The sequence below is a fragment of the Hypanus sabinus genome, assembly GCF_030144855.1.
Source record: "Hypanus sabinus isolate sHypSab1 chromosome 24 unlocalized genomic scaffold, sHypSab1.hap1 SUPER_24_unloc_13, whole genome shotgun sequence".
NCBI lineage: Eukaryota > Metazoa > Chordata > Chondrichthyes > Myliobatiformes > Dasyatidae > Hypanus > Hypanus sabinus.
The window spans coordinates 48,043-336,400 of NW_026778926.1; the positions used below are offsets into that span (position 1 = coordinate 48,043).

General features: G+C 55.1%; 1 protein-coding gene across 1 annotated transcript; it reads left to right on the forward strand.

Moving 5' to 3' along the window:
- Positions 1-14,787: 14,787 nt before the first annotated feature.
- LOC132385456 (protein shisa-6-like) lies at positions 14,788-151,481 on the forward strand. Its single transcript, XM_059957542.1, has 6 exons — positions 14,788-14,797; positions 18,509-18,565; positions 145,979-146,047; positions 147,633-147,773; positions 150,876-151,132; positions 151,212-151,481. The coding sequence occupies exons 1-6, from the start codon at positions 14,788-14,790 to the stop codon at positions 151,479-151,481; spliced, it is 804 nt and encodes a 267-aa protein (XP_059813525.1).
- Positions 151,482-288,358: the final 136,877 nt, after the last annotated feature.

A 288,358-nucleotide genomic window follows, 5' to 3' on the forward strand; every position in this document is an offset into this window, starting at 1 on the left:
ATGAGACCAGGTGAGGGGGAACGTGAGAACTGGTGATGGGGAACGTGAGTCCTTGTGTGGGAGAACATGAGACAAGGTGAGGGGGAGCATCAGACCTGGTGTTGGGGAACGTGAGTCCTGGCGTGGGAGAACATGAGACCAGTTGAGGGGGAACGTGAGACCTGGTGATGGGGAACGGGAGACCAGGTGAGGGAGAACATGAGACCAGGTGAGGGGGAACGTGAGACCCGGTGAGGGGGAACGTGACTCCTGGTGAGGGGGAACTTGAGACCATGTGAGGGGGAACGTGAGTCCTGGTGATGGGGAACGTGAGACCAGGTGAGGGGGAGCATCAGACCTGGTGTTGGGGAACGTGAGTCCTGGTGAGGGAGAACATGAGACCTGGTGAGGGAGAACATGAGACCAGGTGAGGAGGAACGTGAGACCTGGTGATGCGGAACGTGAGTCCTGGTGTGGGAGAACATGAGACCAGGTGAGGGGGAACGTGAGACCTGGTGATGGGGAGCGTGAGTCCTGGTGTGGGAGAACATGAGACCTGGTGAGGGGGAACGTGAGTCCTGGTGTGTGAGAACATAAGACCAGGTGAGGGGGAGCGTGAGAACTGGTGATGTGGAACGTGTCTTCTGGTGAGGGAGAACATGAGACCAGGTGAGGGGAAACGTGAGACCCGGTGATGGGGAACGTGAGTCCTTGTGAGGGAGAACGTGAGACCAGGTGAGGGGGAACGTGAGAACACGTGATGGGGAACGTGAGACCAGGTGCGGGAGAACGTGAGATCTGGTGATGGGGAACGGGAGATCAGGTGAGGGAGAACATGAGACCAGGTGAGGGGGAACGTGAGACCCGGTGATGGGGAACGTGAGACCTGGTGAGGGAGAACATGAGACCAGGTGAGGGAGAACATGAGACCAGGTGAGGGGGAACGTGAGACTTGGTGATGGGGAACGTGAGACCAGGTGAGGGAGAACATGAGACCAGTTGTAGGAGAACATGAGACCAGTTGTAGGAGAACATGAGACCAGCTGAAGGAGAACGTCAGAGCAGTTGAGGGGGAACGTGAGACCTGGTGAGGTGGAACGTGAGACCAGGTGAGGGAGAACATGTGACCAGGTGAGGGGGAACGTGAGACCAGGTGAGGGAGAACATGTGACCAGGTGAGGGGGAACGTGAGACCTTGAGAGGGGGAATGTGAGACCTGTTGAGAGAGAACGTGAGACCAGGTGATGTGGAACGTGAGACCTGTTGAGGGAACGTGAGACAATGTGTGGGTTAACATGAGTCCTTGTGTGGGAGAACATGAGACCAGGTGATGGGGAACGTGAGTCCTGGTGTGGGAGAACATGAGACCAGGTGATGGGGAGCATCAGACCTGGTGTTGGGGATCGTGAGTCCTGGTGAGGGAGAACATGACACCAGTTGAGGGGGAACGTGAGACCAGGTGAGGGGGAACGTGAGACCTGGTGATGGGGAACGTGAGTCCTGGTGTGGGAGAACATGAGGCCAGGTGAGGGGGAGCGTGAGACCTGGTGATGGGGAACGTGAGACCCGGTGATGGAGAACGTGTGTCCTGGTGAGGGACAACCTGAGACCAGGCGAGGGGGAACGTGAGAACTCATGATGGGGAATGTGAGAGCAGGTGAGGGGGAACGTGAGACCAGGTGAGGGGGAATGTGAGACCTGGTGAGGGGGAATGTGAGACCTGGTGAGGGGGAATGTGAGACCTGGTGATGGGGAACGTGAGTCCTGGTGTGGGAGAACATGAGACCAGGTGAGGGAGAACATGACACCAGTTGAGGGGGAACGTGAGACCAGTTGAGGGCGAACATGAGACAAGGTGAGGGGGTACGTGAGACATGGTGAGGGGGAACGTGAGTCCAGGTCAGGGGTACGTGAGACCTGGTGAGGGCTAACGTGAGACGTGGTGAGTGGGAACATGAGACCGGGTGTGGGAGAACGTATGACCAGGTGAGGGGGAACATGAGACCAGGATAGGGGGTACGTGAGACCAGCTGAGGGGGAACGTGAGACCTGTTGAGGGAGAACGTGAGACCAGGTGATGTGGAACGTGAGACCTGGTAGGGGGAACGTGAGACAATGTGTGGGTTAACATGAGTCCTTGTGTGGGAGAACATGAGACCAGGTGAGGGTGAGCATCAGACCTGGTGTTGAGGATCGTGAGTCCTGGTGAGGGAGAACTTGACACCAGGTGAGGGGGAGCGTGAGACCTGGTGATGGGGAATGTGAGACCCGGTGATGGGGAACGTGCGTCCTGGTGAGGGACAACTTGAGACCAGGCGAGGGGGAACGTGAGAACTCATGATGGGGAATGTGAGACCTGGTGAGGGAGAACATGAGACCAGTTGAGGGGGAACGTGAGACCAGTTGAGGGGGAACGTGAGTCCAGGTGAGGGGGAACGTGAGACCTGGTGAGGGCTAACGTGAGACGTGGTGAGTGGGAACATGAGACCGGGTGTGGGAGAACGTACGACCAGGTGAGGGGGAACATGAGACCAGCAGAGGGGGAACGTGAGACCAGCTGAGGGGGAACGTGAGACCTCGTGAGGGGAAACGTGAGACCTGGTGATGGGGAACGTGAGTCCTTGTGTGGGAGAACATGAGACCTGGTGATGGGGAACGTGAGTCCTGGTGTGGGAGAACATGAGACCAGGTGAGGGGGAACGTGAGACCTGGTGTTGGGGAACGTGAGTCCCGGTGTGGGAGAACATGAGACCAGGTGAGGGTGAGCATCAGACCTGGTGTTGTGGAACGTGAGTCCTTGTGTGGGAGAACATGAGACCTGGTGATGGGGAACGTGAGTCCTGGTGTGGGAGAACATGAGACCAGGTGAGGGGGAACGTGAGACCTGGTGTTGGGGAACGTGAGTCCTGGTGAGGGAGAACATGAGACCAGGTGAGGGGGAACGTGAGACCTGGTGTTGGGGAACGTGAGTCCTGGTGTGGGAGAACATGAGACCAGGTGAGGGGGAACGTGAGACCTGGTGATGGGGAACGTGAGTCCTGGTGTGGGAGAACATGAGACCAGGTGAGGGGGAACGTGAGACCAGGTGAGGGGGAGCGTGAGACCATGTGAGGGGGAACATGAGACCAGGTGAGGGGGAACGTGAGACCTGGTGAGGGAGAACGTGAGACCTGGTGAGGGAGAACATGACACCAGGTGAGGGGGAGCGTGAGTCCTGGTGAGGGAGAACGTGAGACCTGGTGAGGGAGAACATGACACCAGGTGAGGGGGAACGTGAGACCTGGTGAGGGAGAACGTGAGTCCTGGTGTGGGGGAACATGAGACCAGGTGAGGGGGAGCGTGAGACCATGTGAGGGGGAACATGTGACCAGGTGATGGGGAACATGAGTCCTGTTGAGGGAGAAAGTGAGACCATTTGAGGAGGAACGAGAGACCAGGTGTGGGGAAACGTGTGACCAGGTGAGGGAGAACATGTGACCAGGTGATGGGGAAACGTGAGACCAGGTGAGGGAGAACATGAGACCATGTGAGGGGGAACGTGAGACCATTTGAGGAGGAACGAGAGACCAGGTGAGGGGGAACGTGAGACCAGGTGAGGGAGAACATGTGACCAGGTGAGGGGGAATGTGAGACCAGGTGAGGGAGAACATGTGACCAGCTGAGGGGGAACGTGAGACCTTGTGAGGGGGAACGTGAGACCAGGTGAGGAGGAACGAGAGACCAGGTGAGGGGGAACGTGAGACCAGGTGAGGGAGAACATGTGACCAGGTGAGGGGGAACGTGAGACCTGTTGAGGGAGAACGTGAGACCAGGTGATGTGGAACGTGAGACCATGTGTGGGGGAACGTGAGACCTGGTGAGGGGGAACGTGAGACAATGTGTGGGTTAACATGAGTCCTTGTGTGGGAGAACGTGAGACCAGGTGAGGGAGAACATGTGACCAGGTGAGGGGGAACGTGAGACCTGGTGAGGGAGAATGTGAGACCTGGTGAGGGAGAACGTGAGACCTGGTGATGGGGAACGTGAGACCATTTGAGTAGGAACGAGAGACCAGGTGAGGGGGAACATGTGACCAGGTGTGGGGGAACGTGAGACCTGGTGAGGGAGATCGTTAGACCATTTGAGGAGGAACGAGAGACCAGGTGAGGGGGAACATGAGACCAGGTGAGGGAGAACATGTGACCAGGCGAGGGGGAACGTGAGACCCGGTGAGGGAGAACGTTAGACCATTTGAGGAGGAACAAGAGACCAGGTGAGGGGGAACGTGAGACCAGGTGTGGGAGAACATGTGACCAGGTGTGGGGGAACGTGAGACCTGGTGATGGGGAACGTGATTCCTGGTGAGCGGGAACGAGAGACCTGTTGTGGGAGAACGTGAGACCTGGTGAGGGAGAACATGAGACCAGGTGAGGGGGAACGTGAGACCTGGTGATGGGGAACGTGATTCCTGGTGAGCGGGAACGAGAGACCTGTTGTGGGAGAACGTGAGACCTGGTGAGGGAGAACATGAGACCAGGTGAGGGGGAACGTGAGTCCTTGTGTGGGAGAACATGAGACAAGGTGAGGGGGAGCATCAGACCTGGTGTTGGGGAACGTGAGTCCTGGTGAGGGAGAACATGACACCAGTTGAGGGGGAACGTGAGACCTGGTGATGGGGAACGGGAGACCAGGTGAGGGAGAACATGAGACCAGGTGAGGGGGAACGTGAGACCCGGTGATGGGGAACGTGCGTCCTGGTGAGGGAGAACTTGAGACCAGGTGAAGGGGAACGTGAGAACTCTTGATGGGGAACGTGAGACCTGGTGAGTGGGAACGTGAGACCTGGTGATGGGGAACGTGAGACCAGGTGAAGGGGAACATGAGATCTGGTGATGGGGAACGTGAGACCAGGTGTGTGAGAACATCAGACCAGGTGAGGGAGAACGTGAGACCTGGTGTGAGAGAATGTTTGACCCGGTGAGGTGGAACATTGGACCTTGTGTGGGGGAACATGAGACCTGGTGAAGGGGAACGTGAGACCAGGTGAGGGAGACCGTGAGTCCTGACGTGGGAGAACATGAGACCAGGTGAGGGGGAGCATCAGACCTGGTGTTGGGGAACATGAGTCCTGGTGAGGGAGAACATGAGACCAGGTGAGGGGGAACATGATACCTAGTGATGGGGAACGTGAGTCCAGGTGAGGGAGAACATGAGACCAGGTGAGGGGGAACGTGAGACCCGGTGATGGGGAACGTGAGTCCTGGTGATGGGGAACGGGAGACCAGGTGAGGGAGAACATGAGACCAGGTGATGGGGAACGTGCGTCCTGGTGAGGGAGAACTTGAGACCAGGTGAAGGGGAACGTGAGAACTCGTGATGGGGAACGTGAGAGCAGGTGAGGGGGAACGTGAGACCAGTTGACGGGGAATGTGAGACCTGTTGAGGGAGAACGTGAGACCTGGTGAGGGGGAACGTGAGACCAGCTGAGGGAGAACGTGAGACCAGGTGAGGGGGAACGTGAGACCAGCTGAGGGAGAACATGAGACCAGGTGAGGGGGAACGTGAGACCAGGTGTGTGAGGACATCAGACCAGGTGTGGGAGAACGTGAGACCTGGTGCGAGAGAATGTTTGAGTCCTGAGACCAGGTGAGGCGGAACATGAGACCAGGTGAGGGGGAACGTGAGTCCCGGTGTGGGAGAACATGACACCAGTTGAGGGGGAACGTGAGACCTGGTGATGGGGAACGTGAGACCATGTGAGGGAGAACATGAGACCAGTTGAGGGGGAACGTGAGAACTGGTGATGGGGAACGTGAGTCGTGGTGTGGGAGAACATGAGACCAGGTGAGGGGGAGCATCAGACCTGGTGTTGGGGAACGTGAGTCCTGGTAAGGGAGAACATGACACCAATTGAGGGGGAACGTGAGACCTTGTGATGGGGAACGTGAGTCCTGGTGTGGGAGAACATGAGACCAAGTGAGGGGGAACGTGAGTCCTGGTGATGGGGAACGTGAGAACACGTGATGGGGAACGTGAGACCAGGTGCGGGAGAACGTGAGTCCTGGTGATGGGGAACGGGAGACCAGGTGAGGGGGAACGTGATTCCTGGTGAGCGGGAACGTGAGACCTGGTGTGGGAGAACGTTTGACAAGGTGAGGCGGAACATGAGAACTTATCTAAAGGTGAATGGTGTTTTTGGATTCCTTCATCAGTTACAGTCGTTTACACCTGAAGAGATCGTAGAGGTCATCAAATCTTATTAAATCATATCCGGGAGATCTGGAAGAAAGTATTGATGAAGAATTTGTGCAGTTTACTGACCTGTTGAAAACTGATCTTGCTTCTCATATTGGCACCAAACAAGAGCTTGGGGAGTTATAGTTGTACCGTTTGATAACTGACAATTCTTTGGAGTCATGTTTTCCAAAAGTAGAAAATGCCTTGAGCATCTATTTGTCACTCATGGTTACCAACTGCAGTGGAGAAGGCTCATTCTCAAAACTGAAAAGGATTAAAAATGAACAGGTGAGGGGGAACGTGAGACCAGGTGAGGGGGAAAGTGAGACCAGGTGAGGGAGACCGTCAGACCAGGTGAGGGGGAAAGTGAGACCAGGTGAGGGAGACCGTCAGACCAGGTGAGGGGGAACGTGAGACCTGGTGAGGGGGAACGTGAGACAATGTGTGGGTTAACGTGAGTCCTTGTGTGGGAGAACATGAGACCAGGTGAGGGGGAACGTGAGCCCTGGTGAGGGGGAACGTGAGACCAGGTGAGGGGGAACGTGAATCCTCGTGTGGGAGAACATGAGACCAGGTGAGGGGGAACGTGAGTCCTGGTGTGGGAGAACATGAGACCAGGTGAGGGGGAACGTGAGACCAGGTGATGGGGAACGTGAGTCCTGCTGAGGGAGAACATGAGACCAGGTGAGGGGGAACGTGAGACCAGGTGATGTGGAACGTGAGACCAGGTGAGAGGGAACGTGAGTCCTGGTGAGGGAGAACGTGAGACCTGGTGAGGGAGAACGTGAGACCCGGTGATGTGGAACGTGAGACCAGGTGAGGGGGAACGTGAGACCTGGTGATGGGGAATGTGAGTCCTGGTTTGGGAGAACATGAGACCAGGTGAGGGGGAACGTGAGACCTGGTGAGGGGGAACGTGAGACAATGTATGGGTTAACATGAGTCCTTGTGTGGGAGAACATGAGACCAGGTGAGGGGGAGCATCAGACCTGGTGTTGGGGATCGTGAGTCCTGGTGAGGGAGAACATGAGACCAGGTGAGGGGGAACGTGAGACCAGTTGAGGGAGAACTTGAGACCAGGTGAGGGGGAACGTGAGACCCGGTGATGGGGAACGTGAGACCTGGTGAGGGCTAACGTGAGACGTGGTGAGTGGGAACGTGAGACCAGCTGAGGGGGATTGTGAGACCTGGTGAGGGGGAACGTGAGACCATGTGAGGGGGAACGTGAGTCCTTTTGATGGGGAACGTGAGTCCTGTTGAGGGAGAAAGTGAGACCATTTGAGGAGGAACGAGAGACCAGGTGTGGGGAAACGTGAGACCAGGTGAGGGAGAACATGTGACCAGGTGAGGGGGTTCATGCGACCAGGTGATGGGGAACGTGAGTCCTGTTGATGGGGAACATGAGTCCTGTTGAGGGAGAAAGTGAGACCATTTGAGGAGGAACGAGAGACCAGGTGATGGGGAACGTGAGACCTGGTGATGGGGAACATGAGACCAGGTGAGGGGAAACGTGAGACCAGGTGAGGGAGAACATGTGACCAGGTGAGGGGGAACGTGAGACCTGGTGAGGGGGAACGTGAGACCATTTGAGGAGGAACGAGAGACCTGATGAGGGAGAACGTGAGACCAGGTGAGGGAGAACATGTGACCAGGTGAGGGGGAACGTGAGACCAGGTGAGGGGGAACGTCAGACCAGGTGAGGAGAACGTGAGAGCAGGTGAGGGGGAACATGAGACCAGGTGAGGGGGAACGTGCGACCTGGTGATGGGGAACGTGAGACCTGGTGATGGGGAACGTGAGTCCTGGTGAGGGGGAACGTGAGACAATGTGTGGGTTAACATGAGTCCTTGTGTGGGAGAACATGAGACCAGGTGAGGGGGAGCATCAGACCTGGTGTTTGGGATCGTGAGTCCTGGTGAGGGAGAACATGACACCAGTTGAGGGGGAACGTGAGACCAGGTGAGGCGGAACGTGAGACCTGGTGAGGGAGAACGTGAGACCTGGTGAGGGGGAAAGTGAGACCAGTTGAGGGAGAACTTGAGACCAGGTGAGGGGGAACGTGAGACCCGGTGATGGGGAACGTGAGACCTGGTGAGGGCTAACGTGAGACGTGGTGAGTGGGATTGTGAGTCCTGGTGAGGGGGAACGTGAGACCAGCTGAGGGGGAACGTGAGACCATGTGAGGGGGTACGTGAGACCATGTGAGGGGGAACGTGAGACCATGTGAGGGGGAACGTGAGACCAGCTGAGGGGGATTGTGAGTCCTGGTGAGGGGGAACGTGAGACCAGCTGAGGGGGAACGTGAGACCATGTGAGGGGGTACGTGAGACCATGTGAGGGGGAACGTGAGACCATGTGAGGGGGAACGTGAGTCCTTTTGATGGGGAACGTGAGTCCTGTTGAGGGAGAAAGTGAGACCATTTGAGGAGGAACGAGAAACCAGATGTGGGGAAACGTGAGACCAGGTGAGGGAGAACATGTGACCAGGTGAGTGGGTTCATGGGACCAGGTGATGGGGAACGTGAGTCCTGTTGATGGGGAACATGAGTCCTGTTGAGGGAGAAAGTGAGACCATTTGAGGAGGAACGAGAGACCAGGTGTGGGGAAACGTGAGACCAGGTGAGGGAGAACATGTGACCAGGTGAGGGGGAACGTGAGACCTGGTGAGGGGGAACGTGAGACCATTTGAAGAGGAACGAGAGACCTGGTGAGGGAGAACATGTGACCAGGTGAGGGGGAACGTGAGACCTGTTGAGGGAGAACGTGAGACCAGGTGATGTGGAACGTGAGACCATGTGTGGGGGAATGTGAGACCTGGTGAGGGGGAACGTGAGACAATGTGTGTGTTAACATGAGTCCTTGTGTGGGAGAACATGAGACCAGGTGAGGGAGAACATCAGACCTGGTGTTGGGGATCGTGAGTCCTGGTGAGGGAGAACATGACACCAGGTGAGGGGGAACGTGAGACCTGGTGATGGGGAACGTGAGACCTGGTGATGGGGAACGTGAGTCCTGGTGTGGGAGAACATGAGGCCAGGTGATGGGGAGCATCAGACCTGGTGTTGGGGATCGTGAGTCCTGGTGAGGGACAACTTGAGACCAGTTGAGGGGGAACGTGAGAACAGGTGAGGGGGAACATGAGACCAGGAGAGGGGGAACGTGAGTCCTTGTGTGGGAGAACATGAGACCTGGTGTTGGGGAACGTGAGTCCTGGTGAGGGAGAACATGAGTCAAGGTGAGGGGGTACGTGAGACATGGTGAGGGGGAACGTGAGACCTGGTGAGGGGGAACGTGAGACCAGTTGAGGGGGAACGTGAGACCTGGTGATGGGGAACGTGAGACCTGGTGATGGGGAACGTGAGTCCTGGTGTGGGAGAACATGAGGCCAGGTGATGGGGAGCATCAGACCTGGTGTTGGGGATCGTGAGTCCTGGTGTGGGAGAACATGACACCAGGTGAGGGGGAGCGTGAGACCTGGTGATGGGGAACAATAGACCTGGTGAGGGACAACTTGAGACCAGGCGAGGGGGAACGTGAGAACTCATGATGGGGAACGTGAGAACAGGTGAGGGGGAACGTGAGACCAGGTGATGGGGAGCGTGAGACCTGGTGATGGGGAACGTGAGACCCGGTGATGGGGAACGTGAGTCCTGGTGAGGGAGAACATGAGACCAGGTGAGGGGTAACTTGTGTCCAGGTGAGGGGGAACGTGAGACCTGGTGAGGGAGATCGTTAGACCATTTGAGGAGGAACGAGAGACCAGGTGAGGGGGAACGTGAGACCAGGTGAGGGAGAACATGTGACCAGGTGAGGGGGAACGTGAGTCCTGGTGTGGGGAAACGTGAGACCAGGTGAGGGGGAACGTGAGACCTGGTGAGGGGGAACGTGAGACCATTTGAGGAGGAACGAGAGACCAGGTGAGGGGGAACGTGAGACCAGGTGAGGGAGAACATGTGACCAGGTGAGGGGGAACGTGAGACCTGGTGATGGGGAACGTGAGTCCTTGTGTGGGAGAACATGAGACCAGGTGAGGGTCAGCATCAGACCTGGTGATGGGGAACGTGAGTCCTGGTGTGGGAGAACATGAGACCAGGTGAGGGTCAGCATCAGACCTGGTGATGGGGAACGTGAGTCCTTGTGTGGGAGAACATGAGACCAGGTGAGGGTCAGCATCAGACCTGGTGATGGGGAACGTGAGACCTGGTGAGGGAGAACATGACACCAGTTGAGGGGGAACGTGAGACAAGGTGAGGGGGTACGTGAGACATGGTGAGGGGGAACGTGAGTCCAGGTGAGGGGTACGTTTGACCTGGTGAGGGCTAACGTGAGACGTGGTGAGTGGGAACATGAGACCGGGTGTGGGAGAACGTATGACCAGGTGAGGGGGAACATGACACCAGGAGAGGGGGAACGTGAGACCAGCTGAGGGGGAACGTGAGACCTGTTGAGGGGGAACGTGAGACAATGTGTGGGTTAACATGAGTCCTTGTGTGGGAGAACATGAGACCAGGTGAGGGGGAACGTGAGACCAGGTGTGGGAGAACATGAGACCAGGTGAGGGTGAGCATCAGACCTGGTGTTGGGGATCGTGAGTCCTGGTGTGGGAGAACATGACACCAGTTGAGGGGGAACGTGAGACCATTTGAGGAGGAACGAGAGACCAGGTGTGGGGAAACGTGAGACCAGGTGAGGGAGAACATGTGACCAGGTGAGTGGGTTCATGGGATCAGGTGATGGGGAATGTGAGTCCTGTTGATGGGGAACGTGAGTCCTGTTGAGGGAGAAAGTGAGACCATTTGAGGAGGAACGAGAGACCAGGTGTGGGGAAACGTGTGACCAGGTGAGGGAGAACATGTGACCAGGTGAGGGGGAACGTGAGACCTGGTGATGGGGAACGTGAGTCCTGGTGTGGGGAAACGTGAGACCAGGTGAGGGGGAACGTGAGACCTGGTGAGGGGGAACGTGAGACCATTTGAGGAGGAACGAGATACCAGGTGAGGGGGAACGTGAGACCAGGTGAGGGGGAACGTGAGACCAGGTGAGGGGGAACGTGAGACCAGGTGAGGGAGAACATGTGACCAGGTGAGGGGGAACGTGAGACCAGGTGAGGGAGAACATGTGACCAGGTGAGGGGGAACGTGAGACCTGTTGAGGGAGAACGTGAGACCAGGTGATGTGGAACGTGAGACCATGTGTGGGGGAACGTGAGACCTGGTGAGGGGGAACGTGAGACAATGTGTGGGTTAACATGAGTCCTTGTGTGGGAGAACATGAGACCAGGTGAGGGGGAACGTGAGACCAGGTGTGGGAGAACATGAGACCTGTTGAGGGAGAACGTGAGACCAGGTGATGTGGAACGTGAGACCATGTGTGGGGGAACGTGAGACCTGGTGAGGGGGAACGTGAGACAATGTGTGGGTTAACATGAGTCCTTGTGTGGGAGAACGTGAGACCAGGTGAGGGGGAGCATCAGACCTGGTGATGGGGATCGTGAGTCCTGGTGAGGGACAACTTGATACCAGGCGAGGGGGAACGTGAGAACTCATGATGGGGAACGTGAGAACAGGTGAGGGGGAACGTGAGACCAGGTGAGGGGGAACGTGAAACCTGGTGATGGGGAACGTGAGTCCTGGTGTGGGAGAACATGAGGCCAGGTGATGGGGAGCATCAGACCTGGTGTTGGGGATCGTGAGTCCTGGTGAGGGACAACTTGATACCAGGCGAGGGGGAACGTGAGAACTCATGATGGGGAACGTGAGAACAGGTGAGGGGGAACGTGAGACCAGGTGAGGGGGAACGTGAAACCTGGTGATGGGGAACGTGAGTCCTGGTGTGGGAGAACATGACACCAGTTGAGGGGGAACGTGAGACCAGTTGAGGGCGAACATGAGTCAAGGTGAGGGGGTACGTGAGTCAAGGTGAGGGGGTACGTGAGACATGGTGAGGGGGAACGTGAGACCTGGTGAGGGGGAACGTGAGACCAGTTGAGGGGGAACGTGAGACCAGTTGAGGGGGAACGTGAGACCTGGTGATGGGGAACGTGAGACCTGGTGATGGGGAACGTGAGTCCTGGTGTGGGAGAACATGAGGCCAGGTGATGGGGAGCATCAGACCTGGTGTTGGGGATCGTGAGTCCTGGTGAGGGACAACTTGAGACCAGTTGAGGGGGAACGTGAGAACAGGTGAGGGGGAACGTGAGACCTGGTGAGGGGGAACGTGAGACCTGGTGAGGGCTAACGTGAGACGTGGTGAGTGGGAACATGATACCAGGAGAGGGGGAACGTGAGTCCTTGTGTGGGAGAACATGAGACCAGGTGATGGGGAGCGTCAGACCTGGTGTTGGGGAACGTGAGACCTGTTGAGGGAGAACGTGAGACCAGGTGATGTGGAACGTGAGACCATGTGTGGGGGAACGTGAGACCTGGTGAGGGGGAACGTGAGACAATGTGTGGGTTAACATGAGTCCTTGTGTGGGAGAACATGAGACCAGGTGAGGGGGAGCATGAGACCTGGTGATGGGGAACGTGAGTCCTGGTGAGGGAGAACATGAGTCAAGGTGAGGGGGTACGTGAGACATGGTGAGGGGGAACGTGAGACCTGGTGAGGGGGAACGTGAGACCAGTTGAGGGGGAACGTGAGACCTGGTGATGGGGAACGTGAGACCTGGTGATGGGGAACGTGAGTCCTGGTGTGGGAGAACATGAGGCCAGGTGATGGGGAGCATCAGACCTGGTGTTGGGGATCGTGAGTCCTGGTGTGGGAGAACATGACACCAGGTGAGGGGGAGCGTGAGACCTGGTGATGGGGAACAATAGACCTGGTGAGGGACAACTTGAGACCAGGCGAGGGGGAACGTGAGAACTCATGATGGGGAACGTGAGAACAGGTGAGGGGGAACGTGAGACCAGGTGATGGGGAGCGTGAGACCTGGTGATGGGGAACGTGAGACCCGGTGATGGGGAGCGTGAGACCTGGTGATGGGGAACGTGAGAACCGGTGATGGGGAACGTGAGACCAGGTGAGGGGTAACGTGAGACCAGGTGAGGGAGAACATGAGACCAGGTGAGGGGGAACGTGAGAACTGGTGAGGGAGATCGTTAGACCATTTGAGGAGGAACGAGAGACCAGGTGAGGGGGAACGTGAGACCAGGTGAGGGAGAACATGTGACCAGGTGAGGGGGAACGTGAGACCTGGTGAGGGGGAACGTGAGACCAGGTGAGGGGGAACGTGAGACCAGGTGAGGGAGAACATGTGACCAGGTGAGGGGGAACGTGAGACCTGGTGATGGGGAACGTGAGACCAGGTGAGGGAGAACATGTGACCAGGTGAGGGGGAACGTGAGACCAGGTGAAGGAGAACATGAGACCAGGTGAGGGGGAACGTGAGACCTGGTGATGGGGAACGTGAGACCATTTGAGGAGGAACGAGAGACCAGGTGATGGGGAACGTGAGACCTGGTGATGGGGAACGTGAGACCAGGTGAGGGAGAACATGTGACCAGGTGAGGGGGAACGTGAGAACTGGTGATGGGGAACGTGAGACCATTTGAGGAGGAACGAGAGACCAGGTGAGGGGGAACGTGAGACCAGGTGAGGGAGAACATGAGACCAGGTGAGGGGGAATGAGAGACCTGGTGATGGGGAACGTGAGTCCTGGTGTGGGAGAACATGTGACCAGGTGAGGGTGAGCATCAGACCTGGTGATGGGGATCGTGAGTCCTGGTGAGGGGGAACATGAGTCCTGTTGAGGGGGAACGTGAGACCATTTGAGGAGGAACGAGAGACCAGGTGTGGGGAAACGTGAGACCAGGTGAGGGAGAACATGTGACCAGGTGAGTGGGTTCATGGGATCAGGTGATGGGGAACGTGAGTCCTGTTGAGGGAGAAAGTGAGACCAGGTGAGGGGGAACGTGAGACCTGGTGAGGGGGAACGTGAGACCATTTGAGGAGGAACGAGATACCAGGTGAGGGGGAACGTGAGACCAGGTGAGGGGGAACGTGAGACCAGGTGAGGGGGAACGTGAGACCAGGTGAGGGAGAACATGTGACCAGGTGAGGGGGAACGTGAGACCAGGTGAGGGAGAACATGTGACCAGGTGAGGGGGAACGTGAGACCTGTTGAGGGAGAACGTGAGACCAGGTGATGTGGAACGTGAGACCATGTGTGGGGGAACGTGAGACCTGGTGAGGGGGAACGTGAGACAATGTGTGGGTTAACATGAGTCCTTGTGTGGGAGAACATGACACCAGTTGAGGGGGAACGTGAGACCTGGTGATGGGGAACGTGAGTCCTGGTGATGGGGAGCATCAGACCTGGTGTTGGGGAACGTGAGTCCTGGTGTGGGAGAACATGAGGCCAGGTGATGGGGAGCATCAGACCTGGTGTTGGGGATCGTGAGTCCTGGTGAGGGACAACTTGATACCAGGCGAGGGGGAACGTGAGAACTCATGATGGGGAACGTGAGAACAGGTGAGGGGGAACGTGAGACCAGGTGAGGGGGAACGTGAAACCTGGTGATGGGGAACGTGAGTCCTGGTGTGGGAGAACATGACACCAGTTGAGGGGGAACGTGAGACCAGTTGAGGGCGAACATGAGTCAAGGTGAGGGGGTACGTGAGTCAAGGTGAGGGGGTACGTGAGACATGGTGAGGGGGAACGTGAGACCTGGTGAGGGGGAACGTGAGACCAGTTGAGGGGGAACGTGAGACCAGTTGAGGGGGAACGTGAGACCTGGTGATGGGGAACGTGAGACCTGGTGATGGGGAACGTGAGTCCTGGTGTGGGAGAACATGAGGCCAGGTGATGGGGAGCATCAGACCTGGTGTTGGGGAACGTGAGTCCTGGTGAGGGAGAACATGACACCAGGTGAGGGGGAGCGTGAGACCAGGTGAGGGGGAACGTGAGACCCGGTGATGGGGAACGTGAGACCTGGTGAGGGACAACTTGAGACCAGGCGAGGGGGAACGTGAGAACTCATGATGGGGAACGTGAGAACAGGTGAGGGGGAACGTGAGACCAGGTGATGGGGAGCGTGAGACCTGGTGATGGGGAACGTGAGACCCGGTGATGGGGAGCGTGAGACCTGGTGATGGGGAACGTGAGAACCGGTGATGGGGAACGTGAGACCAGGTGAGGGGTAACGTGAGACCAGGTGAGGGAGAACATGAGACCAGGTGAGGGGGAACGTGAGAACTGGTGAGGGAGATCGTTAGACCATTTGAGGAGGAACGAGAGACCAGGTGAGGGGGAACGTGAGACCAGGTGAGGGAGAACATGTGACCAGGTGAGGGGGAACGTGAGACCTGGTGAGGGGGAACGTGAGACCAGGTGAGGGGGAACGTGAGACCAGGTGAGGGAGAACATGTGACCAGGTGAGGGGGAACGTGAGACCTGGTGATGGGGAACGTGAGACCAGTTGAGGGAGAACATGTGACCAGGTGAGGGGGAACGTGAGACCAGGTGAGGGAGAACATGAGACCAGGTGAGGGGGAACGTGAGACCTGGTGATGGGGAACGTGAGACCATTTGAGGAGGAACGAGAGACCAGGTGATGGGGAACGTGAGACCTGGTGATGGGGAACGTGAGACCAGGTGAGGGAGAACATGTGACCAGGTGAGGGGGAACGTGAGAACTGGTGATGGGGAACGTGAGACCATTTGAGGAGGAACGAGAGACCAGGTGAGGGGGAACGTGAGACCAGGTGAGGGAGAACATGAGACCAGGTGAGGGGGAATGAGAGACCTGGTGATGGGGAACGTGAGTCCTGGTGTGGGAGAACATGTGACCAGGTGAGGGGGAACGTGAGACCTGGTGATGGGGAACGTGAGACCCGGTGATGGGGAACGTGAGTCCTGGTGAGGGAGAACATGAGACCAGGTGAGGGGTAACGTGTGTCCAGGTGAGGGGGAACGTGAGACCTGGTGAGGGAGATCGTTAGACCATTTGAGGAGGAACGAGAGACCAGGTGAGGGGGAACGAGAGACCAGGTGAGGGGGAACGTGAGTCCTGGTGATGGGGAACGTGAGTCCTTGTGTGGGAGAACATGAGGCCAGGTGATGGGGAGCATCAGACCTGGTGTTGGGGATCGTGAGTCCTGGTGAGGGAGAACATGACACCAGGTGAGGGGGAGCGTGAGACCTGGTGATGGGGATCGTGAGTCCTGGTGAGGGAGAACATGACACCAGGTGAGGGGGAACATGAGACCCGGTGATGGGGAACGTGAGACCTGGTGAGGGACAACTTGAGACCAGGCGAGGGGGAACGTGAGAACTCATGATGGGGAACGTGAGAACAGGTGAGGGGGAACGTGAGACCTGGTGATGGGGAGCGTGAGACCTGGTGATGGGGAACGTGAGTCCTGGTGAGGGAGAACATGAGACCAGGTGAGGGGTAACGTGTGTCCAGGTGAGGGGGAACGTGAGACCTGGTGAGGGAGATCGTTAGACCATTTGAGGAGGAACGAGAGACCAGGTGAGGGGGAACGTGAGACCAGGTGAGGGAGAACATGTGACCAGGTGAGGGGGAACGTGAGACCTGGTGAGGGGGAACGTGAGACCAGGTGAGGGGGAACGTGTGACCTGGTGAGGGACAACTTGAGACCAGGCGAGGGGGAACGTGAGAACTCATGATGGGGAACGTGAGAACAGGTGAGGGGGAACGTGAGACCAGGTGAGGGGGAACGTGAGTCCTGGTGATGGGGAGCGTGAGACCTTGTGATGGGGAACGTGAGACCCGGTGATGGGGAACGTGAGTCCTGGTGAGGGAGAACATGAGACCAGGTGAGGGGTAACGTGTGTCCAGGTGAGGGGGAACGTGAGACCTGGTGAGGGAGATCGTTAGACCATTTGAGGAGGAACGAGAGACCAGGTGAGGGGGAACGTGAGACCAGGTGAGGGAGAACATGTGACCAGGTGAGGGGGAACGTGAGACCTGGTGAGGGGGAACGTGAGACCAGGTGAGGGGGAACGTGAGACCAGGTGAGGGAGAACATGTGACCAGGTGAGGGGGAACGTGAGACCTGGTGATGGGGAACGTGAGACCAGGTGAGGGAGAACATGTGACCAGGTGAGGGGGAACGTGAGACCAGGTGAGGGAGAACATGAGACCAGGTGAGCGGGAACGTGAGACCTGGTGATGGGGAACGTGAGACCATTTGAGGAGGAACGAGAGACCAGGTGATGGGGAACGTGAGACCTGGTGATGGGGAACGTGAGACCAGGTGAGGGAGAACATGTGACCAGGTGAGGGGGAACGTGAGACCTGGTGATGGGGAACGTGAGACCATTTTGAGGAGGAACGAGAGACCAGGTGAGGGGGAACGTGAGACCAGGTGAGGGAGAACATGAGACCAGGTGAGGGGGAATGAGAGACCTGGTGATGGGGAATGTGAGTCCTGGTGTGGGAGAACATAAGACCAGGTGAGGGGGAACGTGAGACCTGGTGATGGGGAACGTGAGTCCTGGTGTGGGAGAACATGTGACCAGGTGAGGGGGAACGTGAGACCTGGTGATGGGGAATGTGAGACCATTTGAGGAGGAACGAGAGACCAGGTGAGGGGGAACGTGAGACCAGGTGAGGGAGAACACGTGACCAGGTGATGGGGAACGTGAGACCAGGTGAGGGAGAACATGTGACCAGGTGAGGGGGAACGTGAGACCAGGTGAGGGAGAACATGTGACCAGGTGAGGGGGAACGTGAGACCAGGTGAGGGAGAACATGTGACCAGGTGTGGGGGAAACGTGAGACCATTTGAGGAGGAACGTGAGACCTGGTGAGGGGGAACGTGAGACCTGGTGAGGGAGAACATGTGACCAGGTGTGGGGGAAACGTGAGACCATTTGAGGAGGAACGTGAGACCTGGTGAGGAGGAACGTGAGACCATTTGAGGAGGAACATGAGACCTGGTGAGGGGGATGCTGAGATCAGTTGAGATGGATGGTGAGACAGATGAGAGGGGAACCAGAACTGGCAATGGAAAATGTGCGACTGGGGAGCGGTGGGATAAATGAATTGATGTTCATGCCATCTGCCGGGAGGCTCCCAGGATTGAATTCGGTTTGGAGGCTCCCCGGTCTTGCTCTGCCTACCTGAGGCAGTAGTCGGGATGTTAGATTGAAGTGGGTGACCACTGAGAAATCCTGCCTTCCGCAATGGACGGTGAGCAACGGTGCTTGACAAAGAGTTCTGCCGGTCTGCGGCAAGTTTCTCTGGATATCCCCGAGGCTCAGAGGGAGACGGGACAGTTTTGAAAGGGAGGCCGACACGCTGCTCATTGCTCCATGACACTCTCTAACTCACCCCTCTCTCCGCAGGCCAGGTCCCCCAGAGCCGGAGACAGTCCGGAGACGGCACCCTCCAGCGGATGCAAGGTAGGTCTGTCCCTGACCTACCCCACCCCTCAGTCTGCAAGGGCAGGGCAATGCTCAAAACCTGGGAGCAGCAGGTATGTCTGGAAGTTGAGAGGTGCCGGGGTGTGAAGAACTGCCCCTGAAAGGGTGAGGAATGGAGCCTCCATATCCATCAGCAGGGGCAGAGGTCCCCTGGCCCAGCTCGTCCAGTGGGATGCAGAAGTACGACGCCCAGTATGAGATTGAATCCCGTCGACTGGTGGAAAGGTTTGATGGAGTGGATGGGGAGAGGATGTTTCCTGTGGTCGGAGAGCCACAGGACTCAGAATAGAGGGGCATCCATTTAGAACAGGGATGAGAAGGAACTTCTATAGTGAGAGGGTGGAGAATCGGTGGAATTCTTCGCCACAGGCCGCTGTGGAGGTCAACTCTTTGTGCATGTTTAAGGCAGCGGTTGTTCGAATCTTGACTGGTCAGTGCATGAAGGGAGAAGGAGGAATGGCTGAGAGAAGAATGGGATCAGCCATGATGAAATGGCAGAACGGACTTGATAGGCCAAGTGGCCCTAAAGCTGCTCGTATCTTATCGGCTTATGCTTTTCTGTTCTTCGTGGTTTTCTACACCTCTGCAGCGTCACCCCTCAGTCTCCTACGCTCCAAGGAACCAAGTCCCAAAATCTCTCCATGACTCAGTCCCTCGAGTGCCAAAAACATCCTCAGAAATCTCCTCTGCACTCTTCCCAGCTCAATGGCATCTTTCCTACAGCGGGGCGACCAGACTGAACACAATACTCCGAGTGGGGCCTCACCAACGTCTCGTACAACTGCAACATAACGTCCCAACCCCTGTACTCAGTGCCCCAACTGATGAAAGGACAGGGTGAAAAACACCTTCTTCACCGTCCCGTCTACCTGTGACGCCACTATGAGGAACAGTGTCCCCGTCCCCCTGGGTCCCTCTGTTCCACAACACTCCCCAGGGACCCGTCAACCTGTGACTCCACTGTCAGGAACCGTGTCCCCGTCCCCCTGGGTCCCTCCGTTCCACAACACTCCCCAGGGTCCCGGTCTACCTGTGACTCCACTGTCAGGAACCGTGTCCCCGTCGCGCTGGGTCCCTCTATTCCACAACACTCCCCAGGGTCCCCGTCTACCTGTGACTCCACTTTCAGGAACCGTGTCCCTGTCCCCCTGGGTCCCTCTGTTACACAACAATCCCCAGGGTCCCCATCTACCTGTGACTCCACTGTCAGGAACCGTGTCCCTGTCCCCCTGGGTCCCTCTGTTCCACAACACTCCCCAGAGTCCCGGTTTACCTGTGACTCCACTTTCAGGAACCGTGTCCCTGTCCCCCTGGGTCCCTCTGTTCCACAACACTCCCCAGGGTCCCCGTCTCCCTGTGACTCCACTATCAGGGAACCGTGTCTCTGTACCCCAGGGTCCCTCTGTTCCAAAACACTCCCCAGGGTCCCTGACTACCTGTGACTCCACTTTCAGGAACCGTGTCCCTGTCCCCCTGGGTCCCTCCGTTCCACAACACTCCCCAGGGTCCCCGTCTACCTGTGACTCCACTGTCCGGAACCGTGGCCCCGTCCCCCTGGGTCCCTGTTCCACAACACTCCCCAGGGTCCCCGTCTACCTGAGACTCCACTGTCAGGAACCGTGTCCCCGTCCCGCTGGGTCCCTCTGTTCCACAACACTCCCCAGGGTCCCCGTCTACCTGAGACACCACTGTCAGGAACCGTGTCCCTGTACCCCTGGGTCCCTCCGTTCCATAACACTCCCCAGGGTCCCCGTCTACCTGTGACTCCACTGTCAGGGAACCATGTCTCCGTCCCCCTGGGTCCCTCTGTTCCACAACACTCCCCAGGGTCCCCGTCTACCTGTGACTCCACTGTCAGGAACTGTGTCCCCGTCCCCCTGGGGCCCTTTGTTCCACAGCACTCCCCAGGGTCCCGTCTACCTGTGACTCCACTGTCAGGAACCGTGTCCCCGTCGCGCTGGGTCCCTCTATTCCACAACACTCCCCAGGGTCCCCGTCTACCTGTGACTCCACTTTCAGGAACCGTGTCCCTGTCCCCCTGGGTCCCTCTGTTACACAACAATCCCCAGGGTCCCCATCTACCTGTGACTCCACTGTCAGGAACCGTGTCCCTGTCCCCCTGGGTCCCTCTGTTCCACAACACTCCCCAGGGTCCCGGTTTACCTGTGACTCCACTTTCAGGAACCGTGTCCCTGTCCCCCAGGGTCCCTCTGTTCCACAACACTCCCCAGGGTCCCTGACTACCTGTGACTCCACTTTCAGGAACCGTGTCCCTGTCCCCCTGGGTCCCTCTGTTCCACAACACTCCCCAGGGTCCCCGTCTACCTGTGACTCCACTTTTAGGAACCGTGGCCCCGTCCCCCTGGGTCCCTGTTCAACAACACTCCCCAGGGTCCCCGTCTACCTGAGACTCCACTGTCAGGAACCGTGTCCCCGTCCCGCTGGGTCCCTCTGTTCCACAACACTCCCCAGGGTCCCCGTCTACCTGAGACACCACTGTCAGGAACCGTGTCCCTGTACCCCTGGGTCCCTCCGTTCCATAACACTCCCCAGGGTCCCCGTCTACCTGTGACTCCACTGTCAGGGAACCATGTCTCCGTCCCCCTGGGTCCCTCTGTTCCACAACACTCCCCAGGGTCCCCGTCTACCTGTGACTCCACTGTCAGTAACCGTGTCCCTGTACCCCAGGGTCCCTCTGTTCCACAACACTCACTAGGGTCCCCGTCTACCTGTGACTCCACTGTCAGGGAACCGTGTCCCTGTACCCCAGGGTCCCTCTGTTCCACAACACTCCCCAGGGTCCCCGTATACCTGTGACTCCACTGTCAGGAACTGTGTCCCCGTCCCCCTGGGGCCCTTTGTTCCACAACACTCCCCAGGGTCCCCGTCTACCTGTGACTCCACTGTCAGGAACTGTGTCGCCGTCCCCCTGGGTCCCTCTGTTCCACAACACTCCCCAGGGTCCCCATCTACCTGTGACTCCACTGTCAGGAAGCGTGTCCCTGTACCCCTGGGTCCCTCTGTTCCACAACACTCCCCAGGGTCCCCGTCTACCTGTGACACCACTGTCAGGAACAGTGTCCCCGTCCCCCTGGGTCCCTCTGTTCCACAACACTCCCCAGGGTCCCGTCTACCTGTGACTCCACTGTCAGGAACAGTGTCCCTGTCCCCCTGGGTCCCTCTATTCCACAACACTCCCCAGGGTCCCCGTCTACCTGTGACTCCACTGTCAGGAACAGTGTCCCCGTCCCCCTGGGTCCCTCTGTTCCACAACACTCACTAGGGTCCCCGTCTACCTGTGACTCCACTGTCAGGGAACCGTGTCCCTGTACCCCAGGGTCCCTCTGTTCCACAACACTCCCCAGGGTCCCCGTCTACCTGTGACTCCACTGTCAGGAACGGTGTCCCCGTCGCACTGGGGCCCGTTGTTCCACAACACTCCCCAGGGTCCCCGTCTACCTGTGACTCCACTGTCAGGAACTGTGTCCCCGTCCCCCTGGGGCCCTTTGTTCCACAACACTCCCCAGGGTCCCCGTCTACCTGTGACTCCACTGTCAGGAACCGTGTCGCCGTCCCCCTGGGTCCCTCTGTTCCACAACACTCCCCAGGGTCCCGGTCTACCTGTGACTCCACTGTCAGGAACCGTGTCCCCGTCCCCCTGGGTCCCTCTGTTCCACAACACTCCCCAGATTCCCAGTCTACCTGTGACTCCACTGTCAGGAACCGTGTCCCTGTACCCCTGGGTCCCTCTACTCCACAACACTCCCCAGGGTCCCCGTCTACCTGTGACTCCACTGTCAGGAACAGTGTCCCCGTCCCCCTGGGTCCGACTGTTCCACAACAGTCCCCAGGGTCCCCGTCTACCAGTGACTCCACTGTCAGGAACCGTGTCCCCGTCCCCCTGGGTCCCTCCGTTCCACAACACTCCCCAGATTCCCAGTCTACCTGTGACTCCACTGTCAGGAACCGTGTCCCTGTACCCCTGGGTCCCTCTGTTCCACAACACTCCCCAGGGTCCCCGTCTACCTGTGACTCCACTGTCAGAAACAGTGTCCCCGTCCCCCTGGGTCCCTCTGTTCCACAACACTCCCCAGGGTCCCCGTCTACCTGTGACTCCACTGTCAGGAACAGTGTCCCCGTCCCCCTGGGTCCCTCTGTTCCACAACACTCCCCAGGGTCCCGTCTACCTGTGACTCCACTGTCAGGAACCGTGTCCCTGTACCCCTGGGTCCCTCCGTTCCACAACACTCCCCAGGGTCCCCGTCTACCTGTGACTCCACTGTCAGGAACCGTTTCCCCGTCCCACTGGGTCCCTCTGTTCCACAACACTCCCCAGGGTCCCGTCTACCTGTGACTCCACTGTCAGGAACAGTGTCCCTGTCCCCCTGGGTCCCTCTGTTCCACAACACTCCCCAGGATCCCGTCTACCTGTGACTCCACTGTCAGGAACAGTGTCCCTGTCCCCCTGGGTCCCTCTGTTCCACAACACTCCCCAGGGTCCCCGTCTACCTGTGACTCCACTATCAGGAACAGTGTCCCCGTCCCCCTGGGTCCCTCTGTTCCACAACACTCCCCAGGGTCCCGTCTACCTGTGACTCCACTGTCAGGGAACCGTGTCCCCGTCCCTCTGGGTCCCTCCATTCCACAACATTCCCCAGGGTACCCGTCTACCTGTGACTCCACTGTCAGGAACCGTCTTCCCGTCCCCCTGGGTCCCTCTGTTCCACAACACGCCCCAGGGTCCCGTCTACCTGTGACTCCACTGTAAGGGAACCATGTCTCCGTTCCCCTGGGTCCCTCCATTCCACAACATTCCCCAGGGTCCCCGTCTACCTGTGACTCCACAGTCAGGAACCATGTCTCCGTTCCCCTGGGTCCCTCTGTTACACAACACTCCCCAGGGTCTTTGTCTACCTGTGACTCCACAGTCAGGAACCATGTCTCCGTTCCCCTGGGTCCCTCTGTTACACAACACTCCCCAGGGTCCCCGTCTACCTGTGACTCCACAGTCAGGAACCATGTCTCCGTTCCCCTGGGTCCCTCCATTCCACAACATTCCCCAGGGTCCCCGTCGACCTGTGACTCCACAGTCAGGAACCATGTCTCCGTTCCCCTGGGTCCCTCTGTTACACAACACTCCCCAGGGGCCCCGTCTACCTGTGCTTCCACTGTCAGAAACAGTGTCCCCGTCCCCCTGGGTCCCTCTGTTCCACAACACTCCCCAGGGTCCCCGTCTACCTGTGACTCCACTGTCAGGAACAGTGTCCCCGTCCCCCTGGGTCCCTCTGTTCCACAACACTCCCCAGGGTCCCGTCTACCTGTGACTCCACTGTCAGGAACCGTGTCCCTGTACCCCTGGGTCCCTCCGTTCCACAACACTCCCCAGGGTCCCCGTCTACCTGTGACTCCACTGTCAGGAACCGTTTCCCCGTCCCACTGGGTCCCTCTGTTCCACAACACTCCCCAGGGTCCCGTCTACCTGTGACTCCACTGTCAGGAACAGTGTCCCTGTCCCCCTGGGTCCCTCTGTTCCACAACACTCCCCAGGATCCCGTCTACCTGTGACTCCACTGTCAGGAACAGTGTCCCTGTCCCCCTGGGTCCCTCTGTTCCACAACACTCCCCAGGGTCCCCGTCTACCTGTGACTCCACTGTCAGGAACAGTGTCCCCGTCCCCCTGGGTCCCTCTGTTCCACAACACTCCCCAGGGTCCCGTCTACCTGTGACTCCACTGTCAGGGAACCGTGTCCCCGTCCCTCTGGGTCCCTCCATTCCACAACATTCCCCAGGGTACCCGTCTACCTGTGACTCCACTGTCAGGAACCGTCTTCCCGTCCCCCTGGGTCCCTCTGTTCCACAACACGCCCCAGGGTCCCGTCTACCTGTGACTCCACTGTAAGGGAACCATGTCTCCGTTCCCCTGGGTCCCTCCATTCCACAACATTCCCCAGGGTCCCCGTCTACCTGTGACTCCACAGTCAGGAACCATGTCTCCGTTCCCCTGGGTCCCTCTGTTACACAACACTCCCCAGGGGCCCCGTCTACCTGTGCCTCCACTGTCAGGGAACCGTGTCCACGTTCCCCTGGGTCCCTCTGTTCCACAAAACCCCACAGGGTCCCCGTCTACCTGTGACCCCACTGTCAGGAACCGTGTCCCCGTCCCCCTGGGTCCCTCTGTTCCACAACACTCCCCAGGGTCCCGTCTACCTGTGACTCCACTTTCAGGAACCGTGTCTCTGTCCCCCTGGGTCCCACTGTTCCACAACACTCCCCAGAGTCCCCGTCTACCTGTGACTCCACTATCAGGGAACAGTGTGCCTGTACCCCAGGGTCCCTCTGTTCCACAAAACCCCACAGGGTCCCCGTCTACCTGTGACCCCACTGTCAGGAACCGTGTCCCCGTCCACCTGGGTCCCTCTGTTCCACAAAACCCCACAGGGTCCCCGTCTACCTGTGACCCCACTGTCAGGAACCGTGTCCCCGTCCACCTGGGTCCCTCTGTTCCACAACACTCCCCAGGGTCCCGTCTACCTGTGACTCCACTGTCAGGGAACCATGTCTCCGTCCCCCTGGGACCTTCTGTTCAAAAACACTCCCCAGGATCCCGTCTACCTGTGACTCCACTGTCAGGAACGGTGTCTCCGTCCCCCTGGAACCCTCTGTTCCACAAAAATCCCCAGGGTCCCCGTCTACCTGTGACTCCACTTTCAGGAACCGTGTCCCCGTCCCTCTGGGTCCCTCTGTTCCACAACACTCCCCAGGGTCCCCGTCTACCTGTGACTCCACTGTCAGGGAACCATGTCTCCGTCCCCCTGGGTCCCTCTGTTCCACAACACTCCCCAGGGTCGCAGTCTACCTGTGACTCCACAGTCAGGAACCGTGTCCCTGTCCCCCTGGGTCCCTCTGTTCCACAACACTCCCCAGGGTCCCCGTCTACCTGAGACTCCACTGTCAGGAACCGTGTCCCTGTACCCCTGGGTCCCTCCGTTCCGTAACACTCCCCAGGGTCCCCGTCTACCTGTGACTCCACTGTCAGAGAACCATGTCTCCGTCCCCTGGGACCCTCTGTTCCACAACACTCCCCAGGGTCCCCGTCTACCTGTGACTCCACTGTCAGGAACCGTGTCCACGTCCCCCTGGGTCCCTCTGTTCAACAACACTCCCCAGGGTCCCCGTCTACCTGTGACTCCACTGTCAGGGAACCGTGTCCCTGTACCCCTGGGTCCCTCTGTTCCACAACACTACCCAGGGTCCCTGACTACCTGTGACTCCACTTTCAGGAACCGTGTCCCTGTCCCCCTGGGTCCCTCTGTTCCACAACACTCCCCAGGGTCCCCGTCTACCTGTGACTCCACTTTTAGGAACCGTGGCACCATCCCCCTGGGTCCCTCTGTTCCACAACACTCCCCAGGGTCCCGGTCTACCTGTGACTCCACTTTCAGGAACCGTGTCCCTGTCCCCCTGGGTCCCTCTGTTCCACAACACTCCCCAGGGTCCCCGTCTACCTGTGACTCCACCGTCCGGAACCGTGGCCCCGTCCCCCTGGGACCCTCTGTTCCACAACACTCCCCAGGGTCCCCGTCTACCTGTGACTCCACTGTCCGGTACCGTGGCCCCGTCCCCCGGGGTCCCTCTGTTCCACAATAATCCCCAGAGTCCCCGTCTACCTGTGACTCCACTGTCCGGAACCGTGTCCCCGTCCCCCTGGGTCCCTCCGTTCCACAACACTCCCCAGGATCCCCGTCTACCTGTGACTCCACTGTCAGCAACCCTGTCTCCGTCCCCGTGGGACCCTCCGTTCGACAACACTCCCCAGGGTCCCAGTCTACCTGTGACTCCACTGTCAGGGAACCGTGTCCCCGTCCCCCTGGGTCCCTTTGTTCCACAACAATTCCCAGGATCCCCGTCTACCTGTGACTCCACTGTCAGGGAGCCGTGTCGCTGTACCCCTGGGTCCCTCTGTTCTACAACACTTGCCAGGGGCCCCGTCTACCTGTGACTCCACTATCAGGAACCGTGTCCCCGTCCCACTGGGTCCCTCCATTCCACAACATTCCCCAGGGTCCCCGTCTACCTGTGATTCCACTGTCAGGAACCGTGTCCCCGTCCCCCTGGGTCCCTCTGTTCCACAACACTCCCCAGGGTCCCCGTCTACCTGTGACTCCACTGCCAGGAACTGTGACCCCGTCCCACTGGGTCCCTCCGTTCCATAACACTCCCCAGGGTCCCCGTCTACCTGTGACTCCACTGTCAGGAACCGTGTCCCTGTACCCCTGGGTCCCTCTGTTCCACAACACTCCCCAGGGTCCCCGTCTACCTGTGACTCCACTGTCAGGAACTGTGACCCCGTCCCACTGGGTCCCTCTGTTCCACAACACTCCCCAGGGGCCCCGTCTACCTGTGACTCCGCTGTCAGGAACCATGTCCCCATCCCCCCGGCTCCGTCTTTTCCACAACACTCCCAGGGTCCCCGTCTACCTGTGACTCCACTGTCAGGAACCATGTCTCCGTTCCCCTGGGTCCCTCTGTTACACAACACTCCCCAGGGGCCCCGTCTACCTGTGCCTCCACTATCAGGGAACAGTGTGCCTGTACCCCAGGGTCCCTCTGTTCCACAAAACCAAAACAGGGTCCCCGTCTACCTGTGACCCCACTGTCAGGAACCGTGTCCCCGTCCACCTGGGTCCCTCTGTTCCACAAAACCCCACAGGGTCCCCGTCTACCTGTGACCCCACTGTCAGGAACCGTGTCCCCGTCCACCTGGGTCCCTCTGTTCCACAACACTCCCCAGGGTCCCGTCTACCTGTGACTCCACTGTCAGGGAACCATGTCTCCGTCCCCCTGGGACCTTCTGTTCAAAAACACTCCCCAGGATCCCGTCTACCTGTGACTCCACTGTCAGGAACGGTGTCTCCGTCCCCCTGGAACCCTCTGTTCCACAACAATCCCCAGGGTCCCCGTCTACCTGTGACTCCACTTTCAGGAACCGTGTCCCCGTCCCTCTGGGTCCCTCTGTTCCACAACACGCCGCAGGGTCCCCGTCTACCTGTGACTCCACTGTCAGGGAACCGTGTCCCCGTCCCTCTGGGTCCCTCTGTTCCACAACACTCCCCAGGGTCCCCGTCTACCTGTGACTCCACTGTCAGGGAACCATGTCTCCGTCCCCCTGGGTCCATCTGTTCCACAACACTCCCCAGGGTCGCAGTCTACCTGTGACTCCACAGTCAGGAACCGTGTCCCTGTCCCCCTGGGTCCCTCTGTTCCACAACACTCCCCAGGGTCCCCGTCTACCTGAGACTCCACTGTCAGGAACCGTGTCCCTGTACCCCTGGGTCCCTCCGTTCCGTAACACTCCCCAGGGTCCCCGTCTACCTGTGACTCCACTGTCAGAGAACCATGTCTCCGTCCCCTGGGACCCTCTGTTCCACAACACTCCCCAGGGTCCCCGTCTACCTGTGACTCCACTGTCAGGAACCGTGTCCACGTCCCCCTGGGTCCCTCTGTTCAACAACACTCCCCAGGGTCCCCGTCTACCTGTGACTCCACTGTCAGGGAACCGTGTCCCTGTACCCCTGGGTCCCTCTGTTCCACAACACTACCCAGGGTCCCTGACTACCTGTGACTCCACTTTCAGGAACCGTGTCCCTGTCCCCCTGGGTCCCTCTGTTCCACAACACTCCCCAGGGTCCCCGTATCCCTGTGACTCCACAGTCAGGAACCGTGTCCCTGTACCCCTGTGTCCCTCTGTTCAACAACACTCCCCAGGGTCCCCGTCTACCTGTGACTCCACTGTCCGGAACCGTGGCCCCGTCCCCCGGGGTCCCTCTGTTCCACAATACTCCCCAGAGTCCCCGTCTACCTGTGACTCCACTGTCCGGAACCGTGTCCCCGTCCCCCTGGGTCCCTCCGTTCCACAACACTCCCCAGGGTCCCGTATACCTGTGACTCCACTGTCAGGAACCGTGTCCCCGTCCCCCTGGGTCCCTTTGTTCCACAACAATTCCCAGGATCCCCGTCTACCTGTGACTCCACTGTCAGGGAGCCGTGTCGCTGTACCCCTGGGTCCCTCTGTTCTACAACACTTGCCAGGGGCCCCGTCTACCTGTGACTCCACTATCAGGAACCGTGTCCCCGTCCCACTGCGTCCCTCCATTCCACAACATTCCCCAGGGTCCCCGTCTACCTGTGATTCCACTGTCAGGAACCGTGTCCCCGTCCCCCTGGGTCCCTCTGTTCCACAACACTCCCCAGGGTCCCCGTCTACCTGTGACTCCACTGTCAGGAACTGTGACCCCGTCCCACTGGGTCCCTCCGTTCCATAACACTCCCCAGGGTCCCCGTCTACCTGTGACTCCACTGTCAGGAACCGTGTCCCTGTACCCCTGGGTCCCTCTGTTCCACAACACTCCCCAGGGTCCCCGTCTACCTGTGACTCCACTGTCAGGGAACCGTGTCCCTGTACCCCTGGGTCCCTCTGTTCCACAACACTCCCCAGGGGCCCCGTCTACCTGTGACTCCGCTGTCAGGAACCATGTCCCCATCCCCCCGGCTCCGTCTTTTCCACAACACTCCCAGGGTCCCCGTCTACCTGTGACTCCACTGTCAGGAACTGTGTCCCCGTCCCCCTGGGTCCCTTTGTTCCACAACACTCCCCAGGGTACCCGTCTACCTGTGACTCCACTGTCAGGATCCGTGTCCCCGTCCCCCTGGGTCCCTTTGTTCCACAACACTCCCCAGGGTCCCGGTCTACCTGTGACACCACTGTCCGGAACCGTGTCCCCCGTCCCACCGGATCCCTCTGTACCACAACACTCCCCAGGGGCCATCTACCTGTGACTCCACTGTCAGGAACTGTGTCCCCGTCCCACCGGATCCCTCTGTTCCACAACACTCCCCAGGGTCCCCGTCTACCTGTGACTCCATTGTCAGGAACCATGTCTCCGTACCCCTGGGTCCTTCTGTTTGACAACACTCCCCAGGGTCCCCGTCTACCTGTGACTCCACAGTCAGGAACCGTGTCCCCGTCCCCCTGGGTCCCTCTGTTCGACAACACTCCCCAGGGTCCCCGTCTACCTGTGACTCCACAGTCAGGAACAGTGTCGCTGTACCCCTGGGTCCCTCTGTTCCACAACACTCCCCAGGGTCCCCGTCAACCTGTGACTCCAATGTCAGGAACCGTGTCTCCGTCCCCCTGGGTCCCTCTATTCCACAACACTCCCCAGGGTCCCCGTCTACCTGTGACTCCACTGTCAGGAACCGTGTCCCCGTCGCCCTGGGTACCTCTATTCCACAACACTCCCCAGGGTCTCCGTATACCTGTGACTCCACTGTCAGGACCCGTGTCCCCGTCCCACTGGGTCTGTCTGTTCCACAACACTCCCCAGGGTCCCGGTCTACCTGTGACTCCACTGTCAGGAACCGTGTCCCCGTCCCCCTGGGTCCCTCTGTTCCACAACACTCCCCAGGGTCCCGGTCTACCTGTGACTCCACTGTCAGGAACCGTGTCCCCGTCCCCCTGGATCCCTCTGTTCCACAACACTCCCCAGGGTCCCCGTCAACCTGTGACTCCACTGTCAGGAACCGTGTCCCCGTCGCCCTGGGTCCCTCCGTTCCACAACACTCCCCAGGGTCCCCGTCTACCTGTGACTCCACTGTCAGGGACCGTGTCCCCGTCCCCCTGGGTCCCACTGTTCCACAACACTCCCCAGGGTCCCCGTCTACCTGTGACTCCACTGTCAGGCACCGTGTCCATGTCCCACTGGGTCTGTCTGTTCCACAACACTCCCCAGGGTCCCCGTCTACCTGAGACTCCACTGTCAGGAACAGTGTCCCCGTCGCCCTGGGTCCCTCTGTTCCACAACACTCCCCAGGGTCTCCGTCTACCTGTGACTCCACTGTCAGGAACCGTGTCTCCGTCCCCCTGTGTCCCTCCGTTCCACAACACTCCCCAGGGTCCCCGTCTACCTGTGACTCCACTGTCAGGGACCGTGTCCCCGTCCCCCTGGGTCCCTCTGTTCCACAACACTCCCAAGGGTCCCCGTCTACCTGTGACTCCACTGTCAGGGACCGTATCTCCGTTCCCCTGGGTCCCTCCATTCCACAACATTCCCCAGGGTCCCCGTCTACCTGTGATTCCACTGTCAGGAACTGTGTCTCCGTTCCCCTGGGTCCCTCTGTTCCACAACACTCCCCAGGGTCCCCGTCTACCTGTGACTCCACTGTCAGGAACAGTGACCCGGTCCCCCTTGGTCCCTCCGTTCCACAACACTCCCCAGGGGCCCCGTCTACCTGTGACTCCACTGTCAGGAACTGTGTACCCGTCCCCCTGGGTCCCTCTGTTCCACAACACTCCCCACGGTCCCCGTCTACCTGTGACTCCACTGTCAGGAACCGTGTCCCCGTCCCCCTGGGTCCCTCCGTTCCACAAGACTCCCCAGGATCCCCGTCTACCTGTGACTCCACTGTCAGCAACCCTGTCTCCGTCCCCGTGGGACCCTCTGTTCCACAACACTCCCCAGGGTCCCAGTCTACCTGTGACTCCACTGTCAGGGAACCGTGTCCCCGTCCCCCTGGGTCCCTTTGTTCCACAACAATTCCCAGGATCCCCGTCTACCTGTGACTCCACTATCAGGGAACCGTGTCCCTGTACCCCAGGGTCCCTCTGTTCCATAACACTCCCCATGGTCCCAGTCTAGCTGTGAATCCACTGTCAGGGAACCGTGTCTCCGTCCCCCTGGGTCCCTTTGTTCCACAACAATTCCCAGGATCCCCGTCTACCTGTGACTCCACTGTCAGGGAGCCGTGTCCCTGTACCCCTGGGTCCCTCTGTTCCACAACACACCCCAGGGTCCCCGTCTACCTGTGACTCCACTGTCAGGGAGCCGTGTCGCTGTACCCCAGGGTCCCGCTGTTCCACAACACTCCCCATGGTCGCAGTCTAGCTGTGACTCCACTGTCAGGGAACCGTGTCGCTGTACCCCAGGGTCCCTCTGTTCCACAACACTTGCCAGGGGCCCCGTCTACCTGTGACTCCACTATCAGGAACCGTGTCCCCGTCCCACTGGGTCCCTCCATTCCACAACATTCCCCAGGGTCCCCGTCTACCTGTGATTCCACTGTCAGGAACCGTGTCCCCGTCCCCCTGGGTCCCTCTGTTCCACAACACTCCCCAGGGTCCCCGTCTACCTGTGACTCCACTGTCAGGAACTGTGACCCCGTCCCACTGGGTCCCTCCGTTCCATAACACTCCCCAGGGTCCCCGTCTACCTGTGACTCCACTGTCAGGAACCGTGTCCCTGTACCCCTGGGTCCCACTGTTCCACAACACTCCCCAGGGTCCCCGTCTACCTGTGACTCCCCTGTCAGGGAACCGTGTCCCTGTACCCCTGGGTCCCTCTGTTCCACAACACTCCCCAGGGGCCCCGTCTACCTGTGACTCCGCTGTCAGGAACCATGTAACCATCCCCCCGGCTCCGTCTTTTCCACAACACTCCCAGGGTCCCCGTCTACCTGTGACTCCACTGTCAGGAACTGTGTCCCCGTCCCCCTGGGTCCCTTTGTTCCACAACACTCCCCAGGGTACCCGTCTACCTGTGACTCCACTGTCAGGATCCGTGTCCCCGTCCCCCTGGGTCCCTTTGTTCCACAACACTCCCCAGGGTCCCCGTCTACCTGTGACTCCACTGTCAGGAACTGTGTCCCTGTACCCCTGGGTCCCTCTGTTCCACAACAGTCCACTGGGTCCCAGTCTACCTGTGACTCCACTGTCAGGGAACGGTGTCCCCGTCCCCCTGGGTCCCTCTGTTCCACAACAATTCCCAGGATCCCCGTCTACCTGTGACTCCACTGTCAGGGATCCGTGTCCCTGTACCCCTGGGTCCCTCTGTTCCACAACACTCCCCAGGGTCCCCGTCTACCTGTGACTCCACTGTCAGGGAGCCGTGTCCCTGTACCCCTGGGTCCCTCTGTTCCACAACACTCCCCAGGGTCCCCGTCTACCTGTGACTCCTCTGTCAGGAACTGTGTCCCTGTACCCCTGGGTCCCTCTGTTCCACAACAGTCCACTGGGTCCCCGTCTACCTGTGACACCACTGTCAGGGAGCCGTATCCCCGTCCCCCTGGGTCCCTCTGTTCCACAACACTCCCCAGGGTCCCGGTCAACCTCTGACTCCACTGTCTGGGACCGTGTCCCCGTCCCCCTGGGTCCCTCTGTTCCACAACACACCCCAGGGTCCCCGTCTACCTGTGACTCCACTGTCAGGAACCGTGTCCCCGTCCCCCTGGGTCCCTCTGTTCCACAACACTCCCTAGGGTCCCTGTCTACCTGTGACTCCACTGTCAGGAACCGTGGCCCCGTCCCCCTGGGTCCCTCTGTTCCACAACACTCCCCAGGGTCCCCGTCGACTTGTGACTCCACTGTCAGGAACCGTGTCCCCGTCCCCCTGGGTCCCTTTGTTCCACAACACTCCCTGGGTCCCAGTCTACCTGTGACTCCACTGTCAGGAACTGTGTCCCCGTCCCCCTGGGTCCCTCTTTTCCACAACACTCCCCAGGGGCCCCGTCTACCTGTGACTCCACTGTCAGGAACCGTGTCCCCGTCGCCCTGGGTCCCTCTGTTCCACAACACTCCCCAGGGTCGCTGTCTACCTGTGACTCCAATGTCAGGAACCGTGTCCCTGTACCCCTGGGTCCCATTGTTACACAACACTCCCTGGGTCCCCGTCTACCTGTGACTCCACTGTCAGGAACCGTGTCGCCGTCCCCCTGGGTCCCTCTTTTCCACAACACTCCCTGGGTCCCAGTCTACCTGTGACTCCACTGTCAGGAACCGTGTCAGCGCCCCCCTGGGTCCCTTTGTTCCACAACACTCCCCAGGGTCCCGGTCTACCTGTGACTCCACTTACAGGAACCGTGTCCCCGTCCCCCTGGGTCCCTCTGTTCCACAACACTCCCCAGGGTCCCCGTCTACCTGTGACTCCACAGTCAGGGAACTGTGTCCCCGTCCAACTGGGTCCTTCTGTTCCACAACTCTCCCCAGGGTCCCCATCTACCTGTGACTCCACTGTCAGGAACTGTGTCCCCATCCCCCTGGGTCCCTCCGTTCCACAACACTCCCCATGGTACCCGTCTACCTGTGACTCCACTTACAGGGAACCGTGTCCCTGTACCCCTGGGTCCCTCTGTTCCACAACACTCCCCAGGGTCCCCGTCTACCTGTGACTCCACTGTCAGGGAACCGTGTCCCTGTACCCCTGGGTCCCTCTGTTCCACAACACTCCCCAGGGTCCCCGTCTACCTGTGACTCCACTGTCAGGGAACCGTGTCCCTGTACCCCTGGGTCCCTCTGTTTCACAACACTCCCCAGGGGCCCCGTCTACCTGTGACTCCGCTGTCAGGAACCATGTCCCCATCCCCCCGGCTCCGTCTTTTCCACAACACTCCCAGGGTCCCCGTCTACCTGTGACTCCACTGTCAGGAACTGTGTCCCCGTCCCCCTGGGTCCCTTTGTTCCACAACACTCCCCAGGGTACCCGTCTACCTGTGACTCCACTGTCAGGATCCGTGTCCCCTTCCCCCTGGGTCCCTTTGTTCCACAACACTCCCCAGGGTCCCCGTCTACCTGTGACTCCACTGTCAGGAACTGTGTCCCTGTACCCCTGGTTCCCTCTGTTCCACAACAGTCCACTGGGTCCCAGTCTACCTGTGACTCCACTGTCAGGGAACCGTCCCCCCGTCCCCCTGGGTCCCTCTGTTCCACAACAATTCCCAGGATCCCCGTCTACCTGTGACTCCACTGTCAGGGAGCCGTGTCCCTGTACCCCTGGGTCCCTCTGTTCCACAACACTCCCCAGGGTCCCCGTCTACCTGTGACTCCACTGTCAGGGAGCCGTGTCCCTGTACCCCTGGGTCCCTCTGTTCCACAACACTCCCCAGGGTCCCCGTCTACCTGTGACTCCACTGTCAGGAACTGTGTCCCTGTACCCCTGGGTCCCTCTGTTCCACAACAGTCCACTGGGTCCCCGTCTACCTGTGACTCCACTGTCAGGGAGCCGTATCCCCGTCCCCCTGGGTCCCTCTGTTCCACAACACTCCCCAGGGTCCCGGTCAGCCTGTGACTCCACTGTCTGGGACCGTGTCCCCGTCCCCCTGGGTCCCTCTGTTCCACAACACACCCCAGGGTCCCCGTCTACCTGTGACTCCACTGTCAGGAACTGTGTCCCTGTACCCCTGGGTCCCTCTGTTCCACAACAGTCCACTGGGTCCCAGTCTACCTGTGACTCCACTGTCAGGGAACCGTGTCCCCGTCCCCCTGGGTCCCTCTGTTCCACAACAATTCCCAGGATCCCCGTCTACCTGTGACTCCACTGTCAGGGATCCGTGTCCCTGTACCCCTGGGTCCCTCTGTTCCACAACACTCCCCAGGGTCCCCGTCTACCTGTGACTCCACTGTCAGGGAGCCGTGTCCCTGTACCCCTGGGTCCCTCTGTTCCACAACACTCCCCAGGGTCCCCGTCTACCTGTGACTCCACTGTCAGGAACTGTGTCCCTGTACCCCTGGGTCCCTCTGTTCCACAACAGTCCACTGGGTCCCCGTCTACCTGTGACACCACTGTCAGGGAGCCGTATCCCCGTCCCCCTGGGTCCCTCTGTTCCACAACACTCCCCAGGGTCCCGGTCAACCTGTGACTCCACTGTCTGGGACCGTGTCCCCGTCCCCCTGGGTCCCTCTGTTCCACAACACACCCCAGGGTCCCCGTCTACCTGTGACTCCACTGTCAGGAACCGTGTCCCCGTCCCCCTGGGTCCCTCTGTTCCACAACACTCCCTAGGGTCCCTGTCTACCTGTGACTCCACTGTCAGGAACCGTGGCCCCGTCCCCCTGGGTCCCTCTGTTCCACAACACTCCCCAGGGTCCCCGTCGACTTGTGACTCCACTGTCAGGAACCGTGTCCCCGTCCCCCTGGGTCCCTTTGTTCCACAACACTCCCTGGGTCCCAGTCTACCTGTGACTCCACTGTCAGGAACTGTGTCCCCGTCCCCCTGGGTCCCTCTTTTCCACAACACTCCCCAGGGGCCCCGTCTACCTGTGACTCCACTGTCAGGAACCGTGTCCCCGTCGCCCTGGGTCCCTCTGTTCCACAACACTCCCCAGGGTCGCTGTCTACCTGTGACTCCAATGTCAGGAACCATGTCCCTGTACCCCTGGGTCCCATTGTTACACAACACTCCCTGGGTCCCCGTCTACCTGTGACTCCACTGTCAGGAACCGTGTCGCCGTCCCCCTGGGTCCCTCTTTTCCACAACACTCCCTGGGTCCCAGTCTACCTGTGACTCCACTGTCAGGAACCGTGTCAGCGCCCCCCTGGGTCCCTCTGTTCCACAACACTCCCCAGGGTCGCTGTCTACCTGTGACTCCAATGTCAGGAACCGTGTCCCTGTACCCCTGGGTCCCATTGTTACACAACACTCCCTGGGTCCCCGTCTACCTGTGACTCCACTGTCAGGAACCGTGTCCCCGTCGCCCTGGGTCCCTCTGTTCCACAACACTCCCCAGGGTCGCTGTCTACCTGTGACTCCAATGTCAGGAACCGTGTCCCTGTACCCCTGGGTCCCATTGTTACACAACACTCCCTGGGTCCCCGTCTACCTGTGACTCCACTGTCAGGAACCGTGTCGCCGTCCCCCTGGGTCCCTCTTTTCCACAACACTCCCTGGGTCCCAGTCTACCTGTGACTCCACTGTCAGGAACCGTGTCAGCGCCCCCCTGGGTCCCTTTGTTCCACAACACTCCCCAGGGTCCCGGTCTACCTGTGACTCCACTTACAGGAACCGTGTCCCCGTCCCCCTGGGTCCCTCTGTTCCACAACACTCCCCAGGGTCCCCGTCTACCTGTGACTCCACAGTCAGGGAACTGTGTCCCCGTCCAACTGGGTCCTTCTGTTTCACAACTCTCCCCAGGGTCCCCATCTACCTGTGACTCCACTGTCAGGAACTGTGTCCCCATCCCCCTAGGTCCCTCCGTTCCACAACACTCCCCATGGAACCCGTCTACCTGTGACTCCACTTACAGGGAACCGTGTCCCTGTACCCCCGGGTCCCTCTGTTCCACAACACTCCCCAGGGTCCCCGTCTACCTGTGACTCCACTGTCAGGGAACCGTGTCCCTGTACCCCTGGGTCCCTCTGTTCCACAACACTCCCCAGGGGCCCCGTCTACCTGTGACTCCGCTGTCAGGAACCATGTCCCCATCCCCCCGGCTCCGTCTTTTCCACAACACTCCCAGGGTCCCCGTCTACCTGTGACTCCACTGTCAGGAACTGTGTCCCCGTCCCCCTGGGTCCCTTTGTTCCACAACACTCCCCAGGGTCCCCGTCTACCTGTGACTCCACTGTCAGGAACTGTGTCCCTGTACCCCTGGGTCCCTCTGTTCCACAACAGTCCACTGGGTCCCAGTCTACCTGTGACTCCACTGTCAGGGAACCGTGTCCCCGTCCCCCTGGGTCCCTCTGTTCCACAACAATTCCCAGGATCCCCGTCTACCTGTGACTCCACTGTCAGGGAGCCGTGTCCCCGTCCCCCTGGGTCCCTCTGTTCCACAACAATTCCCAGTATCCCCGTCTACCTGTGACTCCACTGTCAGGGAACCGTGTCCCCGTCCCACCGGATCACTCTGTTCCACAACACTCCCCAGGGTCCCCGTCTAACTGTGACTCCACTGTCAGGAACCGTCCCCCCGTCCCCCTGGGTCCCTCTGTTCCACAACACTCCCCAGGGTCCCCGTCTACCTGTGACTCCATTGTCAGGAACCATGTCTCCGTACCCCTGGGTCCCTCTGTTTGACAACACTCCCCAGGGTCCCCGTCTACCTGTGACTCCACAGTCAGGAACCGTGTCCCCGTCCCCCTGGGTCCCTCTGTTCGACAACACTCCCCAGTGTCCCCGTCTACCTGTGACTCCACAGTCAGGAACAGTGTCGCTGTACCCCTGGGTCCCTCTGTTCCACAACACTCCCCAGGGTCCCCGTCAACCTGTGACTCCAATGTCAGGAACCGTGTATCCGTCCCCCTGGGTCCCTCTATTCCACAACACTCCCCAGGGTCCCCGTCTACCTGTGACTCCACTGTCAGGAACCGTGTCCCCGTCGCCCTGGGTACCTCTATTCCACAACACTCCCCAGGGTCTCCGTATACCTGTGACTCCACTGTCAGGACCCGTGTCCCCGTCCCACTGGGTCTGTCTGTTCCACAACACTCCCCAGGGTGCCGGTCTACCTGTGACTCCACTGTCAGGAACCGTGTCCCCGTCCCCCTGGGTCCCTCTGTTCCACAACACTCCCCAGGGTCCCGGTCTACCTGTGACTCCACTGTCAGGAACCGTGTCCCCGTCCCCCTGGGTCCCTCCGTTCGACAACACTCCCCAGGCTCCCAGTCTACCTGTCACACCACTGTCAGGAACCGTGTCCCCGTCGCCCTGGGTTCCTCTATTCCACAACACTCCCCAGGGTCGCTGTCTACCTGTGACTCCAATGTCAGGAACCGTGTCCCTGTACCCCTGGGTCCCATTGTTACACAACACTCCCTGGGTCCCCGTCTACCTGTGACTCCACTGTCAGGAACCGTGTCGCCGTCCCCCTGGGTCCCTCTTTTCCACAACACTCCCTGGGTCCCAGTCTACCTGTGACTCCACTGTCAGGAACCGTGTCAGCGCCCCCCTGGGTCCCTTTGTTCCACAACACTCCCCAGGGTCCCGGTCTACCTGTGACTCCACTTACAGGAACCGTGTCCCCGTCCCCCTGGGTCCCTCTGTTCCACAACACTCCCCAGGGTCCCCGTCTACCTGTGACTCCACTGTCAGGAACTGTGTCCCCATCCCCCTGGGTCCCTCCGTTCCACAACACTCCCCATGGAACCCGTCTACCTGTGACTCCACTTACAGGGAACCGTGTCCCTGTACCCCCGGGTCCCTCTGTTCCACAACACTCCCCAGGGTCCCCGTCTACCTGTGACTCCACTGTCAGGGAACCGTGTCCCTGTACCCCTGGGTCCCTCTGTTCCACAACACTCCCCAGGGGCCCCGTCTACCTGTGACTCCGCTGTCAGGAACCGTGTCCCCATCCCCCCGGCTCCGTCTTTTCCACAACACTCCCAGGGTCCCCGTCTACCTGTGACTCCACTGTCAGGAACTGTGTCCCCGTCCCCCTGGGTCCCTTTGTTCCACAACACTCCCCAGGGTCCCCGTCTACCTGTGACTCCACTGTCAGGAACTGTGTCCCTGTACCCCTGGGTCCCTCTGTTCCACAACAGTCCACTGGGTCCCAGTCTACCTGTGACTCCACTGTCAGGGAACCGTGTCCCCGTCCCCCTGGGTCCCTCTGTTCCACAACAATTCCCAGGATCCCCGTCTACCTGTGACTCCACTGTCAGGAACCGTGTCCCCGTCCCCCTGGGTCCCTCTGTTCCACAACAATTCCCAGTATCCCCGTCTACCTGTGACTCCACTGTCAGGGAACCGTGTCCCCGTCCCACCGGATCACTCTGTTCCACAACACTCCCCAGGGTCCCCGTCTAACTGTGACTCCACTGTCAGGAACCGTCCCCCCGTCCCCCTGGGTCCCTCTGTTCCACAACACTCCCCAGGGTCCCCGTCTACCTGTGACTCCATTGTCAGGAACCATGTCTCCGTACCCCTGGGTCCCTCTGTTTGACAACACTCCCCAGGGTCCCCGTCTACCTGTGACTCCACAGTCAGGAACCGTGTCCCCGTCCCCCTGGGTCCCTCTGTTCGACAACACTCCCCAGGGTCCCCGTCTACCTGTGACTCCACAGTCAGGAACAGTGTCGCTGTACCCCTGGGTCCCTCTGTTCCACAACACTCCCCAGGGTCCCCGTCAACCTGTGACTCCAATGTCAGGAACCGTGTCTCCGTCCCCCTGGGTCCCTCTATTCCACAACACTCCCCAGGGTCCCCGTCTACCTGTGACTCCACTGTCAGGAACCGTGTCCCCGTCGCCCTGGGTACCTCTATTCCACAACACTCCCCAGGGTCTCCGTATACCTGTGACTCCACTGTCAGGACCCGTGTCCCCGTCCCACTGGGTCTGTCTGTTCCACAACACTCCCCAGGGTGCCGGTCTACCTGTGACTCCACTGTCAGGAACCGTGTCCCCGTCCCCCTGGGTCCCTCTGTTCCACAACACTCCCCAGGGTCCCGGTCTACCTGTGACTCCACTGTCAGGAACCGTGTCCCCATCCCCCTGGGTCCCTCCGTTCGACAACACTCCCCAGGCTCCCAGTCTACCTGTCACACAACTGTCAGGAACCGTGTCCCCGTCGCCCTGGGTTCCTCTATTCCACAACACTCCCCAGGGTCCCCGTCTACCTGTGACTCCACTGTCAGGAACCGTGTCCCCGTCCCCCTGGATCCCTCTGTTACACAACACTCCCCAGGGTCCCCGTCAACCTGTGACTCCACTGTCAGGAACCGTGTCCCCGTCGCCCTGGGTCCCTCCGTTCCACAACACTCCCCAGGGTCCCCGTCTACCTGTGACTCCACTGTCAGGGACCGTGTCCCCGTCCCACTGGGTCCCTCTGTTCCACAACACTCCCCAGGGTCTCCGTCTACCTGTGACTCCACTGTCAGGAACCGTGTCTCCGTCCCCCTGGGTCCCTCCGTTCCACAACACTCCCCAGGGTCCCCGTCTACCTGTGACTCCACTGTCAGGGACCGTGTCCCCGTCCCCCTGGGTCCCTCTGTTCCACAACACTCCCAAGGGTCCCCGTCTACCTGTGACTCCACTGTCAGGGACCGTATCTCCGTTCCCCTGGGTCCCTCCATTCCACAACATTCCCCAGGGTCCCCGTCTACCTGTGATTCCACTGTCAGCAACTGTGTCCCCGTCCCACTGGGTCCCTCCGTTCCACAACACTCCCCAGGGTCCCCGTCCACCTGTGATTCCACTGTCAGGAACAGTGTCCCCGTCCCACTGGGTCCCTCTGTTCCACAAAACTCCCAAGGGTCCCCGTCTACCTGTGACTCCACTGTCAGGGACCGTATCTCCGTTCCCCTGGGTCCCTCTGTTCCACAACACTCCCCAGGGTCCCCGTCTACCTGTGACTCCACTGTCAGGAACCGTGTCCCCGTCCCCCTGGGTCCCTCCGTTCCACAACACTCCCCAGGATCCCCGTCTACCTGTGACTCCACTGTCAGCAACCCTGTCTCCGTCCCCGTGGGACCCTCTGTTCCACAACACTCCCCAGGGTCCCAGTCTACCTGTGACTCCACTGTCAGGGAACCGTGTCCCCGTCCCCCTGGGTCCCTTTGTTCCACAACAATTCCCAGGATCCCCGTCTACCTGTGACTCCACTATCAGGGAACCGTGTCCCTGTACCCCAGGGTCCCTCTGTTCCATAACACTCCCCATGGTCCCAGACTAGCTGTGAATCCACTGTCAGGGAACCGTGTCTCCGTCCCCCTGGGTCCCTTTGTTCCACAACAATTCCCAGGATCCCCGTCTACCTGTGACTCCACTGTCAGGGAGCCGTGTCCCTGTACCCCTGGGTCCCTCTGTTCCACAACACTCCCCAGGGTCCCCGTCTACCTGTGACTCCACTGTCAGGGAGCCGTGTCGCTGTACCCCAGGGTCCCTCTGTTCCACAACACTCCCCATGGTCGCAGTCTAGCTGTGACTCCACTGTCAGGGAACCGTGTCGCTGTACCCCAGGGTCTCTCTGTTCCACAACACTTGCCAGGGGCCCCGTCTACCTGTGACTCCACTGTCAGGAACCGTGTCCCCGTCCCCCTGGGTCCCTCTGTTCCACAACACTCCCCAGGGTCCCCGTCTACCTGTGACTCCACTGTCAGGAACTGTGACCCCGTCCCACTGGGTCCCTCCGTTCCATAACACTCCCCAGGGTCCCCGTCTACCTGTGACTCCACTGTCAGGAACCGTGTCCCTGTACCCCTGGGTCCCTCTGTTCCACAACACTCCCCAGGGTCCCCGTCTACCTGTGACTCCACTGTCAGGGAACCGTGTCCCTGTACCCCTGGGTCCCTCTGTTCCACAACACTCCCCAGGGGCCCCGTCTACCTGTGACTCCGCTGTCAGGAACCATGTCCCCATCCCCCCGGCTCCGTCTTTTCCACAACACTCCCAGGGTCCGCGTCTACCTGTGACTCCACTGTCAGGAACTGTGTCCCCGTCCCCCTGGGTCCCTTTGTTCCACAACACTCCCCAGGGTACCCGTCTACCTGTGACTCCACTGTCAGGAACTGTGTCCCTGTACCCCTGGGTCCCTCTGTTCCACAACAGTCCACTGGGTCCCAGTCTACCTGTGACTCCACTGTCAGGGAACCGTGTCCCCGTCCCCCTGGGTCCCTCTGTTCCACAACACTCCCCAGGGTCCCAGTCTAGCTGTGACTCCACTGTCAGGATCCGTGTCCCCGTCCCCCTGGGTCCCTTTGTTCCACAACACTCCCCAGGGTCCCCGTCTACCTGTGACTCCACTGTCAGGAACTGTGTCCCTGTACCCCTGGGTCCCTCTGTTCCACAACAGTCCACTGGGTCCCAGTCTACCTGTGACTCCACTGTCAGGGAACCGTGTCCCCGTCCCCCTGGGTCCCTCTGTTCCACAACAATTCCCAGGATCCCCGTCTACCTGTGACTCCACTGTCAGGGAGCCGTGTCCCTGTACCCCTGGGTCCCTCTGTTCCACAACACTCCCCAGGGTCCCCGTCTACCTGTGACTCCACTGTCAGGGAGCCGTATCCCCGTCCCCCTGGGTCCCTCTGTTCCACAACACTCCCCAGGGTCCCGGTCAACCTGTGACTCCACTGTCTGGGACCGTGTCCCCGTCCCACTGGGTCCCTCTGTTCCACAACACACCCCAGGGTCCCCGTCTACCTGTGACTCCACTGTCAGGAACTGTGTCCCTGTACCCCTGGGTCCCTCTGTTCCACAACAGTCCACTGGGTCCCAGTCTACCTGTGACTCCACTGTCAGGGAACCGTGTCCCCGTCCCCCTGGGTCCCTCTGTTCCACAACAATTCCCAGGATCCCCGTCTACCTGTGACTCCACTGTCAGGGAGCCGTGTCCCTGTACCCCTGGGTCCCTCTGTTCCACAACACTCCCCAGGGTCCCCGTCTACCTGTGACTCCACTGTCAGGAACTGTGTCCCTGTACCCCTGGGTACCTCTGTTCCACAACACACCCCAGGGTCCCCGTCTACCTGTGACTCCACTGTCAGGAACTGTGTACACGTCCCCCTGGGTCCCTCTGTTCCACAACACTCCCTAGGGTCCCTGTCTACCTGTGACTCCACTGTCAGGAACCGTGGCCCCGTCCCCCTGGGTCCCTCTGTTCCACAACACTCCCCAGGGTCCCCGTCGACTTGTGACTCCACTGTCAGGAACCGTGTCCCCGTCCCCCTGGGTCCCTTTGTTCCACAACACTCCCTGGGTCCCAGTCTACCTGTGACTCCACTGTCAGGAACTGTGTCCCCGTCCCCCTGGGTCCCTCTTTTCCACAACACTCCCCAGGGTCCCCGTCTACCTGTGACTCCACTGTCAGGAACCGTGTCCCCGTCGCCCTGGGTCGCTCTGTTCCACAACACTCCCCAGGGGCCCCGTCTACCTGTGACTCCAATGTCAGGAACCGTGTCCCTGTACCCCTGGGTCCCATTGTTACACAACACTCCCTGGGTCCCCGTCTACCTGTGACTCCACTGTCAGGAACCGTGTCGCCGTCCCCCTGGGTCCCTCTTTTCCACAACACTCCCTGGGTCCCAGTCTACCTGTGACTCCACTGTCAGGAACCGTGTCAGCGCCCCCCTGGGTCCCTTTGTTCCACAACACTCCCCAGGGTCCCCGTCTACCGTTGACTCCACTGTCAGGAACCGTGTCCCCGTCCCCCTGGGTCCCTCTGTTCCACAACACTCCCCAGGGTCCCCGTCTACCTGTGACTCCACAGTCAGGGAACTGTGTCCCCGTCCAACTGGGTCCTTCTGTTCCACAACTCTCCCCAGGGTCCCCATCTACCTGTGACTCCACTGTAAGGAACTGTGTCCCCATCCCCCTGGGTCCCTCCGTTCCACAACACTCCCCATGGTACCCGTCTACCTGTGACTCCACTTACAGGGAACCGTGTCCCTGTACCCCTGGGTCCCTCTGTTCCACAACACTCCCCAGGGTCCCCGTCTACCTGTGACTCCACTGTCAGGGAACCGTGTCCCTGTACCCCTGGGTCCCTCTGTTCCATAACACTCCCCAGGGGCCCCGTCTACCTGTGACTCCGCTGTCAGGAACCATGCCCCATCCCCCCGGCTCCGTCTTTTCCACAACACTCCCAGGGTCCCCGTCTACCTGTGACTCCACTGTCAGGAACTGTGTCCCCGTCCCCCTGGGACCCTTTGTTCCACAACACTCCCCAGGGTCCCCGTCTACCTGTGACTCCACTGTCAGGAACTGTGTCCCTGTACCCCTGGGTCCCTCTGTTCCACAACAGTCCACTGGGTCCCAGTCTACCTGTGACTCCACTGTCAGGGAACCGTGTCCCCGTCCCCCTGGGTCCCTCTGTTCCACAACAATTCCCAGGATCCCCGTCTACCTGTGACTCCACTGTCAGGGAGCCGTGTCCCTGTACCCCTGGGTCCCTCTGTTCCACAACACTCCCCAGGATCCCCGTCTACCTGTGACTCCACTGTCAGCAACCCTGTCTCCGTCCCCGTGGGACCCTCTGTTCCACAACACTCCCCAGGGTCCCAGTCTACCTGTGACTCCACTGTCAGGGAACCGTGTCCCCGTCCCCCTGGGTCCCTTTGTTCCACAACAATTCCCAGGATCCCCGTCTACCTGTGACTCCACTATCAGGGAACCGTGTCCCTGTACCCCAGGGTCCCTCTGTTCCATATCACTCCCCATGGTCCCAGTCTAGCTGTGAATCCACTGTCAGGGAACCGTGTCTCCGTCCCCCTGGGTCCCTTTGTTCCACAACAATTCCCAGGGTCCCCGTCTACCTGTGACTCCACTGTCAGGGAGCCGTGTCGCTGTACCCCAGGGTCCCTCTGTTCCACAACACTCCCCATGGTCGCAGTCTAGCTGTGACTCCACTGTCAGGGAACCGTGTCGCTGTACCCCAGGGTCTCTCTGTTCCACAACACTTGCCAGGGGCCCCGTCTACCTGTGACTCCACTATCAGGAACCGTGTCCCCGTCCCACTGGGTCCCTCCATTCCACAACAGTCCCCAGGGTCCCCGTCTACCTGTGATTCCACTGTCAGGAACCGCGTCCCCGTCCCCCTGGGTCCCTCTGTTCCACAACACTCCCCAGGGTCCCCGTCTACCTGTGACTCCACTGTCAGGAACTGTGACCCCGTCCCACTGGGTCCCTCCGTTCCATAACACTCCCCAGGGTCCCCGTCTACCTGTGACTCCACTGTCAGGAACCGTGTCCCTGTACCCCTGGGTCCCTCTGTTCCACAACACTCCCCAGGGTCCCCGTCTACCTGTGACTCCACTGTCTGGGACCGTGTCCCCGTCCCCCTGGGTCCCTCTGTTTCACAACACACCCCAGGGTCCCCGTCTACCTCTGACTCCACTGTCAGGAACTGTGTCCATGTACCCCTGGGTCCCTCTGTTCCACAACAGTCCACTGGGTCCCCGTCTACCTGTGACTCCACTGTCAGGGAGCCGTATCCCCATCCCCCTGGGTCCCTCTGTTCCACAACACTCCCCAGGGTCCCGGTCAACCTGTGACTCCACTGTCTGGGACCGTGTCCCCGTCCCCCTGGGTCCCTCTGTTTCACAACACACCCCAGGGTCCCCGTCTACCTGTGACTCCACTGTCAGGAACTGTGTCCCTGTACCCCTGGGTCCCTCTGTTCCACAACAGTCCACTGGGTCCCAGTCTACCTGTGACTCCACTGTCAGGGAACCGTGTCCCCGTCCCCCTGGGTCCCTCTGTTCCACAACAATTCCCAGGATCCCCGTCTACCTGTGACTCCACTGTCAGGGAGCCGTGTCCCTGTACCCCTGGGTCCCTCTGTTCCACAACACTCCCCAGGGTCCCCGTCTACCTGTGACTCCACTGTCAGGGAGCCGTGTCCCTGTACCCCTGGGTCCCTCTGTTCCACAACACTCCCCAGGGTCCCCGTCTACCTGTGACTCCACTGTCAGGAACTGTGTCCCTGTACCCCTGGGTCCCTCTGTTCCACAACAGTCCACTGGGTCCCCGTCTACCTGTGACTCCACTGTCAGGGAGCCGTATCCCCGTCCCCCTGGGTCCCTCTGTTCCACAACACTCCCCAGGGTCCCGGTCAACCTGTGACTCCACTGTCTGGGACCGTGTCCCCGTCCCCCTGGGTCCCTCTGTTCCACAACACACCCCAGGGTCCCCGTCTACCTGTGACTCCACTTTCAGGAACTGTGTACACGTCCCCCTGGGTCCCTCTGTTCCACAACACTCCCTAGGGTCCCTGTCTACCTGTGACTCCACTGTCAGGAACCGTGGCCCCGTCCCCCTGGGTCCCTCTGTTCCACAACACTCCCCAGGGTCCCCGTCGACTTGTGACTCCACTGTCAGGAACCGTGTCCCCGTCCCCCTGGGTCCCTTTGTTCCACAACACTCCCTGGGTCCCAGTCTACCTGTGACTCCACTGTCAGGAACTGTGTCCCCGTCCCCCTGGGTCCCTCTTTTCCACAACACTCCCCAGGGGCCCCGTCTACCTGTGACTCCACTGTCAGGAACCGTGTCCCCGTCGCCCTGGGTCCCTCTGTTCCACAACACTCCCCAGGGTCGCTGTCTACCTGTGACTCCAATGTCAGGAACCGTGTCCCTGTACCCCTGGGTCCCATTGTTACACAACACTCCCTGGGTCCCCGTCTACCTGTGACTCCACTGTCAGGAACCGTGTCCCCGTCGCCCTGGGTCCCTCTGTTCCACAACACTCCCTGGGTCCCCGTCTACCTGTGACTCCACTGTCAGGAACCGTGTCGCCGTCCCCCTGGGTCCCTCCTTTCCACAACACTCCCTGGGTCCCAGTCTACCTGTGACTCCACTGTCAGGAACCGTGTCAGCGTCCCCCTGGGTCCCTCTGTTCCACAACACTCCCCAGGGTCCCTGTCTACCTGTGACTCCACAGTCAGGGAACTGTGTCCCCGTCCAACTGGGTCCTTCTGTTCCACAACTCTCCCCAGGGTCCCCATCTACCTGTGACTCCACTGTCAGGAACTGTGTCCCCATCCCCCTGGGTCCCTCCGTTCCACAACACTCCCCATGGTACCCGTCTACCTGTGACTCCACTTACAGGGAACCGTGTCCCTGTACCCCTGGGTCCCTCTGTTCCACAACACTCCCCAGGGTCCCCGTCTACCTGTGACTCCACTGTCAGGGAACCCTGTCCCCATCCCCCTGGGTTCCTCTGTTCCACAACACTCCCCAGGGGCCCCGTCTACCTGTGACTCCGCTGTCAGGAACCATGCCCCATCCCCCCGGCTCCGTCTTTTCCACAACACTCCCAGGGTCCCCGTCTACCTGTGACTCCACTGTCAGGAACTGTGTCCCCGTCCCCCTGGGTCCCTTTGTTCCACAACACTCCCCAGGGTCCCCGTCTACCTGTGACTCCACTGTCAGGAACTGTGTCCCTGTACCCCTGGGTCCCTCTGTTCCACAACAGTCCACTGGGTCCCAGTCTACCTGTGACTCCACTGTCAGGGAACCGTGTCCCCGTCCCCCTGGGTCCCTCTGTTCCACAACAATTCCCAGGATCCCCGTCTACCTGTGACTCCACTGTCAGGGAGCCGTGTCCCTGTACCCCTGGGTCCCTCTGTTCCACAACACTCCCCAGGGTCCCCGTCTACCTGTGACTCCACTGTCAGGGAGCCGTGTCGCTGTACCCCAGGGTCCCTCTGTTCCACAACACTCCCCATGGTCCCAGTCTAGCTGTGACTCCACTGTCAGGGAACCGTGTCGCTGTACCCCAGGGTCCCTCTGTTCCACAACACTTGCCAGGGGCCCCGTCTACCTGTGACTCCACTATCAGGAACCGTGTCCCCGTCCCACTGGGTCCCTCCATTCCACAACATTCCCCAGGGTCCCCGTCTACCTGTGATTCCACTGTCAGGAACCGTGTCCCCGTCCCCCTGGGTCCCTCTGTTCCACAACACTCCCCAGGGTCCCCGTCTACCTGTGACTCCACTGTCAGGAACTGTGACCCCGTCCCACTGGGTCCCTCCATTCCATAACACTCCCCAGGGTCCCCGTCTACCTGTGACTCCACTGTCAGGAACCGTGTCCCTGTACCCCTGGGTCCCTCTGTTCCACAACACTCCCCAGGGTCCCCGTCTACCTGTGACTCCACTGTCAGGGAACCGTGTCCCTGTACCCCTGGGTCCCTCTGTTCCACAACACTCCCCAGGGGCCCCGTCTACCTGTGACTCCGCTGTCAGGAACCATGTCCCCATCCCCCCGGCTCCGTCTTTTCCACAACACTCCCCAGGGTCCCCGTCTACCTGTGACTCCACTGTCAGGAACTGTGTCCCCGTCCCCCTGGGTCCCTTTGTTCCACAACACTCCCCAGGGTACCCGTCTACCTGTGACTCCACTGTCAGGAACCGTGTCCCCGTCCCCCTGGGTCCCTTTGTTCCTCAACACTCCCCAGGGTCCCCGTCTACCTGTGACTCCACTGTCAGGAACTGTGTCCCTGTACCCCTGGGTCCCTCTGTTCCACAACAGTCCACTGGGTCCCCGTCTACCTGTGACTCCACTGTCAGGGAGCCGTATCCCCGTCCCCCTGGGTCCCTCTGTTCCACAACACTCCCCAGGGTCCCGGTCAACCTGTGACTCCACTGTCTGGGACCGTGTCCCCGTCCCCCTGGGTCCCTCTGTTCCACAACACACCCCAGGGTCCCCGTCTACCTGTGACTCCACTGTCAGGAACTGTGTACACGTCCCCCTGGGTCCCTCTGTTCCACAACACTCCCTAGGGTCCCCGTCTACCTGTGACTCCACTGTCAGGAACCGTGGCCCCGTCCCCCTGGGTCCCTCTGTTCCACAACACTCCCCAGGGTCCCCGTCGACTTGTGACTCCACTGTCAGGAACCGTGTCCCCGTCCCCCTGGGTCCCTTTGTTCCACAACACTCCCTGGGTCCCAGTCTACCTGTGACTCCACTGTCAGGAACCGTGTCAGCGCCCCCCTGGGTCCCTTTGTTCCACAACACTCCCCAGGGTCCCGGTCTACCTGTGACTCCACTTACAGGAACCGTGTCCCCGTCCCCCTGGGTCCCTCTGTTCCACAACACTCCCCAGGGTCCCCGTCTACCTGTGACTCCACAGTCAGGGAACTGTGTCCCCGTCCAACTGGGTCCTTCTGTTCCACAACTCTCCCCAGGGTCCCCATCTACCTGTGACTCCACTGTCAGGAACTGTGTCCCCGTCCCCCTGGGTCCCTCCATTCCACAACACTCCCCATGGTACCCGTCTACCTGTGACTCCACTTACAGGGAACCGTGTCCCTGTACCCCTGGGTCCCTCTGTTCCACAACACTCCCCAGGGTCCCCGTCTACCTGTGACTCCACTGTCAGGGAACCGTGTCCCTGTACCCCTGGGTCCCTCTGTTCCACAACACTCCCCAGGGGCCCCGTCTACCTGTGACTCCGCTGTCAGGAACCATGTCCCCATCCCCCCGGCTCCGTCTTTTCCACAACACTCCCCAGGGTCCCCGTCTACCTGTGACTCCACTGTCAGGAACTGTGTCCCCGTCCCCCTGGGTCCCTTTGTTCCACAACACTCCCCAGGGTACCCGTCTACCTGTGACTCCACTGTCAGGAACCGTGTCCCCGTCCCCCTGGGTCCCTTTGTTCCTCAACACTCCCCAGGGTCCCCGTCTACCTGTGACTCCACTGTCAGGAACTGTGTCCCTGTACCCCTGGGTCCCTCTGTTCCACAACAGTCCACTGGGTCCCCGTCTACCTGTGACTCCACTGTCAGGGAGCCGTATCCCCGTCCCCCTGGGTCCCTCTGTTCCACAACACTCCCCAGGGTCCCGGTCAACCTGTGACTCCACTGTCTGGGACCGTGTCCCCGTCCCCCTGGGTCCCTCTGTTCCACAACACACCCCAGGGTCCCCGTCTACCTGTGACTCCACTGTCAGGAACTGTGTACACGTCCCCCTGGGTCCCTCTGTTCCACAACACTCCCTAGGGTCCCCGTCTACCTGTGACTCCACTGTCAGGAACCGTGGCCCCGTCCCCCTGGGTCCCTCTGTTCCACAACACTCCCCAGGGTCCCCGTCGACTTGTGACTCCACTGTCAGGAACCGTGTCCCCGTCCCCCTGGGTCCCTTTGTTCCACAACACTCCCTGGGTCCCAGTCTACCTGTGACTCCACTGTCAGGAACCGTGTCAGCGCCCCCCTGGGTCCCTTTGTTCCACAACACTCCCCAGGGTCCCGGTCTACCTGTGACTCCACTTACAGGAACCGTGTCCCCGTCCCCCTGGGTCCCTCTGTTCCACAACACTCCCCAGGGTCCCCGTCTACCTGTGACTCCACAGTCAGGGAACTGTGTCCCCGTCCAACTGGGTCCTTCTGTTCCACAACTCTCCCCAGGGTCCCCATCTACCTGTGACTCCACTGTCAGGAACTGTGTCCCCGTCCCCCTGGGTCCCTCCATTCCACAACACTCCCCATGGTACCCGTCTACCTGTGACTCCACTTACAGGGAACCGTGTCCCTGTACCCCTGGGTCCCTCTGTTCCACAACACTCCCCAGGGTCCCCGTCTACCTGTGACTCCACTGTCAGGGAACCGTGTCCCTGTACCCCTGGGTCCCTCTGTTCCACAACACTCCCCAGGGGCCCCGTCTACCTGTGACTCCGCTGTCAGGAACCATGTCCCCATCCCCCCGGCTCCGTCTTTTCCACAACACTCCCAGGGTCCCCGTCTACCTGTGACTCCACTGTCAGGAACTGTGTCCCCGTCCCCCTGGGTCCCTTTGTTCCACAGCACTCCCCAGGGTACCCGTCTACCTGTGACTCCACTGTCAGGAACTGTGTCCCTGTACCCCTGGGTCCCTCTGTTCCACAACAGTCCACTGGGTCCCAGTCTACCTGTGACTCCACTGTCAGGGAACCGTGTCCCCGTCCCCCTGGGTCCCTCTGTTCCACAACAATTCCCAGTATCCCCGTCTACCTGTGACTCCACTGTCAGGGAGCCGTGTCCCTGTACCCCTGGGTCCCTCTGTTCCACAACACTCCCCAGGGTCCCCGTCTACCTGTGACTCCACTGTCAGGGAGCCGTGTCGCTGTACCCCAGGGTCCCTCTGTTCCACAACACTCCCCATGGTCCCAGTCTAGCTGTGACTCCACTGTCAGGGAACCGTGTCGCTGTACCCCAGGGTCCCTCTGTTCCACAACACTTGCCAGGGGCCCCGTCTACCTGTGACTCCACTATCAGGAACCGTGTCCCCGTCCCACTGGGTCCCTCCATTCCACAACATTCCCCAGGGTCCCCGTCTACCTGTGATTCCACTGTCAGGAACCGTGTCCCCGTCCCCCTGGGTCCCTCTGTTCCACAACACTCCCCAGGGTCCCCGTCTACCTGTGACTCCACTGTCAGGAACTGTGACCCCGTCCCACTGGGTCCCTCCATTCCATAACACTCCCCAGGGTCCCCGTCTACCTGTGACTCCACTGTCAGGAACCGTGTCCCTGTACCCCTGGGTCCCTCTGTTCCACAACACTCCCCAGGGTCCCCGTCTACCTGTGACTCCACTGTCAGGGAACCGTGTCCCTGTACCCCTGGGTCCCTCTGTTCCACAACACTCCCCAGGGGCCCCGTCTACCTGTGACTCCGCTGTCAGGAACCATGTCCCCATCCCCCCGGCTCCGTCTTTTCCACAACACTCCCCAGGGTCCCCGTCTACCTGTGACTCCACTGTCAGGAACTGTGTCCCCGTCCCCCTGCGTCCCTTTGTTCCACAACACTCCCCAGGGTACCCGTCTACCTGTGACTCCACTGTCAGGAACCGTGTCCCCGTCCCCCTGGGTCCCTTTGTTCCACAACACTCCCCAGGGTCCCCGTCTACGTGTGACTCCACTGTCAGGAACTGTGTCCCTGTACCCCTGGGTCCCTCTGTTCCACAACAGTCCACTGGGTCCCCGTCTACCTGTGACTCCACTGTCAGGGAGCCGTATCCCCGTCCCCCTGGGTCCCTCTGTTCCACAACACTCCCCAGGGTCCCGGTCAACCTGTGACTCCACTGTCTGGGACCGTGTCCCCGTCCCCCTGGGTCCCTCTGTTCCACAACACACCCCAGGGTCCCCGTCTACCTGTGACTCCACTGTCAGGAACTGTGTACACGTCCCCCTGGGTCCCTCTGTTCCACAACACTCCCTAGGGTCCCCGTCTACCTGTGACTCCACTGTCAGGAACCGTGGCCCCATCTCCCTGGGTCCCTCTGTTCCACAACACTCCCCAGGATCCCCGTCTACCTGTGACTCCACTTTCAGGAACCGTGTCCCTGTACCCCTGGGTCCCTCTGTTCCACAACACTCCCCAGGGTCCCCGTCGACTTGTGACTCCACTGTCAGGAACCGTGTCCCTGTACCCCTGGGTCCCTCCATTCCACAACATTCCCCAGGGTCCCCGTCTACCTGTGATTCCACTGTCAGGAACCGTGTCCCCGTCCCCCTGGGTCCCTCTGTTCCACAACACTCCACAGGGTCCCCGTCTACCTGTGACTCCACTGTCAGGAACTGTGACCCCGTCCCACTGGGTCCCTCCATTCCATAACACTCCCCAGGGTCCCCGTCTACCTGTGACTCCACTGTCAGGAACCGTGTCCCTGTACCCCTGGGTCCCTCTGTTCCACAACACTCCCCAGGGTCCCCGTCTACCTGTGACTCCACTGTCAGGGAACAGTGTCCCTGTACCCCTGGGTCCCTCTGTTCCACAACACTCCCCAGGGGCCCCGTCTACCTGTGACTCCGCTGTCAGGAACCATGTCCCCATCCCCCCGGCTCCGTCTTTTCCACAACACTCCCCAGGGTCCCCGTCTACCTGTGACTCCACTGTCAGGAACTGTGTCCCCGTCCCCCTGGGTCCCTTTGTTCCACAACACTCCCCAGGGTACCCGTCTACCTGTGACTCCACTGTCAGGAACCGTGTCCCCGTCCCCCTGGTTCCCTTTGTTCCATAACACTCCCCAGGGTCCCCGTCTACCTGTGACTCCACTGTCAGGAACTGTGTCCCTGTACCCCTGGGTCCCTCTGTTCCACAACAGTCCACTGGGTCCCCGTCTACCTGTGACTCCACTGTCAGGGAGCCGTATCCCCGTCCCCCTGGGTCCCTCTGTTCCACAACACTCCCCAGGGTCCCGGTCAACCTGTGACTCCACTGTCTGGGACCGTGTCCCCGTCCCCCTGGGTCCCTCTGTTCCACAACACACCCCAGGGTCCCCGTCTACCTGTGACTCCACTGTCAGGAACTGTGTACACGTCCCCCTGGGTCCCTCTGTTCCACAACACTCCCTAGGGTCCCCGTCTACCTGTGACTCCACTGTTTGGAACCGTGGCCCCGTCCCCCTGGGTCCCTCTGTTCCACAACACTCCCCAGGGTCCCCGTCGACTTGTGACTCCACTGTCAGCAACCGTGTCCCCGTCCCCCTGGGTCCCTTTGTTCCACAACACTCCCCAGGGTCCCCGTCGACTTGTGACTCCACTGTCAGCAACCGTGTCCCCGTCCCCCTGGGTCCCTTTGTTCCACAACACTCCCTGGGTCCCAGTCTACCTGTGACTCCACTGTCAGGAACCGTGTCAGCGCCCCCCTGGGTCCCTTTGTTCCACAACACTCCCCAGGGTCCCGGTCTACCTGTGACTCCACTTACAGGAACCGTGTCCCCGTCCCCCTGGGTCCCTCTGTTCCACAACACTCCCCAGGGTCCCCGTCTACCTGTGACTCCACAGTCAGGGAACTGTGTCCCCGTCCAACTGGGTCCTTCTGTTCCACAACTCTCCCCAGGGTCCCCATCTACCTGTGACTCCACTGTCAGGAACTGTGTCCCCATCCCCCTGGGTCCCTCCATTCCACAACACTCCCCATGGTACCCGTCTACCTGTGACTCCACTTACAGGGAACCGTGTCCCTGTACCCCTGGGTCCCTCTGTTCCACAACACTCCCCAGGGTCCCCGTCTACCTGTGACTCCACTGTCAGGGAACCGTGTCCCTGTACCCCTGGGTCCCTCTGTTCCACAACACTCCCCAGGGGCCCCGTCTACCTGTGACTCCGCTGTCAGGAACCATGTCCCCATGCCCCCGGCTCCGTCTTTTCCACAACACTCCCAGGGTCCCCGTCTATCTGTGACTCCACTGTCAGGAACTGTGTCCCCGTCCCCCTGGGTCCCTTTGTTCCACAGCACTCCCCAGGGTACCCGTCTACCTGTGACTCCACTGTCAGGATCCGTGTCCCCGTCCCCCTGGGTCCCTTTGTTCCACAACACTCCCCAGGGTCCCCGTCTACCTGTGACTCCACTGTCAGGAACTGTGTCCCTGTACCCCTGGGTCCCTCTGTTCCACAACAGTCCACTGGGTCCCAGTCTACCTGTGACTCCACTGTCAGGGAACCGTCCCCCCGTCCCCCTGGGTCCCTCTGTTCCACAACAATTCCCAGTATCCCCGTCTACCTGTGACTCCACTGTCAGGGAGCCGTGTCCCTGTACCCCTGGGTCCCTCTGTTCCACAACACTCCCCAGGGTCCCCGTCTACCTGTGACCCCACTGTCAGGGAGCCGTGTCGCTGTACCCCAGGGTCCCTCTGTTCCACAACACTCCCCATGGTCCCAGTCTAGCTGTGACTCCACTGTCAGGGAACCGTGTCGCTGTACCCCAGGGTCCCTCTGTTCCACAACACTTGCCAGGGGCCCCGTCTACCTGTGACTCCACTATCAGGAACCGTGTCCCCGTCCCACTGGGTCCCTCCGTTCCACAACATTCCCCAGGGTCCCCGTCTACCTGTGATTCCACTGTCAGGAACCGTGTCCCCGTCCCCCTGGGTCCCTCTGTTCCACAACACTCCCCAGGGTCCCCGTCTACCTTGACTCCACTGTCAGGAACTGTGACCCCGTCCCACTGGGTCCCTCCATTCCATAACACTCCCCAGGGTCCCCGTCTACCTGTGACTCCACTATCAGGAACCGTGTCCCTGTACCCCTGGGTCCCTCTGTTCCACAACACTCCCCAGGGTCCCCGTCTACCTGTGACTCCACTGTCAGGGAACCGTGTCCCTGTACCCCTGGGTCCCTCTGTTCCACAACACTCCCCAGGGGCCCCGTCTACCTGTGACTCCGCTGTCAGGAACCATGTCCCCATCCCCCCGGCTCCGTCTTTTCCACAACACTCCCCAGGGTCCCCGTCTACCTGTGACTCCACTGTCAGGAACTGTGTCCCCGTCCCCCTGGGTCCCTTTGTTCCACAACACTCCCCAGGGTACCCGTCTACCTGTGACTCCACTGTCAGGAACCGTGTCCCCGTCCCCCTGGGTCCCTTTGTTCCACAACACTCCCCAGGGTCCCCGTCTACCTGTGACTCCACTGTCAGGAACTGTGTCCCTGTACCCCTGGGTCCCTCTGTTCCACAACAGTCCACTGGGTCCCCGTCTACCTGTGACTCCACTGTCAGGGAGCCGTATCCCCGTCCCCCTGGGTCCCTCTGTTCCACAACACTCCCCAGGGTCCCGGTCAACCTGTGACTCCACTGTCTGGGACCGTGTCCCCGTCCCCCTGGGTCCCTCTGTTCCACAACACACCCCAGGGTCCCCGTCTACCTGTGACTCCACTGTCAGGAACTGTGTACACGTCCCCCTGGGTCCCTCTGTTCCACAACACTCCCTAGGGTCCCCGTCTACCTGTGACTCCACTGTCAGGAACCGTGGCCCCATCTCCCTGGGTCCCTCTGTTCCACAACACTCCCCAGGATCCCCGTCTACCTGTGACTCCACTTTCAGGAACCATGTCCACGTGCCCCTGGGTCCCTTCGTTCCACAACACTCCCCAGGATCCCCGTCTACCTGTGACTCCACTATCCGGGAACCGTGTCCCTGTACCCCTGGGTCCCTCTGTTCCACAACACTCCCCAGGGTCCCCGTCGACTTGTGACTCCACTGTCAGGAACCGTGTCCCTGTACCCCTGGGTCCCTCCGTTCCACAACACTCCCCAGGGTCCCCGTCGACTTGTGACTCCACTGTCAGGAACCGTGGCCCCATCTCCCTAGGTCCCACTGTTCCACAACACTCCCCAGGGTCCCAGTCTTCCAGTGACTACACTGTCAGGGAACCGTGTCCCTGTACCCCTGGGTCCCTCTGTTCCACAACACTCCCCAGGGTCCCCGTCTACCTGTGACTCCAATCTCAGGGACCGTGTCCCCATTCCCCTGGGTCCCTCTGTTCCACAACACTCCCCAGGGTCCCCGTCTAACTGTGACTCCACTGTCAGGAACTGTGTCCCCGTCCCCCTGGGACCCTCTGTTCCACAACACTCCCCAGGATCTCCGTCCACCTGTGACTCCACTGTCAGGAACCGTGTCCCCGTCCCCCTGGGTCCCCCGGTTCCACAACACTCCCCAGGGTCCCCGTCTACCTGTGACTCCCCTGTCAGGAACTGTGTCCCCGTCCTCCCGGGTCCCTCTGTTCCACAACACTCCCCAGGGTCCCCGTCTACCTGTGACTCCACTGTCAGGGACCATGTCCCCGTCCCCCTGGGTCTGCCTGTTCCACAACACTCCCCAGGGGCCCCGTCTATCTATGATTCCACTTTCAGGAACCGTGTCCCCGTCCCCCTGGGTCCCTCTGTTCCACAACACTCCCCAGAGTCCCCGTCTACCTGTGAATCCACTGTCAGGGAACCGTGTCCCTGTACCCCTGGGTCCCTCTGTTCCACGACACTCCCCAGGGTCCTCGTCTACCTGTGACTCCAATGTCAGGAACCGTGTCCCCGTCCCCCTGGGTCCCTCTGTTCCACAACACTCCCCAGGGTCCCAATCTACCTGTGACTCCACTGTCAGGAAATGTGTCCCCGTCCCCCTGGGTCCCTCTGTTCCACAACACTCCCCAGGATCCCCGTCTACCTGTGACTCCACTGTCAGGAACCATGTCCACGTGCCCCTGGCTCCCTCCGTTCCACAACACTCCCCAGGATCCCCGTCTACCTGTGACTCCACTGTCAGGAACCGTGTCCCTGTACCCCTGGGTCCCTTTGTTCCACAACACTCCCCAGGGTCCCCGTCTACCTGTGACTCCAATCTCAGGGACCGTGTCCCCATCCCCCTGGGTCCCTCTGTTCCCCAACACTCCCCAGGGTCCCCGTCTACCTGTGACTCCACTGTCAGGAACCATGTCCCCGTCCCCCTGGGTCCATCTGTTCCACAACACTCCTCAGGGTCCCCGTCTACCTGTGACTCCAATGTCAGGAACAGTGTCCCCATCCCCCCAGCTCCGACTTTTCCACAACACTCCCCAGGGTCCCCGTCTACCTGTGACACCACTTTCAGGATCCGTGTCCCTGTACCCCTGGGTCCCTCTGTTCCACAACACTCCCGAGCGTCCCCGTCTACCAGTGACTCCACTGTCAGGAACCGTGTCTCCGTCCCCCTGGGTCCCACTATTCCACAACACTCCCCAGAGTCCCCGTCTACCTGTGACTCCACTGTCAGGAACCGTATCCCTGTACCCCTGGGTCCCTCTGTTCCACAACACTCCACAGTGGCCCCGTCTACCTGTGACTCCACTGTCAGGAACCGTGTCTCCGTCCGTCTGGGTCCCTTTGTTCCACAACACTCCCCAGAGTCCCCGTCTACCTGTGACTTCACTGTCAGGAACCGTGTCCCCGTCCCCCTGGGTCCCTCTGTTCCACAACACTCCCCAGAGTCCCCGTCTCCCTGTGACTCCACTATCAGGGAACCGTGTCCCCGTCCCCATGGGTCCCTCTGTTCCACAACACTCCCCAGAGTCCCCGTCTACCTGTGACTTTACTGTCAGGGAACAGTGTCTCCGTCCCCCTGGGTCCCTCTGTTCCACAACACTCCCCAGGGTCCCCGTCTACCTGTGACTCCACTGTCAGGAACTGTGTCCCCGTCCCCCTGGGGCCCTTTGTTCCACAACACTCCCCAGGATCCCAGTCTATCTGTGACTCCACTGTCAGGGAACAGGTTCCCCGTCCTCCCGGGTCCCTCTGTTCTACAACACTGCCCAGGGTCCCGTCTACCTGTGACTCCACAGTAAGGGAACCATGTCTCGGTCCCCCTGGGTACCTCTGTTCCACAACACTCCCCAGAGGCCCCGTCTACCTGTGACTCCACTCTCAGGAACCGTGTCTCCGTCCCCCTGGGACCCTCTGTTCCACAACACTCCCCAGGATCCCCGTCTACCTGTGACTCCACGGTCAGGAACCGTGTCCCCGTCGCCCTGGGTCCCTCTGTTCCACAACACTCCCCAGGGTCCCCGTCTAGCTGTGACTCCGCATTCAGGGAACTGTGTCCCCGTCCCCCTGGGTCCCGCTGTTCCAGAACACTCCCCAGGGTCCCCGTCTACCTGTGACTCCACTGTCAGGAACCGTGTCTCCGTCCCCCTGGTTCCGCCTTTTCCACAACACTCCCCAGGGTCCCCGTCTACCTGTGATTCCACTTTCAGGAACCGTATCCCCGTCCCCCTGGGTCCCTCTGTTCCACAACACTCCCCAGGGTCCCCGTCTACCTGTGATTCCACTTTCAGGAACCGTGTCCCCGTCCCCCTGGGTCCCTCTGTTCCACAACACTCCCCAGGATACCGGTCTATCTGTGACTCCACTGTCAGGGAACCCTGTCGCCGTCCCCCTGGGTCCCTCTGTTCCACAACACTCTCCAGGGTCCCAGTCTACCTGTGACTCCACTGTCAGTGAGCCGTGTCCCTGTACCCCTGGGTCACTCTGTTCCACAACACTCCCCAGGGTCCCAGTCTACCTGTGACTCCACTGTCAGGGAACCGTGTCGCTGTCCCCCGGGTCCCTCTGTTCCACAACACTCGCCAGGGGCCCCGTCTACCTGTGACTCCACTGTCAGGAACCATGTCCCTGTCCCCCTGGGTCCCTCTGTTCCCCAACACTCCCCAGGGGCCCCGTCTACCTGTGACTCCACTGTCAGGAACCGTGTTCCCGTCCCCCTTGGTCCCTCCGTTCGGCAACACACCCCAGAGTCCCCGTCTACCTGTGAATCCACTGTCAGGGAACCGTATCCCTGTACCCCTGGGTCCCTCTGTTCCACAACACTCCCCAGGGTCCCCGTCTACCTGTGACTCCACTGTCAGGAACCGTGTCTCCGTCCGCCTGGGTCCCTCTGTTCCCCAACACTCCCCAGAGGCCCCGTCTACCTGTGACTCCACTGTCAGGAACCGTGTTCCCGTCCCCCTTGGTCCCTCCGTTCGGCAACACACCCCAGAGTCCCCGTCTACCTGTGAATCCACTGTCAGGGAACCGTATCCCTGTACCCCTGGGTCCCTCTGTTCCACAACACTCCCCAGAGTCCCCGTCTACCTGTGAATCCACTGTCAGGGAACCGTATCCCTGTACCCCTGGGTCCCTCTGTTCCACAATACTCCCCAGGGGCCCCGTCTACCTGTGACTCCACTGTCAGGAACCGTGTCTCCGTCCGGCTGGGTCCCTCCGTTCCACAACACTCCCCAGGGTCCCCGTCTACCTGTGACTCCACTGTCAGGAACCGTGTCTCCGTCCGCCTGGGTCCCTCCGTTCCACAACACTTCCCAGGGTCCCCGTCTCCCTGTGACTCCACAGTCAGAAACAGTGTCCCTGTCTCCCTGGGTCCCTCCGTTCCACAACACTCCCCATGGTCCCGTCTACCTGTGACTCCACTGTCAGGAACTGTGTCCCCGTCCCCCTGGGTCCCTCTGTTCCACAACACTCCCCAGAGTCCCCGTCTACCTGTGACTCCACTGACAGGAACCTTGTCCCCGTCCCCCTGGGTCCCTCAGTTCCACAACACTCCCCAGGGCCCCGTCTACCTGTGACTCCACTGTCAGGAACTGTGTCCCCGTCCCCCTGGGGCCCTTTGTTCCACAACACTCCCCACGATCCCAGTCTACCTGTGACTCCACTGTCAGGGAACAGTTTCCCCGTCCTCCCGGGTCCCTCTGTTCTACAACACTGCCCAGGGTCCCGTCTACCTGTGACTCCACAGTAAGGGAACCATGTCTCGGTCCCCCTGGGTACCTCTGTTCCACAACACTCCCCAGAGGCCCCGTCTACCTGTGACTCCACTCTCAGGAACCGTGTCCCCGTCGCCCTGGGTCCCTCTGTTCCACAATACTCCCCAGGATCCCCGTCTACCTGTGACTCCACTGTCAGGAACCGTGTCTCCGTCCCCCTGGGTCCCACTATTCCACAACACTCCCCAGAGTCCCCGTCTACCTCCGACTCCACTGTCAGGAACCGTGTCTCCGTCCCCCTGGGTCCCACTATTCCACAACACTCCCCAGAGTCCCCGTCTACCTGTGACTCCACTGTCAGGGACAGTGTCCCCGTCCTCCTGGGTCCCTCTGTTCCACAACACTCCCCAGGGTCCCCGTCTACCTGTGACTCCAATGTCAGGAACAGTGTCCCCATCCCCCCAGCTCCGTCTTTTCCACAACACTCCCCAGAGCCCCCGTCTACCTGTGACTCTACTTTCAGGGAACAGTGTCTCTGTCCCCCTGGGTCCCTCTGTTCCACAAGACTCCCCAGGGTCCCGTCTACCTGTGACTCCACAGTAAGGGAACCATGTCTCGGTCCCCCTGGGTACCTCTGTTCCACAACACTCCCCAGGGTCCCCGTCTACCTGTGACTCCACTCTCAGGAACCGTGTCCCCGTCGCCCTGGGTCCCTCTGTTCCACAACACTCCCCAGGGTCCCCGTCTACCTGTGACTCCGCAGTCAGAGAACTGTGTCCCCGTCCCCCTGGGTCCCTCTGTTCCAGACACTCCCTAGGGTCCCCGTCTACCTGTGACTCCACTGTCAGGAACCGTGTCTCCGTCCCCCTGGGTGCCACTGTTCCACAACACTCCCCAGGGTCCCCGTCTACCTGTGACTCCACTGTCAGGAACCGTGTCTCCGTCCCCCTGGTTCCGCCTTTTCCACAACACTCCCCAGGGTCCCTGTCTACCTGTGATTCCACTTTCAGGAACCGTGTCCCCGTCCCCCTGGGTCCCTCTGTTCCACAACACTCCCCAGGGTCCCCGTCTACCTGTGATTCCACTTTCAGGAACCGTGTCCCCGTCCCCCTGGGTTCCTCTGTTCCACAACACTCCCCAGAGTCCCCGTCTACCTGTGACTCCACTGACAGGAACCTTGTCCCCGTCCCCCTGGGGCCCTCTGTTCCACAACACTCCCCAGGATCCCAGTCTACCTGTGACTCCACTGTCAGGAACTGTGTCCCCGTCCCCCTGGGTCCCTCTGTTCCACAACACTCCCCAGGATCCCAGTCTACCTGTGACTCCACTGTCAGGAACTGTGTCCCCGTCCCCCTGGGGCCCTCTCTTCTACAACACTGCCCAGGGTCCCGTCTACCTGTGACTCCACAGTAAGGGAACCATGTCTCGGTCCCCCTGGGTACCTCTGTTCCACAACACTCCCCAGAGGCCCCGTCTACCTGTGACTCCACTCTCAGGAACCGTGTCTCCGTCCCCCTGGGTCCCTCTGTTCCACAACACTCCCCAGGATCCCCGTCTACCTGTGACTCCACTCTCAGGAACCGTGTCTCCGTCCCCCTGGGTCCCTCTGTTCCACAACACTCCCCAGAGGCCCCGTCTACCTGTGACTCCACTCTCAGGAACCGTGTCTCCGTCCCCCTGGGTCCCTCTGTTCCACAACACTCCCCAGGATCCCCGTCTACCTGTGACTCCACTCTCAGGAACCGTGTCTCCGTCCCCCTGGGTCCCTCTGTTCCACAACACTCCCCAGGATCCCCGTCTACCTGTGACTCCACTGTCAGGAACCGTGTCTCCGTCCCCCTGGGTCCCACTATTCCACAACACTCCCCAGAGTCCCCGTCTACCTGTGACTCCACTGTCAGGGAACCATGTCCACGTCCCCCTGGATCCCTCTGTTCCACAACACTCCCCAGGGGCCCCGTCTACCTGTGACACCACTGTCAGGAACAGTGTCCCCGTCCCTCTGGGTCCCTCTGTTCCACAACACTCCCCAGGGTCCCCGTCTAACTGTGACTCCACTGTCAGGGACCGTGTCCCCGTCGCCCTGAGTCCCTCTGTTCCACAACAATCCCCAGGGTCCCAGTCTACCTGTGACTCCCCTCTCAGGAACCGTGTCCCCGTCCCCCTGGGTCCCTCTGTTCCACAACACTCCCCAGGGTCCCCGTCTACCTGTGACTCCACTGTCAGGGAACTGTGCCCCTAAACCCCTGGTTCTGCCTTTTCCGCAACACTCCCCAGGGTCCCCGTCTACCTGTGATTCCACTTTCAGGAACCGTGTCCCCGTCCCCATGGGTCCCTCTGTTCCACAACACTCCCCAGAGTCCCCGTCTACCTGTGATTCCACTTTCAGGAACCGTGTCCCCGTCCCCCTGGGTCCCTCTGTTCCACAACACTCCCCAGGGGCCCCGTCTACCTGTGCCTCCACTGTCAGGAACCGTGTCGCTGTACCCCAAGTTCCCGCTGTTCCACAACACTCCCCAGGGTCCCAGTCTACCTGTGACTCCACTGTCAGGGAGCCGTGTCCCTGTACCCCTGGGTCCCTCTGTTCCACAATACTCCCCAGGGTCTCAGTCTACCTGTGACTCCACTGTCAGGGAACCGTGTCGCTGTCCCCCGGGTCCCTCTGTTCCACAACACTCGCCATGGGCCCCGTCTACCTGTGACTCCACTGTCAGGAACCATGTCCCTGTCCCCCTGGGTCCCTCTGTTCCACAACACTCCCCAGGGGCCCCGTCTACCTGTGACTCCACTGTCAGGAACCGTGTTCCCGTCCCCCTTGGTCCCTCCGTTCCGCAACACACCCCAGAGTCCCCGTCTACCTGTGAATCCACTGTCAGGGAACCGTATCCCTGTACCCCTGGGTCCCTCTGTTCCACAATACTCCCCAGGGGCCCCGTCTACCTGTGACTCCACTGTCAGGAACCGTGTCTCCGTCCGTCTGGGTCCCTCCGTTCCACAACACTCCCCAGGGTCCCCGTCTACCTGTGACTCCACTGTCAGGAACCGTGTCTCCGTCCGCCTGGGGCCCTCCGTTCCACAACACTCCCCAGGGTCCCCGTCTACCTGTGACTCCACTGTCAGGAACCGTGTCTCCGTCCGTCTGGGTCCCTCCGTTCCACAACACTCCCCAGGGTCCCCGTCTACCTGTGACTCCACTGTCAGGAACCGTGTCTCCGTCCGCCTGGGTCCCTCCGTTCCACAACACTCCCCTGTGTCCCCGTCCACCTGTGACTCCACTTTCAGGGAACAGTGACCCCGTCCTCCCGGGTCCCTCTGTTCTACAACACTTCCCAGGGTCCCCGTCTCCCTGTGACTCCACTGTCAGGAACAGTGTCCCTGTCTCCCTGGGTCCCTCCGTTCCACAACACTCCCCAAGGTCCCGTCTACCTGTGACTCCACTGTCAGGAACTGTGTCCCCGTCCCCCTGGGTCCCTCTGTTCCACAATACTCCCCAGGGGCCCAGTCTACCTGTGACTCCACTGTCAGGGAACCGTGTCCCCGTCCCCCTAGGTCCCTCAGTTCCACAACACTCCCCAGGGTCCCCGACTACCTGTGACTCCACTGTCAGGGAACCATGAATCCGTCCCCCTGGGTCCCTCTGTTCCTCAACACTCCCCAGGGTACCCGTCTACCTGTGACTCCACTGTCAGGGAACCGTGTCCCTGTACCCCTGGGTCCCTCTGTTCCACAACACTCCCCAGAGTCCCCGTCTACCTGTGAATCCACTGTCAGGGAACCGTATCCCTGTACCCCTGGGTCCCTCTGTTCCACAACACTCCCCAGGGTCCCCGTCTACCTGTGACTCCACTGTCAGGAACCGTGTCCCCGTCCCCCTGGGTCCCTCTATTCCACAACACTCCCCAGAGTCCCCGTCTACCTGTGACTCCACTGTCAGGGAACCGTGTCCACGTCCCCCTGGGTCCCTCTATTCCACAACAATCACCAGGGTCCCCGTCTGCCTGTGACTCCACTGTCAGGAACCGTGTCTCCATCCCCCTCGGTCTCTCTGTTCCACAACACTCCCCAGGGTCCCCGTCTACCTGTGACTCCACTGTCAGGGATCTGTCCCCCTATACCCCTGGTTCCGCCTTTTCCACAACACTCCCCAGGGTCCCCGTCTACCTGTGTTTCCACTTTCAGGAACCGTGTCCCCGTCCCCCTGGGTCCCTCTGTTCCACAACTCTCCCCAGGGTCCCGTCTACCTGTGACTCCACTGTCAGGAACCGTGTCCCCGTCCCCCTGGGTCCCTCTGTTCCACAACACTCCCCAGGGTCCCTATCTACCTGTGACTCCACTGTCAGGAACCGTGTCCCCGTCCCCCTGGGTCCCTCTGTTCCACAACACTCCCCAGGGTCCCCGTCTACCTGTGACTCCACTGTCAGGAAACATGTCCCCGTCCCCCTGGGTCCCTCTGTTCCACAACACTTCCCAGGGTCCCCGTCTAACTGTGACTCCACTGTCAGGAACCGTGTCCCCGTCACCCTGGGTCCCTCTGTTCCACAACACTCCCCAGGGGCCCGGTCTACCTGTGCCTCCACTGTCAGGAACCGTGCCGCTGTACCCCAGGTTCCCGCTGTTCCACAACACTCCCCAGGGTCCCCGTCTACCTGTGACTCCACTGTCAGGAACCGTGTCCCTGTACCCCTGGGTCCCTCCATTCCACAACACTCCCCAGGGGCCCGGTCTACCTGTGCCTCCACTGTCAGGAACCGTGCCGCTGTACCCCAGGTTCCCGCTGTTCCACAACACTCCCCAGGGGCCCGGTCTACCAGTGACTCCACTGTCAGGGACCGTGTCCCTGTACCCCTGGGTCACTCTGTTCCACAACACTCCCCAGGGTCCCATTCTACCTGTGACTCCACTGTCAGGGAGCCGTGTCCCTGTACCCCCGGGTCCCTCTGTTCCACAACACTCGCCAGGGGCCCCGTCTACCTGTGACTCCACTGTCAGGAACCATGTCCCTGTCCCCCTGGGTCCCTCTGTTCCCCAACACTCCCCAGGGGCCCCGTCTACCTGTGACTCCACTGTCAGGAACCGTGTTCCCGTCCCCCTTGGTCCCTCCGTTCCGCAACAATCCCCAGAGTCCCCATCTACCTGTGAATCCACTGTCAGGGTACCGTATCCCTGTACCCCTGGGTGCTCTGTTCCACAATACTCCCCAGGGGCCCCGTCTACCTGTGACTCCACTGTCAGGAACCGTGTCTCCGTCCGTCTGGGTCCCTCCGTTCCACAACACTCCCCAGGGTCCCCGTCTACCTGTGACTCCACTGTCAGGAACCGTGTCTCCGTCCGCCAGGGTCCCTCCGTTCCACAACACTCCCCAGTGTCCCCGTCCACCTGTGACTCCACTTTCAGGGAACAGTGACCCCTTCCTCCCGGGTCCCTCAGTTCTACAACACTTCGCAGGGTCCCCGTCTCCCTGTGACTCCACAGTCAGGAACAGTGTCCCTGTCTCCCTGGGTCCCTCCGTTCCACAACACTCCCCAAGGTCCCGTCTACCTGTGACTCCACTGTCAGGAACTGTGTCCCCGTCCCCCTGGGTCCCTCTGTTCCACAACACTCCCCAGAGTCCCCGTCTACCTGTGACTCCACTGACAGGAACTGTGTCCCCGTCCCCCTGGGTCCCTTTGTTCCACAATACTCCCCAGAGTCCCCGTCTACCTGTGAATCCACTGTCAGGGTACCGTATCCCTGTACCCCTGGGTCCCTCTGTTCCACAATACTCCCCAGGGGCCCCGTCTACCTCTGACTCCACTGTCAGGAACCGTGTCTCCGTCCGTCTGGGTCCCTCCGTTCCACAACACTCCCCAGGGTCCCCGTCTACCTGTGACTCCACTGTCAGGAACCGTGTCTCCGTCCGCCAGGGTCCCTCCGTTCCACAACAATCCCCAAAGTCCCCGTCTAGCTGTGACTCCACTGTCAGGAACAGTGACCCGGTCCCCCTGGGTCCCTCCCTTCCACAACACTCCCCAGTGTCCCCGTCCACCTGTGACTCCACTTTCAGGGAACAGTGACCCCTTCCTCCCGGGTCCCTCTGTTCTACAACACTTCCCAGGGTCCCCGTCTCCCTGTGACTCCACTGTCAGGAACAGTGTCCCTGTCTCCCTGGGTCCCTCCGTTCCACAACACTCCCCAAGGTCCCGTCTACCTGTGACTCCACTGTCAGGAACAGTGTCCCTGTCTCCCTGGGTCCCTCCGTTCCACAACACTCCCCAAGGTCCGGTCTACCTGTGACTCCACTGTCAGGAACTGTGTCCCCGTCCCTCTGGGTCCCTCTGTTCCACAATACTCCCCAGAGTCCCAGTCTACCTGTGATTCCACTGTCAGGAACCGTGTCCCCGTCCCCCTGGGTCCCTCTGTTCCACAACACACCCCAGGGTCCCCGTCTACCTGTGACTCCACTGTCAGGGAACCATGAATCCGTCCCCCTGGGTCCCTCTGTTCCTCAACAGTCCCCAGGGTACCCGTCTACCTGTGACTCCACTGTCAGGGAACCGTGTCCCTGTACACCTAGGTCCCCCAGTTCCACAACACTCCCCAGGTGCCCCGTTTACCTGTGACTCCACTGACAGGAACCTTGTCCCCGTCCCCCTGGGGCCCTTTGTTCCACAACACTCCCCAGGGTCCCCGTCTACCTGTGACTCCACTGTCAGGAACCGTGTCTCCGTCCGCCAGGGTCCCTCCGTTCCACAACAATCCCCAGAGTCCCCTTCTAGCTGTGACTCCACTGTCAGGAACAGTGACCCGGTCCCCCTGGGTCCCTCCCTTCCACAACACTCCCCAGTGTGCCCGTCCACCTGTGACTCCACTTTCAGGTAACAGTGACCCCTTCCTCCCGGGTCCCTCTGTTCTACAACACTTCCCAGGGTCCCCGTCTCCCTGTGACTCCACAGTCAGGAACAGTGTCCCTGTCTCCCTGGGTCCCTCTGTTCCACAATACTCCCCAGAGTCCCCGTCTACCTGTGACTCCACTGTCAGGAACTGTGTCCCCGTCCCCCTGGGTCCCTCTGTTCCACAACACTCCCCAGAGTCCCCGTCTACCTGTGACTCCACTGACAGGAACCTTGTCCCCGTCCCCCTAGGTCCCTCTGTTCCACAACACTCCCCAGAGTCCCCGTCTACCTGTGACTCCACTGACAGGAACTGTGTCCCCGTCCCCCTGGGTCCCTTTGTTCCACAATACTCCCCAGAGTCCCAGTCTACCTGTGACTCCACTGTCAGGAACCGTGTCCCCGTCCCACTGGGTACCTCTGTTCCACAACACACCCCAGGGTCCCCGTCTACCTGTGACTCCACTGTCAGGGAACCATGAATCCGTCCCCCTGGGTCCCTCTGTTCCTCAACAGTCCCCAGGGTACCCGTCTACCTGAGACTCCACTGTCAGGGAACCGTGTCCCTGTACCCCTAGGTCCCCCAGTTCCACAACACTCCCCAGGGGCCCCGTCTACCTGTGACTCCACTGACAGGAACCTTGTCCCCGTCCCCCTGGGGCCCTTTGTTCCACAACACTCCCCAGGATCCCAGTCTATCTGTGACTCCACTGTCAGGGAACAGTTTCCCCGTCCTCCCGGGTCCCTCTGTTCTACAACACTGCCCAGGGTCCCGTCTACCTGTGACTCCACAGTAAGGGAACCATGTCTCGGAGCCCCTGGGTACCTCTGTTCCACAACACTCCCCAGAGGCCCCGTCTACATGTGACTCCACTCTCAGGAACCGTGTCTCCGTCCCCCTGGGGCCCTTTGTTCCACAACACTCCCCAGGATCCCCGTCTACCTGTGACTCCACTGTCAGGAACCGTGACTCCGTCCCCCTGGGACCCTCTGTTCCACAACACTCCCCAGGGTCCCCGTCTACCTGTGACTCCACTGTCAGGGAACCGTGTCCACGTCCCCCTGGGTCCCTCTGTTCCACAACACTCCCCAGGGTCCCCGTCTACCTGTGAATCCACTGTCAGGGACCGTGTCCCCGTCGCCCTGGGTCCCTCTATTCCACAACAATCACCAGGGTCCCCGTCTACCTGTGACTCCACTGTCAGGAACAATGTCCCTGTACCCCTGGGTCCCTCTGTTCCACAACACTCCTCAGGGTCCCCGTCTACCTGTGACTCCAATGTCAGGAACAGTGTCCCCATCCCCCCAGCTCCGTCTTTTCCACAACACTACCCAGGGTCCCCGTCTACCTGTGACTCCACTGTCAGCATCCGTGTCCCCGTCCCCCTGGGTCCCTCTGTTCCACAACACTCCCCAGAGTCCCCGTCTACCTGTGAATCCACTGTCAGGGAACTGTGTCCCTGTACCCCTGGGTTCCTCTGTTCCACAACACTCCCCAGGGTCCCCATCTACCTGTGACTCCAATATCAGGAACTGTGTCCCCGTCCCCCTGGCTAGGTCTGTTCCACAACACTCCCCAGGGTCCCAGTCTACCTGTGACTCCACTGTCAGGAACCGTGTCCCTGTACCCCTGGGTCCCTCTGTTCCACAACACTCCCCAGGGTCCCCGTCTACCTGTGACTCCGCTGTCAGGGACCGTGTCCCCGTCCCCTTGGGTCCCTCTGTTCCACAACAGTCCCCAGGATCCCCGTCTACCTGTGACTCCACTCTCAGGGACCGTGTCCCCGTCCCCCTGGGTCCGCCTGTTCCACAACACTCCCCAGGGGCCCCGTCTATCTGTGACTCCACTTTCAGGAACCGTGTCCTCGTCCCCCTGGGTCCCTCTGTTCCACAGCACTCCCCAGAGTCCTCGTCTACCTGTGAATCCACTGTCAGGGAACCGTGTCCCCGTCCCCCTGGGTCCCTCTGTTGTACAACACTCCTCAGGGTCCCCATCTACCTGTGACTCCAATCTCAGGGACCGTGTCTCCATCTCCCTGGGTCCATCTGTTCCACAACACTCCCCAGGGTCCCCGTCTAACTGTGACTCCAATGTCAGGAACACTGTCCCCATCCCCCCAGCTCCGTCTTTTCCACAACACTCCCCAGGGTCCCCGTCTACCTGTGACTCCACTGTCAGGAACCGTGACCCCGTCCCCCTGGGTCCCTTTGTTCCACAACACTCCCCAGGATCTCCGTCTACCTGTGACTCCACTGTCAGGAACTGTGTCCCCGTCCCCCTGGGTCCCTCTGTTCCACAACACTCCCCAGGGTCCCCGTCTACCTGTCACTCCACTGTCAGGAAATGTGACCCCGTCCCCCTGGGTTCCTCCCTTCCACAACCATCCCCAGGGTCCCCGTCTACCTGTGACTCCACTTTCAGGAACCGTGTCCCCGTCCTCCCGGGTCCCTCAGTTCCACAACCATCCCCAGGGTCCCCGTCTACCTGTGACTCCACTTTCAGGAACCGTGTCCCCGTCCCCCTGGGTCCCTCTGTTCCACAACACTCCCCAGGGTCCCCGTCTACCTGTGACTCCACTGTCAGGAACCGTGTCTCCGTCCCCCTGGGTCCCTCTGTTCCAAAACATTCCCCAGGGGCCCCGTCTACCTGTGACTCCACTGTCAGGAACCGTGTCTCCGTCCCCCTGGGTCCCTCTGTTCCACAACACTCCCCAGAATCCCCGTCTACCTGTGACTTCACTGTCAGGGACCGTGTCCCCGTCCCCCTGGGTCTGCCTGTTCCACAACTCTCCCCAGGGGCCCCGTCTATCTATGACTCCACTTTCAGGAACCGTGTCCCCGTCCCCCTGGGTCCCTCTGTTCCACAACACTCCCCAGAGTCCCCGTCTACCTGTGAATCCACTGTCAGGGAACCGTGTCCCTGTACCCCTGGGAACCTCTGTTCATCAACACTACCCAGGGTCCCTGTCTACCTGTGACTCCACTGTCAGGAACCATGTCCCCGTCCCCCTGGGTCCCTCCGTTCCACAACACTCCCCAGGGTCCCAGTCCACCTGTGACTCCACTGTCAGGAACTGTGTCCCCGTCCCCCCGGCTCCGTCTGTTCCACAACACTCCCCAGGGTCCCCGTCTACCTGTGACTCCACTGTCAGGGAACCGTGTCCCTGTACCCCTGGGTCCCTCTGTTCCACAACTCTCCCCATGGGCCCCGTCTGCCTGTGCCTCCACTGTCAGGAACCGTGTCCCCGTCCCCCTGTGTCCCTCTGTTGTACAACACTCCCCAGGGTCCCCGTCTACCTGTGAATCCACAGTCAGGGAACCTTGTCCCTGTACCCCTGGGTCCCTCTGTTCCACAACACTCCCCAGGGTCCCAGACTACCTGTTACTCCACTGTCAGGAACCGTGTCCCCGTCCCCCTGGGTCCCTCTGTTCCACATCAATTCCCAGGATCCCCGTCTACCTGTGACTCCACTGTCAGGGAACCATGTCCCTATACCCCAGGGTCCCTCTGTTCCACAACACTCCCCAGGGTCTCCGTCTAACTGTGACTCCACTGTCAGGAACTGTGTCCCCGTCCCCCTGGGACCCTCTGTTCCACAACACTCCCCAGGATCTCCGTCTACCTGTGACTCCACTGTCAGGAACTGTGTCCCCGTCCCCCTGGATCCCTCTGTTCCACAACTCTCCCCAGGGTACCCGTCTACCTGTGACTCCACTGTCAGGGAACCATGTCCCTGTATCCCTCTGTCCCTCTGTTCCACAACACTCCCCAGGGTCCTCGTCTACCTGTGACTCCACTTTCAGGAACCGTGTCTCCGTCCCCCTGGGGCCCTTTGTTCCACAACACTCCCCAGGATCCCCGTCTACCTGTGACTCCACTGTCAGGAACCGTGACTCCGTCCCCCTGGGACCCTCTGTTCCACTACACTCCCCAGGGTCCCCGTCTACCTGTGACTCCACTGTCAGGGAACCGTGTCCACGTCCCCCTGGGTCCCTCTGTTCCACAACACTCCCCAGGGTCCCCGTCTACCTGTGAATCCACTGTCAGGGACCGTGTCCCCGTCGCCCTGGGTCCCTCTGTTCCTCAACACTCCCCAGGGTCCCCGTCTACCTGTGAGTCCCCTGTCAGGAACAATGTCCCTGTACCCCTGGGTCCCTCTGTTCCACAACACTCCTCAGGGTCCCCGTCTACCTGTGACTCCAATGTCAGGAACAGTGTCCCCATCCCCCCAGCTCCGTCTTTTCCACAACACTACCCAGGGTCCCCGTCTACCTGTGACTCCACTGTCAGCATCCGTGTCCCTGTCCCCCTGGGTCCCTCTGTTCCACAACACTCCCCAGAGTCCCCGTCTACCTGTGAATCCACTGTCAGGGAACTGTGTCCCTGTACCCCTGGGTTCCTCTGTTCCACAACACTCCCCAGGGTCCCCATCTACCTGTGACTCCAATATCAGGAACTGTGTCCCCGTCCCCCTGGCTAGGTCTGTTCCACAACACTCCCCAGGGTCCCAGTCTACCTGTGACTCCACTGTCAGGAACCGTGTCCCTGTACCCCTGGGTCCCTCTGTTCCACAACACTCCCCAGGGTCCCCGTCTACCTGTGACTCCACTGTCAGGAACAATGTCCCTGTACCCCTGGGTCCCTCTGTTCCACAACACTCCTCAGGGTCCCCGTCTACCTGTGACTCCAATGTCAGGAACAGTGTCCCCATCCCCCCAGCTCCGTCTTTTCCACAACACTACCCAGGGTCCCCGTCTACCTGTGACTCCACTGTCAGCATCCGTGTCCCCGTCCCCCTGGGTCCCTCTGTTCCACAACACTCCCCAGAGTCCCCGTCTACCTGTGAATCCACTGTCAGGGAACTGTGTCCCTGTACCCCTGGGTTCCTCTGTTCCACAACACTCCCCAGGGTCCCCATCTACCTGTGACTCCAATATCAGGAACTGTGTCCCCGTCCCCCTGGCTAGGTCTGTTCCACAACACTCCCCAGGGTCCCAGTCTACCTGTGACTCCACTGTCAGGAACCGTGTCCCTGTACCCCTGGGTCCCTCTGTTCCACAACACTCCCCAGGGTCCCCGTCTACCTGTGACTCCGCTGTCAGGGACCGTGTCCCCGTCCCCTTGGGTCCCTCTGTTCCACAACAGTCCCCAGGATCCCCGTCTACCTGTGACTCCACTCTCAGGGACCGTGTCCCCGTCCCCCTGGGTCCGCCTGTTCCACAACACTCCCCAGGGGCCCCGTCTATCTGTGACTCCACTTTCAGGAACCGTGTCCTCGTCCCCCTGGGTCCCTCTGTTCCACAGCACTCCCCAGAGTCCTCGTCTACCTGTGAATCCACTGTCAGGGAACCGTGTCCCCGTCCCCCTGGGTCCCTCTGTTGTACAACACTCCTCAGGGTCCCCATCTACCTGTGACTCCAATCTCAGGGACCGTGTCTCCATCTCCCTGGGTCCATCTGTTCCACAACACTCCCCAGGGTCCCCGTCTAACTGTGACTCCAATGTCAGGAACACTGTCCCCATCCCCCCAGCTCCGTCTTTTCCACAACACTCCCCAGGGTCCCCGTCTACCTGTGACTCCACTGTCAGGAACCGTGACCCCGTCCCCCTGGGTCCCTTTGTTCCACAACACTCCCCAGGATCTCCGTCTACCTGTGACTCCACTGTCAGGAACTGTGTCCCCGTCCCCCTGGGTCCCTCTGTTCCACAACACTCCCCAGGGTCCCCGTCTACCTGTCACTCCACTGTCAGGAAATGTGACCCCGTCCCCCTGGGTTCCTCCCTTCCACAACCATCCCCAGGGTCCCCGTCTACCTGTGACTCCACTTTCAGGAACCGTGTCCCCGTCCTCCCGGGTCCCTCAGTTCCACAACCATCCCCAGGGTCCCCGTCTACCTGTGACTCCACTTTCAGGAACCGTGTCCCCGTCCCCCTGGGTCCCTCTGTTCCACAACACTCCCCAGGGTCCCCGTCTACCTGTGACTCCACTGTCAGGAACCGTGTCTCCGTCCCCCTGGGTCCCTCTGTTCCAAAACATTCCCCAGGGGCCCCGTCTACCTGTGACTCCACTGTCAGGAACCGTGTCTCCGTCCCCCTGGGTCCCTCTGTTCCACAACACTCCCCAGAATCCCCGTCTACCTGTGACTTCACTGTCAGGGACCGTGTCCCCGTCCCCCTGGGTCTGCCTGTTCCACAACTCTCCCCAGGGGCCCCGTCTATCTATGACTCCACTTTCAGGAACCGTGTCCCCGTCCCCCTGGGTCCCTCTGTTCCACAACACTCCCCAGAGTCCCCGTCTACCTGTGAATCCACTGTCAGGGAACCGTGTCCCTGTACCCCTGGGAACCTCTGTTCATCAACACTACCCAGGGTCCCTGTCTACCTGTGACTCCACTGTCAGGAACCATGTCCCCGTCCCCCTGGGTCCCTCCGTTCCACAACACTCCCCAGGGTCCCAGTCCACCTGTGACTCCACTGTCAGGAACTGTGTCCCCGTCCCCCCGGCTCCGTCTGTTCCACAACACTCCCCAGGGTCCCCGTCTACCTGTGACTCCACTGTCAGGGAACCGTGTCCCTGTACCCCTGGGTCCCTCTGTTCCACAACTCTCCCCATGGGCCCCGTCTGCCTGTGCCTCCACTGTCAGGAACCGTGTCCCCGTCCCCCTGTGTCCCTCTGTTGTACAACACTCCCCAGGGTCCCCGTCTACCTGTGAATCCACAGTCAGGGAACCTTGTCCCTGTACCCCTGGGTCCCTCTGTTCCACAACACTCCCCAGGGTCCCAGACTACCTGTTACTCCACTGTCAGGAACCGTGTCCCCGTCCCCCTGGGTCCCTCTGTTCCACATCAATTCCCAGGATCCCCGTCTACCTGTGACTCCACTGTCAGGGAACCATGTCCCTATACCCCAGGGTCCCTCTGTTCCACAACACTCCCCAGGGTCTCCGTCTAACTGTGACTCCACTGTCAGGAACTGTGTCCCCGTCCCCCTGGGACCCTCTGTTCCACAACACTCCCCAGGATCTCCGTCTACCTGTGACTCCACTGTCAGGAACTGTGTCCCCGTCCCCCTGGATCCCTCTGTTCCACAACTCTCCCCAGGGTACCCGTCTACCTGTGACTCCACTGTCAGGGAACCATGTCCCTGTATCCCTCTGTCCCTCTGTTCCACAACACTCCCCAGGGTCCTCGTCTACCTGTGACTCCACTTTCAGGAACCGTGTCTCCGTCCCCCTGGGGCCCTTTGTTCCACAACACTCCCCAGGATCCCCGTCTACCTGTGACTCCACTGTCAGGAACCGTGACTCCGTCCCCCTGGGACCCTCTGTTCCACTACACTCCCCAGGGTCCCCGTCTACCTGTGACTCCACTGTCAGGGAACCGTGTCCACGTCCCCCTGGGTCCCTCTGTTCCACAACACTCCCCAGGGTCCCCGTCTACCTGTGAATCCACTGTCAGGGACCGTGTCCCCGTCGCCCTGGGTCCCTCTGTTCCTCAACACTCCCCAGGGTCCCCGTCTACCTGTGAGTCCCCTGTCAGGAACAATGTCCCTGTACCCCTGGGTCCCTCTGTTCCACAACACTCCTCAGGGTCCCCGTCTACCTGTGACTCCAATGTCAGGAACAGTGTCCCCATCCCCCCAGCTCCGTCTTTTCCACAACACTACCCAGGGTCCCCGTCTACCTGTGACTCCACTGTCAGCATCCGTGTCCCTGTCCCCCTGGGTCCCTCTGTTCCACAACACTCCCCAGAGTCCCCGTCTACCTGTGAATCCACTGTCAGGGAACTGTGTCCCTGTACCCCTGGGTTCCTCTGTTCCACAACACTCCCCAGGGTCCCCATCTACCTGTGACTCCAATATCAGGAACTGTGTCCCCGTCCCCCTGGCTAGGTCTGTTCCACAACACTCCCCAGGGTCCCAGTCTACCTGTGACTCCACTGTCAGGAACCGTGTCCCTGTACCCCTGGGTCCCTCTGTTCCACAACACTCCCCAGGGTCCCCGTCTACCTGTGACTCCGCTGTCAGGGACCGTGTCCCCGTCCCCTTGGGTCCCTCTGTTCCACAACAGTCCCCAGGATCCCCGTCTACCTGTGACTCCACTCTCAGGGACCGTGTCCCCGTCCCCCTGGGTCCGCCTGTTCCACAACACTCCCCAGGGGCCCCGTCTATCTGTGACTCCACTTTCAGGAACCGTGTCCTCGTCCCCCTGGGTCCCTCTGTTCCACAGCACTCCCCAGAGTCCTCGTCTACCTGTGAATCCACTGTCAGGGAACCGTGTCCCCGTCCCCCTGGGTCCCTCTGTTGTACAACACTCCTCAGGGTCCCCATCTACCTGTGACTCCAATCTCAGGGACCGTGTCTCCATCCCCCTGGGTCCATCTGTTCCACAACACTCCCCAGGGTCCCCGTCTAACTGTGACTCCAATGTCAGGAACAGTGTCCCCATCCCCCCAGCTCCGTCTTTTCCACAACACTCCCCAGGGTCCCCGTCTACCTGTGACTCCACTGTCAGGAACCGTGACCCCGTCCCCCTGGGTCCCTTTGTTCCACAACACTCCCCAGGATCTCCGTCTACCTGTGACTCCACTGTCAGGAACTGTGTCCCCGTCCCCCTGGGTCCCTCTGTTCCACAACACTCCCCAGGGTCCCCGTCTACCTGTCACTCCACTGTCAGGAAATGTGACCCCGTCCCCCTGGGTTCCTCCCTTCCACAACCATCCCCAGGGTCCCCGTCTACCTGTGACTCCACTGTCAGGAACCGTGTCCCCGTCCTCCCGGGTCCCTCTGTTCCACAACCATCCCCAGGGTCCCCGTCTACCTGTGACTCCACTTTCAGGAACCGTGTCCCCGTCCCCCTGGGTCCCTCTGTTCCACAACACTCCCCAGGGTCCCCGTCTACCTGTGACTCCACTGTCAGGAACCGTGTCTCCGTCCCCCTGGGTCCCTCTGTTCCAAAACATTCCCCAGGGGCCCCGTCTACCTGTGACTCCACTGTCAGGAACCGTGTCTCCGTCCCCCTGGGTCCCTCTGTTCCACAACACTCCCCAGAATCCCCGTCTACCTGTGACTTCACTGTCAGGGACCGTGTCCCCGTCCCCCTGGGTCTGCCTGTTCCACAACTCTCCCCAGGGGCCCCGTCTATCTATGACTCCACTTTCAGGAACCGTGTCCCCGTCCCCCTGGGTCCCTCTGTTCCACAACACTCCCCAGAGTCCCCGTCTACCTGTGAATCCACTGTCAGGGAACCGTGTCCCTGTACCCCTGGGAACCTCTGTTCATCAACACTACCCAGGGTCCCTGTCTACCTGTGACTCCACTGTCAGGAACCATGTCCCCGTCCCCCTGGGTCCCTCCGTTCCACAACACTCCCCAGGGTCCCAGTCCACCTGTGACTCCACTGTCAGGAACTGTGTCCCCGTCCCCCCGGCTCCGTCTGTTCCACAACACTCCCCAGAGTCCCCGTCTACCTGTGACTCCACTGTCAGGGAACCGTGTCCCTGTACCCCTGGGTCCCTCTGTTCCACAACTCTCCCCATGGGCCCCGTCTGCCTGTGCCTCCACTGTCAGGAACCGTGTCCCCGTCCCCCTGTGTCCCTCTGTTGTACAACACTCCCCAGGGTCCCCGTCTACCTGTGAATCCACAGTCAGGGAACCTTGTCCCTGTACCCCTGGGTCCCTCTGTTCCACAACACTCCCCAGGGTCCCAGACTACCTGTTACTCCACTGTCAGGAACTGTGTCCCCGTCCCCCTGGGTCCCTCTGTTCCACATCAATTCCCAGGATCCCCGTCTACCTGTGACTCCACTGTCAGGGAACCATGTCCCTATAACCCAGGGTCCCTCTGTTCCACAACACTCCCCAGGGTCTCCGTCTAACTGTGACTCCACTGTCAGGAACTGTGTCCCCGTCCCCCTGGGACCCTCTGTTCCACAACACTCCCCAGGATCTCCGTCTACCTGTGACTCCACTGTCAGGAACTGTGTCCCCGTCCCCCTGGATCCCTCTGTTCCACAACTCTCCCCAGGGTACCCGTCTACCTGTGACTCCACTGTCAGGGAACCATGTCCCTGTATCCCTCTGTCCCTCTGTTCCACAACACTCCCCAGGGTCCTCGTCTACCTGTGACTCCACTTTCAGGAACCCTGTCCCCGTCCCCCTGAGTCCCTCCGTTCCACAACACTTCCCAGGGTCCCCGTCTCCCTGTGACTCCACAGTCAGGAACAGTGTCCCTGTCTCCCTGGGTCCCTCCGTTCCACAACACTCCCCAAGGTCCCGTCTACCTGTGACTCCACTGTCAGGAACTGTGTCCCCGTCCCCCTGGGTCCCTCTGTTCCACAACACTCCCCAGAGTCCCCGTCTACCTGTGACTCCACTGACAGGAACTGTGTCCCCGTCCCCCTGGGTCCCTTTGTTCCACAATACTCCCCAGAGTCCCAGTCTACCTGTGACTCCACTGTCAGGAACCGTGTCCCCGTCCCCCTGGGTCCCTCTGTTCCACAACACACCCCAGGGTCCCCGTCTACCTGTGACTCCACTGTCAGGGAACCATGAATCCGTCCCCCTGGGTCCCTCTGTTCCTCAACAGTCCCCAGGGTACCCGTCTACCTGTGACTCCACTGTCAGGGAACCGTGTCCCTGTACACCTAGGTCCCCCAGTTCCACAACACTCCCCAGGGGCCCCGTCTACCTGTGACTCCAATGACAGGAACCTTGTCCCCGTCCCCCAGGGGCCCTTTGTTCCACAACACTCCCCAGGGTCCCCGTCTACCTGTGACTCCACTGTCAGGAACCGTGTCTCCGTCCGCCAGGGTCCCTCCGTTCCACAACACTCCCCAGGGGCCCCGTCTACCTGTGACTCCACTGACAGGAACCTTGTCCCCGTCCCCCTGGGGCCCTTTGTTCCACAACAATCCCCAGAGTCCCCGTCTAGCTGTGACTCCACTGTCAGGAACAGTGACCCGGTCCCCCTGGGTCCCTCCCTTCCACAACACTCCCCAGTGTCCCCGTCCCCCTGGGTCCCACTGCTCCACTACACTCCCTTGAGTCCCCGTCTACCTGTGACTCCACTGACAGGAACTGTGTCCCCGTCCCCCTGGGTCCCTTTGTTCCACAATACTCCCCAGAGTCCCAGTCTACCTGTGATTCCACTGTCAGGAACCGTGTCCCCGTCCCCCTGGGTCCCTCTGTTCCACAACACACCCCAGGGTCCCCGTCTACCTGTGACTCCACTGTCAGGGAACCATGAATCCGTCCCCCTGGGTCCCTCTGTTCCTCAACAGTCCCCAGGGTACCCGTCTACCTGTGACTCCACTGTCAGGGAACCGTGTCTCTGTACCCCTAGGTCCCCCAGTTCCACAACACTCCCCAGGGGCCCCGTCTACCTGTGACTCCACTGACAGGAACCTTGTCCCCGTCCCCCTGGGGCCCTTTGTTCCACAACACTCCCCAGGATCCCAGTCTACCTGTGACTCCACTGTCAGGGAACAGTTTCCCCGTCCTCCCGGGTCCCTCTGTTCTACAACACTGCCCAGGGTCCCGTCTACCTGTGACTCCACAGTAAGGGAACCATGTCTCGGTCCCCCTGGGTACCTCTGTTCCACAACACTCCCCAGAGGCCCCGTCTACCTGTGACTCCACTCTCAGGAACCGTGTCTCCGTCCCCCTGGGGCCCTTTGTTCCACAACACTCCCCAGGATCCCCGTCTACCTGTGACTCCACTGTCAGGAACCGTGTCTCCGTCCCCCTGGGACCCTCTGTTCCACAACACTCCCCAGGGTCCCCGTCTACCTGTGACTCCACTGTCAGGGAACCGTGTCCACGTCCCCCTGGGTCCCTCTGTTCCACAACACTCCCCAGGGTCCCCGTCTACCTGTGACTCCACTGTCAGGATCCGTCCCCCCGTCCCCCTGGGTCCCTCTGTTCCACAACATTCCCCAGGGTCCCCGTCTACCTGTGACTCCACTGTCAGGAACCGTGTCTCCGTCCCCCTGGGTCCCACTGTTCCACAACACTCCCCAGGGTCCCCGTCTACCTGTGACTCCACTGTCAGGGAACTGTGCCCCTATACCCCTGGTTCCGCCTTTTCCACAACACTCCCCAGGGTCCCCGTCTACCTGTGACTCCAATGTCAGGAACAGTGTCCCCATCCCCCCAGCTCCGTCTTTTCCACAACACTACCCAGGGTCCCCGTCTACCTGTGACTCCACTGTCAGCATCCGTGTCCCCGTCCCCCTGGGTCCCTCTGTTCCACAACACTCCCCAGAGTCCCCGTCTACCTGTGAATCCACTGTCAGGGAACTGTGTCCCTGTACCCCTGGGTTCCTCTGTTCCACAACACTCCCCAGGGTCCCCATCTACCTGTGACTCCAATATCAGGAACTGTGTCCCCGTCCCCCTGGCTCGGTCTGTTCCACAACTCTCCCCAGGGTCCCCGTCTACCTGTGACTCCACCGTCAGGAACTGTGTCCCCGTGCCCCTGGGTCCCTCTGTTCCACAACAATCCTCAGGGTCCCAGTCTACCTGTGACTCCACTGTCAGGAACCGTGTCCCTGTACCCCTGGGTCCCTCTGTTCCACAACACTCCCCAGGGTCCCCGTCTACCTGTGACTCCGCTGTCAGGGACCGTGTCCCCGTCCCCTTGGGTCCCTCTGTTCCACAACAGTCCCCAGGATCCCCGTCTACCTGTGACTCCACTCTCAGGGACCGTGTCCCCGTCCCCCTGGGTCCGCCTGTTCCACAACACTCCCCAGGGGCCCCGTCTATCTGTGACTCCACTTTCAGGAACCGTGTCCTCGTCCCCCTGGGTCCCTCTGTTGTACAACACTCCTCAGGGTCCCCATCTACCTGTGACTCCAATCTCAGGGACCGTGTCCCCATCCCCCTGGGTCCATCTGTTCCACAACACTCCCCAGGGTCCCCGTCTAACTGTGACTCCACTGTCAGGGAACCGTGTCCCTGTACCCCTGGGTCCCTCTGTTCCACAACACTCCCCAGGGTCCCAGACTACCTGTTACTCCACTGTCAGGAACCGTGTCCCCGTCCCCCTGGGTCCCTCTGTTCCACATCAATTCCCAGGATCCCCGTCTACCTGTGACTCCACTGTCAGGGAACCATGTCCCTATACCCCAGGGTCCCTCTGTTCCACAACACTCCCCAGGGTCTCCGTCTAACTGTGACTCCACTGTCAGGAACTGTGTCCCCGTCCCCCTGGGACCCTCTGTTCCACAACACTCCCCAGGATCTCCGTCTACCTGTGACTCCACTGTCAGGAACTGTGTCCCCGTCCCCCTGGATCCCTCTGTTCCACAACTCTCCCCAGGGTACCCGTCTACCTGTGACTCCACTGTCAGGGAACCATGTCCCTGTATCCCTCTGTCCCTCTGTTCCACAACACTCCCCAGGGTCCTCGTCTACCTGTGACTCCACTTTCAGGAACCCTGTCCCCGTCCCCCTGAGTCCCTCCGTTCCACAACACTTCCCAGGGTCCCCGTCTCCCTGTGACTCCACAGTCAGGAACAGTGTCCCTGTCTCCCTGGGTCCCTCCGTTCCACAACACTCCCCAAGGTCCCGTCTACCTGTGACTCCACTGTCAGGAACTGTGTCCCCGTCCCCCTGGGTCCCTCTGTTCCACAACACTCCCCAGAGTCCCCGTCTACCTGTGACTCCACTGACAGGAACTGTGTCCCCGTCCCCCTGGGTCCCCCAGTTCCACAACAGTCCCCAGGGTACCCGTCTACCTGTGACTCCACTGTCAGGGAACCGTGTCCCTGTACACCTAGGTCCCCCAGTTCCACAACACTCCCCAGGGGCCCCGTCTACCTGTGACTCCAATGACAGGAACCTTGTCCCCGTCCCCCAGGGGCCCTTTGTTCCACAACAATCCCCAGGGTCCCCGTCTACCTGTGACTCCACTGTCAGGAACCGTGTCTCCGTCCGCCAGGGTCCCTCCGTTCCACAACACTCCCCAGGGGCCCCGTCTACCTGTGACTCCACTGACAGGAACCTTGTCCCCGTCCCCCTGGGGCCCTTTGTTCCACAACAATCCCCAGAGTCCCCGTCTAGCTGTGACTCCACTGTCAGGAACAGTGACCCGGTCCCCCTGGGTCCCTCCCTTCCACAACACTCCCCAGTGTCCCCGTCCCCCTGGGTCCCACTGCTCCACTACACTCCCTTGAGTCCCCGTCTACCTGTGACTCCACTGACAGGAACTGTGTCCCCGTCCCCCTGGGTCCCTTTGTTCCACAATACTCCCCAGAGTCCCAGTCTACTTGTGATTCCACTGTCAGGAACCGTGTCCCCGTCCCCCTGGGTCCCTCTGTTCCACAACACACCCCAGGGTCCCCGTCTACCTGTGACTCCACTGTCAGGGAACCATGAATCCGTCCCCCTGGGTGCCTCTGTTCCTCAACAGTCCCCAGGGTACCCGTCTACCTGTGACTCCACTGTCAGGGAACCGTGTCTCTGTACCCCTAGGTCCCCCAGTTCCACAACACTCCCCAGGGGCCCCGTCTACCTGTGACTCCACTGACAGGAACCTTGTCCCCGTCCCCCTGGGGCCCTTTGTTCCACAACACTCCCCAGGATCCCAGTCTACCTGTGACTCCACTGTCAGGGAACAGTTTCCCCGTCCTCCCGGGTCCCTCTGTTCTACAACACTGCCCAGGGTCCCGTCTACCTGTGACTCCACAGTAAGGGAACCATGTCTCGGTCCCCCTGGGTACCTCTGTTCCACAACACTCCCCAGAGGCCCCGTCTACCTGTGACTCCACTCTCAGGAACCGTGTCTCCGTCCCCCTGGGGCCCTTTGTTCCACAACACTCCCCAGGATCCCCGTCTACCTGTGACTCCACTGTCAGGAACCGTGTCTCCGTCCCCCTGGGACCCTCTGTTCCACAACACTCCCCAGGGTCCCCGTCTACCTGTGACTCCACTGTCAGGGAACCGTGTCCACGTCCCCCTGGGTCCCTCTGTTCCACAACACTCCCCAGGGTCCCCGTCTACCTGTGAATCCACTGTCAGGGACCGTGTCCCCGTCGCCCTGGGTCCCTCTATTCCACAACAATCACCAGGGTCCCCGTCTGCCTGTGACTCCACTGTCAGGAACTGTGTCTCCATCCCCCTCGGTCTCTCTGTTCCACAACACTCCCCAGGGTCCCCGTCTACCTGTGACTCCACTGTCAGGATCCGTGTCTCCGTCCCCCTGGGTCCCTCTGTTCCACAACATTCCCCAGGGTCCCCGTCTACCTGTGACTCCACTGTCAGGAACCGTGTCTCCGTCCCCCTGGGTCCCACTGTTCCACAACACTCCCCAGGGTCCCCGTCTACCTGTGACTCCACTGTCAGGGAACTGTGCCCCTATACCCCTGGTTCCACCTTTTCCACAACACTCCCCAGGGTCCCCGTCTACCTGTGACTCCAATGTCAGGAACAGTGTCCCCATCCCCCCAGCTCCGTCTTTTCCACAACACTACCCAGGGTCCCCGTCTACCTGTGACTCCACTGTCAGCATCCGTGTCCCCGTCCCCCTGGGTCCCTCTGTTCCACAACACTCCCCAGAGTCCCCGTCTACCTGTGAATCCACTGTCAGGGAACTGTGTCCCTGTACCCCTGGGTTCCTCTGTTCCACAACACTCCCCAGGGTCCCCATCTACCTGTGACTCCAATATCAGGAACTGTGTCCCCGTCCCCCTGGCTCGGTCTGTTCCACAACTCTCCCCAGGGTCCCCGTCTACCTGTGACTCCACCGTCAGGAACTGTGTCCCCGTGCCCCTGGGTCCCTCTGTTCCACAACAATCCTCAGGGTCCCAGTCTACCTGTGACTCCACTGTCAGGAACCGTGTCCCTGTACCCCTGGGTCCCTCTGTTCCACAACACTCCCCAGGGTCCCCGTCTACCTGTGACTCCGCTGTCAGGGACCGTGTCCCCGTCCCCTTGGGTCCCTCTGTTCCACAACAGTCCCCAGGATCCCCGTCTACCTGTGACTCCACTCTCAGGGACCGTGTCCCCGTCCCCCTGGGTCCGCCTGTTCCACAACACTCCCCAGGGGCCCCGTCTATCTGTGACTCCACTTTCAGGAACCGTGTCCTCGTCCCCCTGGGTCCCTCTGTTGTACAACACTCCTCAGGGTCCCCATCTACCTGTGACTCCAATCTCAGGGACCGTGTCCCCATCCCCCTGGGTCCATCTGTTCCACAACACTCCCCAGGGTCCCCGTCTAACTGTGACTCCAATGTCAGGAACAGTGTCCCCATCCCCGCAGCTCCGTCTTTTCCACAACACTCCCCAGGGTCCCCGTCTACCTGTGACTCCACTGTCAGGAACCGTGACCCCGTCCCCCTGGGTCCCTTTGTTCCACAACACTCCCCAGGATCTCCGTCTATCTGTGACTCCACTGTCAGGAACTGTGTCCCCGTCCCCCTGGGTCCCTCTGTTCCACAACACTCCCCAGGGTCCCCGTCTACCTGTCACTCCACTGTCAGGAACTGTGACCCCGTCCCCCTGGGTTCCTCCCTTCCACAACCATCCCCAGGGTCCCCGTCTACCTGTGACTCCACTTTCAGTAACCGTGTCCCCGTCCTCCCGGGTCCCTCTGTTCCACAACACTCCCCAGGGTCCCAGTCTACCTGTGACTCCACTGTCAGGAACCGTGTCCCCGTCCCCCTGGGTCCCTCTGTTCCACAACACTCCCCAGGGTCCCCGTCTACCTGTGACTCCACTGTCAGGAACCGTGTCTCCGTCCCCCTGGGTCCCTCTGTTCCAAAACATTCCCCAGGGGCCCCGTCTACCTGTGACTCCACTGTCAGGAACCGTGTCTCCGTCCCCCTGGGTCCCTCTGTTCCACAACACTCCCCAGAATCCCCGTCTACCTGTGACTTCACTGTCAGGGACCGTGTCCCCGTCCCCCTGGGTCTGCCTGTTCCACAACTCTCCCCAGGGGCCCCGTCTATCTATGACTCCACTTTCAGGAACCGTGTCCCCGTCCCCCTGGGTCCCTCTGTTCCACAACACTCCCCAGAGTCCCCGTCTACCTGTGAATCCACTGTCAGGAACCGTGTCCCTGTACCCCTGGGAACCTCTGTTCATCAACACTACCCAGGGTCCCTGTCTACCTGTGACTCCACTGTCAGGAATCATGTCCCCGTCCCCCTGGGTCCCTCCGTTCCACAACACTCCCCAGGGTCCCAGTCCACCTGTGACTCCACTGTCAGGAACTGTGTCCCCGTCCCCCCGGCTCCGTCTGTTCCACAACACTCCCCAGGGTCCCCGTCTACCTGTGACTCCACTGTCAGGGAACCGTGTCCCTGTACCCCTGGGTCCCTCTGTTCCACAACTCTCCCCATGGGCCCCGTCTGCCTGTGCCTCCACTGTCAGGAACCGTGTCCCCGTCCCCCTGTGTCCCTCTGTTGTACAACACTCCCCAGGGTCCCCGTCTACCTGTGAATCCACAGTCAGGGAACCTTGTCCCTGTACCCTTGGGTCCCTCTGTTCCACAACACTCCCCAGGGTCCCAGACTACCTGTTACTCCACTGTCAGGAACCGTGTCCCCGTCCCCCTGGGTCCCTCTGTTCCACATCAATTCCCAGGATCCCCGTCTACCTGTGACTCCACTGTCAGGGAACCATGTCCCTATACCCCAGGGTCCCTCTGTTCCACAACACTCCCCAGGGTCTCCGTCTACCTGTGACTCCACTGTCAGGAACTGTGTCCCCGTCCCCCTGGATCCCTCTGTTCCACAACTCTCCCCAGGGTACCCGTCTACCTGTGACTCCACTGTCAGGGAACCATGTCCCTGTATCCCTCTGTCCCTCTGTTCCACAACACTCCCCAGGGTCCTCGTCTACCTGTGACTCCACTTTCAGGAACCCTGTCCCCGTCCCCCTGAGTCCCTCCGTTCCACAACACTCCCCACGGTCCCAGTCCACCTGTGACTACACTGTACGGACACGTGTCCCCGTCCCCCTGGGTCCCTCTGTTCCACAACACTCCCCAGGGTCCCCGTCTACCTGTGACTCCACTGTCAGGAACCGTGTCCCTGTACCCCTGGGTCCCTCTGTTCCACAACTCTCCCCGGGGGCCCCGTCTGCCTGTGCCTCCACTGTCAGGAACCGTGTCCCCGTCCCCCTGTGTCCCTCTGTTGTACAACACTCCCCAGGGTCCCCGTCTACCTGTGAATCCACAGTCAGGGTACCTTGTCCCTGTACCCCTGGGTCCCTCTGTTCCACAAAACTCCCCAGGGTCACCGTCTACCTGTGACTCCACTGTCAGGAACCGTGTCCCCGTCCCCCTGGGTCCCTCTGTTCCACAACACTCCCCAGGATCCCAGTCTTCCTGTGACTCCACTGTCAGGGAACCGTGTCCCTATACCCCTGGGTCCCTCTGTTCCACAACACTCCCCAGGGTCTCCGTCTACCTGTGGCTCCACTGTCAGGAACCGTGTCTCCGTCCCCCTGGGTCCCTCTGTTCCACAACACTCCCCAGGATCCCTGTCTACCTGTGAATCCAGTGTCAGGGAAACGTGTCCCTGTACCCCTGGGTCCCTCTGTTCCACAACACTCCCCAGGGTCCCGGTCTACCTGTGACTCCACTGTCAGGAACCGTGTCCCCGTCCCCCTGGGTCCCTCTGTTCCACAACACTCCCCAGGGTCCCCGTCTACCTGTGACTCCACTGTCAGGAACCGTGTCACCGTCCCCCTGGGTCCCTCTGTTCGACATCACTCCCCAGGGTCCCAGTGTACCTGTGACTCCACTGTAAGGGAACCGTGTCCACATCCCCCTGGGTCCCTCCGTTCCACAACACTCCCCAGGGTCCCTGTCTACCTCTGAATCCACTGTCAGGGAACCGTGTCCCTGTACCCGTGGGTCGCTCTGTTCCACAACACTCCCCAGGGTCCCAGTCTACATGTGACTCCACTGTCAGGAACCGTGTCCCCATCCCCCTGGGTCCCTCTGTTCCACAACACCCGCCAGGGTACCCGTCTACCTGTGACTCCACTTTCAGGAACTGTGTCCCCGTTCTCCTGGGTCCCTGTGTTCCACAACACTCCCCAGGGTCCCAGTGTACCTGTGACTCCACTGTCAGGAACCGTGTCCCCATCCCCCTGGGTCCCTCTGTTCCACAACACCCGCCAGCGTCCCCGTCTACCTGTGACTCCACTTTCAGAAACTGTGTCCCCGTCCCCCTGGGTCCCACTATTCCAAAACACTCCACAGGGTCCCCGTCTACCTGTGAATCTACTGTCAGGGATCCGTGTCCCTGTACCCCTGGGTCCCTCTGTTCCACAACACTCCCCAGGGACCCAGTCTACCTGTGACTCCACTGTCATGAACTAAGTCCCCATCCCCCTGTGTCCCGCTGTTCCACAACACTCCCCAGGGTCCCCGTCTACCTGTGACTCCACTGTCAGGGAACCGTGTCCCTGTACCCCTGGGTCCCTCTGTACCACAACAATCCCCAGGGTCCCGGTCTACCTGTGACTCCAATTTCAGGGACTGTGTCCCCATCCCCCTGGGTCCCTCTGTTCCACAACACTCCCCAGGGTCTCCGTCTACCTGTGACTCCACTGTCAGGGACCGTGTCCCCATCCCCCTGGGTCCCTCTGTTCCACAACACTCCCCAGGGTCCCGGTCTACCTGTGACTCCACTGTCAGGAACCGTGTCCCCGTCCCCCTGGGTCCCTCTGTTCCACAACACTCCCCAGGGTCCCAGTCTACCTGTGACTCCACTGTCAGGAACCGTGTCCCCGTCCCCCTGGGTCCCTCTGTTCCACAACACTCCCCTGGGTCCCCGTCTACCTGTGACTCCGTAGTCAGGAACCGTGTCCCCGTCCCCCTGGGTCCATCTGTTCCACAACAGTCCCCAGGATCCCCGTCTACCTGTGACTCCACTGTCCAGGACCGTGTCCCCGTCCCCCTGGGTCCGCCTGTTCCACAACACTCCCCAGGGGCCCCGTCTATCTATGACTCCACTTTCAGGAACTGTGTCCCTGTCCCCCTGGGTCCCTCTGTTCCACAACACTCCCCAGAGTCCCGGTCTACCTGTGACTCCACTGTCAGGGAACCATGCCCCTGTACCCCTGGGACCCTCTGTTCCACAACACTCTCCAGGGTCCTCGTCTACCTGTGACTCCACTTTCAGGAACCCTGTCCCCGTCCCCCTGAGTCCGCCGTTCCACAACACTCCCCAGGGTCCCAGTCCACCAGTGACTCCACTGTACGGAACCGTGTCCCCGTCCCCCTGAGTCCCTCTGTTCCACAACACTCCCCAGGGTCCCCGTCTACCTCTGAATCCACTGTCAGGAACCGTGTCCCCGTCCCTCCGGCTCCGTCTATTCCACAACACTCCCCAGGGTCCCCGTCTACCTGTGCCTCCACTGTCAGGAACCGTGTCCCCGTCCCCCTGTGTCCCTCTGTTGTACAACACTCCCCAGGGTCCCCGTCTACCTGTGAATCCACAGTCAGGGAACCTTGTCCCTGTACCCCTGGTTCCCTCTGTTCCACAACACTCCCCAGGGTCCCAGTGTACCTGTGACTCCACTGTAAGGGAACCGTGTCCACATCCCCCTGGGTCCCTCCATTCCACAACACTCCCCAGGGTCCCTGTCTACCTCTGAATCCACTGTCAGGGAACCGTGTCCCTGTACCCGTGGGTCGCTCTGTTCCACAACACTCCCCAGGGTCCCAGTCTACATGTGACTCCACTGTCAGGAACCTTGTCCCCAGCCCCCTGGGTCACTCTGTTCCACAACACCCGCCAGGGTCCCCGTCTACCTGTGACTCCACTTTCAGGAACCGTGTCCCCAGCCCCCTGGGTCACTCTGTTCCACAACACCCGCCAGGGTCCCCGTCTACCAGTGACTCCACTGTCAGGAACCGTGTCCCTGTCCCCCTGGGTCCCTCTGTTCCACAACACTCCCCAGGGTCCCAGTCTACCTGTGACTCCACTGTCAGGAACCGTGTCCCTGTCCCCCTGGGTCCCTCTGTTCCACAACAGTCCCCAGGATACCCGTCTACCTGTGACTCCACTGTCAGGGACCGTGTCCCCGTCCCCCTGGATCGCTCCGTTCCGCAACACTCCCCAGGGTCCCCGTCTACCTGTGAATCCACTGTCAGGGAACCGTGTCCCGTCCCCCTGGGTCCCGCTGTTCCACCACACTCCCCAGGGGCCCCATCTACCTGTGACTCCACTGTCAGGAACCGTGTCCCCGTCCCCCTGGGTCCCACTATTCCAAAACACTCCCCAGGGTCCCCGTCTACCTGTGACTCCACTGTCAGGAACCGTGTCCCCGTCCCCCTGGGTCCCTCTGTTCCACAACACTCCCCAGAGTCCCCGTCTACCTGTGACTCCACTGTCAGGAACCCTGTCCCCGTCCCCCTGGGTCCCTCCGTTCCACAACTCTCCCCAGGGACCCCGTCCACCTGTGACTCCACTGTACGGAACTGTGTCCCTGTACCCCAGGGTCCCTCTGTTCCACAACACTCCCCAGGCTCCCAGTCTACATGTGACTCCACTGTCAGGAACCGTGTCCCGTCCCCCTGGGTCCCTCTGTTCCACAACAGTCCCCAGGCTCCCAGTCTACTTGTGACTCCACTGTCAGGAACCGTGTCCCGTCCCCCTGGGTCCCTCTGTTCCACAACACTCCCCAGGCTCCCAGTCTACTTGTGACTCCACTGTCAGGAACAGTGTCCCGTCCCCCTGGGTCCCTCTTTTCCACAACTCTCCCCAGGGTCCACTCTACCTGTGACTCCACTGTCAGGAGCCGTGTCCCGTCCCACTGCATCCCTCTGTTCCACAACACTCCCCAGGCTCCCAGTCTACTTGTGACTCCACTGTCAGGAACTGTGTCCCCGTGCCCCTGGGTCCCTCTGTTCCACAACAATCCTCAGGGTCCCTGTCTAACTGTGACTCCAATGTCAGGGAACCGTGTCCCTGTACCCCTGGGTCCCTCTGTTCCACAACTCTCCCCAGGGGCCCCGTCTGCCTGTGCCTCGACTGTCAGGAACCGTGTCCCCGTCCCCCTTGGTACCACTGTTCCACAACACTCCCCAGGGTCCCAGTCTACCTGTGACTCCACTGTCAGGAACCGTGTCCCAATCCCCCTGGGTCCCTCTGTTCCACAACACTCCCCAGGGACCCATCTACCTGTGACTCCACTGTCAGGAGCTGTGTCCCCGTCCCCCCGGGTCCCTCTGTTCCACAACACTCCCCAGGGTCCCAGTCTACCTGTGACTCCACTGTCAGGGAACCGTGTCCCTGTATCCCTGGGTCCCTCTGTTCCACAACACTCCCCAGGGTCCCGGTCTACATGTGACTCCAATTTCAGGAACTGTGTCCCCGTCCCCCTGGGTCCCTGTGTTCCACAACACTCCCCAGAATCCCTGTCTACCTGTGAATCCAGTGTCAGGAACCGTGTCTCCGTCCCCCTGGGTCCCTTTGTTCCACAACACTCCCCAGGGTCCCCGTCTACCTGTGACTCCACTGTCAGGAACCGTGTCTCCGTCCCCCTGGGTCCCTCTGTTCCACAACAATCCACAGGGTCCCCGTCTACCTGTGACTCCACTTTCAGGAACCGTGTCCCCGTCCCCCTGGGTCCCTCTGTTCCACAACACTCCCCAGGGTCTCCGTCTACCTGTGACTCCACTGTCAGGAACCGTGTCTCCGTCCCCCTGGGTCCCTCTGTTCCACAACACTCCCCAGGATCCCTGTCTACCTGTGAATCCAGTGTCAGGGAACCGTGTCCCTGTACCCCTGGGTCCCTCTGTTCCACAACACTCCCCAGGGTCCCGGTCTACCTGTGACTCCACTGTCAGGAACCGTGTCCCCGTCCCCCTGGGTCCCTCTGTTCGACAACACTCCCCAGGGTCCCAGTGTACCTGTGACTCCACTGTAAGGGAACCGTGTCCCCATCCCCCTGGGTCCCTCTGTTCGACAAAACTCCCCAGGGTCCCCGTCTACCTCTGAATCCACTGTCAGGGAACCGTGTCCCTGTACCCGTGGGTCGCTCTGTTCCACAACACTCCCCAGGGTCCCAGTCTACATGTGACTCCACTGTCAGGAACCGTGTCCCCATCCCCCTGGGTCCCTCTGTTGCACAACACCCCCCAGGGTCCCCGTCTACCTGTGACTCCACTGTCAGGAACCGTGTCCCCGTCCCCCTGGGTCCCTCTGTTCCACAACACTGCCCAGGGTCCCCGTCTACCTGTGACTCCACTGTCAGGAACCGTGTCCCCGTCACCCTGCGTCCCTCTGTTCCACAACACTACCCAGGGTCCCCGTCTACCTGTGACTTAACTGTCAGGGACCGTGTCCCATCCCCCTGGGTCCCTTTGTTCCACAACTCTCCCCAGGGTCCCCGTCTACCTGTGACTCCAATATCAGGAACCGTGTCCCCGTCCCCCCGGCTCCATCTGTTCAACAACACTCCCCAGGTTCCCCGTTTACCTGTGACTCGACTGTCAGGAACCGTGTCCCCATCCCCCTGGATCCCTCTGTTCCACCGCACTCCCCAGCGGCCCCATCTACCTGTAACTCCACTGTCAGGAACCGTGTCCCCGTCCCCCTGGGTGCCACTATTCCACAACACTCCCCAGGGTCCCCGTCTACCTGTGACTCCACTGTCAGGAACTGTGTCCCCGTGCCCCTCGGTCCCTCTGTTCCACAACTCTCCCCAGGGTCCCCGTTTAACTGTGACTCCAATATCAGGAACCGTGTCCCCGTCCCCCCGGCTCCATCTGTTCAACAACACTCCCCAGGGTCCCCGTTTACCTGTGACTCGACTGTCAGGAACCGTGTCCCCATCCCCCTGGATCCCTCTGTTCAACAACACTCCCCAGTGTCCCCGTCTACCTGTGACTCCACTGTCATGAACTGTGACCCCGTCCCCCTGGGTCCCTCTGTTCCACAACACTCCCCAGGGTCCCCATCTACCAGTGACTCCACTGTCAGGAACCGTGTCCCTGTCCCCCTGGGTCCCAGTGTTCCACAACACTCCCCAGGGTCCCAGTCTACCTGTGACTCCACTGTCAGGAACCGTGTCCCCGTGCCCCTGGGTCCCTCTGTTCCACAACCCTCCCCAGGGTCCCCGTCTAACTGTGACTCCAATATCAGGAACCGTGTCCCCGTCCCCCCGGCTCCATCTGTTCAACAACACTCCCCAGGGTCCCCGTCTACCTGTAACTCCACTGTCAGGAACCATGTCCCCGTCCCCCTGGGTCCCTCTGTTCCACAACACTCCCCAGGGTCCCTGTCTACCTGTGACTCCACTGTCAGGAACCGTGCCCCCGTCCCCCTGGGTCCCTCCGTTCCACAACACTCCCCAGGGTCCCTGTCTACCTGTGACTCCACTGTCAGGAACCATGTCCCCGTCCCCGTCCCCCTGGGTCCCTCTGTTCCACAACACTCCCCAGGGTCCCCGTCTAACTGTGACTCCAATATCAGGAACCGTGTCCCCGTCCCCCCGGCTCCATCTGTTCAACAACACTCCCCAGGGTCCCCGTCTACCTGTAACTCCACTGTCAGGAACCATGTCCCCGTCCCCCTGGGTCCCTCTGTTCCACAAAACTCCCCAGGGTCCCTGTCTACCTGTGACTCCACTGTCAGGAAACGTGCCTCCGTCCCCCTGGGTCCCTCCGTTCCACAACACTCCCCAGGGTCCCTGTCTACCTGTGACTCCACTGTCAGGAACCGTGTCCCCGTCCCCCTGGGTCCCTCTGTTCCACAACACTCCCCAGGGTCCCTATCTACCTGTGACTCCACTGTCAGGAACCGTGTCCCCATCCCCCTGGGTCACTCTGTTCCACAACACTCCCCAGGGTCCCCGTCTACCTGTGACTCCACTGTCAGGAACCGTGTCCCTGTACCCCTGGGTCCCTCTGTTCCACAACACTCCCCAGGGTCCCCGTCTACCAGTGACTCCACTGTCAGGGAACCCTGTCCCCGTACCCCTGGGTCCCTCTGTTCCAGAACACTCCCCAGGGTCCTCGTCTAACTGTGACTCCACTGTCAGGAACCATGTCCCCGTCCTCTGGGTCCCTCTGTTCCACAACACTCCCCAGGGTCCCCGTCTACCAGTGACTCCACTGTCAGGGACCGTGTCCCCGTCCCCCTTGGTCCCTCCGTTCCACAACACTCCCCAGGGTACCCGTCTACCTGTGACTCCACTGTCAGGAACCGTGTCCCCGTCCCCCTGGGTCCCTCTGTTCCACAACACTCCCCAGGGGCCCCGTCTACCTGTGACTCCACTGTCAGGAACCGTGTCCCCGTCCGCCTGGGTCCCTCTGTTCCACAACACTCCCCAGGGTCTCCGTCTACCTGTGACTCCACTGTCAGGAAACGTGTCCCCGTCCCCCTGTGTCCCTCTGTTCCACAACACTCCCCAGGGTCCCCGTCTACCTCTGAGTCCCCTGTCAGGAACCGTGTCCCCGTCCCCCTAGGTCCCTCCATTCCACAACACTCCCCAAGGTCCCTGTCTACCTGTGACTCCACTGTCAGGAACCGTGCCCCCGTCCCCCCAGGTCCCTCTGTTCCACAACACTCCCCAAGGTCCCTGTCTACCTGTGACTCCACTCTCAGGAACCGTGTCCCCGTCCCCCTAGGTCCCTCCATTCCACAACACTCCCCAAGGTCCCTGTCTACCTGTGACTCCACTGTCAGGAACCGTGCCCCCGTCCCCCTGGGTCCCTCTGCTCCACAACACTCCTCAGGTTCCCCGTCTACCTGTGACTCCACGGTCAGGAACCATGTCCCCGTCCCCCTTGGTCCCTCCGTTCCACAACACTCCCCAGGGTACCCGTCTACCTGTGACTCCACTGTCAGGAACCGTGTCCCCATCCCCCTTGGTCCCTCCGTTCCACAACACTCCCCAGGGTCCCTGTCTACCTGTGACTCCACTGTCAGGAACCGTGCCCCCGTCCCCCTGGGTCCCTCCGTTCCACAACACTCCCCAGGTTCCCTGTCTACCTGTGACTCCACTGTCAGGAACCGTGTCCCCGTCCCCCTGGGTCCCTCTGTTCCACAACACTCCCCAGGGTCCCTATCTACCTGTGACTCCACTGTCAGGAACCGTGTCCCCATCCCCCTGGGTCACTCTGTCCCACAACACTCCCCTGGGTCCCTGTCTACCTGTGACTCCACTGTCAGGAACCGTGTCCCCGTCCCCCTCGGTCCCTCTGTTCCACAACACTCCCCAGGGTCCCTATCTACCTGTGACTCCACTGTCAGGAACCGTGTCCCCATCCCCCTGGGTCACTCTGTCCCACAACACTCCCCAGGGTCCCCGTCTACCTGTGACTCCACTGTCAGGAACCGTGTCCCTGTACCCCTGGGTCCCTCTGTTCCACAACACTCCCCAGGGTCCCCGTATACCTGTGACTCCACTGTCAGGAACCGTTTCCCCGTCCCCCTGTGTCCCTCTGTTCAACAACACTCCTCAGGGTCTCTGTCTACCTGTGACTCCACTGTCAGGAACCGTGTCCCCGTCCCCCTGGGTCCCTCGGTTCCACAACACTCCCCAGGGTCCCTGTCTACCTGTGACTCCACTGTCAGGAACTGTGTCCCCCTCCCCCTGGGTCACTCTGTTCCACAACACTCCCCAGGGTCCCCGTCTACCTGTGACTCCACTGTCAGGAACCGTGTCCCTGTACCCCTGGGTCCCTCTGTTCCACAACACTCCCCAGGGTCCCCGTATACCTGTGACTCCACTGTCAGGAACCGTTTCCCCGTCCCCCTGTGTCCCTCTGTTCAACAACACTCCTCAGGGTCTCTGTCTACCTGTGACTCCACTGTCAGGAACCGTGTCCCCGTCCCCCTGGGTCCCTCGGTTCCACAACACTCCCCAGGGTCCCTGTCTACCTGTGACTCCACTGTCAGGAACTGTGTCCCCCTCCCCCTGGGTCACTCTGTTCCACAACACTCCCCAGGGTCCCCGTCTACCTGTGACTCCACTGTCAGGAACCGTGTCCCTGTACCCCTGGGTCCCTCTGTTCCACAACACTCCCCAGCGGCCCCGTCTACCTGTGACTCCACTGTCAGGAACTGTGTCCCCGTGCCCCTGGGTCCCTCTTTTCCACAACAATCCTCAGGGTCCCTGTCTAACTGTAACTCCACTGTCAGGGAACCGTGTCCCTGTACCCCTGGGTACCTCTGTTCCACAGCACTCCCCAGGGTCCCCGTCTACCTGTGACTCCACTGTCAGGGACCGTGTCCCCGTCCCCCTGGGTCTTTACGTTCCATAACACTCCCAGCGGTCCCCGTCTACCTCTGACTCCACAGTCAGGGACCGTGTCCCCGTCCCCCTGGGTCCCTTTGTTTGGTCCACAACACTCCCCAGGGTCCCCGTCTACCTGTGACTCCACTTTCAGGAACAATGTCCCCGTCCCCCTGGGACCCTCCGTTCCACAACACTCCCCAGGGTACCCGTCTACCTGTGACTCCACTGTCAGGGTCCGTGTCCGCGTCCCCCTGGGTCCCTCTGTTCCACAACACTCCCTACGGTCCCCGTCTACCTGTGACTCCACTGTCAGGGAACCGTGTCCCTATTCCCCTGGGTCCCTCTGTTCCACAACACTCCCCAGGGTCCCTGTCTACCTGTGACTCCACTGTCAGGGTCCGTGTCCCCGTCCCCCTGGGTCCCTCTGTTCCACCGCACTCCCCAGGGTCCCCGTCTACCAGTGAATCCACTGTCAGGGACCGTGTCCCCGTCCCCCTTGTTCCCTCCGTTCCACAACACTCCCCATGGTCCCCATCTACCAGTGACTCCACTGTCAGGGACCGTGTCCCCGTCCCCCTTGCTCCCTCTGTTCCACAGCGCTCCCCAGGGTCCCCTTCTACCTGTGACTCCCCTGTCAGGGACCATGTCCCCGTCCCCCTGGGTCCCTCTGTTGCACAACACTCCCCAGGGTCCACGTCTACCTGTGACTCCACTGTCAGGAACAGTGTCCCCGTCCCCCTGGGTCCCTCCGTTCCACAACACTCCCCAGGGTCCCTGTCTACCTGTGACTCCACTGTCAGGAACCGTGTCTCCCTCCCCCTGGGTCACTCTGTTCCACAACACTCCCCAGGGTCCCCGTCTACCTGTGTCTCCACTGTCAGGAACCGTGTCCGCGTCCCCCTGGATTCCTCTGTTCCACAACTCTCCCCAGGGTCCCGTCTACCTGTGACTCCACTGTCAGGATTTGTGTCCCCGTGCCCCTGGGTCCCTCTGTTCCACAACAATCCTCAGGGTCCCTGTCTAACTGTGACTCCACTGTCAGGGAACCATGTCTCCGTCCCCCTGGGTCCCTCTGTTGCACAACACTCCCCAGGGTCCACGTCTACCTGTGACTCCACTGTCAGGGACCGTGTCCCCGTCCCCCTGGAATCTACGTTCCATAACACTCCCAGCGGTCCCCGTCTACCTGTGACCCCACAGTCAGGGACCGTGTACCCGTCCCCCTGGGTCACTTTGTTCCACAACACTCCCCAGGGTCCCTGTCTACCTGTGACTCCACTTTCAGGAACCATGTCCCCGTCCCCCTGGGTCCCTCCGTTCCACAACACTCCCCAGGGTACCCGTCTACCTGTGACTCCACTGTCAGGAACCGTGTCCCCGTCCCCCTGGATCCCTCTGTTCCACAACTCTCCCCAGGGTCCCATCTACCTGTGACTCCACTGTCAGGAACTGTGTCCCAGTGCCCCTGGGTCCCTCTGTTCCACAACAATCCTCAGTGTCCCTGTCTAACTGTGACTCCACAGTCAGGGAACCATGTCTCCGTCCCCCTGGGTCCCTCTGTTGCACAACACTCCCCAGGGTCCCCGTCTACCTGTGACTCCACTGTCAGGGACCGTGTCCCCGTCCCCCTGGGTCTCTACGTTCCATAACACTCCTAGCGGTCTCCGTCTACCTGTGACCCCACAGTCAGGGACCGTGTCCCCGTCCCCCTGAGTCCCTTTGTTCCACAACACTCCCCAGGGTCCCCGTCTACCTGTGACTCCACTTTCAGGAACCATGTCCCCGTCCCCCTGGGTCCCTCCGTTCCACAACACTTCCCAGGGTACCCGTCTACCTGTGACTCCACTGTCAGGAACTGTGTCCCCGTCCCCCTCGGTCCCTCTGTTCCACAACACTCCCCAGGATACCCGTCTACCTGTGACTCCACTGTCAGGGACCGTGTCCCCGTCCCCCTGGGTCCCTCCGTTCCACAACACTCCTCAGGGTCCCCGTCTACCTGTGCCTCCACTGTCAGGAACCGTGTCCCCGTCCCCCTGGGTCCCTCCGTTCCACAACACTCCCCAGGGTCCCCGTCTACCTGTGACTCCACTGTCAGGAACCGTGTCCCCGTCCCCCTGGGTCCCTCTGTTAGACAACACTCCCCAGGGTCCCCGTCTACCTGTGACTCCACTGTCAGGAATCGTGTCCCCGTCCCCCTGGGTCCCTCTGTTAGACAACACTCCCCAGGGTCCCCGTCTACCTGTGACTCCACTGTCAGGAACCGTGTCCCCGTCCCCCTGGGTCCCTCTGTTCCACAACACTCCCCAGGGTCCCTATCTACCTGTGACTCCACTGTCAGGAACCGTGTCCCCATCCCCCTGGGTCACTCTGTCCCACAACACTCCCCAGGGTCCCTGTCTACCTGTGACTCCACTGTCAGGAACCGTGTCCCCGTCCCCCTGGGTCCCTCTGTTCCACAACACTCCCCAGGGTCCCTATCTACCTGTGACTCCACTGTCAGGAACCGTGTCCCCATCCCCCTGGGTCCCTCTGTCCCACAACACTCCCCAGGGTCCCCGTCTACCTGTGACTCCACTGTCAGGAACCGTGTCCCTGTACCCCTGGGTCCCTCTGTTCCACAACACTCCCCAGGGTCCCCGTATACCTGTGACTCCACTGTCAGGAACCGTTTCCCCGTCCCCCTGTGTCCCTCTGTTCAACAACACTCCTCAGGGTCTCTGTCTACCTGTGACTCCACTGTCAGGAACAGTGTACCCGTCCCCCTGGGTCCCTCGGTTCCACAACACTCCCCAGGGTCCCTGTCTACCTGTGACTCCACTGTCAGGAACTGTGTCCCCCTCCCCCTGGGTCACTCTGTTCCACAACACTCCCCAGGGTCCCCGTCTACCTGTGACTCCACTGTCAGGAACCGTGTCCCTGTACCCCTGGGTCCCTCTGTTCCACAACACTCCCCAGCGGCCCCGTCTACCTGTGACTCCACTGTCAGGAACTGTGTCCCCGTCCCCCTGGGTCCCTCTGTTCCACAACACTCCCCAGGGTCCCCGTCTACCTGTGACTCCACTGTCAGGGACCGTGTCCCCGTCCCCCTGGGTCTTTACGTTCCATAACACTCCCAGCGGTCCCCGTCTACCTGTGACTCCACAGTCAGGGACCGTGTCCCCGTCCCCCTGGGTCCCTTTGTTCCACAACACTCCCCAGGGTCCCCGTCTACCTGTGACTCCACTTTCAGGAACAATGTCCCCGTCCCCCTGGGACCCTCCGTTCCACAACACTCCCCAGGGTACCCGTCTACCTGTGACTCCACTGTCAGGGTCCGTGTCCGCGTCCCCCTGGGTCCCTCTGTTCCACAACACTCCCTAGGGTCCCCGTCTACCTGTGACTCCACTGTCAGGGAACCGTGTCCCTATTCCCCTGGGTCCCTCTGTTCCACAACACTCCCCAGGGTCCCTGTCTACCTGTGACTCCACTGTCAGGGTCCGTGTCCCCGTCCCCCTGGGTCCCTCTGTTCCACCGCACTCCCCAGGGTCCCCGTCTACCAGTGAATCCACTGTCAGGGACCGTGTCCCCGTCCCCCTTGTTCCCTCCGTTCCACAACACTCCCCATGGTCCCCGTCTACCAGTGACTCCACTGTCAGGGACCGTGTCCCCGTCCCCCTTGCTCCCTCTGTTCCACAGCGCTCCCCAGGGTCCCCTTCTACCTGTGACTCCCCTGTCAGGGACCATGTCCCCGTCCCCCTGGGTCCCTCTGTTGCACAACACTCCCCAGGGTCCACGTCTACCTGTGACTCCACTGTCAGGAACAGTGTCCCCGTCCCCCTGGGTCCCTCCGTTCCACAACACTCCCCAGGGTCCCTGTCTACCTGTGACTCCACTGTCAGGAACCGTGTCCCCCTCCCCCTGGGTCACTCTGTTCCACAACACTCCCCAGGGTCCCCGTCTACCTGTGTCTCCACTGTCAGGAACCGTGTCCGCGTCCCCCTGGATTCCTCTGTTCCACAACTCTCCCCAGGGTCCCGTCTACCTGTGACTCCACTGTCAGGATTTGTGTCCCCGTGCCCCTGGGTCCCTCTGTTCCACAACAATCCTCAGGGTCCCTGTCTAACTGTGGCTCCACTGTCAGGGAACCATGTCTCCGTCCCCCTGGGTCCCTCTGTTGCACAACACTCCCCAGGGTCCACGTCTACCTGTGACTCCACTGTCAGGGACCGTGTCCCCGTCCCCCTGGAATCTACGTTCCATAACACTCCCAGCGGTCCCCGTCTACCTGTGACCCCACAGTCAGGGACCGTGTACCCGTCCCCCTGGGTCACTTTGTTCCACAACACTCCCCAGGGTCCCTGTCTACCTGTGACTCCACTTTCAGGAACCATGTCCCCGTCCCCCTGGGTCCCTCCGTTCCACAACACTCCCCAGGGTACCCGTCTACCTGTGACTCCACTGTCAGGAACAGTGTCCCCGTCCCCCTGGATCCCTCTGTTCCACAACTCTCCCCAGGGTCCCATCTACCTGTGACTCCACTGTCAGGAACTGTGTCCCAGTGCCCCTGGGTCCCTCTGTTCCACAACAATCCTCAGGGTCCCTGTCTAACTGTGACTCCACAGTCAGGGAACCATGTCTCCGTCCCCCTGGGTCCCTCTGTTGCACAACACTCCCCAGGGTCCACGTCTACCTGTGACTCCACTGTCAGGGACCGTGTCCCCGTCCCCCTGGGTCTCTACGTTCCATAACACTCCTAGCGGTCTCCGTCTACCTGTGACCCCACAGTCAGGGACCGTGTCCCCATCCCCCTGAGTCCCTTTGTTCCACAACACTCCCCAGGGTCCCCGTCTACCTGTGACTCCACTTTCAGGAACCATGTCCCCGTCCCCCTGGGTCCCTCCGTTCCACAACACTTCCCAGGGTACCCGTCTACCTGTGACTCTACTGTCAGGAACTGTGTCCCCGTCCCCCTCGGTCCCTCTGTTCCACAACACTCCCCAGGATACCCGTCTACCTGTGACTCCACTGTCAGGGACCGTGTCCCCGTCCCCCTGGGTCCCTCCGTTCCACAACACTCCTCAGGGTCCCCGTCTACCTGTGCCTCCACTGTCAGGAACCGTGTCCCCGTCCCCCTGGGTCCCTCTGTTAGACAACACTCCCCAGGGTCCCCGTCTAACTGTGACTCCACTGTCAGGAACCGTGTCCCCGTCCCCCTGGGTCCCTCCGTTCCACAACACTCCCCAGGGTCCCCGTCTACCTGTGACTCCACTGTCAGGAACCGTGTCCCCGTCTCCCTGGGTCCCTCTGTTCCACAACACTCCCCAGGGTCCCCGTCTACCTGTGACTCCAATATCAGGAACCGTGTCCCCGTCCCCCTTAGTCCCTCCGTTCCACAACACTCCCCAGGGTCCCCGTCTACCTGTGACTCCACTGTCAGGAACCGTGTCCCCGTCCCCCTGGGTCCCTCTGTTCCACAACACTCCCCAGGGTCTCCGTCTACCTGAGACTCCACTGTCAGGAAACGTGTCCCCGTCCCCCTGGGTCCCTCTGTTCCACAACACTCCCCAGGGTCCCCGTCTACCTCTGAGTCCCCTGTCAGGAACCGTGTCCCCGTCCCCCTAGGTCCCTCCATTCCACAACACTCCCCAAGGTCCCTGTCTACCTGTGACTCCACTGTCAGGAACCGTGTCCCCATCCCCCTGGATCCCTCTGTTCCACCGCACTCCCCAGGGGCCCCGTCTACCTGTGACTCCACTGTCAGGGACTGTGTCCCCGTCCCTCTTGGTCCCTCCGTTCCACAACACTCCCCAGGGTACCCGTCTACCTGTGACTCCACTGTCAGGAACCGTGTCCCCGTCCCTTTGGTCCCTCCGTTCCACAACACTCCCCAGTGTCCCCGTCTACCTGTGATTCCACTGTCAGGGACCGTGTCCCCGTCCCTCTTGGTCTTTCCGTTCCACAACACTCCCCAGGGCACCCGTCTACCTGTGACTACACTATCAGGGACAGTGTCCCCGTCCCACTGGGTCCCTCTGTTCCACAACACTCCCCAGGGTCCCCGTCTACCTGTGACTCCACTGTCAGGTACTATGTCCCCGTCCCCCTGGGTCCCTCTGTTCCACAACACTCCCCAGGGTCCCCGTCTACCAGTGACTCCACTGTCAGGGACCGTGTCCCCGTCCCCCTTGGTCCCTCCATTCCACAACACTCCCCAGGGTCCCGTCTACCTGTGACTCCACTGTCAGGAACCGTGTCCCTGTACCCCTGGGTCCCTCTGTTCCACAACACTCCCCAGGGGCCCCGTCTACCTGTGACTCCACTGTCAGGAACCGTGTCCCTGTACCCCTGGGTCCCTCTGTTCCACAACACTCCCCAGGGTCCCCGTCTACCTCTGACTACACTATCAGGGACCGTGTCCCCATCCCACTGGTTCCCTCTGTTCCACAACACTCCCCAGGGTCCCCGTCTACCTGTGACTAAACTGTCAGGTACCATGTCCCCGTCCCCCTGGGTCCCTCTGTTCCACAACACTCCCCAGGGTCCCCGTCTACCAGTGACTCCACTGTCAGGGACCGTGTCCCTGTCCCCCTGGGTCCCTCTGTTCCACAACACTCCCCAGGGTCCTGTCTACCTGTGACTCGACTGTCAGGGACCGTGTCTCCGTCCCCCTTGGTCCCTCCGTTCCACAGCATTCCCCAGGGACCCCGTCTACTTGTGACTCCACTGACAGGAACCGTGTCCCCGTCCCCCTGGGTCCCTCTGTTCCACAACACTCCCCAGGGTCCCCGTCTACCTGTTACTCCACTTTCAGGAACCGTGTCCGCGTCCCCCTGTGTCCCTCTGTTCCACAACACACCCTAGGGTCACCGTCAACCTGTGACTCCACTGTCAGGAACTGTGGCCCCGTGCCCCTGGGTCCCTCAGTTCCACAACTCTCCCCAGGGGCCCCGTCTACCTGTGCCTCCACTGTCAGGAACCGTGTCCCCGTCCCCCTGGGGTCCTTTGTTCCACAACACTCCCCAGGGTCCCCGTCTACCTGTGACTCCACTTTCAGGGACCGTGTCCCCGTCTCCCTTGGTTCCTCTGTTCCACAACACTCCCCAGGGTCCCCGTCAACCTGTGACTCCACTGTCAGGAAACGTGTCTCCGTCCCCCTGGGTCCCTCAGTTCCACAACTCTCCCCAGTGTCCCCGTCTACCTGTGATTCCACTGTCAGGGACCGTGTCCCCGTCCCTCTTGGTCTTTCCGTTCCACAACACTCCCCAGGGTACCCGTCTACCTGTGACTCCACTGTCAGGAACCGTGTCCCCGTCCCCCTGGGTCCCTCTGTTCCACAACACTCCCCAGGATCCCCGTCTACTTGTGACTCCACTGTCAGGAACTGTGTCCCCGTCCCCCTGGGTCCCTCTGTTTCAGAACACTCCGCAGGGTCCACGTCTACCTGTGACTCCACTGTCAGGAACCGTGTCCCCGTCCCCCTGGGTCACTCTGTTCCACAACACTCCCCAGGGTCCCCGTCTACCTGTGACTCCACTTTCAGGAACCGTGTCCGCGTCCCCCTGGGTCTCTCTGTTCCACAACACTCCCTCGGGTCACAGTCTACCTGTGACTCCACTGTCAGGTACCATGTCCCCGTCCCCCTGGGTCCCTCTGTTCCACAACACTCCCCAGGGTCCCTGTCTACCTGTGACTCCACTGTCAGGAACCGTGTCCCCCTCCCCCTGGGTCACTCTGTTCCACAACACTCCCCTGGGTCCCCATCTACCTGTGACTCCACTGTCAGGAAACGTGTCCCTGTACCCCTGGGTCCCTCTGTTCCACAACACTCCCCAGGGGCCCCGTCTACATGTGACTCCACTGTCAGGAACCGTGTCCCTGTACGACTGGGTCCCTCTGTTCCACAACACTCCCCAGGGTCCCCGTCTACCTGTGACTCCACTGTCAGGGACCGTGTCCCCGTCCCCCTTGGTCCCTCCGTTCCACAGCACTCCCCAGGGTCCCCTTCTACCTGTGTCTCCACTGTCAGGAACCGTGTCCCCGTCCCCCTGGATCGCTCTGTTCCACAACACTGCCCAGGGACCCCGTCTACCTGTGACTCCACTGTCAGGGAACCGTGTCCGCGTCCCCCTGGGTCCCTCTGTTCCACAACACTCCCTAGGGTCACCGTCTACCTGTAACTCCACTGTCAGGGATCCGTGTCCCTGTACCCCTGGGTCCCTCTGTTCCACAACACTCCCCAGGGACCCAGTCTACCTGTGACTCCACTGTCAGGAACCGTGTCCCCGTCCCCCTGGGTCACTCTGTTCCACAACACTCCCCAGAGTCCCCGTCTACCTGTGACTCCACTTTCAGGAACCGTGTCCGCGTCCCCCTGGGTCTCTCTGTTCCACAACACTCCCTCGGGTCACAGTCTACCTGTGACTCCACTGTCAGGTACCATGTCCCCGTCCCCCTGGGTCCCTCTGTTCCACAACACTCCCCAGGGTCCCCGTCTACCAGTGACTCCACTGTCAGGGACCGTGTCCCCGTCCCCCTTGGTCCCTCCATTCCACAACACTCCCCAGGGTACCCGTCTACCTGTGACTCCACTGTCAGGAACCATGTCCCCATCCCCCGGGTCCCTCCATTCCACAACACTCCCCAGAGTCCCCGTCTACCAGTGACTCCACTGTCAGGGACCGTGTCCCCGTCCCCCTTGGTCCCTCCGTTCCACAGCACTCCCCAGGGACCCCGTCTACCTGTGACTCCACTGTCAGGAACCGTGTCCCCGTCCCCCTGGGTCCCTCTGTTCCAGAACACTCCCCAGTGTCCCCGTCTACCTGTGACTCCACTGTCAGGGACCGTGTCCCCGTCCCCCTGGGTCCCTCTGTTCCACAACACACCCCAGGGTCCCCGTCTACCTGTGACTCCACTGTCAGGGACCGTGTCCCCGTCTCCCTGGGTCCCTCTGTTCCACAACACTCCCCAGGGTCCCCGTCTACCTGTGACTCCACTGTCAGGGACCGTGTCCCCGTCCCCCTGGGTCCCTCTGTTACACAGCACTCCCCAGAGTCCCCGTCTACCTGTGACTCCACTGTCAGGGATCCGTGTCCCTGTACCCCTGGGTCCCTCTGTTCCACAACACTCCCCAGGGACCCAGTCTACCTGTGACTCCACTGTCAGGAACCGTGTCGCCGTCCCCCTGGGTCACTCTGTTCCACAACACTCCCCAGGGTCCCCGTCTACCTGTGACTCCACTTTCAGGAACCGTGTCCGCGTCCCCCTGGGTCTCTCTGTTCCACAACACTCCCTCGGGTCACCGTCTACATGTGACTCCACTGTCAGGTACCATGTCCCCGTCCCCCTGGGTACCTCTGTTCCACAACACTCCCCAGGGTCCCGTCTACCAGTGACTCCACTGTCAGGGACCGTGTCCCCGTCCCCCTTGGTCCCTCCATTCCACAACACTCCCCAGGGTACCCGTCTACCTGTGACTCCACTGTCAGGAACCATGTCCCCATCCCCCGGGTCCCTCCATTCCACAACACTCCCCAGAGTCCCCGTCTACCAGTGACTCCACTGTCAGGGACCGTGTCCCCATCCCCCTTGGTCCCTCCGTTCCACAGCACTCCCCAGGGACCCCGTCTACCTGTGACTCCACTGTCAGGAACCGTGTCCCCGTCCCCCTGGGTCCCTCTGTTCCACAACACTCCCCAGGGACCCCGTCAACTTGTGACTCCACTGTCAGGAACCGTCTCCCCGTCCCCCTGGGTCCCTCTGTTCCAGAACACTCCCCAGTGTCCCCGTCTACCTGTGACTCCACTGTCAGGGACCGTGTCCCCGTCCCCCTGGGTCCCTCTGTTCCACAACACACCCCAGGGTCCCCGTCTACCTGTGACTCCACTGTCAGGGACCGTGTCCCCGTCTCCCTGGGTCCCTCTGTTCCACAACACTCCCCAGGGTCCCCGTCTACCTGTGACTCCACTGTCAGGGACCGTGTCCCCGTCCCCCTGGGTCCCTCTGTTACACAGCACTCCCCAGAGTCCCCGTCTACCAGTGACTCCACTGTCAGGGACTGTGTCCCCGTCCCTCTTGGTCCCTCCGTTCCACAACACTCCCCAGGGTACCCGTCTACCTGTGACTCCACTGTCAGGAACCGTGTCCCCGTCCCTTTGGTCCCTCTGTTCCACAACACTCCCCAGGGTACCCGTCTACCTGTGACTCCACTGTCAGGAACCGTGCCCCCGTCCCCCTGGGTCCCTCCATTCCACAACACTCCTCAGGGTCCCCGTCTACCTGTGACTCCACTGTCAGGAACCGTGTCCCCGTCCCCCTGGGTCCCTCTGTTACACAACACTCCCCAGGGTACCCGTCTACCTGTGACTCCACTGTCAGGAACCGTGTCCCCGTCCCCCTGGGTCCCTCAGTTCCACAACACTCCCCAGGGTCCCCGTCTACCTGTGACTCCACTGTCAGGAACCGTGTCCCCGTCCCCCTGGGTCCCTCTGTTCCACAACACTCCCCAGGGTCCACGTCTAGCTGTGACTCCACTGTCAGGAACCATGTCCCCGTCCCCCTGGGTCCCTCTGTTCCACAACACTCCCAAGCGTACCCGTCTACCTGTGACTCCACTGTCAGGAACCGTGCCCCCGTCCCCCTGGGTCCCTCCGTTCCACAACACTCCCCAGGGTCCCGTCTACCTGTGACTCCACTGTCAGGAACCGTGTCCCCGTCCCCCTGGGTCCCTCCGTTCCACAACACTCCCCAGGGTCCCTGTCTACCTGTGACTCCACTGTCAGGAACAGTGTCCCCGTCCCCCTGGGTCCCTCCGTTCCACAACACTCCCCAGTGTCCCTGTCTACCTGTGACTCCACTGTCAGGAACCGTGTCCCCCTCCCCCTGGGTCACTCTGTTCCACAACACTCCCCAGGGTCCCCGTCTACCTGTGACTCCACTGTCAGGAACCGTGTCCCCGTCCCCCTGGGTCCCTCAGTTCCACAACACTCCCCAGGGTCCCCGTCTACCTGTGACTCCACTGTCAGGAACCGTGTCCCCGTCCCCCTGGGTCCCTCTGTTCCACAACACTCCCCAGGGTCCACGTCTACCTGTGACTCCACTGTCAGGAACCATGTCCCCGTCCCCCTGGGTCCCTCTGTTCCACAACACTCCCAAGCGTACCCGTCTACCTGTGACTCCACTGTCAGGAACCGTGCCCCCGTCCCCCTGGGTCCCTCCGTTCCACAACACTCCCCAGGGTCCCGGTCTACCTGTGACTCCACTGTCAGGAACCGTGTCCCCGTCCCCCTGGGTCCCTCCGTTCCACAACACTCCCCAGGGTCCCTGTCTACCTGTGACTCCACTGTCAGGAACAGTGTCCCCGTCCCCCTGGGTCCCTCCGTTCCACAACACTCCCCAGTGTCCCTGTCTACCTGTGACTCCACTGTCAGGAACCGTGTCCCCCTCCCCCTGGGTCACTCTGTTCCACAACACTCCCCAGGGTCCCCGTCTACCTGTGACTCCACTGTCAGGAACCGTGTCCCTGTACCCCTGGGTCCCTCTGTTCCACAACACTCCCCAGGGGCCCCGTCTACCTGTGCCTCCACTGTCAGGAACCGTGTCCCAGTACCCCTGGGTCCCTCTGTTCCACAACACTCCCCAGGGTCCCCGTCTACCTGTGACTACACTATTAGGGACCGTGTCCCCGTCCCACTGGGTCCCACTGTTCCACAACACTCCCCAGGTTCCCCGTCTACCTGTGACTCCACTGTCAGGAACCATGTCCCCATCCCCCGGGTCCCTCCATTCCACAACACTCCACAGGGTCCCCGTCTACCTGTGACTCCACTGTCAGGATCCGTGTCCCCGTCCCCCTGGTTCCCTCTGTTCCACAACACTCCCCAGGGTCCTGTCTACCTGTGACTCCACTGTCAGGGACCCTGTCCCCGTCCCCCTGGGTCCCTCTGTTCCACAACACTCCACAGGGTCCCCGTCTACCTGTGACTCCCCTGTCAGGAACCGTGTCCCCGTCCCCCTGGATCCCTCCATTCCACAACACTCCCCAGGGTCCCCGTCTACCTGTGACTCCACTGTCAGGGACCGTGTCCCCGTCCCCCTTGGTCCCTCCGTTCCACAGCACTCCCCAGGGACCGCGTCTACCTGTGACTCCACTGTCAGGAACCGTGTCCACGTCCCCCTGGGTCCCTCTTTTCCACAACACTCCCCAGTGACCCCGTCTACTTGTGACTCCACTGTCAGGAACCGTGTCCCCGTCCCCCTGGGTCCCTCTGTTCCACAACACTCCCCAGGGTCCCCGTCTACCTGTTACTCCACTTTCAGGAACCGTGTCCGCGTCCCCCTGTGTCCCTCTGTTCCACAACACACCCGAGGGTCACCGTCTACCTGTGACTCCACTGTCAGGAACTGTGGCCCCGTGCCCCTGTGTCCCTCTGTTCCACAACTCTCCCCAGGGGCCCCGTCTACCTGTGACTCCACTGTCAGGGAACCGTGTCCCTGTACCCCTGGGTCCCTCTGTTCCACAACACTCCCCAGGGACCCAGTCTACCTGTGACTCCACTGTCAGGGACCATGTCCCCGTCCCCCTGGGTCCCTCTGTTCCACAACACTCCCCAGGGTCCCCGTCTACCTGTGACTCCACTGTCAGGGACCGTGTCTCCGTCCCCCTGGGTCCCATCTGTTACACAGCACTCCCCAGTGTCCCCGTCTACCTGTGATTCCACTGTCAGGGACCGTGTCCCCGTCCCTCTTAGTCTTTCCGTTCCACAACACTCCCCAGGGTACCCGTCTACCTGTGACTACACTATCAGGGACAGTGTCCCCGTCCCACTGGGTCCCTCTGTTCCACAACACTCCCCAGGGTCCCCGTCTACCTGTGACTCCACTGTCAGGTACCATGTCCCCGTCCCCCTGGGTCCCTCTGTTCCACAACACTCCCCAGGGTCCCCGTCTACCAGTGACTCCACTGTCAGGGACCGTGTCCCCGTCCCCCTTGTTCCCTCCATTCCACAACACTCGCCAGGGTACCCGTCTACCTGTGACTCCACTGTCAGGAACCGTGTCCCTGTACCCCTGGGTCCCTCTGTTCCACAACACTCCCCAGGGGCCCCGTCTACCTGTGACTCCACTGTCAGGAACCGTGTCCCTGTACCCCTGGGTCCCTCTGTTCCACAACACTCCCCAGGGTCCCCGTCTACCTGTGACTACACTATCAGGGACCGTGTCCCAATCCCACTGGTTCCCTCTGTTCCACAACACTCCCCAGGGTCCCCGGCTACCTGTGACTAAACTGTCAGGTACCATGTCCCCGTCCCCCTGGGTCCCTCTGTTCCACAACACTCCCCAGGGTCCCCGTCTACCAGTTACTCCACTGTCAGGGACCGTGTCCCTGTCCCCCTGGGTCCCTCTGTTCCACAACAATCCCCAGGGTCCCCGTCTACCTGTGACTCCACTTTCAGGAACCGTGTCCCCGTCCCCCTGGGTTCCTCTGTTCCACAACAATCCTCAGGGTCCCTGTCTACCTGTGACTCCACTGTCAGAAACTGTGTCCCCGTCCCCCTGGGTCCCTCTGTTCCACAACACTCCCCAGGGTCCCCGTCTACCTGTGACTCCAATGTCAGGAACCGTGTCCCCATCCCCCTGGGTCCCTCTGTTCCACAACACTCCCCAGGCTCCCAGTCTACTTGTGACTCCACTGTCAGGAACCGTGTCCCCGTCCCCCTGGGTCCCTCTGTTCCACAACACTCCCCAGGCTCCCAGTCTACCTGTGACTCCACTGTCAGGAACAGTGTCCCCGTCCCCCTGGGTACCTCTGTTCCACAACACTCCCCAGGGTCCTGTCTATCTGTGACTCCACTGTCAGGGAACCGTGTCCCTGTACCCCTGGGTCCCTCTGTTCCACAACACTCCCCAGGGACCCAGTCTACCTGTGACTCCACTGTCAGGGACCATGTCCCCGTCCCCCTGGGTCCCTCTGTTCCTCAACACTCCCCAGGGTCCCCGTCTACCTGTGACTCCACTGTCAGGGACCGTGTCTCCGTCCCCCTGGGTCCCATCTGTTACACAGCACTCCCCAGTGTCCCCGTCTACCTGTGATTCCACTGTCAGGGACCGTGTCCCCGTCCCTCTTGGTCTTTCCATTCCACAACACTCCCCAGGGTACCCGTCTACCTGTGACTACACTATCAGGGACAGTGTCCCCGTCCCACTGGGTCCCTCTGTTCCACAACACTCCCCAGGGTCCCCGTCTACCTGTGACTCCACTGTCAGGTACCATGTCCCCGTCCCCCTGGGTCCCTCTGTTCCACAACACTCCCCAGGGTCCCCGTCTACCAGTGACTCCACTGTCAGGGACCGTGTCCCCGTCCCCCTTGGTCCCTCCATTCCACAACACTCCCCAGGGTACCCGTCTACCTGTGACTCCACTGTCAGGAACCGTGTCCCTGTACCCCTGGGTCCCTCTGTTCCACAACACTCCCCAGGGGCCCCGTCTTCCTGTGACTCCACTGTCAGGAACCGTGTCCCTGTACCCCTGGGTCCCTCTGTTCCACAACACTCCCCAGGGTCCCCGTCTACCTGTGACTACACTATCAGGGACCGTGTCCCCATCCCACTGGTTCCCTCTGTTCCACAACACTCCCCAGGGTCCCCGTCTACCTGTGACTAAACTGTCAGGTACCGTGTCCCCGTCCCCCTGGGTACCTCTGTTCCACAACACTCCCCAGGGTCCCCGTCTACCAGTTACTCCACTGTCAGGGACCGTGTCCCTGTCCCCCTGGGTCCCTCTGTTCCACAACACTCCCCAGGGTCCACGTCTACCTGTGACTCCACTGTCAGGAACCATGTCCCAGTCCCCCTGGGTCCCTCTGTTCCACAACACTCCCAAGGGTCCCAGTTATCCTGTGACTCCACAGTCAGGAACCGTGCCCCCGTCCCCCTGGGTCCCTCCGTTCCACAACACTCCCCAGGGTCCCGTCTACCTGTGACTCCACTGTCAGGAACCGTGTCCCCGTCCCCCTGAGTCCCTCCGTTCCACAACACTCCCCAGGGTCCCTGTCTACCTGTGACTCCACTGTCAGGAACAGTGTCCCCGTCCCCCTGGGTCCCTCCGTTCCACAACACTCCCCAGGGTCCCTGTCTACCTGTGACTCCACTGTCAGGAACCGTGTCCCCCTCCCCCTGGGTCACTCTGTTCCACAACACTCCCCAGGGTCCCCGTCTACCTGTTACTCCACTTTCAGGGACCGTGTCCCCGTCCCCCTGGGTCCCTCTGTTCCACAACACTCCCCAGGGTCCTGTCTACCTGTGACTCCACTGTCAGGGACCGTGTCCCCGTCCCCCTTGGTCCATCTGTTCCACAGCACTCCCCAGGGACCCCGTCTACTTGTGACTCCACTGACAGGAACCGTGTCCCCGTCCCCCTGGGTCCCTCTGTTCCACAACACTCCCTCGGGTCACCGTCTACCTGTGACTCCACTGTCAGGAACTGTGGCCCCGTCCCCCTGGGTCCCTCTGTTCCACAACTCTCCCCAGGGGCCCCGTCTACCTGTGCCTCCACTGTCAGGAACCGTGTCCGCGTCCCCCTGGGTCCCTCTGTTCCACTACACACCCTAGGGTCACCGTCAACCTGTGACTCCACTGTCAGGAACTGTGGCCCCGTCCCCATGGGTCCCTCTGTTCCACAACTCTCCCAAGGGTCCCAGTTATCCTGTGACTCCACAGTCAGGAACCGTGTCCCCATCCCCCTGGGTTCCTCTGTTCCACAACAATCCTCAGGGTCCCTGTCTACCTGTGACTCCACTGTCAGGAACCGTGTCCCCGTCCCCCTGGGTCCCTCTGTTCCACAACACTCCCCAGGGTCCCTGTCTACCTCTGACTCCACTGTCAGGAACAGTGTCCCCGTCCCCCTGGGTCCCTCCGTTCCACAACACTCCCCAGGGTCCCTGTCTACCTGTGACTCCACTGTCAGGAACCGTGTCCCCCTCCCCCTGGGTCACTCTGTTCCACAACACTCCCCAGGGTCCCCGTCTACCTGTGACTACACTATCAGGGAACCGTGTCCCCGTCCCCGTGGATCGCTCTGTTCCACAACACTGCCCAGGGACCCCGTCTACCTGTGACTCCACTGTCAGGGAACCGTGTCCGCGTCCCCCTGGGTCCCTCTGTTCCACAACACTCCCTAGGGTCACCGTCTACCTGTGACTCCACTGTCAGGGAACCGTGTCCCTGTACCCCTGGGTCCCTCTGTTCCACAACACTCCCCAGGGACCCAGTCTACCTGTGACTCCACTGTCAGGAACCGTGTCCCCGTCCCCCTGGGTCCCTCTGTTCCACAACACTCCCCAGGGTCCCCGTCTACCTGTGACTCCACTTTCAGGAACCGTGTCCGCGTCCCCCTGGGTCCCTCTGTTCCACAACACTCCCTCGGGTCACCGTCTACCTGTGACTCCACTGTCAGGAACTGTGGCCCCGTCCCCCTGGGTCCCTCTGTTCCACAACTCTCCCCAGGGGCCCCGTCTACCTGTGCCTCCACTGTCAGGAACCGTGTCCGCGTCCCCCTGGGTCCCTCTGTTCCACTACACTCCCTAGGGTCACCGTCTACCTGTGACTCCACTGTCAGGGAACCGTGTCCCTGTACCCCTGGGTCCCTCTGATCCACAACACACCCCAGGGTCCCCGTCTACCTGTGACTCCACTGTCAGGGACCGTGTCCCCGTCTCCCTGGGTCCCACTGTTCCACAACACTCCCCAGGGTCCCCGTCTACCTGTGACTCCACTGTCAGGAAACGTGTCTCCGTCCCCCTGGGTCCCTCTGTTCCACAACACTCCCCAGTGTCCCCGTCTACCTGTGATTCCACTGTCAGGGACCGTGTCCCCGTCCCTCTTGGTCTTTCCGTTCCACAACACTCCCCAGGGTACCCGTCTACCTGTGACTCCACTATCAGGAACCATGTCCCCGTCCCCCTGGGTCCCTCTGTTCCACAACACTCCCCAGGATCCCCGTCTACCTGTGACTCCACTGTCAGGAACCGTGTCCCCCTCCACCTGGGTCACTCTGTTCCACAACACTCCCCTGGGTCCCCATCTACCTGTGACTCCACTGTCAGGAAACGTGTCCCTGTACCCCTGGGTCCCTGTGTTCCACAACACTCCCCTGGGTCCCCATCTACCTGTGACTCCACTGTCAGGGAACCGTGTCCGCGTCCCCCTGGGTCCCTCTGTTCCACAACACACCCTAGGGTCACCGTCTACCTGTGACTCCACTGTCAGGGAACCGTGTCCCTGTACCCCTGGGTCCCTCTGTTCCACAACACTCCCCAGGGACCCAGTCTACCTGTGACTCCACTGTCAGGAACCGTGTCCCCGTCCCCCTGGGTCCCTCTGTTCCACAACACTCCCCAGGGTCCCCGTCTACCTGTGACTCCACTTTCAGGAACCGTGTCCGCGTCCCCCTGGGTCCCTCTGTTCCACAACACTCCCTCGGGTCACCGTCTACCTGTGACTCCACTGTCAGGGAACCATGTCCCTGTACCCCTGGGTCCCTCTGTTCCACAACACTCCCCAGGGACCCAGTCTACCTGTGACTCCACTGTCAGGAACCGTGTCCCCGTCCCCCTGGGTTCCTCTGTTCCACAACACTCCCCAGGGTCCCCGTCTACCTGTGACTCCACTGTCAGGAACCGTGTCCCCGTCCCCCTGGGTCCCTCCGTTCCACAACACACCCCAGGGTCCCCGTCTACCTGTGACTCCACTGTCAGGAACCGTGTCCCCGTCCCCCTGGGTCCCTCTGTTCCAGAACACTCCCCAGGGTCCCCGTCTATCTGTGACTCCACTGTCAGGAGCCGTGTCCCCATCCCCCTGGGTCCCTCTGTTCCACAACACTCCCCAGGGACCCGTCTACCTGTGACTCCACTGTCAGGAACCGTGTCCCCGTCCCCCTGGGTCCCTCCGTTCCACAACACTCCCCAGGGTCCCCGTCTACCTGTGACTCCACTGTCAGGAACCGTGTCCCCGTCCCCCTGGGTACCTCTGTTCCACAACACTCCCCAGGGTCCTGTCTATCTGTGACTCCACTGTCAGGGACCCAGTCCCCGTCCCCCTGGGTCCCTCTGTTCCACAACACTCCCCAGGGTCCCCGTCTACCTGTGACTCCACTGTCAGGAACCGTTTCCCCGTCCCCCTGGGTCCCTCTGTTCCAGAACACTCCCCAGGGTCCCCGTCTACCTGTGACTCCACTGTCAGGAACCGTGTCCCCGTCCCCCTGGGTACCTCTGTTCCACAACACTCCCCAGGGTCCTGTCTATCTGTGACTCCACTGTCAGTGACCCTGTCCCCGTCCCCCTGGGTCCCTCTGTTCCACAACACTCCCCAGGGTCCCCGTCTACCTGTGACTCCACTGTCAGGAACCGTGTCCCCGTCCCCCTGTGTCCCTCTGTTCCACAACACTCCCCAGGGGCCCATCTACCTGTGACTCCACTGTCAGGAACCGTGTCCCCGTCCCCCTTAGTCCCTCCGTTCCACAACAATCCTCAGGGTCCCTGTCTACCTGTGACTCCACTGTCAGGAACCGTGTCCCCGTCCCCCTGGGTCCCTCTGTTCCAGAACACTCCCCAGGGTCCCCGTCTACCTGTGACTCCACTGTCAGGAACCGTGTCCCCGTCCCCCTGGGTACCTCTGTTCCACAACACTCCCCAGGGTCCTGTCTATCTGTGACTCCACTGTCAGGGACCCTGTCCCCGTCCCCCTGGGTCCCTCTGTTCCACAACACTCCCCAGGGTCCCCGTCTACCTGTGACTCCACTGTCAGGAACCGTGTCCCCGTCCCCCTGTGTCCCTCTGTTCCACAACACTCCCCAGGGGCCCATCTACCTGTGACTCCACTGTCAGGAACCGTGTCCCCGTCCCCCTTAGTCCCTCCATTCCACAACACTCCCCAGGGTACCCGTCTACCTGTGACTCCACTGTCAGGAACCGTGTCCCCGTCCCCCTGGGTCCCTCTGTTCCGCAACACACCCCAGGGTCTCCGTCTACCTGTGACTCCACTGTCAGGAACCGTGTCCACGTCCCCCTGGGTCCCTCTGTTCCACAACAATCCCCAGGGTCCCCGTCTACCTGTGACTCCACTTTCAGGAACCGTGTCCCCGTCCCCCTGGGTTCCTCTGTTCCACAACAATCCTCAGGGTCCCTGTCTACCTGTGACTCCACTGTCAGAAACTGTGTCCCCGTCCCCCTGGGTCCCTCTGTTCCACAACACTCCCCAGGGTCCCCGTCTACCTGTGACTCCAATGTCAGGAACCGTGTCCCCGTCCCCCTGGGTCCCTCTGTTCCACAACACTCCCCAGGCTCCCAGTCTACTTGTGACTCCACTGTCAGGAACCGTGTCCCCGTCCCCCTGGGTCCCTCTGTTCCACAACACTCGTCAGGGTCCCCGTCTACCTGTGACTCCCCTGTCAGGGACCGTGTCCCCGTCCCCCTTGGTCCCTCCGTTCGACAGCACTCCCCAGGGTCCCCGTCTACCTGTGACTCCACTGTCAGGAACCGTGTCCCCGTCCCCCTGGGTCCCTCTGTTCCACAACACTCCCCAGGGACCCCGTCTACCTGTGACTCCACTGTCTGGAACCGTGTCCCCGTCCCCCTGGGTCCCTCTGTTCCACAACACTCCCCAGGGTCCCCGTCTACCTGTGACTCCACTGTCAGGAACCGTGTCCCCGTCCGGCTGGGTCCCTCTGTTCCACAACAATCCCCAGGGTCCCCGTCCACCTGTGTCTCCACTGTCAGGAACCGTATCCGTGTCCCCCTGTGTCCCTCTGTTCCACAACACTCCCTAGGGTCACCGTCTACCTGTGACTCCACTGTCAGGGAACCGTGTCCCCGTCCCCCTGGGTCCCCGTTTACCTGTGACTCCACTGTCAGGGACCGTGCCCCGTCCCCCTGGGTCCCTCTGTTACACAACACTCCCCAGAGTCCCCGTCTACCTGTGACTCCACTGTCAGGGAACCGTGTCCCCGCCCCCCTGGATCGCTCTGTTCCACAACACTCCCCAGGGTCCCCGTCTACCTGTGACTCCACTGTCAGGGAACCGTGTCCGCGTCCCCCTGGGTCCCTCTGTTCCACAACACTCCCTAGGGTCACCGTCTACCTGTGACTCCACTGTCAGGAACCGTGTCCCCGTCCCCCTGGGTCCCTCCGTTCCACAACACACCCCAGGGTCCCCGTCTACCTGTGACTCCACTGTCAGGAACCGTGTCCCCGTCCCCCTGGGTCCCTCTGTTCCAGAACACTCCCCAGGGTCCCCGTCTATCTGTGACTCCACTGTCAGGAGCCGTGTCCCCATCCCCCTGGGTCCCTCTGTTCCACAACACTCCCCAGGGTCCCCGTCTACCTGTGACTCCACTGTCAGGAACCGTGTCCCCGTCCCCCTGGGTCCCTCTGTTCCACAACACTCCCCAGGGTCCCCGTCTACCTGTGACTCCACTGTCAGGAACCGTGTCCCCGTCCCCCTGGGTACCTCTGTTCCACAACACTCCCCAGGGTCCTGTCTATCTGTGACTCCACTGTCAGGGACCCTGTCCCCGTCCCTCTGGGTCCCTCTGTTCCACAACACTCCCCAGGGTCCCCGTCTACCTGTGACTCCACTGTCAGGAACCGTGTCCCCGTCCCCCTGGGTCCCTCTGTTCCACAACACTCCCCAGGGTCCCCGTCTACCTGTTACTCCACTTTCAGGAACCGTGTCCGCGTCCCCCTGTGTCCCTCTGTTCCACAACACTCACCAGGGTCCCCGTCTACCTGTGACTCCACTGTCAGGAACCGTGTCGGCGTCCCCCTGGGTCCCTCTGTTCCACAACTCTCCCCAGGGGCCCCGTCTACCTGTGCCTCCACTGTCAGGAACCGTGTCCCCGTCCCACTGGGTCCCTCTGTTCCACAACTCTCCCCAGGGGCCCCGTCTACCTGTGCCTCCACTGTCAGGAACCGTGTCCGCGTCCCTCTGGGTCCCTCTGTTCCACTACACTCCCTAGGGTCACCGTCTACCTGTGACTCCACTGTCAGGGAACCGTGTCCCTGTACCCCTGGGTCCCTCTGTTCCACAACACTCCCCAGGGACCCAGTCTACATGTGACTCCACTGTCAGGGACCATGTCCCCGTCCCCCTGGGTCCCTCCGTTCCACAGCACTCCCCAGGGACCCCGTCTACATGTGACTCCACTGACAGGAACCGTGTCCCCGTCCCCCTGGGTCCCTCTGTTCCACAACACTCCCCAGGGTCCCCGTCTACCTGTTACTCCACTTTCAAGAACCGTGTCCGCGTCCCCCTGTGTCCCTCTGTTCCACAACACTCACCAGGGTCCCCGTCTACCTGTGACTCCACTGTCAGGAACCGTGTCCGCGTCCCCCTGGGTCCCTCTGTTCCACAACTCTCCCCAGGGGCCTCGTCTACCTGTGCCTCCACTGTCAGGAACCGTGTCCGCGTCCCCCTGGGTCCCTCTGTTCCACTACACTCCCTAGGGTCACCGTCTACCTGTGACTCCACTGTCAGGAACTGTGGCCCCGTGCCCCTGGGTCCCTCTGTTCCACAACTCTCCCCAGGGGCCCCGTCTACCTGTGCCTCCACTGTCAGTAACCGTGTCCGCGTCCCCCTGGGTCCCTCTGTTCCACAACACTCCCCAGGGACCCAGTCTACCTGTGACTCCACTGTCAGGGACCATGTCCCCGTCCCCCTGGGTCCCTCTGTTCCACAACACACCCCAGGGTCCCCGTCTACCTGTGACTCCACTGTCAGGGACCGTGTCCCCGTCCCCCTTGGTCCCTCCGTTCCACAGCACTCCCCAGCGACCCCGTCTACTTGTGACTCCACTGACAGGAACCGTGTCCCCGTCCCCCTGGGTCCCTCTGTTCCACAACTCTCCCCAGGGGCCCCGTCTACCTGTGCCTCCACTGTCAGGAACCGTGTCCGCGTCCCCCTGGGTCCCTCTGTTCCACTACACTCCCTAGGGTCACCGTCTACCTGTGACTCCACTGTCAGGGAACCGTGTCCCTGTACCCCTGGGTCCCTCTGTTCCACAACACTCCCCAGGGACCCAGTCTACCTGTGACTCCACTGTCAGGGACCATGTCCCCGTCCCCCTGGGTCCCTCTGTTCCACAACACACCCCAGGGTCCCCGTCTACCTGTGAATCCACTGTCAGGGACCGTGTCCCCGTCTCCCTGGGTCCCTCTGTTCCACAACACTCCCCAGGGTCCCCGTCTACCTGTGACTCCACTGTCAGGGACCGTGCCCCGTCCCCCTGGGTCCCTCTGATCCACAACACTCCCCAGAGTCCCCGTCTACCTGTGACTCCACTGTCAGGGAACCGTGTCCCCGTCCCCCTTAGTCCCTCCGTTCCACAACACTCCCCGGGGTACCCGTCTACCTGTGACTCCACTGTCAGGAACCGTGTCCCCATCTCCCTTGGTCCCTCCGTTCCGCAACACACCCCAGGGTCTCCGTCTACCTGTGACTCCACTGTCAGGAACCGTGTCCACGTCCCACTGGGTCCCTCTGTTCCACAACAATCCCCAGGGTCCCCGTCTACCTGTGACTCCACTTTCAGGAACCGTGTCCCCGTCCCCCTGGGTTCCTCTGTTCCACAACAATCCTCAGGGTCCCTGTCTACCTGTGACTCCACTGTCAGAAACTGTGTCCCCGTCCCCCTGGGTCCCTCTGTTCCACAACACTCCCCAGGGTCCCCGTCTACCTGTGACTCCAATGTCAGGAACCGTGTCCCCGTCCCCCTGGGTCCCTCTGTTCCACAACACTCCCCAGGGTCCCCGTCTACCAGTGACTCCACTGTCAGGGACCGTGTCCCCGTCCCCCTTGGTCCCTCCATTCCACAACACTCCCCAGGGTACCCGTCTACCTGTGACTCCACTGTCAGGAACCGTCCCCCCGTCCCCCTGGGTCCCTCTGTTCCACAACACTCCCCAGGGTCCCCGTCTACCTGTGACTCCACTGTCAGGGACCCTGTCCCCCTCCCCCTGGGTCCCTCTGTTCCACAACACACCCTAGGGTCACCGTCTACCTGTGACTCCACTGTCAGGAACTGTGGCCCCGTGCCCCTGGGTCCCTCTGTTCCACAACTCTCCCCAGGGGCCCCGTCTACCTGTGCCTCCACTGTCAGTAACCGTGTCCGCGTCCCCCTGGGTCCCTCTGTTCCACTACACTCCCCAGGGTCCCCGTCTACCTGTGACTCCACTGTCAGGGAACCGTGTCCCTGTACCCCTGGGTCCCTCTGTTCCACAACACTCCCCAGGGACCCACTCTACCTGTGACTCCACTGTCAGGGACCATGTCCCCGTCCCCCTGGGTCCCTCTGTTTCACAACACACCCCAGGGTCCCCGTCTACCTGTGACTCCACTGTCAGGGACCGTGTCCCCGTCTCCCTGGGTCCCTCTGTTCCACAACACTCCCCAGGGTCCCCGTCTACCTGTGACTCCACTGTCGGGAAACGTGTCTCCGTCCCCCTGGGTCCCTCTGTTCCACAACACTCCCCAGGGTCCCGTCTACCTGTGACTCCGCTGTCAGGAACCGTGTCCCCGTCCCCCTGGGTCCCTCTGTTACACAGCACTCCCCAGTGTCCCCGTCTACCTGTGATTCCACTGTCAGGGACCGTGTCCCCGTCCCTCTTGGTCTTTCCGTTCCACAACACTCCCCAGGGTACCCGTCTACCTGTGACTCCACTTTCAGGAACCGTGTCCGCGTCCCCCTGGGTCCCTCTGTTCCACAACACTCCCTCGGGTCAACGTCTACCTGTGACTCCACTTTCAGGGAACCATGTCCCTGTACCCCTGGGTCCCTCTGTTCCACAACACTCCCCAGGGACCCAGTCTACCTGTGACTCCACTGTCAGGAACTGTGTCCCCGTCCCCCTGGGTCCCTCTGTTCCACAACACTCCCCAGGGTCCCCGTCTACCTGTGACTCCACTGTCAGGAACCGTGTCCCCGTCCCCCTGTGTCCCTCTGTTCCACAACACTCCCCAGGGGCCCATCTACCTGTGACTCCACTGTCAGGAACCGTGTCCCCGTCCCCCTTAGTCCCTCCGTTCCACAACACTCCCCAGGGTACCCGTCTACCTGTGACTCCACTGTCAGGAACAGTGTCCCCGTCCCCCTGGGTCCCTCTGTTCCACAACACTCCCCAGGGTCCCCGTCTACTTGTGACTCCACTGTCAGGAACTGTGTCCCCGTCCCCCTGGGTCCCTCTGTTTCAGAACACTCCGCAGGGTCCACGTCTACCTGTGACTCCACTGTCAGCAACCATGTCCCCGTCCCCCTGGGTCCCTCTGTTCCACAACACTCCCCAGGGTCCCTGTCTACCTGTGACTCCACTGTCAGGAACAGTGTCCCCGTCCCCCTGGGTCCCTCCGTTCCACAACATTCCCCAGGGTCCCTGTCTACCTGTGACTCCACTGTCAGGAACCGTGTCCCCCTCCACCTGGGTCACTCTGTTCCACAACACTCCCCTGGGTCCCCATCTACCTATGACTCCACTGTCAGGAAACGTGTCCCTGTACCCCTGGGTCCCTCTGTTCCACAACACTCCCCAGGGGCCCCGTCTACCTGTGACTCCACTGTCAGGAACCGTGTCCCCGTCCCCCTGGGTCCCTCTGTTACACAGCACTCCCCAGTGTCCCCGTCTACCTGTGATTCCACTGTCAGGGACCGTGTCCCCGTCCCTCTTGGTCTTTCCGTTCCACAACACTCCCCAGGGTACCCGTCTACCTGTGACTCCACTTTCAGGAACCGTGTCCGCGTCCCCCTGGGTCCCTCTGTTCCACAACACTCCCTCGGGTCACCGTCTACCTGTGACTCCACTGTCAGGGAACCATGTCCCTGTACCCCTGGGTCCCTCTGTTCCACAACACTCCCCAGGGACCCAGTCTACCTGTGACTCCACTGTCAGGAACCGTGTCCCCGTCCCCCTGGGTCCCTCTGTTCCACAACACTCCCCAGGGTCCCCGTCTACCTGTGACTCCACTGTCAGGAACCGTGTCCCCGTCCCCCTGTGTCCCTCTGTTCCACAACACTCCCCAGGGGCCCATCTACCTGTGACTCCACTGTCAGGAACCGTGTCCCCGTCCCCCTTAGTCCCTCCGTTCCACAACACTCCCCAGGGTACCCGTCTACCTGTGACTCCACTGTCAGGAACCGTGTCCCCGTCCCCCTGTGTCCCTCTGTTCCACAACACTCCCCAGGGGCCCATCTACCTGTGACTCCACTGTCAGGAACCGTGTCCCCGTCCCCCTTAGTCCCTCCGTTCCACAACACTCCCCAGGGTCTCCGTCTACCTGTGACTCCACTTTCAGGAACCGTGTCCCCGTCCCCCTGGGTTCCTCTGTTCCACAACAATCCTCAGGGTCCCTGTCTACCTGTGACTCCACTGTCAGGAACCGTGTCCCCGTCCCCCTGGGTCCCTCTGTTCCACAACACTCCCCAGGGTCCCCGTCTACCTGTGACTCCACTGTCAGGAACTGTGTCCCCGTCCCCCTGTGTCCCTCTGTTCCACAACACTCCCCAGGGGCCCATCTACCTGTGACTCCACTGTCAGGAACCGTGTCCCCGTCCCCCTTAGTCCCTCCGTTCCACAACACTCCCCAGGGTACCCGTCTACCTGTGACTCCACTGTCAGGAACCGTGTCCCCGTCCCCCTGTGTCCCTCTGTTCCACAACACTCCCCAGGGGCCCATCTACCTCTGACTCCACTGTCAGGAACCGTGTCCCCGTCCCCCTTAGTCCCTCCGTTCCACAACACTCCCCAGGGTACCCGTCTACCTGTGACTCCACTGTCAGGAACAGTGTCCCCGTCCCCCTGGGTCCCTCTGCTCCACAACACTCCCCAGGGTCCCCGTCTACTTGTGACTCCACTGTCAGGAACTGTGTCCCCGTCCCCCTGGGTCCCTCTGTTTCAGAACACTCCGCAGGGTCCACGTCTACCTGTGACTCCACTGTCAGCAACCATGTCCCCGTCCCCCTGGGTCCCTCTGTTCCACAACACTCCCCAGGGTCCCTGTCTACCTGTGACTCCACTGTCAGGAACAGTGTCCCCGTCCCCCTGGGTCCCTCCGTTCCACAACATTCCCCAGGGTCCCTGTCTACCTGTGACTCCACTGTCAGGAACCGTGTCCCCCTCCACCTGGGTCACTCTGTTCCACAACACTCCCCTGGGTCCCCATCTACCTATGACTCCACTGTCAGGAAACGTGTCCCTGTACCCCTGGGTCCCTCTGTTCCACAACACTCCCCAGGGGCCCCGTCTACCTGTGACTCCACTGTCAGGAACCGTGTCCCCGTCCCCCTGGGTCCCTCTGTTACACAGCACTCCCCAGTGTCCCCGTCTACCTGTGATTCCACTGTCAGGGACCGTGTCCCCGTCCCTCTTGGTCTTTCCGTTCCACAACACTCCCCAGGGTACCCGTCTACCTGTGACTCCACTTTCAGGAACCGTGTCCGCGTCCCCCTGGGTCCCTCTGTTCCACAACACTCCCTCGGGTCACCGTCTACCTGTGACTCCACTGTCAGGGAACCATGTCCCTGTACCCCTGGGTCCCTCTGTTCCACAACACTCCCCAGGGACCCAGTCTACCTCTGACTCCACTGTCAGGAACCGTGTCCCCGTCCCCCTGGGTCCCTCTGTTCCACAACACTCCCCAGGGTCCCCGTCTACCTGTGACTCCACTGTCAGGAACCGTGTCCCCGTCCCCCTGTGTCCCTCTGTTCCACAACACTCCCCAGGGGCCCATCTACCTGTGACTCCACTGTCAGGAACCGTGTCCCCGTCCCCCTTAGTCCCTCCGTTCCACAACACTCCCCAGGGTACCCGTCTACCTGTGACTCCACTGTCAGGAACCGTGTCCCCGTCCCCCTGTGTCCCTCTGTTCCACAACACTCCCCAGGGGCCCATCTACCTGTGACTCCACTGTCAGGAACCGTGTCCCCGTCCCCCTTAGTCCCTCCGTTCCACAACACTCCCCAGGGTCTCCGTCTACCTGTGACTCCACTTTCAGGAACCGTGTCCCCGTCCCCCTGGGTTCCTCTGTTCCACAACAATCCTCAGGGTCCCTGTCTACCTGTGACTCCACTGTCAGGAACCGTGTCCCCGTCCCCCTGGGTCCCTCGGCTCCAGAACACTCCCCAGGGTCCCCGTCTACCTGTGACTCCACTGTCAGGAACCGTGTCCCCGTCCCCCTTAGTCCCTCCGTTCCACAACACTCCCCAGGGTACCCGTCTACCTGTGACTCCACTGTCAGGAACCGTGTCCCCGTCCCCCTGGGTCCCTCCGTTCCACAACATTGCCCAGGGTCCCTGTCTACCTGTGACTCCACTGTCAGGAACCGTGTCCCCCTCCACCAGGGTCACTCTGTTCCACAACACTCCCCTGGGTCCCCATCTACCTATGACTCCACTGTCAGGAAACGTGTCCCTGTACCCCTGGGTCCCTCTGTTCCACAACACTCCCCAGGGGCCCCGTCTACCTGTGACTCCACTGTCAGGAACCGTGTCCCCGTCCCCCTGGGTCCCTCTGTTACACAGCACTCCCCAGTGTCCCCGTCTACCTGTGATTCCACTGTCAGGGACCGTGTCCCCGTCCCTCTTGGTCTTTCCGTTCCACAACACTCCCCAGGGTACCCGTCTACCTGTGACTCCACTTTCAGGAACCGTGTCCGCGTCCCCCTGGGTCCCTCTGTTCCACAACACTCCCTCGGGTCACCGTCTACCTGTGACTCCACTGTCAGGGAACCATGTCCCTGTACCCCTGGGTCCCACTGTTCCACAACACTCCCCAGGGACCCAGTCTACCTGTGACTCCACTGTCAGGAACCGTGTCCCCGTCCCCCTGGGTCCCTCTGTTCCACAACACTCCCCAGGGTCCCCGTCTACCTGTGACTCCACTGTCAGGAACTGTGTCCCCGTCCCCCTGTGTCCCTCTGTTCCACAACACTCCCCAGGGGCCCATCTACCTGTGACTCCACTGTCAGGAACCGTGTCCCCGTCCCCCTTAGTCCCTCCGTTCCACAACACTCCCCAGGGTACCCGTCTACCTGTGACTCCACTGTCAGGAACCGTGTCCCCGTCCCCCTGTGTCCCTCTGTTCCACAACACTCCCCAGGGGCCCATCTACCTGTGACTCCAATGTCAGGAACCGTGTCCCCGTCCCCCTTAGTCCCTCCGTTCCACAACACTCCCCAGGGTCTCCGTCTACCTGTGACTCCACTTTCAGGAACCGTGTCCCCGTCCCCCTGGGTTCCTCTGTTCCACAACAATCCTCAGGGTCCCTGTCTACCTGTGACTCCACTGTCAGGAACCGTGTCCCCGTCCCCCTGGGTCCCTCTGCTCCAGAACACTCCCCAGGGTCCCCGTCTACCTGTGACTCCACTGTCAGGAACCGTGTCCCCGTCCCCCTGGGTACCTCTGTTCCACAACACTCCCCAGGGTCCTGTCTACCTGTGACTCCACTGTCAGGAACCGTGTCCCCGTCCCCCTTAGTCCCTCCGTTCCACAACACTCCCCAGGGTCCCGTCTACCTGTGACTCCACTGTCAGGAACCGTGTCCCCGTCCCCCTGGGTCCCTCCGTTCCACAACATTGCCCAGTGTCCCTGTCTACCTGTGACTCCACTGTCAGGAACCGTGTCCCCCTCCACCTGGGTCACTCTGTTCCACAACACTCCCCTGGGTCCCCATCTACCTATGACTCCACTGTCAGGAAACGTGTCCCTGTACCCCTGGGTCCCTCTGTTCCACAACACTCCCCAGGGGCCCCGTCTACCTGTGACTCCACTGTCAGGAACCGTGTCCCCGTCCCTCTTGGTCTTTCCGTTCCACAACACTCCCCAGGGTACCCGTCTACCTGTGACTCCACTTTCAGGAACCGTGTCCGCGTCCCCCTGGGTCCCTCTGTTCCACAACACTCCCTCGGGTCACCGTCTACCTGTGACTCCACTGTCAGGGAACCATGTCCCTGTACCCCTGGGTCCCTCTGTTCCACAACACTCCCCAGGGACCCAGTCTACCTGTGACTCCACTGTCAGGAACCGTGTCCCCGTCCCCCTGGGTCCCTCTGTTCCACAACACTCCCCAGGGTCCCCGTCTACCTGTGACTCCACTGTCAGGAACTGTGTCCCCGTCCCCCTGTGTCCCTCTGTTCCACAACACTCCCCAGGGGCCCATCTACCTGTGACTCCACTGTCAGGAACCGTGTCCCCGTCCCCCTTAGTCCCTCCGTTCCACAACACTCCCCAGGGTACCCGTCTACCTGTGACTCCACTGTCAGGAACCGTGTCCCCGTCCCCCTGTGTCCCTCTGTTCCACAACACTCCCCAGGGGCCCATCTACCTGTGACTCCACTGTCAGGAACCGTGTCCCCGTCCCCCTTAGTCCCTCCGTTCCACAACACTCCCCAGGGTCTCCGTCTACCTGTGACTCCACTTTCAGGAACCGTGTCCCCGTCCCCGTGGGTTCCTCTGTTCCACAACAATCCTCAGGGTCCCTGTCTACCTGTGACTCCACTGTCAGGAACCGTGTCCCCGTCCCCCTGGGTCCCTCTGCTCCAGAACACTCCCCAGGGTCCCCGTCTACCTGTGACTCCACTGTCAGGAACCGTGTCCCCGTCCCCCTGGGTACCTCTGTTCCACAACACTCCCCAGGGTCCTGTCTACCTGTGACTCCACTGTCAGGAACCGTGTCCCCGTCCCCCTTAGTCCCTCCGTTCCACAACACTCCCCAGGGTACCCGTCTACCTGTGACTCCACTGTCAGGAACCGTGTCCCCATCCCCCTTGGTCCCTCCGTTCCGCAACACACCCCAGGGTCCCCGTCTACCTGTGAATCCACTGTCAGGAACTGTGTCCACGTCCCCCTGGGTCCCTCTGTTCCACAACAATCCCCAGGGTCCCCGTCTACCTGTGACTCCACTTTCAGGAACCGTGTCCCCGTCCCCCTGGGTTCCTCTGTTCCACAACAATCCTCAGGGTCCCTGTCTACCTGTGACTCCACTGTCAGAAACTGTGTCCCCGTCCCCCTGGGTCCCTCTGTTCCACAACACTCCCCAGTGTCCCCGTCTACCTGTGACTCCAATGTCAGGAACCGTGTCCCCGTCCCCCTGGGTCCCTCTGTTCCACAACACTCCCCAGGCTCCCAGTCTACTTGTGACTCCACTGTCAGGAACCGTGTCCCCGTCCCCCTGGGTCCCTCTGTTCCACAACACTCGTCAGGGTCCCCGTCTACCTGTGACTCCCCTGTCAGGGACCGTGTCCCCGTCCCCCTTGGTCCCTCCGTTCGACAGCACTCCCCAGGGTCCCCGTCTACCTGTGACTCCACTGTCAGGAACCGTGTCCCCGTCCCCCTGGGTCCCTCTGTTCCACAACACTCCCCAGGGTCCCCGTCTACCTGTGCCTCCACTGTCAGGAACCGTGTCCGCGTCCCCCTGTGTCCCTCTGTTCCACAACACTCCCCAGGGTCCCCGTCTACCTGTGTCTCCACTGTCAGGGAACCGTGTCCCCGTCCCCCTGGGTCCCCGTTTACCTGTGACTCCACTGTCAGGGACCGTGCCCCGTCCCCCTGGGTCCCTCTGTTCCACAACACTCCCCAGAGTCCCCGTCTACCTGTGACTCCACTGTCAGGGAACCGTGTCCCCGTTCCCCTTAGTCCCTCCATTCCACAACACTCCCCAGGGTACCGGTCTACCTGTGACTCCACTGTCAGGAACCGTGTCCCCATCCCCCTTGGTCCCTCCGTTCCGCAACACACCCCAGGGTCTCCGTCTACCTGTGACTCCACTGTCAGGAACCGTGTCCATGTCCCCCTGGGTCCCTCTGTTCCACAACAATCCCCAGGGTCCCCGTCTACCTGTGACTCCACTTTCAGGAACCGTGTCCCCGTCCCCCTGGGATCCTCTGTTCCACAACAATCCTCAGGGTCCCTGTCTACCTGTGACTCCACTGTCAGAAACTGTGTCCCCGTCCCCCTGGGTCCCTCTGTTCCACAACACTCCCCAGGGTCCCCGTCTACCTGTGACTCCAATGTCAGGAACCGTGTCCCCGTCCCCCTGGGTCCCTCTGTTCCACAACACTCCCCAGGGTACCCGTCTACCAGTGACTCCACTGTCAGGGACCGTGTCCCCGTCCCCCTTGGTCCCTCCATTCCACAACACTCCCCAGGGTACCCGTCTACCTGTGACTCCACTGTCAGGAACCGTGTCCCCGTCCCCCTGGGTCCCTCTGTTCCACAACACTCCCCAGGGTCCTGTCTACCTGTGACTCCACTGTCAGGGACCCTGTCCCCGTCCCCCTGGGTCCCTCTGTTCCACAACACTCCACAGGGTCCCCGTCTACCTGTGACTCCACTGTCAGGGACCGTGTCCCCGTCCCCCTTGGTCCCTCCGTTCCACAGCACTCCCCAGGGACCCCGTCTACTTGTGACTCCACTGACAGGAACCGTGTCCCCGTCCCCCTGGGTCCCTCTGTTCCACAACACTCCCCAGGGTCCCCGTCTACCTGTTACTCCACTTTCAGGAACCGTGTCCGCGTCCCCCTGTGTCCCTCTGTTCCACAACACTCACCAGGGTCCCCGTCTACCTGTGACTCCACTGTCAGGAACCGTGTCCGCGTCCCCCTGGGTCCCTCTGTTCCACAACTCTCCCCAGGGGCCCCGTCTACCTGTGCCTCCACTGTCAGGAACCGTGTCCCCGTCCCCCTGGGTCCCTCTGTTCCACAACTCTCCCCAGGGGCCCCGTCTACCTGTGCCTCCACTGTCAGGAACCGTGTCCGTGTCCCTCTGGGTCCCTCTGTTCCACTACACTCCCTAGGGTCACCGTCTACCTGTGACTCCACTGTCAGGGAACCGTGTCCCTGTACCCCTGGGTCCCTCTGTTCCACAACACTCCCCAGGGACCCAGTCTACCTGTGACTCCACTGTCAGGGACCATGTCCCCGTCCCCCTGGGTCCCTCCGTTCCACAGCACTCCCCAGGGACCCCGTCTACTTGTGACTCCACTGACAGGAACCGTGTCCCCGTCCCCCTGGGTCCCTCTGTTCCACAACACTCCCCAGGGTCCCCGTCTACCTGTTACTCCACTTTCAGGAACCGTGTCCGCGTCCCCCTGTGTCCCTCTGTTCCACAACACTCCCCAGGGTCCCCGTCTACCTGTGTCTCCACTGTCAGGGAACCGTGTCCCCGTCCCCCTGGGTCCCCGTTTACCTGTGACTCCACTGTCAGGGACCGTGCCCCGTCCCCCTGGGTCCCTCTGTTCCACAACACTCCCCAGGGTCCTGTCTACCTGTGACTCCACTGTCAGGGACCCTGTCCCCGTCCCCCTTGGTCCCTCCATTCCACAACACTCCCCAGGGTACCCGTCTACCTGTGACTCCACTGTCAGGAACCGTGTCCCCGTCCCCCTGGGTCCCTCTGTTCCACAACACTCCCCAGGGTCCTGTCTACCTGTGACTCCACTGTCAGGGACCCTGTCCCCGTCCCCCTGGGTCCCTCTGTTCCACAACACTCCACAGGGTCCCCGTCTACCTGTGACTCCACTGTCAGGGACCGTGTCCCCGTCCCCCTTGGTCCCTCCGTTCCACAGCACTCCCCAGGGACCCCGTCTACTTGTGACTCCACTGACAGGAACCGTGTCCCCGTCCCCCTGGGTCCCTCTGTTCCACAACACTCCCCAGGGTCCCCGTCTACCTGTTCCTCCACTTTCAGGAACCGTGTCCCCGTCCCCCTGGGTCCCTCTGTTCCACAACTCTCCCCAGGGGCCCCGTCTACCTGTGCCTCCACTGTCAGGAACCGTGTCCCCGTCCCCCTGGGTCCCTCTGTTCCACAACTCTCCCCAGGGGCCCCGTCTACCTGTGCCTCCACTGTCAGGAACCGTGTCCGCGTCCCTCTGGGTCCCTCTGTTCCACTACACTCCCTAGGGTCACCGTCTACCTGTGACTCCACTGTCAGGGAACCGTGTCCCTGTACCCCTGGGTCCCTCTGTTCCACAACACTCCCCAGGGACCCAGTCTACCTGTGACTCCACTGTCAGGGACCATGTCCCCGTCCCCCTGGGTCCCTCCGTTCCACAGCACTCCCCAGGGACCCCGTCTACTTGTGACTCCACTGACAGGAACCGTGTCCCCGTCCCCCTGGGTCCCTCTGTTCCACAACACTCCCCAGGGTCCCCGTCTACCTGTTACTCCACTTTCAGGAACCGTGTCCGCGTCCCCCTGTGTCCCTCTGTTCCACAACACTCACCAGGGTCCCTGTCTACCTGTGACTCCACTGTCAGGAACCCTGTCCGCGTCCCCCTGGGTCCCTCTGTTCCACAACTCTCCCCAGGGGCCCCGTCTACCTGTGCCTCCACTGTCAGGAACCGTGTCCGCGTCCCCCTGGGGCCCTCTGTTCCACTACACTCCCTAGGGTCACCGTCTACCTGTGACTCCACTGTCAGGGAACCGTGTCCCTGTACCCCTGGGTCCCTCTGTTCCACAACACTCCCCAGGGACCCAGTCTACCTGTGACTCCACTGTCAGGGACCATCTCCCCGTCCCCCTGGGTCCCTCTGTTCCACAACACACCCCAGGGTCCCCGTCTACCTGTGACTCCACTGTCAGGGACCGTGTCCCCGTCCCCCTTGGTCCCTCCGTTCCACAGCACTCCCCAGGGACCCCGTCTACTTGTGACTCCACTGACAGGAACCGTGTCCCCGTCCCCCTGGGTCCCTCTGTTCCACAACACTCCCCAGGGTCCCCGTCTACCTGTTACTCCACTTTCAGGAACCGTGTCCGCGTCCCCCTGTGTCCCTCTGTTCCACAACACTCACCAGGGTCCCCGTCTACCTGTGACTCCACTGTCAGGAACCGTGTCCGCGTCCCCCTGGGTCCCTCTGTTCCACAACTCTCCCCAGGGGCCCCGTCTACCTGTGCCTCCACTGTCAGGAACCGTGTCCGCGTCCCCCTGGGTCCCTCTGTTCCACTACACTCCCTAGGGTCACCGTCTACCTGTGACTCCACTGTCAGGGAACCGTGTCCCTGTACCCCTGGGTCCCTCTGTTCCACAACACTCCCCAGGGACCCAGTCTACCTGTGACTCCACTGTCAGGGACCATGTCCCCGTCCCCCTGGGTCCCTCTGTTCCACAACACACCCCAGGGTCCCCGTCTACCTGTGAATCCACTGTCAGGGACCGTGTCCCCGTCTCCCTGGGTCCCTCTGTTCCACAACACTCCCCAGGGTCCCCGTCTACCTGTGACTCCACTGTCAGGAAACGTGTCTCCGTCCCCCTGGGTCCCTCTGTTACACAACACTCCGCAGGGTCCACGTCTACCTGTGACTCCACTGTCCAGCAACCATGTCCCCGTCCCTCTGGGTCCCTCTGTTCCACAACACTCCCCAGGGTCCCTGTCTACCTGTGACTCCACTGTCAGGAAACGTGTCCCTGTACCCCTGGGTCCCTCTGTTCCACAACACTCCCCAGGGTCCCCGTCTACCTGTGACTCCACTGTCAGGAACCGTGTCCCCGTCCCCCTGGGTCCCTCTGTTCCAGAACACTCCCCAGGGTCCCCGTCTATCTGTGACTCCACTGTCAGCAGCCGTATCCCCATCCCCCTGGGTCCCTCTGTTCCACAACACTCCCCAGGGTCCCCGTCTACCTGTGACTCCACTGTCAGGAACCGTGTCCCCGTCCCCCTGGGTCCCTCTGTTCCACAACACTCCCCAGGGTCCTGTCTACCTGTGACTCCACTGTCAGGGACCCTGTCCCCGTCCCCCTGGGTCCCTCTGTTCCACAACAATCCTCAGAGTCCCTGTCTACCTGTGACTCCACTGTCAGGAACCGTGTCCCCGTCCCCCTGGGTCCCTCTGTTCCAGAACACTCCCCAGGGTCCCCGTCTACCTGTGACTCCACTGTCAGGAACAGTGTCCCCGTCCCCCTGGGTACCTCTGTTCCACAACACTCCCCAGGGTCCTGTCTATCTGTGACTCCACTGTCAGGGACCCTGTCCCCGTCCCCCTGGGTCCCTCTGTTCCACAACACTCCCCAGGGTCCCCGTCTACCTGTGACTCCACTGTCAGGAACCGTGTCCCCGTCCCCCTGTGTCCCTCTGTTCCACAACACTCCCCAGGGGCCCATCTACCTGTGACTCCACTGTCAGGAACCGTGTCCCCGTCCCCCTTAGTCCCTCCGTTCCCCAACACTCCCCAGGGTACCCGTCTACCTGTGACTCCACTGTCAGGAGCCGTGTCCCCATCCCCCTGGGTCCCTCTGTTCCACAACACTCCCCAGGGTCCCCGTCTACCTGTGTCTCCACTGTCAGGAGCCGTGTCCCCATCCCCCTGGGTCCCTCTGTTCCACAACACTCCCCAGGGTCCCCGTCTACCTGTGACTCCACTGTCAGGGAACCGTGCCCCGTCCCCCTGGGTCCCTCTATTCCACAACACTCCCCAGAGTCCCCGTCTACCTGTGACTCCACTGTCAGGGAACCGTGTCCCCGTCCCCCTTAGTCCCTCCGTTCCACAACACTCCCCGGGGTACCCGTCTACCTGTGACTCCACTGTCAGGAACCGTGTCCCCATCCCCCTTGGTCCCTCCGTTCCGCAACACACCCCAGGGTCTCCGTCTACCTGTGACTCCACTGTCAGGAACTGTGTCCACGTCCCCCTGGGTCCCTCTGTTCCACAACAATCCCCAGGGTCCCCGTCTACCTGTGACTCCACTTTCAGGAACCGTGTCCCCGTCCCCCTGGGTTCCTCTGTTCCACAACAATCCTCAGGGTCCCTGTCTACCTGTGACTCCACTGTCAGAAACTGTGTCCCCGTCCCCCTGGGTCCCTCTGTTCCACAACACTCCCCAGGGTCCCCGTCTACCTGTGACTCCAATGTCAGGAACCGTGTCCCCGTCCCCCTGGGTCCCTCTGTTCCACAACACTCCCCAGGGTCCCCGTCTACCAGTGACTCCACTGTCAGGGACCGTGTCCCCGTCCCCCTTGGTCCCTCCATTCCACAACACTCCCCAGGGTACCCGTCTACCTGTGACTCCACTGTCAGGAACCGTCCCCCCGTCCCCCTGGGTCCCTCTGTTCCACAACACTCCCCAGGGTCCTGTCAACCTGTGACTCCACTGTCAGGGACCCTGTCCCCGTCCCCCTGGGTCCCTCTGTTCCACAACAGTCCCCAGGGTCCCCGTCTACCTGTGACTCCACTGTCAGGGACCGTGTCCCCGTCCCCCTTGGTCCCTCCGTTCCACAGCACTCCCCAGGGACCCCGTCTACTTGTGACTCCACTGACAGGAACCGTGTCCCCGTCCCCCTGGGTCCCTCTGTTCCACAACACTCCCCAGGGTCCCCGTCTACCTGTTACTCCACTTTCAGGAACCGTGTCCGCGTCCCCCTGTGTCCCTCTGTTCCACAACACACCCTAGGGTCACCGTCTACCTGTGACTCCACTGTCAGGAACTGTGGCCCCGTGCCCCTGGGTCCCTCTGTTCCACAACTCTCCCCAGGGGCCCCGTCTACCTGTGCCTCCACTGTCAGTAACCGTGTCCGCGTCCCCCTGGGTCCCTCTGTTCCACTACACTCCCTAGGGTCACCGTCTACCTGTGACTCCACTGTCAGGGAACCGTGTCCCTGTACCCCTGGGTCTCTCTGTTCCACAACACTCCCCAGGGACCCAGTCTACCTGTGACTCCACTGTCAGGGACCATGTCCCCGTCCCCCTGGGTCCCTCTGTTTCACAACACACCCCAGGGTCCCCGTCTACCTGTGACTCCACTGTCAGGGACCGTGTCCCCGTCTCCCTGGGTCCCACTGTTCTACAACACTCCCCAGGGTCCCCGTCTACCTGTGACTCCACTGTCGGGAAACGTGTCTCCGTCCCCCTGGGTCCCTCTGTTCCACAACACTCCCCAGGGTCCCGTCTACCTGTGACTCCGCTGTCAGGAACCGTGTCCCCGTCCCCCTGGGTCCCTCTGTTACACAACACACCCGAGGGTCACCGTCTACCTGTGACTCCACTGTCAGGGACCGTGTCCCCGTCCCTCTTGGTCTTTCCGTTCCACAACACTCCCAGGGTACCCGTCTACCTGTGACTCCACTTTCAGGAACCGTGTCCGCGTCCCCCTGGGTCCCTCTGTTCCACAACACTCCCTCGGGTCACCGTCTACCTGTGACTCCACTGTCAGGGAACCATGTCCCTGTACCCCTGGGTCCCTCTGTTCCACAACACTCCCCAGGGACCCAGTCTACCTGTGACTCCACTGTCAGGAACCGTGTCCCCGTCCCCCTGGGTCCCTCTGTTCCACAACACTCCCCAGGGTCCCCGTCTACCTGTGACTCCACTGTCAGGAACCGTGTCCCCGTCCCCCTGTGTCCCTCTGTTCCACAACACTCCCCAGGGGCCCATCTACCTGTGACTCCACTGTCAGGAACCGTGTCCCCGTCCCCCTTAGTCCCTCCGTTCCACAACACTCCCCAGGGTACCCGTCTACCTGTGACTCCACTGTCAGGAACCGTGTCCCCGTCCCCCTGGGTCCCTCTGTTCCACAACACTCCCCAGGGTCCCCGTCTACTTGTGACTCCACTGTCAGGAACTGTGTCCCCGTCCCCCTGGGTCCCTCTGTTTCAGAACACTCCGCAGGGTCCACGTCTACCTGTGACTCCACTGTCAGCAACCATGTCCCCGTCCCCCTGGGTCCCTCCGTTCCACAACACTCCCCAGGGTACCCGTCTACCTGTGACTCCACTTTCAGGAACCGTGTCCGCGTCCCCCTGGGTCCCTCTGTTCCACAACACTCCCTCGGGTCACCGTCTACCTGTGACTCCACTGTCAGGGAACCATGTCCCTGTACCCCTGGGTCCCTCTGTTCCACAACACTCCCCAGGGACCCAGTCTACCTGTGACTCCACTGTCAGGAACCGTGTCCCCGTCCCCCTGGGTCCCTCTGTTCCACAACACTCCCCAGGGTCCCCGTCTACCTGTGACTCCACTGTCAGGAACCGTGTCCCCGTCCCCCTGTGTCCCTCTGTTCCACAACACTCCCCAGGGGCCCATCTACCTGTGACTCCACTGTCAGGAACCGTGTCCCCGTCCCCCTTAGTCCCTCCGTTCCACAACACTCCCCAGGGTACCCGTCTACCTGTGACTCCACTGTCAGGAACCGTGTCCCCGTCCCCATGGGTCCCTCTGTTCCACAACACTCCCCAGGGTCCCCGTCTACTTGTGACTCCACTGTCAGGAACTGTGTCCCCGTCCCCCTGGGTCCCTCCGTTCCACAACATTCCCCAGGGTCCCTGTCTACCTGTGACTCCACTGTCAGGAACCGTGTCCCCCTCCACCTGGGTCACTCTGTTCCACAACACTCCCCTGGGTCCCCATCTACCTGTGACTCCACTGTCAGGAAACGTGTCCCTGTACCCCTGGGTCCCTCTGTTCCACAACACTCCCCAGGGGCCCCGTCTACCTGTGACTCCACTGTCAGGAACCGTGTCCCCGTCCCCCTGGGTCCCTCTGTTCCACAACACTCCCTCGGGTCACCGTCTACCTGTGACTCCACTGTCAGGGAACCATGTCCCTGTACCCCTGGGTCCCTCTGTTCCACAACACTCCCCAGGGACCCAGTCTACCTGTGACTCCACTGTCAGGAACCGTGTCCCCGTCCCCCTGGGTCCCTCTGTTCCACAACACTCCCCAGGGGCCCCGTCTACCTGTGACTCCACTGTCAGGAACCGTGTCCCTGTACGCCTGGGTCCCTCTGTTCCACAACACTCCCCAGGGGCCCGTCTACCTGTGTCTCCACTGTCAGGAACCGTGTCCCCGTCCCACTGGGTCCCTCTGTTCCACAACACTCCCCAGAGTCCCGTCTACCTGTGACTCCACTGTCAGGGACCGTGTCCCCGTCCCCCTGGATCGCTCTGTTCCACAACACTGCCCAGGGACCCCGTCTACCTGTGACTCCACTGTCAGGAACCGGGTCCCCGTCCCCCTGGGTCCCTCTGTTCCACAACACTCCCCAGGGTCCCCGTCTACCTGTGACTCCACTGTCAGGGAACCGTGTCCGCGTCCCCCTGGGTCCCTCTGTTCCACAACACTCCCTAGGGTCACCGTCTACCTGTGACTCCACTGTCAGGGAACCGTGTCCCTGTACCCCTGGGTCCCTCTGTTCCACAACACTCCCCAGGGACCGAGTCTACCTGTGACTCCACTGTCAGGAACCGTGTCCCCGTCCCCCTGGGTCCCTCTGTTCCACAACACTCCCCAGGGTCCCCGTCTACCTGTGACTCCACTTTCAGGAACCGTGTCCGCGTCCCCCTGGGTCCCTCTGTTCCACAACACTCCCTCGGGTCACCGTCTACCTGTGACTCCACTGTCAGGGAACCATGTCCCTGTACCCCTGGGTCCCTCTGTTCCACAACACTCCCCAGGGACCCAGTCTACCTGTGACTCCACTGTCAGGAACCGTGTCCCCGTCCCCCTGGGTCCCTCTGTTCCACAACACTCCCCAGGGTCCCCGTCTACCTGTGACTCCACTGTCAGGAACCGTGTCCCCGTCCCCCTGGGTCCCTCCGTTCCACAACACACCCCAGGGTCCCCGTCTACCTGTGACTCCACTGTCAGGAACCGTGTCCCCGTCCCCCTGGGTCCCTCTGTTCCAGAACACTCCCCAGGGTCCCCGTCTATCTGTGACTCCACTGTCAGGAGCCGTGTCCCCATCCCCCTGGGTCCCTCTGTTCCACAACACTCCCCAGGGTCCCCATCTACCTGTGACTCCACTGTCAGGAACCGTGTCCCCGTCCCCCTGGGTCCCTCTGTTCCACAACACTCCCCAGGGTCCCCGTCTACCTGTGACTCCACTGTCAGGAACCGTGTCCCCGTCCCCCTGGGTACCTCTGTTCCACAACACTCCCCAGGGTCCTGTCTATCTGTGACTCCACTGTCAGGGACCCTGTCCCCGTCCCCCTGGGTCCCTCTGTTCCACAACACTCCCCAGGGTCCCCGTCTACCTGTGACTCCACTGTCAGGAACCGTGTCCCCGTCCCCCTGGGTCCCTCTGTTCCAGAACACTCCCCAGGGTCCCCGTCTACCTGTGACTCCACTGTCAGGAACCGTGTCCCCGTCCCCCTGGGTACCTCTGTTCCACAACACTCCCCAGGGTCCTGTCTATCTGTGACTCCACTGTCAGGGACCCTGTCCCCGTCCCCCTGGGTCCCTCTGTTCCACAACACTCCCCAGGGTCCCCGTCTACCTGTGACTCCACTGTCAGGAACCGTGTCCCCGTCCCCCTGTGTCCCTCTGTTCCACAACACTCCCCAGGGGCCATCTACCTGTGACTCCACTGTCAGGAACCGTGTCCCCGTCCCCCTTAGTCCCTCCGTTTCACAACACTCCCCAGGGTCTCCGTCTACCTGTGACTCCACTTTCAGGAACCGTGTCCCCGTCCCCCTGGGTTCCTCTGTTCCACAACAATCCTCAGGGTCCCTGTCTACCTGTGACTCCACTGTCAGGAACCGTGTCCCCGTCCACCTGGGTCCCTCTGTTCCTGAACACTCCCCAGGGTCCCCGTCTACCTGTGACTCCACTGTCAGGAACCGTGTCCCCGTCCCCCTGGGTACCTCTGTTCCACAACACTCCCCAGGGCCCTGTCTATCTGTGACTCCACTGTCAGGGACCCTGTCCCCATCCCCCTGGGTCCCTCTGTTCCACAACACTCCCCAGGGTCCCCGTCTACCTGTGACTCCACTGTCAGGAACCGTGTCCCCGTCCCCCTGTGTCCCTCTGTTCCACAACACTCCCCAGTGGCCCATCTACCTGTGACTCCACTGTCAGGAACCGTGTCCCCGTCCCCCTTAGTCCCTCCGTTCCACAACACTCCCCAGGGTACCCGTCTACCTGTGACTCCACTGTCAGGAACCGTGTCCCCATCCCCCTTGGTCCCTCCGTTCCGCAACACACCCCAGGGTCTCCGTCTACCTGTGACTCCACTGTCAGGAACCGTGTCCACGTCCCCCTGGGTCCCTCTGTTCCACAACAATCCCCAGGGTCCCCGTCTACCTGTGACTCCACTTTCAGGAACCGTGTCCCCGTCCCCCTGGGGTCCTCTGTTCCACAACACTCCTCAGGGTTCCCGTCTACCTGTGAATCCACTGTCAGGGAACCGTGTCCCCATCCCCCTTGGTCCCTCTGTTCCACAACACTCCCCAGGGTCCCCGTCTACCTGTGAATCCACTGTCAGGGAACCGTGTCTCCGTCCCCCTGGGTCCCTCTGTTCCACAACACTCCCCAGGGTCCCCGTCTACCTGTGACTCCAATGTCAGGAACCGTGTCCCCGTCCCCCTGGGTCCCTCTGTTCCACAACACTCCCCAGGCTCCCAGTCTACTTGTGACTCCACTGTCAGGAACCGTGACCCGTCCCCCTGGGTCGCTCTGTTCCACAACACTCGTCAGGGTCCCCGTCTACCTGTGACTCCCCTGTCAGGGACCGTGTCCCCGTCCCCCTTGGTCCCTCCGTTCGACAGCACTCCCCAGGGTCCCCGTCTACCTGTGACTCCACTGTCAGGAACCGTGTCCGCGTCCCCCTGTGTCCCTCTGTTCCACAACACTCCCTAGGGTCACCGTCTACCTGTGACTCCACTGTCAGGGAACCGTGTCCCCGTCCCCCTGGGTCCCTCTGTTCCACAACACTCCCCAGGGACCCCGTCTACCTGTGACTCCACTGTCTGGAACCGTCCCCCCGTCCACCTGGGTCCCTCTGTTCCACAACACTCCTCAGGGTCCCCGTCTACCTGTGACTCCACTGTCAGGAACCGTGTCCCCGTCCGCCTGGGTCCCTCTGTTCCACAACAATCCCCAGGGTCCCCGTCTACCTGTGTCTCCACTGTCAGGAACCGTGTCCGCGTCCCCCTGTGTCCCTCTGTTCCACAACACTCCCTAGGGTCACCGTCTACCTGTGACTCCACTGTCAGGGAACCGTGTCCCCGTCCCCCTGGGTCCCCGTTTACCTGTGACTCCACTTTCAGGGACCGTGCCGCGTCCCCCTGGGTCCCTCTGTTCCACAACACTCCCCAGAGTCCCCGTCTACCTGTGACTCCACTGTCAGGGAACCGTGTCCCCGTCCCCCTGGATCGCTCTGTTCCACAACACTCCCCAGGGTCCCCGTCTACCTGTGACTCCACTGTCATGGAACCATGTCCGCGTCCCCCTGGGTCCCTCTGTTCCACAACACTCCCTAGGGTCACCGTCTACCTGTGACTCCACTGTCAGGAACCGTGTCCCCGTCCCCCTGTGTCCCTCCGTTCCACAACACACCCCAGGGTCCCCGTCTACCTGTGACTACACTGTCAGGAACCGTGTCCCCGTCCCCCTGGGTCCCTCTGTTCCAGAACACTCCCCGGGGTCCCCGTCTATCTGTGACTCCACTGTCAGGAGCCGTGTCCCCATCCCCCTGGGTCCCTCTGTTCCACAACACTCCCCAGGGTCCCCGTCTACCTGTGAATCCACTGTCAGGAACCGTGTCCCCGTCCCCCTGGGTACCTCTGTTCCACAACACTCCCCAGGGTCCTGTCTATCTGTGACTCCACTGTCAGGGACCCTGTCCCCGTCCCCCTGGGTCCCTCTGTTCCACAACACTCCCCAGGGTACCCGTCTACCTGTGACTCCACTGTCAGGAACCGTGTCCCCGTCCCCCTGTGTCCCTCTGTTCCACAACACTCCCCAGGGGCCCATCTACCTGTGACTCCACTGTCAGGAACCGTGTCCCCGTCCCCCTTAGTCCCTCCGTTCCACAAAACTCCCCAGGGTCTCCGTCTACCTGTGACTCCACTTTCAGGAACCGTGTCCCCGTCCCCCTGGGTTCCTCTGTTCCACAACAATCCTCAGGGTCCCTGTCTACCTGTGACTCCACTGTCAGGAACCGTGTCCCCGTCCCCCTGGGTCCCTCTGTTCCAGAACACTCCCCAGGGTCCCCGTCTACCTGTGACTCCACTGTCAGGAACCGTGTCCCCGTCCCCCTGGGTACCTCTGTTCCACAACACTCCCCAGGGTCCTGTCTATCTGTGACTCCACTGTCAGGGACCCTGTCCCCGTCCCCCTGGGTCCCTCTGTTCCACAACACTCCCCAGGGTCCCCGTCTACCTGTGACTCCACTGTCAGGAACCGTGTCCCCGTCCCCCTGTGTCCCTCTGTTCCACAACACTCCCCAGGGGCCCATCTACCTGTGACTCCACTGTCAGGAACCGTGTCCCCGTCCCCCTTAGTCCCTCCGTTCCACAAAACTCCCCAGGGTCTCCGTCTACCTGTGACTCCACTTTCAGGAACCGTGTCCCCGTCCCCCTGGGTTCCTCTGTTCCACAACAATCCTCAGGGTCCCTGTCTACCTGTGACTCCACTGTCAGGAACCGTGTCCCCGTCCCCCTGGGTACCTCTGTTCCACAACACTCCCCAGGGTCCTGTCTATCTGTGACTCCACTGTCAGGGACCCTGTCCCCGTCCCCCTGGGTCCCTCTGTTCCACAACACTCCCCAGGGTCCCCGTCTACCTGTGACTCCACTGTCAGGAACCGTGTCCCCGTCCCCCTTAGTCCCTCCGTTCCACAACACTCCCCAGGGTACCCGTCTACCTGTGACTCCACTGTCAGGAACCGTGTCCCCATCCCCCTTGGTCCCTCCGTTCCGCAACACACCCCAGGGTCTCCGACTACCTGTGACTCCACTGTCAGGAACCGTGTCCACGTCCCCCTGGGTCCCTCTGTTCCACAACAATCCCCAGGGTCCCCGTCTACCTGTGACTCCACTTTCAGGAACCGTGTCCCCGTCCCCCTGGGTTCCTCTATTCCACAACAATCCTCAGGGTCCCTGTCTACCTGTGACTCCACTGTCAGAAACTGTGTCCCCGTCCCCCTGGGTCCCTCTGTTCCACAACACTCCCCAGGGTCCCCGTCTACCTGTGACTCCAATGTCAGGAACCGTGTCCCCGTCCCCCTGGGTCCCTCTGTTCCACAACACTCGTCAGGGTCCCCGTCTACCTGTGACTCCCCTGTCAGGGACCGTGTCCCCGTCCCCCTTGGTCCCTCCGTTCGACAGCACTCCCCAGGGTCCCCGTCTACCTGTGACTCCACTGTCAGGAACCGTGTCCGCGTCCCCCTGTGTCCCTCTGTTCCACAACACTCCCTAGGGTCACCGTCTACCTGTGACTCCACTGTCAGGGAACCGTGTCCCCGTCCCCCTGGGTCCCCGTTTACCTGTGACTCCACTGTCAGGGACCGTGCCCCGTCCCCCTGGGTCCCTCTGTTCCACAACACTCCCCAGAGTCCCCGTCTACCTGTGACTCCACTGTCAGGAACTGTGTCCCCGTCCCCCTGGGTCCCTCTGTTCCACAACACTCCCCAGGGTCCCCGTCTACCTGTGACTCCACTGTCAGGGAACCGTGTCCGCGTCCCCCTGGGTCCCTCTGTTCCACAACACTCCCTAGGGTCACCGTCTACCTGTGACTCCACTGTCAGGAACCGTGTCCCCGTCCCCCTGGGTCCCTCCGTTCCACAACACACCCCAGGGTCCCCGTCTACCTGTGACTCCACTGTCAGGAACCATGTCCCCATCCCCCTGGGTACCTCTGTTCCACAACACTCCCCAGGGTCCTGTCTATCTGTGACTCCACTGTCAGGGACCCTGTCCCCGTCCCCCTGTTCCCTCTGTTCCACAACACTCCCCAGGGTCCCCGTCTACCTGTGACTCCACTGTCAGGAACCGTGTCCCCGTCCCCCTGGGTCCCTCTGTTCCAGAACACTCCCCAGGGTCCCCGTCTACCTGTGACTCCACTGTCAGGAACCGTGTCCCCGTCCCCCTGGGTACCTCTGTTCCACAACACTCCCCAGGGTCCTGTCTATCTGTGACTCCACTGTCAGGGACCCTGTCCCCGTCCCCCTGGGTCCCTCTGTTCCACAACACTCCCCAGGGTCCCCGTCTACCTGTGACTCCACTGTCAGGAACCGTGTCCCCGTCCCCCTGTGTCCCTCTGTTCCACAACACTCCCCAGGGGCCCATCTACCTGTAACTCCACTGTCAGGAACCGTGTCCCCGTCCCCCTTAGTCCCTCCGTTCCACAACACTCCCCAGGGTCTCCGTCTACCTGTGACTCCACTTTCAGGAACCGTGTCCCCGTCCCCCTGGGTTCCTCTGTTCCACAACAATCCTCAGGGTCCCTGTCTACCTGTGACTCCACTGTCAGGAACCGTGTCCCCGTCCCCCTGGGTCCCTCTGTTCCAGAACACTCCCCAGGGTCCCCGTCTACCTGTGACTCCACTGTCAGGAACCGTGTCCCCGTCCCCCTGGGTACCTCTGTTCCACAACACTCCCCAGGGTCCTGTCTATCTGTGACTCCACTGTCAGGGACCCTGTCCCCGTCCCCCTGGGTCCCTCTGTTCCACAACACTCCCCAGGGTCCCCGTCTACCTGTGACTCCACTGTCAGGAACCGTGTCCCCGTCCCCCTGTGTCCCTCTGTTCCACAACACTCCCCAGGGGCCCATCTACCTGTGACTCCACTGTCAGGAACCGTGTCCCCGTCCCCCTTAGTCCCTCCGTTCCACAACACTCCCCAGGGTACCCGTCTACCTGTGACTCCACTGTCAGGAACCGTGTCCCCATCCCCTTTGGTCCCTCCGTTCCGCAACACACCCCAGGGTCTCCGTCTACCTGTGACTCCACTGTCAGGAACCGTGTCCACGCCCCCCTGGGTCCCTCTGTTCCACACCAATCCCCAGGGTCCCCGTCTACCTGTGACTCCACTTTCAGGAACCGTGTCCCCGTCCCCCTGGGTTCCTCTGTTCCACAACAATCCTCAGGGTCCCTGTCTACCTGTGACTCCACTGTCAGAAACTGTGTCCCTGTACCCCTGGGTCCCTCTGTTCCACAACACTCCCCAGGGTCCCCGTCTACCTGTGACTCCAATGTCAGGAACCGTGTCCCCGTCCCCCTGGGTCCCTCTGTTCCACAACACTCCCCGGGCTCCCAGTCTACTTGTGACTCCACTGTCAGGAACCGTGTCCCCGTCCCCCTGGGTCCCTCTGTTCCACAACACTCGTCAGGGTCCCCGTCTACCTGTGACTCCCCTGTCAGGGACCGTGTCCACGTCCCCCTTGGTCCCTCCGTTCGACAGCACTCCCCAGGGTCCCCGTCTACCTGTGACTCCACTGTCAGGAACCGTGTCCCCGTCCCCCTGGGTCCCTCTGTTCCACAACACTCCCCAGGGACCCCGTCTACCTGTAACTCCACTGTCTGGAACCGTGTCCCCGTCCCCCAGGTCCCTCTGTTCCACAACACTCCCCAGGGTCCCCGTCTACCTGTGACTCCACTGTCAGGAACCGTGTCCCCGTCCGCCTGGGTCCCTCTGTTCCACAACAATCCCCAGGGTCCCCGTCTACCTGTGTCTCCACTGTCAGGAACCGTGTCCGCGTCCCCCTGTGTCCCTCTGTTCCACAACACTCCCTAGGGTCACCGTCTACCTGTGACTCCACTGTCAGGGAACCGTGTCCCCGTCCCCCTGGGTCCCCGTTTACCTGTGACTCCACTTTCAGGGACCGTGCCCCGTCCCCCTGGGTCCCTCTGTTCCACAACACTCCCCAGAGTCCCCGTCTACCTGTGACTCCACTGTCAGGGAACCGTGTCCCCGTCCCCCTGGATCGCTCTGTTCCACAACACTCCCCAGGGTCCCCGTCTACCTGTGACTCCACTGTCAGGGAACCGTGTCCGCGTCCCCCTGGGTCCCTCTGTTCCACAACACTCCCTAGGGTCACCGTCTACCTGTGACTCCACTGTCAGGAACCGTGTCCCCGTCCCCCTGGGTCCCTCCGTTCCACAACACACCCCAGGGTCCCCGTCTACCTGTGACTCCACTGTCAGGAACCGTGTCCCCGTCCCCCTGGGTCCCTCTGTTCCAGAACACTCCCCGGGGTCCCCGTCTATCTGTGACTCCACTGTCAGGAGCCGTGTCCCCATCCCCCTGGGTCCCTCTGTTCCACAACACTCCCCTGGGTCCCCGTCTACCTGTGACTCCACTGTCAGGAACCGTGTCCCCGTCCCCCTGGGTCCCTCTGTTCCACAACACTCCCCAGGGTCCCCGTCTACCTGTGACTCCACTGTCAGGAACCGTGTCCCCGTCCCCCTGGGTACCTCTGTTCCACAACACTCCCCAGGGTCCTGTCTATCTGTGACTCCACTGTCAGGGACCCTGTCCCCGTCCCCCTGGGTCCCTCTGTTCCACAACACTCCCCAGGGTCCCCGTCTACCTGTGACTCCACTGTCAGGAACCGTGTCCCCGTCCCCCTGGGTCCCTCTGTTCCAGAACACTCCCCAGGGTCCCCGTCTACCTGTGACTCCACTGTCAGGAACCGTGTCCCCGTCCCCCTGGGTACCTCTGTTCCACAACACTCCCCAGGGTCCTGTCTATCTGTGACTCCACTGTCAGGGACCCTGTCCCCGTCCCCCTGGGTCCCTCTGTTCCACAACACTCCCCAGGGTCCCCGTCTACCTGTGACTCCACTGTCAGGAACCGTGTCCCCGTCCCCCTGTGTCCCTCTGTTCCAAAACTCTCCCCAGGGGCCCATCTACCTGTGACTCCACTGTCAGGAACCGTGTCCCCGTCCCCCTTAGTCCCTCCGTTCCACAACACTCCCCAGGGTCTCCGTCTACCTGTGACTCCACTTTCAGGAACCGTGTCCCCGTCCCCCTGGGTTCCTCTGTTCCACAACAATCCTCAGGGTCCCTGTCTACCTGTGACTCCACTGTCAGAAACTGTGTCCCCGTCCCCCTGGGTCCCTCTGTTCCACAACACTCCCCAGGGTCCCCGTCTACCTGTGACTCCAATGTCAGGAACCGTGTCCCCGTCCCCCTGGGTCCCTCTGTTCCACAACACTCCCCAGGCTCCCAGTCTACTTGTGACTCCACTGTCAGGAACCGTGTCCCCGTCCCCCTGGGTCCCTCTGTTCCACAACACTCGTCAGGGTCCCCGTCTACCTGTGACTCCCCTGTCAGGGACCGTGTCCCCGTCCCCCTTGGTCCCTCTGTTCGACAGCACTCCCCAGGGTCCCCGTCTACCTGTGACTCCACTGTCAGGAACCGTGTCCCCGTCCCCCTGGGTCCCTCTGTTCCACAACACTCCCCAGGGACCCCGTCTACCTGTGACTCCACTGTCTGGAACCGTGTCCCCGTCCCCCTGGGTCCCTCTGTTCCACAACACTCCCCAGGGTCCCCGTCTACCTGTGACTCCACTGTCAGGAACCGTGTCCCCGTCCGCCTGGGTCCCTCTGTTCCACAACAATCCCCAGGGTCCCCGTCTACCTGTGTCTCCACTGTCAGGAACCGTGTCCGCGTCCCCCTGTGTCCCTCTGTTCCACAACACTCCCTAGGGTCACCGTCTACCTGTGACTCCACTGTCAGGGAACTGTGTCCCCGTCCCCCTGGGTCCCCGTTTACCTGTGACTCCACTGTCAGGGAACCCTGTCCCCGTCCCCCTGGGTCCCTCTGTTCCACAACACTCCCCAGAGTCCCCGTCTACCTGTGACTCCACTGTCAGGGAACCGTGTCCCCGTCCCCCTTAGTCCCTCCGTTCCACAACACTCCCCAGGGTACCCGTCTACCTGTGACTCCACTGTCAGGAACCGTCTCCCCATCCCCCTTGGTCCCTCCGTTCCGCAACACACCCCAGGGTCTCCGTCTACCTGTGACTCCACTGTCAGTAACCGTGTCCACGTCCCCCTGGGTCCCTCTGTTCCACAACACTCCCCAGGGTCCCCGTCTACCTGTGACTCCACTGTCAGGAACCGTGTCCCCATCCCCCTTGGTCCCTCCGTTCCACAACACACCCCAGGGTCCCCGTCTACCTGTGACTCCACTGTCAGGAACCGTGTCCACGTCCCCCTGGGTCCCTCTGTTCCACAACACTCCCCAGGGTCCCCGTCTACCTGTGACTCCACTGTCAGGAACCGTGTCCCCATCCCCCTGGGTCCCTCCGTTCCACAACACACCCCAGGGTCCCCGTCTACCTGTGACTCCACTGTCAGGAACCGTGTCCCCGTCCCCCTGGGTCCCTCTGTTCCAGAACACTCCCCAGGGTCCCCGTCTACCTGTGACTCCACTGTCAGGGACCGTGTCCCCGTCCCCCTGGGTCCCTCTGTTCCACAACACTCCCCAGGGTCCCCGTCTACCTGTGACTCCACTGTCAGGGACCGTGTCCCCGTCCCCCTTGGTCCCTCCGTTCGACAGCACTCCCCAGCGTACCAGTCTACCTGTGACTCCACTGTCAGGAACCGTGTCCCCGTCCCCCTGGATCCCTCCGTTCCACAACACTCCCCAGGGTCCCCGTCTACCTGTGACTCCACTGTCAGGGACCGTGTCCCTTTCCCCCTTGGTCCCTCCGTTCCACAGCACTCCCCAGGGACCCCGTCTACCTGTGACTCCACTGTCAGGAACCGTGTCCCCGTCCCCCTGGGTCCCTCTGTTCCACAACACTCCCCAGGGTCCCCGTCTACCTGTGACTCCACTGTCAGGGAACCGTGTCCCTGTACCCCTGGGTCCCTCTGTTCCACAACACTCCCCAGGGTCCCCGTCTACCTGTGACTCCACTTTCAGGAACCCTGTCCCCATCTCCCTGGGTCCCTCTGTTCCACAACACTCCCCAGGGTCCCCGTCTACCTGTGACTCCACTGTCAGGAACAGTGTCCCTGTCCCCATGGGGCCCTCTGTTCTACAACACTCCCCAGGGTCCCGTCTACCTGTGACTCCACTGTCAGGAACCGTGTCCCCGTCCCCCTGGGTCCCTCTGTTCCACAACACTCCCCAGGGTACCAGTCTACCTGTGACTCCACTTTCAGGAACCGTGTCCCCATCTCCCTGGGTCCCTCCGTTCCAAAACACTCCCCAGCCAGACTCAAAAAACAATTCCTTTCCCCAAGCAGAGAGGCTGATCAACACCTCCACACGCCCCGGCACCACTGCTTTATCCTTTCCTGCCAGTCATCTTACATACAGACACATTGTGTACATATGATTAATCTGTGTGTCTAAGTAGCTCAGGTTTTCACATTTATTGCATGTTCCCATGGTGCATTGCTTCCCTAGTAACAAGTATTTAATTTCTCTTTGCACTACACTCGTGTACAGCAATTCACTTTAAACAATTTGGATATTTGAATCTTTGATTCCTCCACCCCAGGGAAAACAACTGTGAGCTCAGACAATAAGATACAGGAACAGAATTAGGCCATTCAGCCCATCGAGTCTGCTCTGCCATTTCATCATGGCTGATCCACTTTCCCTCTCAGAGCCCAATCTTCTGCCAACTGCACATATCCCTTCACACCCTGACCACTCAAGAATCTATCAACCTATGCCTTAAAAAAGCATAACGATTTGCCCTCCATAGCTGCCTGGTTCAATGAATTCCACAGATTCATCACTTATTGGCTAAAGAAATTCCTCCTCACCTCCGTTCTAAAAGGACTCCCCTCAATTCTGAGGCTCTCCACATCTCCACATCGACAGCCACTCTATCAGTGTCTTCTGGTCCTAGATTCCATCACTATAGGAAACAAACTCTCCACATCCACTCTATCTGTGTCCTCTGGTCCAAGACTCCATCACTATAGGAAACAAACTCTCCACATCCACTCTATCTGTGTCCTCTGGTCCTAGACTCCCCCACTACAGGAAACATCCTCTCCACATCCACTCTATCTGTGTCCTCTGGTCCTAGACTCCCCCACTACAGGAAACATCCTCTCCACATCCACTCTATCTGTGTACTCTGATCCAAGATTCCATCACTATAGGAAACAAACTCTCCACATCCACTCTATCTGTGTCCTCTGGTCCTAGACTTCCCCACTACAGGAAACATCCTCTCCACATCCACTTATCTGTGACCTCTGGTCCAAGACTCCATCACTATAGGAAACAAACTCTCCACATCCACTCTATCTGTGTCCTCTGGTCCTAGACTCACCCACTACAGGAAACATCCACTCCACATCCACTCTATCTGTGTCCTCTGGTCCCAGACTCCCCCACAATAGAAACATCCTCTCCACATCCACTCTATCTGTGTCCTCTGGTCCTAGACTCCCCCACCATAGGAAACATCCTCTCCACATCCACTCTATCTGTGTCCTCTGGTCCTAGACTCCCCCACTACAGGAAACATCCTCTCCACATCCACTCTATCTGTGTCCTCTGGTCCTAGACTCCCCCACTACTGGAAACATCCTCTCCACATCCACTCTATCTGTGTCCTCTGGTCCTAGACTCCCCCACTACTGGAAACATCCTCTCCACATCCACTCTATCTGTGTCCTCTGGTCCTAGACTCCCCCACTACAGGAAACATCCTCTCCACATCCACTCTATCTGTGTCCTCTGGTCCTAGACTCCCCCACTACAGGAAACATCCTCTCCACATCCACTCTATCTGTGCCCTCTGGTCCTAGACTCCCCCACTATAGGAAACATCCTCTCCACATCCACTCTATCTGTGTCCTCTGGTCCTAGACTCCCCCACTATTGGAAACATCCTCTCCACATCCACTCTATCTGAGTCCTCTGGTCCTCGACTCCCCCACTACTGGAAACATCGTCTCCACATCCACTCTATCTGTGTCCTCTGGTCCTAGACTCCCCCACTACTGGAAACATCCTCTCCACATCCACTCTATCTGTGTCCTCTGGTCCTAGACTCCCCCACTACAGGAAACATCCTCTCCACATCCACTCTATCTGTGTCCTCTGGTCCTAGACTCCCCCACTACAGGAAACATCCTCTCCACATCCACTCTATCTGTGTCCTCTGGTCCTAGACTCCCCCACTATTGGAAACATCCTCTCCACATCCACTCTATCTGAGTCCTCTGGTCCTCGACTCCCCCACTACTGGAAACATCGTCTCCACATCCACTCTATCTGTGTCCACTGGTCCTAGACTCACCCACCATGGGAAACCGCCTCTTCACACCCACTCTATCGAGGCCTTTCAACGTTCAATGGGTTCCATTACAAATAGTTTCTGCCTTTGCGTTGGGTCTGCCTTAGCTCCCATTCTGCCGCACTTCAATGGCCTTACACTGCGGGTCTTTTTATCGCGAGTGGGTTTGAGGAATCGCAAAAATAACCATCTCCTCTCTCGACACCAGGAAACACATACCACAACCTGAAACACGTGGTGGGAAGCAGCCCAGGACATGCAGGGACCCTGCCCCTTGGTGAGTGTCACCACCTCCCCTCCCCTCCTCTCCGCCTGAAATGCTTGCCCACTTCCACACAGCAACAACGGTCGATTCTGCAGCACAGCGGGAAATATGTGGCCCAGCCAGCAGCCGAGGCACTGCGAAACAAGGCAGATGCAGCTGTGGCCGAGAGAGACGAGGATTAACCCTCGCATTGCCTTTTCCTTCCCTACCCAAGAGACAGACAGACACCACGCTCACAGACTCTTTCTCTCTCTCACACACACACACACACACACACTCACACACACACACTCACACACACACACACACACAGACACTGACACACACTCACACACACACACACACACACACTCACACACACAGACACTGACACACTCTCACACACACACACACACACAGACACTGACACACACTCACACACACACACACACACTCACACTCATACACACATACACACACACACACACTGACACACACACACTGACACACACACACACACACAGACACACACTGACACACACACACACACACACAGACACACACTGACACACACACACACTCACACAGACACACACACACACTCACACACACACACAGAAACACACACACACACACACACACACAGACACACACACACACTCACACACACACTCACACACACACACACACACACACACAGACACACACACACACACTCACACACACACTCACACACACACACAGACACACACACAGACACACACACACACACTCACACACACACACACACACACACAGACACACACACACTCACACACACACTCACACACACACACACACACAGACACACACACACACACTCACACACACACTCACACACACACTCACACACACACACACACAGACACACACACACACACTCACACACACACTCACACACACACTCACACACACACACACACTCACACACACACTCACACACACACTCACACACACACACACACACACACACACAGACACACGCACACACTCACACACACACTCACACACACACTCACACACACACACACACAGACACACACACACACACTCACACACACACTCACACACACAGACACACACACACACACACACACACAGACACACACACACACACTCACACACACACTCACACACACAGACACACACACACACACTCACACACACACACACACACACAGACACACACACACACACAGACACACACACACACACACACACACACAGAGACACTGACACAAACCAGTCTGTTTAACCCTCTCGTGGCCGCGCTCCGGTTATACAGAGACACTATGTTCGATCGTTAATCCTCTCCCTCACTGCTGCTCCCATTGCATGTGTCTGTGTGCACGTGACTCCCGCTCTTCCTCCCTCACTCTCTCTTACTCCCTGTCCCTCCATATCTCCTCATTCATTCCCACTATCTCCCTTCCCCTTTCTCTCTTCATCTTTAACCCTGTACCTCTCCATCTCTGATTCCCTCATTCAATCCCTCATACTCTCTCCCTTCCCCTCTCCCTCTCCCCCTTCCCTCTCCCTCACCCCCCCAACCCCTCGCTCTCACTCCATTCTTGTGCAGACCGTTCTCGAGGGCATCATCACTCCCGGCAGAGTGGACTTCTCACCTCGTGTTCCTACCACAACCTCTCCCACCTCCCGCCCACGTACGAGACCGTTGTTCGGCAGGATGTCAACAGATACTCCTCCCTCCGCAGGCTTGGTCAGTGCACCGGGGACGCTGGGGGGAGGGCAGGGACAGCTGATGGGGCACAGGGGTGTTGGGACAGGAGTGAGTGGGGGCAATGTGTGAGTGGGGATAGGGGTGAGTGGGGACTGGTGTGAGTGGGGTAGGGATGTATGGAAACGGGGAGAGTGGGGACTGGTGTGAGTGGGGTAGGGATGTATGGAAATGGGGTGAATGGGGACTGGTGTGAGTGGGGTAGGGATGTATGGAAACGGGGTGAGTGGGGACTGGTGTGAGTGGGGTAGGGATGTATGGAAACGGGGTGAGTGGGGACTGGTGTGAGTGGGGTAGGGATGTATGGAAACGGGGTGAGTGGGGACTGATGTGAGTGGGGTAGGGATGTATGGAAACGGGGTGAGTGGGGACTGGTGTGAGTGGGGTAGGGATGTATGGAAACGGGGTGAGTGGGGACTGATGTGAGTGGGGTGGGATGTATGGAAACGGGGAGAGTGGGGACTGGTGTGAGTGGGGTAGGGATGTATGGAAACGGGGTGAGTGGGGACTGGTGTGAGTGGGGTAGGGATGTATGGAAACGGGGTGAGTGGGGACTGGTGTGAGTGGGGTAGGGATGTATGGAAACGGGGAGAGTGGGGACTGGTGTGAGTGGGGTGGGATGTATGGAAACGGGGTGAGTGGGGACTGGTGTGAGTGGGGTGGGATGTATGGAAACGGGGTGAGTGGGGACTGGTGTGAGTGGGGTGGGATGTATGGAAACGGGGAGAGTGGGGACTGGTGTGAGTGGGGTGGGATGTATGGAAACGGGGTGAGTGGGGACTGGTGTGAGTGGGGTAGGGATGTATGGAAACAGGGAGAGTGGGGACTGATGTGAGTGGGGTGGGATGTATGGAAACGGGGTGAGTGGGGACTGATGTGAGTGGGGTAGGGATGTATGGAAACGGGGAGAGTGGGGACTGGTGTGAGTGGGGTAGGGATGTATGGAAACGGGGTGAGTGGGGACTGGTGTGAGTGGGGTAGGGATGTATGGAAACGGGGAGAGTGGGGACTGGTGTGAGTGGGGTAGGGATGTATGGAAACGGGGTGAGTGGGGACTGGTGTGAGTGGGGTAGGGATGTATGGAAACGGGGTGAGTGGGGACTGGTGTGAGTGGGGTAGGGATGTATGGAAACGGGGAGAGTGGGGACTGGTGTGAGTGGGGTAGGGATGTATGGAAACGGGGTGAGTGGGGTAGGGATGTATGGAAACGGGGTGAGTGGGGTAGGGATGTATGGAAACGGGGTGAGTGGGGACTGATGTGAGTGGGGTAGGGATGTATGGAAACGGGGTGAGTGGGGACTGATGTGAGTGGGGTAGGGATGTATGGAAACGGGGTGAGTGGGGACTGGTGTGAGTGGGGTAGGGATGTATGGAAACGGGGTGAGTGGGGACTGGTGTGAGTGGGGTAGGGATGTATGGAAACGGGGTGAGTGGGGACTGGTGTGAGTGGGGTAGGGATGTATGGAAACGGGGTGAGTGGGGACTGGTGTGAGTGGGGTAGGGATGTATGGAAACAGGTTGAGTGGGGTCTGATGTGAGTGGGGTGGGATGTATGGAAACGGGGTGAGTGGGGACTGGTGTGAGTGGGGTAGGGATGTATGGAAACGGGGTGAGTGGGGACTGATGTGAGTGGGGTAGGGATGTATGGAAACGGGGTGAGTGGAGACTGGTGTGAGTGGGGTGGGATGTATGGAAACGGGGTGAGTGGGGACTGGTGTGAGTGGGGTAGGGATGTATGGAAACGGGGTGAGTGGGGACTGGTGTGAGTGGGGTAGGGATGTATGGAAACGGGGTGAGTGGGGACTGGTGTGAGTGGGGTAGGGATGTATGGAAATGGGGTGAGTGGGGACTGATGTGAGTGGGGTAGGGATGTATGGAAATGGGGTGAGTGGGGACTGATGTGAGTGGGGTAGGGATGTATGGAAACGGGGTGAGTGGAGACTGGTGTGAGTGGGGTGGGATGTATGGAAACGGGGTGAGTGGGGACTGGTGTGAGTGGGGTAGGGATGTATGGAAACGGGGAGAGTGGGGACTGATGTGAGTGGGGTAGGGATGTATGGAAGCGGGGTGAGTGGGGTCTGATGTGAGTAGGGTAGGGATGTATGGAAACGGGGTGAGTGGGGTAGGGATGTATGGAAACGGGGTGAGTGGGGACTGGTGTGAGTGGGGTAGGGATGTATGGAAACGGGGTGAGTGGGGTCTGATGTGAGTGGGGTGGGATGTATGGAAACGGGGTGAGTGGGGACTGGTGTGAGTGGGGTAGGGATGTATGGAAACGGGGAGAGTGGGGACTGGTGTGAGTGGGGTAGGGATGTATGGAAACGGGGTGAGTGGGGACTGATGTGAGTGGGGTAGGGATGTATGGAAACGGGGTGAGTGGGGACTGGTGTGAGTGGGGTAGGGATGTATGGAAACAGGTTGAGTGAGGACTGGTGTGAGTGGGGTAGGGATGTATGGAAACGGGGTGAGTGGGGACTGGTGTGAGTGGGGTAGGGATGTATGGAAACGGGGTGAGTGGGGACTGGTGTGAGTGGGGTAGGGATGTATGGAAACGGGGTGAGTGGGGACTGGTGTGAGTGGGGTAGGGATGTATGGAAACGGGGTGAGTGGGGACTGGTGTGAGTGGGGTAGGGATGTATGGAAACGGGGTGAGTGGGGACTGGTGTGAGTGGGGTAGGGATGTATGGAAACGGGGTGAGTGGGGTCTGATGTGAGTAGGGTAGGGATGTATGGAAACGGGGTGAGTGGGGACTGATGTGAGTGGGGTAGGGATGTATGGAAACGGGGTGAGTGGGGACTTTGAGACATTGGAAATTGACATCTTCACACATGGGATTATTCTGCCTCTCTCTCACCTTCTCTCCCTCCCCTGACCTCCTCTCTTCACCTATACCTCGCTTCCTCATTCCCTACTTTAATCCCTCCCTTATTCTCTGGTTCCATTTATGTCTCTCTCTCTCCCCTCTCTTTCCCTCCCATCTCTCCCACTTTCTCTCTCTTCTTGTCCCCCCCACCCTTTCTTCACTCTTTATCCTTCCTCTCTGTTCCCTCCCCCCACTCACCCCATCCCTTCTCTCCTGCCAGCCCGAGACGTTGAGGATTGCTGCCAACACCGTCACCTCCCCGAGACCCCCGGACGGGGCACCCTCCCCCTGCGGCGCACACCCCGTAACCACCCCTGCTCCAGTGCCTTACCGCCGTCACCCTCCCCATGCCCGAGACGGGCCATCTCCCAGGACCGCCTGCTGTCCGAGCCGGGACACCCAGCCGCCTCCTCCTTCCCCCCTCTCCCCCCTCCGAGGCCACGCTCCTCCCGCTCCCGCGAGCGGCTTTGCCCCTCTGCCCCACCCCCTCCCCCGCCCCCCTCCTCCCCCTCCACCCCCTCCGCCTCTATCCCCCTTCTTCCTGCCACTCTCGCAGAAGGCCCTCTCCTACGGGAACGTCTCGTCGCCCTCCCGTCCCTGGATCGAGCGCCACCAGATCGTCAAGATGAACTCCCACCCCTCGGCCGGCTCTCCCCGAGGGGGGGCTGGAGGAGGGGCAGGGGCAGGGGTGGGCACTCTGCCCAGTGCCGAGCGTCGCCAAGCCTTTGCTGCCAAGAGGCACAGTACCGTGGACCAACTCCAGCCCTTGCCAGGGCACCCGGGGACCCAGATCCGCTCAGGCTCCAAGGCGGAGGTCACCGTCTGAGACGGGGCCCCCTGGCTTCTCGATCATCCCTCTCCATCCCTCCCTCGTCCCTTCCTCCGCCACCCAGCCTACCCGTCCTCCAACCTCCTCCCACCTCTCCCTCTCCCTCCTCCTATCTTCGCCTCATCATTCCCCTCCCTCTTTTTCTGTCCCCTTCTCTACCTGTCCCTCCCTTCTCTCTCATTCTCTTTCCCCTTCCCTGCCTCCCCTATCTTCTTCAGCACTCCTCCACTCCTCCTTCTCTCCTCTTCCTCCTCACTGCCTGAGGTGAGACCCCCCCCCATCACTCTCTCCCTCCTCCTCTTGCCCTTTCCTCCCTCTTGCCCTCTTCCTCGAGCCCTCTGGACGCTGACAGCTGGGATCCGCGGCCACGTCCAGTCGACCCATCTCGGTTTGCCTGCTCATCCTCAGCTACACCATGGGGGAACCTTCTCTACCACTCCCTCTCCCACTTCACCCCAGCTTCCATCTCCCAGCGGGAATGTTGGATGAAGACCAGCCTGCAGCCACATTTCAGAGACACCCGGGACTCCCCTCGATAGTTTTCACTGAAGGACGGTTGGCATGGGGTGTTGTGCTGAGGCCTGGGATTCTAGAAGCACTTCTCCCACCAAGGCGCCTTCTGTAGGTGCCTGGAGTGCTCGTCAACCACTGTAGAGAAAGATCTCTCCCATCCACCATTTTAGAGGGTGATTGGTTGTGTGGGCCATTTTGAAGAAGATAATTGACACCCCACCACTGTAGGTGAAGACCAGTTCTCATGGGTTAATTCAGTGTATCTTCAGACCCACCCCAACCCAACATCTGAGGGAGATAGTGTAGTGTAACCCACCCCCACCCCCCGGTGCTTTTGCACCAATACTGACCGACCACGTTAGAAGGATTTGGGACACTATTATCCATAACGGCTAAGTTAAAGGTACTTTAGGACATCACTGGCCATAGCACAGAAGATCAAACCAATACCAACCAACTTAGGGGCCCCAATGAACAGTGTAGAGGTAATTGGACAAATACTGGGTACGTCTGAGAGATTTAGGAAACTATTGGCCATTGCAGAGAGAGTTGCACCTATAGCGAACAGTGTTAGAGGAGTCTGGGACATCATTAGCCATTGCAGCGAGGATTGGACAGCCAAGTTGGAGGGTCACCATTGTCCATTGCAAAGAAATCCGGACGGACCAATATCAACCATGTCAGATAGACATTACTGGCCATTGTAGAAAAGATTGGACTACTGCCAACCATCTTGAACTATTGGACTATCCTCATCGGTGTCTGGGTGCATTGGAACCTGATAGGGCCACTGCTTCGAACCAGCAGGTGTGCATAAGACGGGGACCATTTACGCGGTGAAGAAGCCCAATGGAGCACTCCAGCACAGAAGACGAAATATGGGGCGGGTTCAATCCTTGCACTGGGACATTGGTGGGGAGGAGAGTGGGGAGTGGAGTTATGTGTTCGGGACTGGAATTATTTTGATTTCCTTATCTGGGCTATTCATGGTGGAGATGGAGTTGGGGTTCGATGTTTTCTCCTGGCTGGAGGTGGGGAGGGAGGGACGAGTTCCCAACCCCTTGCCCATTCTCCCCACCTTCAGCCCAGCCTGCAACTCACCCCCATCCTCAGGACAACTACATCAGCGACGTAAGCAGTGTTGGAGATGGAGCAGCCCGTCAGAGGCGTGACTTCACTCTCCCTCGAGGGTGTTTGGGTGAGGCGCTTGTGGGGGGCGGGAGAGGTGTGCAGAACATGGATGCCCCAAGCACCAGACATGGATCGAGACCCTTAACTCCAGGCAGGGAGCGGACACCGCTGGCCATTGTGGAGAAGATTGGACCAGTAACGGCCAAGCAGAGGGAACTGGGACACCATTCGCCATAGTAAACCCCTAGCTCCGGGCGTTAGAACGCATCTGGCAATCTCAACCAATCTCTGTGTGTTTTTTAAAAGCCAGGACGAACTTTTGTAAAAGAAGTTTTATTCTGTCTCGTATATCTTTGTAAAACCAATTTTAGCTACCAAGGCTTTTTACTGGCAAGACGGGGAAGTTATTCCCCTCCCTGCAGTGGGGTGTGCTGGGTGGGGTTACAGGGGGAGGGCATGCGATCATTTTATTCTGGGTTTTTGTTCTGTGTTCACAGATTTTGATGTTTTGAATTGAATAAAGGAATCTTGGTGTACGTCTTCGTGCAGTTCCCAACAACTCCGTCCCAGAGGTGACGGCTCCGTCGGTCTTGCGTTTGAGCTTATAGTCAGGCCAGGGCAAACCGCTACCCGTGCAGAGGCTCCCCCTCTCTGCGATGAGCCCAAAGGAATGGCAGAGACCAGTACAGTTCGATCACGGCGAGCTGCCAGTCAGTATTGACTGAGGGACTCCGCCTCCGGTTTACCCCCAGATTCTTCCCGGTGCCTCCACAAGGCAGAGGAGGTTTGAGATCGGACTATTCCGGCTCCTCGATGAGGTGCCAACCACGGCTGATGAGCCCCGTCTGCCCGCAACGACTGGTTTTAAAGCGGCAGTCACCCACCTTTGCCCCTTCTCTTGTCAATAGAAATGATTCTGCCAAGCTCAGAAGCTAAACTACACGTGAAGGCCAGGAGCTGGACTGGCTCCTCAGAGGTTATTTGAGACGCGCGCCATTGGGAACGGGACCTCATCCCCATTACCACCCCCGGCTATAACGAGGAACCAAGGGGTGGGGGGGATATGAAGATGGAAATTGTGCACAAGGCAGAGACAGGAACTGCACACGGTGATCCCGGTGTGGTTCTGACCCTGGGATATGGAGATAGGAACTGTGCATGGTGCTCCCGGTGTGGGCCTGACCCAGGGGGATATGGAGATGGGAACGGTGCACGGTGCTCCCGGTGTGGGTCTGACACAGGGATATGGAGATAGGAACTGTGCACGGTGCTCCCGGTGTGGGCCTGACCCAGGGATATGGAGATGGGAACTGTGCACGGTGCTCCCGGTGTGGGTCTGACCCAGGGGGATATGGAGATGGGAACTGTGCACAGTGATCCCGGTGTGGGTCTGACACACGGATATGGAGACAGGAACTGTGCACGGTGATCCCAGTGTGGGTCTGACCCAGGGGGATATAGAGACAGGAACTGTGCACGGTGCTCCCGGTGTGGGTCTGATCCAGGGGGATATAGAGACAGGAACTGTGCACGGTGATCCCAATGTGGGTCTGATCCAGGGGGATATAGAGACAGAAACTGTGCACCGTTATCCCGGTGTGGGTCTGACCCAGGGATAAGGAGACAGGAACTGTGCGTGGTGATCCCGGTGTGGGTCTGACCCAGGGGGATATGGAGATGGGAACTGTGCACGGTGATCCCGGTGTGGGTCTGACACACGGATATGGAGATGGGATCTGTGCACGGTGCTCCCGGTGTGGGTCTGATCCACGGGGATATGGAGACAGGAACTGTGCACGGTGATCCCGGTGTGGGTCTGACCCAGGGGGATATGGAGATGGGAACTGTGCACGGTGATCCCGGTGTGGGTCTGACCCAGGGGGATATGGAGATGGGAACTGTGCACGGTGATCCCGGTGTGGGTCTGACACACGGATATGGAGATGGGATCTGTGCACGGTGCTCCCGGTGTGGGTCTGATCCAGGGGGATATGGAGACAGGAACTGTGCACGGTGCTCCCGGTGTGGGTCTGACCCAGTGGGATATGGAGATGGGAACGGTGCACGGTGATCCCGGTGTGGGTCTGACCCAGGGGGATATGGAGACAGGAACTGTGCACGGTGCTCCCGGTGTGGGTCTGACACAGGGATATGGAGACAGGAACTGTGCACAGTGCTCCCGGTGTGGGTCTGACACAGGGATATGGAGACGGGAACTGTGCACGGTGCTCCCGGTGTGGGTTTGACCCAGGGGGATATGGAGATGGGAACTGTGCACGGTGATCCCGGTGTGAGTCTGACCCAGGGGGATATGGAGACAGGAACTGTGCACGGTGATCCCGGTGTGGGTCTGACACACGGATATGGAGACAGGAACAGTGCATGGTGCTCCCGGTGTGGGTCTGACCCAGGGGGATATGGAGATGGGAACTGTGCACGGTGCTCCCGGTGTGGGCCTGACCCAGGGGGATATGGAGACAGGAACTGTGCACGGTGCTCCCGGTCTGGGTCTGACCCAGGGATATGGAGACAGGAACTGTGCACGGTGATCCCGGTGTGGGTCTGACCCAGGGGGATAGGGAGACAGGAACTGTGCACGGTGCTCCCGGTCTGGGTCTGACCCAGGGATATGGAGACAGGAACTGTGCACGGTGATCCCGGTGTGGGTCTGACCTAGGGGAATATGGAGACAGGAACTGTGCACGGTGCTCCCGGTGTGGGTCTGACCCTGGGATATGGAGACAGGAACTGTGCACGGTGCTCCCGGTGTGGGCCTGACCCAGGGGGATATGGATACAGGAACTGTGCACGGTGCTCCCGGTGTGGGTCTGACAAAGGGACATGGAGACGGAGATGGGAACCGTCCACCCCTCCCCTTTCCCTGCACAGCTATGTGTCTGTGTAACTAGCCAATTAGCCCTGTCTATCGTATCTGTCTCCTCCACCACCTCTGGCAGCATATTCTAGGTACCCAAAGCTCTATGTGTGAATAAAATAGAGCTGCCCCTCACATCTCCTTTGAACTTACCCCCCTCACCTTAAACACAAGCCCTCTGGTATTAGATATCTCCACCCTGGGAAACAGATACTCCCCGTCTTCTCTATCTCTGCCTCTCGTCAGATCTCTCCTCACCCTCTGTCACTCCAGAGAAAACAACCCACATTTGTCCACCCGCTTGTGCCCTCGAATCCGGGTGGCACCCTGGCGAACCCCCGCGCCCGGCGGGTTTCTCCGCTGACACGGAGCGATCTCTGTGTCTGCCGCGTTGGTCGGGGTCGACGTGATAACGCAAAGCAGGGCGGTAGAATACCAGGCTCCTGCTCTCCGCACAGCAGAGGCACTCCCCTCGAGGCCTGCCCCCGAAACCCCTCGCAGGAGGTTGGAGATCCGAGTTCCCTTTCTCCCGGCTCCTGCCCAAAGTGACCAATCTTTGCCCCTTCCCCTGCCAATAGAAAGGGCTCCGCCCGGTTCAGTAGCTCAGACACACATGGGGGCCGGGAGCTGGACTTGGTTGTCAGAGACTATTGGAAACACACACCACCGGGAGCATTTAATTGGCAGTGGGAGCTTGCCTCTACCACCTCCCGCAGCTAGAACCAATCCCATGTGACCACTTAATGTCTCATTCTCCCTCCTCGAAAGCCAATATCAGTGCATACAAGCTCCTGGTGTGTCTTGCCCGCTCCTGTAATCCCTTCCTGAGCCTGTAGTCAGTATTGGGAATGAAGTATAACCAACAAGACTATAGAACATAGTAGCAGATTCAGACCATTCAGCCCATCAAGTCTGCACCACCAAGGCTGATTTACTATCCCTATCAACCTCATTCTGCCTTCTCCCCGTAACCTTTGACACACTGACTCATCAAGAACCTATCAACCGCCATGTTAAATATACCCAATCACTTGGCTCCTGCCCAATCACGTGGATCGGGAATCATGGGAGATTCTACAGAGCAGCGCATGCAGTGGTCACAGTTCTCCACTCTGACGCATTCAGAATGCTCCAGGGAATGTTGGATTCTCGCTCCGTCCAGGGAAATGCGGAGTGTTCCCTCACTCTCCTGACCTGTTAACAGTGGGAGGGTGATGTGTCGGATGCTGTGTACAAGGACTAACCCCACTTAGGGAAATGCGGAGTGTTCCCTCACTCTCCTGACCCATAAACAGTGGGAGCGTGATGTGTCGGATGCTGTGTACATGGACTAACCCCACTTAGGGAAATGCGGAGTGTTCCCTCACTCTCCTGACCCGTAAACAGTGGGAGGGTGATGTGTTAGATGCTGTATACATGGACTAACCCCACTTAGGGAAATGCGGAGTGTTCCCTCACTCTCCTGACCTGTTAACAGTGGGAGGGTGATGTGTCGGATGCTGTGTACATGGACTAACCCCACTTAGGGAAATGCGGAGTGTTCCCTCACTCTCCTGACCTGTTAACAGTGGGAGGGTGATGTGTCGGATGCTGTGTACATGGACTAACCCCACTTAGGGAAATGCGGAGTGTTCCCTCACTCTCCTGACCTGTAAACAGTGGGAGGGTGATGTGTCGGATGCTGTGTACATGGACTAACCCCACTTAGGGAAATGCGGAGTGTTCCCTCACTCTCCTGACCTGGAAACAGTGGGAGCGTGATGTGTCGGATGCTGTGTACATGGACTAACCCCACTTAGGGAAATGCGGAGTGTTCCCTCACTCTCCTGACCTGTAAACAGTGGGAGGGTGATGTGTTGGATGCTGTGTGCAAGATCCAACTCCACTGAGGTATATAAAGGGTGCTGTCTCACCCTCTCCCTCTGCAAACTTACTAGCCCAGATTTTCACCCAAGACACTGGTAGATATCACAAACAGCAGAAGTCCAAGCAGAGATCCTGTATATCCCTCCAGCCAGACTTTTCATTCACTGATTGAAATGCAGTGTGGGAAAGGCCCTTCACAGCAGACCCATGATTTAAACCCAGCCTTACAATAACCAGTCAACTTACGAACCATAGAGCATCGGCTGTGGCAGGAACCCAAAGGAAATACAGGTGATATGGGCAGAACATACAAACTGCGGACAAGCATCTGCTCTCTGCAATTCCAGACAGCCTGTTCACCATGGATACTCGACACTCCAGACAGCTTATTCACCACGGATACTCGACACTCCAGACAGCCTGTTCACCATGGATACTCGACACTCCAGACAGCCTGTTCACCATGGATACTCGACACTCCAGACAGCCTGTTCACCATGGATACTCGACACTCCAGACAGCCTGTTCACCATGGATACTCGACACTCCAGACAGCCTGATCACCATGGATACTCGACACTCCAGACAGCCTGTTCACCACGGATACTCGACACTCCAGTCAGCTTATTCACCACGGATACTCGACACACCAGACAGCCTGTTCACCATGGATACTCGACACTCCAGACAGCCTGTTCACCATGGATACTCGACACTCCTGACAGCCTGTTCACTATGGATACTAGACACTCCTGACAGCCTGTTCACCACGGATACTCGACACTCCAGTCAGCCTGTTCACCACGGATACTCGACACTCCAGACAGCCTGTTCACCACGGATACTCGACACTCCAGACAGCCTGTTCACCATGGATACACGACACTACAGTCAGCCTGTTCACCATGGATACTCGACACTCCAGACAGCCTGTTCACCATGGATACTCGACACTCCAGACAGCCTGTTCACCATGGATACTCGACACTCCAGACAGCCTGTTCACCATGGATACTCGACACTCCAGACAGCCTGTTCACCATGGATACTCGACACTCCAGACAGCCTGTTCACCACGGATACTCGACACTCCAGACAGCCTGTTCACCATGGATACTCGACACTCCAGACAGCCTGTTCACCACGGATACTCGACACTCCAGACAGCCTGTTCACCACGGATACTCGACACTCCAGACAGCCTGTTCACCACGGATACTCGACACTCCAGACAGCCTGTTCACCATGGATACTCGACACTCCAGACAGCCTGTTCACCATGGATACACGACACTACAGTCAGCCTGTTCACCATGGATACTCGACACTCCTGACAGCCTGTTCACCATGGATACTCGACACTCCTGACAGCCTGTTCACCATGGATACTCGACACTCCAGACAGCCTGTTCACCATGGATACTCGACACACCAGACAGCCTGTTCACCATGGATACTCGACACCCCTGACAGCCTGTTCACCATGGATACACGACACTACAGTCAGCCTGTTCACCATGGATACTCGACACTCCAGACAGCCTGTTCACCACGGATACTCGACACTCCAGACAGCCTGTTCACCACGGATACTCGACACTCCAGACAGCCTGTTCACCATGGATACTTGACACTCCAGACAGCCTGTTCACCACGGATACTCGACACTCCAGACAGCCTGTTCACCACGGATACTCGACACTCCAGACAGCCTGTTCACCACGGATACTCGACACTCCAGACAGCCTGTTCACCATGGATACACGACACTACAGTCAGCCTGTTCACCATGGATACTCGACACTCCAGACAGCCTGTTCACCATGGATACTAGACACTCCAGACAGCCTGTTCACCACGGATACTCGACACTCCAGACAGCCTGTTCACCATGGATACTAGACACTCCAGACAGCCTGTTCACCATGGATACTCGACACTCCAGACAGCCTGTTCACCATGGATACTCGAGACTCCAGACAGCCTGTTCACCATGGATACTCGACACTCCAGTCAGCCTGTTCACCATGGATACTCGACACTCCTGACAGCTTATTCACCACGGATACTCGACACTCCAGTCAGCCTGTTCACCATGGATACTCGAGACTCCAGACAGCCTGTTCACCATGGATACTCGACACTCCAGTCAGCCTGTTCACCATGGATACTCGACACTCCTGACAGCCTGTTCACCATGGATCACATACACTCCAGAGAACCTGTTCACCATGGATCCTAATCATTCCTGACAGCCTGTTCACCATGGATCCTTGACACTCCAATCAGCCAGTTCACCATGGATCCTATACACTACAGACAGCCTGTTCACAAAGCATCCTGTACACTCCTGACAGCCTGTTTACCAAGGATCCTGTACACTACAGACAGCCTGTTCAGCATAGATCACGTACATCCAGACAGCCTGTTCACCATGGATCCTGTACACTCCAGACAGTCTGTTCACAAAGGATCCTGCACACTCCAGACAACCTGTTCACCATGGATCCTGTACACTCCAGCCAGCCTGTTCACCATGGATCACATACACTCCAGAGAACCTGTTCACCATGGATCCTAATCATTCCTGACAGCCTGTTCACCACGGATCCTATACACTCCAGACAGCCTGTTCACCATGGATCCTGTACACTCCAGACAGCCGATTAACCATCGATCCTATACACTCCAGACAGAATGTTCACCATAGATACTGTACACTCCAGACAGCCTGTTCAACATGGGTCCAGTACACTCCAGACAGCCTGGTCACCATGGATCCTGTACACTACAGACAGCCTGATCACAAAGGATCCTGGACACTCAAGACAGTCTGTTCACCATGGATCCTATACACTCCAGACAGAATGTTCACCATAGATACTGTACACTCCAGACAGCCTGTTCAGCATGGATCCTGTACACTCCAGACAGTCTGTTCACAAAGGATCCTGCACACTCCAGACAACCTGTTCACCATGGATCCTGTACACGCCAGACACTGTTCACCATGGATCACATACACTCCAGAGAACCTGTTCACCATGGATCCTAATCATTCCTGACAGCCTGTTCACCACGGATCCTATACACTCCAGACAGCCTGTTCACCATGGATCCTATACACTCCAGACAGCCTGTTCACCATGGATCCTATACACTCCAGACAGCCTGTTCACAAAGCATCCTGTACACTCCAGACAGTCTGTTCACCATGGATCCTGTACACTCCAAACAGCCTGTTCACCATGGATCCTGTACACTCCAGACAGCCTATTAACCATCGATCCTATACACTCCAGACAGAATGTTCACCATAGATACTGTACACTCCAGACAGCCTGTTCACCATGGATCCTGTACACTCCAGAGAGTCTGTTCACAAAGGATCCTGCACACTCCAGACAACCTGTTCACCATGGATCCTGTACACGCCAGACACTGTTAACCATGGATCCTGTACACTCCAGCCAGCCTGTTCACCATGGATCACATACACTCCAGAGAACCTGTTCACCATGGATCCTAATCATTCCTGACAGCCTGTTCACAAAGGATCATGTACACTCCAGACAGCCTATTAACCATCGATCCTATACACTCCAGTCAGCCTGTTCACCATGGATACTCGAGACTCCAGACAGCCTGTTCACCATGGATACTCGACACTCCAGTCAGCCTGTTCACCATGGATACTCGACACTCCTGACAGCCTGTTCACCATGGATCACATACACTCCAGAGAACCTGTTCACCATGGATCCTAATCATTCCTGATAGCCTGTTCACCACGGATCCTATACACTCCAGACAGCCTGTTCACCATGGATCCTATACACTCCAGACAGCCTGTTCACAAAGGATCCTGTACACTCCTGACAGCCTATTAACCATCGATCCTATACACTCCAGACAGCCTGTTCACCATGGATCCTTGACACTCCAATCAGCCAGTTCACCATGGATCCTATACACTACAGACAGCCTGTTCACAAAGCATCCTGTACACTCCTGACAGCCTGTTTACCAAGGATCCTGTACACTACAGACAGCCTGTTCAGCATAGATCACGTACATCCAGACAGCCTGTTCACCATGGATCCTGTACACTCCAGACAGTCTGTTCACAAAGGATCCTGCACACTCCAGACAACCTGTTCACCATGGATCCTGTACACGCCAGACACTGTTAACCATGGATCCTGTACACTCCAGCCAGCCTGTTCACCATGGATCACATACACTCCAGAGAACCTGTTCACCATGGATCCTAATCATTCCTGACAGCCTGTTCACCACGGATCCTATACACTCCAGACAGCCTGTTCACCATGGATCCTGTACACTCCAGACAGCCGATTAACCATCGATCCTATACACTCCAGACAGAATGTTCACCATAGATACTGTACACTCCAGACAGCCTGTTCAACATGGGTCCAGTACACTCCAGACAGCCTGGTCACCATGGATCCTGTACACTACAGACAGCCTGATCACAAAGGATCCTGGACACTCAAGACAGTCTGTTCACCATGGATCCTATACACTCCAGACAGCCTGTTCACCATGGATCCTATACACTCCAGACAGAATGTTCACCATAGATACTGTACACTCCAGACAGCCTGTTCAGCATGGATCCTGTACACTCCAGACAGTCTGTTCACAAAGGATCCTGCACACTCCAGACAACCTGTTCACCATGGATCCTGTACACGCCAGACACTGTTCACCATGGATCCTGTACACTCCAGAGAACCTGTTCACCATGGATCCTAATCATTCCTGACAGCCTGTTCACCACGGATCCTATACACTCCAGACAGCCTGTTCACCATGGATCCTATACACTCCAGACAGCCTGTTCACCATGGATCCTATACACTCCAGACAGCCTGTTCACAAAGCATCCTGTACACTCCAGACAGCCTGTTCACCATGGATACTCGACACACCAGACAGCCTGTTCACCATGGATACTCGACACTCCAGACAGCCTGTTCACCATGGATACTCGACACTCCTGACAGCCTGTTCACTATGGATACTAGACACTCCTGACAGCCTGTTCACCACGGATACTCGACACTCCAGTCAGCCTGTTCACCACGGATACTCGACACTCCAGACAGCCTGTTCACCACGGATACTCGACACTCCAGACAGCCTGTTCACCATGGATACACGACACTACAGTCAGCCTGTTCACCATGGATACTCGACACTCCAGACAGCCTGTTCACCATGGATACTCGACACTCCAGACAGCCTGTTCACCATGGATACTCGACACTCCAGACAGCCTGTTCACCATGGATACTCGACACTCCAGACAGCCTGTTCACCATGGATACTCGACACTCCAGACAGCCTGTTCACCACGGATACTCGACACTCCAGACAGCCTGTTCACCATGGATACTCGACACTCCAGACAGCCTGTTCACCACGGATACTCGACACTCCAGACAGCCTGTTCACCACGGATACTCGACACTCCAGACAGCCTGTTCACCACGGATACTCGACACTCCAGACAGCCTGTTCACCATGGATACTCGACACTCCAGACAGCCTGTTCACCATGGATACACGACACTACAGTCAGCCTGTTCACCATGGATACTCGACACTCCAGACAGCCTGTTCACCATGGATACTCGACACTCCTGACAGCCTGTTCACCATGGATACTCGACACTCCAGACAGCCTGTTCACCATGGATACTCGACACACCAGACAGCCTGTTCACCATGGATACTCGACACCCCTGACAGCCTGTTCACCATGGATACACGACACTACAGTCAGCCTGTTCACCATGGATACTCGACACTCCAGACAGCCTGTTCACCACGGATACTCGACACTCCAGACAGCCTGTTCACCACGGATACTCGACACTCCAGACAGCCTGTTCACCATGGATACTTGACACTCCAGACAGCCTGTTCACCACGGATACTCGACACTCCAGACAGCCTGTTCACCACGGATACTCGACACTCCAGACAGCCTGTTCACCACGGATACTCGACACTCCAGACAGCCTGTTCACCATGGATACACGACACTACAGTCAGCCTGTTCACCATGGATACTCGACACTCCAGACAGCCTGTTCACCATGGATACTAGACACTCCAGACAGCCTGTTCACCACGGATACTCGACACTCCAGACAGCCTGTTCACCATGGATACTAGACACTCCAGACAGCCTGTTCACCATGGATACTCGACACTCCAGACAGCCTGTTCACCATGGATACTCGAGACTCCAGACAGCCTGTTCACCATGGATACTCGACACTCCAGTCAGCCTGTTCACCATGGATACTCGACACTCCTGACAGCTTATTCACCACGGATACTCGACACTCCAGTCAGCCTGTTCACCATGGATACTCGAGACTCCAGACAGCCTGTTCACCATGGATACTCGACACTCCAGTCAGCCTGTTCACCATGGATACTCGACACTCCTGACAGCCTGTTCACCATGGATCACATACACTCCAGAGAACCTGTTCACCATGGATCCTAATCATTCCTGACAGCCTGTTCACCACGGATCCTATACACTCCAGACAGACTGTTCACCATGGATCCTTGACACTCCAATCAGCCAGTTCACCATGGATCCTATACACTACAGACAGCCTGTTCACAAAGCATCCTGTACACTCCTGACAGCCTGTTTACCAAGGATCCTGTACACTACAGACAGCCTGTTCAGCATAGATCACGTACATCCAGACAGCCTGTTCACCATGGATCCTGTACACTCCAGACAGTCTGTTCACAAAGGATCCTGCACACTCCAGACAACCTGTTCACCATGGATCCTGTACACTCCAGCCAGCCTGTTCACCATGGATCACATACACTCCAGAGAACCTGTTCACCATGGATCCTAATCATTCCTGACAGCCTGTTCACCACGGATCCTATACACTCCAGACAGCCTGTTCACCATGGATCCTGTACACTCCAGACAGCCGATTAACCATCGATCCTATACACTCCAGACAGAATGTTCACCATAGATACTGTACACTCCAGACAGCCTGTTCAACATGGGTCCAGTACACTCCAGACAGCCTGGTCACCATGGATCCTGTACACTACAGACAGCCTGATCACAAAGGATCCTGGACACTCAAGACAGTCTGTTCACCATGGATCCTATACACTCCAGACAGAATGTTCACCATAGATACTGTACACTCCAGACAGCCTGTTCAGCATGGATCCTGTACACTCCAGACAGTCTGTTCACAAAGGATCCTGCACACTCCAGACAACCTGTTCACCATGGATCCTGTACACGCCAGACACTGTTCACCATGGATCACATACACTCCAGAGAACCTGTTCACCATGGATCCTAATCATTCCTGACAGCCTGTTCACCACGGATCCTATACACTCCAGACAGCCTGTTCACCATGGATCCTATACACTCCAGACAGCCTGTTCACCATGGATCCTATACACTCCAGACAGCCTGTTCACAAAGCATCCTGTACACTCCAGACAGTCTGTTCACCATGGATCCTGTACACTCCAAACAGCCTGTTCACCATGGATCCTGTACACTCCAGACAGCCTATTAACCATCGATCCTATACACTCCAGACAGAATGTTCACCATAGATACTGTACACTCCAGACAGCCTGTTCACCATGGATCACATACACTCCAGACAGAATGTTCAACATGGGTCCAGTACACTCCAGACAGCCTGTTCACCATGGATCCTGTACACTCCAGAGAGTCTGTTCACAAAGGATCCTGCACACTCCAGACAACCTGTTCACCATGGATCCTGTACACGCCAGACACTGTTAACCATGGATCCTGTACACTCCAGCCAGCCTGTTCACCATGGATCACATACACTCCAGAGAACCTGTTCACCATGGATCCTAATCATTCCTGACAGCCTGTTCACAAAGGATCATGTACACTCCAGACAGCCTATTAACCATCGATCCTATACACTCCAGTCAGCCTGTTCACCATGGATACTCGAGACTCCAGACAGCCTGTTCACCATGGATACTCGACACTCCAGTCAGCCTGTTCACCATGGATACTCGACACTCCTGACAGCCTGTTCACCATGGATCACATACACTCCAGAGAACCTGTTCACCATGGATCCTAATCATTCCTGACAGCCTGTTCACCATGGATCCTATACACTCCAGACAGCCTGTTCACCATGGATCCTTGACACTCCAATCAGCCAGTTCACCATGGATCCTATACACTACAGACAGCCTGTTCACAAAGCATCCTGTACACTCCTGACAGCCTGTTTACCAAGGATCCTGTACACTACAGACAGCCTGTTCAGCATAGATCACGTACATCCAGACAGCCTGTTCACCATGGATCCTGTACACTCCAGACAGTCTGTTCACAAAGGATCCTGCACACTCCAGACAACCTGTTCACCATGGATCCTGTACACGCCAGACACTGTTAACCATGGATCCTGTACACTCCAGCCAGCCTGTTCACCATGGATCACATACACTCCAGAGAACCTGTTCACCATGGATCCTAATCATTCCTGACAGCCTGTTCACCACGGATCCTATACACTCCAGACAGCCTGTTCACCATGGATCCTGTACACTCCAGACAGCCGATTAACCATCGATCCTATACACTCCAGACAGAATGTTCACCATAGATACTGTACACTCCAGACAGCCTGTTCAACATGGGTCCAGTACACTCCAGACAGCCTGGTCACCATGGATCCTGTACACTACAGACAGCCTGATCACAAAGGATCCTGGACACTCAAGACAGTCTGTTCACCATGGATCCTATACACTCCAGACAGCCTGTTCACCATGGATCCTATACACTCCAGACAGAATGTTCACCATAGATACTGTACACTCCAGACAGCCTGTTCAGCATGGATCCTGTACACTCCAGACAGTCTGTTCACAAAGGATCCTGCACACTCCAGACAACCTGTTCACCATGGATCCTGTACACGCCAGACACTGTTCACCATGGATCCTGTACACTCCAGAGAACCTGTTCACCATGGATCCTAATCATTCCTGACAGCCTGTTCACCACGGATCCTATACACTCCAGACAGCCTGTTCACCATGGATCCTATACACTCCAGACAGCCTGTTCACCATGGATCCTATACACTCCAGACAGCCTGTTCACAAAGCATCCTGTACACTCCAGACAGCCTGTTCACCATGGATCCTGTACACTCCAGACAGCCTATTAACCATCGATCCTATACACTCCAGACAGAATGTTCACCATAGATACTGTACACTCCAGACAGCCTGTTCACCATGGATCACATACACTCCAGACAGAATGTTCAACATGGGTCCAGTACACTCCAGACAGCCTGTTCACCATGGATCCTGTACAATACAGACAGCCTGATCACAAAGGATCCTGGACACTCAAGACAGTCTGTTCACCATGGATCCTGTACACTCCAGACAGTCTGTTCACAAAGGATCCTGCACACTCCAGACAACCTGTTCACCACGGATCCTATACACTCCAGACAGCCTGTTCACCATGGATCCTATACACTCCAAACAGCCTGTTCACAAAGGATCATGTACACTCCAGACAGCCTATTAACCATCGATCCTATACACTCCAGACAGTCTGTTCACCATGGATCCTATACACTCCAGACATCCTGTTCACCATGGATCCTATACACTCCAGACAGCCTGTTCACCATGGATCCTGTACACTGCAGACAGACTTTTCACAAAGGATCTTGTACACTCCAGACACTGTTCACAAATTATCCCATGCACTCCGGACAACCTGTTCACCGTGGTTCATATACACTACAAACAGCCAGTACACCATGAATCCTGTACACTACAGACAGCCTTTTCACCATGGATCCTGTACACTACAGGTAGACTGTTCACAATGAATCCTACACATTCCAAACAGCCTGTTCACCATGGATCCTGTACACTCCAGACAGACTGTTCACAATGGATCCAGTACACTCCAGACAGCCTGTTCACCATGGATCCTATACACTCCAGACAGCCAGTTCATCATGCATCCTGTACACTCCAGACAGCCTGTTCCCAAAGAATCCTGTACACTACAGACAGCCTGTTCACCATGGATCACGTACACTACAGACAGCCTGTTCACCATGGATCCAGTACACTCCAGACAGCCTGTTCACCATGGATCCTATACACTCCAAACAGCCTGTTCACAAAGGATCCTGTACACTCCAGACAGCCTATTAACCATCGATCCTATACACTCCAGACAGAATGTTCACCATCGATCCTGTACACTACAGACAGCCTGATCACAAAGGATCCTGGACACTCAAGACAGTCTGTTCACCATGGATCCTATACACTCCAGACAGTCTGTTCACCATAGATACTGTACACTCCAGACAGCCTGTTCACCATGGATCCTGTACACTACAGACAGCCTGTTCACCATGGATCCTATACACTCCAGACAGAATGTTCACCATAGATACTGTACACTACAGACAGCCTGTTCACCATGGATCCTATACACTCCAGACAGAATGTTCACCATAGATACTGTACACTCCAGACAGTCTGTTCACAAAGGATCCTGCACACTCCAGACAACCTGTTCACCATGGATCCTGTACACTCCAGACAGTCTGTTCACAAAGGATCCTGCACACTCCAGACAACCTGTTCACCATGGATCCTGTACACGCCAGACACTGTTAACCATGGATCCTGTACACTCCAGCCAGCCTGTTCACCATGGATCACATACACTCCAGAGAACCTGTTCACCATGGATCCTAATCATTCCTGACAGCCTGTTCACCACGGATCCTATACACTCCAGACAGCCTGTTCACCATGGATCCTATACACTCCAGACAGCCTGTTCACAAAGGATCCTGTACACTCCAGACAGCCTATTAACCATCGATCCTATACACTCCAGGCAGAATGTTCACCATAGATACTGTACACTCCAGACATTCTGTTCACAAAGGATACTGTACACTCCAGACAGCCTGTTCAGCATGGATCCAGTACACTCCAGACAGCCTGTTCACCATGGATCACATACACTCCAGAGAACCTGTTCACCATGGATCGTAATCATTCCTGACAGCCTGATCACCATGGATCCTATTCACTCCAAACAGCCTGTTCACAAAGGATCATGTACACTCCAGACAGAATGTTCACCATAGATACTGTACACTACAGACAGCCTGTTCACCATGTATCCTGTACACTGCAGACAGACTTTTCACAAAGGATCTTGTACACTCCAGACACTGTTCACAAATTATCCCATGCACTCCGGACAACCTGTTCACCGTAGTTCATATACACTACAAACAGCCAGTACACCATGAATCCTGTACACTACAGACAGCCTGTTCACCATGGATCCTGTACACTACAGGTAGACTGTTCACAATGAATCCTACACATTCCAAACAGCCTGTTCACCATGGATCCTGTACACTCCAGACAGACTGTTCACAATGGATCCTGAACATTCCAGACACTGTTCACCATGGAACCTATACATACCAGACAGCCTGTTCACCATGGATCCTAAACACTCCAGACAGCCGGTTCACAAAGGATCCTGTACACTACAGACAATCTGTTCACCATGGATCCTGTACACTATAGATTGCGTTTTCACAATGAATCCTACGCATTACAGACAGCGTGTTCACCATGGAACCTGTACACTCGAGACAGCCGGTTCACCATGGATCCAGTACACTCCAGACAGCCTGTTCATCATGCATCCTGTACACTCCAGACAGCCAGTTCTCCATGGATCCTATACACTCCAGACAGCCTGTTCACAAAGCATCCTGTACACTCCTGACAGCCTGTTTACCAAGGATCCTGTACACTACAGACAGCCTGTTCAGCATGGATCACGTACATCCAGACAGCCTGTTCACCATGGATCCTGTACACTGCAGACAGAATGTTCACCATAGATACTGTACACTCCAGACAACCTGTTCAGCATGGATCCTGTACACTCCAGACAGTCTGTTCACCATGGATCCTGTACACTGCAGACAGCCTATTAACCATCGATCCTATACACTCCAGACAGAATGTTCACCATAGATACTGTACACTCCAGACAGCCTGTTCAGCATGGATCCTGTACACTCCAGACAGTCTGTTCACCATGGATCCTGTACACTCCAGACAGTCTGTTCACAAAGGATCCTGCACACTCCAGAGAACCTGTTCACCATGGATCCTAATCATTCCTGACAGCCTGTTCACCACGGATCCTATACACTCCAGACAGCCTGTTCACCATGGATCCTATACACTCCAGACAGCCTGTTCACAAAGGATCCTGTACACTCCAGACAGCCTATTAACCATCGATCCTATACACTCCAGACAGAATGTTCACCATAGATACTGTACACTCCAGACATTCTGTTCACAAAGGATACTGTACACTCCAGACAGCCTGTTCAGCATGGATCCTGTACACTCCAGACAGTCTGTTCACCATGGATCACATACACTCCAGAGAACCTGTTCACCATGGATCGTAATCATTCCTGACAGCCTGATCACCATGGATCCTATACACTCCAAACAGCCTGTTCACAAAGGATCATGTACACTCCAGACAGAATGTTCACCATAGATACTGTACACTACAGACAGCCTGTTCACCATGGATCCTGTACACTGCAGACAGACTTTTCACAAAGGATCTTGTACACTCCAGACACTGTTCACAAATTATCCCATGCACTCCGGACAACCTGTTCACCGTAGTTCATATACACTACAAACAGCCAGTACACCATGAATCCTGAACACTACAGACAGCCTGTTCACCATGGATCCTGTACACTACAGGTAGACTGTTCACAATGAATCCTACACATTCCAAACAGCCTGTTCACCATGGATCCTGTACACTCCAGACAGACTGTTCACAATGGATCCTGAACATTCCAGACACTGTTCACCATGGAACCTATACATACCAGACAGCCTGTTCACCATGGATCCTCTACAATCCAGACAGCCTGTTCACCATGGATCCTAAACACTCCAGACAGCCGGTTCACAAAGGATCCTGTACACTACAGACAATCTGTTCACCATGGATCCTGTACACTATAGATTGCGTTTTCACAATGAATCCTACGCATTCCAGACAGCGTGTTCACCATGGAACCTGTACACTCGAGACAGCCTGTTCACCATGGATCCAGTACACTCCAGACAGCCTGTTCACCATGGATCCTATACACTCCAGACAGCCAGTTCATCATGCATCCTGTACACTCCAGAAAGCCTGTTCCCAAAGAATCCTGCACACTACAGACAGCCTGTTCACCATGGATCACGTACACTACAGACAGCCTGTTCACCATGGATCCAGTACACTCCAGACAGCCTGTTCAGCATGGATCCTATACACTATAGATAGCCTTTTCACAATGAATCCTACGCATTCCAGACAGACTGTACACCATGGATCCTTGACACTCCAATCAGCCAGTTCTCCATGGATCCTATACACTCCAGACAGCCTGTTCACAAAGCATCCTGTACACTCCTGACAGCCTGTTTACCAAGGATCCTGTACACTACAGACAGCCTGTTCAGCATGGATCACGTACATCCAGACAGCCTGTTCACCATGGATCCTGTACACTGCAGACAGAATGTTCACCATAGATACTGTACACTCCAGACAACCTGTTCAGCATGGATCCTGTACACTCCAGACAGTCTGTTCACCATGGATCCTGTACACTGCAGACAGCCTATTAACCATCGATCCTATACACTCCAGACAGAATGTTCACCATAGATACTGTACACTCCAGACAGCCTGTTCAGCATGGATCCTGTACACTCCAGACAGTCTGTTCACCATGGATCCTGTACACTCCAGACAGTCTGTTCACAAAGGATCCTGCACACTCCAGAGAACCTGTTCACCATTGGATCCTAATCATTCCTGACAGCCTGTTCACCATGGATCCTGTACACTCCAGCCAGCCTGTTCACCATGGATAACATACACTCCAGAGAACCTGTTCACCATGGATCCTAATCATTCCTGACAGCCTGTTCACCACGGATCCTATACACTCCAGACAGCCTGTTCACCATGGATCCTATACACTCCAAACAGCCTGTTCACAAAGGATCCTGTACACTCCAGACAGCCTATTAACCATCGATCCTATACACTCCAGACAGAATGTTCACCATGGATCCTGTACACTACAGACAGCCTGATCACAAAGGATCCTGGACACTCAAGACAGCCTGTTCACCATGGATCCTATACACTCCAGACAGAATGTTCACCATAGATACTGTACACTCCAGACAGCCTGTTCAACATGGATCCTGTACACTCCAGACAGTCTGTTCACCATGGATCCTGTACACTCCAGACAGTCTGTTCACAAAGGATCCTGCACACTCCAGACAACCTGTTCACCATGGATCCTGTACACGCCAGACACTGTTAACCATGGATCCTGTACACTCCAGCCAGCCTGTTCACCATGGATCACATACACTCCAGAGAACCTGTTCACCATGGATCCTAATCATTCCTGACAGCCTGTTCACCACGGATCCTATACACTCCAGACAGCCTGTTCACCATGAATCCTATACACTCCAAACAGCCTGTTCACAAAGGATCCTGTACACTCCAGACAGCCTATTAACCATCGATCCTGTACACTACAGACAGCCTGATTACAAAGGATCCTGGACACTCAAGACAGTCTGTTCACCATGGATCCTATACACTCCAGACAGCCAGTTCACAGAGCATCCTGTACACTACAAACAGCCTGTTCACAAAGGATCCTGTACACTCCAGACAGCCTATTAACCATCGATCCTATACACTCCAGACAGAATGTTCACCATAGATACTGTACACTCCAGACATTCTGTTCACAAAGGATACTGTACACTCCAGACAGCCTGTTCAGCATGGATCCTGTACACTCCAGCCAGCCTGTTCACCATGGATCACATACACTCCAGAGAACCTGTTCACCATGGATCGTAATCATTCCTGACAGCCTGATCACCATGGATCCTATACACTCCAAACAGCCTGTTCACAAAGGATCATGTACACTCCAGACAGAATGTTCACCATAGATACTGTACACTACAGACAGCCTGTTCACCATGGATCCTGTACACTGCAGACAGACTTTTCACAAAGGATCTTGTACACTCCAGACACTGTTCACAAATTATCCCATGCACTCCGGACAACCTGTTCACCGTAGTTCATATACACTACGAACAGCCAGTACACCATGAATCCTGTACACTACAGACAGCCTGTTCACCATTGATCCTGTACACTACAGGTAGACTGTTCACAATGAATCCTACACATTCCAAACAGCCTGTTCACCATGGATCCTGTACACTCCAGACAGACTGTTCACAATGGATCCTGAACATTCCAGACACTGTTCACCATGGAACCTATACATACCAGACAGCCTGTTCACCATGGATCCTAAACACTCCAGACAGCTGGTTCACAAAGGATCCTGTACACTACAGACAATCTGTTCACCATGGATCCTGTACACTATAGATAGCGTTTTCACAATGAATCCTACGCATTCCAGACAGCCTGTTCACCATGGATCCAGTACACTCCAGACAGCCTGTTCACCATGGATCCTATACACTCCAGACAGCCAGTTCATCATGCATCCTGTACACTCCAGAAAGCCTGTTCCCAAAGAATCCTGTACACTACAGACAGCCTGTTCACCATGGATCACGTACACTACAGACAGCCTGTTCACCATGGATCCAGTACACTCCAGACAGCCTGTTCACCATGGATCCTATACACTATAGATAGCCTTTTCACAATGAATCCTACGCATTCCAGACAGACTGTACACCATGGATCCTTGACACTCCAATCAGCCAGTTCTCCATGGATCCTAAACACTCCAAACAGCCTGTTCACAAAGGATCCTGTACACTCCAGACAGCCTATTAACCATCGATCCTGTACACTACAGACAGCCTGATTACAAAGGATCCTGGACACTCAAGACAGTCTGTTCACCATGGATCCTATACACTCCAGACAGCCAGTTCACAGAGCATCCTGTACACTACAAACAGCCTGTTCACAAAGGATCCTGTACACTCCAGACAGCCTATTAACCATCGATCCTATACACTCCAGACAGAATGTTCACCATAGATACTGTACACTCCAGACATTCTGTTCACAAAGGATACTGTACACTCCAGACAGCCTGTTCAGCATGGATCCTGTACACTCCAGCCAGCCTGTTCACCATGGATCACATACACTCCAGAGAACCTGTTCACCATGGATCGTAATCATTCCTGACAGCCTGATCACCATGGATCCTATACACTCCAAACAGCCTGTTCACAAAGGATCATGTACACTCCAGACAGAATGTTCACCATAGATACTGTACACTACAGACAGCCTGTTCACCATGGATCCTGTACTCTGCAGACAGACTTTTCACAAAGGATCTTGTACACTCCAGACACTGTTCACAAATTATCCCATGCACTCCGGACAACCTGTTCACCGTAGTTCATATACACTACGAACAGCCAGTACACCATGAATCCTGTACACTACAGACAGCCTGTTCACCATTGATCCTGTACACTACAGGTAGACTGTTCACAATGAATCCTACACATTCCAAACAGCCTGTTCACCATGGATCCTGTACACTCCAGACAGACTGTTCACAATGGATCCTGAACATTCCAGACACTGTTCACCATGGAACCTATACATACCAGACAGCCTGTTCACCATGGATCCTAAACACTCCAGACAGCTGGTTCACAAAGGATCCTGTACACTACAGACAATCTGTTCACCATGGATCCTGTACACTATAGATAGCGTTTTCACAATGAATCCTACGCATTCCAGACAGACTGTACACCATGGATCCTGTACACTCCAGACAGTCTGTTCACAAAGGATCCTGCACACTCCAGACAACCTGTTCACCATGGATCCTCTACACGCCAGACACTGTTAACCATGGATCACATACACTCCAGCCAGCCTGTTCACCATGGATCACATACACTCCAGAGAACCTGTTCACCATGGATCCTAATCATTCCTGACAGCCTGTTCACCACGGATCCTATACACTCCAAACAGCCTGTTCACCACGGATCCTATACACTCCAGACAGTCTGTTCACCATGGATACTGTACACTACAGACAGCCTGTTCACCATGGATCATGTACACTGCAGACAGTCTGTTCACCATGGATCCAGTAAACTCCAGACAGCCTGTTCACCATGGATCCTGTACACTACAGACAGCCTGTTCACCATGGATCACATAAACTCCAGACAGCCTGTTCACCATGGATCCAGTACACTCCAGACAGCCTGTTCACCATGGATCCTATACACTATAGATGGCCTTTTCACAATGAATCCTACGCATTCCAGACAGACTGTACACCATAGATCCTTGACACTCCAATCAGCCAGTTCTCCATGGATCCTATACACTCCAGACAGTCTGTTCACCATGGATCCTTGACACTCCAATCAGCCAGTTCACCGTGGATCCTATACACTCCAGAAAGCCTGTTCACAAAGCATCCTGTACACTCCTGACAGCCTGTTTACCAAGGATTCTGTACACTACAGACAGCCTGTTCAGCATGGATCACGTACATCCAGACAGCCTGTTCACCATGGATCCTATACACTCCAAGCAGCCTGTTCACAAAGGATCCTGTACACTCCAGACAGAATGTTCACAATGGATCCTGAACATTCCAGACACTGTTCACCATGGAACCTATACATACCAGTCAGCCTGTTCACCATGGATCCTATAGACTCCAGACAGCCTGTTCACCATGGATCCTGTACACTATAGATGGCCTTTTCACAATGAATCCTACGCATTCCAGACAGACGGTACACCATGGATCCTTGACACTCCAATCAGCCAGTTCTCCATGGATCCTATACACTCCAGACAGTCTGTTCACCATGGATCCTTGACACTCCCATCAGCCAGTTCTCCATGGATCCTGTACACTCCAAACAGCCTGTTCACAAAGGATCATGTACACTCCAGACACTGTTCACAAATTATCCCATGCACTCCGGACAACCTGTTCACCATGCTTCATATACACTACAAACAGCCAGTACACCATGAATCCTGTACACTACAGACAGCCTGTTCACCATGGATCCTGTACACTACAGGTAGACTGTTCACAATGAATCCTACACATTCCAAACAGCCTGTTCACCATGGATCCTGTACACTCCAGACAGACTGTTCACAATGGATCCTGAACATTCCAGACACTGTTCACCATGGAACCTATACATACCTGACAGCCTGTTCACCATGGATCCTATACAGTCCAGACAGCCTGTTCACCACGGATCCTATACACTCCAGACAGCCTGTTCACCACGGATCCTCTACAATCCAGACAGCCTGTTCACCATGGATCCTATAAACTCATGACAGCCTGTTCACAATGAATCCTACGCATTCCAGACAGCCTGTTCACCATGGATCACATGCACTCCAGAGAACCTGTTCACCATGGATCCTAATCATTCCTGACAGCCTGTTCACCACGGATCCTATACACTCCAGACAGCCTGTTCACCATGGATCCTATACACTCCAAACAGCCTGTTCACAAAGGATCCTGCACACTCCAGACAGAATGTTCACAATGGATCCTGAACATTCCAGACACTGTTCACCATGGAACCTATACATACCAGTCAGCCTGTTCACCATGGATCCTATACAGTCCAGACAGCCTGTTCACCATGGATCCTATAAACTCCAGACAGCCTGTTCACCACGGATCCTCTACAATCCAGACAGCCTGTTCACCATGGATCCTATACACTATAGATGGCCTTTTCACAATGAATCCTACGCATTCCAGATAGACGGTACACCATGGATCCTTGACACTCCAATCAGCCAGTTCTCCATGGATCCTGTACATTCCAGACAGTCTGTTCACCATGGATCCTGTACACTCCAGACAGTCTGTTCACAAAGGATCCTGCACACTCCAGACAACCTGTTCACCATGGATACTGTACACGCCAGACACTGTTAACCATGGATCCTGTACACTCCAGCCAGCCTGTTCCCCATGGATCACATACACTCCAGAGAACCTGTTCACCATGGATCCTAATCATTCCTGACAGCCTGTTCACCACGGATCCTATACACTCCAGACAGCCTGTTCACCATGGATCCTGTACACTCCAAACAGCCTGTTCACAAAGGATCATGTACACTCCAGACACTGTTCACAAATTATCCCATGCACTCCGGACAACCTGTTCACCATGCTTCATATACACTACAAACAGCCAGTACACCATGAATCCTGTACACTACAGACAGCCTGTTCACCATGGATCCTGTACACTACAGGTAGACTGTTCACAATGAATCCTACACATTCCAAACAGCCTGTTCACCATGGATCCTGTACACTCCAGACAGCCTGTTCACCATGGATCCTATAAACTCATGACAGCCTGTTCACAATGAATCCTACGCATTCCAGACAGCCTGTTCACCATGGATCCTTGACACTCCAATCAGCCAGTTCACCATGGATCCTATACACTCCAGACAGTCTGTTCACCATGGATCCTTGACACTCCAATCAGCCAGTTCACCAAGGATCCAGTACTCTCCAGACAGCCTGTTCACCAAGGATCCTGGACCTCCAGTCAGCCTGTTCACCATGGATCCTATACAGACCAGACAGCCTGTTCGCCATGAATCCTATACACTCGAGACAACCTGTTGACCATGGATCCTATGAACTCCAGACAACCTGTTCACAATGGATCCTAAACACTCCAGTCAGCCTGTTCACCATGGATCCTATACGCTCCAGACAGCCTGTTCACCATGAATCCTATACACTCCAGACAACCTGTTCACCATTGATCCTATACACTCCAGACAGCCTGTTCACCATGGATCCTCTACAATTCAGACAGCCTGTTCACCATGGATCCTATAAACTCATGACAGCCTGTTCACCATGGATCCTATACACTCCAGACGGCCTGTTCACCATGGATCCTATAAACTCATGACAGCCTGTTCACCATGGATCATGTACACTCCACACAGCCCGTTCACCATGGATCCTGTACACTCCAGACAACCTGTTCACCATGGATCCAGTACACTCCAGACAGCCTGTTCACAAAGGATTCTGTACACTCCAGACAGCCTGTTCACAATGGATCCTATACACTGCAGACAGGCTGTTCACCATGGATCCTATACACTCCAAACAGCCTGTTCACAAAGGATCCTGTACACTCCAGACAGCCTATTAACCATCGATCCTGTACACTACAGACAGCCTGATTACAAAGGATCCTGGACACTCAAGACAGTCTGTTCACCATGGATCCTATACACTCCAGACAGCCTGTTCACCATGGATCCTGTACACTCCAGACAGCCTGTTCACAAAGGATCCTGTACACTCCAGACAGCCTATTAACCATCGATCCTATACACTCCAGACAGAATGTTCACCATAGATACTGTACACTCCAGACATTCTGTTCACAAAGGATACTGTACACTCCAGACAGCCTGTTCAGCATGGATCCTGTACACTCCAGCCAGCCTGTTCACCATGGATCACATACACTCCAGAGAACCTGTTCACCATGGATCGTAATCATTCCTGACAGCCTGATCACCATGGATCCTATACACTCCAAACAGCCTGTTCACAAAGGATCATGTACACTCCAGACAGAATGTTCACCATAGATACTGTACACTACAGACAGCCTGTTCACCATGGATCCTGTACTCTGCAGACAGACTTTTCACAAAGGATCTTGTACACTCCAGACACTGTTCACAAATTATCCCATGCACTCCGGACAACCTGTTCACCGTAGTTCATATACACTACGAACAGCCAGTACACCATGAATCCTGTACACTACAGACAGCCTGTTCACCATTGATCCTGTACACTACAGGTAGACTGTTCACAATGAATCCTACACATTCCAAACAGCCTGTTCACCATGGATCCTGTACACTCCAGACAGACTGTTCACAATGGATCCTGAACATTCCAGACACTGTTCACCATGGAACCTATACATACCAGACAGCCTGTTCACCATGGATCCTAAACACTCCAGACAGCTGGTTCACAAAGGATCCTGTACACTACAGACAATCTGTTCACCATGGATCCTGTACACTATAGATAGCGTTTTCACAATGAATCCTACGCATTCCAGACAGACTGTACACCATGGATCCTGTACACTCCAGACAGTCTGTTCACAAAGGATCCTGCACACTCCAGACAACCTGTTCACCATGGATCCTCTACACGCCAGACACTGTTAACCATGGATCACATACACTCCAGCCAGCCTGTTCACCATGGATCACATACACTCCAGAGAACCTGTTCACCATGGATCCTAATCATTCCTGACAGCCTGTTCACCACGGATCCTATACACTCCAAACAGCCTGTTCACCACGGATCCTATACACTCCAGACAGTCTGTTCACCATGGATACTGTACACTACAGACAGCCTGTTCACCATGGATCATGTACACTGCAGACAGTCTGTTCACCATGGATCCAGTAAACTCCAGACAGCCTGTTCACCATGGATCCTGTACACTACAGACAGCCTGTTCACCATGGATCACATAAACTCCAGACAGCCTGTTCACCATGGATCCAGTACACTCCAGACAGCCTGTTCACCATGGATCCTATACACTATAGATGGCCTTTTCACAATGAATCCTACGCATTCCAGACAGACTGTACACCATAGATCCTTGACACTCCAATCAGCCAGTTCTCCATGGATCCTATACACTCCAGACAGTCTGTTCACCATGGATCCTATACACTCCAGACAGCCTGTTCACCATGGATCCTATACACTCCAGACAGCCTGTTCACAAAGGATCCTGTACACTCCAGACAGCCTATTAACCATCGATCCTATACACTCCAGACAGAATGTTCACCATAGATACTGTACACTCCAGACATTCTGTTCACAAAGGATACTGTACACTCCAGACAGCCTGTTCACCATGGATCACATACACTCCAGAGAACCTGTTCACCATGGATCGTAATCATTCCTGACAGCCTGATCACCATGGATCCTATACACTCCAAACAGCCTGTTCACAAAGGATCATGTACACTCCAGACAGCCTATTAACCATCGATCCTTTACACTCCAGACAGAATGTTCACCATAGATACTGTACACTACAGACAGCCTGTTCACCATGGATCCTGTACACTGCAGACAGACTTTTCACAAAGGATCTTGTACACTCCAGACACTGTTCACAAATTATCCCATGCACTCCGGACAACCTGTTCACCGTAGTTCATATACACTACAAACAGCCAGTACACCATGAATCCTGTACACTACAGACAGCCTGTTCACCATGGATCCTGTACACTACAGGTAGACTGTTCACAATGAATCCTACACATTCCAAACAGCCTGTTCACCATGGATCCTGTACACTCCAGACAGACTGTTCACAATGGATCCTGAACATTCCAGATACTGTTCACCATGGAACCTATACATACCAGACAGCCTGTTCACCATGGATCCTAAACACTCCAGACAGCTGGTTCACAAAGGATCCTGTACACTACAGACAATCTGTTCAGCATGGATCCAGTACACTCCAGACAGTCTGTTCACCATGGATCCTGTACACTCTAGACAGTCTGTTCACAAAGGATACTGTACACTCCAGACAGCCTGTTCACCATGGATCCTGTACACTACAGACAGAATGTTCACCATGAATACTGTACACTACAGACAGAATGTTCACCATGAATACTGTACACTAAGGACAGCCTGTTCACCATGGATCACGTACACTACAGACAGCCTGTTCACCATGGATCACGTACACTCCAGACAGCCTGTTCACAATGGATCCTGTACACTGCAGACAGCCTGTTCACCATGGATCACATAAACTCCAGACAGCCTGTTCACCATGGATCCAGTACACTCCAGACAGCCTGTTCACAAAGGATTCTGTACACTCCAGACAGCCTGTTCACAACGGATCCTATACACTGCAGACAGGCTGTTCACCATGGATGCTGTACACTCCAGACAGCCTCTTCACGATGGGTCACGTACACTCCAAACAGCCTGTTCTCAAAGGATCCTGTACACTCCAGACAGCCTATTAACCATCGATCCTATACACTCCAGACAGAATGTTCACCATAGATACTGTACACTCCAGACATTCTGTTCACAAAGGATACTGTACACTCCAGACAGCCTATTAACCATGGATCACATACACTCCAGAGAACCTGTTCACCATGGATCGTAATCATTCCTGACAGCCTGATCACCATGGATCCTATACACTCCAAACAGCCTGTTCACAAAGGATCATGTACACTCCAGACAGCCTATTAACCATCGATCCTTTACACTCCAGACAGAATGTTCACCATAGATACTGTACACTACAGACAGCCTGTTCACCATGGATCCTGTACACTGCAGACAGACTTTTCACAAAGGATCTTGTACACTCCAGACACTGTTCACAAATTATCCCATGCACTCCGGACAACCTGTTCACCGTAGTTCATATACACTACAAACAGCCAGTACACCATGAATCCTGTACACTACAGACAGCCTGTTCACCATGGATCCTGTACACTACAGGTAGACTGTTCACAATGAATCCTACACATTCCAAACAGCCTGTTCACCATGGATCCTGTACACTCCAGACAGACTGTTCACAATGGATCCTGAACATTCCAGATACTGTTCACCATGGAACCTATACATACCAGACAGCCTGTTCACCATGGATCCTAAACACTCCAGACAGCTGGTTCACAAAGGATCCTGTACACTACAGACAATCTGTTCAGCATGGATCCAGTACACTCCAGACAGTCTGTTCACCATGGATCCTGTACACTCTAGACAGTCTGTTCACAAAGGATACTGTACACTCCAGACAGCCTGTTCACCATGGATCCTGTACACTACAGACAGAATGTTCACCATGAATACTGTACACTACAGACAGAATGTTCACCATGAATACTGTACACTAAGGACAGCCTGTTCACCATGGATCACGTACACTACAGACAGCCTGTTCACCATGGATCACGTACACTCCAGACAGCCTGTTCACAATGGATCCTGTACACTGCAGACAGCCTGTTCACCATGGATCACATAAACTCCAGACAGCCTGTTCACCATGGATCCAGTACACTCCAGACAGCCTGTTCACAAAGGATTCTGTACACTCCAGACAGCCTGTTCACAACGGATCCTATACACTGCAGACAGGCTGTTCACCATGGATGCTGTACACTCCAGACAGCCTCTTCACGATGGGTCACGTACACTCCAAACAGCCTTATCACAAAGGATCCTGTACACTACAGACAATCTGTTCACCATGGATCCTGTACACTATAGATAGCGTTTTCACAATGAATCCTACGCATTCCAGACAGCGTGTTCACCATGGAACCTGTACACTCGAGACAGCCTGTTCACCATGGATCCAGTACACTCCAGACAGCCTGTTCACCATGGATCCTATACACTCCAGACAGCCAGTTCATCATGCATCCTGTACACTCCAGAAAGCCTGTTCCCAAAGAATCCTGTACACTACAGACAGCCTGTTCACCATGGATCACGTACACTACAGACAGACTGTTCACAATGGATCCTGAACATTCCAAACACTGTTCACCATGGAACCTATACATACCAGACAGCCTGTTCACCATGGATCCTAAACAATCCAGACAGCCGGTTCACAAAGGATCCTGTACACTACAGACAATCTGTTCACCATGGATCCTGTACACTATAGATAGCGTTTTCACAATGAATCCTATGCATTCCAGACAGCGTGTTCACAAAGGATCCTGTACACTACAGACAATCTGTTCAGCATGGATCCAGTACACTCCAGACAGTCTGTTCACCATGGATCCTGTACACTCCAGACAGTCTGTTCACAAAGGATACTGTACACTCCAGACAGCCTGTTCACCATGGATCCTGTACACTACAGACAGAATGTTCACCATGAATACTGTACACTACAGACAGAATGTTCACCATGAATACTGTACACTAAGGACAGCCTGTTCACCATGGATCACGTACACTACAGACAGCCTGTTCACCATGGATCACGTACACTCCAGACAGCCTGTTCACAATGGATCCTGTACACTGCAGACAGCCTGTTCACCATGGATCACATAAACTCCAGACAGCCTGTTCACCATGGATCCAGTAAACTCCAGACAGCCTGTTCACAAAGGATTCTGTACACTCCAGACAGCCTGTTCACAACGGATCCTATACACTGCAGACAGGCTGTTCACCATGGATGCTGTACACTCCAGACAGCCTCTTCACGATGGGTCACGTACACTCCAAACAGCCTTATCACAAAGGATCCTGTACACTACAGACAATCTGTTCACCATGGATCCTGTACACTATAGATAGCGTTTTCACAATGAATCCTACACATTCCAGACAGCGTATTCACCATGGAACCTGTACACTCGAGACAGCCTGTTCACCATGGATCCAGTACACTCCAGACAGCCTGTTCACCATGGATCCTATACACTCCAGACAGCCAGTTCATCATGCATCCTGTACACTCCAGAAAGCCTGTTCCCAAAGAATCCTGTACACTACAGACAGCCTGTTCACCATGGATCACGTACACTACAGACAGACTGTTCACAATGGATCCTGAACATTCCAAACACTGTTCACCATGGAACCTATACATACCAGACAGCCTGTTCACCATGGATCCTAAACACTCCAGACAGCCGGTTCACAAAGGATCCTGTACACTACAGACAATCTGTTCACCATGGATCCTGTACACTATAGATAGCGTTTTCACAATGAATCCTATGCATTCCAGACAGCGTGTTCACCATGGAACCTGTACACTCGAGACAGCCTGTTCACCATGGATCCAGTACACTCCAGACAGCCTGTTCACCATGGATCCTATACACTCCAGACAGCCAGTTCATCATGCATCCTGTACACTCCAGAAAGCCTGTTCCCAAAGAATCCTGTACACTACAGACAGCCTGTTCACCATGGATCACGTACACTACAGACAGCCTGTTCACCATGGATCCAGTACACTCCAGACAGCCTGTTCACCATGGATCCTATACACTATAGATAGCCTTTTCACAAAGGATCCTGTACACTCCAGACAGCCTATTAACCATCGATCCTATACACTCCAGGCAGAATGTTCACCATAGATACTGTACACTCCAGACATTCTGTTCACAAAGGATACTGTACACTCCAGACAGCCTGTTCACCATGGATCACATACACTCCAGAGAACCTGTTCACCATGGATCGTAATCATTCCTGACAGCCTGATCACCATGGATCCTATTCACTCCAAACAGCCTGTTCACAAAGGATCATGTACACTCCAGACAGAATGTTCACCATAGATACTGTACACTCCAGACATTCTGTTCACAAAGGATACTGTACACTCCAGACAGCCTGTTCAGCATGGATCCTGTACACTCCAGCCAGCCTGTTCACCATGGATCACATACACTCCAGAGAACCTGTTCACCATGGATCGTAATCATTCCTGACAGCCTGATCACCATGGATCCTATTCACTCCAAACAGCCTGTTCACAAAGGATCATGTACACTCCAGACAGAATGTTCACCATAGATACTGTACACTACAGACAGCCTGTTCACCATGTATCCTGTACACTGCAGACAGACTTTTCACAAAGGATCTTGTACACTCCAGACACTGTTCACAAATTATCCCATGCACTCCGGACAACCTGTTCACCGTAGTTCATATACACTACAAACAGCCAGTACACCATGAATCCTGTACACTACAGACAGCCTGTTCACCATGGATCCTGTACACTACAGGTAGACTGTTCACAATGAATCCTACACATTCCAAACAGCCTGTTCACCATGGATCCTGTACACTCCAGACAGACTGTTCACAATGGATCCTGAACATTCCAGACACTGTTCACCATGGAACCTATACATACCAGACAGCCTGTTCACCATGGATCCTAAACACTCCAGACAGCCGGTTCACAAAGGATCCTGTACACTACAGACAATCTGTTCACCATGGATCCTGTACACTATAGATTGCGTTTTCACAATGAATCCTACGCATTACAGACAGCGTGTTCACCATGGAACCTGTACACTCGAGACAGCCGGTTCACCATGGATCCAGTACACTCCAGACAGCCTGTTCATCATGCATCCTGTACACTCCAGACAGCCAGTTCTCCATGGATCCTATACACTCCAGACAGCCTGTTCACAAAGCATCCTGTACACTCCTGACAGCCTGTTTACCAAGGATCCTGTACACTACAGACAGCCTGTTCAGCATGGATCACGTACATCCAGACAGCCTGTTCACCATGGATCCTGTACACTGCAGACAGAATGTTCACCATAGATACTGTACACTCCAGACAACCTGTTCAGCATGGATCCTGTACACTCCAGACAGTCTGTTCACCATGGATCCTGTACACTGCAGACAGCCTATTAACCATCGATCCTATACACTCCAGACAGAATGTTCACCATAGATACTGTACACTCCAGACAGCCTGTTCAGCATGGATCCTGTACACTCCAGACAGTCTGTTCACCATGGATCCTGTACACTCCAGACAGTCTGTTCACAAAGGATCCTGCACACTCCAGAGAACCTTTTCACCATGGATCCTAATCATTCCTGACAGCCTGTTCACCACGGATCCTATACACTCCAGACAGCCTGTTCACCATGGATCCTATACACTCCAGACAGCCTGTTCACAAAGGATCCTGTACACTCCAGACAGCCTATTAACCATCGATCCTATACACTCCAGACAGAATGTTCACCATAGATACTGTACACTCCAGACATTCTGTTCACAAAGGATACTGTACACTCCAGACAGCCTGTTCAGCATGGATCCTGTACACTCCAGCCAGCCTGTTCACCATGGATCACATACACTCCAGAGAACCTGTTCACCATGGATCGTAATCATTCCTGACAGCCTGATCACCATGGATCCTATACACTCCAAACAGCCTGTTCACAAAGGATCATGTACACTCCAGACAGAATGTTCACCATAGATACTGTACACTACAGACAGCCTGTTCACCATGGATCCTGTACACTGCAGACAGACTTTTCACAAAGGATCTTGTACACTCCAGACACTGTTCACAAATTATCCCATGCACTCCGGACAACCTGTTCACCGTAGTTCATATACACTACAAACAGCCAGTACACCATGAATCCTGAACACTACAGACAGCCTGTTCACCATGGATCCTGTACACTACAGGTAGACTGTTCACAATGAATCCTACACATTCCAAACAGCCTGTTCACCATGGATCCTGTACACTCCAGACAGACTGTTCACAATGGATCCTGAACATTCCAGACACTGTTCACCATGGAACCTATACATACCAGACAGCCTGTTCACCATGGATCCTCTACAATCCAGACAGCCTGTTCACCATGGATCCTAAACACTCCAGACAGCCGGTTCACAAAGGATCCTGTACACTACAGACAATCTGTTCACCATGGATCCTGTACACTATAGATTGCGTTTTCACAATGAATCCTACGCATTCCAGACAGCGTGTTCACCATGGAACCTGTACACTCGAGACAGCCTGTTCACCATGGATCCAGTACACTCCAGACAGCCTGTTCACCATGGATCCTATACACTCCAGACAGCCAGTTCATCATGCATCCTGTACACTCCAGAAAGCCTGTTCCCAAAGAATCCTGCACACTACAGACAGCCTGTTCACCATGGATCACGTACACTACAGACAGCCTGTTCACCATGGATCCAGTACACTCCAGACAGCCTGTTCAGCATGGATCCTATACACTATAGATAGCCTTTTCACAATGAATCCTACGCATTCCAGACAGACTGTACACCATGGATCCTTGACACTCCAATCAGCCAGTTCTCCATGGATCCTATACACTCCAGACAGCCTGTTCACAAAGCATCCTGTACACTCCTGACAGCCTGTTTACCAAGGATCCTGTACACTACAGACAGTCTGTTCAGCATGGATCACGTACATCCAGACAGCCTGTTCACCATGGATCCTGTACACTGCAGACAGAATGTTCACCATAGATACTGTACACTCCAGACAACCTGTTCAGCATGGATCCTGTACACTCCAGACAGTCTGTTCACCATGGATCCTGTACACTGCAGACAGCCTATTAACCATCGATCCTATACACTCCAGACAGAATGTTCACCATAGATACTGTACACTCCAGACAGCCTGTTCAGCATGGATCCTGTACACTCCAGACAGTCTGTTCACCATGGATCCTGTACACTCCAGACAGTCTGTTCACAAAGGATCCTGCACACTCCAGAGAACCTGTTCACCATTGGATCCTAATCATTCCTGACAGCCTGTTCACCATGGATCCTGTACACTCCAGCCAGCCTGTTCACCATGGATAACATACACTCCAGAGAACCTGTTCACCATGGATCCTAATCATTCCTGACAGCCTGTTCACCACGGATCCTATACACTCCAGACAGCCTGTTCACCATGGATCCTATACACTCCAAACAGCCTGTTCACAAAGGATCCTGTACACTCCAGACAGCCTATTAACCATCGATCCTATACACTCCAGACAGAATGTTCACCATGGATCCTGTACACTACAGACAGCCTGATCACAAAGGATCCTGGACACTCAAGACAGTCTGTTCACCATGGATCCTATACACTCCAGACAGTCTGTTCACCATAGATACTGAACACTCCAGACAGCCTGTTCACCATGGATCCTGTACACTACAGACAGCCTGTTCACCATGGATCCTATACACTCCAGACAGAATGTTCACCATAGATACTGTACACTCCAGACAGCCTGTTCAACATGGATCCTGTACACTCCAGACAGTCTGTTCACCATGGATCCTGTACACTCCAGACAGTCTGTTCACAAAGGATCCTGCACACTCCAGACAACCTGTTCACCATGGATCCTGTACACGCCAGACACTGTTAACCATGGATCCTGTACACTCCAGCCAGCCTGTTCACCATGGATCACATACACTCCAGAGAACCTGTTCACCATGGATCCTAATCATTCCTGACAGCCTGTTCACCACGGATCCTATACACTCCAGACAGCCTGTTCACCATGAATCCTATACACTCCAAACAGCCTGTTCACAAAGGATCCTGTACACTCCAGACAGCCTATTAACCATCGATCCTGTACACTACAGACAGCCTGATTACAAAGGATCCTGGACACTCAAGACAGTCTGTTCACCATGGATCCTATACACTCCAGACAGCCAGTTCACAGAGCATCCTGTACACTACAAACAGCCTGTTCACAAAGGATCCTGTACACTCCAGACAGCCTATTAACCATCGATCCTATACACTCCAGACAGAATGTTCACCATAGATACTGTACACTCCAGACATTCTGTTCACAAAGGATACTGTACACTCCAGACAGCCTGTTCAGCATGGATCCTGTACACTCCAGCCAGCCTGTTCACCATGGATCACATACACTCCAGAGAACCTGTTCACCATGGATCGTAATCATTCCTGACAGCCTGATCACCATGGATCCTATACACTCCAAACAGCCTGTTCACAAAGGATCATGTACACTCCAGACAGAATGTTCACCATAGATACTGTACACTACAGACAGCCTGTTCACCATGGATCCTGTACACTGCAGACAGACTTTTCACAAAGGATCTTGTACACTCCAGACACTGTTCACAAATTATCCCATGCACTCCGGACAACCTGTTCACCGTAGTTCATATACACTACGAACAGCCAGTACACCATGAATCCTGTACACTACAGACAGCCTGTTCACCATTGATCCTGTACACTACAGGTAGACTGTTCACAATGAATCCTACACATTCCAAACAGCCTGTTCACCATGGATCCTGTACACTCCAGACAGACTGTTCACAATGGATCCTGAACATTCCAGACACTGTTCACCATGGAACCTATACATACCAGACAGCCTGTTCACCATGGATCCTAAACACTCCAGACAGCTGGTTCACAAAGGATCCTGTACACTACAGACAATCTGTTCACCATGGATCCTGTACACTATAGATAGCGTTTTCACAATGAATCCTACGCATTCCAGACAGCCTGTTCACCATGGATCCAGTACACTCCAGACAGCCTGTTCACCATGGATCCTATACACTCCAGACAGCCAGTTCATCATGCATCCTGTACACTCCAGAAAGCCTGTTCCCAAAGAATCCTGTACACTACAGACAGCCTGTTCACCATGGATCACGTACACTACAGACAGCCTGTTCACCATGGATCCAGTACACTCCAGACAGCCTGTTCACCATGGATCCTATACACTATAGATAGCCTTTTCACAATGAATCCTACGCATTCCAGACAGACTGTACACCATGGATCCTTGACACTCCAATCAGCCAGTTCTCCATGGATCCTAAACACTCCAAACAGCCTGTTCACAAAGGATCCTATACACTCCAGACAGCCTATTAACCATCGATCCTGTACACTACAGACAGCCTGATTACAAAGGATCCTGGACACTCAAGACAGTCTGTTCACCATGGATCCTATACACTCCAGACAGCCTGTTCACCATGGATCCTGTACACTCCAGACAGCCTGTTCACAAAGGATCCTGTACACTCCAGACAGCCTATTAACCATCGATCCTATACACTCCAGACAGAATGTTCACCATAGATACTGTACACTCCAGACATTCTGTTCACAAAGGATACTGTACACTCCAGACAGCCTGTTCAGCATGGATCCTGTACACTCCAGCCAGCCTGTTCACCATGGATCACATACACTCCAGAGAACCTGTTCACCATGGATCGTAATCATTCCTGACAGCCTGATCACCATGGATCCTATACACTCCAAACAGCCTGTTCACAAAGGATCATGTACACTCCAGACAGAATGTTCACCATAGATACTGTACACTACAGACAGCCTGTTCACCATGGATCCTGTACTCTGCAGACAGACTTTTCACAAAGGATCTTGTACACTCCAGACACTGTTCACAAATTATCCCATGCACTCCGGACAACCTGTTCACCGTAGTTCATATACACTACGAACAGCCAGTACACCATGAATCCTGTACACTACAGACAGCCTGTTCACCATTGATCCTGTACACTACAGGTAGACTGTTCACAATGAATCCTACACATTCCAAACAGCCTGTTCACCATGGATCCTGTACACTCCAGACAGACTGTTCACAATGGATCCTGAACATTCCAGACACTGTTCACCATGGAACCTATACATACCAGACAGCCTGTTCACCATGGATCCTAAACACTCCAGACAGCTGGTTCACAAAGGATCCTGTACACTACAGACAATCTGTTCACCATGGATCCTGTACACTATAGATAGCGTTTTCACAATGAATCCTACGCATTCCAGACAGACTGTACACCATGGATCCTGTACACTCCAGACAGTCTGTTCACAAAGGATCCTGCACACTCCAGACAACCTGTTCACCATGGATCCTCTACACGCCAGACACTGTTAACCATGGATCACATACACTCCAGCCAGCCTGTTCACCATGGATCACATACACTCCAGAGAACCTGTTCACCATGGATCCTAATCATTCCTGACAGCCTGTTCACCACGGATCCTATACACTCCAAACAGCCTGTTCACCACGGATCCTATACACTCCAGACAGTCTGTTCACCATGGATACTGTACACTACAGACAGCCTGTTCACCATGGATCATGTACACTGCAGACAGTCTGTTCACCATGGATCCAGTAAACTCCAGACAGCCTGTTCACCATGGATCCTGTACACTACAGACAGCCTGTTCACCATGGATCACATAAACTCCAGACAGCCTGTTCACCATGGATCCAGTACACTCCAGACAGCCTGTTCACCATGGATCCTATACACTATAGATGGCCTTTTCACAATGAATCCTACGCATTCCAGACAGACTGTACACCATAGATCCTTGACACTCCAATCAGCCAGTTCTCCATGGATCCTATACACTCCAGACAGTCTGTTCACCATGGATCCTTGACACTCCAATCAGCCAGTTCACCGTGGATCCTATACACTCCAGAAAGCCTGTTCACAAAGCATCCTGTACACTCCTGACAGCCTGTTTACCAAGGATTCTGTACACTACAGACAGCCTGTTCAGCATGGATCACGTACATCCAGACAGCCTGTTCACCATGGATCCTATACACTCCAAGCAGCCTGTTCACAAAGGATCCTGTACACTCCAGACAGAATGTTCACAATGGATCCTGAACATTCCAGACACTGTTCACCATGGAACCTATACATACCAGTCAGCCTGTTCACCATGGATCCTATAGACTCCAGACAGCCTGTTCACCATGGATCCTGTACACTATAGATGGCCTTTTCACAATGAATCCTACGCATTCCAGACAGACGGTACACCATGGATCCTTGACACTCCAATCAGCCAGTTCTCCATGGATCCTATACACTCCAGACAGTCTGTTCACCATGGATCCTTGACACTCCCATCAGCCAGTTCTCCATGGATCCTGTACACTCCAAACAGCCTGTTCACAAAGGATCATGTACACTCCAGACACTGTTCACAAATTATCCCATGCACTCCGGACAACCTGTTCACCATGCTTCATATACACTACAAACAGCCAGTACACCATGAATCCTGTACACTACAGACAGCCTGTTCACCATGGATCCTGTACACTACAGGTAGACTGTTCACAATGAATCCTACACATTCCAAACAGCCTGTTCACCATGGATCCTGTACACTCCAGACAGACTGTTCACAATGGATCCTGAACATTCCAGACACTGTTCACCATGGAACCTATACATACCTGACAGCCTGTTCACCATGGATCCTATACAGTCCAGACAGCCTGTTCACCACGGATCCTATACACTCCAGACAGCCTGTTCACCACGGATCCTCTACAATCCAGACAGCCTGTTCACCATGGATCCTATAAACTCATGACAGCCTGTTCACAATGAATCCTACGCATTCCAGACAGCCTGTTCACCATGGATCACATGCACTCCAGAGAACCTGTTCACCATGGATCCTAATCATTCCTGACAGCCTGTTCACCACGGATCCTATACACTCCAGACAGCCTGTTCACCATGGATCCTATACACTCCAAACAGCCTGTTCACAAAGGATCCTGCACACTCCAGACAGAATGTTCACAATGGATCCTGAACATTCCAGACACTGTTCACCATGGAACCTATACATACCAGTCAGCCTGTTCACCATGGATCCTATACAGTCCAGACAGCCTGTTCACCATGGATCCTATAAACTCCAGACAGCCTGTTCACCACGGATCCTCTACAATCCAGACAGCCTGTTCACCATGGATCCTATACACTATAGATGGCCTTTTCACAATGAATCCTACGCATTCCAGATAGACGGTACACCATGGATCCTTGACACTCCAATCAGCCAGTTCTCCATGGATCCTGTACATTCCAGACACTGTTAACCATGGATCCTGTACACTCCAGCCAGCCTGTTCCCCATGGATCACATACACTCCAGAGAACCTGTTCACCATGGATCCTAATCATTCCTGACAGCCTGTTCACCACGGATCCTATACACTCCAGACAGCCTGTTCACCATGGATCCTGTACACTCCAAACAGCCTGTTCACAAAGGATCATGTACACTCCAGACACTGTTCACAAATTATCCCATGCACTCCGGACAACCTGTTCACCATGCTTCATATACACTACAAACAGCCAGTACACCATGAATCCTGTACACTACAGACAGCCTGTTCACCATGGATCCTGTACACTACAGGTAGACTGTTCACAATGAATCCTACACATTCCAAACAGCCTGTTCACCATGGATCCTGTACACTCCAGACAGCCTGTTCACCATGGATCCTATAAACTCATGACAGCCTGTTCACAATGAATCCTACGCATTCCAGACAGCCTGTTCACCATGGATCCTTGACACTCCAATCAGCCAGTTCACCATGGATCCTATACACTCCAGACAGTCTGTTCACCATGGATCCTTGACACTCCAATCAGCCAGTTCACCAAGGATCCAGTACTCTCCAGACAGCCTGTTCACCAAGGATCCTGGACCTCCAGTCAGCCTGTTCACCATGGATCCTATACAGACCAGACAGCCTGTTCGCCATGAATCCTATACACTCGAGACAACCTGTTGACCATGGATCCTATGAACTCCAGACAACCTGTTCACAATGGATCCTAAACACTCCAGTCAGCCTGTTCACCATGGATCCTATACGCTCCAGACAGCCTGTTCACCATGAATCCTATACACTCCAGACAACCTGTTCACCATTGATCCTATACACTCCAGACAGCCTGTTCACCACGGATCCTCTACAATTCAGACAGCCTGTTCACCATGGATCCTATAAACTCTTGACGGCCTGTTCACCATGGATCCTATACACTCCAGACGGCCTGTTCACCATGGATCCTATAAACTCATGACAGCCTGTTCACCATGGATCATGTACACTCCACACAGCCCGTTCACCATGGATCCTGTACACTCCAGACAACCTGTTCACCATGGATCCAGTACACTCCAGACAGCCTGTTCACAAAGGATTCTGTACACTCCAGACAGCCTGTTCACAATGGATCCTATACACTGCAGACAGGCTGTTCACCATGGATCCTATACACTCCAAACAGCCTGTTCACAAAGGATCCTGTACACTCCAGACAGCCTATTAACCATCGATCCTGTACACTACAGACAGCCTGATTACAAAGGATCCTGGACACTCAAGACAGTCTGTTCACCATGGATCCTATACACTCCAGACAGCCTGTTCACCATGGATCCTATACACTCCAGACAGCCTGTTCACAAAGGATCCTGTACACTCCAGACAGCCTATTAACCATCGATCCTTTACACTCCAGACAGAATGTTCACCATAGATACTGTACACTACAGACAGCCTGTTCACCATGGATCCTGTACACTGCAGACAGACTTTTCACAAAGGATCTTGTACACTCCAGACACTGTTCACAAATTATCCCATGCACTCCGGACAACCTGTTCACCGTAGTTCATATACACTACAAACAGCCAGTACACCATGAATCCTGTACACTACAGACAGCCTGTTCACCATGGATCCTGTACACTACAGGTAGACTGTTCACAATGAATCCTACACATTCCAAACAGCCTGTTCACCATGGATCCTGTACACTCCAGACAGACTGTTCACAATGGATCCTGAACATTCCAGATACTGTTCACCATGGAACCTATACATACCAGACAGCCTGTTCACCATGGATCCTAAACACTCCAGACAGCTGGTTCACAAAGGATCCTGTACACTACAGACAATCTGTTCAGCATGGATCCAGTACACTCCAGACAGTCTGTTCACCATGGATCCTGTACACTCTAGACAGTCTGTTCACAAAGGATACTGTACACTCCAGACAGCCTGTTCACCATGGATCCTGTACACTACAGACAGAATGTTCACCATGAATACTGTACACTACAGACAGAATGTTCACCATGAATACTGTACACTAAGGACAGCCTGTTCACCATGGATCACGTACACTACAGACAGCCTGTTCACCATGGATCACGTACACTCCAGACAGCCTGTTCACAATGGATCCTGTACACTGCAGACAGCCTGTTCACCATGGATCACATAAACTCCAGACAGCCTGTTCACCATGGATCCAGTACACTCCAGACAGCCTGTTCACAAAGGATTCTGTACACTCCAGACAGCCTGTTCACAACGGATCCTATACACTGCAGACAGGCTGTTCACCATGGATGCTGTACACTCCAGACAGCCTCTTCACGATGGGTCACGTACACTCCAAACAGCCTTATCACAAAGGATCCTGTACACTACAGACAATCTGTTCACCATGGATCCTGTACACTATAGATAGCGTTTTCACAATGAATCCTACGCATTCCAGACAGCGTGTTCACCATGGAACCTGTACACTCGAGACAGCCTGTTCACCATGGATCCAGTACACTCCAGACAGCCTGTTCACCATGGATCCTATACACTCCAGACAGCCAGTTCATCATGCATCCTGTACACTCCAGAAAGCCTGTTCCCAAAGAATCCTGTACACTACAGACAGCCTGTTCACCATGGATCACGTACACTACAGACAGACTGTTCACAATGGATCCTGAACATTCCAAACACTGTTCACCATGGAACCTATACATACCAGACAGCCTGTTCACCATGGATCCTAAACACTCCAGACAGCCGGTTCACAAAGGATCCTGTACACTACAGACAATCTGTTCACCATGGATCCTGTACACTATAGATAGCGTTTTCACAATGAATCCTATGCATTCCAGACAGCGTGTTCACAAAGGATCCTGTACACTACAGACAATCTGTTCAGCATGGATCCAGTACACTCCAGACAGTCTGTTCACCATGGATCCTGTACACTCCAGACAGTCTGTTCACAAAGGATACTGTACACTCCAGACAGCCTGTTCACCATGGATCCTGTACACTACAGACAGAATGTTCATCATGAATACTGTACACTACAGACAGAATGTTCACCATGAATACTGTACACTAAGGACAGCCTGTTCACCATGGATCACGTACCCTACAGACAGCCTGTTCACCATGGATCACGTACACTCCAGACAGCCTGTTCACAATGGATCCTGTACACTGCAGACAGCCTGTTCACCATGGATCACATAAACTCCAGACAGCCTGTTCACCATGGATCCAGTAAACTCCAGACAGCCTGTTCACAAAGGATTCTGTACACTCCAGACAGCCTGTTCACAACGGATCCTATACACTGCAGACAGGCTGTTCACCATGGATGCTGTACACTCCAGACAGCCTCTTCACGATGGGTCACGTACACTCCAAACAGCCTTATCACAAAGGATCCTGTACACTACAGACAATCTGTTCACCATGGATCCTGTACACTATAGATAGCGTTTTCACAATGAATCCTACACATTCCAGACAGCGTGTTCACCATGGAACCTGTACACTCGAGACAGCCTGTTCACCATGGATCCAGTACACTCCAGACAGCCTGTTCACCATGGATCCTATACACTCCAGACAGCCAGTTCATCATGCATCCTGTACACTCCAGAAAGCCTGTTCCCAAAGAATCCTGTACACTACAGACAGCCTGTTCACCATGGATCACGTACACTACAGACAGACTGTTCACAATGGATCCTGAACATTCCAAACACTGTTCACCATGGAACCTATACATACCAGACAGCCTGTTCACCATGGATCCTAAACACTCCAGACAGCCGGTTCACAAAGGATCCTGTACACTACAGACAATCTGTTCACCATGGATCCTGTACACTATAGATAGCGTTTTCACAATGAATCCTATGCATTCCAGACAGCGTGTTCACCATGGAACCTGTACACTCGAGACAGCCTGTTCACCATGGATCCAGTACACTCCAGACAGCCTGTTCACCATGGATCCTATACACTCCAGACAGCCAGTTCATCATGCATCCTGTACACTCCAGAAAGCCTGTTCCCAAAGAATCCAGTACACTCCAGACAGCCTGTTCACCATGGATCCTATACACTATAGATAGCCTTTTCACAATGAATCCTACGCATTCCAGACAGACTGTACACCATGGATCCTTGACACTCCAATCAGCCAGTTCTCCATGGATCCTATACACTCCAGACAGCCTGTTCACAAAGCATCCTGTACACTCCTGACAGCCTGTTTACCAAGGATACTGTACACTACAGACAGCCTGTTCAGCATGGATCACGTACATCCAGACAGCCTGTTCACCATGGATCACGTACACTCCAGACAGCCTGTTCACAATGGATCCTGTACACTGCAGACAGCCTGTTCACCATGGATCACATAAACTCCAGACAGCCTGTTCACCATGGATCCAGTACACTCCAGACAGCCTGTTCACAATGGATCCTGTACACTGCAGACAGCCTGTTCACCATGGATCACATAAACTCCAGACAGCCTGTTCACCATGGATCCAGTAAACTCCAGACAGCCTGTTCACAAAGGATTCTGTACACTCCAGACAGCCTGTTCACAACGGATCCTATACACTGCAGACAGGCTGTTCACCATGGATGCTGTACACTCCAGACAGCCTCTTCACGATGGGTCACGTACACTCCAAACAGCCTTATCACAAAGGATCCTGTACACTACAGACAATCTGTTCACCATGGATCCTGTACACTATAGATAGCGTTTTCACAATGAATCCTACACATTCCAGACAGCGTGTTCACCATGGAACCTGTACACTCGAGACAGCCTGTTCACCATGGATCCAGTACACTCCAGACAGCCTGTTCACCATGGATCCTATACACTCCAGACAGCCAGTTCATCATGCATCCTGTACACTCCAGAAAGCCTGTTCCCAAAGAATCCTGTACACTACAGACAGCCTGTTCACCATGGATCACGTACACTACAGACAGACTGTTCACAATGGATCCTGAACATTCCAAACACTGTTCACCATGGAACCTATACATACCAGACAGCCTGTTCACCATGGATCCTAAACACTCCAGACAGCCGGTTCACAAAGGATCCTGTACACTACAGACAATCTGTTCACCATGGATCCTGTACACTATAGATAGCGTTTTCACAATGAATCCTATGCATTCCAGACAGCGTGTTCACCATGGAACCTGTACACTCGAGACAGCCTGTTCACCATGGATCCAGTACACTCCAGACAGCCTGTTCACCATGGATCCTATACACTCCAGACAGCCAGTTCATCATGCATCCTGTACACTCCAGAAAGCCTGTTCCCAAAGAATCCTGTACACTACAGACAGCCTGTTCACCATGGATCACGTACACTACAGACAGACTGTTCACAATGGATCCTGAACATTCCAAACACTGTTCACCATGGAACCTATACATACCAGACAGCCTGTTCACCATGGATCCTAAACACTCCAGACAGCCGGTTCACAAAGGATCCTGTACACTACAGACAATCTGTTCACCATGGATCCTGTACACTATAGATAGCGTTTTCACAATGAATCCTATGCATTCCAGACAGCGTGTTCACCATGGAACCTGTACACTCGAGACAGCCTGTTCACCATGGATCCAGTACACTCCAGACAGCCTGTTCACCATGGATCCTATACACTCCAGACAGCCAGTTCATCATGCATCCTGTACACTCCAGAAAGCCTGTTCCCAAAGAATCCTGTACACTACAGACAGCCTGTTCACCATGGATCACGTACACTACAGACAGCCTGTTCACCATGGATCCAGTACACTCCAGACAGCCTGTTCACCATGGATCCTATACACTATAGATAGCCTTTTCACAATGAATCCTACGCATTCCAGACAGACTGTACACCATGGATCCTTGACACTCCAATCAGCCAGTTCTCCATGGATCCTATACACTCCAGACAGCCTGTTCACAAAGCATCCTGTACACTCCTGACAGCCTGTTTACCAAGGATACTGTACACTACAGACAGCCTGTTCAGCATGGATCACGTACATCCAGACAGCCTGTTCACCATGGATCACGTACACTCCAGACAGCCTGTTCACAATGGATCCTGTACACTGCAGACAGCCTGTTCACCATGGATCACATAAACTCCAGACAGCCTGTTCACCATGGATCCAGTACACTCCAGACAGTCTGTTCACCATGGATCCAGTAAACTCCAGACAGCCTGTTCACAAAGGATTCTGTACACTCCAGACAGCCTGTTCACAATGGATCCTATACACTGCAGACAGGCTGTTCACCATGGATCCTGTACACTATAGATAGCGTTTTCGCAATGAATCCTACGCATTCCAGACAGCGTGTTCACCATGGAACCTGTACACTCGAGACAGCCTGTTCACCATGGATCCAGTACACTCCAGACAGCCTGTTCACCATGGATCCTATACACTCCAGACAGCCAGTTCATCATGCATCCTGTACACTCCAGAAAGCCTGTTCCCAAAGAATCCTGTACACTACAGACAGCCTGTTCACCATGGATCACGTACACTACAGACAGACTGTTCACAATGGATCCTGAACATTCCAGACACTGTTCACCATGGAACCTATACATACCAGACAGCCTGTTCACCATGGATCCTAAACACTCCAGACAGCCGGTTCACAAAGGATCCTGTACACTACAGACAATCTGTTCACCATGGATCCTGTACACTATAGATAGCGTTTTCACAATGAATCCTATGCATTCCAGACAGCGTGTTCACCATGGAACCTGTACACTCGAGACAGCCTGTTCACCATGGATCCAGTACACTCCAGACAGCCTGTTCACCATGGATCCTATACACTCCAGACAGCCAGTTCATCATGCATCCTGTACACTCCAGAAAGCCTGTTCCCAAAGAATCCTGTACACTACAGACAGCCTGTTCACCATGGATCACGTACACTACAGACAGCCTGTTCACCATGGATCCAGTACACTCCAGACAGCCTGTTCACCATGGATCCTATACACTATAGATAGCCTTTCAACAATGAATCCTACGCATTCCAGACAGACTGTACACCATGGATCCTTGACACTCCAATCAGCCAGTTCTCCATGGATCCTATACACTCCAGACAGTCTGTTCACAAAGGATCCTGTACACTGCAGACAGCCTGTTCACTATGGATCACGTACATCCAGACAGCCTGTTCACCATGGATCCTATACACTCCAAACAGCCTGTTCACAAAGGATCCTGTACACTGCAGACAGCCTATTAACCATCGATCCTATACACTCCAGACAGTATGTTCACCATAGATACTGTACACTCCAGACAACCTGTTCAGCATGGATCCTGTACACTCCAGACAGTCTGTTCACAAAGGATCCTGCACACTCCAGACAACCTGTTCACCATGGATCCTGTACACTACAGACAGCCTGTTCACCATGGATCACATACACTCCAGAGAACCTGTTCCCCATGGATCGTAATCATTCCTGACAGCCTGTTCACCACGGATCCTATACACTCCAAACAGCCTGTTCACCACGGATCCTATACACTCCAAACAGCCTGTTCACAAAGGATCCTGTACACTCCAGACAGCCTATTAACCATCGATCCTATACACTCCAGACAGAATGTTCACCATAGATACTGTACATTCCAGACAGTCTGTTCACAAAGGATCATGTACACTCCAGACAGCCTATTAACCATCGATCCTATACAGTCCAGACAGAATGTTCACCATAGATACTGTACACTCCAGACAGTCTGTTCACCATGGATACTGTACACTCCAGAGAGTCTGTTCACCATGGATCCTTGACACTCCAATCAGTTAGTTCACCGTGGATCCTATACACTCCAGAAAGCCTGTTCACAAAGCATCCTGTACACTCCTGACAGCCTGTTTACCAAGGATCCTGTACACTTCAGACAGCCTCTTCACCATGGGTCACGTACACTCCAAACAGCCTTATCACAAAGGATCCTGTACACTACAGACAGCCTGTTCACTACGGCTCACATACACACCAGACGGCCTGCTCACAAAGTATCCTGTACACTCCAGACAGCCTGTTCAGCATGGATCACGTACATCCAGACAGCCTGTTCACCATGGATCCTATACACTCCAAGCAGCCTGTTCACAAAGGATCCTGTACACTCCAGACAGAATGTTCACAATGGATCCTGAACATTCCAGACACTGTTCACCATGGAACCTATACATACCAGACAGCCTGTTCACCACGGATCCTATACAATCCAGACAGCCTGTTCACCATGGATCCTATACCCTCCAGACAGACTGTTCACCATGGATCCTGTACACTCCAGACAGCCTGTTCACCATGGATCCTCTACAATCCAGACAGCCTGTTCACCATGGATCCTATACACTATAGATGGCCTTTTCACAATGAATCCTACGCATTCCAGATAGACGGTACACCATGGATCCTTGACACTCCCATCAGCCAGTTCTCCATGGATCCTGTACATTCCAGACAGTCTGTTCACCATGGATCCTGTACACTCCAGACAGTCTGTTCACAAAGGATCCTGCACACTCCAGACAACCTGTTCACCATGGATACTGTACACGCCAGACACTGTTAACCATGGATCCTGTACACTCCAGCCAGCCTGTTCCCCATGGATCACATACACTCCAGAGAACCTGTTCACCATGGATCCTAATCATTCCTGACAGCCTGTTCACCACGGATCCTATACACTCCAGACAGCCTGTTCACCATGGATCCTGTACACTCCAGACAGCCTGTTCACCATGGCTCCTATACACTCCAGACAGCCTGTTCACTATGGATCACATACACTGAAGACAGCCTGCTCACCATGGATCCTATACACTCCAGACAGCCTGTTCACCACGGATCCTATACACTCCAGACAGCCTGTTCACCATGGATCCTGTACATTCCAGACAGTCTGTTCACCATGGATCCTGTACACTCCAGACAGTCTGTTCACAAAGGATCCTGCACACTCCAGACAACCTGTTCACCATGGATCCTAATCATTCCTGACAGCCTGTTCACCACGGATCCTATACACTCCAGACAGCCTGTTCACCATGGATCCTGTACACTCCAGACAGCCTGTTCACCATGGCTCCTATACACTCCAGACAGCCTGTTCACTATGGATCACATACACTGAAGACAGCCTGCTCACCATGGATCCTATACACTCCAGACAGCCTGTTCACCACGGATCCTATACACTCCCATCAGCCAGTTCTCCATGGATCCTGTACATTCCAGACAGTCTGTTCACCATGGATCCTGTACACTCCAGACAGTCTGTTCACAAAGGATCCTGCACACTCCAGACAACCTGTTCACCATGGATCCTAATCATTCCTGACAGCCTGTTCACCACGGATCCTATACACTCCAGACAGCCTGTTCACCATGGATCCTGTACACTCCAGACAGCCTGTTCACCATGGCTCCTATACACTCCAGACAGCCTGTTCACTATGGATCACATACACTGAAGACAGCCTGCTCACCATGGATCCTATACACTCCAGACAGCCTGTTCACCACGGATCCTATACACTCCAGACAGCCTGTTCACCATGGATCCTGTACACTCCAGACAGAATGTTCACAATGGATCCTGAACATTCCAGACACTGTTCACCATGGAACCTATACATACCAGACAGCCTGTTCACCACGGATCCTATACAATCCAGACAGCCTGTTCACCATGGATCCTATACCCTCCAGACAGACTGTTCACCATGGATCCTGTACACTCCAGACAGCCTGTTCACCATGGATCCTCTACAATCCAGACAGCCTGTTCACCATGGATCCTATACACTATAGATGGCCTTTTCACAATGAATCCTACGCATTCCAGATAGACGGTACACCATGGATCCTTGACACTCCCATCAGCCAGTTCTCCATGGATCCTGTACATTCCAGACAGTCTGTTCACCATGGATCCTGTACACTCCAGACAGTCTGTTCACAAAGGATCCTGCACACTCCAGAGAACCTGTTCACCATGGATCCTAATCATTCCTGACAGCCTGTTCACCACGGATCCTATACACTCCAGACAGCCTGTTCACCATGGATCCTGTACACTCCAGACAGCCTGTTCACCATGGCTCCTATACACTCCAGACAGCCTGTTCACTATGGATCACATACACTGAAGACAGCCTGCTCACCATGGATCCTATACACTCCAGACAGCCTGTTCACCACGGATCCTATACACTCCAGACAGCCTGTTCACCATGGATCCTGTACACTCCAGACAGCCTGTTCACCATGGCTCCTATACACTCCAGACAGCCTGTTCACTATGGATCACATACACTGAAGACAGCCTGCTCACCATGGATCCTATACACTCCAGACAGCCTGTTCACCACGGATCCTCTACAATTCAGACAGCCTGTTCACCATGGATCCTATACACTCCAGACAGCCAGTTCATCATGCATCCTGTACACTCCAGAAAGCCTGTTCCCAAAGAATCCTGTACACTACAGACAGCCTGTTCACCATGGATCACGTACACTACAGACAGACTGTTCACAATGGATCCTGAACATTCCAAACACTGTTCACCATGGAACCTATACATACCAGACAGCCTGTTCACCATGGATCCTAAACACTCCAGACAGCCGGTTCACAAAGGATCCTGTACACTACAGACAATCTGTTCACCATGGATCCTGTACACTATAGATAGCGTTTTCACAATGAATCCTATGCATTCCAGACAGCGTGTTCACCATGGAACCTGTACACTCGAGACAGCCTGTTCACCATGGATCCAGTACACTCCAGACAGCCTGTTCACCATGGATCCTATACACTCCAGACAGCCAGTTCATCATGCATCCTGTACACTCCAGAAAGCCTGTTCCCAAAGAATCCTGTACACTACAGACAGCCTGTTCACCATGGATCACGTACACTACAGACAGCCTGTTCACCATGGATCCAGTACACTCCAGACAGCCTGTTCACCATGGATCCTATACACTATAGATAGCCTTTTCACAATGAATCCTACGCATTCCAGACAGACTGTACACCATGGATCCTTGACACTCCAATCAGCCAGTTCTCCATGGATCCTATACACTCCAGACAGCCTGTTCACAAAGCATCCTGTACACTCCTGACAGCCTGTTTACCAAGGATACTGTACACTACAGACAGCCTGTTCAGCATGGATCACGTACATCCAGACAGCCTGTTCACCATGGATCACGTACACTCCAGACAGCCTGTTCACAATGGATCCTGTACACTGCAGACAGCCTGTTCACCATGGATCACATAAACTCCAGACAGCCTGTTCACCATGGATCCAGTACACTCCAGACAGTCTGTTCACCATGGATCCAGTAAACTCCAGACAGCCTGTTCACAAAGGATTCTGTACACTCCAGACAGCCTGTTCACAATGGATCCTATACACTGCAGACAGGCTGTTCACCATGGATCCTGTACACTATAGATAGCGTTTTCGCAATGAATCCTACGCATTCCAGACAGCGTGTTCACCATGGAACCTGTACACTCGAGACAGCCTGTTCACCATGGATCCAGTACACTCCAGACAGCCTGTTCACCATGGATCCTATACACTCCAGACAGCCAGTTCATCATGCATCCTGTACACTCCAGAAAGCCTGTTCCCAAAGAATCCTGTACACTACAGACAGCCTGTTCACCATGGATCACGTACACTACAGACAGACTGTTCACAATGGATCCTGAACATTCCAGACACTGTTCACCATGGAACCTATACATACCAGACAGCCTGTTCACCATGGATCCTAAACACTCCAGACAGCCGGTTCACAAAGGATCCTGTACACTACAGACAATCTGTTCACCATGGATCCTGTACACTATAGATAGCGTTTTCACAATGAATCCTATGCATTCCAGACAGCGTGTTCACCATGGAACCTGTACACTCGAGACAGCCTGTTCACCATGGATCCAGTACACTCCAGACAGCCTGTTCACCATGGATCCTATACACTCCAGACAGCCAGTTCATCATGCATCCTGTACACTCCAGAAAGCCTGTTCCCAAAGAATCCTGTACACTACAGACAGCCTGTTCACCATGGATCACGTACACTACAGACAGCCTGTTCACCATGGATCCAGTACACTCCAGACAGCCTGTTCACCATGGATCCTATACACTATAGATAGCCTTTCAACAATGAATCCTACGCATTCCAGACAGACTGTACACCATGGATCCTTGACACTCCAATCAGCCAGTTCTCCATGGATCCTATACACTCCAGACAGTCTGTTCACAAAGGATCCTGTACACTGCAGACAGCCTGTTCACTATGGATCACGTACATCCAGACAGCCTGTTCACCATGGATCCTATACACTCCAAACAGCCTGTTCACAAAGGATCCTGTACACTGCAGACAGCCTATTAACCATCGATCCTATACACTCCAGACAGTATGTTCACCATAGATACTGTACACTCCAGACAACCTGTTCAGCATGGATCCTGTACACTCCAGACAGTCTGTTCACAAAGGATCCTGCACACTCCAGACAACCTGTTCACCATGGATCCTGTACACTACAGACAGCCTGTTCACCATGGATCACATACACTCCAGAGAACCTGTTCCCCATGGATCGTAATCATTCCTGACAGCCTGTTCACCACGGATCCTATACACTCCAAACAGCCTGTTCACCACGGATCCTATACACTCCAAACAGCCTGTTCACAAAGGATCCTGTACACTCCAGACAGCCTATTAACCATCGATCCTATACACTCCAGACAGAATGTTCACCATAGATACTGTACATTCCAGACAGTCTGTTCACAAAGGATCGTGTACACTCCAGACAGCCTATTAACCATCGATCCTATACAGTCCAGACAGAATGTTCACCATAGATACTGTACACTCCAGACAGTCTGTTCACCATGGATCCTGTACACTACAGTCAGCCTGATCACAAAGCATCCTGTACACTCCTGACAGCCTGTTTACCAAGGATCCTGTACACTCCAGACAGCCTCTTCACCATGGGTCACGTACACTCCAAACAGCCTTATCACAAAGGATCCTGTACACTACAGACAGCCTGTTCACTACGGCTCACATACACACCAGACGGCCTGCTCACAAAGTATCCTGTACACTCCAGACAGCCTGTTCAGCATGGATCACGTACATCCAGACAGCCTGTTCACCATGGATCCTATACACTCCAAGCAGCCTGTTCACAAAGGATCCTGTACACTCCAGACAGAATGTTCACAATGGATCCTGAACATTCCAGACACTGTTCACCATGGAACCTATACATACCAGACAGCCTGTTCACCACGGATCCTCTACAATCCAGACAGCCTGTTCACCATGGATCCTATACACTATAGATGGCCTTTTCACAATGAATCCTACGCATTCCAGATAGACGGTACACCATGGATCCTTGACACTCCCATCAGCCAGTTCTCCATGGATCCTGTACATTCCAGACAGTCTGTTCACCATGGATCCTGTACACTCCAGACAGTCTGTTCACAAAGGATCCTGCACACTCCAGACAACCTGTTCACCATGGATACTGTACACGCCAGACACTGTTAACCATGGATCCTGTACACTCCAGCCAGCCTGTTCCCCATGGATCACATACACTCCAGAGAACCTGTTCACCATGGATCCTAATCATTCCTGACAGCCTGTTCACCACGGATCCTATACACTCCAGACAGCCTGTTCACCATGGATCCTGTACACTCCAGACAGCCTGTTCACCATGGCTCCTATACACTCCAGACAGCCTGTTCACTATGGATCACATACACTGAAGACAGCCTGCTCACCATGGATCCTATACACTCCAGACAGCCTGTTCACCACGGATCCTATACACTCCAGACAGCCTGTTCACCATGGATCCTGTACACTCCAGACAGCCTGTTCACCATGGCTCCTATACACTCCAGACAGCCTGTTCACTATGGATCACATACACTGAAGACAGCCTGCTCACCATGGATCCTATACACTCCAGACAGCCTGTTCACCACGGATCCTCTACAATTCAGACAGCCTGTTCACCGTGGATCCTATAAACACATGACAGCCTGTTCACCATGGATCCTATACACTCCAGACGGCCTGTTCACCATGGATCCTATAAACTCATGACAGCCTGTTCACCATGGATCATGTACACTCCAGACAGCCTGTTCACCATGGATCCTATACACTATAGATAGCCTTTTCACAATGAATCCTACGCATTCCAGACAGACTGTACACCATGGATCCTTGACACTCCAATCAGCCAGTTCTCCATGGATCCTATACACTCCAGAGAGTCTGTACACCATGGATCCTATACACTCCAATCAGCCAGTTCACCGTGGATCCTATACACTCCAGAAAGCCTGTTCACAAAGCATCCTGTACACTCCTGACAGCCTGTTTACCAAGGATCCTGTACACTACAGACAGCCTGTTCAGCATAGATCACGTACATCCAGACAGCCTGTTCACCATGGATCCTATACACTCCAAACAGCCTGTTCACAAAGGATCCTGTACACTCCAGACAGAATGTTCACCATAGATACTGTACACTCCAGACAACCTGTTCACCATGGATACTGTACACTCCAGACAGCCTGTTCACCATGGATCACATACACTCCAGAGAACCTGTTCACCATGGATCCTGTACACTGCAGACAGCCTATTAACCATCGATCCTATACACTCCAGACAGAATGTTCACCATAGATACTGTACACTCCAGACAGCCTGTTCAGCATGGATCCTGTACACTCCAGACAGTCTGTTCACCATGGATCCTGTACACTCCAGACAGTCTGTTCACAAAGGATCCTGCACACTCCAGAGAACCTTTTCACCATGGATCCTAATCATTCCTGACAGCCTGTTCACCACGGATCCTATACACTCCAGACAGCCTGTTCACCATGGATCCTATACACTCCAGACAGCCTGTTCACAAAGGATCCTATACACTCCAGACAGCCTATTAACCATCGATCCTATACACTCCAGACAGAATGTTCACCATAGATACTGTACACTCCAGACATTCTGTTCACAAAGGATACTGTACACTCCAGACAGCCTGTTCAGCATGGATCCTGTACACTCCAGCCAGCCTGTTCACCATGGATCACATACACTCCAGAGAACCTGTTCACCATGGATCGTAATCATTCCTGACAGCCTGATCACCATGGATCCTATACACTCCAAACAGCCTGTTCACAAAGGATCATGTACACTCCAGACAGAATGTTCACCATAGATACTGTACACTACAGACAGCCTGTTCACCATGGATCCTGTACACTGCAGACAGACTTTTCACAAAGGATCTTGTACACTCCAGACACTGTTCACAAATTATCCCATGCACTCCGGACAACCTGTTCACCGTAGTTCATATACACTACAAACAGCCAGTACACCATGAATCCTGAACACTACAGACAGCCTGTTCACCATGGATCCTGTACACTACAGGTAGACTGTTCACAATGAATCCTACACATTCCAAACAGCCTGTTCACCATGGATCCTGTACACTCCAGACAGACTGTTCACAATGGATCCTGAACATTCCAGACACTGTTCACCATGGAACCTATACATACCAGACAGCCTGTTCACCATGGATCCTCTACAATCCAGACAGCCTGTTCACCATGGATCCTAAACACTCCAGACAGCCGGTTCACAAAGGATCCTGTACACTACAGACAATCTGTTCACCATGGATCCTGTACACTATAGATTGCGTTTTCACAATGAATCCTACGCATTCCAGACAGCGTGTTCACCATGGAACCTGTACACTCGAGACAGCCTGTTCACCATGGATCCAGTACACTCCAGACAGCCTGTTCACCATGGATCCTATACACTCCAGACAGCCAGTTCATCATGCATCCTGTACACTCCAGAAAGCCTGTTCCCAAAGAATCCTGCACACTACAGACAGCCTGTTCACCATGGATCACGTACACTACAGACAGCCTGTTCACCATGGATCCAGTACACTCCAGACAGCCTGTTCAGCATGGATCCTATACACTATAGATAGCCTTTTCACAATGAATCCTACGCATTCCAGACAGACTGTACACCATGGATCCTTGACACTCCAATCAGCCAGTTCTCCATGGATCCTATACACTCCAGACAGCCTGTTCACAAAGCATCCTGTACACTCCTGACAGCCTGTTTACCAAGGATCCTGTACACTACAGACAGTCTGTTCAGCATGGATCACGTACATCCAGACAGCCTGTTCACCATGGATCCTGTACACTGCAGACAGAATGTTCACCATAGATACTGTACACTCCAGACAACCTGTTCAGCATGGATCCTGTACACTCCAGACAGTCTGTTCACCATGGATCCTGTACACTGCAGACAGCCTATTAACCATCGATCCTATACACTCCAGACAGAATGTTCACCATAGATACTGTACACTCCAGACAGCCTGTTCAGCATGGATCCTGTACACTCCAGACAGTCTGTTCACCATGGATCCTGTACACTCCAGACAGTCTGTTCACAAAGGATCCTGCACACTCCAGAGAACCTGTTCACCATTGGATCCTAATCATTCCTGACAGCCTGTTCACCATGGATCCTGTACACTCCAGCCAGCCTGTTCACCATGGATAACATACACTCCAGAGAACCTGTTCACCATGGATCCTAATCATTCCTGACAGCCTGTTCACCACGGATCCTATACACTCCAGACAGCCTGTTCACCATGGATCCTATACACTCCAAACAGCCTGTTCACAAAGGATCCTGTACACTCCAGACAGCCTATTAACCATCGATCCTATACACTCCAGACAGAATGTTCACCATGGATCCTGTACACTACAGACAGCCTGATCACAAAGGATCCTGGACACTCAAGACAGTCTGTTCACCATGGATCCTATACACTCCAGACAGTCTGTTCACCATAGATACTGAACACTCCAGACAGCCTGTTCACCATGGATCCTGTACACTACAGACAGCCTGTTCACCATGGATCCTATACACTCCAGACAGAATGTTCACCATAGATACTGTACACTCCAGACAGCCTGTTCAACATGGATCCTGTACACTCCAGACAGTCTGTTCACCATGGATCCTGTACACTCCAGACAGTCTGTTCACAAAGGATCCTGCACACTCCAGACAACCTGTTCACCATGGATCCTGTACACGCCAGACACTGTTAACCATGGATCCTGTACACTCCAGCCAGCCTGTTCACCATGGATCACATACACTCCAGAGAACCTGTTCACCATGGATCCTAATCATTCCTGACAGCCTGTTCACCACGGATCCTATACACTCCAGACAGCCTGTTCACCATGAATCCTATACACTCCAAACAGCCTGTTCACAAAGGATCCTGTACACTCCAGACAGCCTATTAACCATCGATCCTGTACACTACAGACAGCCTGATTACAAAGGATCCTGGACACTCAAGACAGTCTGTTCACCATGGATCCTATACACTCCAGACAGCCTGTTCACAAAGGATCCTGTACACTCCAGACAGCCTATTAACCATCGATCCTATACACTCCAGACAGAATGTTCACCATAGATACTGTACACTCCAGACATTCTGTTCACAAAGGATACTGTACACTCCAGACAGCCTGTTCAGCATGGATCCTGTACACTCCAGCCAGCCTGTTCACCATGGATCACATACACTCCAGAGAACCTGTTCACCATGGATCGTAATCATTCCTGACAGCCTGATCACCATGGATCCTATACACTCCAAACAGCCTGTTCACAAAGGATCATGTACACTCCAGACAGAATGTTCACCATAGATACTGTACACTACAGACAGCCTGTTCACCATGGATCCTGTACACTGCAGACAGACTTTTCACAAAGGATCCTGTACACTACAGACAATCTGTTCAGCATGGATCCAGTACACTCCAGACAGTCTGTTCACCATGGATCCTGTACACTCTAGACAGTCTGTTCACAAAGGATACTGTACACTCCAGACAGCCTGTTCACCATGGATCCTGTACACTACAGACAGAATGTTCACCATGAATACTGTACACTACAGACAGAATGTTCACCATGAATACTGTACACTAAGGACAGCCTGTTCACCATGGATCACGTACACTACAGACAGCCTGTTCACCATGGATCACGTACACTCCAGACAGCCTGTTCACAATGGATCCTGTACACTGCAGACAGCCTGTTCACCATGGATCACATAAACTCCAGACAGCCTGTTCACCATGGATCCAGTACACTCCAGACAGCCTGTTCACAAAGGATTCTGTACACTCCAGACAGCCTGTTCACAACGGATCCTATACACTGCAGACAGGCTGTTCACCATGGATGCTGTACACTCCAGACAGCCTCTTCACGATGGGTCACGTACACTCCAAACAGCCTTATCACAAAGGATCCTGTACACTACAGACAATCTGTTCACCATGGATCCTGTACACTATAGATAGCGTTTTCACAATGAATCCTACGCATTCCAGACAGCGTGTTCACCATGGAACCTGTACACTCGAGACAGCCTGTTCACCATGGATCCAGTACACTCCAGACAGCCTGTTCACCATGGATCCTATACACTCCAGACAGCCAGTTCATCATGCATCCTGTACACTCCAGAAAGCCTGTTCCCAAAGAATCCTGTACACTACAGACAGCCTGTTCACCATGGATCACGTACACTACAGACAGACTGTTCACAATGGATCCTGAACATTCCAAACACTGTTCACCATGGAACCTATACATACCAGACAGCCTGTTCACCATGGATCCTAAACACTCCAGACAGCCGGTTCACAAAGGATCCTGTACACTACAGACAATCTGTTCACCATGGATCCTGTACACTATAGATAGCGTTTTCACAATGAATCCTATGCATTCCAGACAGCGTGTTCACAAAGGATCCTGTACACTACAGACAATCTGTTCAGCATGGATCCAGTACACTCCAGACAGTCTGTTCACCATGGATCCTGTACACTCCAGACAGTCTGTTCACAAAGGATACTGTACACTCCAGACAGCCTGTTCACCATGGATCCTGTACACTACAGACAGAATGTTCATCATGAATACTGTACACTACAGACAGAATGTTCACCATGAATACTGTACACTAAGGACAGCCTGTTCACCATGGATCACGTACACTACAGACAGCCTGTTCACCATGGATCACGTACACTCCAGACAGCCTGTTCACAATGGATCCTGTACACTGCAGACAGCCTGTTCACCATGGATCACATAAACTCCAGACAGCCTGTTCACCATGGATCCAGTAAACTCCAGACAGCCTGTTCACAAAGGATTCTGTACACTCCAGACAGCCTGTTCACAACGGATCCTATACACTGCAGACAGGCTGTTCACCATGGATGCTGTACACTCCAGACAGCCTCTTCACGATGGGTCACGTACACTCCAAACAGCCTTATCACAAAGGATCCTGTACACTACAGACAATCTGTTCACCATGGATCCTGTACACTATAGATAGCGTTTTCACAATGAATCCTACACATTCCAGACAGCGTGTTCACCATGGAACCTGTACACTCGAGACAGCCTGTTCACCATGGATCCAGTACACTCCAGACAGCCTGTTCACCATGGATCCTATACACTCCAGACAGCCAGTTCATCATGCATCCTGTACACTCCAGAAAGCCTGTTCCCAAAGAATCCTGTACACTACAGACAGCCTGTTCACCATGGATCACGTACACTACAGACAGACTGTTCACAATGGATCCTGAACATTCCAAACACTGTTCACCATGGAACCTATACATACCAGACAGCCTGTTCACCATGGATCCTAAACACTCCAGACAGCCGGTTCACAAAGGATCCTGTACACTACAGACAATCTGTTCACCATGGATCCTGTACACTATAGATAGCGTTTTCACAATGAATCCTATGCATTCCAGACAGCGTGTTCACCATGGAACCTGTACACTCGAGACAGCCTGTTCACCATGGATCCAGTACACTCCAGACAGCCTGTTCACCATGGATCCTATACACTCCAGACAGCCAGTTCATCATGCATCCTGTACACTCCAGAAAGCCTGTTCCCAAAGAATCCAGTACACTCCAGACAGCCTGTTCACCATGGATCCTATACACTATAGATAGCCTTTTCACAATGAATCCTACGCATTCCAGACAGACTGTACACCATGGATCCTTGACACTCCAATCAGCCAGTTCTCCATGGATCCTATACACTCCAGACAGCCTGTTCACAAAGCATCCTGTACACTCCTGACAGCCTGTTTACCAAGGATACTGTACACTACAGACAGCCTGTTCAGCATGGATCACGTACATCCAGACAGCCTGTTCACCATGGATCACGTACACTCCAGACAGCCTGTTCACAATGGATCCTGTACACTGCAGACAGCCTGTTCACCATGGATCACATAAACTCCAGACAGCCTGTTCACCATGGATCCAGTACACTCCAGACAGCCTGTTCACAATGGATCCTGTACACTGCAGACAGCCTGTTCACCATGGATCACATAAACTCCAGACAGCCTGTTCACCATGGATCCAGTAAACTCCAGACAGCCTGTTCACAAAGGATTCTGTACACTCCAGACAGCCTGTTCACAACGGATCCTATACACTGCAGACAGGCTGTTCACCATGGATGCTGTACACTCCAGACAGCCTCTTCACGATGGGTCACGTACACTCCAAACAGCCTTATCACAAAGGATCCTGTACACTACAGACAATCTGTTCACCATGGATCCTGTACACTATAGATAGCGTTTTCACAATGAATCCTACACATTCCAGACAGCGTGTTCACCATGGAACCTGTACACTCGAGACAGCCTGTTCACCATGGATCCAGTACACTCCAGACAGCCTGTTCACCATGGATCCTATACACTCCAGACAGCCAGTTCATCATGCATCCTGTACACTCCAGAAAGCCTGTTCCCAAAGAATCCTGTACACTACAGACAGCCTGTTCACCATGGATCACGTACACTACAGACAGACTGTTCACAATGGATCCTGAACATTCCAAACACTGTTCACCATGGAACCTATACATACCAGACAGCCTGTTCACCATGGATCCTAAACACTCCAGACAGCCGGTTCACAAAGGATCCTGTACACTACAGACAATCTGTTCACCATGGATCCTGTACACTATAGATAGCGTTTTCACAATGAATCCTATGCATTCCAGACAGCGTGTTCACCATGGAACCTGTACACTCGAGACAGCCTGTTCACCATGGATCCAGTACACTCCAGACAGCCTGTTCACCATGGATCCTATACACTCCAGACAGCCAGTTCATCATGCATCCTGTACACTCCAGAAAGCCTGTTCCCAAAGAATCCTGTACACTACAGACAGCCTGTTCACCATGGATCACGTACACTACAGACAGACTGTTCACAATGGATCCTGAACATTCCAAACACTGTTCACCATGGAACCTATACATACCAGACAGCCTGTTCACCATGGATCCTAAACACTCCAGACAGCCGGTTCACAAAGGATCCTGTACACTACAGACAATCTGTTCACCATGGATCCTGTACACTATAGATAGCGTTTTCACAATGAATCCTATGCATTCCAGACAGCGTGTTCACCATGGAACCTGTACACTCGAGACAGCCTGTTCACCATGGATCCAGTACACTCCAGACAGCCTGTTCACCATGGATCCTATACACTCCAGACAGCCAGTTCATCATGCATCCTGTACACTCCAGAAAGCCTGTTCCCAAAGAATCCTGTACACTACAGACAGCCTGTTCACCATGGATCACGTACACTACAGACAGCCTGTTCACCATGGATCCAGTACACTCCAGACAGCCTGTTCACCATGGATCCTATACACTATAGATAGCCTTTTCACAATGAATCCTACGCATTCCAGACAGACTGTACACCATGGATCCTTGACACTCCAATCAGCCAGTTCTCCATGGATCCTATACACTCCAGACAGCCTGTTCACAAAGCATCCTGTACACTCCTGACAGCCTGTTTACCAAGGATACTGTACACTACAGACAGCCTGTTCAGCATGGATCACGTACATCCAGACAGCCTGTTCACCATGGATCACGTACACTCCAGACAGCCTGTTCACAATGGATCCTGTACACTGCAGACAGCCTGTTCACCATGGATCACATAAACTCCAGACAGCCTGTTCACCATGGATCCAGTACACTCCAGACAGTCTGTTCACCATGGATCCAGTAAACTCCAGACAGCCTGTTCACAAAGGATTCTGTACACTCCAGACAGCCTGTTCACAATGGATCCTATACACTGCAGACAGGCTGTTCACCATGGATCCTGTACACTATAGATAGCGTTTTCGCAATGAATCCTACGCATTCCAGACAGCGTGTTCACCATGGAACCTGTACACTCGAGACAGCCTGTTCACCATGGATCCAGTACACTCCAGACAGCCTGTTCACCATGGATCCTATACACTCCAGACAGCCAGTTCATCATGCATCCTGTACACTCCAGAAAGCCTGTTCCCAAAGAATCCTGTACACTACAGACAGCCTGTTCACCATGGATCACGTACACTACAGACAGACTGTTCACAATGGATCCTGAACATTCCAGACACTGTTCACCATGGAACCTATACATACCAGACAGCCTGTTCACCATGGATCCTAAACACTCCAGACAGCCGGTTCACAAAGGATCCTGTACACTACAGACAATCTGTTCACCATGGATCCTGTACACTATAGATAGCGTTTTCACAATGAATCCTATGCATTCCAGACAGCGTGTTCACCATGGAACCTGTACACTCGAGACAGCCTGTTCACCATGGATCCAGTACACTCCAGACAGCCTGTTCACCATGGATCCTATACACTCCAGACAGCCAGTTCATCATGCATCCTGTACACTCCAGAAAGCCTGTTCCCAAAGAATCCTGTACACTACAGACAGCCTGTTCACCATGGATCACGTACACTACAGACAGCCTGTTCACCATGGATCCAGTACACTCCAGACAGCCTGTTCACCATGGATCCTATACACTATAGATAGCCTTTCAACAATGAATCCTACGCATTCCAGACAGACTGTACACCATGGATCCTTGACACTCCAATCAGCCAGTTCTCCATGGATCCTATACACTCCAGACAGTCTGTTCACAAAGGATCCTGTACACTGCAGACAGCCTGTTCACTATGGATCACGTACATCCAGACAGCCTGTTCACCATGGATCCTATACACTCCAAACAGCCTGTTCACAAAGGATCCTGTACACTGCAGACAGCCTATTAACCATCGATCCTATACACTCCAGACAGTATGTTCACCATAGATACTGTACACTCCAGACAACCTGTTCAGCATGGATCCTGTACACTCCAGACAGTCTGTTCACAAAGGATCCTGCACACTCCAGACAACCTGTTCACCATGGATCCTGTACACTACAGAGAACCTGTTCCCCATGGATCGTAATCATTCCTGACAGCCTGTTCACCACGGATCCTATACACTCCAAACAGCCTGTTCACCACGGATCCTATACACTCCAAACAGCCTGTTCACAAAGGATCCTGTACACTCCAGACAGCCTATTAACCATCGATCCTATACACTCCAGACAGAATGTTCACCATAGATACTGTACACTCCAGACAGTCTGTTCACCATGGATCCTTGACACTCCAATCAGTTAGTTCACCGTGGATCCTATACACTCCAGACAGTCTGTTCACAAAGCATCCTGTACACTCCTGACAGCCTGTTTACCATGGGTCACGTACACTCCAAACAGCCTTATCACAAAGGATCCTGTACACTACAGACAGCCTGTTCACTACGGCTCACATACACACCAGACGGCCTGCTCACAAAGTATCCTGTACACTCCAGACAGCCTGTTCAGCATGGATCACGTACATCCAGACAGCCTGTTCACCATGGATCCTATACACTCCAAGCAGCCTGTTCACAAAGGATCCTGTACACTCCAGACAGAATGTTCACAATGGATCCTGAACATTCCAGACACTGTTCACCATGGAACCTATACATACCAGACAGCCTGTTCACCACGGATCCTCTACAATCCAGACAGCCTGTTCACCATGGATCCTATACACTATAGATGGCCTTTTCACAATGAATCCTACGCATTCCAGATAGACGGTACACCATGGATCCTTGACACTCCCATCAGCCAGTTCTCCATGGATCCTGTACATTCCAGACAGTCTGTTCACCATGGATCCTGTACACTCCAGACAGTCTGTTCACAAAGGATCCTGCACACTCCAGACAACCTGTTCACCATGGATACTGTACACGCCAGACACTGTTAACCATGGATCCTGTACACTCCAGCCAGCCTGTTCCCCATGGATCACATACACTCCAGAGAACCTGTTCACCATGGATCCTAATCATTCCTGACAGCCTGTTCACCACGGATCCTATACACTCCAGACAGCCTGTTCACCATGGATCCTGTACACTCCAGACAGCCTGTTCACCATGGCTCCTATACACTCCAGACAGCCTGTTCACTATGGATCACATACACTGAAGACAGCCTGCTCACCATGGATCCTATACACTCCAGACAGCCTGTTCACCACGGATCCTATACACTCCAGACAGCCTGTTCACCATGGATCCTGTACACTCCAGACAGCCTGTTCACCATGGCTCCTATACACTCCAGACAGCCTGTTCACTATGGATCACATACACTGAAGACAGCCTGCTCACCATGGATCCTATACACTCCAGACAGCCTGTTCACCACGGATCCTCTACAATTCAGACAGCCTGTTCACCGTGGATCCTATAAACACATGACAGCCTGTTCACCATGGATCCTATACACTCCAGACGGCCTGTTCACCATGGATCCTATAAACTCATGACAGCCTGTTCACCATGGATCATGTACACTCCAGACAGCCTGTTCACCATGGATCCTATACACTATAGATAGCCTTTTCACAATGAATCCTACGCATTCCAGACAGACTGTACACCATGGATCCTTGACACTCCAATCAGCCAGTTCTCCATGGATCCTATACACTCCAGAGAGTCTGTACACCATGGATCCTATACACTCCAATCAGCCAGTTCACCGTGGATCCTATACACTCCAGAAAGCCTGTTCACAAAGCATCCTGTACACTCCTGACAGCCTGTTTACCAAGGATCCTGTACACTACAGACAGCCTGTTCAGCATGGATCCTATACACTCCAGACAGCCTGTTCACCATGCATCCTGTACACTCCAGACAGCCTCTTCACCATGGGTCACGTACACTCCAAACAGCCTTATCACAAAGGATCCTGTACACTACAGACAGCCTGTTCACTACGGCTCACATACACACCAGACGGCCTGCTCACAAAGTATCCTGTACACTCCAGACAGCCTGTTCAGCATGGATCACGTACATCCAGACAGCCTGTTCACCATGGATCCTATACACTCCAAGCAGCCTGTTCACAAAGGATCCTGTACACTCCAGACAGAATGTTCACAATGGATCCTGAACATTCCAGACACTGTTCACCATGGAACCTATACATACCAGACAGCCTGTTCACCACGGATCCTATACAATCCAGACAGCCTGTTCACCATGGATCCTATACCCTCCAGACAGACTGTTCACCATGGATCCTGTACACTCCAGACAGCCTGTTCACCATGGATCCTCTACAATCCAGACAGCCTGTTCACCATGGATCCTATACACTATAGATGGCCTTTTCACAATGAATCCTACGCATTCCAGATAGACGGTACACCATGGATCCTTGACACTCCCATCAGCCAGTTCTCCATGGATCCTGTACATTCCAGACAGTCTGTTCACCATGGATCCTGTACACTCCAGACAGTCTGTTCACAAAGGATCCTGCACACTCCAGACAACCTGTTCACCATGGATACTGTACACGCCAGACACTGTTAACCATGGATCCTGTACACTCCAGCCAGCCTGTTCCCCATGGATCACATACACTCCAGAGAACCTGTTCACCATGGATCCTAATCATTCCTGACAGCCTGTTCACCACGGATCCTATACACTCCAGACAGCCTGTTCACCATGGATCCTGTACACTCCAGACAGCCTGTTCACCATGGCTCCTATACACTCCAGACAGCCTGTTCACTATGGATCACATACACTGAAGACAGCCTGCTCACCATGGATCCTATACACTCCAGACAGCCTGTTCACCACGGATCCTATACACTCCAGACAGCCTGTTCACCATGGATCCTGTACACTCCAGACAGCCTGTTCACCATGGCTCCTATACACTCCAGACAGCCTGTTCACTATGGATCACATACACTGAAGACAGCCTGCTCACCATGGATCCTATACACTCCAGACAGCCTGTTCACCACGGATCCTCTACAATTCAGACAGCCTGTTCACCGTGGATCCTATAAACACATGACAGCCTGTTCACCATGGATCCTATACACTCCAGACGGCCTGTTCACCATGGATCCTATAAACTCATGACAGCCTGTTCACCATGGATCATGTACACTCCACACAGCCCGTTCACCATGGATCCTGTACACTCCAGACAACCTGTTCACCATGGAACCTGTACACTCGAGACAGCCTGTTCACCATGGATCCAGTACACTCCAGACAGCCTGTTCACAAAGGATTCTGTACACTCCAGACAGCCTGTTCACAATAGATCCTATACACTGCAGACAGGCTGTTCACCATGGATGCTGTACACTCCAGACAGCCTCTTCACGATGGGTCACGTACACTCCAAACAGCCTTATCACAAAGGATCCTGTACACTACAGACAGCCTGTTCACCACGGCTCACATACACTCCAGACAGCCTGCTCACAAAGGATCCTGTACACTCCAGACAGCCTGTTCACCATGGATCCTGTACACTACAGACAGAATGTTCACCATGAATACTGTACACTACAGACAGAATGTTCACCATGAATACTGTACACTACAGACAGCCTGTTCACCATGGATCACGAACACTACAGACAGCCTGTTCACCATGGATCACGTACACTCCAGACAGCCTGTTCACAATGGATCCTGTACACTGAAGACAGCCTGTTCACCATGGATCACATAAACTCCAGACAGCCTGTTCACCATGGATCCAGTACACTCCAGACAGTCTGTTCACCATGGATCCAGTAAACTCCAGACAGCCTGTTCACAAAGGATTCTGTACACTCCAGACAGCCTGTTCACAATAGATCCTATACACTATAGATGGCCTTTTCACAATGAATCCTACGCATTCCAGACAGACTGTACACCATGGATCCGTGACACTCCCATCAGCCAGTTCTCCATGGATCCTATACACTCCAGACAGTCTGTTCACCATGGATCCTGTACACTACAGACAGCCTGTTCACCATGGATCCTGTACACTACAGCCAGCCTGTTCCCAAAGCATCCTGTACACTACAGACAGCCTGTTCACCATGGATCATGTACACTACAGACAGCCTGTTCACCATGGATCCTATACACTATAGATAGCCTTTTCACAATGAATCCTACGCATTCCAGACAGACTGTACACCATGGATCCTTGACACTCCAATCAGCCAGTTCTCCATGGATCCTATACACTCCAGACAGTCTGTTCACCATGGATCCTTGACACTCCAATCAGCCAGTTCACCATGGATCCTATACACTCCAGACAGCCTGTTCACAAAGCATCCTGTACATTCCTGACAGCCTGTTTACCAAGGATCCTGTACACTACAGACAGCCTGTTCAGCATGGATCACGTACATCCAGACAGCCTGTTCACCATGGATCCTATACACTCCAAACAGCCTGTTCTCAAAGGATCCTGTACACTCTAGACAGCCTATTAACCATCGATCCTATACACTCCAGACAGAATGTTCACCATAGATACTGTACACTCCAGACAGCCTGTTCAGCATGGATCCTGTACACTCCAGACAGTCTGTTCACCATGGATCCTGTACACTCCAGTCAGTCTGTTCACAAAGGATCCTGCACACTCCAGACAACCTGTTCACCATGGATACTGTACACTCCAGACAGCATCTTCACGATGGGTCATGTACACTCCAAACAGCCTTATCACAAAGGATCCTGTACACTACAGACAGCCTGTTCACCATGGATCCTGTACACTACAGACAGAATGTTCACCATGGATACCGTACACTACAGACAGCCTGTTCACCATGGATCACGGACACTCCAGACAGCCTGTTCACAATGGATCCTGTACACTGCAGACAGCCTGTTCACCATGGATCACATAAACTCCAGACAGCCTGTTCACCATGGATCCAGAACACTCCAGACAGTCTGTTCACCATGGATCCAGTACACTCCAGACAGCCTGTTCACCATGGATCCTATACACTATAGATGGCCTTTTCACAATGAATCCTACGCATTCCAGACAGACTGTACACCATGGATCCGTGACACTCCCATCAGCCAGTTCTCCATGGATCCTATACACTCCAGACAGCCTGTTCACCATGGATCCTGTACACTACAGACAGCCTGTTCCCAAAGCATCCTGTACACTACAGACAGCCTGTTCAGCATGGAACACGTACATCCAGACAGCCTGTTCACCATGGATCCTATACACTCCAAACAGCCTGTTCACAAAGGATCCTGTACACTCCAGACAGCCTATTAACCATCGATCCTATACACTCCAGACAGAATGTTCACCATAGATACTGTACACTCCAGACAGCCTGTTCAGCATGGATCCTGTACACTCCAGACAGTCTGTTCACCATGGATCCTGTACACTCCAGTCAGTCTGTTCACAAAGGATCCTGCACACTCCAGACAACCTGTTCACCATGGATACTGTACACGCCAGACACTGTTAACCATGGATCCTGTACACTCCAGCCAGCCTGTTCACCATGGATCACGTACACAACAGACAGCCTATTCACCATGGATCCAGTACACTCCAGACAGCCTGTTCACAATGGATCCTGTACACTGCAGACTGCCTGTTCACCATGGATCACATAAACTCCAGACAGCCTGTTCACCATGGATCCAGGACACTCCAGACAGCCTGTTCACCATGGATCCTATACACTGTAGATGGCCTTTTCACAATGAATCCTACGCATTCCAGACAGACTGTGCACCATGGATCCTTGACACTCCCATCAGCCCGTTCTCCATGGATCCTGTACACTCCAGACAGTCTGTTCACCATGGATCCTGTACACTCCATACAGTCTGTTCACAAAGGATCCTGCACACTCCAGACAACCTGTTCACCATGGATACTGTACACGCCAGACACTGTTAACCATGGATCCTGTACACTCCAGCCAGCCTGTTCACCATGGATCACATACACTCCAGAGAACCTGTTCACCATGGATCCTAATCATTCCTGACAGACTGTTCACCACGGATCCTATACACTCCAGACAGCCTGTTCACCATGGATCCTATACACTCCAGACCGCCTGTTCACCATGGATCCTATACACTCCAGACAGCCTGTTCACCATGGATCCTGAACACTGCAGACAGACTTTTCACAAAGCATCCTTTACACTCCAGACACTATTCACAAATTATCCCATGCACTCCAGACAACCTGTTCACCATGGTTCATATACACTACAAACAGCCAGTACACCATGAATCCTGTACACTACAGACAGCCTGTTCACCATGGATCCTGTACACTACAGGTAGACTGTTCACAATGAATCCTACACATTCCAAACAGCCTGTTCACCATGGATCCTGTACACTCCAGACAGACTGTTCACAATGGATCCTGAACATTCCAGACACTGTTCAACATGGAACCTATACATACCAGACAGCCTGTTCACCATGGATCCTATACACTCCAGACAGCCTGTTCACCACGGATCCTCTACAATCCAGACAGCCTGTTCACCATGGATCCTATAAACTCATGACAGCCTGTTCACCATGGATCCTATACACTCCAGTCGGCCTGTTCACCATGGATCCTATAAACTCATGACAGCCTGTTCACCATGGATCATGTACACTCCAGACAGCCCGTTCACCATGGATCCTGTACACTCCAGACAACCTGTTCACCATGGAACCTGTACACTCGAGACAGCCTGTTCACCATGGATCCTATACACTCCAGACAGCCTGTTCACCATGGATCCTATACACTCCAGACAGCCTGTTCACCATGGATCCTATACACTCCAGACACCCAGTTCATCAGGCATCCTGTACACTCCAGACAGCCGGTTCCCAAAGCATCCTGTACACTACAGACAGCCTGTTCACCATGGATCACGTACACTACAGACAGCCTGTTCACCATGGATCCTGTACACTCCAGACAACCTGTTCACCATGGATACTGTACAAGCCAGACACTGTTCACCATGGATCCTATACACTCCAGACAGCCTATTCACAAAGGATCCTGTACACTCCAGACAGCCTATTAACCATCGATCCTATACACTCCAGACAGAATGTTCACCATAGATACTGTACACTCCAGACAGTCTGTTCACAAAGGATCCTGTACACTACACACAGCCTGATCACAAAGGATACTGGACACTCCAGACAGTCTGTTCACCATGGATCCAGTACACTCCAGACAGCCTGTTCACCATCGATCCTATACACTCCAGACAGCCAGTTCATCATGCATCCTGTACACTCCAGACAGCCTGTTCCCAAAGCATCCTGTACACTACGACAGCCTGTTCACCATGGATCACGTACACTCCAGACAGTCTGTTCACCATGGATCCAGTACACTGCAGACAGCCTGTTCACCATGGATCACATAAACTCCAGACAGCCTGTTCACCATGGATCCAGTACTCTCCAGACAGTCTGTTCACCATGGATCCAGTACACTCCAGACAGCCTGTTCACCATGGATCCTATACACTATAGATGGCCTTTTCACAATGAATCCTACGCATTCCAGACAGCCTGTTCACCATGGATCCTTGACACTCCAATCAGCCAGTTCACCATGGATACTATACACTCCAGACAGTCTGTTCACCATGGATCCTTGACACTCCAATCAGCCAGTTCACCAAGGATCCTGGACCTCCAGTCAGCCTGTTCACCATGGATCCTATACAGACCAGACAGCCTGTTCGCCATGAATCCTATACACTCCAGACAACCTGTTGACCATGGATCCTATGAACTCCAGACAACCTGTTCACAATGGATCCTAAACACTCCAGTCAGCCTGTTCACCATGGATCCTATACGCTCCAGACAGCCTGTTAACCAAGCATCCTATACAGTCCAGACAGCCTGTTCGCCATTGATCCTATACACTCCAGACAGCCTGTTCACCATGTACAGACAGCCTGTACACTCCAGACAGCCTGTTCACCATGGATCCTATACACTCCAGACAGCCTGTTCACCACGGATCCTCTACAATTCAGACAGCCTGTTCACCATGGATCCTATACACTCCAGACGGCCTGTTCACCATGGATCCTATAAACTCATGACAGCCTGTTCACCATGGATCATGTACACTCCAGACAACCTGTTCACCATGGAACCTGTACACTCGAGACAGCCTGTTCACCATGGATCCAGTACACTCCAGACAGCCTGTTCACAAAGGATTCTGTACACTCCAGACAGCCTGTTCACAATGGATCCTATACACTGCAGACAGGCTGTTCACCATGGATGCTGTACACTCCAGACAGCCTCTTCACGATGGGTCACGTACACTCCAAACAGCCTTATCACAAAGGATCCTGTACACTACAGACAGCCTGTTCACCACGGCTCACATACACTCCAGACAGCCTGTTCACCATGGATCCTATACACTCCAGACAGCCAGTTCATCATGCATCCTGTACACTCCAGAAAGCCTGTTCCCAAAGAATCCTGTACACTCCTGACAGCCTGTTTACCAAGGATCCTGTACACTACAGACAGCCTGTTCAGCATGGATCACGTACATCCAGACAGCCTGTTCACCGTGGATCACGTACACTCCAGACAGCCTGTTCACAATGGATCCTGTACACTGCAGACAGCCTGTTCACCATGGATCACATAAACTCCAGACAGCCTGTTCACCATGGATCCAGTACACTCCAGACAGTCTGTTCACCATGGATCCAGTAAACTCCAGACAGCCTGTTCACAAAGGATTCTGTACACTCCAGACAGCCTGTTCACAATGGATCCTATACACTGCAGACAGGCTGTTCACCATGGATGCTGTACACTCCAGACAGCCTCTTCACGATGGGTCACGTATAATCCAAACAGCCTTATCACAAAGGATCCTGTACACTACAGACAGCCTGTTCACCACGGATCACATACACTCCAGACGGCCTGCTCACAAAGGATCCTGTACACTCCAGATAGCCTGTTCACCATGGATCCTGTACACTACAGACAGAATGTTCACCATGAATACTGTACACTACAGACCGCCTGTTCACCATGGATCCAGTACACTCCAGACAGCCTGTTCACCATGGATCCAGTACACTCCAGACAGTCTGTTCACCATGGATCCAGTACACTCCAGACAGCCTGTTCACCATGGATCCTATACACTATAGATGGCCTTTTCACAATGAATCCTACGCATTCCAGACAGACTGTACACCATGGATCCTTGACACTCCAATCAGCCAGTTCTCCATGGATCCTATACACTCCAGACAGTCTGTTCACCATGGATCCTTGACACTCCAATCAGCCAGTTCACCATGGATCCTATACACTCCAGACAGCCTGTTCACAAAGCATCCTGTACACTCCTGACAGCCTGTTTACCAAGGATCCTGTACACTACAGACAGCCTGTTCAGCATGGATCACGTACATCCAGACAGCCTGTTCACCATTGATCACGTACACTACAGACAGCCTGTTCACCATGGATCACGTACACTCCAGACAGCCTGTTAACAATGGATCCTGTACACTGCAGACAGCCTGTTCACCATGGATCACATAAACTCCAGACAGCCTGTTCACCATGGATCCAGAACACTCCAGACAGTCTGTTCACCATGGATCCAGTACACTCCAGACAGCCTGTTCACCATGGATCCTATACACTATAGATGGCCTTTTCACAATGAATCCTACGCATTCCAGACAGACTGTACACCATGGATCCGTGACACTCCCATCAGCCAGTTCTCCATGGATCCTATACACTACAGACAGCCTGTTCCCAAAGCATCCTGTACACTACAGACAGCCTGTTCAGCATGGATCACGTACATCCAGACAGCCTGTTCACCATGGATCCTATACACTCCAAACAGCCTGTTCACAAAGGATCATGTACACTCCAGACAGCCTATTAACCATCGATCCTATACACTCCAGACAGAATGTTCACCATAGATACTGTACACTCCAGACAGCCTGTTCAGCATGGATCCTGTACACTCCAGACAGTCTGTTCACCATGGATCCTGTACACTCCAGTCAGTCTGTTCACAAAGGATCCTGCACACTCCAGACAACCTGTTCACCATGGATACTGTACACGCCAGACACTGTTAACCATGGATCCTGTACACTCCAGCCAGCCTGTTCACCATGGATCACGTACACAACAGACAGCCTATTCACCATGGATCACGTACACTCCAGACAGTCTGTTCACCATGGATCCAGTACACTCCAGACAGCCTGTTCACAATGGATCCTGTACACTGCAGACTGCCTGTTCACCATGGATCCAGTACACTCCAGACAGCCTGTTCACCATGGATCCAGGACACTCAAGACAGCCTGTTCACCATGGATCCTATACACTATAGATGGCCTTTTCACAATGAATCCTACGCATTCCAGACAGACTGTACACCATGGATCCTTGACACACCCATCAGCCAGTTCTCCATGGATACTGTACACTCCAGACAACCTGTTCACCATGGAACCTGTACACTCGAGACAGCCTGTTCACCATGGATCCTATACACTCCAGACAGCCTGTTCACCATGGATCCTATACACTCCAGACAGCCTGTTCACCATGGATCCTATACACTCCAGACAGCCAGTTCATCAGGCATCCTGTACACTCCAGACAGCCGGTTCCCAAAGCATCCTGTACACTACAGACAGCCTGTTCACCATGGATCACGTACACTACAGACAGCCTGTTCACCATGGATCCTGTACACGCCAGACACTGTTCACCATGGATCCTATACACTCCAGACAGCCTGTTCACAAAGGATCCTGTACACTCCAGACAGCCTATTAACCATCGATCCTATACACTCCAGACAGAATGTTCACCATAGATACTGTACACTCCAGACAGTCTGTTCACAAAGGATCCTGTACACTACACACAGCCTGATCACAAAGGATCCTGGACACTCCAGACAGTCTGTTCACCATGGATCCAGTACACTCCAGACAGCCTGTTCACCATCGATCCTATACACTCCAGACAGCCAGTTCATCATGCATCCTGTACACTCCAGACAGCCTGTTCCCAAATTATCCTGTACACTACGACAGCCTGTTCACCATGGATCACGTACACTCCAGACAGTCTGTTCACCATGGATCCAGTACACTGCAGACAGCCTGTTCACCATGGATCCTATACACTATAGACAGCCTGTTCACAATGGATCCTGTACACAGCAGACAGCCTGTTCACCATGGATCACATAAACTCCAGACAGCCTGTTCACCATGGATCCAGTACTCTCCAGACAGCCTGTTCACCATGGATCCTATACACTATAGATGGCCTTTTCACAATGAATCCTACGCATTCCAGACAGACTGTACACCATGGATCCGTGACACTCCCATCAGCCAGTTCTCCATGGATCCTATACACTCCAGACAGCCTGTTCACCATGGATCCTGTACACTACAGACAGCCTGTTCCCAAAGCATCCTGGACACTACAGACAGCCTGTTCACCATGGATCATGTACACTCCAGACAGCCTGTTCACCATGGATCCAGTACACTCCAGACAGCCTCTTCAACATGGATCCTATACACTATAGATAGCCTTTTCACAATGAATCCTACGCATTCCAGACAGACTGTACACCATGGATCCTTGACACTCCAATCAGCCAGTTCTCCATGGATCCTATACACTCCAGACAACCTGTTCACCATGGAACCTGTACACTCGAGACAGCCTGTTCACCATGGATCCTATACACTACAGACAGCCTGTTCACCATGGATCCTATACACTCCAGACAGCCTGTTCACCATGGATCCTATACACTCCAGACAGCCAGTTCATCAGGCATCCTGTACACTCCAGACAGCCGGTTCCCAAAGCATCCTGTACACTACAGACAGCCTGTTCACCATGGATCACGTACACTACAGACAGCCTGTTCACCATGGATCCTGTACGCTCCAGACAACCTGTTCACCATGGATACTGTACACGCCAGACACTGTTCACCATGGATCCTATACACTCCAGACAGCCTGTTCACAAAGGATCCTGTACACTCCAGACAGCCTATTAACCATCGATCCTATACACTCCAGACAGAATGTTCACCATAGATACTGTACACTCCAGACAGTCTGTTCACAAAGGATCCTGTACACTACACACAGCCTGATCACAAAGGATCCTGGACACTCCAGACAGTCTGTTCACCATGGATCCAGTACACTCCAGACAGCCTGTTCACCATCGATCCTATACACTCCAGACAGCCAGTTCATCATGCATCCTGTACACTCCAGACAGCCTGTTCCCAAAGCATCCTGTACACTACGACAGCCTGTTCACCATGGATCACGTACACTCCAGACAGTCTGTTCACCATGGATCCAGTACACTGCAGACAGCCTGTTCACCATGGATCCTATACACTATAGACAGCCTGTTCACAATGGATCCTGTACACTGCAGACAGCCTGTTCACCATGGATCACATAAACTCCAGACAGCCTGTTCACCATGGATCCAGTACTCTCCAGACAGCCTGTTCACCATGGATCCTATACACTATAGATGGCCTTTTCACAATGAATCCTACGCATTCCAGACAGACTGTACACCATTGATCCCTGACACTCCCATCAGCCAGTTCTCCATGGATCCTATACACTCCAGACAGCCTGTTCACCATGGATCCTGTACACTACAGACAGCCTGTTCCCAAAGCATCCTGGACACTACAGACAGCCTGTTCACCATGGATCATGTACACTCCAGACAGCCTGTTCACCATGGATCCAGTACACTCCAGACAGCCTCTTCAACATGGATCCTATACACTATAGATAGCCTTTTCACAATGAATCCTACGCATTCCAGACAGACTGTACACCATGGATCCTTGACACTCCAATCAGCCAGTTCTCCATGGATCCTATACACTCCAATCAGCCAGTTCACCATGGATCCTATACACTCCAGACAGCCTGTTCACAAAGCATCCTGTACACTCCTGACAGCCTGTTTACCAAGGATCCTGTACACTACAGACAGCCTGTTCAGCATGGATCACGTACATCCAGACAGCCTGTTCACCATGGATCCAGTACACTCCAGACAGCCTGTTCACAATGGATCCTGTACACTGCAGACTGCCTGTTCACCATGGATCACATAAACTCCAGACAGCCTGTTCACCATGGATCCAGGACACTCCAGACAGCCTGTTCACCATGGATCCTATACACTATAGATGGCCTTTTCACAATGAATCCTACGCATTCCAGACAGACTGTACACCATGGATCCTTGAAACTCCCATCAGCCAGTTCTCCATGGATCCTGTACACTCCAGACAGTCTGTTCACCATGGATCCTGTACACTCCATACAGTCTGTTCACAAAGGATCCTGCACACTCCAGACAACCTGTTCACCATGGATACTGTACACGCCAGACACTGTTAACCATGGATCCTGTACACTCCAGTCAGCCTGTTCACCATGGATCACATACACTCCAGAGAACCTGTTCACCATGGATCCTAATCATTCCTGACAGACTGTTCACCACGGATCCTATACACTCCAGACAGCCTGTTCACCATGGATCCTATACACTCCAGACAGCCTGTTCACCATGGATCCTGAACACTGCAGACAGACTTTTCACAAAGCATCCTTTACACTCCAGACACTGTTCACAAATTATCCCATGCACTCCAGACAACCTGTCACCATGGTTCATATACACTACAAACAGCCAGTACACCATGAATCCTGTACACTACAGACAGCCTGTTCACCATGGATCCTGTACACTACAGGTAGACTGTTCACAATGAATCCTACACATTCCAAACAGCCTGTTCACCATGGATCCTATACACTCCAGACAGCCTGTTCACCACGGATCCTCTACAATCCAGACAGCCTGTTCACCATGGATCCTATAAACTCATGACAGCCTGTTCACCATGGATCCTATACACTCCAGACGGCCTGTTCACCATGGATCCTATAAACTCATGACAGCCTGTTCACCATGGATCCTATACACTCCAGACAGCCAGTTCATCATGCATCCTGTACACTCCAGACAGCCGGTTCCCAAAGCATCCTGTACACTACAGACAGCCTGTTCACCATGGATCACGTACACTACAGACAGCCTGTTCACCATGGATCCTGTACACTCCAGACAACCTGTTCACCATGGATACTGTACACGCCAGACACTGTTCACCATGGATCCTATACACTCCAGACAGCCTGTTCACAAAGGATCCTGTACACTCCAGACAGCCTATTAACCATCGATCCTATACACTCCAGACAGAATGTTCACCATAGATACTGTACACTCCAGTCAGTCTGTTCACAAAGGATCCTGTACACTACACACAGCCTGATCACAAAGGATCCTGGACACTCCAGACAGTCTGTTCACCATGGATCCAGTACACTCCAGACAGCCTGTTCACCATCGATCCTATACACTCCAGACAGCCAGTTCATCATGCATCCTGTACACTCCAGACAGCCTGTTCCCAAAGCATCCTGTACACTACGACAGCCTGTTCACCATGGATCACGTACACTCCAGACAGTCTGTTCACCATGGATCACGTACACTCCAGACAGTCTGTTCACCATGGATCCAGTACACTCCAGACAGCCTGTTCACCATGGATCCTATACACTCTAGACAGCCTGTTCACCATGGATCACGTACACTACAGACAGCCTGTTCACCATGGATCCTGTACACTCCAGACAACCTGTTCACCATGGATACTGTACACGCCAGACACTGTTCACCATGGATCCTATACACTCCAGACAGCCTGTTCACAAAGGATCCTGGACACTCAAGACAGTCTGTACAACATGGATCCTGTACACTCCAGACAGCCAGTTCACAGAGCATCCTGTACACTACAAACAGCCTGTTCACCATGGATCACTTACACTCCAGACAGCCTGTTCACCATGCATCCTGTACACTGCAGAGAGCCTGTTCACAAAGGATCCTGTACACTCCAGACAGCCTATTCACCATGGATCCTGTACACGCCAGACACTGTTCACCATGGATCCTATACACTCCAGACAGCCTGTTCACAAAGGATCCTGTACACTCCAGACAGCCTATTAACCATCGATCCTATACACTCCAGACAGAATGTTCACCATAGATACTGTACACTCCAGACAGTCTGTTCACAAAGGATCCTGTACACTACACACAGCCTGATCACAAAGGATCCTGGACACTCCAGACAGTCTGTTCACCATGGATCCAGTACACTCCAGACAGCCTGTTCACCATCGATCCTATACACTCCAGACAGCCTGTTCACCATCGATCCTATACACTCCAGACAGCCAGTTCATCATGCATCCTGTACACTACGACAGCCTGTTCACCATGGATCACGTACACTCCAGACAGTCTGTTCACCATGGATCCAGTACACTCCAGACAGTCTGCTCACCATGGATCCAGTACACTCCAGACAGCCTGTTCACCATGGATCCTATACACTATAGACTGCCTGTTCCCAATGGATCCTGTACACTGCAGACAGCCTGTTCACCATGGATCACATAAACAGACAGCCTGTTCACCATGGATCCAGTACTCTCCAGACAGTCTGTTCACCATGGATCCAGTACACTCCAGACAGCCTGTTCACCATGGATCCTATACACTATAGATGGCCTTTTCACAATGAATCCTACGCATTCCAGACAGACTGTACACCATGGATCCGTGACACTCCCATCAGCCAGTTCTCCATGGATCCTATACACTCCAGACAGCCTGTTCACCATGGATCCTGTACACTACAGACAGCCTGTTCACCATGGATCACGTACACTCCAGACAGTCTGATCACCATGGATCCAGTACACTCCAGACAGCCTGTTCACCATGGATCCTATACACTATAGATGGCCTTTTCACAATGAATCCTACGCATTCCAGACAGACTGTACACCATGGATCCTTGACAATCCAATCAGCCAGTTCTCCATGGATCCTATACACTCCAGACAGTCTGTTCACCATGGATCCTTGACACTCCAATCAGCCAGTGCACCATGGATCCTATACACTCCAGACAGCCTGTTTACCAAGGATCCTGTACACTACAGACAGCCTGTTCAGCATGGATCACGTACATCCAGACAGCCTGTTCACCATGGATCCTATACACTCCAATCAGCCTGTTCACCATGGATCACATAAACTCCAGACAACCTGTTCACCATGGATCCTGTACACGCCTGACACTGTTAACCATGGATCCTGTACACTCCAGCCAGCCTGTTCACCATGGATCCTATACACTCAAGACAGCCTGTTCACCATGGATCCTGTACACTGCAGACAGACTTTTCACAAAGGATCCTGTACACTCCAGACACTGTTCACAAATTATCCCATGCACTCCGGACAACCTGTTCACCATGGTTCATAGACACTACAAACAGCCAGTACACCATGAATCCTGTACACTACAGACAGCCTGTTCACCATGGATCCTGTACACTACAGGTAGACTGTTCACAATGAATCCTACACATTCCAAACAGCCTGTTCACCATGGATACTGTACACTCCAGACAGACTGTTCACAATGGATCCTGAACATTCCAGACACTGTTCACCATGGAACCTATACATACCTGATAGCCTGTTCACCATGGATCCTATAGACTCCAGACAGCCTGTTCACCACGGATCCTCTACAATCCAGACAGCCTGTTCACCATGGATCCTATAAACTCATGACAGCCTGTTCACAATGAATCCTACGCATTCCAGACAGCCTGTTCACCATGGATCCTTGACACTCCAATCAGCCAGTTCACCATGGATCCTATACACTCCAGACAGTCTGTTCACCATGGATCCTTGACACTCCAATCAGCCAGTTCACCATGGATCCTGGACACTCCAATCAGCCAGTTCACCATGGATCCTGGACACTCCAGTCAGCCTGTTCACCATGGATCCTATAAACTCATGACAGCCTGTTCACCATGGATCATGCACACTCCAGACAGCCCGTTCACCATGGATCCTGTACACTCCAGACAACCTGTTCACCATGGAACCTGTACACTCGAGACAGCCTGTTCACCATGGATCCTATACACTCCAGACAGCCTGTTCACCATGGATCCTATACACTCCAGACAGCCTGTTCACCATGGATCCTATACACTCCAGACAGCCAGTTCATCATGCATCCTGTACACTCCAGACAGCCGGTTCCCAAAGCATCCTGTACACTACAGACAGCCTGTTCACCATGGATCACGTACACTACAGACAGCCTGTTCACCATGGATCCTGTACACTCCAGACAACCTGTTCACCATGGATACTGTACACGCCAGACACTGTTCACCATTGATCCTATACACTCCAGACAGCCTGTTCACAAAGGATCCTGTACACTCCAGACAGCCTATTAACCATCGATCCTATACACTCCAGACAGAATGTTCACCATAGATACTGTACACTCCAGACAGTCTGTTCACAAAGGATCCTGTACACTACACACAGCCTGATCACAAAGGATCCTGGACACTCCAGACAGTCTGTTCACCATGGATCCAGTACACTCCAGACAGCCTGTTCACCATCGATCCTATACACTCCAGACAGCCTGTTCACCATCGATCCTATACACTCCAGACAGCCAGTTCATCATGCATCCTGTACACTACGACAGCCTGTTCACCATGGATCACGTACACTCCAGACAGTCTGTTCACCATGGATCCAGTACACTCCAGACAGTCTGCTCACCATGGATCCAGTACACTCCAGACAGCCTGTTCACCATGGATCCTATACACTATAGACCGCCTGTTCACAATGGATCCTGTACACTGCAGACAGCCTGTTCACCATGGATCACATAAACAGACAGCCTGTTCACCATGGATCCAGTACTCTCCAGACAGTCTGTTCACCATGGATCCAGTACACTCCAGACAGCCTGTTCACCATGGATCCTATACACTATAGATGGCCTTTTCACAATGAATCCTACGCATTCCAGACAGACTGTACACCATGGATCCGTGACACTCCCATCAGCCAGTTCTCCATGGATCCTATACACTCCAGACAGCCTGTTCACCATGGATCCTGTACACTACAGACAGCCTGTTCACCATGGATCACGTACACTCCAGACAGTCTGATCACCATGGATCCAGTACACTCCAGACAGCCTGTTCACCATGGATCCTATACACTATAGATGGCCTTTTCACAATGAATGCTACGCATTCCAGACAGACTGTACACCATGGATCCTTGACAATCCAATCAGCCAGTTCTCCATGGATCCTATACACTCCAGACAGTCTGTTCACCATGGATCCTTGACACTCCAATCAGCCAGTGCACCATGGATCCTATACACTCCAGACAGCCTGTTTACCAAGGATCCTGTACACTACAGACAGCCTGTTCAGCATGGATCACGTACATCCAGACAGCCTGTTCACCATGGATCCTATACACTCCAATCAGCCTGTTCACCATGGATCACATAAACTCCAGACAACCTGTTCACCATGGATCCTGTACACGCCTGACACTGTTAACCATGGATCCTGTACACTCCAGCCAGCCTGTTCACCATGGATCCTATACACTCAAGACAGCCTGTTCACCATGGATCCTGTTCACTGCAGACAGACTTTTCACAAAGGATCCTGTACACTCCAGACACTGTTCACAAATTATCCCATGCACTCCGGACAACCTGTTCACCATGGTTCATAGACACTACAAACAGCCAGTACACCATGAATCCTGTACACTACAGACAGCCTGTTCACCATGGATCCTGTACACTACAGGTAGACTGTTCACAATGAATCCTACACATTCCAAACAGCCTGTTCACCATGGATACTGTACACTCCAGACAGACTGTTCACAATGGATCCTGAACATTCCAGACACTGTTCACCATGGAACCTATACATACCTGACAGCCTGTTCACCATGGATCCTATAGACTCCAGACAGCCTGTTCACCACGGATCCTCTACAATCCAGACAGCCTGTTCACCATGGATCCTATAAACTCATGACAGCCTGTTCACAATGAATCCTACGCATTCCAGACAGCCTGTTCACCATGGATCCTTGACACTCCAATCAGCCAGTTCACCATGGATCCTATACACTCCAGACAGTCTGTTCACCATGGATCCTTGACACTCCAATCAGCCAGTTCACCATGGATCCTGGACACTCCAATCAGCCAGTTCACCATGGATCCTGGACACTCCAGTCAGCCTGTTCACCATGGATCCTTTACAGACCAGACAGCCTGTTCGCCATGAATCCTATACACTCCAGACAACCTGTTCACCATGGATCCTATGAACTCCAGACAACCTGTTCACAATGGATCCTAAACACTCCAGTCAGCCTGTTCACCATGGATCCTATACACTCCAGACAACCTGTTCACCAATGATCCTATACACTCCAGACAGCCTGTTCACCATGTACAGACAGCCTGTACACTCCAGACAGCCTGTTCACCATGGATCCTATACACTCCAGACAGCCTGTTCACCACGGATCCTCTACAATCCAGACAGCCTGTTCACCATGGATCCTATAAACACATGACAGCCTGTTCACCATGGATCCTATACACTCCAGACGGCCTGTTCACCGTGGATCCTATAAACTCATGACAGCCTGTTCACCATGGATCATGAACACTCCAGACAGCCCGTTCACCATGGTTCCTGTACACTCCAGACAACCTGTTCACCATGGAACCTGTAAACTCGAGACAGCCTGTTCACCATGGATCCTGTACACTACAGACAGCGTGTTCACCATGGATCACGTACACTACAGACAGCCTGTTCACAATGGATCCTGTACACTGCAGACAGACTGTTCACCATGGATCACATAAACTCCAGACAGCCTGTTCACCATGGATCCAGTACACTCCAGACAGCCTGTTCACCATGGATCCTATACACTATAGATAGCCTTTTCACAATGAATCCTACGCATTCTAGACAGACTGTACACCATGTATCCTTGACACTCCAATCAGCCAGTTCTCCATGGATCCTATACACTCCAGACAGTCTGTTCACCATGGATCCTTGACACTCCAATCAGCCAGTTCTCCATGGATCCTATACACTCCAGACAGCCTGTTCACAAAGCATCCTGTACACTCCTGACAGCCTGTTTACCAAGGATCCTGTACACTCCAAACATCCTGTTCACAAAGCATCCTGTACACTCCAGACAGCCAATTAACCATCGATCCTATACACTCCAGACAGAATGCTCACCATAGATACTGTACACTCCAGACAGCCTGTTCACAAAGGATCCTGTACACTACAGACAGCCTGATCACAAAGGATCCTGCACACTCCAGACAGTCTGTTCACCATGGATCCTGAACACTCCAGACAGTCTGTTCACAAAGGATCCTGCACACTCCAGACAACCTGTTCACCATGGATCCTGTACACGCCAGACACTGTTAACCATGGATCCTGTACACTCCAGCCAGCCTGTTCACCATGGATCACATACACTCCAGAGAACCTGTTCACCATGGATCCTAATCATTCCTGACAGCCTGTTCACCACGGATCCTATACACTCCAGACAGCCTGTTCACCATGGATCCTATACACTCCAAACAGCCTGTTCACAAAGGATCATGTACACTCCAGACAGCCTATTAACCATCGATCCTATACACTCCAGACAGAATGTTCACCATAGATACTGTACACTCCAGACAGCCTGTTCAACATGGATCCAGTACACTCCAGACAGCCTGTTCACCATGGATCCTGTACACTACAGACAGCCTGATCACAAAGGATCCTGGACACTCAAGACAGTCTGTACAACATGGATCCTGTACACTCCAGACAGCCAGTTCACAGAGCATCCTGTACACTACAAACAGCCTGTTCACCATGGATCACTTACACTCCAGACAGCCTGTTCACCATGGATCCTGTACACGCCAGACACTGTTCACCATGGATCCTATACACTCCAGACAGCCTGTTCACAAAGGATCCTGTACACTCCAGACAGCCTATTAACCATCGATCCTATACACTCCAGACAGAATGTTCACCATAGATACTGTACACTCCAGACAGTCTGTTCACAAAGGATCCTGTACACTCCAGACAACCTGTTCACCATGGATCCTGTACACGCCAGACACTGTTAACCATGGATCCTGTACACTCCAGCCAGCCTGTTCACCATGGATCACATACACTCCAGAGAACCTGTTCACCATGGATCCTAATCATTCCTGACAGCCTGTTCACCACGGATCCTATACACTCCAGACAGCCTGTTCACCATGGATCCTATACACTCCAAACAGCCTGTTCACAAAGGATCATGTACACTCCAGACAGCCTATTAACCATCGATCCTATACACTCCAGACAGAATGTTCACCATAGATACTGTACACTCCAGACAGCCTGTTCAACATGGATCCAGTACACTCCAGACAGCCTGTTCACCATGGATCCTGTACACTACAGACAGCCTGATCACAAAGGATCCTGGACACTCAAGACAGTCTGTACAACATGGATCCTGTACACTCCAGACAGCCAGTTCACAGAGCATCCTGTACACTACAAACAGCCTGTTCACCATGGATCACTTACACTCCAGACAGCCTGTTCACCATGGATCCTGTACACGCCAGACACTGTTCACCATGGATCCTATACACTCCAGACAGCCTGTTCACAAAGGATCCTGTACACTCCAGACAGCCTATTAACCATCGATCCTATACACTCCAGACAGAATGTTCACCATAGATACTGTACACTCCAGACAGTCTGTTCACAAAGGATCCTGTACACTACACACAGCCTGATCACAAAGGATCCTGGACACTCCAGACAGTCCGTTCACCATGGATCCAGTACACTCCAGACAGCCTGTTCACCATCGATCCTATACACTCCAGACAGCCAGTTCATCATGCATCCTGTACACTCCAGACAGCCTGTTCCCAAAGCATCCTGTACACTACGACAGCCTGTTCACCATGGATCACGTACACTCCAGACAGTCTGTTCACCATGGATCCAGTACACTCCAGACAGCCTGTTCACCATGGATCCTATACACTATAGACAGCCTGTTCACAATGGATCCTGTACACTGCAGACAGCCTGTTCACCATGGATCACATAAACTCCAGACAGCCTGCTCACCATGGATCCAGTACTCTCCAGACAGTCTGTTCACCATGGATCCAGTACACTCCAGACAGCCTGTTCACCATGGATACTATACACTATAGATGGCCTTTTCACAATGAATCCTACACATTCCTGGCAGACTGTACACCATGGATCCTTGACCCTCCCGTCAGCCAGTTCTCCATCGATCCTATACACTCCAGACAGCCTGTTCACCATGGATCCTGTACACTACAGACAGTCTGTTCCCAAAGCATCCTGTACACTACAGACAGCCTGTTCACCATGGATCACGTACACTCCAGACAGCCTGTTCACAATATATCCTGTACACTGCAGACAGCCTGTTCACCATGGATAACATAAACTCCAGACAGCCTGTTCACCATGTACAGACAGCCTGTACACTCCAGACAGCCTGTTCACCATGGATCCTATACACTCCAGACAGCCTGTTCACCACGGATCCTCTACAATCCAGACAGCCTGTTCACCATGGATCCTATAAACACATGACAGCCTGTTCACCATGGATCCTATACACTCCAGACGGCCCGTTCACCATGGTTCCTGTACACTCCAGACAACCTGTTCACCATGGAACCTGTAAACTCGAGACAGCCTGTTCACCATGGATCCTGTACACTACAGACAGCGTGTTCACCATGGATCACATACACTACAGACAGCCTGTTCACCATGGATCCTATACACTATAGATAGCCTTTTCACAATGAATCCTACGCATTCTAGACAGACTGTACACCATGTATCCTTGACACTCCAATCAGCCAGTTCTCCATGGATCCTATACACTCCAGACAGTCTGTTCACCATGGATCCTTGACACTCCAATCAGCCAGTTCTCCATGGATCCTATACACTCCAGACAGCCTGTTCACAAAGCATCCTGTACACTCCTGACAGCCTGTTTACCAAGGATCCTGTACACTCCAAACATCCTGTTCACAAAGCATCCTGTACACTCCAGACAGCCTATTAACCATCGATCCTATACACTCCAGACAGAATGCTCACCATAGATACTGTACACTCCAGACAGCCTGTTCACAAAGGATCCTGTACACTACAGACAGCCTGATCACAAAGGATCCTGCACACTCCAGACAGTCTGTTCACCATGGATCCTGAACACTCCAGACAGTCTGTTCACAAAGGATCCTGCACACTCCAGACAACCTGTTCACCATGGATCCTGTACACGCCAGACACTGTTAAACATGGATCCTGTACACTCCAGCCAGCCTTTTCACCATGGATCACATACACTCCAGAGAACCTGTTCACCATGGATCCTAATCATTCCTGACAGCCTGTTCACCACGGATCCTATACACTCCAGACAGCCTGTTCACCATGGATCCTATACACTCCAAACAGCCTGTTCACAAAGGATAATGTACACTCCAGACAGCCTATTAACCATCGATCCTATACACTCCAGACAGAATGTTCACCATAGATACTGTACACTCCAGACAGCCTGTTCAACATGGATCCAGTACACTCCAGACAGCCTGTTCACCATGGATCCTGTACACTCCAGAGAGTCTGTTCACAGAGCATCCTGTACACTACAAACAGCCTGTTCACCATGGATCACTTACACTCCAGACAGCCTGTTCACCATGCATCCTGTACACTGCAGAGAGCCTGTTCACAAAGGATCCTGTACACTCCAGACAGCCTATTCACCATGGATCCTGTACACGCCAGACACTGTTCACCATGGATCCTATACACTCCAGACAGCCTGTTCACAAAGGATCCTGTACACTCCAGACAGCTTATTAACCATCGATCCTATACACTCCAGACAGAATGTTCACCATAGATACTGTACACTCCAGACAGTCTGTTCACAAAGGATCCTGTACACTACACACAGCCTGATCACAAAGGATCCTGGACACTCCAGACAGTCTGTTCACCATGGATCCAGTACACTCCAGACAGCCTGTTCACCATCGATCCTATACACTCCAGACAGCCAGTTCATCATGCATCCTGTACACTCCAGACAGTCTGTTCCCAAAGCATCCTGTACACTACGACAGCCTGTTCACCATGGATCACGTACACTCCAGACAGTCTGTTCACCATGGATCCAGTACACTCCAGACAGCCTGTTCACCATGGATCCTATACACTATAGACAGCCTGTTCACAATGGATACTATACACACACTATAGATGGCCTTTTCACAATGAATCCTACACATTCCTGGCAGACTGTACACCATGGATCCTTGACCCTCCCGTCAGCCAGTTCTCCATCGATCCTATACACTCCAGACAGCCTGTTCACCATGGATCTTGTACACTACAGACAGTCTGTTCCCAAAGCATCCTGTACACTACAGACAGCCTGTTCACCATGGATCACGTACACTCCAGACAGCCTGTTCACAATATATCCTGTACACTGCAGACAGCCTGTTCACCATGGATCACATAAACTCCAGACAGCCTGTTCACCATGGATCCAGTACACTGCAGACAGCCTGTTCACCATGGATCACATAAACTCCAGACAGCCTGTTCAGCATGCATCCAGTACACTCCAGACAGCCTGTTCACCATGGATCCTATACACTATAGATGGCCTTTTCACATTCAATCCTACGCATTCCAGACAGACTGTACACCATGGATCCTTGACACTCCCATCAGCCAGTTCTCCATGGATCCTATACACTCCAGACAGCCTGTTCACTATGGATCATGTACACTACAGACAGTCTGTTCACCATGGATCACGTACACTCCAGACAGTCTGATCACCATGGATCCAGTACACTCCAGACAGCTTGTTCACAATGGATCCTGTACACTGCAGACAGCCTGTTCACCATGGATCACATAAACTCCAGACAGCCTGTTCACCATGGATCCAGTACACTCCAGACAGCCTGTTCACCATGGATCCTATACACTCCAGACAGCCTGTTTACCAAGGATCCAGTACACTACAGACAGCCTGTTCACTATGGATCACGTTCATCCAGACAGCCTGTTCACCATGGATCCTATACACTCCAAACAGCCTGTTCACAAAGGATCCAGTACACTCCAGACAGCCTATTAACCATCGATCCTATACACTCCAGACAGAATGTTCACCATAGATACTGTACACTCCAGACAGCCTGTTCACCATGGATCCTGTACACTACAGACAGAATGTTCACCATGAATGCTGTACACTACAGACAGCCTGTTCACCATGGATCACATACACTACAGACAGCCTGTTCACCATGGATCACGTACACTCCAGACAGTCTGTTCACCATGGATCCAGTACACTCCAGACAGCCTGTTCTCAATGGATCCTGTACACTGCAGACAGCCTGTTCACCATGGATCACATGAACTCCAGACAGCCTGTTCACCATGGATCCAGTACACTCCAGACAGCTTGTTCAGCATGGATCCTATACACTATAGATGGCCTTTTCACATTGAATCCTACGCATTCCAGACAGACTGTACACCATGGATCCTTGACACTCCCATCAGCCAGTTCTCCATGGATCCTATACACTCCAGACAGCCTGTTCACCATGGATCCTGTACACTACAGACAGCCTGTTCCCAAAGCATCCTGTACACTACAGACAGCCTGTTCACCATGGATCATGTACACTACAGACAGCCTGTTAACCATGGATCACATAAACTCCAGACAGCCTGTTCACCATGGATCCAGTACACTCCAGACAACCTGTTCACCATGGATCCTATACACTATAGATAGCCTTTTCACAATGAATCCTACGCATTCCAGACAGACTGTACACCATGGATCCTTGACACTCCAATCAGCCAGTTCTCCATGGATCCTATACACTCCAGACAGCCTGTTCACAAAGCATCCTGTACACTCCTGACAGCCTGTTTACCAAGGAGCCTGTACACTACAGACAGCCTGTTCAGCATAGATCACGTACATCCAGACAGCCTGTTCACCATGGATCCTATACACTCCAAACATCCTGTTCACAAAGGATCCTGTACACTCCAGACAGAATGTTCACCATAGATACTGTACACTCCAGACAACCTGTTCACCATGGATACTGTACACTCCAGACAGCCTGTTCACCATGGATCACATACACTCCAGAGAACCTGTTCACCATGGATCCTAATCATTCCTGATAGCCTGTTCACCACGGATCCTATACACTCCAGACAGCCTTTTCACCATGGATCCTATACACTCCAGACAGCCTGTTCACTATGGATCACATACACTGAAGACAGCCTGCTCACCATGGACCCTATACACTCCAGACAGCCAGTTCACCATGGGTCACGTACACTCCAAACAGCCTTATCACAAAGGACCCTGTACAGTACAGACAGCCTGTTCACCACGGCTCACATACACTCCAGACAGCCTGCTCACAAAGTATCCTGTACACTACAGACAGCCTGTTCACCATGGATCACGTACACTACAGACAGCCTGTTCACCATGGATCACGTACACTCCAGACAGTCTGTTCACCATGGATCCTGTACACTGCAGACAGCCTGTTCACCATGGATCACATACACTCCAGACAACCTGTTCTCCATGGATCACATACACTGAAGACAGCCTGCTCACCATGGATCGTATACACTCCAGACAGCCTGTTCACCATGCATCCTATACACTCCAGACAGCCTGTTCACTATGGATCACATACACTGAAGACAGCCTGCTCACCATGGATCCTATACACTCCAGACAGCCAGTTCTCCATGGATCACATACACTGAAGACAGCCTGCTCACCATGGATCCTATACACTCCAGACAGCCTGTTCACCATGCATCCTGTACACTCCAGACAGCCTCTTCACCATGGGTCACATACACACCAGACGGCCTGCTCACAAAGGATCCTGTACACTCCAGACAGCCTGTTCACCATGGATCACATACACTGAAGACAGCCTGCTCACCATGGATCCTATACACTCCAGACAGCCAGTTCACCATGGGTCACGTACACTCCAAACAGCCTTATCACAAAGGATCCTGTACAGTACAGACAGCATGTTCACCACGGCTCACATACACTCCAGACAGCCTGCTCACAAAGTATCCTGTACACTACAGACAGCCTGTTCACCATGGATCACATACACTACAGACAGCCTGTTCACCATGGATCACGTACACTCCAGACAGTCTGTTCACCATGGATCACGTACACTCCACACAGCCTGTTCACAATGGATCCTGTACACTGCAGACAGCCTGTTCACCATGGATCACGTACACTCCAGACAGTCTGTTCACCATGGATCCAGTACACTCCAGACAGCCTGTTCACAATGGATCCTGTCCACTGCAGACAGCCTGTTCACCATGGATCACATAAACTCCAGACAGCCTGTTCAGCACGGATCCAGCACACTCCAGACAGCCTGTTCACCATGGGTCCTATACACTATAGATGGCCTTTTCACAATGAATCCTACGCATTCCAGGCAGACTGTACACCATGGATCCTTGACACTCCCATCAGCCAGTTCTCCATGGATCCTATACACTCCAGCCTGCCTGTTCACCATGGATCACATACACTCCAGACAACCTGTTCTCCATGGATCACATACACTGAAGACAGCCTGCTCACCATGGATCCTATACACTCCAGACAGCCAGTTCACCATGGGTCACGTACACTCCAAACAGCCTTATCACAAAGGACCCTGTACAGTACAGACAGCCTGTTCACCACGGCTCACATACACTCCAGACAGCCTGCTCACAAAGTATCCTGTACACTACAGACAGCCTGTTCACCATGGATCACGTACACTACAGACAGCCTGTTCACCATGGATCACGTACACTGCAGACAGCCTGTTCACCATGGATCACATAAACTCCAGACAGCCTGTTCAGCATGGATCCAGCACACTCCAGACAGCCTGTTCACCATGGGTCCTATACACTATAGATGGCCTTTTCACAATGAATCCTACGCATTCCAGGCAGACTGTACACCATGGATCCTTGACACTCCCATCAGCCAGTTCTCCATGGATCCTATACACTCCAGCCTGCCTGTTCACCATGGATCACATACACTCCAGACAACCTGTTCTCCATGGATCACATACACTGAAGACAGCCTGCTCACCATGGATCCTATACACTCCAGACAGCCTGTTCACCATGCATCCTGTACACTCCAGACAGCCTCTTCACCATGGGTCACGTACACTCCAAACAGCCTTATCACAAAGGATCCTGTACACTACAGACAGCCTGTTCACTACGGCTCACATACACTCCAGACGGCCTGCTCACAAAGTATCCTGTACACTCCAGACAGCCTGTTCACCATGGATCACGTACACTACAGACAGCCTGTTCACCATGGATCACGTACACTACAGACAGCCTGTTCACCGTGGATCACGTACACTCCAGACTGTCTGTTCACCATGGATCCAGTACACTCCAGACAGCCTGTTCACAATGGATCCTGTACACTGCAGACAGCCTGTTCACCATGGATCACGTACACTCCAGACAGACTGTTCACCATGGATCCAGTACACTCCAGACAGCCTGTTCACCATGGATCACGTACACTCCAGACAGTCTGTTCACCATGGATCCAGTACACTCCAGACAGCCTGTTCACCATGGATCACGTACACTCCAGACAGTCTGTTCCCCATGGATCCAGTACACTCCAGACAGCCTGTTCACCATGGATCACGTACACTCCAGACAGTCTGTTCACCGTGGATCACGTACACTCCAGACAGTCTGTTCACCATGGATCCAGTACACTCCAGACAGCCTGTTCACAATGGATCCTGTACACTGCAGACAGCCTGTTCACCATGGATCACGTACACTCCAGACAGTCTGTTCACCATGGATCCAGTACACTCCAGACAGCCTGTTCACCATGGATCACGTACACTCCAGACAGTCTGTTCACCATGGATCCAGTACACTCCAGACAGCCTGTTCACCATGGATCACGTACACTCCAGACAGTCTGTTCACCATGGATCCAGTACACTCCAGACAGCCTGTTCACCATGGATCACGTACACTCCAGACAGTCTGTTCACCATGGATCCAGTACACTCCAGCCTGCCTGTTCACCATGGATCACGTACACTCCAGACAGCCTGTTCACCATGGATCCTATACACTCCAGACAGCCTGTTCACTATGGATCACATACACTGAAGACAGCCTGCTCACCATGGATCCTATACACTCCAGACAGCCAGTTCACCATGGGTCACGTACACTCCAAACAGCCTTATCACAAAGGACCCTGTACAGTACAGACAGCCTGTTCACCACGGCTCACATACACTCCAGACAGCCTGCTCACAACGTATCCTGTACACTACAGACAGCCTGTTCACCATGGATCACGTACACTACAGACAGCCTGTTCACCATGGATCACGTACACTCCAGACAGTCTGTTCACCATGGATCCTGTACACTGCAGACAGCCTGTTCACCATGGATCACATACACTCCAGACAACCTGTTCTCCATGGATCACATACACTGAAGACAGCCTGCTCACCATGGATCGTATACACTCCAGACAGCCTGTTCGCCATGCATCCTATACACTCCAGACAGCCTGTTCACTATGGATCACATACACTGAAGACAGCCTGCTCACCATGGATCCTATACACTCCAGACAGCCAGTTCTCCATGGATCACATACACTGAAGACAGCCTGCTCACCATGGATCCTATACACTCCAGACAGCCTGTTCACCATGCATCCTGTACACTCCAGACAGCCTCTTCACCATGGGTCACATACACACCAGACGGCCTGCTCACAAAGGATCCTGTACACTCCAGACAGCCTGTTCACCATGGATCACGTACTCTCCAGACAGCCTGTTCACCATGGATCCTATACACTCCAGACAGCCTGTTCACTATGGATCACATACACTGAAGACAGCCTGCTCACCATGGATCCTATACACTCCAGACAGCCAGTTCACCATGGGTCACGTACACTCCAAACAGCCTTATCACAAAGGATCCTGTACAGTACAGACAGCCTGTTCACCACGGCTCACATACACTCCAGACAGCCTGCTCACAAAGTATCCTGTACACTACAGACAGCCTGTTCACCATGGATCACGTACACTACAGACAGCCTGTTCACCATGGATCACGTACACTCCAGACAGTCTGTTCACCATGGATCACGTACACTCCACACAGCCTGTTCACAATGGATCCTGTACACTGCAGACAGCCTGTTCACCATGGATCACGTACACTCCAGACAGTCTGTTCACCATGGATCCAGTACACTCCAGACAGCCTGTTCACAATGGATCCTGTCCACTGCAGACAGCCTGTTCACCATGGATCACATAAACTCCAGACAGCCTGTTCAGCACGGATCCAGCACACTCCAGACAGCCTGTTCACCATGGGTCCTATACACTATAGATGGCCTTTTCACAATGAATCCTACGCATTCCAGGCAGACTGTACACCATGGATCCTTGACACTCCCATCAGCCAGTTCTCCATGGATCCTATACACTCCAGCCTGCCTGTTCACCATGGATCACATACACTCCAGACAACCTGTTCTCCATGGATCACATACACTGAAGACAGCCTGCTCACCATGGATCCTATACACTCCAGACAGCCAGTTCACCATGGGTCACGTACACTCCAAACAGCCTTATCACAAAGGACCCTGTACAGTACAGACAGCCTGTTCACCACGGCTCACATACACTCCAGACAGCCTGCTCACAAAGTATCCTGTACACTACAGACAGCCTGTTCACCATGGATCACGTACACTACAGACAGCCTGTTCACCATGGATCACGTACACTGCAGACAGCCTGTTCACCATGGATCACATAAACTCCAGACAGCCTGTTCAGCATGGATCCAGCACACTCCAGACAGCCTGTTCACCATGGGTCCTATACACTATAGATGGCCTTTTCACAATGAATCCTACGCATTCCAGGCAGACTGTACACCATGGATCCTTGACACTCCCATCAGCCAGTTCTCCATGGATCCTATACACTCCAGCCTGCCTGTTCACCATGGATCCTATACACTCCAGACAGCCTGTTCACCATGCATCCTGTACACTCCAGACAGCCTCTTCACCATGGGTCACGTACACTCCAAACAGCCTTATCACAAAGGATCCTGTACACTACAGACAGCCTGTTCACTACGGCTCACATACACTCCAGACGGCCTGCTCACAAAGTATCCTGTACACTCCAGACAGCCTGTTCACCATGGATCACGTACACTACAGACAGCCTGTTCACCATGGATCACGTACACTACAGACAGCCTGTTCACCGTGGATCACGTACACTCCAGACTGTCTGTTCACCATGGATCCAGTACACTCCAGACAGCCTGTTCACAATGGATCCTGTACACTGCAGACAGCCTGTTCACCATGGATCACGTACACTCCAGACAGACTGTTCACCATGGATCCAGTACACTCCAGACAGCCTGTTCACCATGGATCACGTACACTCCAGACAGTCTGTTCACCATGGATCCAGTACACTCCAGACAGCCTGTTCACCATGGATCACGTACACTCCAGACAGTCTGTTCCCCATGGATCCAGTACACTCCAGACAGCCTGTTCACCATGGATCACGTACACTCCAGACAGTCTGTTCACCGTGGATCACGTACACTCCAGACAGTCTGTTCACCATGGATCCAGTACACTCCAGACAGCCTGTTCACAATGGATCCTGTACACTGCAGACAGCCTGTTCACCATGGATCACGTACACTCCAGACAGTCTGTTCACCATGGATCCAGTACACTCCAGACAGCCTGTTCACCATGGATCACGTACACTCCAGACAGTCTGTTCACCATGGATCCAGTACACTCCAGACAGCCTGTTCACCATGGATCACGTACACTCCAGACAGTCTGTTCACCATGGATCCAGTACACTCCAGACAGCCTGTTCACCATAGATCACGTACACTCCAGACAGTCTGTTCACCATGGATCCAGTACACTCCAGACAGCCTGTTCTCAATGGATCCTGTACACTGCAGACAGCCTGTTCACCATGGATCACATGAACTCCAGACAGCCTGTTCTCAATGGATCCTGTACACTGCAGACAGCCTGTTCACCATGGATCACGTACACTCCAGACTGCCTGTTCACCATGGATCACGTACACTACAGACAGCCTGTTCACCATGGATCACGTACACTCCAGACAGTCTGTTCACCATGGATCACGTACACTCCACACAGCCTGTTCACAATGGATCCTGTACACTGCAGACAGCCTGTTCACCATGGATCACATGAACTCCAGACAGCCTGTTCACCATGGATCCAGTACACTCCAGACAGCTTGTTCAGCATGGATCCTATACACTATAGATGGCCTTTTCACATTGAATCCTACGCATTCCAGACAGACTGTACACCATGGATCCTTGACACTCCCATCAGCCAGTTCTCCATGGATCCTATACACTCCAGACAGCCTGTTCACCATGGATCCTGTACACTACAGACAGCCTGTTCCCAAAGCATCCTGTATACTACAGACAGCCTGTTCACCATGGATCATGTACACTACAGACAGCCTGTTAACCATGGATCACATAAACTCCAGACAGCCTGTTCACCATGGATCCAGTACACTCCAGACAGTCTGTTCACCATGGATCCGGTAAACTCCAGACAGCCTGTTCACCATAGATACTGTACACTCCAGACAGTCTGTTCACCATGGATCCAGTACACTGCAGACAGCCTGTTAACCATGGATCACATAAACTCCAGACAGCCTGTTCACCATGGATCCAGTACACTCCAGACAACCTGTTCACCATGGATCCTATACACTATAGATAGCCTTTTCACAATGAATCCTACGCATTCCAGACAGACTGTACACCATGGATCCTTGACACTCCAATCAGCCAGTTCTCCATGGATCCTATACACTCCAGACAGCCTGTTCACAAAGCATCCTGTACACTCCTGACAGCCTGTTTACCAAGGATCCTGTACACTACAGACAGCCTGTTCAGCATAGATCACGTACATCCAGACAGCCTGTTCACCATGGATCCTATACACTCCAAACAGCCTGTTCACAAAGGATCCTGTACACTCCAGACAGAATGTTCACCATAGATACTGTACACTCCAGACAACCTGTTCACCATGGATACTGTACACTCCAGACAGCCTGTTCACCATGGATCACATACACTCCAGAGAACCTGTTCACCATGGATCCTAATCATTCCTGATAGCCTGTTCACCACGGATCCTATACACTCCAGACAGCCTGTTCACCATGGATCCTATACACTCCAGACAGCCTGTTCACTATGGATCACATACACTGAAGACAGCCTGCTCACCATGGATCCTATACACTCCAGACAGCCAGTTCACCATGGGTCACGTACACTCCAAACAGCCTTATCACAAAGGATCCTGTACAGTACAGACAGCCTGTTCACCACGGCTCACATACACTCCAGACAGCCTGCTCACAAAGTATCCTGTACACTACAGACAGCCTGTTCACCATGGATCACGTACACTACAGACAGCCTGTTCACCATGGATCACGTACACTCCAGACAGTCTGTTCACCATGGATCACGTACACTCCACACAGCCTGTTCACAATGGATCCTGTACACTGCAGACAGCCTGTTCACCATGGATCACGTACACTCCAGACAGTCTGTTCACCATGGATCCAGTACACTCCAGACAGCCTGTTCACAATGGATCCTGTCCACTGCAGACAGCCTGTTCACCATGGATCACATAAACTCCAGACAGCCTGTTCACCATGCATCCTGTACACTCCAGACAGCCTCTTCACCATGGGTCACGTACACTCCAAACAGCCTTATCACAAAGGATCCTGTACACTACAGACAGCCTGTTCACTACGGCTCACATACACTCCAGACGGCCTGCTCACAAAGTATCCTGTACACTCCAGACAGCCTGTTCACCATGGATCACGTACACTACAGACAGCCTGTTCACCATGGATCCTATACACTCCAGACAGCCTGTTCACTATGGATCACATACACTGAAGACAGCCTGCTCACCATGGATCCTATACACTCCAGACAGCCAGTTCTCCATGGATCACATACACTGAAGACAGCCTGCTCACCATGGATCCTATACACTCCAGACAGCCTGTTCACCATGCATCCTGTACACTCCAGACAGCCTCTTCACCATGGGTCACGTACACTCCAAACAGCCTTATCACAAAGGATCCTGTACACTACAGACAGCCTGTTCACTACGGCTCACATACACACCAGACGGCCTGCTCACAAAGTATCCTGTACACTCCAGACAGCCTGTTCACCATGGATCACGTACACTCCAGACAGCCTGTTCACCATGGATCCTATACACTCCAGACAGCCTGTTCACTATGGATCACATACACTGAAGACAGCCTGCTCACCATGGATCCTATACACTCCAGACAGCCAGTTCACCATGGGTCACGTACACTCCAAACGGCCTTATCACAAAGGATCCTGTACAGTACAGACAGCCTGTTCACCACGGCTCACATACACTCCAGACAGCCTGCTCACAAAGTATCCTGTACACTACAGACAGCCTGTTCACCATGGATCACGTACACTACAGACAGCCTGTTCACCATGGATCACGTACACTCCAGACAGTCTGTTCACCATGGATCACGTACACTCCACACAGCCTGTTCACAATGGATCCTGTACACTGCAGACAGCCTGTTCACCATGGATCACGTACACTCCAGACAGTCTGTTCACCATGGATCCAGTACACTCCAGACAGCCTGTTCACAATGGATCCTGTCCACTGCAGACAGCCTGTTCACCATGGATCACATAAACTCCAGACAGCCTGTTCAGCATGGATCCAGCACACTCCAGACAGCCTGTTCACCATGGGTCCTATACACTATAGATGGCCTTTTCACAATGAATCCTACGCATTCCAGGCAGACTGTACACCATGGATCCTTGACACTCCCATCAGCCAGTTCTCCATGGATCCTATACACTCCAGGCTGCCTGTTCACCATGGATCACATACACTCCAGACAACCTGTTCTCCATGGATCACATACACTGAAGACAGCCTGCTCACCATGGATCCTAGACACTCCAGACAGCCTGTTCACCATGCATCCTGTACACTCCAGACAGCCTCTTCACCATGGGTCACGTACACTCCAAACAGCCTTATCACAAAGGATCCTGTACACTACAGACAGCCTGTTCACTACGGCTCACATACACTCCAGACGGCCTGCTCACAAAGTATCCTGTACACTCCAGACAGCCTGTTCACCATGGATCACGTACACTACAGACAGCCTGTTCACCATGGATCACGTACACTACAGACAGCCTGTTCACCGTGGATCACGTACACTCCAGACAGTCTGTTCACCATGGATCACGTACACTCCAGACAGCCTGTTCACAATGGATCCTGTACACTGCAGACAGCCTGTTCACCATGGATCACATAAACTCCAGACAGCCTGTTCAGCATGCATCCAGTACACTCCAGACAGCCTGTTCACCATGGATCCTATACACTATAGATGGCCTTTTCACAATGAATCCTACACATTCCAGACAGACTGTACACCATGGATCCTTGACACACCCGTCAGCCAGTTCTCCATCGATCCTATACACTCCAGACAGCCTGTTCACCATGGATCCTGTACACTACAGACAGTCTGTTCCCAAAGCATCCTGTACACTACAGACAGCCTGTTCACCATGGATCATGTACACTCCAGACAGCCTGTTCACCATGGATCACGTACACTCCAGACAGCCTGTTCACAATGGATCCTGTACACTGCAGACAGCCTGTTCACCATGGATCACATAAACTCCAGACAGCCTGTTCACAATGGATCCTGTACACTGCAGACAGCCTGTTCACCATGGATCACATAAACTCCAGAAAGCCTGTTCAGCATGCATCCAGTACACTCCAGACAGCCTGTTCACCATGGATCCTATACACTATAGATGGCCTTTTCACATTCAATCCTACGCATTCCAGACAGACTGTACACCATGGATCCTTGACACTCCCATCAGACAGTTCTCCATGGATCCTATACACTCCAGACAGCCTGTTCACTATGGATCATGTGCACTACAGACAGCCTGTTCACCATGGATCACGTACACTCCAGACAGTCTGTTCACCATGGATCACGTACACTCCAGACAGCTTGTTCACAATGGATCCTGTACACTGCAGACAGCCTGTTCACCATGGATCACATAAACTCCAGACAGCCTGTTCACCATGGATCGAGTACACTCCAGACAGCCTGTTCACCATGGATCCTATACACTCCAGACAGCCTGTTTACCAAGGATCCAGTACACTACAGACTGCCTGTTCACTATGGATCACGTTCATCCAGACAGCCTGTTCACCATGGATCCTATACACTCCAAACAGCCTGTTCACAAAGGATCCTGTACACTCCAGACAGCCTATTAACCATCGATCCTATACACTCCAGACAGAATGTTCACCATAGATACTGTACACTCCAGACAGCCTGTTCACCATGGATCCTGTACACTACAGACAGAATGTTCACCATGAATGCTGTACACTACAGACAGCCTGTTCACCATGGATCACGTACACTACAGACAGCCTGTTCACCATGGATCACGTACACTCCAGACAGCCTGTTCAGCATGCATCCAGTAAACTCCAGACAGCCTGTTCACCATGGATCCTATACACTATAGATGGCCTTTTCACAATGAATCCTACACATTCCAGGCAGACTGTACACCATGGATCCTTGACGCTCCCGTTAGCCAGTTCTCCATCGATCCTATACACTCCAGACAGCCTGTTCACCATGGATCCTGTACACTACAGACAGTCTGTTCCCAAAGCATCCTGTACACTACAGACAGCCTGTTCACCATGGATCATGTACACTCCAGACAGCCTGTTCACCATGGATCACGTACACTCCAGACAGCCTGTTCACAATGGATCCTGTACACTACAGACAGCCTGTTCACCATGGATCCAGTACACTGCAGACAGCCTGTTTACCATGGATCACATAAACTCCAGACAGCCTGTTCAGCATGCATCCAGTACACTCCAGACAGCCTGTTCACCATGGATCACGTACACTCCAGACAGTCTGATCACCATGGATCCAGTACACTCCAGACAGCTTGTTCAAAATGGATCCTGTACACTGCAGACAGCCTGTTCACCATGGATCACATAAACTCCAGACAGCCTGTTCACCATGGATCCTATACACTATAGATGGACTTTTCACAATGAATCCTACGCATTCCAGACAGACTGTACACCATGGATCCTTGACACTCCAATCAGCCAGTTCACCATGGATCCTATACACTCCAGACAGCCTGTTTACCAAGGATCCAGTACACTACAGACAGCCTGTTCACTATGTATCACGTTCATCCAGACAGCCTGTTCACCATGGATCCTATACACTCCAAACAGCCTGTTCACAAAGGATCCTGTACACTCCAGACAGCCTATTAACCATCGATCCTATACACTCCAGACAGAATGTTCACCATAGATACTGTACACTCCAGACAGCCTGTTCACCATGGATCCTGTACACTACAGACAGAATGTTCACCATGAATGCTGTACACTACAGACAGCCTGTTCACCATGGATCACGTACACTACAGACAGCCTGTTCACCATGGATCACGTACACTCCAGACAGTCTGTTCACCATGGATCCAGTACACTCCAGACAGCCTGTTCTCAATGGATCCTGTACACTCCAGACAGCCTATTAACCATCGATCCTATACACTCCAGACAGAATGTTCACCATGGATCCAGTACACTCCAGACAGCCTGTTCAACATGGATCCTATACACTATAGATAGCCTTTTCACAATGAATCCTACGCATTCCAGACAGACTGTACACCATGGATCCTTGACACTCCAATCAGCCAGTGCACCATGGATCCTATACACTCCAGACAGCCTGTTTACCAAGAATCCTGTACACTACAGACAGCCTGTTCAGCATGGATCACGTACATCCAGACAGCCTGTTCACCATGGATCCTATACACTCCAATCAGCCTGTTCACCATGGATCACATAAACTCCAGACAACCTGTTCACCATGGATCCTGTACACGCCTGACACTGTTAACCATGGATCCTGTACACTCCAGCCAGCCTGTTCACCATGGATCCTATACACTCAAGACAGCCTGTTCACCATGGATCCTGTACACTGCAGACAGACTTTTCACAAAGGATCCTGTACACTCCAGACACTGTTCACAAATTATCCCATGCACTCCGGACAACCTGTTCACCATGGTTCATAGACACTACAAACAGCCAGTACACCATGAATCCTGTACACTACAGACAGCCTGTTCACCATGGATCCTCTACACTACAGGTAGACTGTTCACAATGAATCCTACACATTCCAAACAGCCTGTTCACCATGGATACTGTACACTCCAGACAGACTGTTCACAATGGATCCTGAACATTCCAGACACTGTTCACCATGGAACCTATACATACCTGACAGCCTGTTCACCATGGATCCTACAGACAGCCTGTTCACCACGGATCCTCTACAATCCAGACAGCCTGTTCACCATGGATCCTATAAACTCATGACAGCCTGTTCACAATGAATCCTACGCATTCCAGACAGCCTGTTCACCATGGATCCTTGACACTCCAATCAGCCAGTTCACCATGGATCCTATACACTCCAGACAGTCTGTTCACCATGGATCCTTGACACTCCAATCAGCCAGTTCACCATGGATCCCAAACACTCCAGACAGTCTGTTCACCATGGATCCTGGACACTCCAATCAGCCAGTTCACCATGGATCCTGGACACTCCAGTCAGCCTGTTCACCATGGATCCTATACAGACCAGACAGCCTGTTCGCCATGAATCCTATACACTCCAGACAACCTGTTCACCATGGATCCTATGAACTCCAGACAACCTGTTCACAATGGATCCTAAACACTCCAGTCAGCCTGTTCTCCATGGATCCTATACACTCCAGACAACCTGTTCACCAATGATCCTATACACTCCAGACAGCCTGTTCACCATGTACAGACAGCCTGTACACTCCAGACAGCCTGTTCACCATGGATCCTATACACTCCAGACAGCCTGTTCACCACGGATCCTCTACAATCCAGACAGCCTGTTCACCATGGATCCTATAAACTCATGACAGCCTGTTCACCATGGATCCTATACACTCCAGACGGCCTGTTCACCATGGATCCTATAAACTCATGACAGCCTGTTCACCATGGATCATGTACACTCCAGACAGCCCGTTCACCATGGTTCCTGTACACTCCAGACAACCTGTTCACCATGGAACCTGTAAACTCGAGACAGCCTGTTCACCATGGATCCTGTACACTACAGACAGCGTGTTCACCATGGATCACGTACACTACAGACAGCCTGTTCACAATGGATCCTGTACACTGCAGACAGACTGATCACCATGGATCACATAAACTCCAGACAGCCTGTTCACCATGGATCCAGTACACTCCAGACAGCCTGTTCACCACGGATCCTATACACTATAGATAGCCTTTTCACAATGAATCCTACACATTCTAGACAGACTGTACACCATGGATCCTTGACACTCCAATCAGCCAGTTCTCCATGGATCCTATACACTCCAGACAGTCTGTTCACCATGGATCCTTGACACTCCAATCAGCCAGTTCACCATGGATCCCAAACACTCCAGACAGTCTGTTCACCATGGATCCTGGACACTCCAATCAGCCAGTTCACCATGGATCCTGGACACTCCAGTCAGCCTGTTCACCATGGATCCTATACAGACCAGACAGCCTGTTCGCCATGAATCCTATACACTCCAGACAACCTGTTCACCATGGATCCTATGAACTCCAGACAACCTGTTCACAATGGATCCTAAACACTCCAGTCAGCCTGTTCTCCATGGATCCTATACACTCCAGACAACCTGTTCACCAATGATCCTATACACTCCAGACAGCCTGTTCACCATGTACAGACAGCCTGTACACTCCAGACAGCCTGTTCACCATGGATCCTATACACTCCAGACAGCCTGTTCACCACGGATCCTCTACAATCCAGACAGCCTGTTCACCATGGATCCTATAAACTCATGACAGCCTGTTCACCATGGATCCTATACACTCCAGACGGCCTGTTCACCATGGATCCTATAAACTCATGACAGCCTGTTCACCATGGATCATGTACACTCCAGACAGCCCGTTCACCATGGTTCCTGTACACTCCAGACAACCTGTTCACCATGGAACCTGTAAACTCGAGACAGCCTGTTCACCATGGATCCTGTACACTACAGACAGCGTGTTCACCATGGATCACGTACACTACAGACAGCCTGTTCACAATGGATCCTGTACACTGCAGACAGACTGATCACCATGGATCACATAAACTCCAGACAGCCTGTTCACCATGGATCCAGTACACTCCAGACAGCCTGTTCACCACGGATCCTATACACTATAGATAGCCTTTTCACTATGAATCCTACACATTCTAGACAGACTGTACACCATGGATCCTTGACACTCCAATCAGCCAGTTCTCCATGGATCCTATACACTCCAGACAGCCTGTTCACAAAGCAACCTGTACACTCCTGACAGCCTGATTACCAAGGATCCTGTACACTCCAAACATCCTGTTCACAAAGCATCCTGTACACTCCAGACAGCATATTAACCATCGATCCTATACACTCCAGACAGAATGCTCACCATAGATACTGTACACTCCAGACAGCCTGTTCACAAAGGATCCTGTACACTACAGACAGCCTGATCACAAAGGATCCTGCACACTCCAGACAGTCTGTTCACCATGGATCCTGTACACTCCAGACAGTCTGTTCACAAAGGATCCTGCACACTCCAGACAACCTGTTCACCATGGATCCTGTACACGCCAGACACTGTTAACCATGGATCCTGTACACTCCAGCCAGCCTGTTCACCATGGATCACATACACTCCAGAGAACCTGTTCACCATGGATCCTAATCATTCCTGACAGCCTGTTCACCACGGATCCTATACACTCCAGACAGCCTGTTCACCATGGATCCTATACACTCCAAACAGCCTGTTCACAAAGGATCATGTACACTCCAGACAGCCTATTAACCATCGATCCTATACACTCCAGACAGAATGTTCACCATAGATACTGTACACTCCAGACAGCCTGTTCAACATGGATCCAGTACACTCCAGACAGCCTGTTCACCATGGATCCTGTACACTACAGACAGCCTGAACACAAAGGATCCTGGACACTCAAGACAGTCTGTTCACCATGGATCCTGTACACTCCAGACAGCCAGTTCACAGAGCATCCTGTACACTACAAACAGCCTGTTCACCATGGATCACTTACACTCCAGACAGCCTGTTCACCATGCATCCTGTACACTGCAGAGAGCCTGTTCACAAAGGATCCTGTACACTCCAGACAGCCTATTCACCATGGATCCTGTACACGCCAGACACTGTTCACCATGGATCCTATACACTCCAGACAGCCTGTTCACAAAGGATCCTGTACACTCCAGACAGCCTATTAACCATCGATCCTATACACTCCAGACAGAATGTTCACCATAGATACTGTACACTCCAGACAGTCTGTTCACAAAGGATCCTGTACACTACACACAGCCTGATCACAAAGGATCCTGGACACTCCAGACAGTCTGTTCACCATGGATCCAGTACACTCCAGACAGCCTGTTCACCATCGATCCTATACACTCCAGACAGCCAGTTCATCATGCATCCTGTACACTCCAGACAGCCGGTTCCCAAAGCATCCTGTACACTACGACAGCCTGTTCACCATGGATCACGTACACTCCAGACAGTCTGTTCACCATGGATCCAGTACACTCCAGACAGCCTGTTCACCATGGATCCTATACACTATAGACAGCCTGTTCACAATGGATCCTGTACACTGCAGACAGCCTGTTCACCATGGATCACATAAACTCCAGACAGCCTGTTCACCATGGATCCAGTACTCTCCAGACAGTCTGTTCACCATGGATCCAGTACACTCCAGACAGCCTGTTCACCATGGATCCTATACACTATAGATGGCCTTTTCACAATGAATCCTACGCATTCCAGACAGACTGTACACCATGGATCCGTGACACTCCCATCAGCCAGTTCTCCATGGATCCTATACACTCCAGACAGCCTGTTCACAATATATCCTGTACACTACAGACAGCCTGTTCCCAAAGCATCCTGTACACTACAGACAGCCTGTTCACCATGGATCATGTACACTCCAGACAGCCTGTTCACCATGGATCCAGTACACTCCAGACAGCCTGTTCAACATGGATCCTATACACTATAGATAGCCTTTTCACAATGAATCCTCGGCATTCCAGACAGACTGTACACCATGGATCCTTGACACTCCAATCAGCCAGTTCTCCATGGATCCTATACACTCCAGACAGTCTGTTCACCATGGATCCTTGACACTCCAATCAGCCAGTGCACCATGGATCCTATGTACTCCAGACAGCCTGTTTACCAAGGATCCTGTACACTACAGACAGCCTGTTCAGCATGGATCACGTACATCCAGACAGCCTGTTCACCATGGATCCTATACACTCCAATCAGCCTGTTCACCATGGATCACATAAACTCCAGACAACCTGTTCACCATGGATCCTGTACACGCCTGACACTCTTAACCATGGATCCTGTACACTCCAGCCAGCCTGTTCACCATGGATCACATACACTCCAGAGAACCTGTTCACCATGGATCCTAATCATTCCTGACAGCCTGTTCACCACGGATCCTATACAATCCAGACAGCCTGTTCACCATGGATCCTATACACTCAAGACAGCCTGTTCACCATGGATCCTGTACACTGCAGACAGACTTTTCACAAAGGATCCTGTACACTCCAGACACTGTTCACAAATTATCCCATGCACTCCGGACAACCTGTTCACCATGGTTCATATACACTACAAACAGCCAGTACACCCTGAATCCTGAACACTACAGACAGCCTGTTCACCATGGATCCTGTACACTACAGGTAGACTGTTCACAATGAATCCTACACATTCCAAACAGCCTGTTCACCATGGATACTGTACACTCCAGACAGACTGTTCACAATGGATCCTGAACATTCCAGACACTGTTCACCATGGAACCTATACATACCTGACAGCCTGTTCACCATGGATCCTATAGACTCCAGACAGCCTGTTCACCACGGATCCTCTACAATCCAGACAGCCTGTTCACCATGGATCCTGGACACTCCAATCAGCCAGTTCACCATGGATCCTGGACACTCCAGTCAGCCTGTTCACCATGGATCCTATACAGACCAGACAGCCTGTTCGCCATGAATCCTATACACTCCAGACAACCTGTTCACCATGGATCCTATGAACTCCAGACAACCTGTTCACAATGGATCCTAAACACTCCAGTCAGCCTGTTCACCATGGATCCTATACACTCCAGACAACATGTTCACCAATGATCCTATACACTCCAGACAGCCTGTTCACCATGTACAGACAGCCTGTACACTCCAGACAGCCTGTTCACCATGGATCCTATACACTCCAGACAGCCTGTTCACCACGGATCCTCTACAATCCAGACAGCCTGTTCACCATGGATCCTATAAACACATGACAGCCTGTTCACCATGGATCCTATACACTCCAGACGGCCTGTTCACCATGGATCCTATAAACTCATGAAAGCCTGTTCACCATGGTTCCTGTACACTCCAGACAACCTGTTCACCATGGAACCTGTAAACTCGAGACAGCCTGTTCACCATGGATCCTGTACACTACAGACAGCGTGTTCACCATGGATCACGTACACTACAGACAGCCTGTTCACAATGGATCCAGTACACTCCAGACAGACTGTTCACCATGGATCACATAAACTCCAGACAGCCTGTTCACCATGGATCCAGTACACTCCAGACAGCCTGTTCACCATGGATCCTATACACTATAGATCGCCTTTTCACAATGAATCCTACGCATTCTAGACAGACTGTACACCATGGATCCTTGACACTCCAATCAGCCAGTTCTCCATGGATCCTATACACTCCAGACAGTCTGTTCACCATGGATCCTTGACACTCCAATCAGCCAGTTCTCCATGGATCCTATACACTCCAGACAGCCTGTTCACAAAGCATTCTGTACACTCCTGACAGCCTGTTTACCAAGGATCCTGTACACTCCAAACATCCTGTTCACAAAGCATCCTGTACACTCCAGACAGCCTATTAACCATCGATCCTATACACTCCAGACAGCCTGTTCACAAAGGATCCTGTACACTACAGACAGCCTGATCACAAACGATCCTGCACACTCCAGACAGTCTGTTCACCATGGATCCTGAACACTCCAGACAGTCTGTTCACAAAGGATCCTGCACACTCCAGACAGCCTATTCACCATGGATCCTGTACACGCCAGACACTGTTCACCATGGATCCTATACACTCCAGACAGCCTGTTCACAAAGGATCCTGTACACTCCAGACAGCCTATTAACCATCGATCCTATACACTCCAGACAGAATGTTCACCATAGATACTGTACACTCCAGACAGTCTGTTCACAAAGGATCCTGTACACTACACGCAGCCTGATCACAAAGGATCCTGGACACTCCAGACAGTCTGTTCACCATGGATCCAGTACACTCCAGACAGCCTGTTCACCATCGATCCTATACACTCCAGACAACCTGTTCTCCATGGATCCAGTACACTCCAGACAGCCTGTTCACCATCGATCCTATACACTCCAGACAGCCAGTTCATCATGCATCCTGTACACTCCAGACAGCCGGTTCCCAAAGCATCCTGTACACTACGACAGCCTGTTCACCATGGATCACGTACACTCCAGACAGTCTGTTCACCATGGATCCAGTACACTCCAGACAGCCTGTTCACCATGGATCCTATACACTATAGACAGCCTGTTCACCATGGATCCTGTACACTACAGACAGCCTGATCACAAAGGATCCTGGACACTCAAGACAGTCTGTTCACCATGGATCCTGTACACTCCAGACAGCCAGTTCACAGAGCATCCTGTACACTACAAACAGCCTGTTCACCATGGATCACTTACACTCCAGACAGCCTGTTCACCATGGATCCTGTACACTACAGACAGCCTGAACACAAAGGATCCTGGACACTCAAGACAGTCTGTTCACCATGGATCCTGTACACTCCAGACAGCCAGTTCACAGAGCATCCTGTACACTACAAACAGCCTGTTCACCATGGATCACTTACACTCCAGACAGCCTGTTCACCATGCATCCTGTACACTGCAGAGAGCCTGTTCACAAAGGATCCTGTACACTCCAGACAGCCTATTCACCATGGATCCTGTACACGCCAGACACTGTTCACCATGGATCCTATACACTCCAGACAGCCTGTTCACAAAGGATCCTGTACACTCCAGACAGCCTATTAACCATCGATCCTATACACTCCAGACAGAATGTTCACCATAGATACTGTACACTCCAGACAGTCTGTTCACAAAGGATCCTGTACACTACACGCAGCCTGATCACAAAGGATCCTGGACACTCCAGACAGTCTGTTCACCATGGATCCAGTACACTCCAGACAGCCTGTTCACCATCGATCCTATACACTCCAGACAGCCAGTTCATCATGCATCCTGTACACTCCAGACAGCCGGTTCCCAAAGCATCCTGTACACTACGACAGCCTGTTCACCATGGATCACGTACACTCCAGACAGTCTGTTCACCATGGATCCAGTACACTCCAGACAGCCTGTTCACCATGGATCCTATACACTATAGACAGCCTGTTCACAATGGATCCTGTACACTGCAGACAGCCTGTTCACCATGGATCACATAAACTCCAGACAGCCTGTTCACCATGGATCCAGTACTCTCCAGACAGTCTGTTCACCATGGATCCAGTACACTCCAGACAGCCTGTTCACCATGGATCCTATACACTATAGATGGCCTTTTCACAATGAATCCTACGCATTCCAGACAGACTGTACACCATGGATCCGTGACACTCCCATCAGCCAGTTCTCCATGGATCCTATACACTCCAGACAGCCTGTTCACAATATATCCTGTACACTACAGACAGCCTGTTCCCAAAGCATCCTGTACACTACAGACAGCCTGTTCACCATGGATCATGTACACTCCAGACAGCCTGTTCACCATGGATCCAGTACACTCCAGACAGCCTGTTCAACATGGATCCTATACACTATAGATAGCCTTTTCACAATGAATCCTCGGCATTCCAGACAGACTGTACACCATGGATCCTTGACACTCCAATCAGCCAGTTCTCCATGGATCCTATACACTCCAGACAGTCTGTTCACCATGGATCCTTGACACTCCAATCAGCCAGTGCACCATGGATCCTATGTACTCCAGACAGCCTGTTTACCAAGGATCCTGTACACTACAGACAGCCTGTTCAGCATGGATCACGTACATCCAGACAGCCTGTTCACCATGGATCCTATACACTCCAATCAGCCTGTTCACCATGGATCACATAAACTCCAGACAACCTGTTCACCATGGATCCTGTACACGCCTGACACTCTTAACCATGGATCCTGTACACTCCAGCCAGCCTGTTCACCATGGATCACATACACTCCAGAGAACCTGTTCACCATGGATCCTAATCATTCCTGACAGCCTGTTCACCACGGATCCTATACAATCCAGACAGCCTGTTCACCATGGATCCTATACACTCAAGACAGCCTGTTCACCATGGATCCTGTACACTGCAGACAGACTTTTCACAAAGGATCCTGTACACTCCAGACACTGTTCACAAATTATCCCATGCACTCCGGACAACCTGTTCACCATGGTTCATATACACTACAAACAGCCAGTACACCCTGAATCCTGAACACTACAGACAGCCTGTTCACCATGGATCCTGTACACTACAGGTAGACTGTTCACAATGAATCCTACACATTCCAAACAGCCTGTTCACCATGGATACTGTACACTCCAGACAGACTGTTCACAATGGATCCTGAACATTCCAGACACTGTTCACCATGGAACCTATACATACCTGACAGCCTGTTCACCATGGATCCTATAGACTCCAGACAGCCTGTTCACCACGGATCCTCTACAATCCAGACAGCCTGTTCACCATGGATCCTGGACACTCCAATCAGCCAGTTCACCATGGATCCTGGACACTCCAGTCAGCCTGTTCACCATGGATCCTATACAGACCAGACAGACTGTTCGCCATGAATCCTATACACTCCAGACAACCTGTTCACCATGGATCCTATGAACTCCAGACAACCTGTTCACAATGGATCCTAAACACTCCAGTCAGCCTGTTCACCATGGATCCTATACACTCCAGACAACATGTTCACCAATGATCCTATACACTCCAGACAGCCTGTTCACCATGTACAGACAGCCTGTACACTCCAGACAGCCTGTTCACCATGGATCCTATACACTCCAGACAGCCTGTTCACCACGGATCCTCTACAATCCAGACAGCCTGTTCACCATGGATCCTATAAACACATGACAGCCTGTTCACCATGGATCCTATACACTCCAGACGGCCTGTTCACCATGGATCCTATAAACTCATGAAAGCCTGTTCACCATGGTTCCTGTACACTCCAGACAACCTGTTCACCATGGAACCTGTAAACTCGAGACAGCCTGTTCACCATGGATCCTGTACACTACAGACAGCGTGTTCACCATGGATCACGTACACTACAGACAGCCTGTTCACAATGGATCCAGTACACTCCAGACAGACTGTTCACCATGGATCACATAAACTCCAGACAGCCTGTTCACCATGGATCCAGTACACTCCAGACAGCCTGTTCACCATGGATCCTATACACTATAGATCGCCTTTTCACAATGAATCCTACGCATTCTAGACAGACTGTACACCATGGATCCTTGACACTCCAATCAGCCAGTTCTCCATGGATCCTATACACTCCAGACAGTCTGTTCACCATGGATCCTTGACACTCCAATCAGCCAGTTCTCCATGGATCCTATACACTCCAGACAGCCTGTTCACAAAGCATTCTGTACACTCCTGACAGCCTGTTTACCAAGGATCCTGTACACTCCAAACATCCTGTTCACAAAGCATCCTGTACACTCCAGACAGCCTATTAACCATCGATCCTATACACTCCAGACAGCCTGTTCACAAAGGATCCTGTACACTACAGACAGCCTGATCACAAACGATCCTGCACACTCCAGACAGTCTGTTCACCATGGATCCTGAACACTCCAGACAGTCTGTTCACAAAGGATCCTGCACACTCCAGACAACCTGTTCACCATGGATCCTGTACACGCCAGACACTGTTAACCATGGATCCTGTACACACCAGCCAGCCTATTAACCATCGATCCTATACACTCCAGACAGAATGTTCACCATAGATACTGTACACTCCAGACAGCCTGTTCACAAAGGATCCTGTACACTACAGACAGCCTGATCACAAAGGATCCTGCACACTCCAGACAGTCTGTTCACCATGGATCACATAAACTCCAGACAGACTGTACACCATGGATCCTTGACACTCCAATCAGCCAGTTCTCCATGGATCCTATACACTCCAGACAGTCTGTTCACCATGGATCCTTGACACTCCAATCAGCCAGTTCTCCATGGATCCTATACACTCCAGACAGCCTGTTCACAAAGCATCCTGTACACTCCTGACAGCCTGTTTACCAAGGATCCTGTACACTCCAAACATCCTGTTCACAAAGCATCCTGTACACTCCAGACAGCCTATTAACCATCGATCCTATACACTCCAGACAGAATGCTCACCATAGATACTGTACACTCCAGACAGCCTGTTCACAAAGGATCCTGTACACTACAGACAGCCTGATCACAAAGGATCCTGCACACTCCAGACAGTCTGTTCACCATGGATCCTGAACACTCCAGACAGTCTGTTCACAAAGGATCCTGCACACTCCAGACAACCTGTTCACCATGGATCCTGTACACGCCAGACACTGTTAACCATGGATCCTGTACACTCCAGCCAGCCTGTTCACCATGGATCACATACACTCCAGAGAACCTGTTCACCATGGATCCTAATCATTCCTGACAGCCTGTTCACCACGGATCCTACACACTCCGGACAGCCTGTTCACCATGGATCCTATACACTCCAAACAGCCTGTTCACAAAGGATCATATACACTCCAGACAGCCTACTAACCATCGATCCTATACACTCCAGACAGAATGTTCACCATAGATACTGTACACTCCAGACAGCCTGTTCAACATGGATCCAGTACACTCCAGACAGCCTGTTCAACATGGATCCAGTACACTCCAGACAGCCTGTTCACCATGGATCCTGTACACTACAGACAGCCTGATCACAAAGGATCCTGGACACTCAAGACAGTCTGTTCACCATGGATCCTGTACACTCCAGACAGCCAGTTCACAGAGCATCCTGTACACTACAAACAGCCTGTTCACCATGGATCACTTACACTCCAGACAGCCTGTTCACCATGCATCCTGTACACTGCAGAGAGCCTGTTCACAAAGGATCCTGTACACTCCAGACAGCCTATTCACCATGGATCCTGTACACAACAGACAGCCTATTCACCATGGATCCTGTACACTGCAGACAGCCTGTTCACAAAGGATCCTGTACACTACAGACAGCCTGTTCACAATGGATCCTGTACACTGCAGACAGCCTGTTCACCATGGATCACATAAACTCCAGACAGCCTGTTCACCATGGATCCAGTACACTGCAGACAGCCTGTTCACCATGGATCACATAAACTCCAGACAGCCTGTTCAGCATGCATCCAGTACACTCCAGACAGCCTGTTCACCATGGATCCTATACACTATAGATGGCCTTTTCACATTCAATCCTACGCATTCCAGACAGACTGTACACCATGGATCCTTGACACTCCCATCAGCCAGTTCTCCATGGATCCTATACACTCCAGACAGCCTGTTCACTATGGATCATGTACACTACAGACAGCCTGTTCACCATGGATCACGTACACTCCAGACAGTCTGATCACCATGGATCCAGTACACTCCAGACAGCTTGTTCACAATGGATCCTGTACACTGCAGACAGCCTGTTCACCATGGATCACATAAACTCCAGACAGCCTGTTCAGCATGGATCCAGTACACTCCAGACAGCCTGTTCACCATGGATCCTATACACTATAGATGGCCTTTTCACAATGAATCCTACGCATTCCAGGCAGACTGTACAACATGGATCCTTGACACTCCCATCAGCCAGTTCTCCATCGATCCTATACACTCCAGACAGCCTGTTCACCATGGATCCTGTACACTACAGACACTGTTAACCATGGATCCTGTACACTCCAGCCTGCCTGTTCACCATGGATCACATACACTCCAGACAACCAGTTCTCCATGGATCACATACACTCCAGACAGCCTGCTCACCATGGATCCTATACACTCCAGACAGCCTGTTCACTATGGATCCTAAACACTCAAGTCAGCCTGTTCAGCATGCATCCTGTACACTACAGACAGCATCTTCACCATGGGTCACGTACACTCCAAACAGCCTTATCACAAAGGATTCAGTGCACTACAGACAGCCTGTTCACCATGAATACCATACACTACAGACAGCCTGTTCACCATGGATCACGTACACTACAGACAGCCTGTTCACAATGGATCCTGTACACTGCAGACACCCTGTTCACCATGGATCACATAAACTCCAGACAGCCTGTTCAGCATGCATCCAGTACACTCCAGACAGCCTGTTCACCATGGATCCTATACACTATAGATGGCCTTTTCACAATGAATCCTACGCATTCCAGGCAGACTGTACACCATGGATCCTTGACACTCCCATCAGCCAGTTCTCCATGGATCCTATACACTCCAGACAGCCTGTTCACCATGGATCCTGTACACTACAGACAGCCTGTTCACCATGGATCACGTACACTCCAGACAGCCTGTTCACAATGGATCCTGTACACTGCAGACAGCCTGTTCACCATGGATCACATAAACTCCAGACAGCCTGTTCACCATGGATCCAGTAAACTCCAGACAGCCTGTTCACCATGGATCCTATACACTCCAAACAGCCTGTTCACAAAGCATCCTGTACACTCCAGACAGCCTATTAACCATCGATCCTATACACTCCAGACAGAATGTTCACCATAGATACTGTACACTCCAGACATTCTGTTCACAAAGCATCCTGTACACTCCAGACAGCCTATTAACCATCGATCCTATACACTCCAGACAGAATGTTCACCATAGATACTGTACACTCCAGACATTCTGTTCACAAAGGATACTGTACACTCCAGACAGCCTGTTCAGCATGGATCCTGTACACTCCAGCCAGCCTGTTCACCATGGATCACATACACTCCAGAGAACCTGTTCACCATGGATCGTAATCATTCCTGACAGCCTGTTTACCAAGGATCCAGTACACTACAGACAGCCTGTTCACTATGGATCACTTTCATCCAGACAGCCTGTTCACCATGGATCCTGTACACTCCAAACAGCCTGTTCACAAAGGATCCTGTACACTCCAGACAGCCTATTAACCACCGATCCTATACACTCCAGACAGAATGTTCACCATAGATACTGTACACTCCAGACAGCCTGTTCACCATGGATCCTGTACACTACAGACAGAATGTTCACCATGAATGCTGTACACTACAGACAGCCTGTTCACCATGGATCACGTACACTACAGACAGCCTGTTCACCATGGATCACGTACACTCCAGACAGTCTGTTCACCATGGATCCAGTACACTCCAGACAGCCTGTTCTCAATGGATCCTGTACACTGCAGACAGCCTGTTCACCATGGATCACATGAACTCCAGACAGCCTGTTCACCATGGATCCAGTACACTCCAGACAGCTTGTTCAGCATGGATCCTATACACTATAGATGGCCTTTTCACATTCAATCCTACGCATTCCAGACAGACTGTACACTATGGATCCTTGACACTCCCATCAGCCAGTTCTCCATGGATCCTATACACTCCAGACAGCCTGTTCACCATGGATCCTGTACACTACAGACAGCCTGTTCCCAAAGCATCCTGTACACTACAGACTGCCTGTTAACCATGGATCATGTACACTACAGACAGCCTGTTAACCATGGATCACATAAACTCCAGACAGCCTGTTCACCATGGATCCAGTACACTCCAGACAACCTGTTCACCATGGATCCTATACACTATAGATAGCCTTTTCACAATGAATCCTACGCATTCCAGACAGACTGTACACCATGGATCCTTGACACTCCAATCAGCCAGTTCTCCATGGATCCTATACACTCCAGACAGCCTGTTCACAAAGCATCCTGTACACTCCTGACAGCCTGTTTACCAAGGATCCTGTACACTACAGACAGCCTGTTCAGCATAGATCACGTACATCCAGACAGCCTGTTCACCATGGATCCTATACACTCCAAACAGCCTGTTCACAAAGGATCCTGTACACTCCAGACAGAATGTTCACCATAGATACTGTACACTCCAGACAACCTGTTCACCATGGATACTGTACACTCCAGACAGCCTGTTCACCATGGATCACATACACTCCAGAGAACCTGTTCACCATGGATCCTAATCATTCCTGATAGCCTGTTCACCACGGATCCTATACACTCCAGACAGCCTGTTCACCATGGATCCTATACACTCAAGACAGCCTGTTCACTATGGATTACATACACTGAAGACAGCCTGCTCACCATGGATCCTATACACTCCAGACAGCCAGTTCACCATGGGTCACGTACACTCCAAACAGCCTTATCACAAAGGATCCTGTACACTCCAGACAGCCTATTCACCATGGATCCTGTACACGCCAGACACTGTTCACCATGGATCACATAAACTCCAGACAGCCTGTTCAGCACGGATCCAGCACACTCCAGACAGCCTGTTCACCATGGGTCCTATACACTATAGATGGCCTTTTCACAATGAATCCTACGCATTCCAGGCAGACTGTACACCATGGATCCTTGACACTCCCATCAGCCAGTTCTCCATGGATCCTATACACTCCAGCCTGCCTGTTCACCATGGATCACATACACTCCGGACAACCTGTTCTCCATGGATCACATACACTGAAGACAGCCTGCTCACCATGGATCCTATACACTCCAGACAGCCTGTTCACCATGCATCCTGTACACTCCAGACAGCCTCTTCACCATGGGTCACGTACACTCCAAACAGCCTTATCACAAAGGATCCTGTACACTACAGACAGCCTGTTCACTACGGCTCACATACACTCCAGACGGCCTGCTCACAAAGTATCCTGTACACTCCAGACAGCCTGTTCACCATGGATCACGTACACTACAGACAGCCTGTTCACCATGGATCACGTACACTACAGACAGCCTGTTCACCGTGGATCACGTACACTCCAGACAGCTTGTTCACAATGGATCAAGTACACTGCAGACAGCCTGTTCACCATGGATCACATAAACTCCAGACAGCCTGTTCACCATGGATCCAGTACACTCCAGACAGCCTGTTCACCATGGATCCTATACACTCCAGACAGCCTGTTTACCAAGGATCCAGTACACTACAGACAGCCTGTTCTCTATGGATCACGTTCATCCAGACAGCCTGTTCACCATGGATCCTATACACTCCAAACAGCCTGTTCACAAAGGATCCTGTACACTCCAGACAGCCTATTAACCATCGATCCTATACACTCCAGACAGAATGTTCACCATAGATACTGTACACTCCAGACAGCCTGTTCACCATGGATCCTGTACACTACAGACAGAATGTTCACCATGAATGCTGTACACTGCAGACAGCCTGTTCACCATGGATCCTATACACTCCAGACAGCCTGTTCACCATGGATCCTATACACTCCAGACAGCCTGTTCACCATGGATCCTGTACACTGCAGACAGACTTTTCACAAAGGATCCTGTACACTCCAGACACTGTTCACAAATTATCCCATGCACTCCGGACAACCTGTTCACCATGGTTCATATACACTACAAACAGCCAGTACACCATGAATCCTGAACACTACAGACAGCCTGTTCACCATGGATCCTGTACACTACAGGTAGACTGTTCACAATGAATCCTACACATTCCAAACAGCCTGTTCACCATGGATCCTGTACACTACAGACAGTCTGTTCCCAAAGCATCCTGTACACTACAGACAGCCTGTTCACCATGGATCATGTACACTGCAGACAGCCTGTTCACCATGGATCACATAAACTCCAGACAGCCTGTTCACCATGGATCCAGTACACTGCAGACAGCCTGTTCACCATGGATCACATAAACTCCAGACAGCCTGTTCACCATGGATCCAGTACACTCCAGACAGCCTGTTCACCATGGATCCTATACACTCCAGACAGCCTGTTTACCAAGGATCCAGTACACTACAGACAGCCTGTTCACTATGGATCACGTTCATCCAGACAGCCTGTTCACCATGGATCCTATACACTCCAAACAGCCTGTTCACAAAGGATCCTGTACACTCCAGACAGCCTATTAACCATCGATCCTATACACTCCAGACAGAATGTTCACCATAGATACTGTACACTCCAGACAGCCTGTTCACCATGGATCCTGTACACTACAGACAGAATGTTCACCATGAATGCTGTACACTACAGACAGCCTGTTCACCATGGATCACGTACACTACAGACAGCCTGTTCACCATGGATCACGTACACTCCAGACAGCCTGTTCAGCATGCATCCAGTACACTCCAGACAGCCTGTTCCCAAAGCATCCTGTACACTGCAGACAGCCTGTTCACCATGGATCATGTACACTACAGACAGCCTGTTAACCATGGATCACATAAACTCCAGACAGCCTGTTCACCATGGATCCAGTACACTCCAGACAACCTGTTCACCATGGATCCTATACACTATAGATAGCCTTTTCACAATGAATCCTACGCATTCCAGACAGACTGTACACCATGGATCCTTGACACTCCAATCAGCCAGTTCTCCATGGATCCTATACACTCCAGACAGCCTGTTCACAAAGCATCCTGTACACTCCTGACAGCCTGTTTACCAAGGATCCTGTACACTACAGACAGCCTGTTCAGCATAGATCACGTACATCCAGACAGCCTGTTCACCATGGATCCTATACACTCCAAACAGCCTGTTCACAAAGGATCCTGTAAACTCCAGACAGCCTATTAACCATCGATCCTTTACACTCCAGACAGAATGTTCACCATAGATACTGTACACTCCAGACAACCTGTTCACCATGGATCCTGTACACTCCAGACAGCCTGTTCACCATGGATCACATACACTCCAGAGAACCTGTTCACCATGGATCCTAATCATTCCTGATAGCCTGTTCACCACGGATCCTATACACTCCAGACAGCCTGTTCACCATGGATCCTATACACTCCAGACAGCCTGTTCACCATGGATCCTATACACTCCAGACAGCCTGTTCACCATGGATCCTGTACACTGCAGACAGACTTTTCACAAAGGATCCTGTACACTCCAGACACTGTTCACAAATTATCCCATGCACTCCGGACAACCTGTTCACCATGGTTCATATACACTACAAACAGCCAGTACACCATGAATCCTGTACACTACAGACAGCCTGTTCACCAGGGATCCTGTACACTACAGGTAGACTGTTCACAATGAATCCTACACATTCCAAACAGCCTGTTCACTATGGATCCTGTACACTCCAGACAGACTGTTCACAATGGATCCTGAACATTCCAGACACTGTTCACCATGGAACCTATACATACCAGACAGCCTGTTCACCATGGATCCTATACAGTCCAGACAGCCTGTTCACCATGGATCCTATAAACTCATGACAGCCTGTTCACAATGAATCCTACGCATTCCAGACAGCCTGTTCACCATGGATCCTATACACTACAAACAGCCTGTTCACAAAACATCCTGTACACTCCAGACAGCCTATTAACCATCGATCCTATACACTCCAGACAGAATGTTCACCATAGATACTGTACACCCCAGACAGTCTGTTCACAAAGGATCCTGTACACTACACACAGCCTGATCACAAAGGATCCTGGACACTCCAGACAGTCTGTTCACCATGGATCCAGTACACTCCAGACAGCCTGTTCACCATGGATCCTATACACTCCAGACAGCCTGTTCCCAAAGCATCCTGTACACTACGACAGCCTGTTCACCATGGATCACGTACACTCCAGACAGTCTGTTCACCATGGATCCAGTACACTCCAGACAGCCTGTTCACCATGGATCCTATACACTATAGGTAGCCTTTTCACAATGAATCGTACGCATTCCAGACAGACTGTACACCATGGATCCTTGACACTCCAATCAGCCAGTTCTCCATGGATCCTATACACTCCAGACAGTCTGTTCACCATGGATCCTTGACACTCCAATCAGCCAGTTCACCATGGATCCTATACACTCCAGACAGCCTGTTCACAAAGCATCCTGTACACTCCAGACAGCCTATTAACCATCGATCCTTTACACTCCAGACAGAATGTTCACCATAGATACTGTACACTCCAGACAACCTGTTCACCATGGATCCTGTACACTCCAGAGAGCCTGTTCACCATGGATCCTAATCATTCCTGATAGCCTGTTCACCACGGATCCTATACACTCCAGACAGCCTGTTCACCATGGATCCTATACACTCCAGACAGCCTGTTCACCATGGATCCTGTACACTGCAGACAGACTTTTCACAAAGGATCCTGTACACTCCAGACACTGTTCACAAATTATCCCATGCACTCCGGACAACCTGTTCACCATGGTTCATATACACTACAAACAGCCAGTACACCATGAATCCTGAACACTACAGACAGCCTGTTCACCATGGATCCTGTACACTACAGACAGTCTGTTCCCAAAGCATCCTGTACACTACAGACAGCCTGTTCACCATGGATCATGTACACTGCAGACAGCCTGTTCACCATGGATCACATAAACTCCAGACAGCCTGTTCACCATGGATCCAGTACACTGCAGACAGCCTGTTCACCATGGATCACATAAACTCCAGACAGCCTGTTCAGCATGCATCCAGTACACTCCAGACAGCCTGTTCACCATGGATCCTATACACTATAGATGGCCTTTTCACATTCAATCCTACGCATTCCAGACAGACTGTACACCATGGATCCGTGACACTCCCATCAGCCAGTTCTCCATGGATCCTATACACTCCAGACAGCCTGTTCACTATGGATCATGTACACTACAGACAGCCTGTTCACCATGGATCACGTACACTCCAGACAGTCTGATCACCATGGATCCAGTACACTCCAGACAGCTTGTTCACAATGGATCCTGTACACTGCAGACAGCCTGTTCACCATGGATCACATAAACTCCAGACAGCCTGTTCACCATGGATCCAGTACACTCCAGACAGCCTGTTCACCATGGATCCTATACACTCCAGACAGCCTGTTTACCAAGGATCCTGTACACTACAGACAGCCTGTTCACTATGGATCACGTTCATCCAGACAGCCTGTTCACCATGGATCCTATACACTCCAAACAGCCTGTTCACAAAGGATCCTGTACACTCCAGACAGCCTATTAACCATCGATCCTATACACTCCAGACAGAATGTTCACCATAGATACTGTACACTCCAGACAGCCTGTTCACCATGGATCCTGTACACTACAGACAGAATGTTCACCATGAATGCTGTACACTACAGACAGCCTTTTCACCATGGATCACGTACACTACAGACAGCCTGTTCACCATGGATCACGTACACTCCAGACAGCCTGTTCACCATGGATCACGTACACTACAGACAGCCTGTTCACCATGGATCACGTACACTACAGACAGCCTGTTCCCCGTGGATCACGTACACTCCAGACAGTCTGTTCACCATGGATCCAGTACACTACAGACAGCCTGTTCACAATGGAGCCTGTACACTCCAGACAGCCTGTTCACAATGTATCCTGTACACTGCAGACAGCCTGTTCACCATGGATCACATAAACTCCAGACAGCCTGTTCAGCATGCATCCAGTACACTCCAGACAGCCTGTTCACCATGCATCCTATACACTATAGATGGCCTTTTCACATTCAATCCTACGCATTCCAGACAGACTGTACACCATGCATCCTTGACACTCCCATCAGCCAGTTCTCCATGGATCCTATACACTCCAGACAGCCTGTTCACTATGGATCATGTACACTACAGACAGTCTGTTCCCAAAGCATCCTGTACACTACAGACAGCCTGTTCTCCATGGATCATGTACACTCCAGACAGCCTGTTCACCATGGATCACGTACACTCCAGACAGCCTGTTCACAATGGATCCTGTACACTGCAGACAGCCTGTTCACCATGGATCACATAAACTCCAGACAGCCTGTTCACCATGGATCCAGTACACTGCAGACAGCCTGTTCACCATGGATCACATAAACTCCAGACAGCCTGTTCAGCATGCATCCAGTACACTCCAGACAGCCTGTTCACCATGGATCCTATACACTATAGATGGCCTTTTCACATTCAATCCTACGCATTCCAGACAGACTGTACACCATGGATCCTTGACACTCCCATCAGCCAGTTCTCCATGGATCCTATACACTCCAGACAGCCTGTTCACTCTGGATCATGTACACTACAGACAGCCTGTTCACCATGGATCACGTACACTCCAGACAGTCTGATCACCATGGATCCAGTACACTCCAGACAGCTTGTTCACAATGGATCCTGTACACTGCAGACAGCCTGTTCACCATGGATCACATAAACTCCAGACAGCCTGTTCACCATGGATCCAGTACACTCCAGACAGCCTGTTCACCATGGATCCTATACACTCCAGACAGCCTGTTTACCAAGGATCCAGTACACTACAGACAGCCTGTTCACTATGGATCACGTTCATCCAGACAGCCTGTTCACCATGGATCCTATACACTCTAAACAGCCTGTTCACAAAGGATCCTGTACACTCCAGACAGCCTATTAACCATCGATCCTATACACTCCAGACAGAATGTTCACCATAGATACTGTACACTACAGACAGCCTGTTCACCATGGATCATGTACACTGCAGACAGCCTGTTCACCATGGATCACATAAACTCCAGACAGCCTGTTCACCATGGATCCAGTACACTGCAGACAGCCTGTTCACCATGGATCACATAAACTCCAGACAGCCTGATCAGCATGCATCCAGTACACTCCAGACAGCCTGTTCACCATGGATCCTATACACTATAGATGGCCTTTTCACATTCAATCCTACGCATTCCAGACAGACTGTACACCATGGATCCTTGACACTCCCATCAGCCAGTTCTCCATGGAACCTATACACTCCAGACAGCCTGTTCACTATGGATCATGTACACTACAGACAGCCTGTTCACCATGGATCCTATACACTATAGATGGCCTTTTCACATTCAATCCTACGCATTCCAGACAGACTGTACACCATGGATCCTTGACACTCCCATCAGCCAGTTCTCCATGGATCCTATACACTCCAGACAGCCTGTTCACTATGGATCATGTACACTACAGACAGCCTGTTCACCATGGATCACGTACACTCCAGACAGTCTGATCACCATGGATCCAGTACACTCCAGACAGCTTGTTCACAATGGATCCTGTACACTGCAGACAGCCTGTTCACCATGGATCACATAAACTCCAGACAGCCTGTTCACCATGGATCCAGTACACTCCAGACAGCCTGTTCACCATGGATCCTATACACTCCAGACAGCCTGTTTACCAAGGATCCTGTACACTACAGACAGCCTGTTCACTATGGATCACGTTCATCCAGACAGCCTGTTCACCATGGATCCTATACACTCCAAACAGCCTGTTCACAAAGGATCCTGTACACTCCAGACAGCCTATTAACCATCGATCCTATACACTCCAGACAGAATGTTCACCATAGATACTGTACACTCCAGACAGCCTGTTCACCATGGATCCTGTACACTACAGACAGAATGTTCACCATGAATGCTGTACACTACAGACAGCCTTTTCACCATGGATCACGTACACTACAGACAGCCTGTTCACCATGGATCACGTACACTCCAGACAGCCTGTTCACCATGGATCACGTACACTACAGACAGCCTGTTCACCATGGATCACGTACACTACAGACAGCCTGTTCCCCGTGGATCACGTACACTCCAGACAGTCTGTTCACCATGGATCCAGTACACTACAGACAGCCTGTTCACAATGGAGCCTGTACACTCCAGACAGCCTGTTCACAATGTATCCTGTACACTGCAGACAGCCTGTTCACCATGGATCACATAAACTCCAGACAGCCTGTTCAGCATGCATCCAGTACACTCCAGACAGCCTGTTCACCATGGATCCTATACACTATAGATGGCCTTTTCACATTCAATCCTACGCATTCCAGACAGACTGTACACCATGCATCCTTGACACTCCCATCAGCCAGTTCTCCATGGATCCTATACACTCCAGACAGCCTGTTCACTATGGATCATGTACACTACAGACAGTCTGTTCCCAAAGCATCCTGTACACTACAGACAGCCTGTTCACCATGGATCATGTACACTCCAGACAGCCTGTTCACCATGGATCACGTACACTCCAGACAGCCTGTTCACAATGGATCCTGTACACTGCAGACAGCCTGTTCACCATGGATCACATAAACTCCAGACAGCCTGTTCACCATGGATCCAGTACACTGCAGACAGCCTGTTCACCATGGATCACATAAACTCCAGACAGCCTGTTCAGCATGCATCCAGTACACTCCAGACAGCCTGTTCACCATGGATCCTATACACTATAGATGGCCTTTTCACATTCAATCCTACGCATTCCAGACAGACTGTACACCATGGATCCTTGACACTCCCATCAGCCAGTTCTCCATGGATCCTATACACTCCAGACAGCCTGTTCACTCTGGATCATGTACACTACAGACAGCCTGTTCACCATGGATCACGTACACTCCAGACAGTCTGATCACCATGGATCCAGTACACTCCAGACAGCTTGTTCACAATGGATCCTGTACACTGCAGACAGCCTGTTCACCATGGATCACATAAACTCCAGACAGCCTGTTCAGCATGCATCCAGTACACTCCAGACAGCCTGTTCACCATGGATCCTATACACTATAGATGGCCTTTTCACAATGAATCCTACACATTCCAGGCAGACTGTACACCATGGATCCTTGACACTCCCGTCAGCCAGTTCTCCATCGATCCTATACACTCCAGACAGCCTGTTCACCATGGATCCTGTACACTACAGACAGTCTGTTCCCAAAGCATCCTGTACACTACAGACAGCCTGTTCACCATGGATCATGTACACTCCAGACAGCCTGTTCACCATGGATCACGTACACTCCAGACAGCCTGTTCACAATGGATCCTGTACACTGCAGACAGCCTGTTCACCATGGATCACATAAACTCCAGACAGCCTGTTCACCATGGATCCAGTACACTGCAGACAGCCTGTTCACCATGGATCACATAAACTCCAGACAGCCTGTTCAGCATGCATCCAGTACACTCCAGACAGCCTGTTCACCATGGATCCTATACACTATAGATGGCCTTTTCACATTCAATCCTACGCATTCCAGACAGACTGTACACCATGGATCCTTGACACTCCCTTCAGCCAGTTCTCCATGGATCCTATACACTCCAGGCAGCCTGTTCACTCTGGATCATGTACACTACAGACAGCCTGTTCACCATGGATCACGTACACTCCAGACAGTCTGATCACCATGGATCCAGTACACTCCAGACAGCTTGTTCACAATGGATCCTGTACACTGCAGACAGCCTGTTCACCATGGATCACATAAACTCCAGACAGCCTGTTCACCATGGATCCAGTACACTCCAGACAGCCTGTTCACCATGGATCCTATACACTCCAGACAGCCTGTTTACCAAGGATCCAGTACACTACAGACAGCCTGTTCACTATGGATCACGTTCATCCAGACAGCCTGTTCACCATGGATCCTATACACTCCAAACAGCCTGTTCACAAAGGATCCTGTACACTCCAGACAGCCTATTAACCATCGATCCTATACACTCCGGACAGAATGTTCACCATAGATACTGTACACTCCAGACAGCCTGTTCACCATGGATCCTGTACACTACAGACAGAATGTTCACCATGAATGCTGTACACTACAGACAGCCTGTTCACCATGGATCACGTACACTACAGACAGCCTGTTCACCATGGATCACGTACACTCCAGACAGTCTGTTCACCATGGATCCAGTACACTCCAGACAGCCTGTTCACAATGGATCCTGTACACTGCAGACAGCCTGTTCACCATAGATACTGTACACTCCAGACAGCCTGTTCACCATGGATCCTGTACACTACAGACAGAATGTTCACCATGAATGCTGTACACTACAGACAGCCTGTTCACCATGGATCACGTACACTACAGACAGCCTGTTCACCATGGATCACGTACACTCCAGACAGTCTGTTCACCATGGATCCAGTACACTCCAGACAGCCTGTTCACAATGGATCCTGTACACTGCAGACAGCCTGTTCACCATGGATCACGTACACTCCAGACAGTCTGTTCACCATGGATCCAGTACACTCCAGACAGCCTGTTCACAATGGATCCTGTACACTGCAGACAGCCTGTTCACCATGGATCACATAAACTCCAGACAGCCTGTTCAGCATGCATCCAGTACACTCCAGACAGCCTGTTCACCATGGATCCTATACACTATAGATGGCCTTTTCACAATGAATCCTACACACTCCAGACAGCCTGTTCACCATGGATCCTATACACTCCAGACAGCCTGTTTACCAAGGATCCAGTACACTACAGACAGCCTGTTCACTATGGATCACGTTCATCCAGACAGCCTGTTCACCATGGATCCTATACACTCCAAACAGCCTGTTCACAAAGGATCCTGTACACTCCAGACAGCCTATTAACCATCGATCCTATACACTCCAGACAGAATGTTCACCATAGATACTGTACACTCCAGACAGCCTGTTCACCATGGATCCTGTACACTACAGACAGAATGTTCACCATGAATGCTGTACACTACAGACAGCCTGTTCACCATGGATCACGTACACTACAGACAGCCTGTTCACCATGGATCACGTACACTCCAGACAGTCTGTTCACCATGGATCCAGTACACTCCAGACAGCCTGTTCACAATGGATCCTGTACACTGCAGACAGCCTGTTCACCATGGATCACGTACACTCCAGACAGTCTGTTCACCATGGATCCAGTACACTCCAGACAGCCTGTTCACAATGGATCCTGTACACTGCAGACAGCCTGTTCACCATGGATCACATAAACTCCAGACAGCCTGTTCAGCATGCATCCAGTACACTCCAGACAGCCTGTTCACCATGGATCCTATACACTATAGATGGCCTTTTCACAATGAATCCTACACATTCCAGGCAGACTGTACACCATGGATCCTTGACACTCCCGTCAGCCAGTTCTCCATCGATCCTATACACTCCAGACAGCCTGTTCACCATGGATCCTGTACACTACAGACAGTCTGTTCCCAAAGCATCCTGTACACTACAGACAGCCTTTTCACCATGGATCATGTACACTCCAGACAGCCTGTTCACCATGGATCACGTACACTCCAGACAGCCTGTTCACAATGGATCCTGTACACTGCAGACAGCCTGTTCACCATGGATCACATAAACTCCAGACAGCCTGTTCACCATGGATCCAGTACACTGCAGACAGCCTGTTCACCATGGATCACATAAACTCCAGACAGCATGTTCAGCATGCATCCAGTACACTCCAGACAGCCTGTTCATCATGGATCCTATACACTATAGATGGCCTTTTCACATTCAATCCTACGCATTCCAGACAGACTGTACACCATGGATCCTTGACACTCCCATCAGCCAGTTCTCCATGGATCCTATACACTCCAGACAGCCTGTTCACCATGGATCATGTACACTACAGACAGCCTGTTCACCATGGATCACGTACACTCCAGACAGTCTGATCACCATGGATCCAGTACACTCCAGACAGCTTGTTCACAATGGATCCTGTACACTGCAGACAGCCTGTTCACCATGGATCACATAAACTCCAGACAGCCTGTTCACCATGGATCCAGTACACTCCAGACAGCCTGTTCACCATGGATCCTATACACTCCAGACAGCCTGTTTACCAAGGATCCAGTACACTACAGACAGCCTGTTCACTATGGATCACGTTCATCCAGACAGCCTGTTCACCATGGATCCTATACACTCCAAACAGCCTGTTCACAAAGGATCCTGTACACTCCAGACAGCCTGTTCACCATGGATCCTGTACACTACAGACAGAATGTTCACCATGAAAGCTGTACACTACAGACAGCCTGTTCACCATGGATCACGTACACTCCAGACTGCCTGTTCACCATGGATCACGTACACTACAGACAGCCTGTTCACCGTGGATCACGTACACTCCAGACAGTCTGTTCACCATGGATCCAGTACTCTCCAGACAGCCTGTTCACAATGGATCCTGTACACTGCAGACAGCCTGTTCACCATGGATCACGTACACTCCAGACAGTCTGTTCACCATGGATCCAGTACACTCCAGACAGCCTATTCACAATGGATCCTGTACACTGCAGACAGCCTGTTCACCATGGATCACATAAACTCCAGACTGCCTGTTCAGCATGGATCCAGTACACTCCAGACTGCCTGTTCACCATGGATCCTATACACTATAGATGGCCTTTTCACAATGAATCCTACACATTCCAGACAGACTGTACACCATGGATCCTTGACACTCCCGTCAGCCAGTTCTCCATCGATCCTATACACTCCAGACAGCCTGTTCACCATGGATCCTGTACACTACAGACAGTCTGTTCCCAAAGCATCCTGTACACTACAGACAGCCTGTTCACCATGGATCATGTACACTCCAGACAGCCTGTTCACCATGGATCACGTACACTCCAGACAGCCTGTTCACAATGGATCCTGTACACTGCAGACAGCCTGTTCACCATGGATCACATAAACTCCAGGCAGCCTGTTCACCATGGATCCAGTACACTCCAGACAGCCTGTTCACCATGGATCCTATACACTATAGATGGACTTTCCACAATGAATCCTACGCCTTCCAGACAGACTGTACACCATGGATCCTTGACACTCCAATCAGCCAGTTCTCCATGGATCCTATACACTCCAGACAGCCTGTTCACTATGGATCATGTACACTACAGACAGCCTGTTCACCATGGATCACGTACACTCCAGACAGTCTGATCACCATGGATCCAGTACACTCCAGACAGCTTGTTCACAATGGATCCTGTACACTGCAGACAGCCTGTTCACCATGGATCACATAAACTCCAGACAGCCTGTTCACCATGGATCACATAAACTCCAGACAGCCTGTTTACCAAGGATCCAGTACACTACAGACAGCCTGTTCACTATGGATCACGTTCATCCAGACAGCCTGTTCACCATGGATCCTATACACTCCAAACAGCCTGTTCACAAAGGATCCTGTACACTCCAGACAGCCTATTAACCATCGATCCTATACACTCCAGACAGAATGTTCACCATAGATACTGTACACTCCAGACAGCCTGTTCACCATGGATCCTGTACACTACAGACAGAATGTTCACCATGAATGCTGTACACTACAGACAGCCTGTTCACCATGGATCACGTACACTACAGACAGCCTGTTCACCATGGATCACGTACACTCCAGACAGTCTGTTCACCATGGATCCAGTACACTCCAGACAGCCTGTTCACCATGGATCACGTACACTACAGACAGCCTGTTCACCGTGGATCACGTACACTCCAGACAGTCTGTTCACCATGGATCCAGTACACTCCAGACAGCCTGTTCACAATGGATCCTGTACACTGCAGACAGCCTGTTCACCATGGATCCAGTACACTCCAGACAGCCTGTTCACAATGGATCCTGTCCACTGCAGACAGCCTGTTCACCATGGATCACATAAACTCCAGACAGCCTGTTCAGCATGCATCCAGTACACTCCAGACCGCCTGTTCACCATGGATCCTATACACTATAGATGGACTTTTCACAATGAATCCTACACATTCCAGGCAAACTGTACACCATGGATCCTTGACACTCCCGTCAGCCAGTTCTCCATCGATCCTATACACTCCAGACAGCCTGTTCACCATGGATCCTGTACACTACAGACAGTCTATTCCCAAAGCATCCTGTACACTACAGACAGCCTGTTCACCATGGATCATGTACACTCCAGACAGCCTGTTCACCATGGATCACGTACACTCCAGACAGCCTGTTCACAATGGATCCTGTACACTGCAGACAGCCTGTTCACCATGGATCCAGTACACTGCAGACAGCCTGTTCACCATGGATCACATAAACTCCAGACAGCCTGTTCAGCATGCATCCAGTACACTCCAGACAGCCTGTTCACCATGGATCCTATACTCTATAGATGGCCTTTTCACATTCAATCCTACGCATTCCAGACAGACTGTACACCATGGATCCTTGACACTCCCATCAGCCAGTTCTCCATGGATCCTATACACTCCAGACAGCCTGTTCACTATGGATCATGTACACTACAGACAGCCTGTTCACCATGGATCACGTACACTCCAGACAGTCTGATCACCATGGATCCAGAACACTCCAGACAGCTTGTTCACAATGGATCCTGTACACTGCAGGCAGCCTGTTCACCATGGATCACATAAACTCCAGACAGCCTGTTCACCATGGATCCAGTACACTCCAGACAGCCTGTTCACCATGGATCCTATACACTATAGATGGACTTTTCACAATGAATCCTACGCATTCCAGACAGACTGTACACCATGGATCCTTGACACTCCCATCAGCCAGTTCTCCATGGATCCTATACACTCCAGACAGCCTGTTTACCAAGGATCCAGTACACTACAGACAGTCTGTTCACTATGGATCACGTTCATCCAGACAGCCTGTTCACCATGGATCCTATACACTCCAAACAGCCTGTTCACAAAGGATCCTGTACACTCCAGACTGCCTGTTCACCATGGATCCTGTACACTACAGACAGAATGTTCACCATGAATGCTGTACACTACAGACAGCCTGTTCACCATGGATCACGTACACTACAGACAGCCTGTTCACCATGGATCACGTACACTCCAGACAGTCTGTTCACCATGGATCCAGTACAATCCAGACAGCCTGTTCTCAATGGATCCTGTACACTGCAGACAGCCTGTTCACCATGGATCACATGAACTCCAGACAGCCTGTTCACCATGGATCCAGTACACTCCAGACAGCTTGTTCAGCATGGATCCTATACACTATAGATGGCCTTTTCACATTGAATTCTACGCATTCCAGACAGACTGTACACCATGGATCCTATACACTATAGATGGCCTTTTCACATTCAATCCTACGCATTCCAGACAGACTGTACACCATGGATCCTTGACACTCCCATCAGCCAGTTCTCCATGGATCCTATACACTCCAGACAGCCTGTTTACCAAGGATCCAGTACACTACAGACAGTCTGTTCACTATGGATCACGTTCATCCAGACAGCCTGTTCACCATGGATCCTATACACTCCAAACAGCCTGTTCACAAAGGATCCTGTACACTCCAGACAGCCTGTTCACCATGGATCCTGTACACTACAGACAGAATGTTCACCATGAATGCTGTACACTACAGACAGCCTGTTCACCATGGATCACGTACACTACAGACAGCCTGTTCACCATGGATCACGTACACTCCAGACAGTCTGTTCACCATGGATCCAGTACACTCCAGACAGCCTGTTCTCAATGGATCCTGTACACTGCAGACAGCCTGTTCACCATGGATCACATGAACTCCAGACAGCCTGTTCACCATGGATCCAGTACACTCCAGACAGCTTGTTCAGCATGGATCCTATACACTATAGATGGCCTTTTCACATTGAATCCTACGCATTCCAGACAGACTGTACACCATGGATCCTATACACTATAGATGGCCTTTTCACATTCAATCCTACGCATTCCAGACAGACTGTACACCATGGATCCTTGACACTCCCATCAGCCAGTTCTCCATGGATCCTGTACACTCCAGACAGCCTGTTCACTATGGATCATGTACACTACAGACAGCCTGTTCACCATGGATCACGTACACTCCAGACAGTCTGATCACCATGGATCCAGTACACTCCAGACAGCTTGTTCACAATGGATCCTGTACACTGCAGACAGCCTGTTCACCATGGATCACATAAACTCCAGACAGCCTGTTCACCATGGATCCAGTACACTCCAGACAGCCTGTTCACCATGGATCCTATACACTATAGATGGACTTTTCACAATGAATCCTACGCATTCCAGACAGACTGTACACCATGGATCCTTGACACTCCAATCAGCCAGTTAACCATGGATCCTATACACTCCAGACAGCCTGTTTACCAAGGATCCAGTACACTACAGACAGCCTGTTCACTATGGATCACGTTCATCCAGACAGCCTGTTCACCATGGATCCTATACACTCCAAACAGCCTGTTCACAAAGGATCCTGTACACTGCAGACAGCCTATTAACCATCGATCCTATACACTCCAGACAGAATGTTCACCATGGATCCAGTACACTCCAGACAGCCTGTTCACCATGGATCCTATACACTATAGATGGACTTTTCACAATGAATCCTACGCATTCCAGACAGACTGTACACCATGGATCCTTGACACTCCCATCAGCCAGTTCTCCATGGATCCTATACACTCCAGACAGCCTGTTTACCAAGGATCCAGTACACTACAGACAGTCTGTTCACTATGGATCACGTTCATCCAGACAGCCTGTTCACCATGGATCCTATACACTCCAAACAGCCTGTTCACAAAGGATCCTGTACACTCCAGACAGCCTGTTCACCATGGATCCTGTACACTACAGACAGAATGTTCACCATGAATGCTGTACACTACAGACAGCCTGTTCACCATGGATCACGTACACTACAGACAGCCTGTTCACCATGGATCACGTACACTCCAGACAGTCTGTTCACCATGGATCCAGTACACTCCAGACAGCCTGTTCTCAATGGATCCTGTACACTGCAGACAGCCTGTTCACCATGGATCACATGAACTCCAGACAGCCTGTTCACCATGGATCCAGTACACTCCAGACAGCTTGTTCAGCATGGATCCTATACACTATAGATGGCCTTTTCACATTGAATTCTACGCATTCCAGACAGACTGTACACCATGGATCCTATACACTATAGATGGCCTTTTCACATTCAATCCTACGCATTCCAGACAGACTGTACACCATGGATCCTTGACACTCCCATCAGCCAGTTCTCCATGGATCCTATACACTCCAGACAGCCTGTTTACCAAGGATCCAGTACACTACAGACAGTCTGTTCACTATGGATCACGTTCATCCAGACAGCCTGTTCACCATGGATCCTATACACTCCAAACAGCCTGTTCACAAAGGATCCTGTACACTCCAGACAGCCTGTTCACCATGGATCCTGTACACTACAGACAGAATGTTCACCATGAATGCTGTACACTACAGACAGCCTGTTCACCATGGATCACGTACACTACAGACAGCCTGTTCACCATGGATCACGTACACTCCAGACAGCCTGTTCACCATGGATCACATGAACTCCAGACAGCCTGTTCACCATGGATCCAGTACACTCCAGACAGCTTGTTCAGCATGGATCCTATACACTATAGATGGCCTTTTCACATTGAATCCTACGCATTCCAGACAGACTGTACACCATGGATCCTATACACTATAGATGGCCTTTTCACATTCAATCCTACGCATTCCAGACAGACTGTACACCATGGATCCTTGACACTCCCATCAGCCAGTTCTCCATGGATCCTGTACACTCCAGACAGCCTGTTCACTATGGATCATGTACACTACAGACAGCCTGTTCACCATGGATCACGTACACTCCAGACAGTCTGATCACCATGGATCCAGTACACTCCAGACAGCTTGTTCACAATGGATCCTGTACACTGCAGACAGCCTGTTCACCATGGATCACATAAACTCCAGACAGCCTGTTCACCATGGATCCAGTACACTCCAGACAGCCTGTTCACCATGGATCCTATACACTATAGATGGACTTTTCACAATGAATCCTACGCATTCCAGACAGACTGTACACCATGGATCCTTGACACTCCAATCAGCCAGTTAACCATGGATCCTATACACTCCAGACAGCCTGTTTACCAAGGATCCAGTACACTACAGACAGCCTGTTCACTATGGATCACGTTCATCCAGACAGCCTGTTCACCATGGATCCTATACACTCCAAACAGCCTGTTCACAAAGGATCCTGTACACTGCAGACAGCCTATTAACCATCGATCCTATACACTCCAGACAGAATGTTCACCATAGATACTGTACACTCCAGACAGCCTGTTCACCATGGATCCTGTACACTACAGACAGAATGTTCACCATGAATGCTGTACACTACAGACAGCCTGTTCACCATGGATCACGTACACTCCAGACAGTCTGTTCACCATGGATCCAGTACACTCCAGACAG

What these genes read in the sequence shown, in the direction of transcription:
- LOC132385456 (XM_059957542.1), top strand. An exon ending in CTCCTCCCTCCGCAGGCTTG is followed by an intron (nt 147,774 to 150,875) that starts GTCAGTGCACCG and finishes CTCTCCTGCCAG; the next exon opens with CCCGAGACGTTGAGGATTGC. An exon ending in GCGAGCGGCTTTGCCCCTCT is followed by an intron (nt 151,133 to 151,211) that starts GCCCCACCCCCT and finishes CCACTCTCGCAG; the next exon opens with AAGGCCCTCTCCTACGGGAA.